Consider the following 221,328-nt stretch of genomic DNA (forward strand, 5'->3'; position numbering starts at 1 on the left):
GTTACACAAACTCTTTTGCTGCAGCCAGGAGTGAGAAATTGATTTAAAAATTAATCTTTATAATGAATCTTTAGGAAATTACTCAGTACAAAGATGTGACTGGAGGAGCTACATATACAGCAGTGAAACAGAGACAATAAAAACAACCTTCTTTATGTCTGAAGACAGTCTGAGAATTTAATTAGAAGAAGAGCGAACACTCTAATGAATATTATCAAAATCGATAATAATTGATTCAAACATTCTAAAATTGATGCAGTTCAGATTGATGCATCATGATGTTTCAAAGCATTTTCACAGCCGTACAGCCCAACGTCTCAGCCAGAGCACCTGACCCCGAAATCACACAAACGCTTAAAGAGAGAAACAAAAACACAAATAACTTTACAGAGAAACATATACAGAAAAACACAAACACACAGAAACACAAACAGAGAAACACAAAAACTCACACAGAGAAACACACACACAGAAACAAACATAGAGAAACACACACAGAGAAACACACACAGAAACACACATAGAGAAACACAGAAACACACACAGAGAAACACACACACAGAAATACACAGAGAAACACACACAGAAACACACATAGAGAAACACAGAAACACACACAGAGAAACACACACACAGAAATACACACAGAGAAACACACACAGAAACACACATAGAGAAACACAGAAACAGAGAAACACAGAAACTCACACACAGAGAAACACAGAAACACATAGAGAAACACACATAGAGAAAGAGAGAAACACAGAAACTCACACAGAGAAACACAGAAACAGAAACTCACACAGAGAAACACAGAAACAGAAACTCACACAGAGAAACACACACAGAGAAACAGAGAAACACAGAAACTCACACAGAGAAACACACACACAGAAATACACACAGAGAAACACACACACAGAAATACACACAGAGAAACAGAGAAACACAGAATCTCACAGAGAAACACACAAACAGAAATACACACAGAGAAACACACACACAGAAATACACACAGAGAAACAGAGAAACACAGAATCTCACAGAGAAACACACAAACAGAAATACACACAGAGGAACACAGAAACAGAGAAACACAGAAACTCACACACACAGAAACACACATAGAGAAACACAGAAACAGAGAAACACACACAGAGAAACACACACAGAGAAACAGAGAAACACAGAAACTCACACAGAGAAACACACACAGAGAAACACACATAGAGAAACACAGAAACTCACACAGAGAAACACACACAGAGAAACACACATAGAGAAACACACACAGAGAAACACAGAAACTCACACAGAGAAACACACACAGAGAAACACACACAGAGAAACACAGAAACTCACACAGAGAAACACACACAGAGAAACACAGAAACAGAGAAACTCACACAAAGAAACATACACAGAGAAACACAGAAACTCACACAGAGAAACACAGAAACTCACACAGAGAAACACACACAGAGAAACACACACAGAGAAACTCACACAGAGAAACACAGAAACAGAGAAACTCACACAGAGAAACACAGAAACTCACACACAGAGAAACACAGAAACTCACACAGAAAAACACACACAGAGAAACACACACAGAGAAACACAGAAACACACACAGAGAAACACACAGAGAAACACAGAGAAACACAGAAACACACACAGAGAAACACACACAGAGAAACTCACACAGAGAAACACACACACAGAAATACACACAGAGAAACACACACACAGAAATACACACAGAGAAACACACACAGAGAAACACAGAAACAGAGAAACTCACACAGAGAAACACAGAAACACACACAGAGAAACACAGAAACTCACACAGAGAAACACAGAAACTCACACAGAGAAACACAGAAACTCACACAGAGAAACACACACAGAGAAACACAGAAACAGAGAAACTCACACAGAGAAACACAGAAACTCACACACAGAGAAACACAGAAACTCACACAGAAAAACACACACAGAGAAACACAGAAACACACACAGAGAAACACACACACAGAAATACACACAGAGAAACACACACACAGAAATACACACAGAGAAACACACACAGAGAAACACAGAAACAGAGAAACTCACACAGAGAAAGAGAAACTCACACAGAGAAACAGAGAAACTCACACAGAGAAACACAGAAACTCACACAGAGAAACACACACAGAGAAACACAGAAACTCACACAGAGAAACACAGAAACTCACACAGAGAAACACACACAGAGAAACACAGAAACAGAGAAACTCACACAGAGAAACACAGAAACTCACACACAGAGAAACACACACACAGAAATACACACAGAGAAACACACACAGAGAAACACAGAAACAGAGAAACTCACACAGAGAAACACAGAAACTCACACACAGAGAAACACACACACAGAAATACACACAGAGAAACACACACAGAGAAACACAGAAACAGAGAAACTCACACAGAGAAACACAGAAACACACACAGAGAAACACAGAAACTCACACAGAGAAACACAGAAACTCACACAGAGAAACACAGAAACCCACACAGAGAAACACAGAAACTCACACAGAGAAACACAGAAACTCACACAGAGAAACACAGAAACTCACACAGAGAAACACATACAGAGAAACACAGAAACTCACACAGAGAAACACAGAAACTCACACAGAGAAACACACACAGAGAAACACAGAAACAGAGAAACTCACACAGAGAAACACAGAAACTCACACACAGAGAAACAAACACACAGAAATACACACAGAGAAACACAGAAACAGAGAAACTCACACAGAGAAACACAGAAACACACACAGAGAAACACAGAAACTCACACAGAGAAACACAGAAACTCACACAGAGAAACACAGAAACCCACACAGAGAAACACAGAAACTCACACAGAGAAACACAGAAACTCACACAGAGAAACACAGAAACTCACACAGAGAAACACACATAGAGAAACACAGAAACTCACACAGAGAAACACACAAAGAGAAACACAGAAACTCACACAGAGAAACACACATAGAGAAACACACATAGAGAAACACAGAAACTCACACAGAGAAACACACATAGAGAAACACACATAGAGAAACACAGAAACTCACACAGAGAAACACACATAGAGAAACACAGAAACTCACACAGAGAAACACACAAAGAGAAACACAGAAACTCACACAGAGAAACACACATAGAGAAACACACATAGAGAAACACAGAAACTCACACAGAGAAACACACATAGAGAAACACACATAGAGAAACACAGAAACTCACACAGAGAAACACACACAGAGAAACAGAGAAACTCACACAGAGAAACACAGAAACTCACACAGAGAAACACAGAAACTCACACAGAGAAACACAGAAACTCACACAGAGAAACACAGAAACTCACACAGAGAAACACACACAGAGAAACACAGAAACAGAGAAACACACATAGAGAAACACAGAAACTCACACAGAGAAATACACACAGAGAAACACACATAGAGAAACACACACAGAGAAACACAGAAACTCACACAGAGAAACACACACAGAGAAACACACACAGAGAAACACAGAAACTCACACAGAGAAACACACACAGAGAAACACAGAAACAGAGAAACTCACACAAAGAAACATACACAGAGAAACACAGAAACTCACACAGAGAAACACAGAAACTCACACAGAGAAAACACACACAGAGAAACACACACAGAGAAACTCACACAGAGAAACACAGAAACAGAGAAACTCACACAGAGAAACACAGAAACTCACACACAGAGAAACACAGAACTCACACAGAAAAACACACACAGAGAAACACACACAGAGAAACACAGAAACACACACAGAGAAACACACAGAGAAACACAGAGAAACACAGAAACACACACAGAGAAACACACACAGAGAAACTCACACAGAGAAACACACACACAGAAATACACACAGAGAAACACACACACAGAAATACACACAGAGAAACACACACAGAGAAACACAGAAACAGAGAAACTCACACAGAGAAACACAGAAACACACACAGAGAAACACAGAAACTCACACAGAGAAACACAGAAACTCACACAGAGAAACACAGAAACTCACACAGAGAAACACACACAGAGAAACACAGAAACAGAGAAACTCACACAGAGAAACACAGAAACTCACACACAGAGAAACACAGAAACTCACACAGAAAAACACACACAGAGAAACACAGAAACACACACAGAGAAACACACACACAGAAATACACACAGAGAAACACACACACAGAAATACACACAGAGAAACACACACAGAGAAACACAGAAACAGAGAAACTCACACAGAGAAACAGAGAAACTCACACAGAGAAACAGAGAAACTCACACAGAGAAACACAGAAACTCACACAGAGAAACACACACAGAGAAACACAGAAACTCACACAGAGAAACAGAGAAACTCACACAGAGAAACACACACAGAGAAACACAGAAACAGAGAAACTCACACAGAGAAACACAGAAACTCACACACAGAGAAACACACACACAGAAATACACACAGAGAAACACACACAGAGAAACACAGAAACAGAGAAACTCACACAGAGAAACACAGAAACTCACACACAGAGAAACACACACACAGAAATACACACAGAGAAACACACACAGAGAAACACAGAAACAGAGAAACTCACACAGAGAAACACAGAAACACACACAGAGAAACACAGAAACTCACACAGAGAAACACAGAAACTCACACAGAGAAACACAGAAACCCACACAGAGAAACACAGAAACTCACACAGAGAAACACAGAAACTCACACAGAGAAACACAGAAACTCACACAGAGAAACACACACAGAGAAACACAGAAACTCACACAGAGAAACACACACAGAGAAACACAGAAACAGAGAAACTCACACAGAGAAACACAGAAACTCACACACAGAGAAACAAACACACAGAAATACACACAGAGAAACACAGAAACAGAGAAACTCACACAGAGAAACACAGAAACACACACAGAGAAACACAGAAACTCACACAGAGAAACACAGAAACTCACACAGAGAAACACAGAAACCCACACAGAGAAACACAGAAACTCACACAGAGAAACACAGAAACTCACACAGAGAAACACAGAAACTCACATAGAGAAACACACATAGAGAAACACACATAGAGAAACACAGAAACTCACACAGAGAAACACACAAAGAGAAACACAGAAACTCACACAGAGAAACACACATAGAGAAACACACATAGAGAAACACAGAAACTCACACAGAGAAACACACATAGAGAAACACACATAGAGAAACACAGAAACTCACACAGAGAAACACACATAGAGAAACACAGAAACTCACACAGAGAAACACACAAAGAGAAACACAGAAACTCACACAGAGAAACACACATAGAGAAACACACATAAACACAGAAACTCACACAGAGAAACACACATAGAGAAACACACATAGAGAAACACAGAAACTCACACAGAGAAACACACACAGAGAAACAGAGAAACTCACACAGAGAAACACAGAAACTCACACAGAGAAACACAGAAACTCACACAGAGAAACACAGAAACTCACACAGAGAAACACACACAGAGAAACACAGAAACAGAGAAACTCACACAGAGAAACACAGAAACTCACACACAGAGAAACACACACACAGAAATACACACAGAGAAACACACAGAGAAACACAGAAACAGAGAAACTCACACAGAGAAACACAGAAACACACACAGAGAAACACAGAAACTCACACAGAGAAACACAGAAACTCACACAGAGAAACACAGAAACCCACACAGAGAAACACAGAAACTCACACAGAGAAACACAGAAACTCACACAGAGAAACACAGAAACTCACACAGAGAAACACAGAAACTCACACAGAGAAACACACACAGAGAAACACAGAAACAGAGAAACTCACACAGAGAAACACAGAAACTCACACACAGAGAAACACACACACAGAAATACACACAGAGAAACACAGAAACAGAGAAACTCACACAGAGAAACACAGAAACACACACAGAGAAACACAGAAACTCACACAGAGAAACACAGAAACTCACACAGAGAAACACAGAAACCCACACAGAGAAACACAGAAACTCACACAGAGAAACACAGAAACTCACACAGAGAAACACAGAAACTCACACAGAGAAACACACAAAGAGAAACACAGAAACTCACACAGAGAAACACACATAGAGAAACACACATATAGAAACACAGAAACTCACACAGAGAAACACACATAGAGAAACACACATAGAGAAACACAGAAACTCACACAGAGAAACACACATAGAGAAACAGAGAAACTCACACAGAGAAACACACATAGAGAAACACAAAGAAACAAACAGAACCAAATTCTGATGTCACAAACCCAAAAGAACAGATCCCTGTCTGTGCGTGTGTTTGTGTGTGTGTGTGAGAGAGTGAGAGAGAGTGAGAGAGAGAGAGAGAGAGAGAGAGAGAGAGAGAGAAAGTGTGTGTGTGTGTGTGTGTGTGTGTGTGCTGATAGGGTGAGATTGAAGCTGGGGAGATCAGCCACAGTACCTGCAGACTTTTACAGTTACACAAACTCTTTTGCTGCAGCCAGGAGTGAGAAATTGATTTAAAAATTAATCTTTATAATGAATCTTTAGGAAATTACTCAGTACAAAGATGTGACTGGAGGAGCTACATATACAGCAGTGAAACAGAGACAATAAAAACAACCTTCTTTATGTCTGAAGACAGTCTGAGAATTTAATTAGAAGAAGAGCGAACACTCTAATGAATATTATCAAAATCGATAATAATTGATTCAAACATTCTAAAATTGATGCAGTTCAGATTGATGCATCATGATGTTTCAAAGCATTTTCACAGCCGTACAGCCCAACGTCTCAGCCAGAGCACCTGACCCCGAAGGCCAGAGGCTCTCTCTCCTGCTGGAGCTCAGGCTGTGAGGCTAACACACTGCTAGAACCGACAGACTTCTGGTAGAGCCGGAGCCAAACTGCAGCAAACCACCAGAGAGAACTGTAAACACTGAGTCGTGTTAGGAGTCTACAGCGGTCAGTGTTTGGAGTCCAGATTTCACTTCTTTAGTTTTGTGTGGAGTTAAAAGGCTAATGTTACTAAATGGGAGCTCAAACTCCGCTTATTATCATCATGCAAACCGCATGACTAAATCATCAAATACGAGCCGCACACTGAGGCAAGTTTTCAAAGGAGAATTCCACCAATTTCTCAACATTTCTACAAAATTCAGGGCTTGAGATGTGAACAGCAGTCAATAATGTGAAATATTTAATCGCAGGGAAAATAACTGAGTGTTGGTGATAGGAACCAGGGGTTGCCGTATCTATAACATAATACCATTTTATTTACTAACTTAAACAAACAGTGAACCTACACGTGTCTTGTTTTTTGTGTGTGATGTTGAGGAAGGCAAAATGTCTTTGGCTCCTATTCAGCCTTATAATGCTCTGCTTTGTGATTCATGTATTTTAAAAATATATTTTAGGTCTGAACCTTTTCTCAAAACTATCAAATTTTGAGTTCACATCATGCCTTCAACATGGTGGCGGTAGTATGTGGTGGTGGTAGACTGAAGTATGAGGGAGAATTCTGAGGACTTGAGCTGGGGTTCTGGGCAGCTTCTGCCTGTAGCCAGAAGGCCAGACCCGCTCATAGCTGTAGTAGGACAGACATAGGACTGAGGAACAGGGAGGGGATGGGGTGGCAGTGGGGTTAGCAAACGGAAGGGGAGGATATGAATTTTTTGGGCATTAGATCGGAAGAAGGAGGGTTTTCAGCCATGCTCCCCCTCAAACTTCAGTTACAAAAGAACTACATTCAGAGCCATTTCATGTAATAACCTGTGAGGCAGCTTGTAGAGCATTAAACGCTTCAGAGTCTGGTTCTGATGTCCACAGCTGAGGACAGTTCTGAGGACAGTTTCTCTAGAAAGTTTGCATCTACTTTTTGTTTTAGGTGTATATTTTAATTACTTCATTATGCATACATGTTAAATAATAAGTAAAATTCCCTTTAAAATAATCTCTAATAGACTTGCTTATGTGGTTTCTGACACTGTAGGAAACACTGTCACCTATAAAAACACAAATATGTGGATATTTTTGTTGCGGAATCAAATTGCTTTTATAAGCAATCATTGAGACATCTGTAGTTGTTTAACAAGTGCACAGGTGCCAAAATAGTCTGTCTCTTTTGTGTCAGAATCATCTGTAGTGTGGAGTGATACAGGTCACACTCCTTCACGCAGCAGGGTATCAATCTCACTGTTTACTAAGAGTGTGTGACCTTCAGTCTGAGAGATGGCTGTGTAAGCGTATCTGCCCTGCTGTGGTCTACAGTGTGTGAAAGTGTGTGTGTGTGTGTGTGTGTGTGTGTGTGTGTGTGTGTGTGTGTGTGTGTGTGAGAGAGAGAGAGAGAGTGAGAGAGAGAGTGTGTGTGTGAGAGAGAGAGAGAGAGTGTGTGAGAGAGAGAGAGAGAGAGAGAGAGAGAGAGAGAGAGAGAGAGTGAGGGACAGAGTGTGTGTGTGTGTGTGAGAGAGAGAGAGAGAGAGAGAGAGAGAGAGAGAGTGTGTGAGAGAGAGAGAGAGAGAGAGAGAGAGAGAGAGAGAGAGAGAGACTGCTGATTGCAGGTGTTTGTAAGGCAATGATTGTGAACTGTTGTTTTATGTATATTTGATTAAATTGTCTTTTATTGTAACCAAATAAAGTGTTTACAATATTTGTGCAATAGAATTGGCCCAAAGTTGAATAAATTGGGAAGAAATATATATGTACATGGACAAAAGTATCGGGACACCTACATATTACTCCTACAAGAGCTTTTATGCCATCCCATTTTAAATCCAAAAGCATTAACATGGAGTTGGTTCCACCTTTGCAGCTATAACAACTTCCACTCTTCTGGGAAGCTTTCTGTAAGATTTTGGAGGGTGTCAGTGGGAATTTATACCAGTTCCAGAACAGCATTTGTGAGGTCCGACACTGATGTTGGATGAGAGGGCCTGACTCCCAGTCTCTGTTCTAGTTCTTCCCAAAGGTGTTTGATGGGTTTGAGGTCAGGACTCTGTGGGGGCCAGTCAAGTTCTTCTACACCAAACTCACTTAGCCATGTCTTTGCAAGTCATGCTGGAACAGAAAAGGTTCTTCCCCAAACTGTTCCCACAAAGTTAGAGGCACGCAATTGTCTAAAGTGTCTTGGTCTGCAGAAGAGTTAAGATTTCCCTTCACTGGAACTCTGTGTGGAGTTTGCATGTTCTCCCCGTGTCTGCAAGGGTTTCCTCCGGGTTCTCCGGTTTCCTCCCACAGTCCAAAGACGTGCAGTCAGTAATTTAAATTTTATCCACCTGTGTGGATAATTCAATAATTAGGAGGGGTGTCCCAATACTTTTGCTTATATAGTGTATAGGTACTAACATACCACAAACAAAATGCAAGCCTGTCCATTCATACAAGTATCTGTGTGTGTGTAGCTCCTCACATGCAGCACTCCTCTGCGGTACAATCTACAGTATGACTCAGCAGAAATGGAGAGCGTCTACACGTCCAGCTCACCAAAGTGCTGATTACTACTCCCCTGTGTGTATATGTGTGTGAGCTTCACAGTGGCCTTTCTAGAAATTTATAGGTCCCCGTGCACAACAATTAATGCCCCCCCAAGATAATTTACCTGCAATGAATGAAAAAGTGCAATGTAATTTGCCTGTTTTCTCTCTAGCGCTATATTTCAACCAAGTTGGTGCTGCCATGTAAGTTAATGGTACATTATTAAGTTGTTGATTCATGGGTGTAAAATTATGTGAATAGCATTGGATGCCAAGGGTCAGGGGCAGCTAAACTAAATAAAAAGTAAAAAAAAATCTAAACACTTTGACTTTGTAGTTCATAATATCATCATCATCTTTTTGAACCGCTAGGTAGTTCAGTAGTTCATAATATGTCATTGATAATACTTTTGAATCTTTTGTCTATATTTGCCAAGGCTAAATAATACTATCATAATTAGAAAAAAAGATATTGAAAGACATGTTGGTATCGATATGGAATTGAAAGTGTCATATTTGTAACAATATCGAACATTTTCAAATGATACCCAGCCCAGCCTTGTAATTTGGGCAAATTTCACTAACTGACCAAATATTGATCAAACCTCCATCCATTGGGCAGCTATCTTTCATTCATTTCGTTCATGAGATATCAGGTTTCATTTTGCATTATATTTTGCACTAGTATGTTATATATACTATATTATTTTGTTTATATTTATGTTTTTGGCCTTGGTGTCTTTGCTGTGAATTCTAGAGCTGCTACACGCTGAAGAAGCTGAAATTTGGGTTGATTCTGTAATTTTGTCAGTTATCAGACCAAATCAGGCCTAAAATGGGCTAAAATCACACAGAATGTGCCTTTATGGCTTTACTGATGTTTTTGGACAGGTTTCTGGGGCATGTTATTATATGAAAGGTACAAAGACTGCACTTTCAAAAAGTGTTGTGGACAGCAGACGACACTTCAAAAGCAGTTTGAGCATAAATTCCACTTTTGGGCTATGGGCCCCAGTATGATTTCCCCACCTGCACTGTTGGTAGCTACTCCACTGGTGCCACAGTAACTTTACATGGATCCTGAGCGGGAAGGCCTGAATGGGACACACCCGGTCGGCTGCAGGAGCACAGAGGAATCTTTGTTCCACAGCTGTGTCTGATTTTACGTCCATTTTCTTCTGTCTCTCCCTTTGCCCTTCTCTCTCTCTCTCTCTCTCTCTCTCTCTCTCTCTCTCTCTCTCCGTTTAAGCACACCCTGGTTTTTGGCAACTTCTTGTAGAGGAGAAATTCGGCTGGATTGGGGTCCGGGCTCGGTCTGTAGCCGCGCAGGGTCACGCGCCATGTGTGTTTAATCAAAATTCAATTACTGCGCTGCAGCATGCTCGGCCCAGGTTATGAAGTATGATGATACAGGCCCGGGCCTTAATTGGTTCAGTATGGAGCCAATATCTCCCCAACATGTTATGATAAATCGCTTCCTGCGTTGGAGCTTTCTCTGAGCTATGTGAGTGTACTGTCCCCTCATGCACCTCTTTCTCTCTCTCGCTCTCTCTCTCTATGTCTCTCTCTCCTCCCTCTCTCTCTGTCCTTCTCCCTCTCCCTTCTCTCCCACTCGCCCCATAGTTACGTCACTCGGGTCAGTCCACAGGGTGCAGTTGTTTTAAAAACTCGTTCCATTGTAAACACAGCAATTATGCTGCCAGGACTCATTGCTGAGGGCTGATGATGACCTGGCAGGCTGAGTATTTGATTTTTACTCACAGTTCTGCAGAAGGCCTCAGTGAACGCCCGTGTTGCGGCTCAAAGGAGTGTTTATGTTATTTCTGCAGTCAAACACATACACACTGACAGAAGTGATGCATTGAATTTACTTGATTTAAACGTGTTCATCATTTCCACATGAGTAAAATACATTACATAAACACGTGTTGTCTTTTAGTTTACTTTCTGCTGGCCATGACTCTGTTGATGTAATATGTTTTATTCATGTGGGGATTGAATCAAGGAAATCACGTACACACTCTCTTTACAGTGCACACACACACACTTCACAGACAAATTACATATATTTTACATGTTATCAATGTGATCATACGCTTTTCTCATATACAATGTGATGTCATGTTCATGTATAATACATACAAGACTTAGAATTATTACTATATCACTGCTGTCAGAACAAAGCCTCTTCATTTTTGTCATTTTTCAGTTTTTGACATAGTTTGACATTGTTTATACATTTCATAATGAATGGATCGAAAGAAATGGCCTAAACTTGGAAAAAAGTCTGGTTCCATTGACTCGGTAGGTTTTCACCTTCTCCTGTAAAGTTACTACTTTGGAGATACGAGCGATTAATTACTATTATGTTATACATTTTCTATACTTGAAACCAAAAGTATGCTGACAAGTTCATGATTGCACATATGTAAGCTTGTTGGACATCTGCAATGTTTTGGAGTGTGTTTGTGGGAATTTGTGTACCCATTCAGTCAAAAAAACATTAGTGAGATCAGGCACTGATGTTGGACAAGCAGGCCTGGCTCAGAATTGATGTTCCAGTTTGTTGCAAAGATGTTCAGTGGGGTTAAGGTCAGGGCTCTGCACAGGTCACTTGGGCTCCTCCACTCCAAATATATCTATATCTATATATCTATATCTATCTATAGATCTATATATGTCTATATCTATCTGTAGGGTTTACAGAGAACGGTCCGAAAAAGAGAGAATATCCAGTGAGCGGCAGTTGTATGGACGACTATGCCTTGTTGATGTGAGAGGTCAGGAGAATGGGCAGACTGGTTCCAGATGATAAAAAAGGCAACAGGAACTCAAATAACCACTTGTTACAACCAAGGAATGCAGAGTACCATCTCTGAACGCACAAGACATCAAACCTTGAAGAAGATGGGCTACAGCAAAAGGGGGTCCAACCTTTTACTAGCAAGGTGTACCTAATAAAGTGGCCGGTGAGTGTGTGTGTGTGTGCGTGTGTGTGTGTGTGTGTGTGTGTGTGTGTGTGTGTGTGTAAAATCCACTTATTTTATTACACCATGAAATTACACATGGGAAGATGAATGATGAATGCGATGTGAGAAAATCATATATGAAAAAAATAAGATGATGACAGAAAATATGCGAAACACACAGAGAGACACACACACACACACACACACACACACACACACACACACAGCTGTGTTTTTGACTCCATTTCAAATCACATTCTCCAAAGTGTAGCTAATACAAGCTGCTATTCAGCACAATCTGCTTAAGCAGGATTAATATTGTACAGCCGGGGGCAGACTTATAGTGGTCATCCCCAAAACCTCTGAAACGACTGAAGTTGTAGATGAAAATGTTTAATCACCATCTTCATGAGCTTGTTTATTCACACAGCAGCGGCACTCCCACACTCTGATCCTGCCAGACAAAAACACACACACACATACACACACATACACACACACACACACACACACACATGCGGAGCTGTTCTCCTCGCTCCTGTGCAGGTTACAGAAGCCCATGAAATTGCAGTTGTGTCGTTTGGAACTAAAAGTGTCAAGAGGAATTAACGATAAGGTGACAAGCTTCAGGAAATGTTGATTGAGAAATAAATATATATAAACGCCTGAGCTTTTCCTTAATCCTTTATTTTAATTTTCTTATTGGGTGCTGGTGTTGCCCCTGATAAGCCTGGCCAGTATGTGTTCACCATCCAGCCTCAGCTGATGCTCCACTTCCCTGCCAGAGAGCAGAGAGAGCTGCTGCTGTGGGCGGCCAGAACTACCTCCACAATACCATGAAAAGATCTCAAATGCGTGTGTGTGTGTGTGTGTGTGTGTTGCGGGGTGGGGGGGTTGTCATGTTAATATTTGATGGCTACAATCCATCTGTATTCGAACCAGCACAATGCACCTCCTGACTTACTACAAGCTCATATCTCCCGAATGAAAACTCTACAAGAGAAGAAAAACCCTTCTTAACTTTTAATAGAATTTAAAGGAACAATATTCTGATTCTGTCAATTTGTTATGAACCTATAATGTATTACATTGTATTAAAAGTTCCTAACAAATGGACCAAATCCATATACATATACAAAACCATATACATACATACAAACATATGTGTGTATGTGTGTTTGGAGAGAGAGAGAGAGAGAGGGCGGGGGTATATTGTTATGACATATACTTGCATATTTTGCTACTCAATACCTTGTCTCCATTTTTGATATTTTTTACATTAGCTTTTTGCAAAATTGGAAAACTGACATTGTCGTAAAATGTCTTGATGATCAATGGACTGACAAAAACCATACAAAATTACTTGCAAAAAAATCAGAGTTTGATATGATCATCATAATTTAATAATATTCACAATATACATGCATATATATGTATGTATATTCACACACATACACATATATCTCTGTTGTCAGAACAAAACCTCGTACCTCCATTTTTGCTGTTTTTAATTTTTTGATATAATTTGAAAATGCCTGTTGTTCTTTACATTGTATATAAGTTTCTTGATGAATAGACCAAAAGAAATGGATTAAATTACTCAGAAAAATTCTGTTTCCATTGGCTTCCATTAAAAGTAAAGTGTTTTTTAATTCTGCTGTAAAATAACCATTTTAGAGATACGAGGTTTTGTATGATGGCACATATTATTTCATATGTATGACCTATGACCTTCTATACTCATAAGGCATAGAACAAATGTGTGTGTTCCTGTGTGTGTGAGGTGTTGTTGAACAGGTGTTGCTCATTTCACGCAGACTGCCCTATTTTAAGTGGACTGGCAGGCGCTGGAGGATTATATCGAACTCTTTTCTTTGATAAGAGTCTTTCCTCTTCGGCTTGTATGAGTGAGGTTGTCTCTTTGTGTCCGTGTGTGCAGTTTTCATATTGAGCCATTAGGTTCTGCTTGACTGTGCTGTTGGCTGTTGCTTGCTGCCAGTGTTACTACAGCTATAAACATACAGTGAGGAGGGAATCAGGAAGACTCTTCAGGATCTCAGGATCACTAGACTCTTCTTTGATTTAACTTCCAATGAAAAATATCTGTTAAGAACAACACACTTCCCTTGGATAAGAAAAGAGAAAATCATAGGAAAATAAGAGAAAAAATAAACAAGCTTCCAAAAATGATTATATAGAGAGACTCCTGACAACTGTGCAAGACCTGGTAGACACCAAAACTGTCTCCATCAGATAAACAGCACTTAAAGCTATCATCCTTCATCAAGCAAACCACAAACCACAGGTGTTTCTGTCCATCCTTCCATTCTGAGAAGACAAATCAGCATTATGGGTCTGAAAGGACATGTAGTTGTCAAGAAGCTCTTACTGAGAAAAGGACACCAAGACCTCAACACCACTGCTCATGTTTGGGATTATTTGGATCATGAGAAGCAGAAAATTCGAAGACTGAACTTTGGAGGTGTGGACACAGCACAGCAAAGGAATCACACACATGAAGACTAGCGCTGCATACAGCTGCTCAATCCCTTCGTGTGTGTGTGTATTTATGGTCCGCACACCAAGTCCACACCTCAAAGGACATCCATTCTCACTGCCACTTCCTCCAAACCAACCTCCTCCTGCTTTCTCTAGAGACCGAATGGCCAAAGAATATTAACCACCAAGCTCCCTGCATTAATGCTCTGCATTTACAAAACCTGGCATCCTCAAGACCAACCCACCGGACTTCTGACGGACCAGGAAAAAATGGCCAGAGCTTGCAAAGATGTGATTGGTCACCATTAAGGAGACAAATTACAAGACGTGTCTGTTGAATTGGGACACAGAGCACTTTGAAAGGGAACTTGGCCAGAAAGCAGCGCTGTAAAAGAACAGCTTTGCCTGAGTCCAGAAGAGCCGTCAGCAAACACAGCAAAACTTTCACATTAGAGTCTCTGAATCAGAGCAGTCGCTCCAACCTAAAGGTCGTGTTTGACAAATGGATTGACATCAAAATTCTGTGCCAGTTCCATGTCTGTATCTGCCCACACTGACACGGACACTGATACAGAACATGGTAATTTTCAGCAAAATACGGATTATTAATAACAGCAATGTCCTCAACCTGTTTAACAAGAGAAATTTCTGATGGCTCAAGTGTAAACATACATTTTAGTAAGAAATATAGAAAAAAACGAATCTAAAATAATATAAAAATAAACTTTTCTGCAATATTATTGTGCAGCCTTAAACGTGGTGTGGTGTAGCAAGTGAGCATCATTAGTGAACTCGAGTCCACTCTCTGTTTTTGTTGTCTGAGATTACTGTTCTGAACTGTCGAACTCATGTTAGAGAACAGAAAGTTCCACCATTGTCCTATAGGGGTTGCTGTTTCTGCAGTTTGTCTGGACCGAGCGCTCTCCTGGCATCTCTCCCGCTTTGTTCCAGCTGGATCATCACATGTACAGATTTATAGAGCGCTCTGCGAGAGGAGGACACGTCAAAAACATGACACATACACATCATATAACGACACACAACAGTTATGGACATACAGCTGGAGGACCACTGTATAATAAAAAAACTTAAAGCTAGAAGATGCAATAAGCACACTTACAGATGAGTCGGTATTCATTGCCAGGATGTGAGCACATGTAGGCGTTCTATGTATATTTATCTCCACTATACTGTACTGCATCTCCATTTTTGTTGTTGTTTTTTTTTTACTTTGTTGTTAAAAGCTCCAGTTACCCCTTGCATTGCTTTAGAATTTCATGAAGATAAATAGAAATGAATAGAAATGGTCCAAAATATTTACATTCATTTCCATCATAAGTAAATAACATTGTTCCTGTTACTGTAAAGTTATTACTTTGGAGACACAGGGTTTTGTTCTTATAGTCATGATATATAAGTACTGATTCATAGCAAGATTTGTCCCATGTCGTCACTGTCCAAAGAACACGTATCTCCAACAAGGCAGCTGTGCTTTACATTACATGAAAATTTCATCATGAATAGACCAATAGAAGTGCTTCAAAATCAAACGTTCAAAAGAGAAAACGTTCTTTACATTAACTTACATTAAAAGTTCAGAAGGTTTTTGCCCTCTCCTGTAAAAAGTCAATTTGGGGGCACTTGTTCTTCTTTGGCGAGTAATGATATGCATTACATGACTGGAAGCATCTATATGTGATAACACCATGCCCCATATATATATATATATATATATATATATATATATATATATATATATATATATAAATAGTTGCTGTCCCAAAAAACAAATCTCCAAAAACACTCTTACCTTTCCATTTTCAAAGTTTCAAAGTTAATGTAAAGCGGTTTCATTCCTAGCGATTTTAGAGCATTTCTTTCCACAAAAATGGAGATACATGGTTTTCTTTGGACAGCTATAACATATATATATATGTATATATATATATATATATATATATATATATATATATATATATATATATATATACACACACACACACACACACACACACATAAAATTACTTATGAGTAATAATAACATCTCTTATATATTACGCAGAACTGTGCAAATAACCTGATTACATTTGGTTTGGCTAATCAATACTTCCCTAAATCAAATCTGGTGTGCTGCTGATGAACTCTGTAATTAAACCTGTGTTCTTCCATCTAGCTCAGCACTATGGGTCTGCAAGGATGTGTAGCTGGCACAAAGCTCTTACTGAGAAAAGGAGACAGACAAAAAGAATCTAACGAAGAAACTCAACATTGCTGAATGTGTTTGGGATTGTTTGGCTCACAAGAACCAGAAAATGCAACCAACTTCTAAGACTGAACGTTAGAGGTGTGGAAAAATAGCCCTGCAGATTTCTTTGAAGAACTGAAAGCAAGTTTTATGAAACGAGTGGAAGGTAATAAAGGTAAAGGGTGGACATACTACATACTGAACAAATGTACATTATATAACTGTGGACTTCTGTGTAAATCTTTGCTAAATGTTTTGGTTTTCTCCTGATTTTTTTTATCTAGTTTAAAAGATAAGCACTTTTTTGAAAACAAAAAGTTCTTGTGACTACATTAATGTTTGTTTCCATTTTGAATATTATGTAGTGTTTTTCACCTTTAAAAACACAGGGATTGTCCAGATAAATAGTTTTAAACAGTGTGATTACGGGCCTAAGACTTTTGTATACTAATTCTAAAGTCCACCATAATGAAATATAATTAAAAAAAAAACAAATGTAGTTTTGATATTTTACAAAATGGGACAAAGAACTTGCTTCTTCAGTATGACGCACAAAAACAAACGGTTTAATCCACCTGTAAACCTTAAAGGCACTAAAGCTCAGAATCAGCCTGCACTGATTCTGTTACTGTCCATCAACACAGTAACCCAATCAGGGGTGAGACAGAGAGAGAGAGAGAGAGAGAGAGAGAGGCTGCGGGTGTGAAACAGATGAGCGGGTGTGAGTCTCATTTGTCAGGCCGCAGTGCACCATTGGAGCGTGAACAGCTGAGTTTAACCCGGAGAGTCCGGCCCCTGAGCACACGGCACTCTCTGTCAGGGTGCTGTCCCAAACACGTCCCTCTCCACACACTCACGGGTACAGGGAGGGTTAAGAAGGCACGGCCCCTGGGAGAGTTAATGGAGCCTGACCAGAGGGACAGATACACCAACTCACACATCAACACACACACTCACACTCACCTAACCGGTGTCCTCCTGAGATCAGGGAGGAGGACACTGCTGACGCCAGACAATCAGAGTTTCTGTACTTTTGCGTCCTGAGGAGTCTTTTTATTTTGGCTCAAAGGAGAAGATGTAGTGTTATGTGAGCTTTGTGAAAACACTGTCTATAGATACAAGCAGCATCTCACAAACCAGGATTTACACCTTAGCCTGACACATACACTACACTACTACATACCGTACAAAGGTCAGAGACCACCTTTACTTTTTTAACTTCCAGTCAAAACCAGGATGAGTTTCTGAGGAGATTAGATACAAGATAATCAACTTGCATTGAGAAGAGGAAAGTGAAAGAAAAGTAGATGAAAAAAACAGGAGTTTCCAAAACTGGAGTTAAAAAATGAATGAAAGCTCCAAACAACCATGCAAGGCCTGGTAGACGCCAACACAACACCAACATGACACTGTCCTCCTCAGATTAAGAGCACTTAAAGCTTTCATCTCTGAGAGAGAGAGAGAGAGAGAGAGAGAGAGAGAGAGAGAGAAGAAAGTCAGGCTGCTTCAGATCTAAAACATCCACCGTTTCTCTTCATCCTCCACTGTGAGAAGACTTTCCACTGCAAAAGTCTAAGGTAAGACCCAAAATGACTCTGAAAAAGTCTGGGTCCATTGAGTCACATTAAAAGTAAAGTATGTTTTTTCCTTCTCCTGTAAAGTTACCATTTAGGAGGTAAAAGGTTCTCTCCTTTTAGTTTATGCTGTTATAGTTAGATCTGCCGGAGTCACCAGCCACCCTCTGGGGGAAACCACATTTATTACAATCATACTCCTGAGCAGAACTAATTTTGTCTCTTTACTCTTCCTGAGATAATGATTGCCCTCCCATCCTGCTGAAGACTGACCATCAGGGCTTCCTCATCACCATCACCAACCCGCTCTCCTGTTCATTTGTGCTGCAACACCTTCCATTACATTACAGATGTATCAGCATTGAGATAGGATGGGACTGTTCCAGCTCACTCCCACTTTTCATAAAGACTGAGTCAGAGACTGCCTCAGTCAGAAACTGCCTCTACCAGTGCAGTTTCTAAAGCTTTACCATCCAGTCTTCAAACAGAGATCCTCTTAGCTTTTATTTGGTATTTAGCTTATTAAATTGTAAACACTGTTTGACCAGAGGAGGAAGGGTCTCCCCTTATGAGTCTTGGTTCCAGTCTGAGGGAGTTTTTCCTTGCCACCATCGCCTCTGGCTTGCTCACTGGGGGATATATGTTATAACGGTGTGTTTTCAAACTTCTGTAAAGCTGCTTTGTGACAACATTGTTGTAAAAAGCGCTATACAAATAAATTTGAATTGAATTGAATATATAGCAGACACTTTTATCCAAAGTGGCTTTAAAAAGCACTTTGTTGTCCACTTAGAGAATGAATGCTTAATTCCTTAAGTGGTCAGGGCCCAGTGGCAGGCCCAAAGTTTTATTCTATACTTCTACAATCTAGAATAGGTCAACTAGACTCTGTAGTCACTGTAGTTACTGAATAATGAGCCTTAGTCTGTAACGTGTGTGCTCCATTGTAAATAGACTGGCGCAAAATGGCTGCTGCTTTTTTGTTTGTTTTGTTTTGCATTGTTTGTTTGTATGTCTTGATGCTTCCCTACTGGCTGAGGAGTTTGCCATCATTCCACCAAGGTAGCAGCAACCAAGTGACTTTCCAACCATGGCTCAGAGACATCACAGCTATATGCCTGCTTAGGCCGACTGCTTGGATGGTGCTGTACTGCAGCTGTGTGGCTGTCTGCATCGGCAATGTTCGGCTGCATCTGCAGTGCTACGCCACGGGTAGGATGTCTCTTGGGCCTGCTGCGTAAGCGATGCTACATTGCAGCTATGTGGCTGTCTGGGCCAGCCACTTGGGTGACGCTGCGCTGCAGCTATGGGGCTGATGGGACTGGTGTGTTCAGCTGCAGGAAAATGTTACTCCTTTGTGGCCAGAGACATTTTTCGAGGCTCCCTGCACTGATTACCTATGTGACGCACCATAGTTGTGGTGTGAGACTTTCCCTGCAGCTATGGACTCTTTTTGGGCTAGCTAAGTGACTCTATACTGTGGTCACTGTAACCCCCCCTTGCTAGCTGTTGGAACTGTGGAGTTATGTGTATGCATGTTTTCTGTGTTGGTTTTATTTTTTGTTGATTATTATTTTCTGATCTCTTTGTGAAGTGACCTTGGGTTTGACAAAGGTGCTGTATAAATTGAACTTATTATTTTTTTTTTTATTAATTCTGGGATTTTAAGAGGTTAACTACAATAACAGTCTAAAACCCCCTTGAGCTAAGACAGTGCCAGAAAGAAAAATCAGTGTTGATGATGGAAAGATGCACAATACGGAACTAAGACATTACAGATGTGTGAGATTCATTTAAATATTTCAGAAAAACATTGGTCTTCAGTTGGCATTTGAAAATGAAAAGAGACTCTGCAGCTCGAACAGCTGACGAGGCTTGTTCACTGCCTGGGTGCCAGGACAGAAGAGTCTTGACGCTTGTCTTTCATGCATCTTGAAGGATGGCAGGTCAAGAGGAACTGTACTTGAAGCTCAAAGGCCTCTAGGTATAGATCATGTTTTGACCACTAGTTAAAGGGAGGACGAGGAGCAGGTCTGTTTTCGGCATTAAAGGCAAACATCAGGGTTTTAAATTTGATATGGGCAGCTGCAAGAAACCAATGAAGGGAGCACAGCAGCAGAGTAACATGCGGAAGATTGAAGACTGGATTCTGGATTAGTTGCATGGGCCTGATGGACCACATAGGAAGATCAAACAAGAGCGAGGTGCAGTAGTTCATCTTTGATATGAGTCACTGGCAGCCAGGCTTGAAACATAAGGTGAAAACAATAACTGGTCAACCAGAATTACACCAAGCCTTTACGGATCTTCAGATAGAATGCCCAATGAGCTGGAAAAATTGTGGTGAGGACCTTAAGTTCCAGGAATGTATACAAGTTTGGTTTGGCTGGAATTCGGTTTCAGGTGATGGGCTGCTATCCATGATGAGATGTCAGCCAGAGCGTAAGGAGTGTAAGGAGATGGGGAGGAAATAATTAGTTGAGTGTCATCAGCCTAGCAGTGGTAGGAGGAGACATGAGAGGACATTAACTTAATGTAAAGTGATATAAGATGAGGACATTAACTTAATGTAAAGTGATATAAGATGAGAATCCAACTCTGGGCCTTCACAGCCTGTAAATGCACAGCCAGGTAACTTCAGAGAAGTTTCAGACAGATAACATCAGCTGGATTATGGTTTTAAACGCTTTGTTACGTTTAAAGAGAACATCCCAGAATGTGATGATCTCTCCTAAACAGAGAAAGTGCAAATATGTTTAGTAGAAGAACTGGATGCTATTTTGGCTGACGGACATGTACAGGAACACCACAGATTTCAGTCAAGCTGTGGCATTGCTGTTAAAATCTGTCAGCCAAATGTGCCATCACAGAAGGCTGGCACTGTTATCTAGCGCCAGTTATATTACTAGTTGGTAGTATAGTTAATATATACATACTTAAAGTACATAGTCAAAATAATACTGTTCATATACAACCACACACACACACAATGCCACTTATTCTCCTGGGTCACAGGGGTGCTGGAGCCTATCCCAGTGCTCACTGGGCAGAGGGCAAGAAACATCCTGGATAGGCCATCACAGAGCATGCACAAAAACATATACAGCCACACAAGCACTCACACCTAGGGTCAATTAAACATCTCCAGTTGGCCTGACTGCATGTCTTTGGACTGGAGAACCCAGAAGAAACCCACACAGACACAGAGAGAACATGCACACTCCACACAGAAAGGAGGACCCTGGTCACCTGGCTGGGGAATCAAACCCAGGCCCTTACAGGTCATATATGTAGGTGCAAATGTGTAAGTGTGTGTATTAACTAATTAATAGGTTGATGTATGACAATCAGATTGTGATGCTTTAAAGCATGTTTGTTGGGCGGGCAGGCGGACAGGCAGGCGAATGGGCAGATAGATAGAGTGGCTTTCAGGGTGCAGGGGGCAACTGCAGCCAAACAGAATGGAGTCAGTGTGTGCCTAAACACACACAGCCTTATCAAATCTGTGGATCAGTCATCAATAAATCATCACACACACACACACACACACACACACACACACACACACACATGCCAGTGTGAAATGGTAGTTTTGATGTGGACCTCTAAGTAATTTTACTTAAGTGAACAAAAGCAAATTTCTTACTGTAAAAAGCCTGAATGGTGGTTTCTGGATCACAAAAATCTTTCAAGAGTAACTTTTGCTCAGTTATCTGCGAATAGAAAAAAATTTAGTGTGGGTTAGCATGTGTTGATGTTCAGTACTGTAGCCATATACAGTACTGTGCAAAGGTCAAAGACCATCCTTCATTTATTTAATTACCAGTTTAAATTAAACCAGTTTAATATTCATTTTTTGCCTACATTAGAAGGTGAAAGTCAAAAAACAGGATTTTCCAGACTAGGATTTTTCTTTGAACTGGAGTTCAAAAAAATATTAAACGATATAGGAAACTGGGATTCCTAAAAACCAACCAGGTAGACCACCAAAACTGTCCCCACCAGATAAACAGTATTTAAAGCTTAAAGAAAATCAGGCTGCCAAGGCCGGAGTCCAGACCTCAGTGTCAGTGTGTTTGGGATCACTTGAATCATGAAGACATGCAACGCAACCAACTTTTAAGACTGAACTTCGTAGGTGTGGAAAAATATCCTGTTGATTTCTTCGAAAAACTGAAAGCAAGCCTCCTGAAAAGAGTGGAAACTATAATAAAGACAAAAAAGGGTGGACAAATACTGAAAACGTAGGTACTTTATTTAGTTGTTGAGGTTTCTGCGTAACTGTCTTTGTAATTGTTTTCTGCTTTGTTTTCTGACACTGAAAAATGAATAACTTGCACTTAATTGACATTCTGACTGGAAATGACTCTCAGGCTTTTAAACAGTACAGTTTTACAATTTCTAACAATAAAACTATTTGTTTCTGGAGGACCAAAAGAATAACTCTGAAGCAGAAAGCAGCTTAAAAACGAATGTAAGATGGACGCCACACCTCTCCACGGTTCACTCCAGCCCTGGAGCCCCGCAGGTTTAAGTAAGGACACTGAAAGGCGGCCGTTTTAGCACTTACAGATGGAGTCCACCACATGCCAAGAGTGAATATGAAATAAAACAATAATCAGTCATCGACCCCAGCCAAGCGTCTTTCACTTACAAAGCGCTTCAAATAGAAAAACCCTCCAATGAGGTCACAGAAACATCTAACCGCATAATACGCCACATACTCTGCCCGCTGAGAGCCGAGTGAGATCATACTTTATCCCCCAGCTCTGAGCTCCATGTTCTCGAACCCCCCCAAAACATGCACACACACACACACCTGCCAGCGCTCACATTCTCTGCTCTCTGCACTGCCACACCATTAAGCACTGTGAAGCGCCATTGATTGTCGTCCTGGCTCAAAAAACACTGATGGCAATTAGAGCGCCTCACGCTGAGCTTGTGCCCTGGGCGACTTTTTGCCATTCGGGGTCCGACAGAGCCAGCAGACTCTGGAGTGGCCAGTAGCCATCGCTCCCCCTGACCGCTGCTTTGATTAATGCTAATTTCTCAATGGAACACAGGGCTGTAACCTCGCTCACTAATTACCCAGTCTTTATGGGACCAGGCGTGGCCCACACGCTCCATCTCTCTGGGCTTTGTTATCTCAGATCCCCTTCATGTATCACCTCACTGGGCTGGACCCCAAAGCCAGGCTCCTCTGGTGGGTATTACTCAAGTAATCCATGGTGCGTCAACCAAGCACAAGGCCATTCATCCAATGAGTAGTTAGCAACATGGCTAAGAGTCCAAGCAGAACAATTAGCAAAAGGACTGAGTTGTAGGACCATATCGACTACAGCAGGCAAGAACTTTGGAAACTTCACTCAAGATATATCATTCAGTATGTACGAGGGCGCTTTAGAGTAATGACAAGGAAGAACCCATTTCAGAAAGGTTCTTTATGTGTCCAAAAGTAGTTCAAGAGTTCTTCTGAACAAATAAAGGATCATTTGGAACCCAAAATGAAATATATGTTTTCCGCTTTGTTTCCTGACACCGAAGAACAAATAACATGTACATAACTGACATTTTGACTGGAAATCAATCTCAGACTGTTTTATCATTTCTAACAATAAAATACTTGGTTTCTGGAGGACAGAAACAACAGAAAAAGAACAACTCTGAAGCAGAAAGCAGCTTAAAAATGAGTGTAAGATGGACACCACACCTCTCCATGGTTCACTCCACCCTCAGAACCCCACAGTAAAGTAAGGCAAAGTAAGAAAATTAAAGTAAGAAAAGTATTCTTTATAGCAATTCCACAAAAGGAATGACCAATTCTCTGAAAGAAACCACTTTAGAAAGGTTCTTTAAGGATCAAAAGTGGTTCTCCTAGAATTGTTTATATCAATTCCACAAAATAATCACTTTTGGCAATGATCCTGGATTCAAAGTGGTTCTTCTCAGGTTCTTTGGAACAATGTCATAGACCAGAAATGTTTAAAACAGTTCTGTACAATTCGAAAGTGGTTCTCCGAGAATTTTTTTTAAACCAACTCCATAGAAGAAATGCTTTTGTAAATATTCTTTAAGGATCCACAGTGCTTGTTCTAGGGTTCTTCAGATCAAGTCCATGGACGAACCAGTTTTGGAAAGGTTCTTGAAGGATTTAAATATCATTCTTCTATGGCAGGGTCCAACCTTTTGCAACTTGTGGTGTGCACAAACAACTACAAACGCTTCCGTGGCCCAGAAAATGTAAATGATCAGATCATTTTTTCTGATTTTTCTAATGGAGCTGACCTCCTTTGGCAGCTACTGAGTGCTGAATACAGTCTGAAAAGAGGAAAGTTGCAAATGAGGTTCTGGCAGAGTTTGATTGTTAGATACATATTCACTGTCTGGTCTCCAAGTGACGTGAAAATTGTTGAGTTTCAAAGCGTCATTTGAAAATATAACGTGGAGCAATGTGGAGGCGGATGCATATGCTGAGAAAAGTACGATGTACTCGGAGCAAATCCAGGGTCGTGGTCGATACAGTGCAGGTTCAGTTTCCCGTAGCCAATACGAAGAGCAGGAGGGACAGACATGACAAAGCACACAGAAATCCAAATACTTAACAAAACACTTTGAACAGAACAAGCAGAACAAGCAAAACATCCAACACATCAAACATATACAACACATCAAACAAAGACCAGCAACCAGACAGGGGAAAACACAGGGCTTAAATACATTAGGGTAAACGAGGGACAGGTGGAAATACAGGTGGTGCGAATCAGGGGTGGAGTCATGAAACAAGAGGGCAGGACTGAAAACCAAAACAAAGAAGCACATGGACAGGACTGGGAAGTAAACACAACACGAGCACATGGACAGGACTGGGAGAGGCCAATCGTGATGGAAAAGACCTCTAAGCGAACTGCACAGAGCTGTAGTTGGTCATTCACATGCAGGTGAAGCCCAGAGTCTTCACTGCTAAATTTTCACTTCAGTTTACATTTGGTTTTCTCGGTTTTCTCAGTCTGAGACATGGTGGTCTCTTCATTTTGAGATGGCCTCAGGATCTTTCCTTTTAAAAGACGGTGTAACCACTTATGCATCACTGATTAGTTCAATATGATTGAAAAGTGATTTTTTTCACATTGACTTGCACTGAAAATATAAACTAGCAAGCATTTTGCCAGAACAATGAGCTCAATATAAATTTGACATTTTACATTTGAAAATAATCAACAACATTTTTGACCGCTTGGATAAATGTCTATACTTTCACAAATTTTTGCAATGATGGCCTATGGCCCCCACCAGTACCACAACGACCCACTCGGGGCTCACGGCCCACAGGCTGGAAAGCGCTGTTCTGTGACATCGCTCCAAAGTATAACCGGTTTTATACATTTTTATAAATGATTAAGTAAGCTGAGATGTAAGTTATGCAGTTATGACAATGAGGAACTGAAGTATCGGCCCAGATATGGAGCCTCACAGTTGAATGGGTTAAAATCTCAAATCTGCCTCCTTTTAAAGTTGAGCGCAATTTGACTGTGACATGAGATGAATGGGAAGACAGTGATGAGAGCGCTGCACTGCAAGCTGCTATTTCTGAGTTTGGCCAGACCGCCAGTCGACTGTCATGCCAGAGAGCGCATTTAATTTTCTGCTGTATTCGACTGAACTGACAAAAGCCAAAGACAAGCTAATAATGAACGAGAAAAGGCTAGTGTGTGCGAATGAGCGAGAGCGAAGGGGCCAAAGGAAAGTAAGACAAAGGAGAGGGGGAAGCCTGACCAGAGTGAATTGCAGAGCAGAGGAGACAGAAGCCAGCGATAAGAGCAGGAACGAAATGAAAGAGAGAAAGAGAGAGAGGAAGCAGTAGAGGAGAAAGTGGTGAAGGGGCTCCAAGCTGTTTTACCGATCTCCACATGAATATCCTTGCTTTCTAAAAAAACTCTGGCCTGTAATTTGCAGCCTAATAGCACTGCCTAGGGCGATAATATGGTAATGGGCTCTGTATCACCCAGGGGGGGTTTGTTCTGTGTTCTGTGGAGCTGAGAGGCCGGCCCTGTCCTGCCGAGAGCCCTTTGATTAGCCAGCAATGCTAATCTCGGACACGCAGATCCGACCTGGGACGGGGCCTTTCATTTGTGCGGCTCAAACAAAAGGAACAGGTGTAATTGCTTTTGCAGCCAATAATTAATATGTTTGGGCCTTCCTTCAGCCACTGAAGGAGAACTCTAAGGGTGCCTTAGAGGCCCTGTGTCAGCTGAAACAAAAAAACAACGAAAAATAAACCGAATGTGGCCACTTATCTGATTGTGTTTTCGTCTGAACTCTAGATGTTGGTTTTGTCACTCTTCATCAGCTTTTCTCAATTTATTTGTTTAAACTTCTGCCCTGAACCACCCCCCCCACCCCCAAACACCCAAGCACACGGTCCAATTTAATTAACCGCACCTCCTCGTCTGTGAGAAATCCATTTGTTTGAGCATGTTTTGTTGCTATCTTTAAAAAGAGCCACATCCAGCCAAGAGGTGACATCTGTTTTGAATTGGAGAAGAGTGCTGTGCTAACGCAATTAGAAAAGGTTCTGACTCTGTCTTTATTACTCGCGGGAGTGAAACCCAAAGCTGGGATTAAACCCACACTCAGTGGATCATGGCGGCTCGTCTGAGTGAGCTCAAACTGATCAAAACTTTGACACGCCTCATAATAATGAGCTGTCGTGGCCTAAAAGCAAGTCCAAGTGGACCGATTTGGACCTCTGGAGATATACATCATAAGCAGGTGCTGCTTTTGAAAGTAAGGAGACAAAAAAAAAACCCTGGTGATTCAGCAGCTTATAAAAGATAATAATTTATAATAATCATTTAATGTAATAAGCGCAAACATACAGACAGAAAACAGCAATTTAGCTAATTAATTAGTGAATTACTCATGTGAATAGGTGGCGTAACATAAATGTCAGCGAGAGGCCGTAAGCCAGTACTGAGTGATAAACTCTCTCTGTGAGCCACAACAGAGTGATGAGATAATGCTAAAGTTACATAAGTTTAGAGGGAACATGTGAGTATATGAGGAGAACAGAGGCCAAAAACACTCATTCTGCTTGGCAGATACAATTTAAGCTTATTCTGACTTTCCCTTGTTTATCCCATAACTGCAAATTCATCGCTAGTAGAAAATGTATACTTTCAATTTGCTTTTTTATTCAAAAGTACTTACCTAATTATATCATTACATAGCTACTTACTTTACTTTATTATAAACACCTACCTCATAGCTCCACCTTGCTGGCTTACAGTTGGAAATTAGAGATCGTATCCCGTCTGCTGATGTTCAGTTTATGGTCCTTGAGCACAGGGGCGTCCAGTCTTATTTGCAATGGGACGGTGTGGCCACAGGTTTTCTTTCCAACAAAGCTCACATGAAGTTGTTTGACTGATTAATCAGGAATCTGGTGCGATCTGCACGTTTGATATGAAAACCTGTTGCCACACCGTCCCTTTGCTCTAGCTTTTCATCAGTGGTCAGTTTCTGATCACTAAGTCGTTCTTGGGTGGATATCTTTGGTTGTCATTGTGAACAGTCCCTCACCCAAATAATATTAAGCTATGAGCGGCTCTGTGGTCAGAAACTGACCAATGATGAATAGGAGCTGATAGACTGTGCATGATAAGAGATTACAGTGTTATAGTTCACCTATACAGTAGATGAACCTCAAAACTGGCCAAAAAGTGGAAGCAAATTGGAGGTGTTTCTTAAAAACTGGCTAGTTAATTTACATTTACATTTGATTTACACTGTGTATTGTCAGGTTTGAGTCCCCGCAAGGTTAATTATAGTTAACTACAAACTTTTACTAAAATGAAAACTAGCAGTGAAAATAAGAATAAAAGCAACATTTTTCCAAAACACAAAATCTAAATCAATGTACTCCACAAAACGAATTTAAATGAAACTGAATTACAGAGAAACCTTTAGTTTCAGTGTGTGAGCTGTGTTTAGAAGCAGATGTCTTAAGGAAAGCTGGAGCCAAGCTCAGTCTGCTGTCATGCTCATTTTATTCTGCCCTTATCATTATACTATCCTAGCTTTCATCACAATACTACAAACCTAAACCTAAAACAGAAACTAAATAAAAAACAAAACTAAAACTTACTTTTCAGAAAATAAAAATGAATATAAAACTTTCAATGTACCTTTAAAACTAAATGAAACTAAACTGAATAAAAAACAAATGAAAAACTAAGTAAAAATAACATCTAATGAAATTTCAAAATTGTAATAACCCTAATCTGAATGATGTTCTGTTTATTTCAATGGCAATAGGTGGCAAAATATCTATATTTTGTAATATTTTTTCTCTCTCTGCAAAACAAGACTGTACACACAACAATAGCACAACAATTCTACATTTTTTTACTTAGTCACAGGTCTTGGTATCAGACACCACTTATTATTAATGAAATGACTGCTGCTGATGGCTGGCATGTATTTCTTCCTTTGAAACAATCCAAACCATGACACACAGACTATAATGTTCTACATATCACTGATGTTGGAGCAAAACCTTGTATCTCCATTTTTGTCGTTTTTCAGCTTTTGACATAATTTGAAAATGCCTGTTGCTCTTTCCATTGTGTGTAAATTTCATGATGTATGGACCAAAAGAAACGGCCCAAAATTACTTAGAGAAAAGTCTGGTTCCATTGACTTACATTAAAAGTAAAGTATGTTTTTTCCTTCTCCAGTAAAGTTAACATTTTGGAGATTTTGTTCCGACAGCAGTGATATGAAGACACAAACAAATGAAGCCCCTTGGTTTTCCAATCTAAATGAGTGTAATTAATTCACATGTCATGTTTATAGTACAAGGCAAGGGCTGGATACAAACTAAGCGTGCAGCACTATGTGTGAAATGAAATCCTCCCAAATGGTTGAGTGTTCATCAACAGATTGCCTGTGTGTTCTATTTCTGTCATAGAGCAATACTGGATGGTGGTCAGAGGTGCAAAGTAACAAACCACATCTACTCCTGTTATAGTATGGTTCATTTTTAGTAACACCTTCCAACTTGAGGAAGCAATTAGCTGCTCCAGCTAGTCTTTGCTGAACAGGGAGTTCAGTACAACTACTATTCATTATTCTACTCTTTTCCATTGACTAATCTACTCCTGAGTGGGCTCTCAATTCAATTCAATTCAATTCACCTCCTCTGGCTGAGTGTGCTTATTTTTTAACAAAGGCTTATTTTGTCTTGAGTATTTTTTTAGATGCAAAGCACCTCATTAAATTTACCCTGTAACTCACTCACTCATGTTCAGCAGGCACACCATTAGCAGTCAAATAACTTTTACTGCTTACTGCTTGTATTCAAGCAGTATTCACTGCAGCAGCAATTACATAACCTTAACAATCTTTCTATTCCTGTGTGTAGTCATCATCTTTCCAACCTCTTATCACAGGAATGTAGGCTGGGAAGGTTATGGATATTTTTTACAAAAGATTTAATTTAAAAAAGGAAAAAAATAAGTCAAACAATAGAAAAAACAACAGAAAGCTAAGCAAGGTTAGGCTAACAAAAGATAACAACTAAACTAGAATAGTGCATTTCCTGAAAAAATGCAGAGTGATTAGGCAGCTAAAGCTTGTTGCAAGGTTTTTGCTAGTTGTTATTAAAAATGAATGGGAGTCTATGGGAGAAACAAGGGATTAAAAAACGACACATAGAGGAGTGCTGGTCAGTATCACTGAACAGTAGAATTTGAAAACCTGCCTTGAGTCCATGTAGTTTGGTGGCTGTTGGGCAAATGTTTATGCTTGTGTGGGGACAAAAATGAATGGGAGTCTATGGGAGAAATGAGGGATGAGTAAAAATGTCAAACAGAGGAGTGTGGGTCAAACCACCATTGAATTAATGCTCGGGGGCATACCCTGAAATAGTATATGTGAAACAGAGTTTTAGGGTCACACAGTAGTACAGTAGATGGACATTCCAATATTCCCCCATTCAGTCCTAAGGGAAAATGTGGAAATGAATGAACCGTCGGATCAAAATGCGGCATACAAGTACACTATTCCTGATCAGACCGAGCATTCCAGAGTTAAATCAGATAACTATTGTGAGAAAAGTAAAAACAGGACAAGAGAAAAAGAAAAAGACAAATAAGAAAAAAAGTCCTTTGTGACAAGAGATGGGCAACAACACAAGCACATGGGCAGGTGCAAGGCTTCGCACTGAAAGTCTGCGGGGTTAAATAGAGTCCATTAACCAGAGGTACAACAAGCCACAGGTGTCAATACTCAGGAGAGGCGGAGCTCTGCTATCCTCTGCTGTAGATCCTTAACACCAGTTATGTACCATCTCTAATGCATTGGCACCACTGTTTTGCCTACAATATAGAATCTATGAATCTGTTTTGGTCTCAGTCAACCACACTGTTAAATTATTTTTTCATTTTTTGTGAAATCATTAAGACTCATGCTTATTCATTCAGTAAGCTTGGTCTATACAGTGGACTGCGCTGGAAGATGGTGCGTGGGCGGCCTGGAGAGGGGAATTAATCATCATTTTAAATCCCAGATTAGCCCCCCACCTCAATTCATGATGTATGTTTTCAATGTGGCGTGCTGCAGCTGGTGTTTTTGGACGGGCTGGGGCAGCGCACGGAGCGTAGGTGTTCATTAAGGCTCGGTGGTGTATCAGTCACTGTTTATCCTTGGTGTGTGTGATGTATGCATATTTGTTTGTGTAGGTGTCTCACCTGATGGCCTGCCGATATTTGCAGTTTTCACACCTGAGGTCGTGACCCTATGACCTCTGGGCCCTGGGGGAGCCCATGGAACAGCGTTTGGGTGGAGGAGAGGTGTGGAGGGGGGTCTGGAAACCCTACACCGTGTGTTGCCTGTGCATTATTCACGGGGCCTCTTGCGGTTCGGTCTGATGATCGTCTCTCACGCTGAAACCCAATCCTCCTCCTCCAGCGCTCCCCCGAGAGAATCCAACTTCACTGTCACACCGCTTCTCAGGGAGAGAGAGAGGGAGAGAGAGAGAGAGAGAGTGAAAGAGAAAGAGAGAGAATCAGTCAGCAGTTGTGTACTGAAGCAGGGAGCCGAGTGCAGTGGGATGAATGTGGGCCTGGTTACAGCAGAGATACACCTACTGTTGATCTTCAGTAGTAAAGAGTGTAAAAATCCATCAATGAATCATGATTCACTGGGCTGGTGGGGCGTCACTGAACCCGACTGGGGTTCAAATCCACATAGACAGATATGTTAGTGTCTCTCCTGAAGACAATAACATAGAAAAAAAGAAAGAAAAAAAACACCTCCTGAACTACAGGCAGGTGCGCAGACAGATAGAGCCCAGAGGGGCTGGAGCTCCTGACCTTTCGCCCTTAGATTGTAAAAGCGCCCTCTTAATCAGCATTTATGTTTTATATCGCTTCTGTTCTTGTTTAAGCTCCTCAGTTGAGTAGAGCCTGAAGGACAGCTTTGGCTGCACAAGTTTCATCACTCTTGGATGCCCACTCAGTAATCTGACCTGAGATAGATGCATGCTTCAATACAGCACTGGGAACCCCACCAATGAGGCACTGATAAACTGTTTAAGAAGGAATCACAGTCCATAATGCAGTTATTTTGAGCAACAGTCAAACTAATGCAAGCAATAAAAAATCACATATATATATATATATATATATATATATATATATATGTGTGTGTGTGTGTGTGTGTGTGTGTGTGTGTGTGTGTGTGTCGGTTTTATGCACATATATTTGATTTAAATATCTGATGCTAACATTATAGCATAGTGGGTAACAGCAGCCATGTATATTGAAGAGTGGGGTTCCAATGTCTGGTTGGACAGTTAAGCTTCTATTTTTCACTACTTTCCAAAAAAAACTCTTAACAATACATTTGCTTTCCTCTAAAACATCACACTGTCTCAATATAATGTAAATTTAGTTAGGTTTTTCGCTTCCAGGTTGCACTTTTTTCACTCCAAATCAAAGAAGTAACTATTCATAGGCCTGCTGTACTGCCTAACTGGTTTCTCAAATCTGAATCCAATCCGATAATGTAGATAAATAATTACGAATAAGAAGAACTAATGCTGAGTTCATGTTTGTGGGAGATGAATGGCGGATGGTTATGTTTTTCAATGTAAATGTGTGAATGTAGCATAAAATATCACAACGGACCGAATAATATGACCGAAGAAGAGTCATGGAGTAGAAGGGTCTTTACTCAGCCTGAAGAAAGAAAAAAGGCCCATCAGCTCATTTTTGAAGCACTGCACTCACATTTAGAAGAAATGTTATTCAGCTGTGTCTGTTTTACACGACTGTATAATTTTTGTAGCTAAATGCGCTACATGAACTCATCACTGTCACCATCCATTTAATGACACTAAGTAGCTCTGAAAGACCAAATCCATTTCTAAGTGGTGAGAACTGCTCTAACAGGGAAGCACCTACGAGAGAGAGAGAGAGAGAGAGAGAGAGAGAGAGAGAGAGAGTTCACAGTTGGTACAGTTCAGACAGCTGGCTTCAGCAAACTGACCACAAAGTGCCGGATTAGTCCAAACATTTCTTAAAGCCACTCTGCACACTTAATGACCATCGCACCAGTCACACACATTGGCACACACACTGATAAAAGTGCCCCAGTTAGTAATAATAATAATAATTTTATTTGCAGACCACTATCTTATGCCAGTAGCATCTCAAAATGCTATTTAAGTGATAAAGTGTACAAATAAAATAAAATACAGGAAAATCTGTGTTTTAAAATATTAGTAAAATACACCACTGTTCAAAGGTTTGGAATCAATATTGCTAATAATATAATCCCAGTTTGGTTGCAGATAAATGTACAAAATTATTCGAATATGTTCGTCCTGTGTAATAGGTTGAGTAGGATATCAGGGAGCTGTGTATTAAATCTGAGCTGGATAGGAAGTAATTAATAATGAAATTATTCCTCATCATTCACAAAATGATATTTCTAAAGCAGAGATCAAAGAAGCTGGTGAATGAGAAGCGACTTCAGCCGTGTAAAATCAAATGTTGAGAGACATCTTACAAGAAACTGTTCTACTTCTGCGGAAACGTGTCAGAGAACAGCAGCTGTAGCTGAGCTAAAGCTTAAAGCAGAGCAATGTAGCCCAGTCCCATTCCACCACTCGGCCCTTTGCCCTGTGTTGTGCGCATTCACGTCTAGGGGTAGGGCGTCCCAGTTTCTGTTGGGGTAGAGGGGTAAGGCGAAGTGTTAGGGCTATATGGTCCTCCAAATGGAAATCTTTCAGAGGCTCCAAACAGAGTGCTATGAGGAAAATAGAAAAACCGGCAAGATGGCTGCGCGAGCGACCAAAGAAAGCCCCGGATGTATTTTCTCAGTTAAAAAAGATAAACATTTCCTTAGTTTAACATTGTTTCAATGTATTAGGGCCGTTTTCTTCATAATAAGCACAAAAATCTCTAACAGCATGTTAATGTCTCGGTAACTAGGTAGCTAACTTTCCCATTCCGTAGTGCAGGAGGAATGACGCCTGAAGCGCCGGAATGGTACTGCTGCACCATTTAAGGTGGAACGGGAAAATTTGAGCAAGAAGCTGGTGAATAGCTGACTTCAGCTTCATGTCAACAAAGACCAAAAGTGGGCGATAACATATACTTGTTTTAAACCCCTCTTTGAAAGCATATGGTGCCCTAAATCTAACCGTTACCCTCCTCTGCTGCCACTGAAGACGGGCTGGGTCGCCTATAGCGTGCTGCTAGTAGCCTGCTAATGTTATAAAAGTCATTTTATTTTTTTTCCTTTATGAGAGGGTTGTCCCATTTCGTAGGGCAAGATTTTAACCACCTCCCTTTGCAACTCAGTCCCAAGGGGTTAGGGTTACACTCAAAAACAAGGTGTAGGGCTAAAAAGAAGAAATGGGATTGGACCTAAGTCTGCATTTTCGTTCATATTATGTTTTGTAGCCTGTGCTAGCACATCAGCACATACTGAGACATGTTTACAGCCAAGATATTAAAATGGACATAAAATGTGGCTCCCAAAGTGGTTTCATTTTTGCTGAAAGGACAAAATTGCTCTTCTTAACATTTGGGTTGTGACCCCTGTGTTAGTGGTTAGACTTCTGAAGGTCCAACCAGGGGAAGAGCTTTCTTGTCTGTACCTGTTAGAAGCAGAGGAGAGAAAAACCCTAACTGGATAATTTTCTGTTCTGTAGTGGTTCAAGAATTTAACCCTTTTGTGGCCAACCAAAATTTAACACTGAAATAAGAGTATTACTACAGTACGTGTACAGTTTAAAATCAACTTTGAAGACTATTTTAAAAAATTACAGACTTTTTTTTATTTCACAGAAACACTAGACCTTCCCTGAATGCCTAGAAGGCCTTGAAGTTTCCCTACTTGTGTGATGAACATGAACGTGTTTAAAACCATGCATGATCAAAGGAAGGTGTACACACACAGGTACAGCGTTAGCGTCTTTATTTCTCTCTTTTTTCAGTTGTTGTTGTTGCATAGGAAATGCACATTTTGCTTCCAGTAAGTCAGAGAATGAACGTGGTCACAGTAATGGGCCGAGAAAGAGAGAGAGAGAGAGAGAGATGGCACTACATAGACTGAAAGAACGACAGAAAAGATAAAGGTTAAAATACACAGATTAGAGGCCCATATGTATCAAATTATATTTAAAAACTGAGCTAGGATCAGCTCCCTCAGGCCCATAGATTGATTCATTAGGATATAACAGACAGGAAACTGATCCTAGATCAGCATTTTTGTACTAGAATCTTGCATACACATGACCCTGGGAGGGAGAAAAGAGAGGAAATCACCACAAGACAGTCGTTCACAGAGGATTTAACACAAGAACACAGTGAAGTCAAATCAGTGGTGGAGTGAGTCCTTAACATCAAACAACAAACACCGGCTGCTCAGAATGACAGGTTCTCTTCAGAATGTGTAATAGAGGCACAAGGTTTCAGTCTGACTTCATAAACTGTAAACTAAAATTCCATTACGTTATTCAGCACTACTGCACTACGATGGAGCAGAAAGGAGGATGAGGACGGTGAAGGTCGTGATAGGGGAGATGGTTTGGAGGAGGATGCTGTGACACGGCAGCAGAGGTTCAGTCTCTATCATTCCTCTACTGAGTCTCATGTAAGCGGATGAGCAGGATTGTCTTCTTGAGGTCAGGGTCGGCAATGGAGGCCACAGACTAAGTTATTTCATTCAAAACATATCATTTTCTCATGAGCAAAATCTATTACATCAGCATAGTTAGTGCCAACGGTAAATAAACTAGAAGACAAACTCGTGCTGATGTGATGTATTTTATTCACATGAAAAACGCTGCCCACATTTAAAGCAAGTTCAACAATGCAAAGACGATGTTTTCTGACTTCACAGTTTACACAAGTGACGTATATCACTATAAATGCACACTGATGGAACTAAGTGCAGTACTTTACTCAAAGCACCTTGTTTAGACAACAACCCACCCCAGAGAAATTCACATTTTGACAACAGTCCTATCACAATCCTGATGGTACATCTTAAATCTTATCACAATTCACCTGTATGCACTCATGCCAGGCTGGACATGCTTTGTATAATGCAAAATATTGTATCATGGCAAAGTAAAATCATCTTAAATTTAGTCAACATATGTAATATTTCTACTTTTACTTATTTCTAGAGATTTGTGTAGAAATGTTTCTTGAAACCAGCAAAATCATCTATCAACAGAGTACAACATTTTCAGTAGAACACTTTGCTAAAGCAAGCTAAATGACTTTAAACAAGGTAAAATGGCCAGAAATAAGCTAAATAAATGTATAAAATTCTTAATACAATCTTAAGATGGGAAATGCTACATATTGTCGCTGTCCAAAAAATAGTATCAATATTTTTGTGATTTTTATGCCATTCTTCATTATCTGACCTCAGCGGTTGTCCTTTACAATACGTAAAAATTTCATGATGATTGGACCAACAGAAATGGTCCAAAATTGCCTCTAAATAAATGTCTTTATGTTAACTTATATTGAAAGTAAAGAAGATTTTTGTCCTCTCCTGTACAGTTATAATTTTGGAGATGTTTTAAAACATACGTTGACTAGATTTATGACGTTTTCACGTGCCAAGATAGTATTTTTTGCAGGAAAGAGCAAAAATTCCATTCATTCAAATGGGAAAAGCACACAACAGCTTTCTGTCAAAATATCTACATTTGGAACAATCTTAGTCTTTCTTTTTGTAATCGAACTAACCTTAGCATGGTGGAATTTCCTACTTAACAAACACTGTCTAATACTGAGTTGTGTGCTGCAGGATTATTAGGTCAGACAGAACTTTAAAGCTTGTCCAACGTAGCAGCAGTAGCTATGGAAGCAAACATTTGTGGCCTGAGCACGGACAGGTCAATTCTTACGACTGACAGGCCGCTAAACATTTACTCTTGAGGGTAAACTCAGTGGCCCTGCCCTTCAGATCATGCTCTTCACTAAAGACATCTAAGAAGACCACCTTCAACCACTGCCTGGATTTGAATGCTGATGAACTGGCGAAATGAAACAGTGGTCTGGAGCTTGGCTTTGCAGAGCTGTACTGTCTCTAAGGTGGGCCTTGCAACATTAGCATTAGAAACCAGAAACCTTTCATTTGAAGGGTTTTCCTGAGAGCAAACCAAACGCTCTCTCACCCCCAAACATTTCCCCAAACCCCCCCACACTTCAATGAGGTTCCTTTGTCCCCGATAGTGCTGAACACACTGTATATGACAGCAACATTGATCTGCAGTCCAATGAGGCTAGCGCTACTGAACATCTTCAGCAAAATCACTTATCGGATTTCTTTTTGCTCTCCACAGCTTGAGCACACAATGCTTCATCAACTGAAAACCCCTCAGGATTCTCCCTGTGAAACCGCTGTTATTCAGTAAAGACTGCATTTTTACTGTGGGAATGGTTGGGACTGAACGTCTGAGCTGATCTCCATGGACATGTAGCATTGACAATGACTACATTAGGCCTGTGTCATGGCATGAGACCAGAGGAGAGGACGATTAAAAACGATTAGAGATGGACGCTCACTCTTTTCAAAGTAGCAAAAAGAGTAAAGCAAAAACTTGAAGCAGTGGACGTATATAAAAGTGACTAGAGCATATTCTGAAAATACACCAACCAATGAGACGGAAGGTAAATCGAAGAGAAAGACAGCTTCTTGAAGGAAATAGGAAAAAAGAGACTAAAATAGCATATTTTTCATATTTTATCTTTAGTCATATTCATTGACAGCTTTAGTAGGTGAGTATGGAGGAGCATGCAGTTTATAGTCCGTAGTTATTGTACATCAGCGATATTCAAAGGGCTCTGACAGACAGCAAAGGCTACTGGTGTTGAGAGAAGAAAATCCAAACAATTATAAACAATTGTAGTATTTGCTATTCAGAGGAGCAATATAATACAGTATTTCACAGGCACTACAATTGATCTTTTTAAATATATTAGTTAAAATGCTGGTTTGCTTTCATTTTTCATTTCACTACAACTTTAACTGACAAAAAAAATACATCAGAAAAAAAGGTAAAGGCTTAAGTTGAAGGTAGATACCGAACGTATTTGACGACTTTGTCTAGAATAGCGTTTCGTTTAATTTCATCAGTGCATAGTTGTCATGCAGATAAGACTGCGAGGCGGTCAGAAAGCAGGATCACTCGCCATGGTCTTAAGTCTAGTTAGTCTCCATCTTATCAACCAAAGTAGCACCAACAATTTCTCAAAAGAAGGCGAACATCTTTTGTTAGAGATTAGCAGAGCTGTTGGACAGTGGTAGAGCCGGAGTTGCGGCTACGCTACCTGCCCTCAAGGCCTGCCAGGCCTAAATCTGTTCTGTTACTGTCCACACTACCCAACCTATCCATAGGCCTTTATAAAGCAGATGACGTAACCATGCTCTGCCTGCAAGTGCGTTCTTTCATAGCACTTATTGCTAAGCTTAAAAGGCTTGGGAAAAATTCCACTAAACATAATGAGAATTTCTAAATGTATGTAAGAGATTTAGTCACAAAATTATTATTATTAGAAGATATTTATCTTGTATGCAAGTTATAGGTCATACTATAAGGACAGATTGAACGTAGCCTCTTTATTGAGTGATTAAGCTAGTGCTGGTAGAAAGGTGGCAAATTCTTTGCCATTTCCAACCTGACTAGTTGTGATTAGCTACAACAACACAGCTTGTTAGCGTAGCATACTCAACAATATGGAGTGAATCTAAACTCCAATTGAAACTGATCTGAATGGCATTTTTGTCAAACATTCTGTCCTAATGTTCTATCCAACCTACAAAAGAACACATTTGAGGGTGGAGCACGGGTCAATTATGTCTTCAGAGGGAGGTCATAGATACACGCTGGCCATTTTATAGTCCCTATCTAATCATGAAGCCATAAGAAATCAGAAATCAGTGAATCAACATGTGAGAAGGTTGTTAGTAAGTGTGTGAGTTGATTGTCCACGAGCTAAGGGGAGCTTTACACACCCACATGCACTTTCCCATGCACTGCCAGATCCAGTGTGACTGAAGCCCAGGACAAGTCCTCCAAAAAAACTAAATTTGGGGTTGATATTACAGTAATTTGTTGATTATATCCATTCTGGGCTTATTTTTTTGGTATATTATGCTTGATGTACTGTGAATGAACCTTACCCTGATAGTAGTCAAATATGATACTAGCCTTCCAAGCTCTGCCAATTTTTACTTAAAATTACTCAAAGCTTTATTTTCCTCCAAATAAACATGGGGAAACACTTCATCACGCCCACAAGAATGGGGACAAATGAATGATGACAAAGGCCTGTTATGCAATGTCATTCAACCCTGTTTCATGGGTGGCAGAGCTTCAAAGATTAAATATAAAAAAACTCAATGGCCATGAATTGTATATTTACTAATTGAAAATGGAAGGTAATGGAACAATGCTGGGAAGATTCTCCAGAGTGTATTCAGCAGCTCACCCAGCAGTCAGAAAAGCTGTTTGAATTTTCCTCCCTTCCCAAATTACATCAGGAATAAATGAAGGGGCATAAACCAGGCGTTGACTGTAGCTCTAAGATGTTTTGATGCAAAACTGTTAAAGTTCAATTTCCCAAGCAAAGTTTCCTAAAATGGTCAATCGCAACAGTATCTTTTTTGACCCGAAAGTAAACTATTATGAAGAGACATATAATCCTAACATGGGCATGTGTTTTATATTTAATACAGACAGTGGAATGAGAAACTGATTTGAAAATGCTGTACTGATGGAAATGCTGCATGTGTGTATGCAGTTGCGGTGCAGCGAGGTGGTGATGGCAGATGTAAAAATGCTCTTAAGTCTGCAGCGTGGAAAAACATCTGGACACCATTCTGGTGCGTTTGTAATTCAGACTTAAGGCTGTTTGGATCATTGTGGCAAGTTTTCTGTCCTTTTGCAAAGCAATTATCCATTTAGTGAAATGCCTATGCAGATTTATCCGCATCATCAGTCTTCATTGGCCTACCTGACCCACAGGCTTTACACTGCGTTATTAAATTTGATAGATTTTTTATAAAATTGGATTAAATTATTAAATAAAGGATTGCTAATCTTGGCTGAGCTGAATGCTCTTCTGTGGGTATTTTCTATTAAAAGAGGAAATGCTCTTCTCTCTCCTTCAATCAATGTGTAGTGGCGATAACTGAATATCGGCTAAGACTGTGTGTGTAGAGTCAATAAGGAGTCCTGCTGCAGTGTGTGGTGAAATGGAGAGAATGCTTCCCAGCTTGCTGTGACACCATGCTTGGTTAGCAAAGGTGAAAGAGAGAGAGAGAGAGAGAGAGAGAGAGAGAGAGAATTATGTTGAAAAGAAAAAGAATCATGTTGCATATCAAGCTGTTTATTTTCCTGCATGGAATGGTGAACACAAAAAAGATGCCTAGATGCATTTATAATAGGGGCATCCTTTGGCTGTCTATGTCATTGTCTTCTGCCTAAAACTAATTTTAAAATGCATAAAAACGCTCTCTTTTCTTAACCAACATCCTCAGAATTACCTAGATTTAGCTTCATCAACACTGATGCAACAAAGAACCTTCAAAACATACAGCAAGCATACTTGTAACATCCATTTACAATGGGGCTTTCACCTCAATACCTTATACTTTTCAAGTATAGGAATACTCTATACCATCAAAAGAAGAAAAAGTCTTTAAATACATACAAAAAAGGAAAGCAAAAGAAAAAAAAAAGATAAATCAGGAAACAGGAAAGTTTTCAACTTAAATCCAGTTCCCCAGAGAACAAACAAAACCAGTTCTATTAATGTGGCCTTATTACAAACGATGAGAAAATTCACAACACTAGTTTTTCCTCATTTAATCAATGTTACAAAAGTCCTGCATTATAAAATAGGGCAGCTTTAAAATCAGTGTAATTAATAAAACTATACAATATACAAACAACACATCTCCCACACTCAGAGGCTTGTGTCCTCGCTCTCTTCTCTGTCTGAATTCTTGATTCGATTTGTTCAGCTTCTCCCTACAACTCCACTTCTGTACCCCCCTCCAAAAGAAAAAACAAAACCGAAAAAACCCCAAAAACTAAAATTGCACACACGACACAAGAACAAAACAGACTGCCCAAACTATTGCTTTTATATTCTTTTTCTCTTTTTTGTCTTTCTTTAAAAAGGGTGCAATTTTGTCATTATCTTACACACGCACAGCCGAATATCTTGCTGATTAGATGATAGGCTGCTCTAAACAAGGTTTCGTGACAAAAAAATGTCCGTGCAATCATATTTTTCCCTTCGCTCTTGTAAGCCCTGGAAGCTGTTTTTTTTTTCTTTTTGATTTTTTTTTTAATTCTCACAATTGTCATTATTTCATATGTAGTGCAGATAATTAAGAAAGTAATGCCCAACTCATTACTAAAGGGTAGGCAACAACAATGGAAAACTAATTTGTCACACTAATAAAAAAGAAAAAAACCCACACAAGTGTAATTACTAAACCATCATATCAGACGTTGGGGATTTGTTTTCCCCCAATTCTTTCTGTTAAATGATATATATTCAATAGACAAGAAAACAGTTAATATAACATGGAAGTTTGTCAAAATGTACATAAAAGTGGGCATATTTATTTTTATCTTGGAAATTTTTTTTCCTTGAACTCGTCCTGTATGTTAAAAACATGGTTTGCTGTGATGGAGAGGAAGTTTCCTTGTTTTAAGGCTTGCTTGTGACCAAAACAAAGCAAAAAAGAAATAAACTGTGATCCAAATACATGAATAATACATGAATGGTCATTTATGTCAAGCACAAAGAAAGTAGAATACCCCGAACGAGGCTGGCGTGGACGTAAGGAGAGATTTTATCAGACACTGAAGTACATCCAGCATCCAGCCAGTCAAGTGCAACACTAACTTTGGTAAAAAAAAAAAAATGTACAAAAGAAAAAAATATAAAATTAATCACTACATCTACATGAGTGCAAGCAAGTATTGCATATTATTTTTTTTCTTATTTTTCTGGGAACAAAAACAGGAAGACTAAAAAAATTTGTTTCAATTTAGAAATTGCAGCAACATCCATAAATATCAATACACAAGTGTTATCACTACTAGAATAAAGGGGGCCTGGGGCTATAAATCTAACGGTTACACTAATAAACGTATACTTCACAGTACAGCTACTGGGGCCCAATGGGGGACTGAACAGCAGTACAAGACTGAGGCTGGATTTTACAGTCTCGTCCTCACACGGCACCAGGATGTTGCATCATGAGGCCTGGGAGCCTGGGACACAGGCTGATGAGCGGAATAAAAAGGGCAGGTAGTAATCCTCTGTGTTACTGTTAGCAAGGGCTTTTAGCATTAGCATCCACTTCGCTCTCCGATTCCCGAATGCTGTGGGAGACGAATCGGAAAATGCTGGAAAAGCTGGAAAATAACAACTGCAACTTGTGCATCAACTCAGGAATAGACCATCGCTCAAGGCACATTGATGAGAAACAATTGTTTCCGTGCAATTTGAGAGGAGAATGTGAAACACATTGTTCTTGACAGGGAAAAAAAACAAGAATGATTGTTCTGTAAAGGGACAAAAGAAGTGAGGGTCAACATACAGAAAAGAGAAGAAGCGAAGGAGAGTCACAAAGACGTTCAGCTGACAGATTGTGAGGACAGCAGTAAAAATACCCTTCTTTTAAGGGGCCAAACAAATACTCTATTGGCAAGTGCCTGGTGTTGGGATTACAATATTGTGTCTTTATTCACACTACTTTAACTCTACATGATCTAGGTAAAAATTTGTCACTAACACTACGACATGCATTTTTTTAAACTTTTTTAATGACTTTTTTTCATTTTTTAAAATCTGATCAACAGTGGATGAGTCAGTTGTTATGTGTATTATATAAGTACTGTAGGAAGCAAAAGAAAACCAAAATTCAAATAAAACGAGGTTAAACTGCATGCAAACTGAACTAATTAAAAAAAGCGCTTTGCTCTCCGGCTGCATTCTTGTCTGATTGTTTCATTTGATCACATTTCTTCATTTCTTTTTTTTATGTAACACTTTCAAAAAGGTTACGGAGGAAGTTGTCACTGTATCGGCGTCTTAACCCCGGTACTGACCAGCCTGCAGTTACACCACGGGCCCAAGAGCTTTTGCCTGAGAAAGGCAGTAGAATAAGGAGCATTCTGTATGTGTAGGGTTATAGCACTGCTCTAGGACCAGCTTCTCCCTGTCCACATTTTACTATTTATTAGGATATAACTTGTCCCCAAAAACTGACCCCAGATTAGTGTTCCAAACACACAAGCCTGGGTGTGTATCAGCAATGAGCTAACCAGAGCTTTAACCTTTCTGCAGAAAGCTTGCAATAAGCTGCTGATACGGCTGAATTCTTCTTATGTTATACATGCCGGCTTTTGCCTGATGAGAAATTAAGAACGGCTACTGCTCCTAGACTATGTGCTTCATTAAAATAAGTTAATTAGCTTAGTGTTTTGGAACGGACTAGCACAGGGGTCTAACTTCAATGCGTCCAGAATGTTTAAAAATTGATTGTTTAAATGGCAATGTTGCTTAAAGGGATTTTTGTTCTACAATACTAACAAATTTACAAAGATGAACGAACAAACATAAGAAAAACAAAAAGCAAGTACAGCTCCCCTTATTTCTCACAAGGCTATTTGTTCTATTTTTTTGTACCCCGATATTTTAGAGTCCCAGAGGTGTGAACGGACTAGGAAGAAAAAATATATATATTTATATATATACTTTTCAACAATCGTTGCAACGATCTATCTTACAAAGATATTTAACAATCCAACAGCTATCCAACAAAATTGCACTTTCCTCAATTCACAATCCCACTGTTTACCTCCAATCATGGTTGTCTCATGTTTTGTCAGTTAATGGAAGCTCACTCTTTTCTATCCGTCCTTTCCTTCTCTCTATAGTGTTGTACAGACCTGTGGTGTATTAGAAACAACTGAAACAACTTTATACAAAAATGAAATATGAACATGACTCCCATGTGGGAGATCTTTTTTTTCTTTAAACACAAAAATCTCCCATTTGAATACTTCACTTTGTAGCCTTCTGAGCTCACTAATTCACCTGGTTGACTGATATAGAACATCATCATCATCATCTGTGATCTTCCGCTCCCTGCCCCGTGACAGAAAACACAAAGGTGTATGTGTGTGTGTGTGTGTGTGTGGTTGGGGGATGTGTTCTTCCTGTATTTGCTGTTTGTCAGCACGTGAAGTCCTCGGAGGGCTTTTTTGGACCATGTGCATGGCGATGAAGGTGGAGATGGGGTGAAGTGTCCTGGCCAGAGCAGACTTAATGAGTCAGAGAGAGGCTTTAGCTGGTGCTGTCTGATCCAGGTAAAAAAAATACCTCTGCATGAAGTCAACCACCAGAACCAGGGTCTTTTTCACCCGAAAATCCAACTCCGTCAGATCCTGACAAGCTCGGGTGGCCACAGAAAGCGCCAACAGACTCAATCCAGGATGGTCACAAGCACGAAATTCAGGAAAACCGCACCAAATTCAGAAAATAGTGCTGAAGAAGCTTCGCTATGGGACTTCTCGGCCATGACGGGTGACTGAAGGAAGCTTTCGATTGTTTTCCTTCTCTGGCTGAGAAGGTGAACCAAAAACAAAAGAAAACAAAAACAGAAAGAAAAAAAAAAAAAAAAGAAACACAAAAAAAAAAGCAAATCATGCATGTTTCAGAGTAAATCATAGCGCTCCTTCTTTTAAGCTCCATCTCCAGAAGAGAAATGAGCTGGACAGTTACTATATATGAATATAGGCATCGAAACCATATATCTGGAGGAATACATGTGGACTATATAGATATATAGTGTGTTGGTTGTAAGCAAGTTGAGTCGACTGGTTTTTGTTTCCAGGGCAGGGCAGGGTTCTGCTGTAGCCATGCTGTGGGTCTGTCGGGTGCTGGGGCAACGAGCGGCTCCTGGCGCGTCACACTGGTGGACATGTTTACGGGTCACACTCAGGGGAGACAGTGGGGGGCAACTGAGCTCGGGAGTGGCCGGTCCGAGTCTGGAGTCTTTAGCCCAGGTACCACTGTGTAGGAGAGAGGCAGAAAGAGACAGCAAAGAAAAGAGATGGTTAAGGGAAAAAAAGCTGCACATGGCAGGTGTTTAGGATTTGCACTGCCTGTAGCTTTTGAAGGATTAAAATCATAAAAATGATAAGTAACATTGTCATGTTAAGTGTAAGCTGGCTGTCTATCTATCTATCTATCTATCTATCTATCTATCTATCTATCTATCTAAGAAGTTACAGAAACCAACAAAATTTACAAGATGCTTACAAGATGCTTACATAACACTATGAAATTACTTTGCTTAAATGTGCACATGTTAGTGATGAGTGACATAATATATAAGGAAACGTCTTTCTCAGTGGAAAATTAATAGTACTATAAAGCTTTGAAAAAACTGATGCTCTCCTTGTCTAATAGGCTGGATTACTTTACATGTAGTGCTGGGACATAGGCTCAGGCTTTGGTCTGCTAACACAGCCCAGAACCCCTCCCTCCCATGTATCCTTCTCAATTCTGTTTGAACACATTTTATTGGCAGGACTGTATTAAGTTATAGTGTTGCCAAAGAATTCAAACATGTTTTTAATGTATGCATTATAATATACATATATTACACTGCACCAATGTATGCAATCTATACAAATTTGAAAGCTTTGGCAACACTATAACTTAATATATATGCTCTGTCTCACTTTCTCACTACCCCTCTGGACAACAGGGCCTGCATCACTCCAGCTGCTCCCACTCTCCTTCATTTTCCTGTCTCTCTGTGTACTGCCTTCTGCCCTGCTCGTTCTCTCTCTGCAGAAGCAGGGAACAGGCCGTTTCCACTGGCGGTCTAGTCTACTGCCTGGTGGGCAAGGTTAGCCCGCCGCACCTCTGTAATCCTTCAGTGAAATGGGCTTTATTGATCGCCCCGCTCCATTGTTCACGTTTCCAGTGAGTGAGCAAAGAGCTCTCCCCTCCCTCCCTCCCTCTCACGCTCCCTCCCTCCCTCCCTCTCATGCTCCCTCTCTCCGATCTTCCATACCCTCCCCTCCCTCCAAGTTCAAGTTCATCCTGGTGTTACATCATGTCTGGTTGCCAGGGACAACCAGACAGTCGTATACGTGACTATCATTAGCAAGGCTGTGGCTCTTGCCATCTTTCTTTCTTCCTGTCCCCTTCTCCCTCTCTTTTTTATCCCTCTTTCCCAGCTCCTTCCCATCCCTTTATCACTGTCCTCTCACCGGATGGTGTTCGAGACTCGTCCACCCAGCCTAGGCCTGGTGAAGTAACTGGGCATGCGCACACACTATTGATTCACAGAATTACACACAGACACACACACACACACACACACACACACACACACACACACACACACATACACACACACACACAATTACACTCTCTCTCTCTTGCTCTCTTTCCTTCTGTCACCTAGTCATTGCTACATACACTCACACTCACACACACCACACAGCCCATCCACCTATCCAAAGGCAAATTTCATTACACTTGCAAACTTTGTAGCCAATCAGTGTGAAGTTAAGAGATTTTGGAGTGAACACTGAATTTGCTGACTGCTTATAAATGTAAAACAAATTTCAACAACAATGCTTTTATAATGTCAAATAAGGGGCTCTAGAGTGTCTTACAGTGGCCCTAGAATGCCAGTGAGTGGATCTAGAATGCAATGGGTCATAATGAATGTCTATAAGTGGTTCTAGAATACCAATGAGTGTTCACAGAATATCAGTAGGTGTTTTTAGAGTGTCAGTGATTGGCTCTAGAATACCAGAGAGTGGTTCTAGAATATCTGGATGGATCTAGATTGCCAGTGAGTGGTGTAGAATCTCAGCAAGTGGTTCTAGAATGCAACATGATTCTAGAAGGTTGGCAGTATCCTGTATATACACCTACATGCGCACACTCACAGACTGAGTGGGGGGCTCATGACTTGTTTAAATTCTCAGGCTGGCTGAGAGTGCGGTGAAGAGAGTGGAAGGTTAGTTTTTAATCAATAGAAGTTGCTGACTCGGGACTTCTGCTCTCAGCCTCACTGCAGCTTCCCTGTCTTTGTCTAGCAGCCCGTCTGCTCTCAAACTCAATCCCCCACCCCACTCTCTCTCTCTCTCGCTCTCTCTGTCTTCTTCCCTCCCTCCATCTTTCTCTCTTGTCCTGAGAAGACTTCTGGAGATGGGGATCTGCAGGCAGAAAGAGAGAAAGAAAAAAAAAAACGAGAGAGAGAAAGAAGGAGAATGATGGGGGGGATACAGATATGAGGGAGAAAGTGAGAGAAAGAAAGAGGGGGATAGAATAAGCGTGAAAGGTTGTCTCCCATATTTCCCCTGTAAGTGTGCAGACAGTGGGGTAGTGTTACGGCCCGGCGGAGTGTGCTGACAGGTATGATTTAGTCAGCAGATATGCAAGAGAGAGAGAGAGAGAGAGAGAGAGGGAGTGAGAGAGAGAGAGACTGCAAATGGTGTGAAATTACTGCGCTGTCTTTTCTCATTTTTGGTAATGATGAGGTTTTGTCTGTCTTTTTGTAAGCAAAGCCCTAACACATGCAACGTGATCAAAGTCAAAATGAGCAAAGGCACAGAAAAAGTGACAAAGTGCCAACGCAATGAATTGGCTTTAACTTTCCCACAAAGAAGCCATATAAAAAGCCTGGTGTAAGTGAACTACAGCACAGCTGAAGAATTTGAGTGGTTTTACACGCGTGCAAGTACACCCAGTCTCTCCTCCCTCTCTCCCTCTCTCTGGTAGCAGCTCCAGCTCATTGCCGTGATTAGGAGCAGAAGCATAAGCGTCTATCTCGGCCACATGTGCAGCGCAGTGTGTGCTGTGCTGAGCTCCAGGAGCCCACAGTGTGGTGTGTCTCACAGCCACAGGAATGCTCCACACACACACTCTACCACCCCAGGCTCAGATGATCCCTTCCATGTGTGCTGCTGAAAGACGCTATTCTCTTTAGTGCTGATCTGGGAGCAGTTTGATCAGAATCATGATTATCGACACCAGACCCTGCAAGCTTGTGTGCTGCACATTGTGTTTTCTCTGCTCCAACACACCTGATTCAACTCAACAGGTAATAAGGAAACTTTCAGTTTAGATCTATAATCGGGCCTTTATTTGGGTTGAACCTGAATGTAGCTCAAAAACGTTCCACCAAGTCTGTCCACCCAAGTCTGACCCAAGTTGTATCTCAGCATGGGGCCCAACAAAATTCTGTTTTGAACTTGTCATGATCAGCTGTTATCAGCTGTATCAAGTCTTTTTTTGTTTGTTTCATTAGTACAGCACAATATGTTTACACATCTATTATCATGATTGTTTCATGATTTGGTTACCATTACTGGTGTACCACGTGTACTGAAGTGGGGCATTTGGGTGGAGTTAGCAGTATTACAAATCATTAGGTGGTCAAACATATCCATCACAGAATTGTCATGTGCTGTCACTTGTCAGAAAACCACCAATTAGAAAAAACACTAGCCAGCCAGAATCTGTCGATTCACATAAAACCCGTGATGAATGAGCACTAGATTTATTAAGTTTATAGGAACCAGAGCTCAGATTAGTAACTGTTCTGTGCCACACCACTCTGCCCAGTGGGACAATGCCTTTATTCACTTTCAGTTTTACATTATCACTACAAATATTGATGAAGGCTGTACCTTTCACCTGTGTGTACATACATGGGCCTAGTGGCCCTCGCTGCCAACTATACGAGTAACTCCAGTGTGCCAATTTAAAACTGTTTAAGGTAATTAAAGTTAAGATGAAGATGAAGAATAGGCAGAAAAAAACTAAAGCTGGAGTAAATGCAGGCCAAAATTATCACAGTGATGCAAAAAAAAGCATGCAAAATCTTAACCTAACCTAAACCCAACAAATATTCTGATGTCTAAACCAGAATAGTCTGGGCTGGTCAGGAAGCAGCTTCATGTTTTCGAGTTGGAATAAGGAGCTTTCATGTGTGTAAGTGTAAAAGAAGATGATACTCTAGATTTATCAGTCCCTTCTAGAACTGCAACTACTGATTATTTATTTATAAATGATTAAACTACTGGCTGTTATTTAACTGACTAATGTATGATGATTTCTTAAGTTCCTTTCCCTTTGCTGTTACCATTATTCGACTTTCTGTCTGTGGAACTTTTTTTTTTTTGATTTTGCAATGAAACAATAGAAGTTACACCAGCCTTTGGTTTACTGCAATCATGTCAGAATGACTGTATGTTTCATACAAACATTATAAGGCAATACAGTTTACTTTAGCCCAGTAAGCAGCACACTGACAACCAGACACTCTTTGGTTTTGACATTTCTGACATGGATATTTTTTCATAATTGATACTGTCAACTTTGCTGTCTAATTGCTACAGCCCTAATCCCTTCATGAGCTGAACTGGAGAAAGCCAGAACAGAGGGCACACAAATTTTTGCATTCAAGTGTGACATCCCTGCTCTAAAGGTAGCATCGGGGTAATAAGCAGTCCTACTGCGCTGAGAATCAGCTGAATCTGACCTCCATAGAAGGACAGTAAGCCACAGGGAAGACAGCAGAGGCCAACAAAGCTCTCAGCTCTAACCATAAAACACCAGCATCCATTCTGCTCCTGCTAAGGAGAGGGGAAGGAAAGCAGCACAGTTTAGCCTTGGCAGTGAGATGGAAGCAGGAGACCACATGGCCGAAACACAGCCTGGGGTCTTAACAGCCAGCAGAGCAAGAGAGAGAAGGAGAGAGATACAAACCGCAGTGAGATCCTGTACCTAGCCTGGTTTCTCCACACTTACTAAAGAGAAGCAGCAGCGGCTTTTGTGTGGTTTCATAATTATAGCTTTCTCTCCTCCCACCCTCCGTTCCATAACCACACTGTTAGGCCTAAAACCACTCTTTACTCCTTGCCTCTGGTCTTTTACCCTTTTTTCCTCCTCTCTGTTTTTCTATTCCCATCTCCTCTCCTCTTCCCATCGTTCTCCTCTCCTTCCTTCTCTTCTGGACTGGGTTGCACCAGGTTTGTGTAAATTTATACTTCAATTTGGGTGTAAAGTCTTTATCCAGTTGTTAGTTAACACTAGTTAGTTTTTAATTTGGTTGCACTGCAAATCTTTAGGTCATGTCTTAAATAATTATAACTAACTAATGCACACGTTGCTTTAACATGACAACAACATGTTCAAAACAGTAAACCCCCTGCCATGGGAACAGCACCTGCTCTGACTTTGTCAATGGAAAAAATATCCAACATAGACGAGAATAATGTGTACATGTTAAACTGAATAAAACGAATTATCTACAGCCACTGTCTGTTTATTCTTTGATATTTCCCTGAGAAACCAAACATGCAGCTTTTAAACAATGGTTTTTGGATAACCGACAAAAAAGCAGCCTCAGTTTAGCTGTTTGTGAAGCTGCTGAGTCTCACTGAAGTGGAGCTGTGTGTTTTTAGCTTCATGTTCTGAGTTTAATCCATGGTGATAATTAGAGCTGTAAGTAAAATCACCACATATGGTGTTTGGAATTTGTAGCTTAGTGAACCAAAAAACAATATTTTTAGTATTTTTTGTGCTTTCCACATGGTTTCTAATGGTTTCCCTAACTCTTAATGTCTCAGACAATCTCTGGCTTTACTACTTTTACTTACAATTTATTTAGTTTTATTATTGGCACCCAATTTTGTTTATTAACATTTTATTATTTAATTGTGAATTTAGTATTAACTAATATGTCTACTCTGTCTCTTTTATATTAGTGACTTAAAGGAAAATCTACGTCGTGGGCTGGAGGTTAGGGAGCTGGCCCTGTGACTGGAAGGTCTCCGGTTTGATCCCCAGGGCCGACAGTCCATGACTGAGGTGTCCTTGAGCAAGACACCTAACCCCCAACTGCTACCCGGGCGCCGTGGATAGGGCTGCCCACCGCTCCGGGCAAGTGTGCTCACTGCCCCTAGTGTGTGTGTTCACTAGTGTGTAAGTGGTGTTTCACTTCACGGATGGGTTAACTGCGGAGTTGGAATTTCCCCGGTTGTGGGATCAAAAAAGTATCACTTAATTAAGTAAAAATATATGAATAAGATGAACACAGTGGGCTGACATCAGTTCTATGTATATGCAGTTACCAGGCGCTAGTTGTTGTTTACAGGTTCAGTATAATTGGTCTAAATATTCTTTTATGTAATAGCTGCAGTGCTCTAAATGTATGACACCCTTCATGTATTCAGAAAAGTATATTGTGACATAATTTATCATGATAATCATAATGTATCATATTATTGTCCAGCCAAACTTTCTAAATTTGCTTTACAGCTTTTACATGATGGCAAAAATGAACCTGTCAAGCCTGTCAAGAATTTCTAAGATACCACCCAGTCCAAAGATGCAGTGCAGTGTTCTGCATCAGCTCAGGAGAACTGCAACTTGTTGTAAAAGTCAAACAGCTGTGCAATCAGCAACAGACTGAGTGTCCTGTTTCTGAAAAGCCTTCAAGGTGAAAGCTGTTTTAATGTAAAAGAGGGGGATGGGACGAAATACTTCACACTTACACACACATATACAGTCTGCATTATGGCACAGTCAGAAAGCCATGAGGAAAGAGGAGAAGATAAAGAGAGAGAAAACAGAGAACAGGAGCAGAAAAATGAAAAGCAGACAAAGAGAGGGAGCAAGACAAGACAGAATATTTTAATAAAAAATAATAAAGGTAGATTAAAAAGGAGAAAGAGAGGAGAGTGAGAAAATGCAGGCAAGAGATGAACCAACAAGTATGTAAAAGAACTAGTAAGAAAAAAGGAAAGAGATGAGATGGAGTGATGGAGTTTAAAGGAGAGGGATGAGAAGACAGAGAGAGAGAAAAAGGAGCAATAGACAGGAAACAGGAGGGAGAAACAGAGAGGAAGAGAGAAAAGTCACAAAGACAGAAGGAAAGCGGGAGAAAGAGACAGAAACTGACAGAGAAAGTGAGACAGAAAAGAAAGAGGAAAGAGAGACACTGAGAGACAGCAAGAGAGAGGGAAAAGAAAGTGGGAGACCGAGAGAGAGATGAGGGGAGAGAAAGACTGGGAGAAAAGAGTGAGATAAAGAAAGAGAGAGAGAGAGAGAGAGTGATAGAGAGGGGATCTTTGCCTGTTCCTTTAACTCCCTGTCAATGGCAGGAGTAATCTCATCAGCCTGGCGGAGCGCTGACTCAGCAGGTCGGCTAAAGTGCCTTCAGATGAGTGTCATCTCGGAGGAATTCAGCCTCATGTAATGCAAACCAACCCCCGGCTCGGAGAGTGGCGCTCAAAAAGCCCGTCCCAGCCCAAACCGCCCCGCTACCCCCCCCTCCCCGCGGGAGCCCGCAGACATTTACAACATTACTTATTTACGCCTCACAATCGGAAGCTTCACGGTGCTCTATTAGACCATTCAAAACAACAGCTCACACTTAAGGGCTCAGTCTGATTCATATGCCTTATCCTGAGGGCAGTTTAGTGACCTATTACCTGCTTTACTATTTTGATTTTTCTCTTACTTTTAGCATTTTTAAAATATGCTGCATTTTAAACATATAAAAGGTGCAAAATATAAACTATGGTTAAGAAATCTTTGTAAAAATATGAAAATATTTTTTTTAATTCCTGTTTATTTCTGAGTAGTCATCAGATGTGTGTGTGTTCTGACAGAAGAAGCAAGGAGCATGTGAATGAGGCAGAACGTACCTCACCTCATGACGCTGAAATTAGTCTGTAATTAATTCAGATGGCTGGAAGGCAGGTGGAAGTGACCCCTTCTGGTTGCTGAAGGAACTGCCTGTGAACTCTGTCTGCATGCTGAGCCAGCTAAATTCAGTGCGCAAACGGCAGGCTCTCCAGCGGTCTCTCAGCTAAAACGATTCACTTACAGCACTAAAATGACTTAATTTAAGATGCACTTCATGTCAAACTGTTTCCAGTAGCCTTTTTTCTGAACATTTTCTTTCTCTCTCAAATGAAAATTTATTCTGAATTCTTCAAAATAGTCGTTAGCATACATTATGCGTGAAGGCACTACAAAAACACTTAACTACAGCGAGTTGACAAAAAGTACAAGAGTCAATTACCAACGTTATCTCCCCAGTGCGCTTTAACATTTATAGCAGATGAATAAAATCCCATGGTGCAGGAGCTCTTCTCTCAGTCTCCACACGACCGATTTACTGCCGCTGTATGTGAGTGAGTCACACTGTGGTGCCTATCTCCTCTCTTCATTGCACACACTCGATTCCCCCGTGTGTTCTGATTAAAAACACTGTTTATGAATCACTGTTTTATCTGTGCTGCATCTGCACTGGGGTCAGGCTGCCATCCCCCCACACACTTTGTGCAATTAAACTCAGATAACATCTGTGTGCTTGTGTGTGTGTGTGGCTGGGTAAATGTGTGTAAACTCAAATAATTTGAGCTGCCTCACTGTAAAGGTATGGGCTTGTGTGAAATGGCTAGTGGTGGCGTTTCATTCCATTAAAGAAGTAAAAGAAGCTTTAAAAGTCAACTGGATGCAATGCTGAATTGTAGGGGTCTGTCTTGTCCATAAAAGTGTCTGTTACTCTGACACTGTTTTGTGTGTGTGTGTGTGTGTGTGTGTGTGTGTGTGTGAAAGCCTTTGTTGGACTAAGAGGGTACAGGTAGAGCAGAACTAAAGTGGGGGGCTGAGCTAGGATGTGTCTGTATGAATCTCAATGTTTGTGAGTGTTTGTTTTCATACATTTGAGGGAAAAAAGGCCCCTTGCTCACTGAGGGAAAAAAGGCCCCCATCTCAAATGGCCCCTTGCTCCTTATATGCACTACATAGGTCATGATCGCTTTAACATCCAAACAGTGCATTAAATGTCCAACAGAAACATCTAACACAATTTCATTGAAAAGTCATGTTTTATGACTTATGTAGTGCACTGCACAGGAAATAGGAAGCCATTTGACTTTCAGCCAGAGACAAATGTGTCAACCAACAAAATGGTTAAAATGTAAAATGTTTCTTCTTGGTTACTGAGATTATAATTAGGGTTCGGTTTAAGTTTGGGCTTATTACATATGAGAAAACCCTTGATTCTTTTATTTCCTACCAAAATGGACAGTAGGCCCATTTTTAATGTCAGAAAGTAAAGGGGAAAACATATATAAGTCTCAAGAGCTTTAGTACAGTTTTTACCTGTTCAGAAAACTTGCTTTCAGTTTTTCAAAGAAATCTGCAGGGACATTTTTCCAGATCTCCAAAGTTCAGTTATAGAAGTGGCCTGGATTTTCTGTTTCTCACAATCCAAGTAATTCCAAGCACATTCAATGATGCTGAGGTCCAGACTCTGGGGAGACCAGTCCGTTATTCTAAGATCACCTTCAGCTTGTTCGTTCGATTTGCAAATTTAAGGGCTTAATGACAAGACATCTTTTTTAGACTCATAGCACTGAGTTTGGAAACTCCTGTTTCCTTTCATTTTTTCCCCTTCTTTATCAAAGTAGATTATCTTATATACAATCTCCTCATAAATATCTTGTGAAAAACCAACAACTTGTACTTAATGTCCATTTCTGACTGGGAATTAAATAAAATTTGGCATAGCACTGTATATATGTCACATATAAAGGACATTATTATTATTAAAAACACAGATGTACTTACATTTTCATGATAAATGTCCTGACCTTGCATGAAAACAAACGTGTGTGTGTGAACTGTACCTTTGCAGGCTATGCCAGTCTCTCCCTCTCTGAGGCGCAGTGCCAACAGCTCCAATAGAAGCAGTGCCACCCTCCCACTGCTCTCTCTTTCAGTCTCTGCCCTCTCTCCATCTCTCTGTCACTCTCACCCCTCCCGTACCCATTCCTCTCCCAGAGCCCTCCATCATTACCCTCACTCCTGCCTGTGCCTGGTTACCAAGGCCTAGCTATGGGGAATGTTTACTGTTACACTCTTCTCTCTCGTCTGGCCGTCTGGCTCTTTCTATAACCGCCCCAGCCCCCCCACTCAGGCCGCCGGGGGTAACTTTTGTCCTTGCCGCCCCAGGGGACTTTGCTAAGGATTCAAACAGTGTGACTGAACTCCTGTGGAAAGGTCAAAGGTGCATCAAGGCTTCTCTGTTTCTTGCTCTTCATCTACGGAACACATACTGGTTTTAATATTTGCAGGTTCAATGCAATCGGCATGTTACCAAACAGAAACACACCATGACTACTTCACTCACTATGGAAAACTAGCTGACAGATGATGTCTCTCACAGCTGGCTTGAGACCAGCTTTCTGTCTGCTGTTATAATGGGAAGGCAAGGAAGTAGGTAACATCTAGTGATCCTAAATCAAACATCTCCGCTTCAACATTCTCAAAAATGATGTTTAATTACATTTTTGGTATCTATTTTAACTCTTTTAGAGTGAAATACGAGTTAAGAGAAGGTACTCGTAGGGAATGGCCTGATATCAACAAAAGCTCTCTCTTTCATTCTCTGCCCTCTCTCCAACTCTCTGTCTTTGGATTGGATATCAGAGGGAAAAAGAGCAATTTTGATCCAATCCCGTCACAAGTCTAATCTGAAACATAACTCATTCACAGTGTGTGATGTGTTAGCTGTGTAGTTCTTCTTGTGGGGCGTTTGACTAGTCTGAGCATAATAGCCTACCTTTAGAAGCTCTCTTTTAATTATAAATAGCATTTTACACTTCAGTAGTTTTGCACCTGATTGGTACTTGCCTATACCCAAGGCTTCAATATCAAAATCTCTATTTTTTCAACCCTGCCTACTTAAAAGTAAAAGAAAACATGTTACACTGACATATCTGTTCTAGAAGGGATCTCACAGTGGTGAAGAATTGGACTTTAATTAGAGATGAAACAATATCAGGTTTTCTATGCTGATAACAACTGTGAAAGTAAATGAAAGTTTAGTATTGATGATACTAGGTACAGAATTTTCTCTTAAAAACACAACGCTTTGCAGAACATATTTTTGACAATGACAGTCATTTTTTGTCTCTAATGTTTTCATTTCTGGCAAAAAAATGTATCCTAACTGTCTACCCACTGCCGAGCACTGGCTTTCCCAAGCAGCAATGCTCCCTTGGAAAAACTGATCTATGACCTACGTCGCCAAACGGATAAATTCTGGAAATTTTGGACCCCACTGTGGACTTACATAGAAAATCTTTCCTAAAATATTTTGTATGTTGGCCAGTTATGTGACATTGAATTGTGTAACTGTCAATAGTGAATAGAGTGCAAAAAAATTATTAAGATTTAATAGTATTTTTAATATATCTATTTTCAACTGAAGTGATTTATATAAGATGGCCATAAAAAAATACTGTTTAAACGAATCTGCAGCTTATGCCAGTTGAAACTGGGAATTGGACTTACACCATATCTTACTGCAACCTTAAAACTTTCCAGGTTATTAGCATTTAAACACATGGCACTTTCTGGTCATTGTGATGACCACAGTGCTATAAGCATCAAAGCACCAGCCCAAGACAAGTCAGTAGTGAGGGGCCCGAAATGCCATATGTGCAAGTTTGTGAATGTGTTACTATTTATATGAAATGAGTAGTGGACAATGGGCTAGAACAAACACATAAACACAACCACGCACACACAAAAGAGGCTGAAGTAATGAATAATGTTGGATTAGCTTGGTGAGCTAGCACAGATAGATGCACAGAGTGAAAGAGAGGCTTAGCCTCCTAGCTGCCACCTTAGAGAGAGAGAGAGAGAGAGAGAGAGGGATGGTAGTAGGGGAAATAAATAAATCCAAACAATACATAATAACACCCCCCCCCTCTCGACTGGCCGGTCTGACAAACACCTGCCTCCATTCTTCTCAGGCGAGTGTGCCTCGTGCCCTGTGACAGAGTCAATAAATCGACATACAGACGCTGCAGCAAACCTCTGGACACACTGCAGCCATAACACACACAAATACCCACACAAACGAGAGATGTCACCAGTTCTATACCTGGTATCAGCATCGGGCCGATATCTTAAAAATGATCAGTTATTAGAGGGAAAAAAAAAATCCTATCCAATCAAATACCACACACAAGACTCAGTGATGATTCTCAAAATATTTAAGTTACACTATATTTCCAAAAGTATTCGCTCATCTGACTTCACAGGCATATGAAAATGAGCGACATTCCATTCTTAATCCATAGTTTTTAATATGATGTCGGCCCACCTTTGCAGCTATAACAGCTTCAACTCTTCTGGGAAGGCTCTCCACAAGGTTTAGGAGTGTGTTTACGGGAATTTTGACCATTCTTTCAGAATCACATTTGTGAGGTCAGACACTGATGTTGGACGAGAAGACCTCGCTCTATTAGGCTGAGCTCAGGACTCTGTGCAGGCCAGTCTTGGTTCTTTCGCACCAAACTCACTCATCCATGTCTTTATGGACCTTGCTTTGTCACGTTGGAACATGTAGGGGCCGTCCATGAACTGTTCCCTCAAAGTTGGGAGCATGTCCAAAATCTCTTGGTCTACTGAAGCCTTTCACTGGAACCAAGGGGCCGAGCCCAACTCCTGAAAAACAACCCCACACCATAATCCCCCCTCCACCAAACTTTACACTTTGCACAATGCAGTCAGACAATTACCGTTCTCTTGGCAACCGCCAAACCCAGAGTCATCCATCGGATTGCCAGATGGAGAAGAGTGATTTGTCACTCCAGAGAACATGTCTCCACTGCTCTAGAGTGCAGTGGTGGCGCTTTACACCACTGCATTCGATGCTTTGCATTGTACTTGGTGATGTAAAGCTTGAATGCAGCTGCTCAGCCATGGAAACTCATTCCATGAAGCTCTCTACGCTGTTCTTGAGCTAATCTGAAGGCCACATAAAGTTTGTAGTGATCGACTCTGCAGAAAGTTGGCGACCTCTGCGCACTATGCCCCTCAGCATCCACTGACCCCTCTCTGTCATTTTACATGCTGTCGTTCCCAGTCGCTTCCACTTTGTTATAATACCTCTGACAGTTGACTGTGGAATACTTAGTAGTGAGGAAATTTCACGACTGGACTTGTTGCACAGGTGGCGTCCGATCACGGTACCATGGTGGAATACACTGAGCTCCTGAGAGCGACTCATTCTTTCACAAATGTTTGTAGAAGCAGTCTGCAGGCCTAGGTGCTTGGTTTTATAGACCTGTGGCCATGGAAGTAATTGGAAGACCTGAATTCAATTATTTGAATCGGTGAGTAAATACTTTTGGCAATATAGTGTATGTATCAAGTTTGTCACAGATTATTACGTTCCATGTCTCTTAAGACATTCCTTAAGAGAAACAGCATTAGACAAAAAGGAGATGGGGGCTACTTCTTGTGCGGATCAAAATTATAATAGTTAAGTACACCATCTAAAATGATGACCTCTGACATCATAGAACTGCAATGCAGATGTAACAACACATATAACTGATAAAGTGATAGAGCTGATAAATTGTACCAGGTGCCTTTACATGGAATTAAAGAGATTTTGAATTAAATACCTTATATGCAAAGAAACCACTGGAATTATCCAAGAATATAGTTTCTCTATATATACTAAGATTGTATGAAAATGTAAAGCTAAAGCTGTTTTGTCCTTTTTGCCCCAGCTAACCACAAACAATATACTTTGGTTCCCCAAGAAAAAAGTTATGTTGTGCCTTCTTTAAAGACCAAAATGTGAGAGACGGAGACCAGTCCTGAAGTGAAATCATTCTGAAGCGGAAATGTTTAGCACCTCACTTGAAGTCCTAGTTGTGCTGCTATATGAGTATGTGTGTGTGCTCACCTGAGGCTGCTGAGGGATATTTACAAAGCTGGGGTCTCTGGGGCCCACGCTGACAAAGCGCTGGGCGGGGGACGTGCTCGGAGTGGAGTATGCTGTAGGGGAAAAACATACACAGCGCTAACATCAGTACCACAGTAGGAGCTGCACAGGCTAGAGAGTAAACTGATGTTAGACTTTTACTGCTGCAGGGCCATGTTATACAGACACAAAGTATGTCTGATGAGATATCATGTTCATCACTGAGATTCCATTACAGATACACACACACACACACACACACACACACTAGAGCTACATAATCCCCTTTAATGCAATATAGATTTGTTTCTAACACTGTATAGCATTCTGTTATCTATAAAAACTGACAAAATTCTGGACAAAATTCTGAATTTAAGATCACTACTACTACTGTTTTTTGGTGTGAGATGTACTTCAGTCCATTTTTATATCATACAGTATCAGAAACTAAGTAAGCAAGTCTTTTTGAGATTATTTAAGAACTCAAAGTGGTTTGAGACAAGTGTATTATGATTTGTACAATGCAATCCGATGGTTATAAGCTTACATTACCTGTAAGTTACATTATCCTTGTTCCAGTGCTAAATTCAAAGACATCAAACATGTCTTTGCTGACTGACTACATTCGAAAAAAAGGGGGAAAGCTGTGTAAATTCGCAGTACTTACTTGGCGAGGTGGGGGAGTTGCCCCCTCCCTCGGCCGAGGTGGAGGGCGGTTTGGAGTCCGGCACGGGCAGCGGCACAGGTCGGGCCATGGGCGGGGGTGGTGGTGGGGGCAACATTGGGGTGGGCAAGAAAGGATTGTGAACCTTCCCCTGACTGCTCCCATTGGGCTGGAGACAGAGTGTTAGAGAGTAAAAGAAAAAGAGAAAGACAAAGAGAACCAAAGAACCAAGTTAGAGATATGAAGAGGAGAATAAAAACAGAGAGAAGTAGAATGAGAGATATAATGAAATAAGAGAACAAGAGAGAGTGAGTGTGATGGTGAGGGAGAGAAAGAGAGAAGAGAGAGAGAGAGAGAGAGAGAGAGAGAGAGAGAGAATCAAAAACACATGAAAACCACCTCATATCTCTTAGGTTATGCCCCTTACACACACACACACACACACACACACATATACACACACTTATTCCAGGCAAGATGGCACAACAACAATCTCCTAATCTCATGCACAAACCACAAATCTAACGCAGCCTGTGTGTGTGTGTGTCTGAAGCATCGGTGAGACAGTGCTCAGCAATTTTCCACTGCTCCTGGTCATAAAGAATTCTGCTGCTCTGCGCACTTTGGCGTCCATAATCTATTACCAAAGCAGCGTGCCGCCTCTATCCACAGTCAGGGCCACAGCAGAGCCCACAGCACAGAGCTGCCGGGTCATTTTCACATACACAACAGATTTATTACCACTCTACCCACCCTACACACACACACACACACACACACACACACACACACACACACACACACACACACACACACACACACACACCATACCCACCTCTCCACCCAGTTAGAGTCAGAGTCGAGTCTTGAATCTCTGGGACATTAGTCTGAGTTGAGACCCCAGTCTCAGGGGTGCTAGTTTAGTCAAGTACATAGTCTGGGGTTTGAGTCTGAGTTGAGACCCCAGTCTCAGGGGTGCTAGCTGAGTCAAGTACAAAATCTCTGGGGTTTGAGTCAGATTTGAGTCTCGAGTCTCTTGAGGTGCAAGTCAATTCTTTGGTATGTTAGTCTAAGCCAAGTCTTGAGTTTCTGGGGTGCAAGTGTGAGTCAAGCCTGTTTAATAGAGAATTTTATATTAGTCCTAGCTGTTATTAGCTGCTGATATTACACTTGAAAAGTAAACTTGTTATTAAAAAACCTTCCTGGTCTTTCATTATAGAAAAGTCTTCAGACTGAAGAACTGAAATTAAGCACAACATGCAGTAAATGCTGTGTGAAAGGCAAAACAAGCTGAAACAATGTGATAGCCAGTAGACTATAAAGCAACTACGATAGCAAGTAGGTAGCTAGCTAATCCAGCTGAAGTTTGATTAACCTCTAAAATCCAAGGCTTACTACATACTAAGGCTTACTACATACTTATTATTCCGTAACTACAGGGACTTCATTGCAAACTGATTGAGCTGTTCTTAGGTTACAGAAGTGTGCAATAAAGGCTCTGGCCATTTAAAAGGTTAAGGTTTAAAGGAATGTGATCTGTAATTCACTAAAATGTTAGATGCATAACAGTTTAGATGAATTTAGATACACTACATAAATTAATGCACTAGCTGTAGTTTGCTCTCCAAACTACAGGTTAGCTGAACCTTTAAAGTTGTTTTGCCTCTTTCCTGTAAACACTGTGCTTACTGAGTACAGAAGACTGAAGGTTTTTCTATAATAATAGGCTTGCTATGTGAATTACAGCAATGACAGCGCATGACAATGGCAAAACTGATAAAGTCACCCACATTAGTTTGAAAGGTTTTGTTCTTTTACTGCCTTAATGCTAGTGTTCTTAATTTCATCAGTTTTGTCAATGTTTTTTTTTCTCAGACTAACATTTCAGGAGCCTTAAGCCTGAATTGAACACCTTAACCCCTTACATGGACATTTTTATTATACACTTCTACGAATGGTTCAACCTGTTTCCCCTGAAGTCCCTGGAGTTACTGAATAATAAGCTTTAGTATATAATAAGCCTGGGATTTTAATGCCTTAAATAACCCCTTATAAGCTTTACTATGTAATAAGCCTGGGGTTTTAAGAGGTTAAAATCCCAGACTTAATACATACTATGGCTTATTATTCAGTAACTACAGGGACTTCAAGCTGGCTGAGCTATTCTTAGTTTATAGAAGTGTGTAATAAAACATTAACATTGGGCCTTGCTGGTGGACCCTGGCTATTTAAGGGGTTAAGGGCAAGTCCAAGTCAAACCGTGAGTCAGTTAACATGTGACACAAGTGTGACTCAATGCAGTCCCCATCTCTGCCCCATGTCCACCATATTTACACACCATCACCATTCATTTATCTTCTTTACTCACATTCATCTTTTATATACTTTTGTAATGTTTGTTTTTCCTTATGTTCTTATGTTGAATCAAAGTCATTGTCCTTGTCTGTTCACAGACCTCAGAAAAAACAGATACATACTGTTTATTGCACTTGTATATTGCCCACCCCTAGCTTTAGGTATCCTGAGGGGGCCGGTAACTGCTCTTTAATTGAGGAGAAATTCTACATAATTGAAATACCCAGAAGATTTAGTATGAGAAATGAATGGTAAGAATAATTGTGTTAATTTAAGAAAGTGCAAATAAATGTTCAGTGATTAATTCACTCATTAATTATTAATTAAACTGTGTAACAAATGGCTTATACATCGGAAGCCATTACCATTGCTAATTATGTGTGAAATGTCAATCACTCCAGGCTTTGGCCTCAAGTCATTTTGAAAAAATAAAAAAATGCAAAGCCATTCATACTGTACAGCATCAAACAGCGCTGAATTAGAGGCTACAAGCTTACAGCTGCATATATACCCTTTGGTGTGTTTGTGTATGTGTCTATGTGTCCTATACACACGCACACACACAGGTTTCAGATGAAAAGTGCAAATGAAGAGTGCGGTGCAGGAGCCCGTACTGTGTATCGATCCCGGTCTAGACACAAATATATCAACTATCCATCTGCAGACATGCAGTCAAGACTGTTTCCAGCAAGTCAGCCTTCACTGCAGAGTCTCTCTCTATCTCACTCTCTCTCTCACACACACACACACACACACACATAAACACACAGCCACACCCACACATGTGTGTGACACAAAGTCCTAGTCACAAATCAACACACATACACACAAATGCACTACAACATAAAAATTAAAGTTTCCACTTGAAACCATTGGGGTGCTTAATTGAAACTGACGCTTTTTTAGGAACCATCAATGCTTCAAGAGCGCTTTAATCCTTTAAGAATAGAAAAATTCAGTTAATTCTGCTGTTTAGCGTCTCACTGCTGTTGCTGTGTTTGATATGTAAAGAATGTGATTTAACAAAGCCGAAAATGTGTAGAAAAAAGTGCTTCCATGAACCTTTTCTCTGAACCCAATCTAAGTGAGCATCTTGCTGGTGATTTGTTCTGAGAATGGACTCTGAAGACTCAGAACTCAGAAGACTTTTGGTCAACTATGATCACGTAGAAACAGAGCTCTTTCTGTGTGCTACCGTGTTTTCTATCATTATATAAAATATACAAAAGGCTTCCTCTACCGCTGGAAGCACTGATGTTTTTCTGAGCATCTGCAAGCTCAGGACAGTTCAGATTGGTGAGCACATGTTACTGTACTGTATAATCAGAATAACAATAAATATGACTGACATGTGACTAATATACCTATACATGTGTTGCATTGTTGCAGATTGTTTTAGACAACAACAACAAAAAAAAATCTTTGTTAGATCATGGTCTTCACACTTAAATAATGCAGCAACAGCACCAGCAGAAAAAAAACTGCCACACATTGCGTTGGCCTTAAAGGGTTGAGAACAGCATTTATCACACATATTTAACATGAAGATGTTCCCAAATTTAAGTGCTAATTTTAATGCCTATTTTGCCATATGTAAATATCAGTGGCAAAGTATAAAAACCTTATACTTCAGGAAACAGTAGAAACAGCCTTGGTAAAATATTATGCCAGATAAAAAGTCTCCTATTGAATTTATACATGATGTATATTTGTTTTTAAATGCACTTAAGCATCAAATGTAAAAGTACTATTTAATTATTAGGCATTTGCTTACGTAGATAGCCTTCAAATAACTGTTGACATTTTTTTATGTTTTACATGTATTTTTATACATTACTGACTGCAATCCCCATTTTCCAAACGAGACAGTAAAGTTGAGTTGAATTAAGTTGAGTAATCATAAAACAGTTGTTTCTAATCAAACTAATCAAAAATAACAAACCCGACACACAGACAAACTAAGCACTTGCACAATTAACAAATTAACAAAAAAGCACAAAAAACACAGTTGTGAGGAACACATATGCATATAAATGGCCAGAAGGAACACAAGTGACACTTTGGGGGGGAAGTATGTATGTAAAATGCTCCTTACGTTCAGGAAGCCCACCTGTCCAGCTTGCTGACCACTGTCAGGGCAAACAAGTTGGACAAACTCCTTGAGCGTCTCCTGCGGGTGGTAGCGGATGGCAGGGTGGGAGAAGTAGGAGCCAGGCTGCTGGATGATTGGCGACGTCGGGAAATGAAGACTTGACGGCGTGGCGTGAGGACTCGCTGGAGAGAGAGAGGATGGAGGGAGAAAGAGAGAGAGAGACATTAGAAAGGAGGGAGGGGGTAACGGGATAGATCCACGAGGGTTAACTCCACACTGAAAAAAGTGACACTTTAAACATACTTGATTCAAATTTGTCCATCATCTCCACATGAATAAAATGCATCAGTCAGCCATGGGCTATATGATGATATGTTATCATTATTGTGAGAAATTACACCATAATAAGCTTTTCTGAGTATTTCCTATGTATCGTCAGTATTTTTACATCACTGAACAACTGCATGGATAAGAAAACAACAACAGTTATTGTGCAGTAATGGTATAAATTGTTTAATAATGAGGAGCTGATTGTATTTTTTTCTTTATTCATATGTCTTGTTTATTCATTTAGTTTTAGAACTTCCTCCTTTCCCTACTTGTATGCAGGACATGTACGTGTTATATTTAAGCCACATCGCCCACCCTTAACACTGATTTGGTTTTGTCTCCCAGTTTATTTACTTTTGGCAATAACTACCAGTGCAGTATATTTTATTTATGTGGAAATGATGTACACATTTGTGTCAAGTCAATTCAATTCATCATTTTTTCAGTCTATGAGATCGGGTTGCAGATGCACACAGACTATGGAAAAGTGAGACAATACAAGGATCAGGATACATGCAGATGGGACACGCAGTGAGGTAAAGCTGTTTTCGCAGCCTAACTGGCTGTACATACACTCTCAACACACACAGATATGAGGTGACAAAGTGAGCGGCTGCTGTCATACATACACATGGATCGATATTTGCACACCCTGTTGAGCCAGTGACAGACACGCACACTTTTTGGTTGGTACTCTTACATGCACAGAAGCCCTTCACGCACCTGCTCATAACAATGACAACATGCTCCACGCAACTACATCATTTATGTCAACAGCACTCAAAACATCAACGCTGCTAATTCAGCTCAGTGAAGCAATGGCACATATCAACACAGCTCCAGGGAACGGTAACTGAGTGTACTGAGCAAACACTCACACTCCAAATCCAGACACACAACAAGATAAATACTTCATAAACCAACTTGCATTTTTGTTGTTGTTTACCCTTTTACCATGTAGTGCTGCTACAACTAACATAAATGATCACATCACTAATGGTTTCTATAATTTTGACAAGTTATCAAGTAATAAGAGTTTTATAAATCTGCATAGTTCACTTGCTGAGATGCCAACAAAGTATCATACTGTCTTTACAATGATGACAGAAACAAGGAACCGCAATGTCTACAATGCAAATACAGCCATATATAAAGGTGAAATTAGGATTAGATTATCTCAAAACTGCACAGACTTCAGACAACATGTTCAAAGCATTTTGTGTATAATACTGTGTCAATTTGGAACACCACTGTGTCAATTCCCACTTTTGCATCAACCAACTCTGAATGACGTAGCGACTTAAAGATGCAGATATTTTGAAAGTGGGGTAGAGTACTCCATTTAAAATAACAAACAATAAAAGCACTTTACTCGCAAAATATAAACAACATAAGCCTATAAAAACATAAAATATAAAAATAAGACAGTAAGAGACTGGTAGGTCTCAAAACATTGCCAATTAATTAATTAATTGACTCAGAAGGTAAATTTTTGATTTTGTTTTAAAGTGTAATGGAGTAATTGTGACAGCCTCAAAAGAAACAAAATGGCACTTAAGTATTATGAAGAGATGACAGTGATGACCCAGTGTGCGCCCACACCTTTCGTGGTTGGAGCGTGGAGGAGACTGACAGGCCTTTAATGGATCGAGGCTTATCAAGTATTTAATTGTAACCGGCACAATCTAATTAGGCGGCTCTTAATAGAGGTAATATTCGGTTATTGGTTATTAGTATAATGCCCAGGACGTGCGCAGCGCTGCCTCTTTAAGCCTGTGATGTATTGCAGCGGAGTTAATAAGACTCTGCACTCTCTCCCTCCTCCAGTCTCACTCTCTCTCTCGCATTGGAGATGGTAAGCTGATACTACATAAACATTGTTAAAGCCACAGCTCCCTGCTGCAGTAATTCACTTAGCTTTGGCCTTGATTTATGGTTCTGTCAATAGAGGGTGACTGGAAACTCTGGGTGCTGGGGCTGAGATGTAGCCATTGTATTTACAGTAATAATAGAATGGATTGCTTTTTTCCCTGCCCTTCTTTGCATTGGGTGACGCTGCGTTTAGGTCTTTCGTTCTTTTTTTTTTTTTTTTGTGACGTCTTTTGGGGCAAAAGTGAGGAATGTGAACCTTAAGACAGAGGAGGGGAAGGAGAGACAGGGAGCGCACATACACGCAACTTAGCCATCCTCTCCTCTATTGAATTAGTCCTGCATGCTGAGGCAACACTGCAGTGGCTGCTGCTGGAGACACACACCGACTGACCCCCAGTAAGACACACCCTTTCACAGGGCTGAGTCAGTCACTGCACACATGCACACACCTATTCACTACCCTACCCTAGGGTGATCTCTGCTTTTTGCACAGTATTACACATACGAACAAGCACTAACACACCAATTCTCATTTAAACTGTTTATTCCATAGACTTTATTCAGAACTGGACAGGACAGAGACAAAGCACTAGATCCAAGATCAAACCAGACCAGAATGTTGAAAGCCTATGTTAAGTAGCTTTTTTTCCCACTGGATCTCAATCCATAATCCATCCGTTCACTTAATGAAACAGCGAAGCCGCATATGGTTCCCCCTCCATTATTCTAAGAAGTGGGTCCAACTGGCACCGGTGCATTTATCTGGAGGCAACATGTCCAGACTGGATCACTTCACAGTCTTTTCCTGCGCCAAACAAAACAATTCGTCAAAATGTTCACCCTTCAGAGGTTAAACTCTTACCTGCTCTGTAATTTAAAATGTTACTGGACAGAACTCTGCCAATTCATGGGTGCTTTTAAAGCCCAAAAATTCTCACTTTACTCCTAGCCAGCTCACCAGCTATGCCAAGCAAAGGCCAAAAACTGCAAAAGACCTCTCATGTCAATTATGCAAATGGACTCAGTCAGTTAGCATGCCTAAGGAAAAAAAAAACACTTTTTTCCCCACAAGTCGATGGAAATGTTCTGGAATGACTGCCAATTACTCAAATGGCTTGCTCACATGTCATATCCTTATTCACTTAATGATGGATATTTGGATGCAAATCAGCAAGTAAACAAAATTTGACCATGTTTTACGTTGTCAGGGCGGCCAGACAAAATAATTCCACAGAGGCTTTCTAAGCTCGTCTGGGTGCTCTCAACGAAGCTGAGGAGAAATAAAAGGGGAAACCCCCATCCTCCATGTTGAAAAGCCTGTGAGAGAGCAGACATGAGAAAGGGCGGGGAGGGATAAGGCTAATACCAGAACACACGGCTACAAGAGGGATAATAAAGCCTGGGAGACAAGCAGTGTGTCTTAACTGCAGACAACAGGAGAGCAGGGGGGAGGCCCCAGGAGAGAAAACTGAGGCTGGAGCTTCACTTCCCCGCCTTTCAGCTTCTACTGACCAGCGGGACACTCCTCAGGAGCGTGGCGCCACCATGTACGAGAGGCCCTAATGCAGCTTCAAACGACAGGCCGACAGACAGAGAGAAAGCGGGAGAGAGAGAGAGAAAAAGAGAGAAGTAGAGAGAAAGAGAGACTGCGGCTTCTAATGTGTCTGCATCTCTGGGCTCTGTGGAGGAGTTTAAAAGGTTAAAGTCGAGCTGTGTCCTCACATTCTTTCACTCACTTAACTTTCCCCAAAAGAATCAACATGACAGTGAGCAAATTGTCACTGTCTTATGGAAAGCTTGGAACTAAAGTTTTTTTCAATCATTTAAAAACTTCAGTTACCCCATTTCATATTGAATGGGGCAACAGAAATGGTCCAAACAATCTAAACTGCAGACTGAAACCAATGTGTAAGTTATGCAGATATGAGTAAGCTATGTAGTTATGAACTTGTACAGTGTTGGCCCATTTAAAAACTGTTTATGGGGTTAAGGAATTTATCATATAATCACTGTAAACATCAATGAATATTTGCATTATTCCCATGATAAAATCCCACGCTGACTACATCCTAAAGCTTGTTGATTACAATGCAGACTAGCTGAGTTAATCTTAAATTAAATAACTGTGTAATAAAAGTTTGAACCTGTCGGACGGTCCTGGACATTTAAGGAGTTTAGAGATTCATAGATCTCTCTCTCTCTCTCTCTCTCTCTCTCTCTCTCTGTACTGGGTGGCCCTGTAGTGAATCTGAGGGGGGTCCTGCTTGACCCATATCTGAGAGAGTAAATATGAGAATGATAATGGTGTTCTGAATGAAGGCGGAGCTCCAGCAGCTGTGACCGCGAGCGGCTTCCTCTGTAGCCATTGTGGTGGCGCCCGCGCACAGACCAGAGAGAAAGAGGCTCCAGATTAGTTCCACTTTACAAATCGCATTGGTTCACTGATCTTTCTTTTCTCTTTTTTTCTTCCAGACTTTCTTTCTTCCTCACTTTCCCCATTTTGCTGCCAACTTTTCTTGAAGAAGATATACAATACCGGCGGTGGATTATTGAAATAATAACCAAAGTGATAAAAAAAAGAAAAAAAGATTCTTTATTTCATCGCTGCATTAGCAACAGGTTCCTCGCTGGGCGGTTTGAATAACACTGAAAGGGAGGGGACAGCCAGTGTTACAAAGTCACACAAGGATAACCGAGAGAGAGGACAGATTTAGACGGTTTTAAATATTTTGCAATGATTTAAGAAAATTAAGGTGCTGCGAGGCTGTTTTTTGGGGGTGGGTAGGGTCTGGGGCTGTTGGGGCTGAGTTTGGAGCTGAACTAAGCTAGCTAATCTGACCATGGTGTAAATCTCACCATATTTCTCCTTCGTGGCTTTGCAGAGTGGGAGAGGGGGGAGATTTCAGCTAACCTGTTAGCTGTTCAAAAAAACCCTGCTTTTTACATAGACTAATTCACACATAATTCACACATTCACACCCGTGACATGTCACTACCAATATAAAATATACACACACAAAGTCCAAAATCTGACAGGAGTAGGCTATCTTTTACTTAAAACATAAGCCTCTCACCAGGCTTTCTGATTTATCTTAGCCCTTTTAGGTCAACATGTCATTGAATATGAAGTATTTAATCTCTGGACTTAAATCCAGTATTTATTCAGCAGATGGACGGCATTGACGGGGGCAGTAAAGGTTCTCTGAGACTGAGGGAAAAGTGTTTGCCAGCATCAAGCTAAAGCATCTCATTTTATTCTAGGAAACATCATGTGCAATGCAGTTATGGACAGAAAATTCATCTGTGTTGGATGTTCTGAAATGTTTCATAGCCTAATGCATATGTCTGCTTGACCTCAGGTCTGAATGGTGGCCAAAGGGAGAAAATGTGCTGCAAATATGTGGTGAAGAAACCATAAAGCAGCCAAGTTTCATAAAAATAAATGTGAGGCTGAGTTTTTTCTCCTCGCATAATTCTTAAAGAGGGAGCAGGTGTGTGTGTGTACAGCAGGTACAGTTGTGTGTGTGCATAACTAAGTGTATGTATAAAAACCTACGCTTACAAAACAGCCCTGATCCTACTTACACATCAATAAAGCGCTGACCTTAACGAGAGTGAATATGAACTCTCGTATCAGTCACAACTAGAGTCAAACTCCTGTCAAAAATGCCATTAAGTACAAGTTAGGCTCAATATTTAAAAGATACAGAGAAAATAGGACTCCTGAAAACAAGACCGAATAGACAACCATTAGATAAATAGTATTTAAAGATAAACTGTACTTTATCCATGAGACACAGGAGAAAACAAGCTATACTCCAGTTTCAGATCTGTTCATTCTTCCATTGTGACAAGAAGGCTTACCACTATGGGTCTGAAAGAATGTGTAGCTGTCAAGAAGCTGTTGCTGAGAAAAGGAAATGGATAAAACAGAAGAACATTTGCAAATCAAGCTGCTGGTGTTCCCAGAACAATGAACTGATAACCCCAGAGTCCAGACCTCAACAACTGATACTACATAAAAAGTCATACTATGTTTAGTTGTGGAAAATTCTGTATAAGTTTATGTTTTCTGTTTTTTTTTCTTGACACTGGAAAAAAGAACTTTTTGACTGGAACTAAAATAAATGAATGATGATCTCTGACTGGTGCTATATATACACTTTGTATAATCTGTATAAATAATAATATGTACAATATACGTGTGTGTGTGTGTGTGTGTGTGTGTGTGTGTGTATATATATATATATATATATATATATATATATATATATATATATATATATATATATATATATATACACACACATACATACATACACACGCATGTAATAGGGACTTATTTTTTTATGTATTTTTTTACAAACAGGTTTAGTTTTTCAAAACCGAAGCACTTTACAAAGTCAGCAATATCTTGTTGGTCTTGTTCTTGACATTCTACAAAACTCAAGACAATTTTGTCCTGAAAACACACACATGCCCAAATACACAGGGCACATATAACACATTCCGATGTATTTGTCTACAACCGCTTAAGATGGGCAAGCCACTAAAAGATTGAAAGAGTGTTGGAAAGTCATTGTTAGGATTAGGAAAGTGTTTCTCCCACTCTCTAGCTCTCTCCTCCTTTCTCTCTCTCAAACCATACACACACATAAACACTCACACAGCCTCCAAGCCTGAGCAGACCAGCCCTGCTGTGCACTGGACCAGCCTCAGAGGAGAGAGTCCCCCACATGTTTAAGCCATACTGACTGGAGGGGGTACACTTTAGGGTGAGGAGCTGTGGGAGGGGGCAGAAGGAGGAGGAAAAAGACGTGCTTTTTTGGGTGGGTTTAGGGGCTCTGGAAGGGGCTTTAGGGTGGTGCTGGCAGGGTTTGGGTTTGGAGGGGGGACCTCACCTCTGGGTCCTGTTATGACTGGCCGATGATGGTGTGTGAATGCCGTTCGAGGGGAGTTGGTCTGCGAAGGCACAGGGCTGCTGAAACCAGACTTCTCTGACTTCTTTAATGTGGTGGGCGATGGCATTCCTGGCAAGAATGATCGATAAGCGCAGTTTTAATAAGGCAAATGGCATGAAGACACAGGCTGGCGCACAGGTGTGAGTTCGGCAGAGAGTGCAGGAGATGTGTGTGTCTATATGATGTGTATGTCTGAAGGTGGAAGGAGAGGAGGACAGCGGGAGGGCACACAGCACCCAATGAGTCAGGTGACAAGGAAACATCATACCTGACATTCACTGTTAGAACATGTTTCATAAATTTTTGAATACATCAGATATCTTTAGTGTCCTGTATCAAATGTATTTGCTAAGTGGATTTATGTTTGCTGAGACTCTTGCGGCTTGCATCGTGATAAGACACTGTCCATATGCATTTACAGGTGCTAATCTGTAAACTGATGGTGTTGTTCATCTCCTTATACTTGTTTTGTGCACACACCCAACATGCAATGCATTAGTCATTGCAGATGGGAGGTGTCTCACAGCGTTTCACCCCATAAAATCCTAGGCTTATGACATCCTAAGATCTGTTATTCACAGAGATAGACGAAGTAAACAAATCATGTACTTGAGTTAAAGTAGAGATACCCAAGGTAAAATATTCCTCCAGTAAAAGTAGAAGTCCTTACTCTAGACCTCCACTTGAGTAAAAGTACACAAGTATTTGCCTTCAAATGTACTTAAGTATCAAAAGTAAAAGTACTAAAGGAGTAATTCTGGCTCTGATGTCCTGTTATCATTTTTATAACCAGACTGGCTTCATGAACTCATTTCAGGTGAAAATCCTCCAGCGTCTCTCTTGGTAAACCAGTCTTTTAATAGAACGTCATTAATTAGTGACGCTGATGTCTATTAAAATGATCATAAGCACAAAACAGTTTCCATCAGGGAGAACCGAGTGGCTCTGAAATCCCTTTTTACAAACAAGCAAAGTTTCAGTCTAAAATTTATTTACAACTTAGTTCCAAGTTGAATAAAAACTGGCTTTAAACTCAGGATCACATTAAGCTTTCCTTTACTGTGTTGATCTGTAGGTCTCTGTTCATAAACATAAACTAACCAAAACTAATTTACTATAAAATGAAAGTGTTTGTATGAATTCAGAAAACAAGAAACGTGCCAGTCACGACTGCATGTGTGGACATATTTCTATATTGTGGTCTATTTAGACAAAGTTAGGTTAGTTCATCATTTAGGTCGACGCATGTACTCCCAAAATTTGATGCTGCTGTGCTGACCTTGAACCGTGTGCTGCACTGGGTCGGTATGACCAGCAGGTCAAAACAAGCTCAGAACAAAGTGACCGCTGGGCCCTGATTGGTGCTCTTGCTTTGCACTTCTTTTGTTTTGACATGTTACGTTTTTATACACACAGAAACCAAAAGGAACGACAGATTTCTCAAAATGTAGTGGAGTAAAAAGTGAGATATTTGACTCTGAAATGTAGTGGAGTGAAAGTAAAAAGTCGCCCAAAATGGAAAAACTTAAGTACAGATACACGAAAAAACTACTTAAGTACAGTAACGAATTACATTTACTTAGTTACTGTCCACCACTGGTTATTCAGTAACTACAGGGACTTCAATGAGAACTGGTGGAGTCATTGTTAGGTTATAGAATTGTGTAATAAAACGTGGGGACTGCCAGAGGGCACTGACCTTTTAAAGGGGTTAACAAATGAGGTGAACATGAACATGAAGTGGCCAAATATAGCAAGCAAAACACATCTTGCTCATTTAAAACTACCGGAAATAAGCACATCAGTCTGCAAAAAAACTTGGAAAAACATAAGCCCCCTTCATAGACTACATGCACTATGATGCAATATACTGGGAGGATGATTGTGGCCTGGAGAAATGAATTTATTTACACTCAGCTAAAATGCATCTCAGACAACATCCTCAAATGATTTGAGTGAGCTGATTTAAATCTATTTTAAATGCATCTTGGATGCATTTACACCTGCAATTTTTATATCAGATGGCTTATTCCTATCTGGAAGTAATACCTATACTCAAGAGGCAAGAAATGACTGACTGCACACAGATTCTGAGTGGTCTTAGGAAAAGATACTGTCATTTCATATTATAGATACTTTAAAGATATTTTTGAATGCTTTTTAATTGGGTTCTACTGCTTTCACTGCTTGATACTGTCAAAGTTTGCATATTAAAGTTTGCTCTAATAAACGTTAACATGTGAATCTGTACACTTTGGGTAATGTTAAGAGCCTATGAGCAGTGTGTATGAATCCATATAAAACTACAAACTACTTATTATTTGAGGATATGATATTGCATATGTGAAGTTATGAGTAAAATTTTGCTTACAAATACAGGAAAATAGAAAAACAAAAAAACTACTGATGAGCTGATTTTATTGTCAAAATATAAGATATATGTACAGGTTGGAAGAACGATGGAAAGAGTGAGAGATGGTAGAAAGTGAACATATGAGCATTAGAGGGTCAGCAGCAAAGTGCATAGCATTCACCTTCACAGCCCCATCAACTGCTGTTATGGCAGAGATTAAGGGAAGCAGCAGTTCAAATGCACTGGTTGCTAGCTCAGAATGGGGCAAGTCAGTTAGTACATGCATGATGTTGGTTCATTTTCCCCCTAATGACTCAATTCAGTCTCCTCATGGCATCTCATTCTGAGATTCTAAATGGACAGAAATGAAGAGATATGTAACTCATTCTGCACTTTTATGATGCATCGATCTTAAGGCGGTGAATCAGCTGCATTGGTTTCATAATTATATAATAGATTATAACAATATTCCGTACAGAATGTGCTAACTGTTGGGCAAAAATTCTCTGGCTATTTTTTTTGTATTTGCTGTACTGTGTTTTTTTGTTGCATATATTCTCTACTAACTCCGCTATTCACATTTATCTATTCAGGGTAAAATAATCAAAGTGATTCAAATTGTGGTGAAACATGAGATTTCATGATGCACTGAACAATTTTCTAAAGCACTGTAATCAAACATAATCACTGTAAGATTAGAGAATTACACCTCTACTAAGTACAGCTCCAATTAGTGACCAATGTGAGCTTACTAGCCCCTTTACTAACAAATGTATTTCTCCAGATGGATGGGGATGGGCCAGAACAGTAGCACTGCTTTAATTTCTCTCTCTGCTCTCCACTCAGAAGCCTTCAGAACATGGTCATATGGACTCTGGCAAATGACTTTAGCCAGCACAATTCAATCATCTGTGGATAAAGCTGTTGTAATGGTTTTAGCCCCCTGCCCACGCTCTCCCACCTGGCCACACAAGCCGATAGGGCATTCCTGAGGAAGACGAACCACGAGCCAAGCTCAGCGGCCCACACTGCTACAGGGTGGCTTTTCTTGTCCAGTGATCAGACCTAAGCGATTTAAAGAATAGTCCAGTGTTTTTCACCAAGAAAACACAGTTTTCAGTTCACAGAGCCTTTGAAACCTCTGTGTTCTTTGTTGTTGAAATGCATGCTTCCAAAGCAAGATATGGTACAAAAATTCACAGGCTTCTACAGGTGGTGTTCCACGCAAGACAGCAAAACTTGCTTTAGAAACTCCACAAATACTAGACTAATGTAACAATGCAATATTGTCCAACAACTGTGCTACTGCTTGTATCTTCTAGTAAGACCAGATAAGCAGCACACATATAATTTTACACCTTGAATCAGACTATTTTACTGCTGTGCATTCAACTGAATGTTGTGGGTTGTGATGTGCTTCTGTATGTAAGGGTTTGTCATTTCTCTCTCAGGCAGAGAAACATAGATAAGTGAAGCTCATATAGGCAGAATGCTAGGTAGCATGCTAAAAGGGAAATAATGATTTCATGTTAAACATTGTGGGCAATATACTCAATAATCATTTATAATTCTTGAGGACAATTCTTAGACTGTTTTAAGCTTGCAGCTGAAGAAGATCATTTAGAAGCTGAAGCTTGATGCAGTTTTACACCCTGTGAAGACCATGTATGCTTATTTCACAAGCATGCATTTCACAAAAAAAACAATCAACCTTGTTTTAAAAAAAATTGGCGATCGCAGATTCCTTAACCCTTCAGACAGAGAAAATGAGAAAGAAAGACAGAAAGACATCCTTTCCCAGTATTAATAACCATCAGAGAATGAAAGAGAAGGTGGAGAAGTCATGTGTGTTGTTGGCATCACCAAGCCCATGTGGATTGGTGATATTAGACAATATGTGTAGTGTAAGCTAATGATAATCAACAGGGAGGGACAAGTGAGACTGAGTGGGTTGAGGGCCGTGGAGAAGCATTATCTCACACGACAGAGTGGCAATTTTAAATGTTTAAGGGTACAAAGGAAAGGTAAAAAGCAACCGTCATCTCGTAGTCACTCATTCTCTCTCTCTCTCTCTCTCTCTCTCTCTCTCTCTCTCTCTCTCTCTCTCTCTCTCTCTCACTCACTCGTATACACACACATATACACTTTCTAAAAGAGGGGTACAAAGGGGGTACACTGTCAAACTACTCACTTGCTGGTTAACTTGCAACTGCTACCCATTTTTTTATTATTTTAAATGAAAATGAAATTAAAAAGGCTTGAAACAAAGGTGCTAATGAAAACATTTCCCTTGCTCTATACTGTAGGGTTAGGGTTATATGTTTTATGTTTTTTTTACTGGATTAATAACAATGTTTCAACTCTGATACACTGTAATTCATGGTGAAAATCATTTATATAGTATCTGATTGTCTGAGGTGGGAAAATAACATTTTCTGAAGGTTATGCACTTTGATTAACATTTCTTTTTCATTTTTAAATGAACTTTATTCATGGAAAGTGCTATGTAACTATCTACATGTAATACATCCCATATATATTAATTTTCTAAGTCTATCCATAACCCTCACCTTAACCTCGGGAACCAGAAACAAATGTTTTTAGAAAATGACACGTGGAAAGCATTTAACAAAGTTTGCAATTGGGATGCACCAATATAAGAATTGTGAGCCGAAGCCTCTATCCATATTTTTCATGTACAGATCTGTTAACATCATAAGTATCTGATGAGTTTTACGTGGGTTAACTTCACAGAGAAATGGAACGCTTTTTTGTATGGGGTTACATAGCAAATAAAACAAAGTATGATACATGTAATCAAATATTTGTTAGAAATATTAATAAAATATAAACAACTGCTGGTGTTTTTGAGTAAATATCTGCCAATACTGATATAATTCTGAAATAATTATGCATCAAGCATAATTCTGAAATCATTGTGCACACCTGCTTGTTAGCCAGGACTTAGCCCTGAGGTTAGCCCTGATTTTTCTATGGTTTCCTGCAAAGCCAAAACACACACACACACACACACACACACACACACACACACACACACACACACACACACACATTCCAAGTTTGAGAGGATCAAGGAAGCAAACTGAGACAAAGCTGAACTCTGAGGTTACTTATAGCTACCACACCATCTATTTATCACATTTACTCATACAGAGAGAGCCATGAGCAATTTAGCTCTTATCTAACACACACACACACACACACACACACACACACACACACATACATACACACTCTGATTCAGTTCTTATACAGTCATGAAGTTCCCTCCTATTTGTTGTGGCTGTTTGGTAAGCTTTGTTTACAGCTGTTGGAGAAGTTCAGGCTAAAATGACTTGTGCCTGATCACACTACAGTGCCCACACACATACACGCTAACCTGCAGATGCTCCCACTTGTCAGCTTTTCCACTTATTTGTCTATAATGTTTCTGTGAAATTCCTATATTTTAGTTATATTTTAGGTTGGCTTAAAGATGTTGGGGTTTAGGCCACACACATTCCACAGATGTCTCTATCTTACAGTTTTTTTTTCCCTGTCTGTTGTCATATCGCTTTACACTACAGCATATTTTAGCCCCTACATCCATTCTGACCCAGGAATTAAACAGGAAAGGGTTAAGTGTGAAAGCAAGCCAGACTCAAAATTCCAGTGAAGTTCACACAGCAGGTTTTTAAGAAAAGTTATGGGAATGTATTTTGTTCATGATTCAGGAATGAAGCTGCTGTTGGTTATTCATGCAGAGAACATCACCTCCTGTTTACTGTAATTTTCACAGCATTTATGAAAGCATCCATTATAGTAAAATACTACTTAAAGGCTGTATTTGTGAATGATATGAAACCCGAACCTTTGTTGGTGAATTTTTCACTCTGAAAGGGGTTTTAGTTATGCACAATCCTTAAAGAACAGGTAAACTGTCTGCTATTGTGCTGCTGTTTTACAGCATTCACTTGTAGGTGTGTGGCAGTAACCCCTTAAACCAAAGGTGTCCAAAATACGGCCCCAGAGCCAAATGTGGCCTGCAGAATGATTTTAATTGGCCATTCGGCCATACGTTACAATTGATACTTTTACTTGACAGTAAAGGCACTGCTGTAATCTACAATTAATTTACAATTAACCTGCAAATTAATTTACTGAATGCTGTTTAGTCACAAGCACATACAAACAGTACAGCTGCCAGTGACAACCAGCAATTTCAAGAGCGATGGAATACTTTTTAACAAACATGTGCCTCATATGTCAAGAGACTGCAATGAATTTAATATTAAAAGAATTAGGAAACGTAAAATGGACACCACAATAAATATTCAAGGGAAAAGGCTGAAAAACTAAAGCAGCTTTGGTGAACGTTTAAAATAATTTATGAATAATATTTTGGCAAAGAATGACCGGTCCTCAGGTATTCTGATAGGGTCCATTCTGACCCACTTTAAGAAAAATCTGAACACCTCTGCCTTAAACTCTAGGTGTCGGTTTCCAGGACATGGATTAATCTTAGTTCCGAACAACACAGCATTGTAAAAGGAGATTCTCCATTGATAAGAAAATGTAGTCCAAAACTGGGCTTAATTTCTGGCTGGGAAACTGACCCTAGATTATTCTTTAAAACTGGTAGATTAACTAGATTCATAGATTTTTACTATATGTTTGAAAAAGAAAACGCATAAACAGGAAAATGCTTCTCTGATTAAACAACTACTCTGATACTACTCTGATTAAACAAATTAATAATACGTCATAACTGGAAGTGAGCTTGCATGCTTGCTCAGAAAGAAAATCTGTGCAGACAACAAACTTCTATACTGATAGAAATACTGATGGCAGGACACAGAAAGCTCTAGAGGCTGATATATTTTACCATGGCCAATGTGGACAAGCATTCTGCAAGTCCTCTTACAGCAAATTTAAACAAGTTAAAAAAGACCAACACCAAAGTCACTGAATTTTTCATCAGCGTAATATTTGATTTGAGATTGTCAATGTTCTATTTCTCCACCATGTATAAAAACACATAATACCCTGGATTTTGGTAACACTGTAACTAAAATGTTCATGCCAATAAAGCTCACTTGAATAAAATTGAATAGAACCCATAAAAAGGCAAGACACTGGATATGAGCACATGCAAAACACACCAAAGAAAGAAAAAAGAGCACACGCTGAACTCTTGGCCAGTTCTATGAGTATTTGAACTTGTGTGTGTATGTGCTTTGAAGGAGGCCTGAAGTCTGCGAGTGAGTAATGAACACTTGAAGAGGTTCTGTCAGTTGGAATCAAAGCTTGGCCTCACTCAGCACTTTCTCTTCCGAGCCGTTATTACGCACCCGGCGCCGGGCCTGGCCTGTTCCTCTCCTCCTCTTCCCACTCTCCTTCTCCCTCTCTCTGTTTCTCTCCCGCTCTCCTGGCTGACAAATTGACAGTGCCTGTGCGAGTGATTGTGGATTGTGGATCGAGCGTGTCTCTCTGCCGCTGTCCAGCGGCAGTGTCCTCCTGAACATGAGCCTGTCCAGCACATCAATCAGCACCAGGCAGACTGTGGCAGCCTCCTACATGCTCCATACACTCAGCACCACACACCACACAGCACCACGGCCTATACTCACAATTACTCACTCTCAATTACTCACAATTAATTATTAAGTTAGGCCCTTAAACTGCAGGCTTATTATGCAGTTATTAATCTTGAAGAGCCCATTTTGAAGTTATTCTGTGACGTCACAACCATAATGTATTTATATATGACCACTCATTCAACCTACAGCAGTTTTGTTGGCCCATTTGTGTGAAGTGAATGAGTTTTGCTTTCTGAATGAGGCACAAGGCAGTGCAGTGCAGTGAAAGGGTCCTCCAGTCAGAGCCAAAAAGTCTACTGCAAAAATTCATAAAAAAGAAAACTGTTTAAGACAAAAAAATCAGCTGGTAACATAAATCATTTACTACTATGAAACTAATGTATAGTTTGCAGTTATGAGAGTGAAGAGATTTAGCATGGATCCTTGCAAGTTAAAGGGTTGAGTAGGTTGGGTTATGAATTTCCAATGAGGTTCGTTGCCCATCCATTATTAATTAGTTTATTCATTTTCCATTATTCTGTTTTCTTCTTGATTTTTTTGTACATGAGCCTGAAGCAGTTGAAAAGCAAATCTGGACTTCATGGTTCACAGTTAAGGGTAACAAAGTAACAGGTAGAACTGTGAGAGTCTCACATTAGTGTGAAAGAGAGAGAGGGAGCGAGAGAGAGAGCGAGAAAGGAGACAGAGAGAGGTGCAATATGTTCCATTTGCTGACTCTGAGCTATGTGAAACATGGCCATCGTCACTTTAGAGGCCAGTGGTCGGACCATCACCTGACACCAGCCACTCCAGCAATGAAAGGCATGCCTTCGCTGAGATCAGGTTTTTTTATAAGGCCAGGCTAATTTTAACACACTGCAACAGCCTCCAACAGCCACCAAATACAAGAGACCAAACACCCATCAGAAAGACAATGTCCAGACTAATAGTGTCCTAATCAGTGTTCTGACATACTGACACTGAACATCGAGGCAATCAGATGGATGAGTACCAAAAAACTACTGAATAAGTAAACAGGTGTCAGTCTCTCAGTTCTCAGTTCAGGCTCACAGCTCTCTTGCACAAAACTTTCACTCCACACCTCTATGGCTCTGATCATTCAAATCATATGACTGCTTAACACTGGATTATGCCATTACAAACAATTTTCTCCTCAGCTCTCCATTCCCTCTCCGTCCATGCATGTGTTAACCCTTTGAAGTCACAGCAATGAAAAAGGATGTCTTATTTTCCATAGTTTGATGTTTTTGTTTGATAGTATCTTTGCAGTAAGTGGAAAAAATGTGTCAAAACTGCTACTTTCAATCAATACCACTTTTGTGAATATAAGTGAAAGGAGAGAAGATATTTTATTATGATAGGAGATATTTTATGATGATGGATTGCTGTCATTTCTTGACATTGAAATAAGTGAAAAAACTCCAAGACGTACAGACCCAAATATGTCTATAAAGAATATAAATTAAAAGTAAATGTAATTAATTGCACTCACTATATAATTAACTCAATTAATGGCCAAGACACATTGGCTGGTTCAAACATTTATTACATGCTTTTACAACCAAGGAATATCTCAGCCAATTTGCACTGTAGTCTATGCAGATACTGAATTATTCATTTTAGGATGTAAGAGGTTAAGGATGCAAAACTCCTTAAAGGCTCCTCGTTATTTTAAGGAGTTAAATATGCAATTCAGTAATTACATTTGAACAGTACAGGAAAGCGCAAAAATATCCTTAGACTTCTAAGGGTTAAACAGGGTGCTGCCAAATCCCACTGGTTGGCAAACATGATCTCTTTTTTCCTTCACAACACATATAAGCACGTTGTTGAAAAACGTATAGATCCAAATGCACTAACAGGATGAAAATGGAATCATGCACAAATACAGATCTCAAGGGTTGATATCAGGCTGGAGGAATGGACTCTTTTTCCACTGTTACAGTTTTTTTTGGTGGAGGCGTGGGAGGGAGGTGTGGAAGAATCACCAAGACAATAAATAAATAAAACAGAAAACCCAAACACCAACATCAAACTGGACACCACAGCGAGGCTAGTTCCTTTGGGATGGGGGTGGGTGAGGGATGGGATTGGAGTGAAAACAGTGACGTAGTATTACCTTGTCTTGAGATGAACGAACTAGCTAGTGAGCCACGCAGTTTATATCCAGCTTTGAAAGACGAGGGAAAAAAACAAAGAGGAGAAAAAAGAACAAAACAAAGGCAGGGTGAATAAAAGAGCAGAGCGAGTGTTAGTTCAGCAAATCAGCTTTTTATGTTAGACATGTTCTCCCCCAGACTGACCACAGCCTGGACAGCCAATGCTCAGGTTACACACACACACACATACACACACACACACACACACACACACACACACACACACACACACACACACACACACACAAAAACAGAGAAAAGCACATGCGCATGTGTACACACCCACACACTTTACTTAAAAGCCCAAGTCCCAAAAAGTTGGGACAGTATGTAAAATGCAAAGCAAAACTACTTTGACCTGTGTTTAAACAAAAAACAGTCCCAAGACAGGTAACACTTTACTTGGATAGTCCACTTTAGATGCTTGTAGATACTGACTTTACTTTCAAATTACATTCAACTAAATATCTGCTAAACTGATAATATTTTTTTGTAACCCTAAATCTGGCTCTACTCCTAACCCTAACCTTGACCTCAGCCCAAAACCTAAACCCAGCCCTCACCCTGCTTCTAGCCCTAACCCTGGTCCAAATCCGATCCCTAACCCCACCACATAGGCTTTGTTAACAATTTGAACATCTGTAGATAACATGTAGGGTACTATAGTGGACTAACCAAATAAAGTGAGACCCAAAGACAACATTTGTAATGTATAACCATAATCGTTTCATTGTTTTTTTTGTAAACATATGCTCATTCGGAAAATGCTTTTTTTGGAACGAGTTGTGGGTATCAAAATTGGAATGGGCATATATTTACAAAATAACAAAAATGAAATATGAACTTATAAAAATATGTTCATAAGGTAAAACATCCAATATTCAGTTTTTGTACTGTTTCTTACTGAATCCAAGCTTACTAACAAATTTACTAAATAATTTACTAACAACTGCTTTCAGTTTTTATTAGCATCTCACACAATGTCCCACTTTTTTGGAATTGGGTTTGTACATAAAAAACAGCCACAACTTTACACATCACTGTAAAACAATTGCTCAAGTCAACTTTCTCCATAGCTTTTTTAATCTTTATCATTTTCATATTTGTAGTCTAGTCACATTTAGGTCAACAAAACAGTTTAAGTTAAGCTTTAAAAATAATTTTTAAGTAAGTTGAACTTACATTGTATTTTGTAAACCTCACTTAGATGCCGTACTAACAACGTTAGGAGAGTTGGTAGAACTTTTAAATAAACTACGCAGAAGTTTGACTTAAAATTTCAAGTTCACCTGACTTTTAACTTTTTACAGTGCACACACATAGATAACTGCACAGTGTTTAGACCCTCTACTCCCTGACACTGAAAAGCAATGCATGTGCTTGATTCAAATGCAAAACATTTTCCACATGAACAAAATATACAATATATGCCAAAAAGTAAACTGAAAAACAAAACTGTGCTGTTATAATATATTTATTTGTGTGGAAGTGAAGCATTTGCTTTAAGTACATTCATTGCTCTACTTTTTCAGTGTAGTACATCCAAAAATATGACTTTTGCTCATTTGCTCCTTTAATCTATGCATTTCTCCGTTCTTCTCTTAACTATTCCACCTTCTTTGTTTCTTTTATGTAACTGACACCAGTGTCCTCTCTTTACACATGGCAATGAATCTAATCATATAAACACACTGACAAGAAAGAAAGAAAGAATGAAAGACAGAAAGAAAGAAAAACATTTTTTGACACCAACTGAGTCAATCTGAAACAGTTTGAAAGTGGAAATACTGAGTTTCCACAAAATTGTCCAAATTATGTATGTAAGTTTGTTTATATAAGAATTGCAGCTGACAGGCCAGTCTGGGATAATATTTCACACTATTTCTACTTTCAGTTATATTTGTATTTGCTTTAAGTCGAGCACGAACAGAGAGAGCCGACACAGAATCAGGCGAGCCAGCACATTTTTTATATTCCTGCTCCCTCTCTTTCCCCAAAACGTATCACTCGTAGTGTTCTTTCTTTCTTTTGTCCCTGCTCTCTCTTTCATAGCTCAATCAAATGAGACGAAGCAAGAGAGAGAAAGAAAGAAAGAAAGAAAGAAAGAGAGAAAGAAAGACTGACAGACTGAGAGAGAAAGACTGGCAGACTGAGAAAGAAAAAATGAAAAAAGAAGGAAAAGAGGGAAAGAGAGAAAAAGCAAATAAGAGAGAAAGTGAGAGCCAGAAAGCAGGAGAGATACAACGTAAGAAAGAGAGAAAGAAAACAGAAACTAAGAGATAGAGAGAGCAGAATGAAAGAAAGAAAGAAAAACAGAAAGAAAAAACGAAAGAATGCAGGAGAAAGTAGGAGATATAAAGGAATAAAATTAAATACAGAAATTAATAGACAGACTGACTAAGACAGAAATTCAGAAAGATAGTGAGAGGAGAGAGACAGAGAGAGAGGCAGAAGAGAAAGAGAGAGAGAGAGAAAATCAGAGAGATCAGAGAGCAGTGTGGAGGTCAGCTATGCAGGTTGAGTGACTGCAGAATTTAAGGTCAGTGTCGAGGCTGAAGGCTGAGCTTTAAGCTTTATTGAGCTTGGCCTTGTCTGTTAGCAGATTCTAGGATAACTATGTTGTCCTCCGGAGCTCTGCAGAGGAAAGAGTAGAAGTGCCCTGTTTATGACAAATAATGCTGTAAATAACTTTTCTGTTGCTCGCATTCTTTTTAATATTTTTTTATTTTTGTTTTACTCTTTCTCCTATTCGTGGCTTATGTTGACAGCTTTGGCAATAATGTAACTTTTATGCCATTAAAGAGTTGCTGCACCAAACTAAATAGAGAGAAAGTGAATAAGAGAAAGAGATGGAGGTGACAGTGAAAGTAAGAAAAGGAAGAGAAGAAGTGAAAGAAAGAGACAGAAATATAGAAAAAAGGAGAAATGTAGAGAATAAGAGAAAGAGAGAAAATGGAGGGGAAAGAGAGAGGGGAGAGAGAAAAAGAGAGCAAGACACTTGAGAGGGGAGTCAAGTCAGATTTATGGTCCTTTACCTAGCAGCACTGCAGCAGGCTCAGTTCACACTCACACACACACACACACACACACACACACACACACACACACACATACACACACACAGAGAACTGATCAGGAACCACTATCAGACAAACACACACATTCACATGTTAGTACTGGTGAGAAGTGTTAGGCATCTTATGGGCATGAAATTAAATGTAAAGCACACTAAAGCTTCAGTGACTGACTTGCCCGAAGTTCCACCCACAAATGCCTTATTTCTTACTAACTGCTGCCAGAAGACAGAACATGAGCAGAACTGTCAGCTTTACTGAATGGTCACAAAATTTCATTTAAGTGAAATCTGCCATAATCTTAGTTTAGAGCCTATACAGATTTCTGGGTTAAAGTTAGACTGTGTTCTTGTAGCTAAATGAAACTAGGCTGGTTGAAATGAACAATACATTTGCTACAATGCAATCACGGTTACATGTTAAAAACAACATTTGGTCTATTATATCAGCAAGAACTTTCATATGCATACAAAATAAATATCATTTGAAATTAACCCTTCAACGTTAAACCAAAAATGTGGGTATACTAGATTTAAACTAGTTTTAGAGGCCAAATTCTCACCATGGATCACCTGTGAGACATTCATTTTGACTGGGTTAATAAAGCACAGTAAATGCAGGTACTTTTACAAGATGCACGCTACAGTTTCTCATTTGGTAGATTTTTACCAGTGCTCTGAAAAGCTTGTCCAACCTAGCAACAGTTGCTACAAATGCATTAGTGGCTGGAGCAAGGAAAGGTCAATACAGCTGGATTCCCTGGATGATATAGTGGTCAGACAAGAATCTCCACAGAGAAGAGGGAGAATAAAGACTGTCTGTATAGAAGGAGACATTTAAAAGCTTAATTCCAAACATTCCACCCATCCTCCAAAAGGAAGAATAAATAACCCCAGCACAACAGGCTGCCACCCTACAACCAACACACAGCACACCACAAATAGACAAATCACCATAAAAACATATAGCTTTTACCCATCTGCTCTCACTCCTCAGCCTCTTATTCATTGTGAGGAGGAGGAGAGTGTACCATTCGGAGTTTGACTTGTTGTGTGTAGTTGGCACAGTATTGTGCAAAAGTCAGACACCACAGGCTTTGTTTATTTCATAGATTATTTAATATATATTGAAAGAATGTGTAGCTGTCAAGAAGCCATTACTGAGAAAAGGAAACAAGAACGAGAAGAAAATTTGCAAATTGATCAAAGAAGTTGCTGGTGTTCTCAGAACAACAGACTGACCACCTCAGCATCCAGATATCAATGTCACTGAATCATGTGTCTGGGATTACTTGGATCAAGAGAAGAAAAAAACGCAATCAACGTTTAATACAGAAATTTGGAGGTATGGAAAAATATCCCTGTGCATTTCACTGAAAAACTGAAAACAAATTAAACAAATGGTGGTCTCTGACTTTTGTACAGTACTGTTTGTGAGTGTGTGCATGTGTGAGCATGCATGTGTGTAAATCTCTTTTGGTAGTGTCTGTAACTGGTGTGTATGTATGTGTGTGTGGAGGAAACAGCAGAATTATAAGCTTGGCTGGTTCTAGGTTATGTGTGGTGTGTGCTCTGTATATGCGTGTGTGTGTTTACCTGGCTCTACTTCGTGCCAGCTGCTGGCTTGGCTGCCGCTGCCTGGTGATCGTCCCTGGCTGGGATAGTAGGACTCCTCCCCTGGACTGTCCACTTCCTCCTCCATACACTTAATACGCTTTGCAGAACTGTAGAGAGAGAGAGGGATAGAAATAGAAGGATGGATGAGATTTACAGTCGTGAACGTCTAAGGACAGTGATATTTCAGACCTGTCCACATATGTGGACTCATTTGACAGAAATCACTTACAAATACACACACAGGTTTGTTTTTGTACAGTGTCAGGACTTGGCTTAATATATACATTCCATATATATTATATAGGTATATATAGCATTGTTTCTCTCTGGTTTCTGTATATTTTTGCCTGAAAATGTATGTCTGTTTAGTATGTGTATGTATGTGACTGCCTGTATAGTGTGGAGTGTGTAAGGGCCTGGCTAACATCTGTCCCCCACAGCACCCCCAGATCCAGGCTCAGTGCTAATCCTCTTTAAGTGCTCTAACCCTAAAGCTAAATCAAGACCAGGGGCCACCCCAGCATGGAGGGGTGCTGAGAAGTGTCATGAGGGATACTAGGGGGTACCTTCAGGAAACATAACAGGGGGATCTGCTGGTATTAGGAGGGACCGTTTATATTCGCATATAACATTTAGTCTAAAGCACTGTTTAATATTAGTTTTACCTGATGATATGCAATTATGTAAGTGATTACTGATGAGAGTCACAATTTTAATACACTTTATTAACTTTATTAATTTTATTTAATAATTTAATACATTCGAATATGCAGGATGTGTAGCTTTTGCAGTCTGTCAGTTATAATTGTGGAGTGATTTCATTCCAGTATGAATCTGCAGTGTGTAGTTTTTACAGTATGATTATAATAACTGAAAGGTGAATGGCCTTCTGTAACTGGCCGAACCCAGAGCACCCTCTGTAATAGTTGTCCTGTTCCAATCCACTTCACGCTAAAGGAATGACAAAATAGATATGGTTGTGCAGCATTATTATTGTTATGCAGTACGTCCTGTAGCGTAACGCTGACATTAACATTCGTACTATGACCTTTCAATATGCTATCTGTGGGAATTTGGTGAAATTATTCAGAGACGTTATCCTGTATGAATCAGAACTACATTACAAGACCTTCCCTGGTAAAACCACTCCAGCACTGAGTAGTACATAAGAAAATGCTTATCAATTTCAGTTCTGGAGATCTTGTACACTGCACAGTTTCATAGACCTGACTAAATTCAAGAAGACCTTTTTCTAAACAATGAGCTCAATCAGGTGTCTAAGAGCAGCAAAAACACAAAAAGAGCAGTGTATCCCCGCCTCTTGTATGTACATGGGAGGTGAATACTCCTTGGGGCCCAAGGTGGTGTGATGTTATATGTAATGTAAGTGCTTGTGCGAGTGACTTATCTGCTGAAGGCACGGCTCTGACATTTATTTGTTAATGTAAGGTCTACTGGTGTTTTTCACCCATAATCACTTAATTACTCTCTAGCATGCAGCCACACATAGGCTCCTTGTTCCAGATGTTTTCTTTGGCAGGCCTGGCTGAAGAGGCCACTGAAGCATGTGGGCAGAGCACACATGCACACATACATACACACACACTGCACATAAAATATACTTATCCATACAAATGTGCACAGACAAATTAAATACAGACAAGTCCCCCATACACATCATCAGAAACCATTCACATCAAGTGTAAACACTACACCTTAATTACCTAATTACTGTGCACTTCTTATACTACAAGACACTAACATCTGTATCATTATATGAGTAGCAGGCCTCTTGATTTGGCAAAATATTTTAATGAAAATCATTTGGAAGTGAAAAGCATGCTCAACTGAGTATATGTTTATACATTTATATGCGCATATGAGCATGCGCACATGTGTACACTGAAACACAGTGATGCATCGAATTTACTTGATTAAAATGTACATTTCACTCCCACAAAAATGAAATAAATTACATCAACATATTTACTGCCAAAGGAAAATAAAGTGAAAGCTGAGTGTTGACATGATATATTTTATTGATGTGTATGTATGTTGAATGATGTAAATCCAATGCATTACTTATTCAGTGCATCCATAGCACTGAAAAAGTCAGAGAAAAGCCTTCAATTATTTAATTGAAAGTTACTACATTTTATAGGACATATTGTTGAGGAGATTAGATGCAAGATAACTCACTTGCATAAAATAACAGAAAAAACAAAGTTTCCAAAACTGGATTTAAATGATGAAAATGTGACTCCTTTAGTCTGTCCAACTACTGTCCCCCTTCAGACAAACAGCACTTAAAGCTGCGAGAGAGAGACCAAAAAAAGCTCCACTCTTGCTTCATATCTGAAAAAATCCACAGGTGATTCTGTCTATCCTTCCACTGTGAGAAGACAACACTGTGGATCTGAAAGGATGTGTAGCTCTCAAGAAGCCCTTACTGAGAAAAGGAAACAGATAAAAAGAAGACAACTTGCAAGTCAAACAAAGAAGCTGCTGGTCTTCTCAGAACAATGGACTGACTACCTCAGAGTCCAAACCTCAACATCACTGAATGTGGTTGGGTTTATTTTGATCATGAGAAAAATATAATAAAACCAACTTTTAAGACTGAACTTTGGAAGTGTGGAAAAATGTTTTTGCAGATTTATCTGAAAATCTGAAAGCAAGTCACTTGAATATTAAATGAAATCTGAAATAAAAGGTGGACACGTTATCTTCTTTTTTGCCTGACACTAAAAAAACATGATTGGCTATTTTGACTAGAAATTAATAGTATGTGTAGATGTATATGCATTATTGTGCATATTGGTGTACTGTAAAGCGTTCATGCATTTGAAGTAACACAGAAGGCTGCTAAGCAGTGCACTCGGAGGGGGCCTCAATCCAGCACCTACACATACATACACACACCTGTCTGTGGGCCTGAGTCATGCCAAAGGGAAGAAGGGGGAACTCAGTAGAGCTTTTCACTGGGGAGTTTGAGTGTGTGTGTGTGTGTGTGTGTGTGTGTGTGTGTGTGTGTGTGTGCGTGTATGTGTGGCTGCCCCGTAGGCCAGTCGAGCAGTGTTAGAAGGAGGCTCCAGGTGGACACACATATGCTGTCGGCTCACAGAGCTCCAGCTCCTGCAGTCTCCCTCCAAGCCTCAGCCAACACATCAATCTTTGCCTGTACTGATTAATTAAGACCCAGAGAAAGAAAGACTGAGAGGGAAATGGAGAGAGAGAGACAGGATGGAGAGAGAGTGAGAGAGAGAGAGAGAGAGAGAGAGAGAGAGAGAGAGAGAGAAGCGGGAAAGAAAAGTGGAAGGAAAGACAGAAAAAGATACGGGAACAGAGAAGGCGAGAGAAGGAGAATGAAAGAGTAGGAAAGAAAGACAAAGAAATGGGAAACAAACACAGAGGGAGACAAAGGGACAGGGGAGAAAAAGGAAAAGGGAAGTAGATAAGGGGTGACAGAAAGTGAGAAAGAAAGAGAAAGAGAGAGAGCAAAAGATACAGAGAGAGAGAGAAAGTTACCTGCTAGAAGAGGTGCTGGGTAGGGGTCTCCTCATGGCCCCTGGGCTCATACTGTAGTAAGAGGAGCTGTCTAAGTCCGCCAATGAGAAGTTGGGCCCCGTCCCTGCTGCAATGGGGGCTGCAACACACACATATGCACACACACACACAAACACACAGAGGAAGAAAAGGACAAATGTAAGCACATGAGGGATAAAAAAAAAGCTTCCAAACCTAACCATGCATTAGATTTCCATTTAGCCCTGCTCGTCTCCATTCATTACCAGGCCAGAAGTAACCACTTTGCTTCTTGCAAGACTTCACCTTGTTTGCCCAAATTGCATCAGGTAAAAAGCCCCCCACCCCCCACCCCCAACTAGCGGCTAGCCGCAGAGCCCCCATCTCCTCTGTAGGTCACCGGCGAGCACTCTGCTCTATCGAACGCCTTTGTCATCCACTCCATAAAGCTGTGATGCCTCTTTATATTCATGGTGACTGAGACCACTATTTTTGATGAGGACAGCGCAAACGTGTAAGGGAGCGGGGCCTGGTCCTGCATACATAATACACTCCAGCCCAGGACGAGAGCAGACGACAGCATGGAAGAGCCTGATAGACACGGTAATGGGCTTGCTAATTAACATTGGAAGAGGACACGGCTACAGGGGCAACTTGGACCCTGAGAGAGAGAGCAAGAGTACGAGGGAGAGAGAGGGACAGCTTTGGCTCACTGGCCAAAATGAAGGTGTAAAAGTTGGCCACGTGGACAGGAAGGAAAAGGGGGAAGAAGAGGGGGGAGAGAGCAAAAGCTCTATAATTTCTGAGTCATCTCTTTATTTTATTTTTTCTTCCGTCAGAGCACGGCCCTCCCCTCTAATAGAAGTGGCAGGTCCAGTTATTTACGAGGCGCAGTAAAGCCAACTGCATTTGCATAGCTAATAGTGGGACGTGAAGTAATTTGTGTGAGAGCTAACCTGGGCACTGGGCTGCAGTAACTCAGCCGGCCTTCACATACACACACACACACACACACACACACGTACACTCATACGCACGCACACGGAGATCGGCTGGACCATGGTGCTGCAGTTTGGGGGGAAAAATGAACACACTGCAGTCTGTCTGACTGGAATGGAAATCAATCATAAAGGTAATCCGCAGTCTCTACCTCTTAAGGGCTTTAGCAAGTGCTTTTGCTTGGAGGATTCCAAATGAAGACTGTGGCTATCAGACCAGCATTGATCTCCCTCTCTCTCTCTCTCTCTCTCTCTCTCTCTCTCTCTCTTTCACCATCTATGATCTCCACTGCACTACCTTTAGAGTTGCCTGTGCAGAAAGTACATTAGCAGAATGTTTCAGTCTATTCTATCTACTTAGAGAGTGGGGTTAGTTCAAAGGAATGAAGACAGAGCTGTAGAGAAAGAAAAAAATGTAAAAGATTGAATGAGGCAAAAGAGGCAGAGACAGACAGAAAGATAGTGCAAACGAGAGATAAAGAGACAGAGACTGTCTACTAATACTTTAGTTCACAAAGTATTAAAAAATACTACAGTCCTTTAAAACTTTGAAAAGTGTGCTTACATGTCTGGAAAAAAAACTAGATGTCTTTAGTGACAAGGTTTTCACCACTAAACCAAATGTTGGGCCTGTATTTTTTGCATGTTTCCTTTCTGTATTTTTGGAAAGCAGAGTTTTAAAGCAGTTTTGAAGAGATCACATGAGTTCACTGGATTCATCAGTACTCACAGGAAGGTTTTGGGGAGTTTCTCCTTACAATCTAATTGAACAGCCAAATCACAGTTAATAAAGTGGTTTAACATAGGAGTCCCTCTGATGAAAAAACATATCAACCATTCCAACCTTTTTTTTGGATTATCAGCTATTTTGTTTTCTTCTTTTGTACAACCTTTAATATTAAAACGCCAAGGTATGGTTTATTTACATTAAGTAGCCCCTTTATTTTAAATATAGGGCATCAAAGAATACTGTACTATGCTTATATAACTTACAAAAAGTGTCACATATACTGATTTCATTGGAAGGACTCAGTTGACATCAGCAATAGAATGTATGTCTGAAAAAGGGTGTGTACATCTATTTGTGTGTGTATGTATAAAAGAGGTAAAAGGAACACACTAGAAATGAGACAATACCACTCAGATTGGACAATATCAATCCAAAATTTCTTCTTTAAAAAATCCTAAGCTTTAAAATGAGCTGTTTTTAATGGAAGCACTTAAGATGATCATATAAAAGTAGACTATGATGTTCAGACCACTTGAACAGTCTAATACCTCCAGTGTGGTATCCCAGCTGCCCTGAGGACTGGGTAAAAACTAGATTATAACAGATCCATTTCCAGAGTGGCAAACAATAATACCTCATAGAAAGAAACAACAGCACATCGCACAAAATTGTGCACTGTTCCACACTGTAAAGAACTGATGAACATTTCCAGTGGAGGCACTGCAGTAATCTACTGTACCCCTTGAATACAGAAGACTGCAAAAATGGTATAATCTGGGAGAAGCAGGTTAAGCTTCAACATTTTAAAAAGTTATTACAATGATGGAGAAGTGATTCTCAACATTCTGTGTGGTTTTGTCAGGTTTTGTTAATTTGTTAATTATCGATCATATTTTGTGCTTCATTTTAACTAGTTCACTAAGGTATAATTACAAGACTATAACTGTAGTAGCTGGCATCTTTGTAGTCCTAATGACTATGAAAAGTGCACGTAACTGCTGTAATGTGATGTTCAGTTTGTGGTCTGATAAATAGTAGTTTGCTTCTATGAAAACAGCATAATCCTTCTCTTAACCTAAAGGTTAAAACGTTTACTACCAGACGTTAGATGGATTTGTGTTTCTTTGCCTATAGCTTTTCAAGCTATATGACATAATGTAGCAAATCTTAAGGCCCTCACAGCTGTGACTGCATGTTACAGCAAATATGAACTGTATGTTAGAAATACAAAGGTGCAAGAAAAAAATGAATGAACAGAATGATTAACAATATCCAGGAGTACAGCTGTAATGTTATCATATCATATGACTGCTATAAATAAGCAGTACATTACTGGATGAAACTGCTGCTAGTAAATTTCTGAAATTTTACACTAAGGTGTGAAGGCTCGAGCTGGTACAGGATTGGATCAGATTCATTCTTTCTCCCCGTGTGATGTCTGATCCAACATTTTCTGCTGTTATTGCTCAATACAGATACCTATCACTACCAATATTCCATCTCTAAAACAAACTGTTACAGAAGAAAGCAGAGAGTAGGGAAAAGAGTGTCTATCGAGTGTGGTCTTCAGTTCAGTCAACTCAGCACACACACACATACACACACCACCCTGCATCCATCCAGTGTTGGCTAAAGTTTCCACAAAAGCTGAAGGGCCTTTTCATTTAAAAAAGGAGCAGGAGGAGGGAAAAGGAGGAAGAAAAAAAATTGCCTTTTGTTCAGCCGGATTTTCAGATTGAAGCATTTGACAACAGAAGCAGCAATCAACGTCAAATCCCCGGACATGCGTCCACCCCGAGCCTCTTTGCCCTCCTCCTCTTTCTCCCCGCTTTAGTGCTGGTGAACCAGCGAGTCAGGGCATGCTGGAACTCCTTCTGAGCTGGAGTGGATGCAGCCGGCTCTGACAGGGCTTTGGTGTTTTTCTGCTGGATCAGCTGGGCTGAGGAACCTCGGGCAGTACTCCGGCACTCAGGACGTCTTGCTCCAGGGTGAGAAAAGCACCGCACCGGCCCCCATCACCCCTACAGCCTCCACAACAAAGTGGGCCATCAAATTAAAGTGAGAGGCAGTGGGTCTACAGGCCGCAGGCCGACGGCAGCAGGTCAAGGTGGAGGAGTGAGGAGTCCGACATGGAGAGCCACACCACTGACCCAGCTAAACAGATCAGACAGGGGTGTAAAAATGCAGTGATGCTATTATACACTGCTGAAGTAATCACAGATCAGCACTTCTACTCTGAAATGTTAGAGAAAAAATATGACTATCACTGCGCAAACCACTTGCTTACTCAGCAAATCCACAATTCCTTGAATATCATCACTGTAATTTTTTGTTTTTTTACACCATTTAAAAACACCATTTATATTGTGCAAAGATGTTATGATGCATAGACCAATAGAAATGTTCCCAAGTGTAATAATGTTACGTTACATTACATTAAGTTCATTTTGAATGCCACTAAATTTTAAAATGATGTAAAAAATGTCCTTCAGAGTGTTCTGATTAAAATGGTGCTTTGTAGGGAAACTTCTTAGACTTAGATTTTCTTTATTGTAAAAAAAAAGTTTTCATTTGGAGTCTATTTTTGCTTGTATTTACTTCTCTGTGAGAAAAGTAATTAAAATGTAGGTTTTAGACTAAAAGTTTAGATTATTATAAAATCTCTTCTCATCCAAAGCTTTGGATCAAGAATTTCTAAACTTTTCATGAGCTACCAGTGAGAAATAATTTACACTGAATCACACCATGCTTTTGTTCTTAACAGCTAAACTTAAAACTCCAAGAGCCGTATTGGTCACCACTGCTTTAGAGGCTTGAGTGTCCATACAGATGGCTCTACCCACTGGCATCCCCACTGGCAGTACTGGGGCAGGCTGGGGTTCAGACAAGACTGAGATGGGACAGAGCAATGATGGCTGCCCCCATCTCCTCCATTATTCATCTGCTCCCCTGTTCTGTCATATGGCTGTGCAGAGCATGCCAGTGCCCAGTCAGTACCCAGGGATATCCCAGGTGTCCCTGCCCCTGGACCGGGCTGCCCCGTGCCTGCCAGCTTTTCAGTAGGGCCCTCACTGGCGGAATAATAACAATAACCTCAGTCTATTCCTAAATCCTGTCTCTTTGGCTTGCAAAGCTGTACTCTGTACAAAAAGCTGTCCTGCAGCTGAGCTACACACACACACATTCTGTTGTCTACCTGAGCTTGTCTGTGTGCCAAGTCGTGTCTCTGTTGCTTGATATAAAAGCTTCGGAGAAAGTAAATTGGCGAAACAGTGCTGTAGGAAATACACAGCGATATACAAGAGATAAAGCCGGACGAGGAAAAATGTGATTGTTCCTTGTTCTCTCTAAGTCACGTGTCAAGAAACTAAAGAACTAGCAGACGTAAGGAAAGAAAGGGATAGAGGGAGAGAAAGAGAGCAAAAGGGAGGGAAAGAGAGGGGAGGAGGTAGTGTACAGAAAGGGCAGGGGCCCAATCTCCCAAATTACCCTGGCCTGGTATTGACCGGCCAATTATGTGGAGTTCCATTTACAAAAACGTAGCTATAACCGCTAACTTTATGGAGACTTTCATTTCTCTCTCCCCCCTCTCCCCCCATCTCTTCCCACCCCTCCTCCTCTCTCTCTCTCTCTCTTTCTCTTTTTTGTGTGGCGCTTTAATAGGATATTGATCGACAGAAGCAGATTCGATTGGGCTGCCACTGAATTGTGTAATGGGTGCACAAAGCCAAGGTCATAGCATATAGACAGGGAAAAGCTAAGGCAGCCTGTCGTCCATTCAATATCACCACCCTTCATCTTCTGAACAGGAACCATCTCCGTACTCAACCTCGCACCCATTCACTTAAATAAATCTCACACAAAACACATGGGAATGCTGCAGGAGTTTTTGGTGAAAGCCTGCCCCAGCAGCACCCCAACAAACCTTGGTGTGAGGATTAAACCTTTTCTCTCGTCCATCTCCCGGCCTGGACCTATTACCCCACGCACTCAGCTCAATCATATCATCATGCTGCTACTGCCACTGCTACTGATTCCACATGCACCTTCCAAAGTCATGAGCACGCATACATACTGCACTCTAATCCCCAGCTGCTCCATAGGGACCAATCCTGTTAGAGGACTCCTCTGCTGACTCTGGAGCTTTTCAGGAGGTGTGCTAAAGGAGGGTTTGTGAAGACGCATAAGGGATCCTTGGACAGCATGAAGGTATAACTTATGTATACAAGCTTTAAGCTGACAAGAGACTACGGTTACGTTTATATTACAAACCTAACTGCTCAATTCTACATTTTTGCTCATGTCCAAACCAATGGTGAACCCTCAGGGCCTTCTAGGTGTTCAGAAGAAATCTAATGATTTCTGCCATCATAATTCTTGTTATATTTAAACCCTGCAAGTACTGTAGTTAACACTCGTACCTCGTTGTTAAGTTTTGGTCAGAAACAAAAGGTTAAAATCTTGAACTGGAAAACGGTCCAATTAGATTATTTCTACTGTGATATATAGGCAGATACAGCCAAGCTAGCTCTCCCACTGGTTATGCAAATGGAAGCTGGACTGAAGATCTTACATGTTAGATAAACTACCAACATAACATATTAAGTGACAGTGGAGCCAATGATATTTTGATTTACAATGAATGAGAAAAATTTTGGAGGAGGGGCAGGTAAACATTACTTTAGTCCCTAAGTCTAGTTCTAGATTCATCACTGACTGTGAATACGAGTCATAGTCTAAGTAGGTTTCGGTCAGTTGTTAAAAATAGACAACAGAAAAGGTAAAATGTATGTTATTGTCCATTATAGGCTTCAAATGTCAAATCTCAAAAAAATCATGTGCACTAGCAGCAACTTAGCTATAAAGCCTGGGGGGGTATGGGGGTAACAGAAATAAGTTCATAGTATCATAGATTTGAGATTTTTGCCTTTTTTTTTTTTCCATTTTATATATATCTGTCCTAAGGACCCATACATGAGCCCAGGCTCTCACTCATAACTACATTACATACTTACTAATTTAATGGTAATTACTTAATAAAGTTCTAAGATTTATTACTGAACAGTAAGCTTTCAGTTTAATGGTTCAATGTAACTTTAAAAGAGTTGCTTTTTAAAAATTCTATCGGTTCATCCATCATGAAATCCTCACACAATGTACGAGGTAGCTAGGCTTTCAAATGTTTAAATAAACCTGAACAACGATGTTACAAAATTTTGTAAACGTAAATACATCGCAAATGTAAATACATCAGTCTTAAATGTTCACTGGTAAGGACAGTGAGTAGAAATGTGTATATAGAAACAGAAATCAAGTCACGGAACCACAGAAGGAAAGGGGGGCGGGGGTTGAGGTAAAGAGAGGAAGAAAAAAATCACTTTTGATTTGAAGTGAACAGCCAGCATATGCCACCCAGCGTTGGTCTTTCTTCCCCGCGTGTCACAGATGTTAGGATAAAAGCCGATGCCTCCGTGGAGCTGGATCAATTATGCATATTCCTTAATCTCGTTACAATCATATGCCAGGACTTCTGATGCAGCGCAGTGCTGGCTGTGCTAATCGTACTAATATCTCCCTCTCTCTCTTTCTCTCTTTACCTTTCCCCACATTCAAACACACAAACACACACACACACAATATTCCAAACAGCAGACTCTCCTGAGCCATCATAAACGCATCCCCCACTCTATCTCTCTTACACACACACAGCTGAAACCCCTCCTCTATGCTGTCACCGGGCCAGGCTGTGGTGGCACCCAGACGCTCTCTCTCTCTTCAGAAGCTGTCTTTGTGCTGGCAGGGCGCACACAGGGTGAGGCTGGGAAGCCCCCCATCGGTGGGCTCTGTGCCCAGGCCCCTGGCGCCTCCTCCCCTCCCCCTTCCCCACCACAAGGCCCAGGATTAGGTCACGGAGGAGTGTGATCAATGCACCTTTGATCAGAAGGCTCCTGTGAGTGCTGACAGGCAGTTTGGATTGGCTATTGTTAGCGGCCATCGACAGGCCTGTATGGATCGTGCTGCGCTCTGTCACTCTCCAGTGTGGAGGTCTGCAATTTTTAAAGGTCACGTTTCCGTCTCCTCCGACCCCTCTCCTTCCTTCTGTTTTTCTTCAGGGCAGACCACTCATCTTCTACCTCTTCTTGGTTCCTTTGTCTTGGAAAGCTTGGGGCCAATGAAGTTTTGTTGCATAAATTCTATGGAAGAACGTCCAAAGGTGTATTCTGGAGCTCTGTTGTACTGTGTCAAGTTTCTTTCTTTTTGTTCAAGATTTCTCCAGGAAAAACTGGTTTTGCAGCAAGAATTATGCTAACACTTATTTGCAAAGCCCACTCAAGATGGTTTGTAGGTGCTTATCTTGCATTTCACTTACATTCAACCAAATATCGATTTCTTAACATCAATCCAAAATCTAAACTTAACCCTAACACTGCTAAAAATCAACTGAGCTTCAACAGATACCTTGTTAATAAATTCTTTAGATCAATCGTTGAGGGCTATCCAAATAAAGCGGGACCATAAGTAGTTACACTGAGTTGTATCACACACATATTGTGTACTGATCCATTTCACCTGGTCATTTTTACCAAAACACATTTTTACTTACTAGCACCAGTAGTAATCATTAACACCAAATTAATAGTTAAAGAACTTCTCATTTGTGAGCTTTGATGAAAGAAAAATGGCCTAGTTTAATTGGCAGCAGTTTGGTACTCATACTCATACAGCATCATACTGAAGCAGCAAGTCATATCTTGTAAACTTCAGGCAACTGAAGGAGCTACAACAGTGGTTTAAATATAAAAAATAGCTGTACCTTGTAAACCTCACAAAAACTTCATAAATATAAATACGATTTGCTATTTTGCGAAATTACCTTCACAGTACTTATCAGCAAGTTTAGAAATAAGTCATATAATACATAACAGTAAACAAATGAAAATAAGTGATATAAAAATGAACACAGGCCAGTACAGAGTGAGACATTCATAAAGAATTTATTTTTACCATTCTAACTGCACAACTGCTTCTATTACTATTAACGCTTACGAATCAACTATTACTAGTCTGTTACTAACATGTGTTGATTCCCAATTATTTAAGCTGATATTATGCTGAATATAAGTAAGTACAGCGCATACTATGCAAGTACAGCGATCAAATAATTTTGAGCTGTTTACAAAATAGCTTGGGCTGCATACGCCTTTGTATTCCCAAGTAAAAACAATACACATCTATGAATGGACACCAGCAGGAATGACATCATCTCACAAAATACAGAAAAAGTACAAAGGAAGTGCTTCTGAGCGGTTGTGTATGTCCAAAGGCAGTGGAAACTGCAATGTAATCTAGCTCTCTTTAAGCTGACAGTCTGTATTTTGCCACTGTTTCGATTTCTAACAGTGGACTCCATTGTTCCAAAAGAAAGAAAAGAAAGAAAATGCAGTGGGAACCAGAGAGGCATCCACTGTGAAAGTGCATCAAAGAGAATACTGCAGTGCTGAGATCTCTCTCTCTCTATGTATATATATAGTCATAACTGCTCAACTATAATCAGGAGAATTAAGATGTAAAAAGACAGAAATGTTAGTCATTAGTAATTGCTGGTCAGAACTCTCACATTAGCCAAAACGTAACAGCTTTGCAGTTCTGATTAAGAAAACAAAAATAAATATTTTCTTGTCACTTGTAATTGACCTGACAAGCAAATTTCAAGTGACTTTCGTGGTTATCTCTACATTCAGAGATAGAAATACTTTCGCCTGAAGACCTACAATAAATTTGTGGCCTTGAAAAAACAGGTCAGTATTACAGGATGAATAAAGGTTACATTCTGGAACAGTTTTTAAAGATAGCTCTAAAAGTGCTTCCAAAAGAATAACAATAGAATTTAGGGACACATGGACAGTTTGGTGTTAGAGCAGGCAATACCTAATCCAACATGAAGCGGAGGACTAGTGGTGTGTATCGAAAAAACATGATGCATTGAATTTACAAAATTCTTGTCACGATTGGCCCCTGCCAGTCCTGTCCATGTGTTCATGTTGTCTTTTGGTCTAGTCCACGTGTTTTCTTTGTTTCGGTACTTAGTCCAGCCCCCTTGTTTAGTGACTCTGCCCCTGATTGTTTCCACCTGTTTTCCACCTGTCCCTCATTATCCTTATTTGTATTTAAACTCTGTATTAGCCTCTTGTGTTTGCTGGTCTTTGTTTGAGTTGTACATTTATTTGACTGTACGTTTTTTGTGCTGTATGTCTGTTTTGCGGTTTTGTCGTATCTGCAACCTGATCTGTTCGTATTGGCCATCTGAACCTGGACTGTTCTGACAACGACCCTGGATTTGCCCAAAATAAAACTCGCTTATCTCAGCACGTGTGTCCACCTCTTTGCTCCACGTCACAATTCTAAAGTCTTTCCTTTCCTCACACATAAAACACAACACAAGTTTGTCCTTTAATTTACTTACTTTTGGTGATAACTATGTCAATGTAATACACTATATTAGTGTGGAAATGGTGTAGACCAGGGTTCAGCATCATGTGGCTCTTCTACTGCTACTTCTACTTCTAATGTTGCAGGTCCACAGCAGAATTAGATACTTTGGTAAAAATAAAATAATCCTTCTTTGTAGCAGAATAAAGCTTTTTAACAATAAATGGTCTCAAACGCTAGATGTATATGTATAGCTGCTGATTTCCTCTTTAAGCCTGAAGGTTGGAATGCAGACTGCTGGTTACATAGCAGCGCAGACAACAATCTCACCTAGAAGCTAATGAAAAAAGGCAATGAATAGACTAATTATTTGCATTTATAATCACTCCAGCTGGTTTCCTGATATGTTTAATCTGCAATGAGAAACTATCAAACACTAAAGAATTGTGAAGCTGATGTCAGCTACTCACTCGCTAGCTTCTTGATCAAATTTTCACATTAAAATTAAATTACATTTCAAATTAAATGGTGCAACTGTTAGCTAGATAGATAGCTAAACTAGGCGCCTCATGCACCAGGAAAATTCAAACAAGAAGCTTGCGAATGAGAACATGATCTTAGCTTCATAAAAAAATCTAATGCTGATAGACATTGTACAAGAAACTATTCTACTTTTGTGGAAACGTTTCCTGCTGGAGATGCACGAAAAACTGAGCTAAAGCTTAAAGCCACCCAAGTCACTGTCTATTCTCACAGCTGTATCAGTGAAATATCTTTGAGACTGGACGCTGAATCTAGACTCCAAATTGTGCAACATAGCGCGAAAGCCCTGGTTCTCAACGACTGAGAACTGCAGGTCACATAGCAATGAAGTCTCGCTTAGCTAGTAGTGAACAAAAAGACAGAGATTAAGATGAACATTTAGAGATGGACTTATTCGCATTTATAAGCAACATAGTTGGTTTCCTGATACGTTAATTCTGCAACGAGACTGTCAAACACTAAAAAGTTGCGAAGCTGAAGTCGCTTCTCTTTCAAATTTTCCTGTTCGACCTTAAATAGTGCAGCAGTTCCATTCGGCACCTCAGGCAGAATAAAATAAGGTGGAATGGGAAAATTCGAACGAGAAGCTGGCGAATGATCTTCAGCTTCGTAAATCAGTCGAACGTTGAGAGACATTTTACAATAAGCTGCTCTACTTCTGAGGAAAAGTTTTCTGGCGGATAATGGAAGGAAAGCGGCTAAAGATAAAGCTTAAAGCAGAGTAATGTAAGTCTGTGTTGTTGTTCATATTGTTTAGCCTATACTAGGACATTATCACATACTGAGACACACTGGACACTAAATGTTTGGGCTCCCAAGGTGGTTTGATTTGTTGAAAGGACAAAATAGCTCTTCTTAACATTTGGGTTGCCGACCCCTGGTGTAGACGTTTCAGTCAAGTACATTTAGTGCATCACTTTTCATCAGTGTAGATACAAAAGAATGTGCAGTCAAGCCAGACTGTAAGACAGTATATGAGAAAGAGAGAAATGTAAAAAAGGGTCTTACTCTGTGAAACTCGCACAAGTTCAGAGACGGTGAAGACACCTGATGTGATGAAACTATCCTGGAACCCCAGGTGTCCTAGAAAAACACAGAAATAATATTAATACTGTGTACATTTTCTGTTAGATTTCAGTTCTGGTGTGCCTCAGTGCTTTCTTCTTCTAATGTACCTGTTTCAAAACATCTGCTTATTTTCAAACCTGTCATGATTGAACCAGGTTTATTAAAGTGGGGACATATGACACTGCATTAAAAATAGGAATGCATTGAAATTACATGATTCAAAGTGTACACTATTTATCACCATTAATAAAATACATTACGCCAACAAAAAATACCTGAATTTTCTCTCTCAGTTTACTTATTTTATAATAACCATGTAGATGTAATATATTTTAGTCATGTGAAAACAATGCACATGTTTAAGGCAAGTAATTTAATACACCCCCCACCAGTTCCCCCAGGACTGGAATTACTTACATACAAAAATACAAAAAAAGGCATACAAAAGTTCAATTTAATTTTTTTTTTGTATTCCAGGATTACAAAGTGATCTGGCACTTCTAAAGACTCATCACTTTGTGCGTTATACATTGGTATACTCTAGTCTTACAAACGGTTAGAAATAAAGGTTCTACGCAGGTACATTTTTCATCCATCAAGGTACAAACAATGTAAATGAACCTCAAAGGTACAACAGTGGTTTTAAGTTCCAGTTGTGTAACTTAAATAAGTTTTTCCAGATGAAAAGTACATATTTATCTTTTCATAAGCTAATGTTTTAAAATAGAACAATAAAATTAAAGCCTGGAGACAAGACGGGGTGTGCGGAGTGAATACAACTTAGAAAATATAATTTCAATGGATTATAGTATATAGTGTAGTACAGGTATTTTCCCTGACTCAAGGTACCATCAAATCTACCAGCCCAGTGACAAGAGGGGTACTGCCCCAGTGACAGTTTAGTAACCTTATTTCTGAGCCTGTACTCCATTCCAAGGATAGACAGACATTAAAATTTTGCACTGGCCAGTCAAGCCAATTAATCTTGTGGCCACAATAAAAGAAACATGTTTATCAGATATACATTGTGTATATAATTAACCAGCATGCTTCGGTACCAAAACAGTTAGGTGTATATCTGAATAAGGAAATATTTATGTCAATAAGAACACTGATGGTGTGGAACAGCATCTGTGATGGCAGGCCGAATCAGGTTAGTCAGGGGGACCACCACATTCACCACACCATCACATTAGCTATCGCTGTAATTACAGTTAACAAATTCCAACTAAAACTGATTTGTCCAACTGAAGTGTCCAACCAAACAGTCTCTTAAAAGAGAGAAAGGATACAAAATAAATCTCCAAGTCATATGGCCACTCAGGTCCACAGGCTTTTTAGTGGCCAAAATGTAAAATGTTGTGGCTAAGGGCACAGGGTAACAGTCTACCCCTATTTGATGCAAATTACGGGTGAGTGGTATAGCAAAAATGTAACAACACTATACTCTTTGTGTATCGCAATATTTAATAATTCTAAGGTTTATGTTCTGGTCTTTTACATGATACATGGAGTTGTTCAATGTTCTGGAAGTACTAACGATACTTATAGTACACTCAGAAAAGCTTACTGTGATATAATTTATAACAAACACTATCATACTGTCCCCCCTTAATATCAAATCGATGTACTTTATTCTAATCTTGATGAATCTCACAAGCATACACACACACACACACACACACACACACACACACACACACACACACACACACACATATGCAGTGTGTCCCAGTGGAGTGCAGGGAGTGTTTAGGTTGACATCAAGGGCAGAGCACATCTGGAGTGGATCCCCTAAGTGTGGGACAGTCTCTCAGTACACATACACACACACACACACACACAAGCACACACTACACAAAAAGAATTACTTTTTCTAAAGAGGCCCTGAGAAGGGACAGTGTGAGGAGAGCAAGGGCCTGTGTATAAACTGTGTGTGTGCCTATGTATGTGTGTGTGCGTGTGATGAGCAGGTGTGATGGCTCTCAGTAAAGCCCACTCTCTGAGCAGCAGTGTGAGCTCAGTGGCCCCAATTAATGGGTGTATTGATTAGAGAGCAGCTGACCCACAGCCTGCTTACTGTTGTCCACTGCCTTTTTATAGCCACTGCCACTGACCACTGAAGCATTCCTCAACACACTCCTTACATGCACACCTTTTGGTGCAGGCCACTGACTCATCCTTCAACATCCCACACACTACACACGCACACCATTCACACTACGCCAAACCACTCATAGCCTTCAAGTTGCGTGACACAGACTCTCTGCTTGAACTGCATCCAGTATGGAACCTAAGAGAGCTGCTCTGCCTGGCAGCATAATTCATACACCATGAAATAAGGCAGATAATTCCTCACCACATCTGTCTTTATTTGATTCACTAGAACAGTGATTTCCTACTTTTGAACTACTTTGGTTCTCCCTGCTCTACAACACACTTCATCCAAATGACCAGGTTATGAACCTTCTGAAGAACACATCTCCACTGCTCTAGAGTCGAGTGACAGGGCTTTACACCACTGCATTCGTTGCTTTGCATTGCACTTGGTGATGTAAGGCATGGATGCAGCTGCTCTGCCATGGAAACCCATTCCATGAAGCTCTCTATGCTGTTCTTGAGTTAATCTGAAGGCCACATTTTAAGGGTCTGTAGCCATTGACTTTGCAGAAAGTTGCTGACCTCTGCGCACTATGCGCCTCAGCATCCACTGACCCTCTCTGTCATTTTACGTGGCCGACCACTTCATGGTTGAGTTGCTATCGTTCCCAATCACTTCCACTTTGTTATAGTACCACTGACAGTTGACTGTGGAATATTTAGTAGCAAGGAAATTTCATGACTGCACAGTTGACGTCCTGTCTGTATCGACAGGTCTAAACCTGTACTTTGCACTTTCTGTATAGTTTCTACCTGAAAAACAGGAAATTCAAAAGAATGAGCTGCAAGTAAGAAATAATTCACGTCAGTTGTAATTACTAGCAATAACTATAACATCTGAGGGTTAACAAGTGTTTCCTGAGTTGAAGTGAGTGTGTAATAGCTGGGAAGACAAGAATATTCCAGGACCAGAAGAAAATGCACCAAAAGCAAAAGCATGACAGATATAATAATTTCCTGAAATTTCATATGTGCTGTACAGTCACCTGAGGATCACCTACATATATACTAAGCCAAGGCAAACATCAGCTCCACACTGCTCAAGAAGAATCACACCAGTCCTGTTTTAACTGAAGTTATATGATTTGATCTCACATTCAATTACAACTCATTTCCAAGTAAAGCACTGAGCAAACAGAGGTTCACATGGTCTGTTTTTGTGGACAAAATGGGCGAGATGTGTTTTACTTCCTGGGGTAATTACGCAATCTATGCCTTGCATTTTATGCACACTGTGCAGCTGTCTTTTTGTGTAAAGCCCTAGGTGGCAAAAGGTGAAAAAATGTGGAACTCAAAGTGATCAAGCAGTGCACTTTGTGTTTTTCTGCTTCCAGAAAATTTGAGCATTGTGAATCCACCCTAATGGGTCAGGCCACATTTTTTTCAAATATAAAACTGACAATTAACCAGGGCAAACTATGCTGTACCAACAAATGCTGCAAAATAATGGTGATTAAAAGTTTGATTTATGATGATTTATGAGTCTTTCAGTATAATAACTGAAGAAAGGCAAAAGAATATGTTTTCTCTCAGATTTAGCCTTCAAGCTCGCTAAAATAAACTGGAGAACTTTCTCTGCTCTGCCTGAGCTTTTATTCTTTACCAGTAGAGAGAAGATGACAAGAAGAATCTTGAGCAGTGTTGATGTTATTATTAAATGTCTCTCTGTGCTCTTCAGTGGTGACTAAGTCATAAAAACCTCAAGATAGGAAAGAATTTAGCCATGACGGGTCCGATATGGAGATGTATAACATGTGGATGGGGGAATTATAAATAAAAAAGGAAAGGGTGAAGCACACGGGGAGGGATATGTACGGCTCATTGGGAGAGAAAGTGCTGACATTAGCTCAAAGCCTCTGGGCCCAGAGAGCATTCCTGCACTGATGCTCCAGAGATTGGGGGTGGGGGGTGGGGTTCCAAGAGTGAAGGGGAGAATGATGTATGTGATGGGGTAAAGGCAAGACAGATTAAAAAAGTGGAAGAGGCAGAGAGGAGGGAGAGACAGAGGGAGAGAGAGAGAGAGAGAGAGAGAGAGAGAGAGAGAGAGAGAGAGAGAGAGAGAGTCAAAGTTTCCGTGCAGCTGTACATACTGTAACAACAATAACACAGAGCAGAACTGAGGCACACAATTACTTGGAAATCGAAGGAATGACGCAATTGAGCTGAGTACATGGGGAGAGAGGGATAGAGAGAGAGAGAGAAAGAGAGAGAGAGAGAGAGAGAGAGAGAGAGAGAGAAAAGGAGTAAGAAACAGAAGTAGAGAGAGAGAAGTGAGCGAACAGAGAGAGTGAGAGACAGAGAGAGAGAGAGACAGAGAGAGAGCTTTCGTCACTGGAATTCCAGTATATGGAGCATATGCACTGTGGAGTTCACTGAGGGCATTTCCATGAGTGGCTCATATAGGGAAGGGGCCGGGCCTCTATATCTCAACATGGTTAATCACTCCCAGCTGTGTCCACTGTAGCACTGCACACACACACGAGGAGGGGCCAGGGTTTGTCTTTCACAGCAGCTCTGAGACCTAAACAACACACTCACACAGCAATCGGCCTGACTCCAGCACAGACGCACCAGCTAAGACACAATCACAGTGAAAGGCCATGCTGGGAAACATACAGTACTGTGCAAAAGTCAGAGATGACCCTTAATTTACTTAATTTACAAACAAAACAGCCATTACATACAACTTATTTATTTTCAGGAGACATTTCTGAAGAGACTCCTAATATAAAAGAGACTCCTAAAACCTGTGCAAGAGTTCGTAGACCACCAAAACTGTCACCATCGGATTGACAGTACTTAAAGCTTTAATTTTTGAGATAGATGAAAAAACCAAGCTCCACTCTTGCCTCAGATTTGAACGAATCCACAGATGTTACATGCAAAAACAGTGTGTTTAATGCACACACAGTGCTCAAGTGGACAGAGGCTGTTCCACTTGTGGGTTCCCTTCAGGTTTAAAAGACTGTAATCTTTCTCTTCTACTAGTTTACTCTGCCTCTGTATTCTCTCTCACTCTTTCCTTCTCTCTCTCTCTCTCTCTCTCTCTCTCTCTCTCTCTCTCTCTCTCTCTCTCCCTCTTTCCTTCTCTCTCTCCTTCTCTCCCTCTCTCTCTCTCTCTCTCTCTCTCTCTCACACACACACACACTTTCGGGTGTAAGAGAGAGGATATCCTTTGGCCTTATCTGCTGGCCTGTGGATTGTGCAACAGGCTGCCCCTGACCCAGAAATTCACCCGTCTGCTTTGTGAAAGTGCACGTAGCATGGAGCAAGAGGGTCGAGGTTTAGCAAAATAAAAAAAAAAAAGCAGCCATTAAAAAATGTGAGTCATGCTTTCCTGGTTAGGGACGAGAGATATAGAGACAGTAAACTAAAGAGAGAGAGAGAGAGAGAGAGAGAGAGAGAAACACCACTCTAATGGCTAAGGTCACCTGAGGGTCATAGCCTGCCACCATCCTGTCAGATCTGACACAACTGCTTACAGTAAGGCTGCAACAGATACCATCATGTCATTTTGTATCATTTTATTATATTTATCATTAATTTGGTTTATTATTCATTTTATTTACATTTATATTTAATATAATTTAATAAATTGAACTTTTTTATATGAACTCTATCTAATTTTTCTATTTCTCTATTCTCTCTAACTATTTTCCTGGATGGTCTTAAAGTATGTAATTTCATTTTCTTATTATTTAATCAATTGGTATTTTCGATGATGTAATCTTTTTGTTGTTAATTTAGATTCTGTAAATAAGAAACATTTTTTAAAATATGCTTCATAAATAAACTTGAATTACCTTCCTATACAGAGTTACAGTATAATTAAATTTACACCTTGCTTTATTTACTGTAGTTGGTTATGGCAGAAGACATCTAATCTGAGACAGGTTTTATGCCTTTCTTTATAGTCGCTCTGATCAAGATGTGGATGACGAAACTAGTTTGGTAACCAGCACTAAACACTAGCTCTCTAGCTCAGTTTGTGTACTGCCCTCAGCTATGTGGTTTTCACAGCTGATAGATGCTGCTGGATTGGTTAAAGGTGCATGCTGTGTAATCCAGATTGGGACTGGCTGGTCAAGACTGGCCATAATCTGAGCTTCACAGCACACAATGGCAGGCAGCAGATGGAATAAATTTGTATGGAAGTGGGAAATCTAATAAATAAAAAAAAAGTATGTAAATAAATCATTTTAGTGAGAGATTAAATGACTTCGAGTTTACCAACACTGAGAAAGAGGGAGTGAGAGATTGCAAGAGAGAGATAGATGAAGAGATGAGATCATCTACATATGGGATGAGGAAGCTGAACATGCAATTAATCTGTGTGTATCCTCTAATCTGAGTAAACAATGGTGCGAGATGCGTCGGGCTGACACACACAAGGGCACAGAAACAGGAGTGCACACACATCACCCGGCATATCTGCAGTAATCTTCAAGCGAGTGGGGAAATATGCTTTATAATCCAGTTCTGGGAGACACGTGCATCTGAGAACTTTCGGGTCACAGTAGGATAAGCTTTCTCATCCTTCTCTCTGCATTAGTTAATAGAGCCAGACTGCAACAATACACTATAAACAGTTACAATATAATACAATGCAGCTGAGTCTGACTGTAACAATGCAACTGTATCAGACTGTAACAGTGCAACCCCAGTCTGGCTGTAACAATGCAACTGATTCAGGATGTAAATGCAACTGAGTCAGGATATAAATGCAACTGAATCTGGCTGTAGCAATGCAAGTGAGTCAGGCTGTAACATTGCAACTAAGTCAGACTAAAATTGCAACTGAGACTGGCTGTAACAATGCAACTGAGTCAGACAGTAAATGTCAAGCTATATAAATGCTATTTAGTAAGACTGTAACAATGCAACTGAGTTGGGCTGTAATACTGCTCCTTAGTCAGACTGTAACACTGAAACTGAGGCAGGATGTAAATGCAACTGAGTCAGTATGTAAATGCAACTGAATCTGACTGTATCAATGCAAGTGAGTCAGGCTGTAACATTGCAAATGAGTCAGACTAAAATTGCAACTGTGTCTGGCTGTAACAATGCAAGAGAGTCAGACTGTAAATGTCAAGCTATAACACTGTGTAACAGGCAGACAGAATCGCAGACGCTTGCAGGTAAGGTGAGGTGGTTTTAATGATCCACACGGTCCAAACGGGAAAACACAGTTCACAGTGAAAAGTCCAGTCCAGTAATCCAAAATACGAAGCAATCCAAAAAGGCAACAGTACCAAAGGGGCAAAACACAAATCATAAACGGGTAAACTCATCCAACAGTCGAAACACTAAATACACAAAACAGTAGTATCAGAGAACGCTCAGTGATTGTCGAGACAATACCTCGCAAAGTTCTGAACCTGATTCCCTGCTTAAATATCCCAGTAGGGGATTAGCATCAGGTGTTAGAGTTCAATAATCAGGCGACTGAGATCGCTAATAGGTGCGTGGGGAAACCACGTGATCAGTCTGAGAATCCTGGGGGTTGGAGTCTTCTAAGATGGAGTCCGCTAGCATGTGATCGATCACGTGGTCTCCCCTAGCACTGTGGGAGATGAAGTCTGGCTCCTTTGCTGAATGTGTGACACAATGCAATTTAGTAAGACTGTAACAATGCAACTGAGTTAGGTTGTAACAATGCAACTAAGTCAGACTGTAACACTGCAACTAAGTTACTCTGTAACAGTGCAACTGAATCAGACTGTAACAATGCAACTGAGTCAGGCTGTAACAATGCTGCTGTGTGTGTAACTGAAGCAATGTAAAAGCAATGTAACTGAATCAGATGTTAATGTGCAACTGAGTCAGACCCTAAGTAACTGAGTAAGACTGTAATGATGCAAATGAGTCAAGCTGTTACTATGCAATTGAGTCAGACTGTAACAAACTGACTGTAGATTGTAACAGTTATCCTATAAAAATGCAACTAAGTTTGACCGTAATTAAGTAATTGAGTCAGACTGCAACAACGTACCCAAGTCAGACTGTAACAAAGAGACTGAGCTCAGACTGTAACAACCCAAATGAGTCAGACTGCAAGAGAAAAACTGAGATACACTGCTCCTTTGTTTCTGATGGCAGGTTGTCTTTAAAACGTAATTCAGAATTGTGCCAAAATAATCATATTGAGGTTTGAAGTCTGAAAAGGGCAATCACTGAAGTGTGCAGTGCTGTAACTGTGGTCATCCAGGACTGAAGTTTGTTGATGCTGATGTAACGGTTGCAGGCCTTTGCAGTGAACCAGGCTCGCAGACTGTCTCCCGTTTAGCTCTCCTGACCGAGTTAAAAGCTAAAAGTCTTCCTCTGTGGTGACGTTAGGCCAGTGGCTGGCCAATCACTGTCCACTAAATATAGGCACACACACACACATGCTCCCCATGGACACAATCCTCTTAAGAATAATCACATCCCTCTGGCTTACATGCACTGCGTGTTCACACAGCTTTGGAGCTTTGGGTGAAGAGGCCGCACAGCCTGAACTTCCACTCTAAACAGCCTTAGCAGCATTTACAAGAAGTCTAACCCCACTTTACATTCATCGGCTTGGCACAATCAAAAGTCATAAGGACAATTATTGATAAATGTCCCAAGCCGTTTTGTGTGTGTATGTGTATTATGCACCATAATAAGTTTTTCTTGTAACTTTCACTTGCATTTTCACTACATAAAAAATTGACTGAACTGAAGTTCTGATAAAGCACATGCAGTGAAATGGAAGCAGAGCGGCTCACCGTTTTCTGGCTGGTCCTTAATGTCTCCCTCACTGGGCTGGTTTGGACTTTCAGACTGCGTTGCTTCTGTACAGAAATAAGGGATAGAGAACATGAATTAGACAATGACAAAGTAGCACTTTAATGTTTTGAATTTGCAGCTCCATAGGAACAGACTTCCCACAGAACATTCCCACACCCTAAATCACACAGCAAAGCTCAACTTTAAAGTTGTTCCACACAGCCTGCAGGCAGGGTGACATACTGCCCAGTACAGTGTAGCCTACAGCACTGCAGTATACTCTCTGTTTCTGTCTCTCTAATACCCACAGTACACTGCCAATATCATACAGCAGACCAGGCCACTGCACACATACACTATATGAACAAAAATATTGGGACACACCTCTTAATCACTGAATACAGGTGTTTAATTCAGTCCCACTGCGACAGGAGTATAAATCAAGCACATAGCCACAGCAGTTTGTCTATACAAGAATTTGTGAAAGAATGGGTCATTCTAAAGAGCTCACAGAATTTAAGTGTGGTACTGTAATAGGATGCCACAGTTGCAACAAGTCAGTTTTTGCTAAACTTCTTTCCGCCTAGACCCTCCACTTTCAACTAGTGGTATTATTGACAAGTGAAACGCTGAAACGCTCTGCTGACTCAATAACTGCAGAGCTTCAAACCTCCTCTGGCATTAACATCAGCCCAAAAACTGCGCACCGGGAGCTTCATAGCATGGGTTTTCATGGCCGAGCTGCTGCATGGAAGCCTTGCATCACCAAGCACAATGCCAAGCGTTGATCTCAGAGGTGTAAAGTATGTCGCCGCTGGACACGGGAGCAGTAGAAAAGTATTCTGTGGAGTGATGAATCACGCTTCTCTATCAGTCTGATGGATGAGTCTGGGTTTGACGAATGCCAGGAGAACACTACCTGTCTGACTGCATTGTGCCAGCTGTAAAGTTTGGTGGAGGAGCTGTACTGAAATCAGACATAAGCATATGTCTGCTGTTCCACTCTGGGCTTTCTTTCTGGCTTTTTTAAAGGTATTTATATTTCGTGAATAAATGTCTCACCATATTTTTACACACAAGCAAGTCAAACAGTGTTAGTCAGTGATCGGAGTCTAGCCGCTGTCCTGTTGGCAAGAGCCACTTCAAGTTGAAGCCAGAAGAGAGGAAGAGAGAGAGAGAGAGAGAGAGAGAGATAGAGAGAGAGAGAGAGAAAGAGAGAGAGCAGGAGAGTGGTGGGTGATCTACTGGCAGTCGCAGCACTTATGGAAATAAGCCTGGATGGAGAACCCTCCAGACCTGGATGTGCTGCATCTCTCGTAAAAAAAGCCCTATAAATTTGATGGGAGAAATTTCTCCCAACAAGTGCTGGTTAACAGCACCATTAGCTGCAATGGCAATGATAAGAAAAGAGACATTACAGGGATTTTCTCAAGATCCAGCACAGTCCCAATGCTGTCTGTTTAATGGTTTTTACTGCAGCCAAAAAATAAAAAAAACACCATAGCACCCTCTCTCCCCGTGCATGATTTAGATGCAGGGGTGAGTATTGATCTCACACTGCGGATAAAATTGTCCGTGGGAGAGAAATATTACAGATATCCACTCAAAGCAAGCGGTCTGCAGTGACTCAGGGTGTAGGGGCTCATCAGAGAAAGAGCCGGTGAAAGTGCAAAGAGAATCTGAGTCATTGCTACCACAAAATACTACAAAAAGTATAAAAATAGCAACTTTTAACTTATTTTTAGAGCAAAACCAAAAAGTTCTAGGAGAAACTGCCCAATAAAAACACAGTACTGTGCAAAAGTTTCAGGCACCTCTGAAAATTCTGTCTGATGGAATTTAACAAATCAATACAATAACTGGGGAAATACAGGAGAAATATGGCACCAAACCTGTGTTCTACTAACCAGTTCATAATAATGACCATTTTGGAGGAGAAAAAGAAAATCTTGTTACTTTTTAGTGTGTTAATGTTTGTTTGCATCTATTCTAATGCTGTTATTTTTACAGGCAAAACACAATTATTGTTGAGATAAATGGTTTTAGACAAGATATTCACACAGTACTGTATGCCTTCTGCTTCTTTATTTCTTAAGAACCGCGTTCTCAAAAACCTCCATAAAAGCCTATTTCACTAAATTTTCTGCAAAGACATTCAATGGCCCTATTATATAAATCAATGACACAGAATTACAGAAAAAGGCATATGCGATTTTAAAAACACAAGTGACTTTTTAAAGGAAGGAAAGGTTGCTAAAGTGAACAAAAAGTGTAGCATAAGAACAGACGTCCGTCAAATAAAGAAAAAAAAGTAGTGGGAGGGAAAGAAAAGTTAGTCCATCTCTTCCTAGACAAAGTAAGCAATTTAGGGACTTGTTTGCATTCAGCACGGCGCTGCTGTCTGCATCAACAGCTTAAAACAAAGGCAATCTGGAGAGCGGAGCAAACGCACAAAAAAGTCGCCGTCCCCCCAGCAACAGCCCAGAGATACGTGAAAGCAGCGAGGTGGAGTCGAGGGGGCAGGGGCTGTCCACTGGGTGTGTGCGCGCATGGGGCTACTTTCACACAGTCTCTCCGGCTGCCCTCCGCAAACCAAGTGCTCTCACACACCGAACCCATCGCTAATTAAAAATGCAAATGAGGCGTGAGACCCAGACTCAGTGTGTCACATCTGCATTTACCCCCTGTCGAGGGCCCTCTGAGAGACGGAGAGAGTGAAAAAAAAACATCCCGCTTGAAATAAACATAAAAAAGACACTAAACAACAAACGACTAAATAGATGCACAAACAGGCCTGTTCACGGTGCATGGACCTCCCCCACACCCCCACCTATACAAGTGCATAACAAGCCACTCTTTCTGTTCCGGAGTGAAAGACAGAGAAGGGACAGTCCCTGTCTATTTCTAATTTTGTTCTCACACTGGAGCTAAAGAGGAGAAGGACGCAACCCGGGTGTGGGAGAAGAAAAGGAAAACCTGGAATAAGCTGATTTGAGACTCCAAGTGTTATTCTGCTTTGAGTTCTGGAGCATGGTTCATTACTGGGCATGAGCTCAGGGGATGAGGCTCAAATTGAACACACAATGGAACACCATCAGAAAGTACCTGCCACCAGGGTGCTGGATAACATTACAACTGTGAAGTTGTCACTGTGAATTTTTAACATTTACATTACCGTACAAAAGTATGAAATCATTGTTTTGAAAAATGTAAGACTAATTCTGTTGCAGAATTGCGTGTTTTGAGCTGTAGATGATTCCATAATAGACAAAGCTGTATACTGCTTTAACTTTAAAGCTGTAACCTTAAGAATGAACAGTGAATATGTTTTGCTGATCAAACAGCTATTTATAGTTACTTCATGTATTAAATTATTAGAAATACTTGCAGATTTTTTGGTCATGTTGTTCTCCAAAACACTTTAAATTGTGAATAAACCATTAATATACACTTTGGTGGCATGTTTATCACATCAGTCTATAGTGTATGTTATTATTGCATAAAAAACTGTTATATGAGAAATTATTCCAAACTTAAAAGATAATGTGCATGTACATATGTAGTTATATATTACATATTTGCATTATGTGTAAATGTTATAACTGTCAATGGTAACTTCACAAACTTATGTCTAGTGGTGCACCCATTTGATATACCGCATCTGTATTGGCTCTAATACTAACCTAAATAAATGGACCAGCTATCAGTCACTGATTCCTACAAAGGTAGGTAAATATAGCAAAAGGAGTCTTGCCAAGTGATTCTTATGCATGTAAAAATTATGTTCCTAACTGCATGGTGAATGAGAATTTTTCATGAGGCAGCAATTGTGTAATCCACCATGCCATCCAATTCTCAGCCCAGACACTGACTGGTGTGTGGTGTGTATGTCTTTCTATTGACTCTAAAACCTGACCCAGCACCAACCCAATCTCAGCAACAAGCTCCTCACCAGAGAACAGGCCCCACGCACCAGTGTGTGAGTGTGGTACGGATATGATGTCTTGGTGCTTGCTGAATTAGTCAACGGGTTGATTCCCTAATTAGATCATTAGGGCCGCTGCCGGCAGGCTGGGTTGGAGGAGTGTTATAGCCCCTGGCTTGCTGCTCTCAGACTCCCTGTCTCTCTCAGCCTCCAAGGCCAGGCTGAGGGGGTTTAGGGGGGGTGGTTAGTGTGTGTGCATACACACACAGCCTGGCCTGTTTGATTATGCATGCACTAAACCATCTGTACCTCTCGCAGGTCCTCTGCCTCAGTCCGTTGCGTTCTCACCAAGTGCTTCGCTGTAATCCAATTGTGTGTTAAAACCCTACTTTCAAAAGGCCTTTTACGCAGCGGCCTCAGGAACACGCAGCCCAATAAAAGGAGGCAGAAACTTAATTTAGAAATACAAACGGCCCTTTCTGGCCTATCAATGGAAGGTGAAGCTCCAGGGATTGGAGCATTGTTTTCACAAGTATCGTCGCTTGGATTTTTTTTCTTTCACTTTTTTTTATTTTTCTCACTGCCAGACGTTACAGAAGAAAGAGATGTTGTGGGGCTCTCAAAAGCCCTGGCATTCCTTTAGAGTTTCACTTAACATGAGAAGAGCTGAGCTTGTTTTTTCAAGAGTAAAAGTCGGAGAAATACTGCTCCTTTTCAAATGATAAACTTATGCTATGAAACAGAAAATTGGAAATTGCTCTGGAATGGGAGTTCCAGATTTCCATTCCATACTGTCATAATTTCATGGCCTAGAGAATAGTAGCTATGTATTACTTACAGAGTAATTCATAGTAGTACTGACTAATAAGGCTTAAGATACATAATAAAACGAGAAGTTAAGGACTTAACTAAAAATGAAAGAAAGAAAGAACGAAAGAAAGAAAAAAGGAGAAAGAATAAGTCTGGTAACATGGGCCTTCTAGCTTGAACTTTTTCATCTCATACAGTCTAGCGTGCCTTTGTCTCTTGTGTCTGCATTCTCTACTGTACACACACTTCATCACCCACTGTATCAGAGCCTCACTCATCGCTGTGCTGGGCTGGGGGGATTGTGTCGGGGGGTAGGGTAAAGAGTGCTGTGCTCTCAGCGTTTGTTTCCGTTAACTCGCGCCTCTGTCCAGTGTTTGAGTAACCTTGACCTCCGCCCCTCCCGCTTCTGCGTCATGCCATATTTAATAAGGGCTAGTGTTTAGACAGAACCCTTCTGCCTCTCCTCTATAGATCAGCCAAACGCCAGGACCGCCGCATTCTCATTCTCTCACACAACATCACTTCCTCTCAGAGCTGTTTTTCTGCAGGGCTGAGGACTGAGGGACTGAACTTTTCAGCTCATGTTTACTCAGACACCAACAAGACTGAAACACTCAGCAGTAAACTTCTGTCCTCAGAACTCAAGAGTTGTTACTTTCTTTTTGCTGTACTATTCAAATGTAATTACGTAACCACATGTTTATTTATGAGGGATGCAAAATAGCCAGAATAGGCAGATTTATTGCTCAGAACATGAAATCAGAAATCTGCCAATTTATTGTTTTTGTTTTGGCAGATCTGTGTTGTGATTTAAGAGGTAAATAATGTGAGGCAGGTAAGGGCACTTGCACTGCTACTACACATGTACACACATGTTGTACCACAATTATGCATGATTCAATGTGCTAAATGTCCTCTTACATTCAGTATAAAATTTTAAAAATAACACTTTGAGGGGCAAATAATGTTACATTGTACACTTGGCTAACAGAAAGTTTGATAAATGTGCTAATGTGTTTCATGCACTCATTTACCCCACACAGTGTGAGCTTGGGATTAAAAAAGGCTCATAAAAATCGGTCCAAAAATAGGCCACCAGCAAATATGACTTTAAAGAAATCTGAATCAGTCATACAAATTTAAATTACACTTTCATTTGATTTATGTTCATGGCAGTAATATAACGATGGTTTTACTTTTGCAAAGCAAGACCTTGTGGATTAAAAAACAATTATCAAATTAAATCATCATATATCACTCTTTTACTTACAAAAACAAATATGTTGTCAAGAGACTGAGAACAGGCCCTGTTGCTAAAGAAGTCCAGCTAGCATGGCAAAGTCAGTTTAAAAAAAAAATATGGGAATTCCATTCTGCGGTCTCTTGGCGATGACATTATTGGACCACTGCGGTCCAATAAACTCTGTATTTCAATCTTGGAAGGAACAACAAAATACCATACAAAGTCTCAATTATTCTTTTTGTCAGAGCAAATTGTGCTATTACCCCTGCAAATGTCAGCCACTGTAAAAATGAGCTGGACCTTATAACAAAAAAGGCTATCAATAAACAATAATTAAAAGAAGCTAAAGTGTAGGAATGCTGCTCTCTTTCAGCTAGAGCTTGTAAATCATGGAGCTCTCCTGCAGAAAGTGCACAAGAAGCTTTCAGCATAACCAAGCCACTGTTACTGGGAGACAATGGTGGGACATTCCTAGCCGCCTTGTGTCCCCAGGCTTGGAGTGGCTTTGTAGAGCAAGATATTACTATCTACCGGCAAGACTGGTGAAGCGATACCCGCAGAAAGCCAAAGCCACAAAACTGCATAAGCAGATTTGACATTTGGGCTCTACTCAGGCAACTAAGTAGCTCTAGTGACTATTTTAAACATATTTGCTACCAGACACCTATGGAACTGGCTACATGTCTGGAGGTACACAATTAATTTACCTGCTGAGAAGGAGCAGTTTCATCATCAAGTTTGTTGGGAAAACAGATGGGGACAAGTGAAACCTACGTAGCCTAGTTCTCTATATCGTTGTTGTTACAATAAAACCTGAAAAAAGTCTGAAATGGTGACTTCATTGGAGAAGGAAAATTTGTTCTTAACTTTGTAAAAACACAGAAAATAAATTGCTTGTTGTAAGGTTTTGAGTAGGACTAAGCAGATTACAGAGCTTGTGATGGAACGGACAGAGAAAAGGTGAGACAGATGAATTAAGGTGCTCCATGGTTGCAGCTCTTCTGTGGGAAAAGTTCTTCTCTCTTTTTCTCTCTCAGTTCTTGATGGTGTTTGCTCTAGTATGCTGTGAGGAGCAAACTCCCCTGATATGGGCTGAAGTTCTAGGAAGAGGCAGGAAGAGTAGGCCAAGGAGGAGGGAGAGAAGGAAAAGTTCTTGGCCTTTTCCCAGGAAGGCAGAGAGAAAAGCTGGATCCCAACATTCCCCTGGGACATGGTGAAATATACAGCCCTGGGGCCGCTTTCAATTTACTCTCTCTCTCCCTATCTATCTATCTAGCTCTCTCTCTCTAAATAGCTGGGCTGTGAGAGAGAAGCTGAGCCTGTCAAGGATCTAATGTGTACTCCGACCTCTCATAGTCCTTATGTGGAGAAATAGAAAGATCGAGAATGGGTCAAGTGTCTCTGTGAGCGTGGTTTCTTTCAAGAGTTAGCGGGGAATACTCGCAACCGGAAAAAAACAAACAAAAACAAAATCAGTCAGTTCAAATACTGAAATCCATCAGTCTTCCAATGGAGAGTTAGAACTGTAACACAAGAATACAGTGATGTCAAAAAGTAAGACCTTTTACAACAGAAGTGCCAAAAAGCATATTTTTTGGCAGGGTTTTTAGCACTGGTTTTGGATATTCCTCAAAATGTCCAAGGAAAGCGACTGAGAAAAAATACTGTTGAGAAACAAACAGCATTTTGACTAGCCACAGCAGAAAACATCCTGCCTTTGTCTTGTCTAGTAGAAACAAGCATGGAGCAGCAGCGCATGTAGAGGTGTTTGTCCTTGCTTCAACAGCAGGGAACCACAAAAAAGTCAGGGGAATACTGTCCGAAATGATCCAGCAGAACAATATGGAGAGAACTGTGGGTATTGTTTTTCCCTGTGCTGCGTCTGTATGGGCTGTGAGGGGAGAAAAATGCCCATGTTTGACCTCTGTCAGCCCTGATTTCCTGCTGGAGATGCACTGTGTCTGAGGATACTCTATTGAATAATAAAAAAAAGTGTTGTCAGTTTGATTGTCATTTGCCAGAGATCTAATCTCAGTGAGTACCGTGAGACCCTCCCCTTGTGACACGGCAGGAAGAATGCAGCAGAGTAGAGTGCATGTGTGTGTGCTGTAACTCACCGCTCTCTCCGAGCCCAGCTGACAGGCTGCAGCTGCAGAGGGGGAGCGGAGAGGTGCATGCTCGGGGTTCGATGCTGTCAGGAGCATGGACACACCTGTCTCCACCGCAACTACTGCCTGGAGCCAGGTAACAAACCTACATTTACAGCACTCTTTTGCTTTCCAGTAGAGCTGCACAATATATTGAACGTAATCATGACATACTGGCCTTTGCAATACTGCAGAAGGCTGTAATATGCAGATGAGCCCTCTAACCCATGTGAATATTCTGATCAATCACAGTTTCAGAGTATTGCGATGAAACAAGGTCTTCATGTAATCCAACAAAAGTAAATATTTTTTAGTCAAAATAACACAACCCAGCATAAGAATGTCACATTAGTGGTTCACTGAAGGGCTCTCATTTGTATTACAAGGAAAACTGCAAACATAGCATGAAAAATAATCACAAAACTAGAACTTTGTGCACATCATGCAGCTGTACTTTCCAGCTGTCTTCAGCAGGCATCCAGCTCTGCCTGAAAAGGCCTAACGGATTTTTTGGACAAATGCAACTTTTAACTCAATGGAAGCTTCACATCAAGTTCAATACGTTTTTGTAACTTTTAGAAGAGGAAAAGAAATGATCTCAAGTAGCAACGAGGATAAATCTATCAATGATCTTGTTGATGTTACAACTAAAAGGTGCACAGATGTTCCACTAAAAAGACAATAACGTGGGGAGTTCTGCTATCTTATACAAGACCTGAAGCTGTACAATGAGTGATTCTAAACATATTCCTATGTGAGTGGGGGAACTGCTTCGGCTTTTATCTCCTCTCATTAAAAAGGGCCGAACAAACTAAAGGGAGCCCATCTTGATGCACATTTGCCTGGACTGCATCCATGACAACAGAACTCTGATTGGTCAGCCTGATTTTTAAAGTGCCTGCAGACCGCGAGAAATCAAGCTCCAATTGCGAATTTTACGCCGACTCACAGTCCGTCATTTTATGACTAAATGTGAAAGATGCCATTAATATGTATGTGTTCGTTTCTGTACTCAGTCTGAACAGGCCTTAGGTAACCTCCTGCTCCATTTAGTTTTAATAGAACCACCAAACCACACTCAGAACAAAGCTGGAACAACAATGGAATTCAAATCTGGAATTATTTGGAGAAGAAACTATGGAAGAGGACAGGGAAGCGAAGAGCCATTACCCAGAGCATGACATAATATGCCCTTCCCCAGGCCTGATCTAATCTGGAACACAAACTCTCGACTTTACACATAAACAAGTCGCTCTGGGGCCTATGAGGTAAACAAATCTGCCTTGAATAAATAAACAACGGAATAGCATTTGCACCTGGCATGGAGGGGCCCTGAGTGGCTAGCCACAGACACCAGGCGCATGGCTCTGTGGGCAAGCCTCTACACTTCTTCTAACAAAATCAAAATAGAAAGTCTCCATGATCTTGGCAGTACGACATCAGAAAAAAAAGACAGGGTGATTCACTTTGGCAGCCAACTCTCTCCCTCACACACACACACACACACACACACACACACACACACACACACACACACACAAATGCACAAATTTTCTATTTGCTTTTTGGCTACAGCCTGAAACAGACTGGAAAGCACTTGCCAAGGTGGGCAAAAGCACTGACAGCGTCGCGCTCCTCGGCCTGATTCTTTCCCACCGGCAGCTTCACACTGAGGAGAAACATCCCCTGTAGCCCAGACACTCAGACCAGCAGCATAGCAGCACCCAGAACTCCAAAAAGTGCCACAAACATGAACACACGCACACAAACACATACACTCATGAAAACTGCGCAAGAATTTCATACAACTGGTCATTGTATTTTAATTCTTTTTTCCCAGTAAAACAACTTTCCATTAATTCAAGATTTTAGTGAGTGCCCTTTTAGAAAAAATCAAAAATATTTCCATCTAAAGTGCAGTTAATCAGCATAAAGTCCATAATGAAAAGGTTGAAAAGATAAAAAAATTTAAATCAACATGCCTTTTGTAGGTGAATTTTCATTATAGATTTTTACATATTATATTGACAGGATACAATCCATCTAATGAATTGAAATGATCAGCGCCAATTTCAAAAATGCAGCTGATCAATGCCACCATGCCACTCTGTGCTACACTCCCTAATTTATAATATCACAGAAAACATAAATAACCACAGCATTCAATACTTCAATCAAATATTTTCTCCATGCAAAAATAAATAAATAAAAAGAGCACAGAGAACACCCTGCAATAAAAACCTCTCTTCTATTTCATGAGAGAGTAATCAGTGCAGTTAGCTGTTGGTTACAAAATGTGCTGCGAATCTGGAAAGCGCACGTTTTGAGTGGCAAGCGAAGAAAAAGCCTTTGGACAAATGCTCGGCTGTGAGCGGCAACTCGGTCCAAGTCCCTGGCGTCTACCCGAGAGTGTTAGAGGATCCGGGCTGATGCCAGCCAAAGCTGTAGGTTTGTCATTTCAACCCTGGCAGCACACTTACATGTGGCCTAATCAGCAGAGGAAGAGAAACTGCAAAACTACTATGTCCATTTTCATCAGTCAAATAGCGACAAAAATATTCAAATAAATTTGTTTTACACAAGGAATTTCCAAAAAAGAATGCCAATGACAAAATGTGCAATTTATTTGACTCATGGTAATCCAGAGAGTGATCTTTTGTTTGGTGAATTTTATTTCTTGTGCTATGTAGCAAAGGCACATAATCGATCGCTATCGTCGTTCTAGCCTCCCTCACCAAAGCTCCTCCCCGCTGCCTCCATTTTGTGCTCCCTAGTCAGCCACCATTTTGGAACAGTCGCTTCTCGACAGGAACATAAACAACAGTCAAATCTCTCGCTAGCGAATGCATCATTCAGATTTTCCATTTAAAGCATTTTCTGCTACTGACAATTCAAACAAATAGTTCTTATAATTACCAAACAAAACACTTCAATAAAAAGAAAAAAAAGGCTCGAGCTTGAAAGGGGATGTTTCCAGTGCCAAGACCCCATTTAAAAGCTAGTCATTCCCGGTCTCTTTTTTGTCTTCATTCTCCTCCTTTTTCCCTCTGCCTCTCAAGCTTATCCCAAGCATAGCTGTTAAATCGTCCTGCCAGGCACAGCTATACTGAGAGAGAATCACGTTAGCTGCTCCCATTGTTGGATGACACAGAAGCTGCCGCTGCCAAGAAGTTTTCTGCCAAGTTCAACATCGTCCTGATATGAAGAAAGACAGCGAAAAATACTAGCTCCATACACAACCACAACACCTGACCATTCTTTGTCAGAGACTGATTTGATTAATTAAGTAATAACATAAAGGCACTGATATTACTATTTATTATTAATGTACACCCCAACCCCCTACCTCACACCCTGGCAGCCATTTTAAAAGCTTTGGAAACCATTTTAAAAGTGCCCTCGCCCTCCTTTGAGCAGTTGCCATCTTCGATGCCACCCTTTTCCCCAACAATGGCCTCCGAGAATTAGCAAATATGGCTTTTGGCAGAGAAAAAAAATCAAATATGGTATTCGAATGAATATGATATTGTGCAAGAATGAAGGAATAAATGCGCTTAAAACAACAAAGGGACTATTTACAAAATGGGATCTGCAAAAAGGAGTTACATTATAATGAAAAAGGAATATTAAATACTCTCTGTTAATGGCCTTTTTTATTTTGCATAAATCTGCATTGTGAAAAGGGAATATATGATCATGTATATCATTCTTACCAACGTTTTGGTGCATGGTCTCTTAACAAAATGTGGATGCAACACACAACAGCTAAAAATGGGTTGTGGTGAGGGGTGTAAGTTTTAGTAATGCACAATTAAAATAATTCTAAAAAAATTTCTGCTCTAGCAGAACTACAAAACTGTAAAATTATATATATATATATATATATATATATAAGCTGACAAAATATATGCACTGGCAAGACTGTGTGTGTTTTTCTTGGCAGACACAACAATCAGAAATCTCAATCCATATAGTGTTTCACACTTCTGTTCATATTACAAGTTCTGTCTGACAGCTATGGAGCAGTCTGAGCTGTTGGAATAGCTCACGTGTGTGAGCGTGTGTGTGTGTGTGTGTGTGTTTTTACAGAAAAATGTGGCCCGTGTGAACCCCCTGTCCAGATTTGGAGACAAGGCTCCATTTACAATGTTGTTGTGTTAAGATACTCCAGGAAGCGTCCAGCCGTGGCAATTCCAGCAGCGACAGTGGATCAATTAACGAAAGCATGATTAACATTACAGGAGAGCACAGAGAAATAATGGACGTCTCCGGAAAGTGGATTAGGATGAGTGGAACCTTGACGTGTGAGCCAGGATACTGCACCAGTGAAGGACACTGTCGGAATCAGCGTGACATAAGCCAGACTGAAATAGTTTGGGAATGCAATTGATGAATTGCTGTATTGATTTGGTTCTGTCTCACTTACCATAATTATAGCACTGTAATGGATGGCATTACTGGTGTCGGGAGTTTCTTTTTTTTTCTTTTTTATATCATGTTCCACTCTTTTTCCTTTTTCAGTTACCTCTCCTTTCAGAATCTGAATCACATTCATTTGTCATATATATTACCACATAGCACATAATCATATAGATTAACAAAATCTTGATGTTAGCATTATTATATCATCAAAAAACTGAAACTTATATTCAAATCTATCGAAATTTATCGCTTATACACTCCTCAGCAACTACCAATGATCATAGCCGGGTGCATCCTATCAAATTTAGTATTGTTTATTGCTCTGTTGTGCTGCTTTATAAGAAAACTTTACCCCAAGGATGTGCAACTTTTTTTTTTTTAACAAAGCATTCATTTCTTTGAGCCAAATTAATCAGGGTATATACAATTCTGAATAAGCAAGATATTTTTAACACATTTTTAACTACCAAAAATTAAACTCACTCTTCAAATCTGAATATATAGCACGCATGTATATAAGTAAGGTGAAGAATGAAATTAGCAGTTGTGTGGCATTTCTTGCTCTTAACTATGGGAAATGCGCAAGAACTTCACTAAATTCAGTTTGATTTGAGGCAGTAATGAAAACCAGACCAGCATTTAATAAACAAATAAACTGTTCGGTCCTAAAACGTCCGCCCCATCAACTCTATGCTCTCTCCGGGCCACTTTTGTGCCCCGTTCCCTCAGCCGTGTGCAGTCTAGCAGGCTTGCTCTGATCCGCAGAAGAATGCCAGAGCAGGGAGTCAATATCAGCCCCTTGGAGAGCCAAAGTGCCGACTCAGAGCCTGAGCCGGGCTCTGCTGCCTGGACTCATTGATAAGTAGCGAACGTTAGCGGGGTGAGATTCCTCAGGCCCAGACAATGGGCTTCCTGTGCATGTGCACCTCCTCTGGGCTGAGGGAGAGCAGAGGGCTCCATACCCGTCTATAAGACCTTCCTCTATACAGTCATGGTCTGTATGAGACGCAGAAAAGTATTTAGCCTGCTGTCAGATCACATGGGAAAGATTTTTCTACATTTTTGTGCATTTATCTGAGCACATTTCAAAGAATTATGGGATCCATAATGTTGTCTCAGTAAAATAAACAAATCTGCCTGGGAGGAAAAAAGCGATAGACATGTGACACTTTACTATTAACGTATCAAGACACTGAAACTAGGACAGAAAACACAGACTCAAGGTATGATTTCCCCCAGGTAAACTAAAGGAAGCTTGGCAGATGGGAGTGAAAATTCACTATACATACAGACAGGTGCTCAGACCCTACGCAGGTACATACCCACACACAATGCAACAATTTTCTTCAACTTTTTTCAAAGTATACAACAGTCTTAATCAAGAGCCAAGCACTAAGAAAGCAAATGTTTCCATACTATATTTCACTGCAGATGGAAATTAGCTAGTCACTAACTCTGAAGCAAAGCTTTTTTTTTCCCATGAATGTTTAATTCAAAGAATAAACAAAATCTAAAGTAAACTGTCTGAGAAGACAATGTTGCTGTAGTTAAAAAGCAGTATGTCATAATGTATCAGTGCTGCAGTGAATGAACAGTTTAACGGGTGGGCAGCAGGCTAGGCCGAAAGAGATAGAATAGTGGGCTTGGTGTGGAAGGATCGATGGAGCCGTTAGGGAGTGCCGTCTCTCAGGTTACCGCATGTGTGTGTGTTGCTCACAAGCTCATCTGGAGCTCTGCCCTGAACACACACACTCTGTAACAGCTTGACTCTGACTGAAATAACCCCTCTGCCCTCCACTAGTGGATCTCTACACCCTACCCAAGCAGGCCTTTGGGCAACAAGAAAACAATGGTGAGTTACAAAATAATAAACAAAAAAAAGCTGAGAATAATCAGTAAAAATACATTTTAATTATGAATGAAAAAGTGCACAGGAATTGTTGTCTACAAATGTTCATATTTAATGTGCAATTTTAATCCTTAATTCTTTGAATTAATAAAGAGTTCCAAAAATATGTTACTGCAGTCTGTTAACCTTAATGCTTAATTTAATTAATTGCATAAAAGTGCAATAAATCTAATTCTAACGTCAAAAGGCCATGGATCCATGCTCACTAATATTACAACAGCCACAGTAATTTAATTGTAAATGTCAGAGTGAGCGAATGAACTCACAGATCTACAAATATGTGTGTATTGGCTGGCTATGCTTGTTGAGCTGTGGACAATGTCAGCCCAGCCCATCGAGCAGCGTATCGATCTGTGCTGGGGGAAATTGAGAGGGAAGCTGCAGCAGTGCAGCCTCAGGTTTCTGGGCCCCGTTCACAGCGGCTGCCTGGACCGTCTCTTCCAGTCTCTTTACACTAGTCTCTCTCTCTCTCTCTCTCTGAAGCAGTTCTTGGAGCATGGCATGAAACTCCCTCTATTTTAGACTAGAAGCAATCAGTTGGCCGTGCCAGAGTCACTCAGGATGTCTGGCTCTGATAATACCAGTTCTGCACAAGCACAGTGGAGAGAAGATATTGTGTGTGTGTGTGTGTGTGTGTGTGTGTGTGTGTGTGTGTGTGTGTGTGTGTGTGTGTGTGTGTTTGTTTTCACACATTGTCAGGACAAAAAGGAAAACCAGAGAAAAACAGGGATAACCAACAGAACCAAGTAAATGACCCTGACTTTCTAAAGTCAAAGAAAATCTCCATGTTTCAGTTTTTTTTAAAAAACAGAAAAACAACTGATTGTTGAATAAGGTTAGGTTTCAGGTAGGCTTTCTAAAATTCTTATTACACACAGATACATATATATAATACTTATGGGACCAATTGCCATTGCAAGTATTTATATATAACATATAAGGGATATATTCTCTATATGCTGACATACATATAATACATATGAAATATATTACATATAGGTGTATAAAATATATTTTTGGCATATTATTATTAAAAATATATGAGACATATAACCTCATGTCCTGATATTTTATAAAAACAAGTATGTACAAATGTGTGTGTGTGTGTGTGTGATGTGTGTGTACTGAAACCAAAAGCAAGCCAGTAAAAGGCGCTAATATCCACACTTCCTGTCTGATAAAATATTAATATAATAAAATGCCACTGATGTTGAACTTCTCTCCATCCATTTGCCCCTCTCAATATCAGATTCAACCATTGGAATACTTATAGTGTGCTAGAAAAAAAAGATCAGTAGGACTGCACAACATACTGTGTCTTAATCGTTCAGCTTTTGCAATACTGATCCGGCAGAAGTGTTAACAAGCCTCTAACCAATCCCTGTATGTTTTTTATGTTTCTATGTGTGTGTGTGTGTGTGTGTGTGTGTGCTACATCCTAACCAATCACAGATGTATTTTGGTTGTTGGGATGAACCAAGACGTTCACACGATCCAACAGACATCGTTTTTGGTCAAAAAAAGGTCAGATCAATCAGTTCAACCAGATCAAAGGTTCATTAGTCTAACAATCCCGATATGCAGCAACATAACTGCAGTATGGTATTTTGTCCATATCATGAAACCCTACCCAGAATACTGGACAACTGCTAACTTAACTCTTAACACACTCTTTTCGTAACTAATCAGCTTGGGGATAGTTATTTGATAAGCCTCACAATACTGACTGCAAAAACTAAAATACTGCAATGTTATTTTTCACCGAAAACCGCACAGCTCTACAGCACAGTGAGACGGAGTACTAGGGGGACCAAAACAAAAGCATGAGGGCACGCACATGTAAGCAGATGCTGGGCCTCTGTGAGTGGACACATTTAGATCTGTCAAATATTCTGATCTGAATTCATGCATAGATCCGACTTCAGCACACTGTCAGCCGTATGGATTCCACAAACACAGCCAGGGCTACAGTCCAGCACAGGCAACATCTCAGTGTCAGATGCATTTCTCTCCAATGTCTGTCTGTCTAACTCTCTCTTCCTCTCTTCCTCTCTCTCTCTCTCTCTCTCTCTCTCACACACACACACTCTCTAAAGCTCCCTCCCACCCTTGTGGTCGCCCCACCACTTTACCAGAATATCCTCAGTCGGCCTTTGGGCCAGAGTCTCTGGAGGAAGGCAATGCATCAGGCTATTTATCACCCAGCGGTTACCGCAGTAATCAATTAGTCTTTCAGTGGGCGTACCTGGGCCCTCCGGCCTGGCACTACCTGTTACAGCGCATGGGCCCAAACCTCTCTCTGCTCCCTCCCTCATTTCTCTTCTTCTCTCCCTCACTCTCCCTCTCCCCACATTCCACAGATTATAGCTGTACTGACTGCTCTGTGCTCGGGGTCGCCTGGGTCTCTGATCACTACCGGGAAAGAAAAACCTGGAAAAATCCGCTGCTCCAGATTTTCCACTGTTCATGTGTTCATTAGCGGGATACTCTCTGGTGCTAATGCGTGTTTTTGGATGTAAAACCATTAGCAGCAGAAGTCAGGCAGAGTTTAAAATGCAGCATAGGTTACAGTGTAGTTCAGCTCTGCTGGGACGATTCCTCCAGCAGTTAAAGCTTACTCATTAATTAATTTCAGCTTACAGATTTTAATTAACACAAGTGCAATTGTGTGGGAGCCGACCGCTCAAGCTAGTTCAGATACTTCCACTGCATTCTCGTAATTGTAAATAAGATGCATTGTAAATCCCAAAATTTCAATTACAAATTTATTTAAGACAACTAAAATATCTTTCTAATCCCATTTCGTTGCAACGTCGAGTCTTCATGTATAATTTTTGACGCGTGGTTCTCATAATAGCATGCAAGCATTTCCATAAATCTGTCTGCATTGACTAAATGTTTGGAGAATAAATGACACAAGTGTGTACTCATTGATATTCAAGCACAGACAAACAGAACAAAGGCAGGAGCGGGCAGCAGTGCCAGTGTTTGTGCCCCTCGAGTGCCACTCCGAAACGCTGGTTCCCAGGGTTGTCAGGGAGTCTGTGCCAAGGCTGTGGGCTCACAGGCAGCAGGAGGAGGGCATAGAGTGGGGCGGAGGGGGGCAAAGGAAAAGCCTGGCATGAGGTGTGGGGGGCAGGGTGTTAGCCTCTCTATACTAAAAAAAAAAAAAAAAAAAGTCAGGTGATAGTAGGTTTGAGGAGACAAAGTACCAAAAAAAGTATAGCAATGCAATTTTGGGCATTAAGGGGAATAAATAGTGTGGTGGACAAGACAAAAAAGTAACCCCAACCCCACACATAGAGCACCAATTCACACAAAGAAGACGTGTTGTGTGTGTGCTGGGGGGGAGGGTACTGAAAGGGGGCACTGTTTACTGTCTGCTGTCCCCCAGCACTGCACAGCCTGTCTCACTTCAAACAAAGCTATTGGCAAGGGAGAGGCGGCAGAGCCCCTGTTTCCAAGGCCGCTGGAGTTTCAAAGCAGTTAAAGGGGGCAGCAGTCTGGAGGCTACAGGGCCCAGGCTGGCATACTTGGCTAGCGCCATGGCCAGGTGGTCTGGGCACATTGGCAAGACACTGGCAAGCCGCCCTATGCAGATGGCTCCCGATGCCTTTTTAGGTGCCGATCCCTCATTCTCTCCCTCTTTCTGTCTCTCTCTTTCTCTTTTTCTCGCCGGGCCTCTCTTTCTCCAAATAATGCACACACACACACACACACACACACACACACACATATGTAACCTCAGACATATGCCCTCCCTCATGGGTCGAAAGGACTTCTGAATCTGAAAAAAACTCCTCGTTTTAGAATTAATGATTCAGTGGATGGTCCTTAGATGTTGTTCCTCCTCAGACTGAAGAAGACAGAGACAGAGAAAGAGAGAGAGGGGGTCTGGAGCTTTGTGCCGTGCAGACAGGAAAATGCCAGCTGTGCCAGCCTGGCTTTGTGAGGTGTGCCCATGCCCACCATGCTGGGCACTGTCGCCATGGCACCACAAACCCCCCAGTGCCCCTCCAATTTCTGCTCTCACTCTTGATACAACGCATGTGCTCTTGTATTTTCACACAGATTTTTGTCTGCCACCAACACAAATGTTAAAAGGTAAAAATTCAGCTGTATAAATTGAAATATAATCAATGCATATAATCAAAAATATCAAAACACAATAAAATGTGTAAAAAAAAGGCGTTGAAATCCCCTGCTGTTATGTTGCAGGTTTTCAGGGGCCTGAATGCAGGATGTGTGCTTGTGTGAAATGCTCCCAGAACATATGGAGGAAGATCCGCCAGGCCCTGCTTCACAGCTGTCTGCACCCAGCAAAGACACACCCTCCCTCCGCCTGCTTCACTGATGTACACACACACTCATACACACATCACAGACCATCACAAATACACACAGATCTTTATAAGCTGACGCACATGCACACACTAAAATCATCCACAAAACATGCACGATAAGTAAAAACAAAAAAAATCTTATTTTACAGTTTGTATTTAATGAAAAGATTCCATCTATCCATCCATTTTCTAAGCCGCTGAAAAGATTCCAGAATTAAAGAAAAAAATAAAGAAAAAAATACCACGCTTGAAAATGGTGGTAAATGATAAATATGTAAAAAACTAAAGATATATTTTCAAATAAAATATATACATTAAGATGTATGTAATTTAAGTAACCAAATGGAACACTGAAAAACGAATATAGATAATGGAGCTAAACAAATACACCACTTGAAATAAAGAGTATAGACCTTCCTAGCTGAAATCATACACACAGTTAAAGTAATCGGCCCTTTTGCTCCAAAGTCTTCTAGAGTTTATGAAACAGCTTACTGCACCTTCCTCTACTATAGTTCTAGTTGATCAAAAACTCTGAGACAATTTTTAAGTGCAATGCATAGAGACAGAACTAAAGGCCCTATATTTCCTTCCTTCCTTTGACCTCAGAGAGTTAAGCCAGGCCTGTCGTAGCACTGGTGTGTGTGTGTGCAGGTTTACCCCTACACTCCCACCGGCTGAGGTATGCACAATGTGCCATTATTACCGAATCATTATCTGGTTTTAGCGCTGACAGCCGAACCGCACACACTGTGAAAGCCTCCTTTCTTATGCTGATTAGTCTCCAAACATTTCCTCCTGTTCCTCTAACCCATCCCACCCCCCTCCGCCTCCAAAGCCCCGGCCCCAGCTCCCAGCATGCACCAGTGCTAATTACCAGGCAGCAGTGAACTGTACGCGGCCGCTCTGAATGATTCATCGATAAATGTGACAAAAAGGCCGAAGTGCAGTGGAGGGGAGGGATGCTGAGGAGGAGAGGGAAAGAGCGAGAGAAAGCCTGAAGAGGGGTCAAGTTGCTTGCCCAAGCTTTCGTCCCGCCATCCCGGCTGACCCACACATACTCCAGCATGCGAGGGGCAGGTCGGCTCTTTCAGCCGACACACAATGTTTGGACATTCTCCTTTTGTGGCCGGCCCTTATCCGTGTCTGAGCTTTCCTCATATAATATCCCTTACAACGGCCCTCCTTGTGAATGGAGCTAATCTCACACACACTTCCACTGTGTTGCGACGTGTGTGTGTATGTGTGTGTCCTGAATGAATCCCTCCTACAGTACCACTCAGAACCTGGATGGATACAGACACACAGGCATGTACACATATCCTCATACATTTGTTCTGGACATGGGGTCCCATGTGTATTACATATGTGAGTACCTATATGTTATAATACTACGTCCCATGCAGGTGTAGACAGAAATTACATTTTGCACTGGCCTCCAAGCCAATGAATCTTGTGGCCAAAACTAATAATGTGTGACCACAATTTTAGAAACATGTTTTTTATGCTGTCCCAAAAAAATCTCAATTTTTATTTTTCTACTTTATTTTAACATAGCAGCTGTCCTTACATGCTTTGAAATTTTCATGATCAATGGTCTGATATTATTTCACTTGAAATAAAACCTCTGTACTTTGACTTATATTAGAGGTTAAGAACTTTTTAGCCTATCCTGTTAAGTTAGTATTTTGGACCTTTTTGTCATGTTTTGCTTTAGACAGTGATGATATCTACATTGTATTTACAATTAACAAACATTCTTTTGAACCAAAAACAATCCTGCGTTGATCTGAAAAAGTAAATATTTATTAACAATTTTATATTACTAAGAACAATAGTACTGTGGTGACAGTGGTGGTCCCCTCTGTCAATTTGGTATAATGTAAGCTTATTTAACACCTTATTGTTTTTAAAACCTTATTTCGTAATTTAACAGCACCTATGGTGGCAGACGGACCAGTTTAGTAGAGGTGAAACCATAACTTCAGTAATGAAAAAACAGTTTTAAAGAAATAAAACAAATGTTTTGTAAAAAAAAAACAAAAAACCAAAAAACACTACACACATCAGGAGCATTTAGCTGGCCAGCCTCATTTTCCTCTGGTTTCCACATGAAAACAGGTCATTTTCACTCTGAAAATGTATGCAAACAAACACATAGGCACACACAGGGCTTCCCTACCCCACAACAGTTCCAGGCACTACATAACAATGAACTGAACTAATCTCAGATATGCAATCATACTACAAACCCTACATTTCTGAAATACAGGCCACATGCACAACATTATCTACAAAATGAAGCCGATAACTGATGCGATAACCAGCAAAATCTGTTTGATTTTTGATTCATGTGAGAATTTTTAGAGCTGCTAAAAGTCATTAGCAAAACATTCACCACAAAGAAATTGCTTTAAAAAAAAACAAAGATTAGCTCTGCCGTTTGGCATTTGCAGTGGAATGCAAGTGCTTATTGTGAAAAAGAACTCACAGATGCCCTTTTGATATCTGATTGCATTTCTCTCTCTCTCTCTCTCTCTCTCTCTCTCTCTCTCTCTCATGTGCTATAGCTCTATCCCAATTACTCTCTCCCCGATTTGAACACTGTCTATTCCTCTGATCATCCCATCCATAGAAATCTGCTAAACTCTGATCCCCTCAAGGCACACACACACACACACACACACACACACACACACACACACACACACACACACACACACACACACACACACACAGAGCTCTCTAAGGTTTCCGCATGCCATTGTTTCTTACTAACACACATATACACAAAGCGAGAAAAAAATGCTTTGGTTCTGAAGTTTCCTGCTGTAATGAACATGGAAGAAATCGCATTCTGTTAAAAAGTGGAACCACATCAAAAAGAGATTTTAATCCTGTCTGGATTTATAGCTGTCCTCTTTACTATTAATAGCAAGCAAGGGGGATGGAATATTATGGATTTAATTTATTTATTGTGTCACATATTAGGATGCCGTGTGTTACAGAGGGGTCCCTCTTAGAAAATTACAACAAAATAATAATAGAAAATATGCTATTTCTGATAACCTATTTATGAGTCTGAAAAGAAAATTTGGCATTTCATCCTCCTTGCACCCCAATTAATGAGATGAATGCAAAGGGTGCCAGACGAAGCAGATGCTAAGCTGGCCAGGGTAAAGTTTAGCCTGCTTGGGCTTGTTTTGCAATGGCTTTCCTTAATCAGGTATTACAAATAAATAGCATTAAATAGTACAGTAGTACAGAGGGCACTGGATGGAATAAAGCTGAATATTCAGTGGATAAAAAAATCTTTAATAACTTCTTTAACACCAAATTTTCAATGACTGTTTCATAAAGTTCCTTTTTCCTGTAATGCTAGACTGTGTTTATGTCAATTAAAGGAATCTGTGTTTTAAATGTATATTTATGTTTAACCAATGTCTCATACTACCAAATGACTTCAGTGTTTGTATTTTAAAACCTCAGCACATTTGGTCATCAGATTAGAGCAACTAGTATGCTGGAAGCCATTGTTGCTGCAACAAGAGTTTAACATGTCTGTTCCTCCTGCCCACAAGACTTACTGACCATCATCCTTGGGCTGGACAACATGGCAAAAACTTAATATCATAATAGCTGAAGATGTGATCTATTGTAATTCATAAAATATTTTTATACACTCAATTTAAAACCTACCTATGTCTTCATTTGTAAACAGTTTAGTCTTTTTGGCCCTCATCAGACCAAGAACACTGACACTAGGTCATCCAAGACAAAAGTAGTAGGCACCCTTGCACTAGATCAAGGACCAGGAACACCGCATACGGCTCTTTTACTGCCCTGTTGCGGTCCCACGGCAGAAAAAACAGCTTTTTTATGTAAGCATAAAATAATCCTTTGCAGTAAAATAAAACTCTGCTGATCATTCCAACAGTTTTAACGATAAATACTCTTAAATGCTGGAGTTAATGTAGAACTGCTAATTCACCCTTTAACCCTGAAGGTTGGTGCGCAGACTGCAGGTCATCATAGCAAGGCAGATAACAATCTTGCCTAGCTAGCAGCTAACGAAAAAGCAAAGAGAAAGATTTGGTCATATGGACTTATTTGCATTTATAAGCTTGTTTCCTGAAATGTTTTATCTGCAACCAGAAACAAACACTAAAAAGTTAAAGCTGTCTCCTTCAAATTTTCCCATTCCAACTTAAATGGTGCAGCAGTTACATCCTGGCACCTCAGGTGCCATTTAAGATGGAACGGGAAAATTTGAACAAGAAGCTAAAGAATGAGAAGCTGACTTCAGCCTTGAAAAAGATTGCGAGACAGAAGAAAATATTCTACTTTTGTGAAAAGGTTTCCTGCCGGAGATGCAAGAAAAGCAGCTATAGCTGAGCTAAAGCTTAAAAAAAGAGCAAAAAATAAGTCTGTGTTTTCGTTTATATGATGTTTATACTAGCACATTAGCACATACTTAGACATATTTACAGCCAGGATGGTAAAATGGACATAAAATGTTGTGGTTCCCAAGGTAGTTTTATTTTTATGGAAAGGACAAAATGGCTCTTCTTAACATTTAGTTTGCCAACTCCTGCTGTAGGTGTATCTCTGGTTAGATTTTCTGTGATTTTATAAGATGTAACAGATAAAAACACCAGAAAACTCTTTAACTTTTTAAAAATGTTAAAAACTGAGTGCTTGTTTTTATTATTCATCATTTCATGTCCTGTGCATAACTTCATGCAATTTCTTATGAAATGAAAACATTTTATATAACTTCTCTTAGAATTAGAATATGTAGTTCTGAGTTTTTTCTGAGTACTGATTATATCAACTATATTCTCAAAAAACCCCAAGACCTACTTTATCATGATGACAACACTACATGGCCATATCAACCATACTTAATCTCTATTTTATTACAGAGATGTGACCAAAGCTCCAGACTAAAGACCCTTTTCTTACACACCTGTCAGTTGTAAGCTGGTCCTGCAGGTGTTAGGAACTGAGTATTCTGTGTGAAAGACAGATCTGAAAGACATAGTTTCTCTCTCTTCATCCGTAGCCCTCTGTCCTGACTGTTGGCCTCACAGAGCACTCCATTTTATAAACATGTCTAATCCTTCAGTCAGAAATAAACAACACTCTGTATCGGTTCTTTTCTTTCTCTTTATTTCTCCATGTCTCCCACTCTGTCTCATCCAGTGAGAGTTAAATTAATTAGAGGAGGAGGGTGCATGGGTCTGTGGTTTGCCTTTAAAAACACACACAACAAACCCCAAAAACTCCAATCTATTTTGGAAAGGCCAAAATACCAAAGTACAACACTCCAGCTTTTTCGCTAAATCCAAGATAAACACATACTATTACAGTGATTATATGAAAACCACTCTCTCTCTCTCTCTCTCTCTCTCTCTCTCTCTCTCTCTCTCTCTCTCTCTCTGTCTCTCTCTTTCTCTCTCTCTCTCTGCTGGGTTATTGTGATTCAGGGCTGCTATTACAGACAAGCATGTACATATGCTTCTCATTTATATGAAAGATTTTAATTCCTTGCAGCAGTTTTACAGATCCCTCATTACGCAGCTATGCTGGAGAGGGGAAAGCAACGATAGCGAAAGGAGGCAGAAACGAGGAGGAATGTCATGCGGGCTTGAAGCCCACTGCAGAAACTTCCCTTGCTTTCAGCCAACATCTCCTCATCCTGCACACATCCTCACACTTGGAATGGATCAGGACACACAGGCGGTCAAACTGTGGTTCAGCAGACTGTACACTGTCTTTTTGTGTGTGTGTGTGTGTGTGTGTGTGTGTGTGTGTGTGTGTGTGTGTGTGTGTGCTGTCGTCCAGTAAGTAGCACATTAGTGGCGTGTTTGAGTGTACAGTACTGTTCCCTTACAAAAACCACCTTACATTTATTTCATTTCTAGTTAAAATGGTCATTTAAGTTAAGCAAGTTATTGAATTTTAGATATTTCTGAGGAGATTAGATACAGGATAATCCACTTACATGAAGCAGAGGAAAGTCAAAGGAAGTCAAGGTGAAAAACTGGAGTTAAAACATTTTTAAAAGCTACACAGAAACTCCAAGAGTTGGCAGACCACCAAATTATCTTAATAAGATAAACCATTCTTAAAGCTTTCATCTTTGAGAAAGAGGAGAAAATCAAGCTTACTTCAGATCCTAAAAAACTGCACAGGTGTTTCTGTCCATCCTTCCACTGTTAGCACACAACTAGACTGACTGCACCAAGAGATTTCAACATCACTGAATGTGTTTGAGATTAATTGTATCATGAGAAGCAGAAAATGCAAACAACTTCTAAGACTGAACTTTGGAGAAGTGGAAAAATATAAAGATTTCTTTATAAAACTGAATGCAAGGCTCCTGAAAAATGGAAGAAGTAAACAGGCAAAACGTGGATATGAAAATTTGTATTTATGTACTTGTTTGGTGAGAAGCACCCTAAAGATAAACGTTTTGTTCTGTGTGTGTGGGTATGTGTGTGTGGCTTCTGGTCCTGAGAAGCTCTTCATTGTGGTAAGAGGTGAGTGTGTGTGGTCAGTGATAAAGCGTTGCAGGGTTGTCTGAGGGTTTGGATCATTAGAGCAGCGCAGAAGGCCCTGGGCTTCACTAAAGTCATTACCCTGTCTGCCACTTCACAAATAAATCAGCAAATATGCGGCACCACCGTCCGTAATTGGGCTCGGCCCTCCCTCTCGTTCATGCCCAATAAAAAACCTTCCACAATCATTAGTCCAACTCACATTCAAAACAGCAGAATCATCACAGTGTCTTCACACTATGCATTTAATACTTACAGTACTGCGCAAAGGCTTTAGGCACCTAAGAACATTATATTTAAAAAGCTGTTTGTCTGGTCAGTAATTCTTTATTTGCTTGAAAAACACTAATCATTACAATAAATCTAAATAATATCAATGCAATAAGTAGTAATTCTATAAATGTAAATGTGTTTGTTTAACCATTTCCAAACCTCTCCTCATGGCAGCCCAGTATTATAAACATACAACAGCTGTTTTGCATAATAAATACTTCAAATACATATATGCATTATATGGTCAGGACAGTAGCACAAACAACATTATCCAATCTATGTTATATTTGGTATAACCTTTTTGTTCTACGTTTTTTCTAGTATTTAACTATGAGTACTATCTCAAGCCTTGGAAAAACTGGACTGTCACCTTGTTATTTTCTGCAATGGAGTGGACCAAAATCAGGCAGGTACAGGCAGTCCTGTGGTGGTAAGTTTTTGTGGGGAATGTATAGTTTAGTAAACAGCTAGTTAAGTAGTTAGTTTCTTGCAACAGCGCAGGGCAGCAAACATCATGTTAACTGAACAGCAGATGCTTTATTTTTTTAGAAAGAAAATGCCACAGCTTGGAATGTCTAGCTTTCTACTGGCTAAAGCTTTCAGTGTTCACAAATTCAAAGAGTTAAAGCTAGATGAACATGATGAAGTGAAATGAACCGCTGGTAAAGCAAATCATTTTATTTGTTTTCACATCCTTTAGCATTCAAGTGAATTAGCTGTTTTTCCAGGCAATTTTCACTTGGTTTCAGTGTAACCACAGCTTCACATTGTCCAGTACTGCATTATAAGTACTGATTTACACTGTTTGTCATTGTCTTGTACTTTAGTTTGTTGCTGTGCCAGGTAAGCTCTATTTCACAAATTTTAGGAACATTTTTAGATTATGCTAAATTAAAGCATTGCCATATTTTACCTTTTGAGTGTGCCCAATCCTGTACTGTAGTCTCTACCATCTGTATTTTCTCTCTTTTAAGTGTAATAAATGAAGAGTGAAAAGTCATCAAACCAAATAACCAATAGCAAGATTTGTTGCCAACATTTCTTTTTTTAATTATAGAACTTATTGATAATTCGTTGCTGCAGTCCCATGCCTGTTGCACTACTAAGAGCAGCAAGAGAGCTTTTGGTTATGCTGTTCTTAATAATGATAATAAAGTGAACAGAATTTTTGGGTGGAGTGACAAAACCTCATATTTCTGACCGTGCACAACTCCACCGCAATCCTTCAGAGGGCATGCCTCTCCTCATTTTGTCTCGTTTCATGTGTATGTGTGTGTGATCGCTCTGCGAGTGAGAAAGTGCTTCCTTTGTTCTGTCTGGGGTTTTGCTGGGAGGACGGCCGCGCTCTGCTTGCCAAGAGAGCTGTGGTTTTGCCCGCTACCGTGTTGCTATTAGACATGGTTATGGATGGAGCAGGGGAATGACAGTAACACAAGCCATCCCCACACACATACACACACACACTCGACTTGTTCATGTTGAGCCTGGCCAGGCCTCCCAGATCCGCAGCTGGTTGTGCTTTAAACCCTCAGCTCCTCCTCATCATCCTGGGAACCACTTTCTTCGTGGGAATAAAACGCCTTGGAAGGAAAGGGACCAGGAAACAGAGGGGAGAAGAGAGAGAGGCTAAGTGCTCTCTGCTTGTTTTAAGAGTGGCGTAGCCCTGCAATTTCCAGCGCAATTCCAACATCTGTTAGCGACTCTACTTAGAATACTGCAATGTTCACAATATAAGCTAATTCTTCACTTAGATCTGATCTTTCTGTAATGACTATTCACAGTTATGTTTGTAAGTGACCAACATACGTCACTAGTGTTTACGCACCTATGACCTGAAAGGACTCGCACGCACACTTTTAATCCAACATAGGTATGACCATGTATCTAACATATCACTGTACAATCTATGAACCCATTTGAAAGTGGCACAAATCTGATTTGAAAAGATACATTTTTGTGTTCACAGAGCTCTGGAAAAAAGTGTCACACTCAGGCAAAAAAAGTGACAGCTCGGCGGTTTCAGCTGTGCAGATTGCACCAACAGATCTGTCAACATACCATTGTATTAGTGTATTAGCGTATTAATGTATTAGTGAATTAGTCTGAGGCAGCTCACTGACAGGTGCTCATCATGGGCTTATCCATCAATCCCTGAATTCGATCATATTAATGTGTGGCTTTGTAATCCTCTTAAGCTTGCTTCCTGGGTGAAGCACCTCAGGCATGTGTGGACAGGCCGCTCTACTCAGTTAGCTGGAGCCACAGAGTTCCAGCCACTGCAGAGAGAGCAGGCTGGAGGAAATAGCTCAGAGCGGGACGCCTGCTAGCTCAATGCAGGATGGGTCACCAAGCGACAGAGTGAGAGGGAAATTGAGTGGAAGCTGAGTGAGATTAGCTGTGCTACAGGAGGACCAAGGGACACTTTCTGTTTGGCTCCTTTAACCCTTACAAGTTGAAACTTATCATGTTGATTTTTTCATAGTATTATTTAATTACATAGTAAGTTACAAAATGAATTACATTTCCATTTATTTACAATCTGTACCAAATGGTTCAAGTCTGCACTTCTGACTTTATATAGTTTAATTGGATGCCAAAAAATGACAAAAATGTAAAGGATGGCTTTTCTTTGTAGAAAACAAGGCTGGGAACACAACAATAACTTTTCACCGAATTCACCTCATAATAAAATACATCCTCTTCTACTTATGAACACAAACATACTAAGCAGTTTTGACAAAAGCTTCTATGATATGACACGATTGTGGAGCATAGCATCTTAGGATGATAGGTTTAGCTTGGTCCTTGTTACTACAGAGCAAACAGAGACATAAAGAAGAGTTTTAACATTGACTATTAAACTTGTGAGGTGACATGGCATACAGTGGTCGTTACAGCGGATTCACAAGTGGAAGCAGGTAGGGCTTGATTGGAACTCGATGTGAAGGCACACGTAAGGGGGACTCTACTGATAAGCAAAACAAGAGAGCAAGAGAGAGACAGAGAAAGAAAGGAGGGAGACATCTCCACTCTAGTCCCGTTCCATACTCCATGAAAAATCAATCCTAATGCCTTTTCCTCCACACAATACTTCATTGGAAATTAGAGGGAGACAAAAGCGAACTGGACTGGAGATGGACCCAATCAGATATTGGGATGCAACGTTTGCAGGGCTAGTATATCATTTTCTTTCTTTCTTTTTTTGTCTTCTCTTTTTTTTGGTAAATACTGCACTGCGCTGTTTGACTCCTGAGCCTTATGTGATCTCAGACTCGCAGTTCAAAAGATACAGAGATACTCATTTCCCCAAACAATTCCGCAACTATCCTGGCAAGGGTGGGGGGGGGGGCATCAGCAAGCAAACAATGGGGATAAAATAAACGATGAGGTGGAGAGAGAGAGAAAGGGGCAGCCAGAGAGGGCGCAGGTGAAATGGCCAGTGGAATGAATTAATATCACTTGCTCTCCCTCTCTCTCTCACTTTTATTCCCAGAGCATGGTGGCATTGGCCATTCTTTACATCATCATCTGTTATTCTGTTTGAATTTTGGCACTAATCTCTTCATGCTTGGTTACAGGCCAGGATAAAGAGGAAAAGGAGTGTGTGAGAGAGACAGCATGAGGAAGAAAAAAGGGAAAAAAAGAGAATTGGTGTGTCAGGGCACAAGTTGTTTCCTCTAGAGAAGTCACACACACTCTCTCTCTCTCTCTCTCTCTCTCTCTCCCTCCCTTTATCTCTCTGTCTCTCTCTCTCTCTATCTAATTCTCTCTCTCTCTGTCTCCCCTCATCTCTTGCTTTCTCTCTCTCTCTCTCTCTCTCTCTCTCTGCCACCTCAGCCCCATCCCTTGCTCTTGGACGCAGGCCAAGAAGGGAAATCCATGAAACATGAAGAATGTGAGCTGAGCAAGAGTAGAGCAATGGCACAAAACTTTTTTTTGCAAAGAATCACTGCGATGGCACAGTGGCCTTGCAAGGCTAGCAATGCTAACCAGCACTAACTATTTCAATTTCTTGCACTTTGGGAAAAGCAGACAAGAAGTTTGGTGGGAGTTTAAAAACAGAGAGAGGGACAGAAAGAGAGGGAGGAAAAGAAGACCAGACAGAGTTGAAGGGGCTAGAGGGAGAGGGATCGAGTCTGCAGTGACTCTCTCTCTCTCTCAGAGCAATCGTGGCATATCACATGATCAAGGCCATCTCCTATTGGTCAGGACACGAAGCAAAATGGTCGGCCATGTAAGGAGGGCTGGAGCGACAGAATCTTCCTCCCTCCCTCCCTACCTCTCTCTCTTGCTCCAATCTTAAAATGGCGGTCAGGGAAAGAAAGTGCGCCAAAAAAGAAATAAACCTGGTGCACATGGCTCTTTAAAGGCTTCATTTTTTATAAGATTTTTTTGGTTATTAAGAGCAAAAACTGAAAAGAGAAAGGAAGAGGGGGAGAGGTTTGAGTAGAACCAGATGATATGAGGCTTGTTTTTTCTGTGCAACACTGGCGGGTACAGACCGTTAAGGGGAAAGTTTGACAGCGGGCCAGGAAAAAATATTAACCGTGCCGTGTCCGGCGGTCCGAGCTGAGGCTATGTTCGGCTGACAGCGTGGGACACACACCAGCCATGCTGGCTAACAGGCTTAGTTTCCCTCAGAGGGGAGAGGGGGACTCTGAGGCTGACACAACTGCACTGGTCACAAACACATTCACAGAAACACACACCAGCTACTGACAGGCCAAAACAGACTCAGCTAACACACATAATTGACAAAAGAAACTTACAAGCAAGTGGTTCTGTAACACTGAAGATCACGTACAGTGTTGCTTTGTTTCTAAAACTCACATCACATTCACACACACACTTTTTTTACACAATGTCAGGATGTGGGGTCATACACACAGCACTGTGCAAGTCACAGACCAGTTATGCATTATTGACAGGAAACATATATTTAACAGAAAATTTCACAGATGCCTCAGAAACGAAATACAACAGATTTTTTGGTATTTAGTATGTTCCCACCTTGCTTTCAGTGTTTAAAAGAAATCTGCAGGGATATTTTTCCATGCTTCTGAAGTTCAGTCTCTGAAGTTGGTAGTATTTTCTGTTCCACACAATCCAATTAATCTTAAACACATTCAGTGATGTTGAGGTCTGGACTCTGGGGTGGTCAGTCCATTGTTCTGAGAACAGCAATCACACTTTGTTTGACTTGTAAATTTTCTTATTTTTGGTATATTTTCATTTCCCAGAAGGGCTTGACAGCTACACATCTCACAGTTGAAATATCGACAGAAACATCTGTGGATTTTTTCAGATCTGAGACAGGAATGGAGCTTGATTTCCTCTTCTCTTACAGACGAAAGCTTTAAGTAATGATGTAAATGTGATGTTTGTTTTTCCTGGTCTACCAGGCCTTGCATGGCTGTTAAGAGTCGCATTTTCTCTGTATCACTGTATATATTTCTGGAAACACCATGAAGAACCAAAATTTTGTTAGATACAATGTAAAAGACAACAGACTTTTTCAAATTGTAAAAAACTGAAAAATATCCCTAAACCTAACGCTTAACACTAGACCTAGCCCTGTTTATCTCTAACTTTCCTTCCAAGTCAGTACATTTCTATGCTGTAAATGTACAAAAACAAACATTCATACACTCTCTCTGTCTCACTCTCTCTCTCTCACATACACACATCTAACTTGCACTGGCTCAGAACAGTTCAACACTGCTTGCATGAATATAACAAATATTTGCCTCCAGGCTAAAGTTCTAGCAGTGTGGTGGGACAGGGGTGGCTGCCAGGCTGCAGGCTTGGGGAGAGAGAAAACGCCCCGCTGGCACAGCAGGCCACCTTGCATCTTTGCCAGGTAACAACTCATCATCTCGGAGGGGGTCTTGGAGGTTACCAGACCACATAGCATCATCACCATTCATAATAATACTGTCTGAGTCTGCTCATTTTTCTTCATAAATCCTGGACACTTTTGCTGCTGGGTCTATTGATATGTATTTAAAAATGATGTGATCTTGAAGTAATCTAGGCACTGGTAATCTTCTTCCACAGGTTCTGTGCAACCCTGTGCAAGGTTTCTGTCTGGGGAAATTTAATGCTAAATAAATCAGACTGTGCAACTCAGCGAATTTAAGAATAGCTTTGCTGTGGCCAACGTCCAGCTCTAAAATATTGGAAAGATGGCAAAAAAAAACACTTTTTCGGAACTTGGGGTTGGAGAGGTATGAGGGAATGATCCTCTAAGGGCATGACAAACTAACAATCTTAACTTTTCCAGGTTTCTTTAAGCGGTTCTTTCTCTCAAAGTCCTGATATAACCTATCTACTGGGGCGAGCAAGGCCAAGGATTAGGATAGTAATTGTCCGATTAAGTCTTACACTGTCTAATTTGATTTGCATTCAATTATATCTAAAGGTATGCTTTCAGTATCCATACATGACAGAAAGAACCACTTGAAGCATATGAATCTTTGCAAAGAGTGAATGTTCACTTCTGGGCTATCCACTTGCAGGTCAATTTTTTTTGTTTTTGTTTTGTTGTTGTGGTAGCGGCAGTTGGCACTAAGAAGGCCAGGAGCTAATCGCATCATGTCTGCTGGCTTCCCCAGCACCAGTGAGTCATATGAAAGAGGATCACGGTGGAATGTTCTGTTCCCAGAGGCCTGGCCCCGACAGAATTAACCCTGCCAGGGGCTCTTTCCACTGGGTAGCCTGACTGAGGCTGTGCTGCTGGGTCAAACTGATTAGCTTTCAGAGCGGTCTGCAGACAGGCCCACGCTATTAAAAGAGATGCAGCCTGTGAATCCACTGCACCTCTGTCTCACTCTCTTTCCCTGCTGCTTTCTCACCTGTGATGTTCTATAAGAAGGGAAGTGCAGTTGCTGCTCTCTTCTGGCACCTACTGTGTGGGAGGTTTCACAAGAGCTGTAAGAATGCATCAATGGGTAATGATGCTTTTGTTCTGACAGTGGTGATATAACTACATTCATTTTGGAATGCTGGAATTGATTAATAGTGATTATAATAATATCTACTAAAGCATTCAGTCCAAAACACAAAAAGCTAGGTGTATTGCTTTATTTATTTCACTACTGTACCCATAGTTCCTCCAATCACCTTTATGTATTACCTGTCTTTTTAAAAATAATTCTAAATTGCACCAAAACAGTTTGGTTCGAGACACTTGGAAATTTCACAATGTATAGAATCACTTCAGCATCTTAAATGAAGTGAAAGGAGATACCATGGTCTCCTGCGTAGTAACACACTCCTCTAAAGCACACTTTTCGCGCACACCATCATGGGCATCCTCTGCACCATTCTCTGTTTGAGAGAGTAAAGAGTGTAGAGCAATGTGAAATGCTGACAGGGCATTTTCAGGGAGAGTTGAGAGGGAACACAGTGAGCCCAGTAGTGCAACACGGATACTTGTCCCCCAGATCAGTCTAGTCTCGACTCAGTCCAGTTCCAGAGGACATCAGTGTCATCTTCCCCCAAGGCACAGCCAGCTATCACTCACTGAAGTTGTAACAGCATCTGATTGGGGAAGATCTCTCTCTCTCACCCTCTCTCAGCCTTCAGTTCAGACAGAATCCTCTCCGTATGTATGAGGAGGCCTGTCGCAGCGGCTTCAATGCATTCGGTCTGATGAATTTTTTAAGCTATTATTATTTTTCCTGTTGTTCCTGAGCACCAAGGTTCCTAATACACAGTGGCATACTGTTAATGACCCAAACAATCGCTGTTTCACACATACATATTTCATTACAACAGCTGAACAAATTACATATTTATGCTTTATAAGGGGGGATGCCATTCGGATTCATTAGCTATGCAGGCAGGTACAGGAGTCCCATCTGCAGCTGCATCTGTACAACAGGAGCTGACAACAACAGGCTGCGCACAGGGCTGCGTGGCTCGACCAGCGCTCAGCAGAGTTCGCAAACTGCTCACACACACACTCTCACACAGATTGAGAGGACTGCACTGCACACACAAAGGCAACAAGCTGATACACAGGTTAAGAGTTCTACAGGTAAAGAATCTTCAAGTTTTATTTCTGCAGTTACAATATCTCTTTCTTTCTCTCCATAGTTGATGTAACCCTAAGCGCTGCATTGAGTGCACTATAAAAACAAAGGAAAAATTAAAAATGCAAATGTAGAGACACTTTTTGCCAGATTTAACAGTCCAGTCACAAAGCCTGTTTTTCCACAGCATTGTAAAAATGATTAGTCAGTGTATTACTCCATGTGGTAAGAACCAATTTAACTGGTTTCCTTCAACTCAACATTTTTAATGAAACAATGTAATATTTTAGTTTAACAATAGTTTTATATAAATTCAAATCTTAAAGGGCCCCTAAAATCAACTTCTGGCCTGATCCACTAGTTACGATGCACTTTAAAAAACTGACAGCACTAGCAGTCATTACTGTTATAATCATGTATAATACATTTTTTTATACACAGGATTTTGTGCATCAAGATAAAATAGTTAAGAGATCAAAAGCTAAGAGACTTATTGGCAGTGTAAGTTAGACTGTTACCTGTTCTATATTCAGACAGCGAATGCAAAGACCACATAACTAATCGTTCCATTAAACCTTACACTGAAGAGGTTCAAAGTCATTTCACAATTAATTAATATGTCTATTAAGTGTTGAACTCTGAAGATTAAATCATTTTAAATTATCTATAAAACATTACAACTCAGCCTCATTTTTTCATGAGCTGGCCTGCACAGACAGCTTTTAACTCATACAATAACGGTGTCTTTTTCCTTTGTCAATGTGATCTCTGGGTTTTCTGCCTAATTTTTGCAGTAAGCACAGACATTCTACAGTAGCTGATAGAGCACATATCACTCAACTATACTGTAACTTTTTGAATTTCCCAAAAGTCGATTTTGTTATCGCCTTGTGCAGCAATTAAGAGTCAGTATGTATGACTAAATGAGCTTAAATGAAATTTCATTCCAGTTTGCCCTACCTATTCCAGGCCGTAAAAAGGGTTTACAAATATAAATGTAGTGTAGTAACTAAGTAGCTGAGGCCCCAGAGATTGGTATTTTTTTCCCAAATCTGAGGTTGGACCCAGATGTGGGTGATGAAGCATCAGCGGGAAATGATAGGCGATTAGCTATTAATTGCGGATATTAGTGCGTTCACATTATCCATCAGATAGCATACTTAAGTAAAGACCTGCGACAGAAATACTTTCAACGATTTGCCGAACAGCTGGTCTCCCTTGTAAAGTACTTACAGAGCAGAGAACGCCTTGTTCCGGCACGCTAACGACCTTAGCGCGGATAAGGCGGCTGATCCGCCAGCGTTAGGCTCATTATTGTTGGAGAGGATTTAGAGCTGCTTTTCCTGTCTGGGCCGAGAATGGGGAGAGAGAGAGAGAGAGAGAGAGAGAGAGAGAGAGAGAGAGAGAGAGAGAGAGAGAGAAAGAAGGGGAGAGAATTGTCCCTCTGCTTTGGGTGTTTTAGCCACGTTTCAGGACTAGCCCACTACAAGCTACAAGTCATCGAAAACCAACAATAGCAATTTATGAAGCCAAAAAGTGTGACAGAGGAGGCCAGTGTTTATGTGAAACAGTTTGAGCAACTGGGTGACAATGAAGGCTGGTTTTGAGCTGGAAGCAGCAGTGTTACCGGGCTGTCTTTGCGCATTTGTGTTTGGGTCTCGTGTCTCGTGCTGTGTTCTGGCAGTCGTGTGGGGATGAGGCAGCCAGTGAGGGTTTCCAGGCAGCGGGAGGGAGACTGCGAGAGGGCCAGGCCGTGCCATGGCTGGCGCTCGGACTGTGGTGACGGGTGGAAGTGTGTATGAGTATGTGTGAGTGTGTGGTCAGGGGAGCTGAGCCCAGAGCAGCCACAGGAGGGAAAGGGAAAGTGGGAGACCAGAGAAAACCGCAGCTTGTGTTTAACATGTTTCCAGGGCCTTTTGTCTGCATGCTGGCCTGTTATCCTCGGCTACCACACACTCACACACAAAACTTGTTTTTATATCTTGCCATCATATTGAGTCAGGCATATGACCCACTTGGATTATATGAAAAGAAGAAGAAGAACAGACAGTTTCAGCACCTCACTCAGGAGTCGAAACTTTAAGTGCTTTTTCCCAGAGCTCACATGTGCACAACTCAGTTTGAGCTACAAATGGAGATGCAGCTCTGCAGGTGACAAAGCAGATGACAAACTAATCCTTTAGATGCCTGTCAAAAAATTCTAGTTGCTGGGACACAGCCAATCTGTCATCATGACTGTCTCTGTGCCAACTCCAGAAACAGCAGTAACTGGTTGAGCAAGTTCACGAGTCACTGAAAAATATTATCAAAAATCAAGAAAAGGTCAAATCAATTAATGTTGCATTTTTGCCATCCAAAAGATCATGTTTGGTGTGCAAGATATCATCAGTTGTAAATGTGTTCAAATGAATTAATTTGTCTCCAAATATATTGCATGAATAAGTCACACTCTGTGTGTAAAGGCCTTAACCTGAAACTTACCCTTAATAATAACCTCAAGAACCAAAAAGAAATGGTGTTAACCATTTAGTTTTTTTTTAATTAAAAAGACCATGAATCGTCATGATTGGGACCATCATCTGTTTTATTTACAATGTAAGAACATTCTTGTCTATAAAATCTATGAAAACACACACACACATACACACACACACACACACACACAGCAGCCTAATTCAAACCATAGCAGAATCTGCCACGTTTCCTCAGCTGTGTAGAGCAGTTTGCAGAGTCAGAATGCATTTCAGTCCAAAACTGTTTCACAGTAATAACTGCTTCGCAAGTCTCTTAAAGCAAAGCATATGAGTGTCGATAAAAAAGAAGAGGCCAAAAAAAAGGAAAAAAGATACATTCAACCAAAATATTGAAAAAAATTAAAAGAAAATTTGCTCTAGCTGCAAATAGTAGCTGCAAACCTATTAATCAAAAAGCGTGAAAGAAAAAATAACAAGTAAGCTACATCTGATCTGGAGAAAAAGCAAGGGAGGGAGAAAGAGAGAGACAGAAAAGGAAGAAAAAGAGAGTGGGAGGTAAAGAGGCAGTCCTGGCAATGCACTTCTCATTAAGATTCACATGGTGCAGTGACTCAGCCCATTTTGGTAATGGAGAGCCCCGGCCACCTAAAGATGGAAATGGCAATTTTTCAAACCCTACATTTTATATATAAATTATCTCAAGCACTCACACAACTTGGGGAGCCAGGAACACTGCAAGGTCATTCTCAAATATTTTGGATGTCTTCAGTTGGATGAGGAGGTTTTAATGTGAGAGCTGAAGACAGTGAGCATTAGCGTGGTACTGAAAGCAGCCAATGGCAGGGAGAGGGCACTGTCTGCTTATGGGGTCCATGTACTTTTCAGCCATATCAACTTTACGTGCCCTGAACGTTTAGTGGAAAATAACAGCTCCACAACACGATCTCCTGAGAGAAGAAATAAGCTGAGTTTGCTCCTGGAATAAGAGTCCAGCCTGTTTTCTGCATTTAGCCACGTCGAGAACTTCTGACTAAATAATAAACGTCTTCTCAAGAGCTTTGTTTCAAAGGCTTCAGACGAATATTCAGAACATGCCAAACCATTCTCCCTTGGTTTGTTATGTTCTAAAGTCCTTTCTAAAGCAATGCACTGGGTCATTAAAGAGACTAGCAGAGTTTGCTACCATAGGCAACAGGCTCTATGAAGCCACAAAAACCTGTGTTATGCGTTCAGACTGAAGAGCACCTACAGCGAGAGGGAAGCTGCTTGTGAAAGAGCCAGCACAATTGGTGAAGTGCAATGGCACTGGCCAGACACTAGCTAAAGGTGTTTAAACCGTCTGGAAAGCTGCCCATGGGCTCTCCTGAGAGGACCATAAGCCAGGCCACTTAACTTTGTCCTGAGGAGCTGCTCAGAGAGGGAGGAAGACAGAGAGTAAGAGAGAGAAAAAAGAGAAGCAGAGAGAGGGTGAAAGAGAGAGTGAGGGAGAGTGAGAAGAAGAAAGGGTGTGAGAGGAGAGAGAATGAGAGTGAGGGGAAGAATGTGAGAGTGAGAGAGTAAGAGCATAAATAAGTAGAGAGGGAGAAATAGAGTGAAAAAGGCAGAATGACGAAAGTGAGAAAAAACAGGAGAGTAAAAAAAGCAGGAATGTGACAGAATGAGACAGAGTGAGACAAAGTGAGAGGACATGGCTGAGAGGGAAAGAGAAAGAGAAAAGGCCAAAAACACAGACAGAGGGAGTGAGTGAGAGGAGGGTGAAAAAGAAAGTGAAGTGGGAAGAGAAGAGAGCAGGAGTATGAGAAAGAGACAAAGTGCGAATGTGACAAAATGAGACAGTGAGTGAGAGAGAGAGATAGAGAGAGAGACAGACATACATTCACAGTGGGTCACATGCCAAGTGTCTCTTGCCTTCAACTCATCAACCCTTCAGTCAACCCACTCATGAGCTGTCCAATATTGGACATTCTACAAGACCAGCCCACTTAAAGGCAGCTGACCCGCTATTAATCACATGACCGACAGACCATATGATTGAGAGCTAATAGGAGGGGGCGCTGCGGGACAAGAACAATCCAGCGAGAGGGAGCGCTGCTTTGTGCCAGCTAATCCAAGTGTGAGCGAGGTCACGCCACAACCAGATGGGGTCAGACACCACCCGTCCTGCTGCTGCTCTGCTCCCCTGTGACCCTGCGTGCACTTCAGCCTCAAGAGTATGCACGTGCAAGGGTGTACGTGGTTTAAATATTTGTCTGAACCTAAAGGGACGCAAGCATCTTGAGCATTGGAGTTTAATCTGGTTCAGATATCGTTTTTCTAATATTTTTTCGAGCTCGGATCAGGTTCAAATTCGATGTTTGGATTCACCACAGCCTTCAACAGACTGTGCCTGCATTTAACCATGGTTAAACTTAACTTTAACTTTAGATGGCTGATAATTAGGCCATTCATTTAGATTTTGTTTAGATGCAGTTTGATGATGACTTTCACTGTCTCTAAGGTAACTGTTCAGGACCAGACACAATTTTGGTTTCAGACAGAATTTTCAGGGACAGTTGAGTATCAGGCTAAAGTCATATTTGGACAGAATTTTGTCAGACTACAGTTGATTTATGGTTGAATTTTGTCAGGCTACGGTTGGGTTTAGACAAAATTTTGTGAGGCTACAGTTGAATTTTGGCAGAATTTTGTAGGCCTACAGTCAGATATGGGCATTTTTAAGGCTACAATTGAATTTGGACAGAATTTTGTTGGGCTATAGTTGAATTAGGACTATGATCTGCGTTCAGTTAAAATTTTGCCAGGTTAAATTCAGATGGAATTCAAAATTAGGTGCTGTGCACCAGATCAGGCAGAAAACTCTGATCAAAAAATTAAGTTAGGTTCAAATTTTGGGCCAAATTAAAACTGCTGTGTGTGGGTGGATGTGTGGTGGAAATGTACGAGGGCCAGCAAGTGTAAGAGGGTAGTACATGAGTACTGTGTCAGGACCTCTCCACACACAGACTTCAGGGTACACTCAGGTCCTGTTCTGTTCCATAGAAACACAAGTCAAACAAGCAATCCTGAGAAGTTGGGCTAATAGCTTTAATCAGACAGGATTGTTGGATTACCAGTGGATTTCCTCGGTAATCACACCTGTGTGCTTCCTCTGTCTCCCTGCTCCCAGACTTCAGAGAGACAGGGCAGGGGAAAAAAGAGTGGCAGGACGAGTTCAGCAGTCAGCTGGAGGCCTGATTCAAGACGTGGATGATGCTCAGCCCAGGGGTTAATAAAGGTCAGCGGCCTTCCTCCCATGGAGGAAGCCAGCACAAATTAAATCTCTCTATTTATTATCTGAGGCATTCCTTATGCCTTCATCAAGCTTTCATTCACATCAGACACATGTCTCTGTGTGTGTCTGGTAAACCTTAAAGTTTAGACGCATTTTATGACTGAATAGGTGACAATTATATCAAACCAACACTTTACCCTGGGATTTAGTCACAGTCACATTAACAGTGATTTGTGCCTTTGGAATAATCCACTGGTTTCCCACTATTGATTCTCATGCTTTTAAATCGTTCCGACAGTGAGTGCGACACGCCGAGAGTTTTAAGCTCTGTGGTACTTGAGAGACGTCTAAAGCTCAATTTTAATCTCCACCTCCTCGATTCTATTTAAGCACACCATTCTATTCCACTAACCACCTCCCCCTCTCACCCAAAACATCACTCTCTGCTTTAGAATTTACCCCCATGCACATTTCAGCAGGAGTCTGCATGAAAAGGAAAATCTCTCAGCTGACACTTTGTTAGAGAAGATTGTGTAAAAAAGACATGTACATAAGATGCCCATATACTTGGTTCATTCAGCTAGGGCTTAAGGGCTGCAATAGATTCTGTGCTAACTGCTAAAACAGAGCTTGCTGTAACTGATACACTGGTCAGAGCTATGAGCTGGTCATTCCTGATCTAGCACAGCTGAGGGAGCAGTGTGGTTCGTACCCTCGATTGAACCCCTTCTCCTACGACCAGAAGTCAATCAAACAGATCGGAGTCAGAGCACAAGCATGTCTGGCAGATGTCAGGAGCAAAAATGCTATCAAGCTCATCTCTGGTCCCCAGTCCATCTGGACTTATATTCTAAAGAACAGACAGCCTGTATTAGGTCACGTGGACGTCATCTCCAGTACTCCCTGGATGATCTCAATACGCCTCCTCAAAGCACTCTGAGCATGCTGATTTCACTTCTGAATATTCTCTCAAGTTCTCAGGATCTTTGGAGGGTCTTTTGGTTAGCGATAAAGCATGGACAGCCTGTACTAGGTCATATGGATATAATTTAGAGGTTCACCTTGACAGAACTCATCAGTGCTTCCTCAAGTTTCCTCAAGCATGCTGGTTTCACTGCTGAAGACTCTTTAAAGTTCTCAGGACCTTTACAGGATCTCAGGATCTCTGCAGTTCTCTGTAGATTCTTATGGCAGTTCTTTTGCAAATATATTGATCTAGCCCCCAGCAGCCTCTGGATATGGTTCTCTCAGCCTTCTCTTGCAGTCTTACAGCTCATGAGAGTGAATGTGTATGCTCACAAGATGTTATTGATTGCACTATCAGAGATACAGTGGCGAGGGAACATTTTTCAAATGTTCCCATGCTTTGGCTGGCTCCTCCTTTTTTTCTTTCTCCTCCCCTTCCACAAGTCTTCTTGCCATGCATGCTGGCAGCCCCCTGCTTTAATATCTATCTTAAGAGTTGACAATCTTTTGGGGCAATTAAAGCAATCGATGCAGGTCTGAGAGGAGCCTCTTATCCACAGTAATAGCTCTCACTGAATAATAAATAACTGACTAGCCAAAAGCAGGGAGTGGAGGGGGCAGACCTCACATTAAGGGTGGCATACTTTAGCTAGTGCTTGTTCTGCCTCCAGAGCAGTTCTGAATAACCCAATTACCTTGGAGCATCTTTTGCTACAGTGTCTCTGGACAAAGTTCTGTATAACACAGGTAGAATACATTGTTTCCATGGATGCGGCAGCCCAAGCATGTCCATAAATATGGTCAAAAGCCCACCCAATCTAATATTCAACATTTGAACATTTTACATTATCCAATATGATATTATCAAGAGAGGGCCTGGGCCTGTTTGGTCATTCTGTCCAAACCTTTTCCTCTCTCACATACCCATACAAATGCAAGTCCCTCCTTGCTTCTCTCCTTCATAGCCCTTTCTTCCATGAATATTGTTGGCATTCTTATTAACATGTAAAAACTTGGCCCAAAAATAAACACCAGCAATAATGGAGAAAAGTGAGTCCATAAAATGTGCAGGAGCTTGGATTTCAGATGGAGGGAACAGCAGTCTTATTATCCTGCTGCAGTGCAAATGAGGTTAATGAGAGTCTATTGACTGATTCCTCCACTGCAGGTTTAGCCACTGCAGGGCCATGGTTCTCTGACTGGAGCATCTCTTCTTCTCTAAGAAGCATCTCCCTTCACACCCAATCTGGCTGAGGAGAACTTTAACTTAATGAGCACCTGCTTACAAGTTCAAGGAAGTGCTTGACTATGCAAAACCATGGGAATATATAGTCAATGAATCAACCAGCAAAAGGTCTAATGTTAAATACATACCAACGTAGATACAAAATAGTGATTAGACAGACTAGTTTTAATTCTCCTTGCTTTGAGGATCATTCAGACTTTAAGTCACAAAATGTAAATGGGTATTAGGGCTGCACATTTTGCATTGATTATGAAAAAGACAATTAACCTATAATTAACCTATAATGCTCTACAATTGCTAGGTATAACCTACAGTAACAGCAGAGGTAAAGGGAGAGGAATGCAAGAAATTATAATAGTTAATTAATCAAATAATAACTGGTATGTTAATCGAATATAAAAATTATTGTTAGGTGCAGGCCTAAATTATTCATTGCATAAATTTCATAAAACTGCACAGTGGCAAGTACTGCTGTTACACGTTTCATGTTGCAGTAAGCAGACAATACAGACAGACCAGGCATAGCTATTTGTTTGTTTTGAGTGACGAGACACCTGAGCTCAGCCAACACAGTCAGAGGCCGGACATGAGAGACGGTATCTAGGCTGGGTCACGTCAGCACAGCTCCTAAGGCTTCTCTCCCTCTACTCTCAGTTGTTTAGCCCCACTGCCAGCAACCAACATGGCTTGGGTCCCAGCCTCACTGTCCACTCTTCTTCTGTGTAAAGAGTGCAGCCAACTACAACTCCTCACTGTGTGTCATAGCCCTTTCCAAGAGTCAGATTGTTGTTTATCTTCAAGCCAAGTTAAACTTGTGTGAGTGCCCCTGCAAACACTCCCACCCAACCCCATACCACCACCCCCCAACAGCCTGCACAAACACCCGCTGATCTCTCCTAGCAAATGATAACAGCCACAGGCCAAACGGTTAGCAATAAAGGCTAAACAGCTCTGTAGGTCGCTTAAGGCAAAGGAGGCCTGGAAAAAGACTCTCCTAACCACTTTCCTGACCCGCTGCTAGATGAAACAGCAGCCTCAGTGGCAGCTATGTCATAAACTCCAATCCCCCAGCTTGCTCCAAACTGAGAGAGGTGTCAGAGAAGGCCACCTGTTCCTTTGACATACAGCCTTGCTCTTTCGCTCTGTCACTGCCATGTTGACCCAGATTGGTCCGCAGTGGGAAGGCTTGACCTCTCTGCTGACCCTGGTGACTTGTGAGTTAAAGCATGACTAAAGCACTAAAAGAGCACTTTCACTGAGAGGCCCTTACACACACACACACACACACACACACACACACACATGCACATATATGTGTGCCATAAATCAATCCCTAACCATAAACTCAATTTCAAATGAGACATGTAGCTTACTAGGCAGGTTAACCTTGCACAGGTTAACATTTTTGTCTTACGAAAACTGACAGGCCACACGGATCATGTAGGTCATGCAGAAGAGAGTCTTATCAAACCAAGTGTTTGAGTGAAAAGCAAAAGGGAAGCCTGAAGCTAAAAGGAAAGCATAACTGGGAGAAATAAAAGGATTGCTGTCATCCAACCCAATGACATTAACATGTCCCTGTCTGCCCAAAGAGATTCTTTAACAGCTAGTCCCAAGTAGCAAAGCAAATGCTTATGACTACATTTAATAAAAACACAGGCAAAACTTTAATCTTTTACCAAATTAGAATGCCATTGAAAACAATCAACAATAGCCAAATAAAGACAAAAACAAGCCTGCAGGATCATTACAATTATGTCTTCATCAAGCTATTTTAGCCAAAACTGTACACAAAAGCACATGTACACAGTGAGCTAAATATACACTTTAGCAAAACAAAAGTGATCGAAGTGAGGATTTATCTGCTGGTGCGATTTTGACTTCTTTGCACCTCCTCTCCTCCCTTCTCCCTTCCTTGCGGCCCAGAGCAGAGATAGTGCAGAGACCTCCCAGAGAGGGTCCTAACGTAGGCTGGGGGGCAATATGGAGGGAGGAAGAGAGAGAGAGGAAGGGCTTTTTCTTCTGGGTGGTTTGACTATGATGTGCTTCCTGTGTGGCTGTCAGCCTGTGGCGTATCCTTCATCTTCCCCCAACTCTACCCTCTCACCCCAACAACTACACCCCCCCATCCTGAGCACAACACCCCCACAAAACCGAGTGTTCCTCCCGTCTGCTCCTTCATGACCCCTAGTCCCTGCGGGCCCACAGCAGTCTCTAGTTCTCTCTCTCTCTCTCTCTCTCTCTCTCTCTCTCTCTCTCTCATTTGCTCTCTCATTCACTCCCTCGCTTTTGCTCTCTCATTCACTCCCTCGCTTTTGCGCTCTCTCTCTCTCTCTCTCTCTCTCTTTTCCCTCAGAGAATTGTCCTGGCCCACAGGCTGCAGGATGGGGGATGTAATGTACTCTACTGTAAATCCGCCCCAGCTGCCGTATTCACACAAGCAGTGTGCGCCATTTTCACTGTGGGCCAGATTAAAGCACGATGGAACAGAGACAAGCTTCAGTATCTTGCAGCCTGATAAAGGAGCAGCCTCTGCGTAATTGGAGAGTTCAGAGTGATTAGGCTCTAAGTATCATTAGACATAAGGGGGCTGTAGAGTGGACGGGTTCACTCCAGGACAGCCGACCCACTGACCATACGTCGAAGTAGGCCATGCCGAGAGACCTGAGCTGCACTGTGTGTGTGCGTGTTTGTGTGTGACACACTAACCTGGACCACTGCTTTTATGCTCGATTGTAATAGGTCTCTCTCTTTCAAACAAACAAAACTTACTGCTCGTGCCCAATCTAATCAAGAAGAGAAGCTGGAGCATTACTGGAAAACTAAACTAACTACAGCTGGGCAGCCAAAGCCAAGAAATAAAATAAAAATAAAAAATAAAAATAAATCCCTCTGTGCAGTGACACTGCATCCTCTTGTCACAGTCAGTAAGAATCAGAACCACACTATGGGGCAGATACACCTGCATGTGCAAGGAATTAGTCTTGGCAAAATCGGTGCTTACAGAATGCAAAAAGTAAACAAATAAAGCAAGCAAATACAATATGCAGTCACAATAGGTGTCATAAAACATGCTCCTCAACAGTATGCAAACTACATTGACAAGAGTATTTACAAAAATATAGATCAGTGCCAGAAAGGGTTCCTTGGACCAGTATCATAGAATAACCACTTCAAATGATGGTTCGTTTAAGAACCAGTTTTTTAAATGAGATGTGCAAGTGTGAAAGACCTTTGTGTGAAGTGTGAAAGTTCCAGATAATATAATGGCTCTATACCAACTGAAGTTGAACCATTTAGAACCTTTAAGAATAAGGGTTGTAAATATGCAACACAGAAGGTTCTTTTTAGATGAAATAAACACTCAACAGACTCTCAGTCATAATTCAACAATATATTATTGAGGTAGTAGCAGTGAATACATTCAGAAGATGAACTTTTAATTAACTTTGTAAATAAAATGTCTTTGTAGTCTGCTGAAATCCGTTTTTTAACTTTATTAGGAGTGTCCGCATTTGTATCTGTAAATGTTAACCTGATAGGTCACTGAACATGCAACAGGTCTAATACAGACCATCTAAACATCCTCAACAAGTTACTATAGGCATTCTGTAAGTGGAGTTTTACTGGATTACGTTTTGGATTGGGGTTATGGTTAAGGTTAGGATTAGGGCCAGGATTAAGATTAGGTTTTGGGTTGAAGTTGAGGTTCGGATTAGGATAAGGACCAGGGTTAGGTTTTGGCTAAGGTTAGGTTTTGCTTAATGGAAGTAACATATTAAGTCTACTTCATGTGGCATATCAACAATATATCTACTTATTGTAAGTAATGTATCAATAGTACATCTTTTTATCGTTTATGAATCATCCACAAAGGACCACTCAAAATAGTATTACCAAAAAGATTAATGGATTCTGCTGCATCTCACACCATAATACCAATATGTGCAATGGCTAAACTTGGTGAGAGAGCAACCACAGGGGTGAGGGGGTCATTCAGGGCCAGCTTGTGTCATTGTAGCTGCAGGAAAAAGGTTCAGCGGAGGCATGGGGCCATCTTCAACATTTAACATGCTGCTCTTATTAAAGGTGTGTACTATTTTTCTGGCTTTGTTAGGCCTGCTGTGGCTGAGACGTCTGGGGCCCGTCTGAATGAGTGCAGTAATTATAGGCCGGCGTGTCTCGCCACGGATGCGGAGAGAATGGGGAGCAAAAGTGGCCGCAGCGCTGCTTTTTGCGCGCCACTTGTGCTAGCGACTAGGGCCACGATTGTGCTGCTGGGAAATGGGCACAAAGAAACAGGGGGAGTCCACTTAATCCCAGCAGGGAGCAGTCAGTCAGAGCCGCGGAGGGCCCTGGCTCTTCTCATTTATCTATTTTACCGTTTCATTAGTACCTCGCTCCACACGGCAACTTTGATTCCTTTGTCTTATTAAACCCTGGCGACAAAACAGGCGTGCAGGACGGCTTTTGTTGAAATAGGTGCCAAATAATGTATAATGTACCTCCTCCAGGCCTCACTACTGCCCTACCAGGCCCCTCTTTAAAAAAGAAAAGAAAAAAGGAAGGAAAGGGAAAAGGGAAAATAAAAAATAAATACTGTATATTTAACAGTTAAACAAATGGTCGGATCAGCGATGATCTTCCAAAATAATTTTTGTAATAACCTGAGAAAAAAAATTGTGGCATTCTTTCTGTCTGAGCTGAAAAAGGGCCCAGCAGGCCTCCTGACTGCTGGAAGCTTAGAGTTGTTATCCTAGCAACTGGAGATAAAACGGTCTCCCGGAGTCCGTGGGAGACTGTGTGTGAAAGAGCACATCCCTTAAGCATTTCCTGGTGCAGAGGTCCTCAGCTCCTGACGCTATGGCCCCGGGCTCAGCACACACGGAGCCTCCTTATTGCAGCGATCGAGGCGCTAAAACACAACTGCAGCCGCACTGGAGAGGTCAGGGGCACGCCTCGAAGGCTACGACTCACATTTTATTTCTTTCCTTCTCATCCTCCCTTCCTTTTTTTGTTGCACATTTTTACATTTACTCTACTCCCTGATCCTACGAGAGGTCCTTTAAATTGCTGTGCTATCTCTGCTCTGCAGAACTGTTTTTTTTTTTAAAGAGCAAGCGAGAAAGAAACATGCAAAGATTTTTAAGGAAGATTTTAAGTAGAGAAGAGGAAAAAATACATTTTCTGGGCTTGTGCACTTGTTGAGCTGGATGAGTAGGCTGGGTGGGCTTGAAAGATTCATGAGTTGTAATGCAAGCTTAACCTGGCCTCCTCTCCCTCTCTCCTTCCCTTTCTCCCTCTCACTCCCTCTCTATCTCTCCACCACCACCCGTCCATGCTGTGCGGCGGGGGCACAGAGGCACACACACACACACACAGAGCAAAGCCTTGGCTCTTTGTGCTCACTTGTTTTTAATTACACATTCCATAGCTTTACTGCCCATGCGCCACGGAGCTCGCAGGCCCAGCTACGATGCTCCACTCACTGAGTAAAGCACACACACACTCTGGCAGAAGACAAGCTTTCCAGTAGCCAAGTAGCATCGAGCCTTCAGGGCCGCTTCTTGAGCTGGAGAAGCCGAAACTCTGGCTCTGGCTGAGATAAAACACGGCTGACATGGATCTGAGATATATACCAGCATCCAATCAGGCCGCCGCTAGCCACGTCCCGGCCTCAGGCCTTGATTTAGCGCATGACAGTGTGACAGCAGCTCACGGTCTGTCTGTCTGCTGCTGCTGCTGCAGGAAGAGGAGGTGGCTGAGCTCGGCATGCCATGGGCTTCTTAATAATGGAGGTCAGATGGGACGGTAGCCCCCAACAGCATTGTTTATGAAACGCAGAAGGGTGGGATGCTAGGGAGCTATGCATTTAAAGGCAATACGGAAAGGGTGTGTATAAAATATGAGAAGTTGACACTGGGGTTTCTCAGTTTTGCTGCTATATAGGGAAACACTGACCAGGTTAAACATGAGGAGAGGTAACAGGAGACATGAACCTGTGTTTGACATTCAGAGCCATGTTATGGTAACATACTTGAGCTCATAATTCATAACAGATTAAATACGAGGTTCTACGAACCGGGTATGTGGGGGGTGTAGAGAATGACAGACAGTAAGGAAAAGAGAGAAACAAATAAATAAATGGGGGGGCAGAGATTAACAAAATTAAGAGAAAAAAAAAAAAGAATCAAACAAAGGACCAAACAAAGAGAAAGGAGTGAGGTGAGTAGAAGGAGAGAAAGAAAGGAGATATATAAGAATATATATATATATTGACTCAAACACTTCTTTCAATCTGTTTTCCTCTGGATCTATTTAGTTACATCACTTCCTCGGCACTTCCTTTTGTTCAGAGTAAAAACATGACAATTAATGAGCAGATTTATATATTGAGAGTTTCTGTTCTGTCTTATACTTTTCCTCTATCCTTCAGTTGAGAAAAGCAAGACATCATATTTATCTCCATGCCCTACAGTCACAAACCTAGAGGGCTGGATGCTGCAGCAGGAGCTGAAATAACCAACATCTCCAAAAAACAGCGAGGCGTCAGCTCCCTCTTTCCAGAAGAGAAGAAAGAGAGCGAGTGAGGCGGATGAGATAGTCCTGACAGATCTGGAGGTGAGAGAGCAGCGCAGCCAGCTGGAGAAAGGCGCAGAAGCTTTTTGTTGTCATTGTTTTTCATTTTAGATACCTGTTTCAAATTGTTTACTCCGGAGCTGCGTGGAGCTCGTCGTCATTTGTTTGAACGGATGTTGCGATTACGATAAATAAAGAAAAAAAAGAAAGGGGAAAAAAAGAAAGAGAGGCCTTCTGTGAAAAGCTGAAGCACCTCATCCCACAATATGTGCACAGCATCTGGTGATGTTTAATGTCACCCTGCAGACGCTGGCAAGCCTCTCGCTGCTATTCTCTCTCTCTCTCTCTCTCTCTCTCTCTCTCTGATGAGGGTCTGGGCAGCGCACTCTACCCTGCGTCTCCCTAGACGCTCAAAGCAGAGGGCACTAGAGCAGAATGCGTCCTAATTAAGGAGCCCAGATGAGTAGCTCCAACTGTACCATCCTTTGGCTCCAAAACCTCTTAAATATTTATCAGCTTACCGGGTGGATGTGCAACACCACCGCCCCCACCATCCATCACCCCCCTCACCACTGATCCTAAAGCTAACCATAATACACAGCATCTTGTCCATTGTTTTGATTGCATAGAACATAGGGGACGGAGGTTTGGAGTTTTTGTTCAGGGCGTGTCCGGAGAGGTCCGGCCTCCAGGTCCGAGGTTAAGGAACAGACCGGATGCCCACTAATCACAGCGGTGATCTGAGCAGTGCTCTGGAGGACAGCCGGCATTTAATATTGGCCGGCCAGCTGTTGCAGTGCTGGGCACAGCTTTCTTTCTTGCTCCCTCTCTCTCACCCATACACACATAACGTCTCTCTCTTTCACACACACACAGTCATGTGCACTCTCTCTTTGCACCTTCAGGATCCCTACCTACTTCCTGCAGGACACTGCCACACTAGCATAAAGCATAAAAGAAAGTCACCTCTCAATGTCAGATATATGTTTGTCAATAATAGTCAAAGGATGTGCCCATTTATCTTACTTTGATTTTTAAAAGCCCTACACAACACCAACGAGAGCATATTTTAGCTTTAGTCTAAATGCATTACTTTCATTTTTGCTATCTTATTCAAATGCTATTAGCTAATTACATACTTAATTACAGCAGTTTTGCAATTAATTACATTGTTTTTTTATGTATATTCTGTACCAAAAACTTACATGTTTAACTTTTGATGGATTCCGATCTGAAGAAATGTCAATAACACAGCAATGTTATGGTATGTTTAGAAAGTTTTGAATAAGCACTTTTTGCAGTAATATGCACTTTTTGCAGTACCGTTTGCAGTAAGTGAGAAACAGCCCATATAAAATTACACCATGCTTTTATCTCCAGAGATAAATGCACTTAAATAAGCATCATGTTGTGCAATAATCCAGTGAATGAAGCATGAAGTTATTCTTCTGTGTGTATGTAACATGACGGTCCAGTTATGTGGAACTATTACTGTTTATTCTGTAGCTGTGTCAGACAACAAGCTCACCTAAGAAGCCACCATTGGACAAGGGCCGAGCCACAGTTCAAGTGCCAGTTTAGACAAAACTTTAATTTAATGTCTTCATGTAGCTAACTTATGTAGTCAACCAGCCTAGTTTGCTTCTTTGGTTTTTACTTCGGCAATGAAGCTAATGAAGCAAATATATAACAGAAGCTCAGAATTAGCAGAAATTAACACCAAACTGCATGCCTAAATCATGATATGCTTGGCTCAAACCACACTGAATTAAGTAATCAATAAATAAGTCTTGTTTCTGTCGCTTGTCTGGTTTCTGACGCTGTATGGCATGCTGCTATCAACAAAAATGTGCTTCACGTAGCTAAAATCAGCAGTAGCAGTTATCTTGAAACCTGAATTTTGTCTCTGCTCTCCTCCATTTTATCCATTTGCTGACTGACTACGTTTGATACAAAGGCAAAATTGTTTACATTTGTTGTTTTCCCAAACTATTGGTTTAAACCTGGGTTTCCACCAGCTGCTGTGGCTGCAGACTTCTGTTACCAGGCAACATTTTTTGTTGATGCTCCTGTCATGTTTCCAACACCCACCACAGGACAGCATTCTTCAAGTGCTTAGGGTTTACAGTCTGTATGTAAACTTAAACAGAACCTTAGAGGACTAGTTTTTTCATTTGGTTAGTGTCATCATTTTATTATTTGCCTAATAAACATTTCACAAACTTTTACTGTAGAGTAGAAGCCGTCTCATGCTCTCTCTGATGCAGTGTGTGCGGCTCTGGCCATGAGCAGAAAGTGAAAAGCACCCATGCGTTCAGAAATGAGGGCTAGTAACGATGCAAAAAGGTATGAAGATGGGATGGATACACATATTACAGCTGTTTCAGCAGGACACGGAGCCAGATGTAAGTGCAGAAGACAATAGATTCTAGTGACTGGAGTGAAAACAGCTGGGTATGTCCAGCACAATGTAATTGCTCAGGCCTTACTCTGGCCACTAAGAAAAGCACAAAGACAGGAGAAGATAAAGGAAAAGAGAGAGAATAGGTTAAGAGAGGCAGATAGAGGGAGACTGAGAGACTGTTGCATGAGTTTACAGAGAGAAAATTATATGAGGACTATCCTGTCCTTCACAGTGGATGAGGTTAATCTAGTCTGGTACTTCTCAATGTCTTAGCTTCTCTCATGGTTCCTGACTTCCTATCATTTGCTGCCGAGGTCCTACGGCTTAGAAGATGTGTAATTTTAAAATAGGCTCATCATTTTTTAATATTGTCATTATTTTTACATACCGCGGTATACCATTATGTGTATGTCTGTCTGTCTGCCCTGCGATGGACTGGCAATCTGTCCAGGGTGTTTCCTGCCTTATGCCCGATGACTGCTGGGATAGGCCCCAGCACCCCCACCCCACAACCCAGAAGTAGGACCAGCTTAGAAAATGTGTGTGTGTGTGTGTGTGTGTGTGTGTGTGGGTGTGTGTATGTGTGTGGTATACCGTATTACTGTCGTACCACCCAAGCCTACCCAACACTGCCTGGGCTCCAAATAACAGTTTAATGCAGATGGGCTTACTTGGCATGGTGCTCTAGCAAAACAGCAGTAACCCAGACCCTCAGGCTACAAAAAATCTGACACATTATTGGTATTTCTTACATCTCACCAAAAGCTCAAACAGGAAAGCTCAGCAGTAAGATATGAAACTATAAAAGAATGTCGGAAATCTCAAGCTTATAACTGTTGAAGTAGTTTATACTTGCGTTTACTACCTGAATGAAATTTACTGCCTATTATATGGAGCTGCAGAAAAGGACACTAGGATGCCATAATAAGACATTTGGAGTATTTTACAGTAACAAGGCAAAATTAATCTTGTTACAATCAAATCTCTATTACAAACAGATGTTCAAATCAAGCAGGACTTTAATCCCTTCTCTGTCTCTTCCTGGGACTCGGGTACTTGCAGCAAGAAATTAGGTTTTATCCTATTTGTAATCAGTCCTGTTTCAATTTCAATAAATTTCAATAAATCGAAAGTTAATCCTTCTAATAAAAAACTAAAGCCTGTCCTTTAAATACCCAACATGAGTAGATATACACTTGTTTATATATGGTTGTAATCCTCTGTACTAAAGTTTGAGAGAAGGACAAAGCATGGAAAAGAGTGGGGTGACAGTGGCCATTTCTTTGGCCATTTGAGTGATGACATCAGTGGGACTGGGCTAATGCGGCTGGCTATGCACTAATTGCAGGTGAGTTGCACACACACGTAAACAACTACTGGAGAGGTAATCTTATATACAGCAATCAACCATGCACAAACACACAAGCGTATGTGATATCCACTCACATACATAAACATAAACAAGACTGAACTGAGTTGGGAGCCTCAATTGTTTCCCTCTCTATCGACTGATTTACTCTCACATGCACAATCACACACAGAGTAATGTTTGCAAAAATCAATTGCAATGGGGCAATGCTACATATATAAATCGCATAAATGCTAGTGTCCTTGAAAGGCCTGTGCTAGAAGGGCCATTTTATGAGTTCCACCATGGCAGTAAGAGAACAGGTCAGGCCTAATCTGACCCAGTTGAGAACTCCCTCACATGGGCAGATACCAGGACAGCCAGATCCAGAGGACCCACTCTTTCCACCATGCAAATTCTGCATGGCTAACACAACACCACAACAGGAAACGACGTCAACAAACAAAAACAAAAGGAAGCCCCCCCAATCCAAACCATGTACCCACCCCACCTCGCATTTGTGTACCACAGAGCATCAATAATACATAGCAGATTAGGGGGAGAGCAGCCGCAGCAACGCAAACAGGACAGGGCACTGGGCTGTTATCAGGCTTTCCCAAGCAAACCCCTACTTAAATTCCCCTCTAATTCCCCAGCACACAGCCCGCTTTCCAGATGGGCCCTGAGCCTCATGCCCTGCCAGCAACAGCTTGCGTTGTGTTTGTTGAAAACAAAGATGACGGATTAAATATCATGTGCCATGCAGTGAGGACGGAGGGGGAAAAAAGAGATAATTCTGCATTTCTCAGGGCAAACGGCATGTGCTTTTAAGCTGAAAGAGGGGACCCGGGTACAGTGGTACAATCTTTGAGGTTTGGAAAGCAGAAATGTTCCCAAAAATAGTGTCCTCTACAGACACACGAAGGTCTGGAGTGAGTCACTGAGCTTCTTTCATTCTCTCTCCCTCACCATGCACACACACACACACACACACACACACACACACACACACACACACACACACACACACACTCTCTCTCTCTCTCTCTCTCAAACACATACAAATACACTGTCATCATTTCCTGAGCATCCCTTGGTGACATCCCCAGTGCACCTCACCAATCCACTCTGCTTAATTATGGAGCATAATCTAATGACTAACTCAAATTATGCCCTCATGCTTCCGTTTATGGGTTTCTCTATACAAATGCTTTCATTTTTTATGCCACTATGAATTCAAACAACACCAGACAGAATGTTGAACAGCAAAATGAGGTCAATGAAACAACTGAGAAAGTGAACAACAGCAAAACAGAGGGGTGTTGGCCATCGCTGAACACACTGTGACCAAGACTGTGTGTCAGGGAAGCGTGTTGTATTAAGTCTGACCTGTTCTGAGCTTACTGAAGAGGGAAAATGACTTATCTGCTCTGACCTTACTGCCAAGGTGGAGGGCTCTTGAACAAAAGGAGTAAACTACCACAGAGAGACGCCTATTAAAGATTTACAGCTACACAGCTGATGTACAAAGACATTCATGGAAGTGGTATGGGTTTCTGGATTAATTCACTATACCTAAATTATTTAAGTAAAAAAAAATTAATCAACTTGTCAGTGAAACAATACATTGTACAACAATGATCCTTTTTATACCATCTGTGCCCCTTTTAGAGGAAATGGTGATTTTGTTTCAATGTTCAAATCACCAGCTATACAAGCAGACAGACAAGCTGAGCTGGTTCCCTGAGGCCAAAAAGCACTTGCGTGTGCTATTCCCCAAAGAGTCAAGTAGTATTTACTGTACAATCCTCCCCACAGAGACTACCACCCAGAATCACGTAGCCATAAACAGATCAATGCCTCATGCTGTTCTGATAACTGAATACATGCATCCACATTACACATCAGCTCAATCATCCCATTGATTGCACCGAACGAAGCTACATTCCACAGAGAGACACTGGAACTTCTGGAAATCCATCAAATGGAATCAAGGGTGGATGTCAGATGCATGTCGGCAAAAAAAGCAACAACAGTTCCACCATTTCCCAGCTGCATAGCATGTTGAAGAGCCCCTGCAGTCAGTTGGTGAGCGAGAACAGCTGAGCTCCATTACAGGATGGAGTTATTGTGCAACACTTCACAAACACCAAGAAGCAGCTTTGCAGGCTCCTGTTCTGGACCTGACTACTGGTGAAGGACTTTCTATGAGCCAGACTCAGCTTTGAGAACAAGAAGAAAGTGGAAAATCATCAAAGCTGGTGGTTAATTTAGCTTCTTCTTCCACATTTCTTAAAGATATTGCTTTGGAACCTGCTTTTCTAAACTCCAAGTTTTAAGCATGCGAGCATGGAAGGAAAGTAATAATTTAAAACTGCTATGAAAGTATGCTAGAGGAATCAAAGCTATCTCTCTATGGAGAAAAACAAATAAACGCTGGATGAGTTATGGGTGTTGGGGCAGCAGCGGAGAGTGTAGAACAGAACTGCCTAGGCTATGCTATGCTAGAATGGCTAGTCTTTCTCTCCTTTTTCCTTCATTCTCTCTAACTTTTCTCATCCTTGTGAATTGCTATGGTCTGAATAAGCAACAGTAACCATAAACCTTGCAGCCTGTCATTTCACTTCGGCACAAAAAATAGAAATGTCACTTATTTTTTTCTGTCCTTCTCTACCAAACTCCCCTGTGCTGAATCACTGTGGGTATGGAGGGAAAGAGAGAGGTGAAAGGAAAGAAGACAAGAGGATGAGGAACATGCACTTGTCTCCATGTATTTTGTGGTGGAGCCGAGGCACAGCTGGGCCTAGCGCAAAACAGGCTGCACAAATATAGGCGTTGAGCCTGACCAGAAAACTCCCCTCTCTTTTCTCTTTCATTTACAAAACCTCAGGCAATGCAACTCTCCATGCTGTACTCATAAAGAGAACCTAGAGTAGCAAGTGTGTTCTGTGTTTCTGAAGTATAAATATCACAGTAGCACTTAAATCCATGACACTAATTGGAGGTGGGCAAAAAAGTCTCATCCTAAATCTAATGCCTCTTAATTGTGGCAGTTACTTTGCTTCATAAACTTGATTGATGCCTAGTTTCTGACTGATGAATCACACACGTGCACTGGCACATAACCTGAGTTTTTTTCACATGTCCATATGTACGTCTTAATTCTTAATTTTGTGTATTTTCTCCTCCAGAGTGGAGACACAGATTTATCTGAGCAAAAGTTTTGGATCAAGCTTGGGAGTTGAAGGACGAGTGGAAGCACTGTGGTCTTGTCACGTCAAGGCAGTATATGACACCATGCCAGCAATGGAGGACTCCACATCTGGTTTACATCTCCAGCAAAGCACATACCACTTGCATACTGCATATTTCCCTTCTCAGCTATAGCTGCCTCTGCTATCTGATGGGCAAAAAAAAATAACTGGGACTCTAGAAAACAGTTCTGTTCTGGCGCCACAGTACATAAAGACCAGCGTCATTAGGCCTTTACTTGAGATTGTTCTGTGTTACAACAGCAAAGCTGTCAGTTAAATTGGCTGAAATTGACAGAGAATTCATGATGAGAGTTTGAGGCCTCCACCCTCCACTTCTGCTGAAGGCGTAGTCTATCTGATTTTTTCAGTCTTCAAATATCACTTTAGACGTCAAGTCATGTTTATACAACATTTTGAGAACATAAAATACTTGTACATTTTGTTATGGATGCTATGTGTATGCACCACAATTGAGAAAACTCATAATAAGGACTTGAAAAAAAATGGAATTTGTTAGTAAAACTGTAAAAAAAAATTTTTTTACAGTAAATTCCATTGCTGTCATCATAACTTTTGAAATATGATACACCAATGTTGTGCTCTTTTGCCAATTAGCTTCTCAAAAGACTTTAGTGCAAAGTGAAAGAGCTTTACTGTGCAGCACTTCGGTGTGTCACATTTCAAACTCATTCCCTCTCTCAATAACGGTGTTAGATACGCAACAACCTAACCAATCATTATAGTATTGTCATTGCTATTGATGTTACTGATTATTTCTTATCAATTTTATTGATGTCAATGACCATAGTACAGATATCAGTTAATCTGAAAAATCAGTAAGTAAGTAAATCCTTACATCCTGTGCTTCACGCTCTCATGAACATGGCCCTAAACATGTTGAGCATACATTATAGCAAATCTTAAGAGACATATATAAACCTTAACTAACAGAACCAGGCAGTTCTTGAGGGCTGCTTTAATTTGTTGAAAGAGAAAAGGGTTGTGAAAAGTGCAGATTGCTTTTTTATCTTGACGAGAGACGCTTAGCATTAAGCCTCTTCATTGGGCCTGCATTGTTTTTGAGGTGGGAGAGGAGGGGGGAGTGCAACAAGTTATGCAGATGAGATGTTAATTAAGCAAATGGTGAATTAGAATATACCAGTACAGACCAGCCTATTGGAATGAGAGTGTGGGAATGGGAGGCTCAGGGAGCCAGCTGTACTTCTCCCTCTTCAATCAAGCCCCCCTCCCCCACTCTTTCTGCCGCCTCAAGCTCACTTGTGCCCCACAGGCCACGGACACACCTACTCTCACTTCAGTCGGACAAACATCTTTTAAACAGAAATAAGTGTACAAGTGAAAGAACTCTCTTTCTCTCTGCCTCTCTGCTTTCTCCTTCTGCCGGACGTTAAATCTTCGCGGAAGCTTCACTATGCAGCCCTTGCTGAGCAGGACCCATAGTAACAGCCACTCATGAGGATATAATGGAACATAAATGAATGAATGAATGGCAATTCACATGGTAATGAGAGAAGAGGAGGCAACTGGAAGTTTTGTTGGTGGTGGGTTTTTCCCTAATTTTTCAATTGTTTCTCATCTGCTTGGCAAATGAATGGTCGGTCAGTTCTTTACAAATTAACTCTTTCATTAAAGCTGGAAGAACAAGTAAAATGGGCCCCTAGGATTGTCAGTGGTAAAATAAATTGTATTCAATTGTATGTATGATATTCAGTTATCACACTAATGGAATCTGTTAATTTGGGCATATTGGTATCAAGTTAAAAACATATTCCACAAGCCTACTTTGAACCATCACATGAAATATGGTGAAAAACTGAAGCATGTTTTTTTCTTGATACAGAGGATTCAGCAGGGTTGACATACACTGGTATTCCCTTGCTGAACACAAATTTAAGATGTCTCACCTTCATTACTATAAATAAAGTGTTTATTCACCAAAACTGCCAGTACAACTTCAGTAACTGATGATGTGATAAATGATGTGGTAAAATTCTCCCATCTGTAACACACTAGCAAGTGTGTTTCCATATCTGGCACAGTCGATACCACTATATCCACTGAGTCAGCTGGGACTGCATCCAAATTCTGACCAAACTCATTACAGTCCAGCTTTCCATGTGAGTACATATCTGATGCCATTCATTAGAAAAAAACAACTCATTTCATTCTCAACGTATTATCTGATAAAAGCCAATCTGATACGTCAAAGATGAAACGCCACCATACTGCAAATGATATTACGACATCCACTTGAGCTTATGGCATAGTATCAAGTGCAGACTTTCAACCTATCCTGCAGAACATACCAGCCAAGGCGCTCCTGACCTAGTCAGACCGTTTTAGAGGACACAGCCTTGCATAGGGTCAAAATTAACGCATTCTGAAGGTATTAGCTTCAAACACCCCCCACCTGCCCACCCACCTCCAGCATCTCTTCTCTGTCCACCCTTGAAAGCATGTGGTGACCCAGGGATGTGTAAAATGGGGGGCAAATGAATTGCTTGGGCACTTGAGCTTCTCTCACCATTACAGCAGGCTGCCCTACCTGTGTTGAGTCAGCAGTGTGCTCACTCTATCCGTCTAATGGACAGCGCTGGAATTTAATTAGCAAGAAGCCGCAGAGTGGGGGCCTGAAGATTACCCGGGACAAGAGGAGCAGCGCAGCAGCGTCTGTCTATGTGTGTGTGTGTATACAGCTACAGATAGGATACATCACAGGGGCAGCCTATTGCTTGCCACTTTATTTCTATCGTATCTGCACTGCGAAAACCCAATGTCCATGTGATTATGGAGACATTTGGGCATATAAGGAGTAATAGGCATTTAATTATTCAGAGGACGTAAGGGGAAAGTTAATGGAGCTGAATCATTTTGTTACAGCACAGTTCAAAAGTAACTGGACAGTGACGCAATTTTTCTTGTTTTGGCTCTGTGAATCATACTTAAATTACGGTGCCAAATTCCATAAAGCTTAGAAAGAGGCGGCAAAATTGGTTGAAGAAACTCTAATAGACCTTTAATGCATCTACACAATTTTCTGCAACAACTATAAACAACTAGACAAAATGTATTTTACAATATGTCCATTTTATACTAAGACAAGAAAAGCAACAGACCACAGAACATGTGACTTATCATGCCCGTCACACAGGCATGTAGATGCTACACTCACAGTTGTTTACATACAGAAACATAGAAATTGTGAGCGTAATCTGTAGCTTCCATATGCCTGCGTCAGATTCTGTATCCTTCAGACTGTCTCATTTCAATGCTAATGCTAAGCTAATTAATAAAAAGACACACATATGTAAAAGATAAAGATAAACAAAGATAAACATATGTAAAAAGAATGATAATGGAAAAATAAAGAGAAACTGAGAGCATAAAAAGAGAGAGAGAGAGAAAGTTGCTAATTTTTGTCTGCCAGGTCACATCAAGGGAAGTTGGGCTGGTCACACAGTACAGAGGTCCTATGAGTGATTGTTGCCTTATCTTTGTATCTGACTTTGAACCATACCTTCACTCCCCTCTCCAGCAGTGAGGCAAAGCAGGCTTCCTGCAACTTGTTGTTTCCAGCCATTGGTGGGAGGGCAATGTTTAGCTTTCTCTACCATAGCTCCAGCTTTCTAGGAAGGATTTTCTATGTGCAATGTTTCAGAAAATATGACTCTAATCCAGCAAAATGTGTATTTAGCATGTGTAGATGAGCAGCAGATGACCTTTGCCATGGAATCCACGTACTGCAACAGTCCAGTCTGTGCAGAAATGCAAAGAAAGCATACTAACATTGTGCACCCTCATAGGAGGAGCAGAAAGAAAATCACACAGCAAGACTGAAGGAAACTGAACTCATGTAGCTAGGGTTAGTGATCACAGTTCACCAGCTGCTGAGAGTGGACAGGTACACCTGACCCACACTGGTGAAGAAGCTGATAAGCAGGTGCTGTTGAACTTTTCAAAGGTTCACACAGGACAAAGGGTACTGATTGCAAAAAAAGCTACAGTCTAAATGGAATTCAGATGACATCAAGTTTAGTGACACCTTCTACAAGCAATTGAATAACATCTGCCTCAAGCATAGGTTGATTCCATCAGTTTGGAAAGATTGGGCTACCATGGACCTACAAAAACTGAGACAATAATCCAAATAGTTTTATAAACAGCGAATGTATTCTGGATGTGGATAATCCGGGATGTGGTTAGACCCATTATCTGTTGTGTCCATGACTCAATCTTGTAGGAACAGCTTCCTATTCATTATATCTCAACTTCCTCAAGTATTAACTAAAGAATCTCAAAACAACAATCTATATTTCACATTAGAGTGCCAAGTGTTGTCAGTGCCAGACACTACCAGAAGGTGAGGTATCTCAAACTCTCCACTTTGGAATGAGAGACTATAGGCTTTCCTGTCACCTTGAGGCCTGGTGAACAGATTTGGGCTCATCACTTAGCCCAGCGTAACAAAAGAAGGGGTGGGGGCACCCAAACTGTGATTAGAGGTCTCACTGAGGAGTTCACTCATTCAAAACATGCATGTGAGGAGAGCCTTCTTGCCCATTCTTTTACAGATTTAACCAATTAGCTTGGTCACACAGTTCCGCACTCCCAGATGGTTCACAACTAATCAAGTGTCGCTTTTGTTTCGTCTGTGAAAACAGTGTTATGTTGAAGTGCCAGGGATAGATGAGGCTTCTGACAGCCACGGAGGAAGAACGCACTTTTCAAGAAATCTCATAAAAACAAAAACATGCAAAGGCTCATTCAAGATTCATGGGGTACCATATAGTAGGAACCATGTAGTAGGTATTGATTGCAAAAAAATGCTGTTTAAATGGAATTCAGTTGACCTAACAGCTGCTATAGAGATGCCTCTTACAAGCAACTGAACAACTTCTGTTCATCATGTCACTGATGCCACAAAGTCATATTCAGGCTGGAAAGAACGACCCACTGAAAATCATCCAGTTGCCAAAAGGTTGTAAATGAAATGGTTCCATAGTGCTTTCATAAGGATTTCTTTGAAAGAGTTGGATATTTGAACATCATTATTATAAGAAATCAGAGATGAAGATTTAAGCCTTAAATGCATGGAACTGCAATTGTTAGCAACCCTGTTATATATTTAAAAAAAGGGCGTAAAAAGGGTCAAAATATCAAAAAAAGGTTTACTGAGAAAAACAAATTAATAAAAAAGATCTTGATCAGTTGTCCATTATATGAAACAATGGAGGAGGGGGGGGGGGCACTTTCAATGAAAATGCTCTCTAAACAGCAGAATTCAGCAAGTGCCAGGGCTTGTGGTTTGGCCTGGACTGTGTCTTATTATCCCTGTTCCTTTATTTATTTATATTTCTCCAATTCAGACAGATGGAGAGACTGAAGGCGTTTCTGGGGATAAATAGTTCAATAATTTAAAGTCAGTTCCATACTTAGCCTGCAACCCCACCACCACCCTCACCCATTTTAATTATTCAAAACAACATCTGACAATAAAAGAAACACTAACAAAACAAACCAACAAAAAACTAACGAAGATGACATGTAACCTTGCTTAAAGAGCAAACACTTTGTTAGCAAATGGATGCTTTGTACTGTCCACCATCTGGACAGAGTCCAAAAAGGTTGGACAGTTTCGTAAAGTATGCAAAGCGTTGCTCCAACCTCGACACACTCACCGCCACTGAACTCCTGAAATGAACATTGGCTTAATTAAATCCAGAATGCATCTCCCTCTGCTTTTGCAGCATAACTGCTGCTGTCACAGGAGATTGATATATTCGACAGCTTGACATCCTGGACAAAAGATCTAAAGAGTTTTCTTGCTGAGTTGCGAATATAACCCCCAGCAATCACAAAGAGGAATAGGTCACCCCTCATTGCTCAGTCACTGAAAGAGTTACCCGAGTAACCAGGAACTGAACGCTCAAAAGCGGCAAGCTAACTGACCTCCATTTAAAAAAGCTAAGCTGCTGGTTAAAAGAGAGGGCTGAACCAGAAAAGACTGGTTTATAGAGGTCTACGGAAGTCTAAAATATAAAACTAAATGTTGCTGTTCAATAAAACGATTAATAAAACAAGCCAAACATCTACATAAACATGTAATTACCCAACAACTGAGTTATATTTTTAGGTCCTACACAAATGTAGGACAATATTGTTAATGCAAATAATAAATAAATGCTATGAAATTAATTAAATTAAAAGGATTTGAGAAAACTAGCACATGTCAGTAACAGCACACAGAAATAAATCTCTCTACAGCTGAAGAGCAGATGGGCATAAAGGGTCTAAGGACAGACAAGCAAATGAGGTAATATTTTCCTTATGACAGTACTAAATGTACACACACACACACACACACACACACAAGCACAAGAAAGAGCAAAGAAGCTCCTGTTCAACACCAAATCGCAATCTTTCTTCTATATTTTACCAGCCATACGGTAGTTTATTTTTCACTTCTTTCACCATCTGTAGCAACTTTCCCCTACAGACAGCCACAGCTGTCCCGTTTCATGTCTGTGCTCTCTTTTATATTCCAGTCCAAAACGGCTCTGCCACACAATTGTGCCCAGTGCCTCAATCACCAGGGCCACACTTTCTCCTTGGCAGCAGGAAGAGCCTTTCAAGACAGTGAGGCTACTGATTTGGGAGGAAAACAGCTAAAAAAATAAATAAATCATTATTACAGGCCATCCAATATATCAGTTGGGTTGTACGATTTATCAGCATGGAAATTCCACCAATTAAGCACCATTATTGCTTTTAAGATTTTGCTTGCTATTTGACAGCAAAGACACACTGTGTGGTGCAGAAAGTCACTGATTTATGTCTCATGCTCGTATACCACTCTTTACAGAGACATCTATGCTGCCAGTCACCACATGCTTTCTTTTGTTACAGCAATACAAAACCATAATGATCTGATATACTTAAGCACAAAGTACAATCGTGGTTAAAATAATTACTACATATAAAATGCATCCAAACGTATCCTATTACATAATCTTTACGTGAAGATAAAAGATTTAAAATAAGAAGAATAAGCACTATTTACGACCTCATGTCCAAAATAGTTGGGACAGTGTGCAAAATGTAAATAAAAACAGAATGCAATGATGTGTAAATCATTTAAACTCAATATTTAATTGAAAATACTACAAAGACAGCATATCAAATGTTGAACTTTTATTATCTTTTTAAAAATATATGCCCATTTTGAATTTGATTCCAGCAACATGTTTCAAAAAAGTTTGGACAGGAGCATGTTTACCACTGTGCTGCATCACCTCTATTTTTAACAACACTCTGCAAGTATTTGAGAACTTAGGAGACACTGCTGTAGTTTTAAAAGTGAAATGTTTTCCCACTCTCGCTTGCTTGATAAAATGTCTCCTTTGTCATATTTTTCGTTTCTCAATGCACCATATGTTTTCAGTGGTGACAGGTCTGGACTGCAAATAGGCCAGTTTAGCACCCGAACACATAATACGTGCAGAATTTGGTTTGGCATTTGGCATTCGTGCTGAAATAAGCAAAGCACCCCCCCACACACACCCTCCGATAAAGACGTCATCTATATGGTAGTCTGCGTTGCTCTAAAACCTGGATATATCATTTAGCATTAATGGTGCCTTCACAGATGTGCAAGTAACTTATAGCATGTATAGTAATGAGCCCCCATGCCTTCACGCATGAAGACTTTTGAACTGTACGCTGATAACAAGCCGGGTGCCCCCCCCCTCTTTTTTACCCCAGAGGGCACGGCATCCATGAATTCCTAAAAAAAACATAAAAATTTTGATTTGTTGGAGCACAGGACACTTTTTTACTTTGCCTACGTCCATCTTTAATGAGCTCAGGCTCACAAAAGATTGCAGCGTTTCTGGAACCTGTTTATGTATGGTGTCTTCATTGCATGGTAGAATTTTAACTTGCAATTGTGGAGACAAACTGTTCTTTGTGTGTTTTTTCGGAAACGTTCCTAAGTTCATGCGGTGATTAGCAGTACAGAATCATGTCTCTTTTTAATGCAGTGCAGTCTGAGGGCCCAAAGATCACAGCCAGTCAATTTTGGTTTTTGGCCTTGTCTCTTGCATACACAGATTTCTCCAGATTCTCTGAATCGTTCAGTTACATTATATACTGTGAATGACGAAATCCTCAAATTCTTTGCAATTCAATGTTGAGAAATGTTATTTTTGAATTGTTGCACTATTTTCCCAAGCAGTTTTTCGCAGAGTGGTGAACCCCTCTCCATCTTTACTTCCAAAAGACTTTTTATACCCAATTATGTTACTGACCCATTGCCACTTAACCTAATTAGTTGTGAGATGTTACACCAAGTGTTTTTTAGCACTACATAAATTTACCAGTCTTTTGTTGCCCTTGTTCCAACGTGTTTGAAACATGTTGCTTGCATCAGATTCAAGAAGAGCACATATTTCTCAAAATAATTCCTCAGTTTCAACATTTCATATCATTGCATTCTGTTTTTATTTACATAAACATTTTTGCTAGCAGGAACAAAATTTTTATATCAGTCAGTCCCAAGTCATTATGCTGTATTAACTGTCAGATGCTATAAGCTTTTCAGTAGGCCTATGTAAGATGAACCTCAGATCATCATCAGATCACAGTGCACAGTGCTAAATTTGAATCGCGTGCAAGACAAACCAGTATGCATAGTCGTGCATGGTTCAACACTGTAAACACGTGTATTGATCAATAGGCAGCAGCATCATGATCAGACAAGCACTCACGCATGACAGAAAGCATTGACATTACAGAGAAGAGGCGACGATGTGCGGGCGTTATGGATCAATCCCTCTACACATCACATGGGGGGAAGGCAGAAGTCCATTTTAGGCTTAGTATCACTGTGCAAGGCTTATGAAGGAAAAGCCAATGTACAGACAGCAAAAGAAGCTTTTAGTTTCTTAAGAGTAAGCTTTCGTTTTTTAACACTTAAACCCTAAGAGTCTGAAATGTGACTGAATTAACTTACAGTTTAATTTCGTAGAGATTAATGAATCATTTTTGTAGTTGCTGAACACCAAGTCTTAAGATTAACAACTGAACAATAAGTCTCCAGTTAAATGAGTTAAGTCTATGTTTTCAAGCATATATTACACAAAATCATAATAAGTAATAATGTACTTTCCAAATAAAAAAATCTTCTAAAGTCTTTCTTAGTTTTTGTATGTGCATGTGCTTGCATGTTTGTAGCCAGAAAAAAGGAGTGACATGGTAATTAGGTGACTTGAAAAGTTTTTTTTTCCTGCTTAGGCCCTAGCTGCACATGAGCTGTCTACCCACCATTCACATGAAGTCCTCATCAAGTAGTAATACAACCAAAGTTCCTCACAATAAAGGCCCAGCAATGCCTCGCTCACTACTGGCAGGGTCTTAAGACAATAGGACTCTTGTTGAATGGCATGTATGCACAAAGGCTCTATTCTCAGAAGTTAGCCAAAGCCGCTGCTCTGAAATGGAAGAGATGTCTGGTGTCGCTGCAAGACTATAGCAGTCTGAGCAGTTAGAAGTCTCTGTCCATGTGCTCAGCAAAATGAATTGAGTCAATTGGAGCAAGGATGACTAGTTTAAGTAAAATAAGAAGCATGGGAGATGATAAAAGACACCTGCTGAAGGCACTGCCCAAGAACCCCAAACTGACTGATACAAAACTCCTGGTAACTAAAACTACTGGTAATACTTTCTAGGTCTATAGCTTTACTTTAGTGTATAATGTCAGTGTGGTACACTAAATCTCATTATACCAGCTGATCTATGAACTGTCTGAACACTTCACAATAAAAAGAACAACAGATATGGTCCGAAATTACTTACAATAAAAATTTTACAGTACATTAATTACTGTAAGTCTATATTCTTTATTATTACTGTCTCCTACTTAATTAACTACTCCAGATATACATGGTATTTTTTACAACAGCAAGCAGAAAAATTATAAATAGCAGTGCAGGTTCCTCTGATCTCCCATTGTGGGCTTATTTCTCTCTCAGTGTCCATGTGCTGAGACGACTGAGGAGTTAATACAGAACTAATTAGCGAAAGTTGACTGGTGCCAACCCCCCATCCCTGCCCTGCACCACTGCACACGGGGACAGCACTGAGGCCCAAAGCACAGGTGCATGCTTCTCCTCTCACACTCCACAGCACTGAACACCCACTCATCAGTCCCCATATGCACATTCGTAAAAAACTTACTCAGCTGGGCACTTAGTTAATGGGATATATATGAATGGGCTTTGGAAGGAAAAGGGTGAGAAAATGTTTTCAAACTTGTATGAAACTGAATGTGTCCTGAAGTGTGTTTGTCCTTATACATTTTCAAGACAAAAATGTCCTGGCTGTAGGAAAGCCAGTGAAAAAAGAAAAACAGGTCTAAACGACAGGGCCAACAAAATGGTCCAAAGTTTTTACCTGAAAGGCCAAAACTATGTCATTTTGGTCACTGAGGTTAAGGTCAGGATTAAGATTACTTTCTTATATAACTTCTAATTACATATTAATGCTGTGTGTATATAACATGTTTGGTACATATTGGTGTTGTCACTGTTGGAACAAAACAATGTATCTAATTTATTGAAAATGAATAGTTGCCATTTACGCTGTATCAAGTTCCTTTTTTGGATATGAAAGGTTTTGATCTGACAGGGACAATATGTATGAACCCATGTCCCAACACTGTATAAAAACATGTGCGTGTGTGGTCACAAAAGTGGTTTAAAAACAACAGTTTTTTTTGTCTTGTGACTGTAGATGTATAAAGCCCTAAGACTAGAGAAGAGAATATGGTTCAAATCTGCAGAGAGCGACTGGCACTGACAATAGACATTAAACGGATTACATGAATTTGCCATGCAATCAGGTTTATGAGAAATTCACCCTCTGAAGGCATGCACTGCTCAACAGAACTTACAACGTTTCCCCACCCGAGAACCTTATCTGCTTTGTTTAATCCAATCAAATTGCAGCAAAAAATGGTTCAAAAGGAGGTCACATGCAATGATATTAAAAGTGATGGCACTGTATCCCATCACTCGATCTAGGCTGTTCCTTTAACACTGAGCCTGGGCCAGGCCGGCGGATCTGGACACTTTCACTGTACAGCAACTTACTGTGAGCTCACCTCAAAAGCACGACAATTTATTTTTATGAATGGGCAGCAATCTCATTTGTAATGAATGGTAATGTGTGTGTGTGTGTGTGTGTGTGTGCATGTGGAGAAGCGCAACGGCATGGCCGTTGTTGCAGTACCAGTGCTGGTTGCTGGCATTTAGGGAAGAAAAAATGAGAGAGTGAATTGAGTGGAGTGGAGTGAGGGTGGGGGGTCCCTACCCACAATGTGTACAGCAGTAACCACAACAAAGGCTGTGGTTCATCCCACAATAGCCTTAAATAGATCCAAATTATTGTTATTCCTCCGCCTGTGGAAAGAAAGGGAAACACAAAACGGCTGCAACTCAATACGTGCCAAAAGTCAGCCAGGAGATACTAGTGGATCCTGCTACATTCAGAAAACTACACAATTGGGTTGGCATTATGACAAAATGTTATGGTTATCTTAATAAGTTATATCACAAAATTATTTCTCAGCATTGTATTTTTTTTTCTAAAACACACCATATCATTTAACCATTCACAGAGAGCATCTAAACAATGACCAGAGTATAGTAACTGTATAAACTGCACAGTAAGAAGCAGCAGATTAAATGCCATTGTCTTATTAATTTAGTTTTAACAGTTGTAAGATTCTTCTTTGCATTAGTTTTTTCAAACACTGAAACTCTGTAAAATTTGGCACCACTGTTTGGTGGTGGATTACGTCTGTTCCAGCTTGCCTGCAAACCTTAGAAAACAAAATATTGCATACCTTTTTAGTGTAAAATGTCTTTCAGTATTATGATGGTTTGATTAGTTTCATAGTGGTCAAATATCATTGGGATATTTGGGAAAGTGAATGTAGTGTACTTTATTAAACTTATTTAAGGTACACAATCAGACCTCAAGACAATTGTTGTACCTTTGGGGGTACCTTTATACTGCATATACCTTGATGAACAAAAATGTATCTGTACAGTGCTCTTTTTCTTCTGGCAGTAAAGGGTTCACTGGGTTAACTGACAATGAGCACATTCAACCACATGCATCACACAACTGAGGTGTTCAGTCAGAATTAAAACAAACTTTATGTTCTGACAGAACTTGAACTCGGTGCGCCTTGAGGAATGCGTCATCAAACTTAACTAGTTTAGAAAGACACACACTGCAAATCTCTTTAAGAGCTCAGAGGGAAGTGGGTCAGACGTCTTTGCAGTCATTCAACACGCAAACAGTTCATCTCGACTAGCCCTCAGGTCAGACAAGGTAAGAGTAATATAAATATCTATCAGCTTCCCGCTAAATGCATAGCAAATGCATGTTATCTTTCTAAAACAGCAGTATCCTTCCATTGTGTTTTCCCGGGTGAAAACAGACCCGAATCAAATGAAAATACAGTTCAATAAACAGGCTAGAGTGCGCCTAACTTTCACTACTGAGATATTTTCATAGGGTTTTGGGATAAATAACAAGTGTTTGTGATCAGAGGCAGAATGAAGCGTTCTTTATGTTATTATGCTGAGAAGTCTTCTTTTCTTTATAATTATTTGTTCTTTTTCAAAGATGTTAGTCAGCAGAAAAAATACTCGCCTTTTAAAGTCTTGGGACTTTCTTGCAAGTAAAGAAGAGTACAACAATGCATTGAAACGTTTACTAGTTCTTGCCTCCATATACAAGCCAATACTTGAACTCAAACATATTGCTCAAAATGTGACATAAGTAGTCTTGTCTCCCTCAATAAAGCAGACTCTTGAAATAGGAAACAGTTACCAGTTGAAACTTAAGCCTACATGTCCAAGGCTATTTTGCCCCCTTTTACAAGGTTTAAAGCCAGCCTACACTCCATTCCACCACCCAAACAAAACCACCTGTTTTAACTAGAGGTCAAAGGACAAACTAGAACCAAAGCACCGCCCTCCGCTTGACTGGCTGCTAATGAGAGTGGCTGTTTGTCTAAGAGGTCAAATGCCTTGAAGATAGGGTCATGGCCCTAACATCTTAAGCCATGACCTATCCCACGTGTGGCGTGCTCCGGTGAGTCTGACGCCCGCCAGCCATAAATTAGCCCAAGCTTTGCGGCCTGCTCCCCCACCACAGAACAGACCCCAGCTGGGTGAATGTGTCTCACTTTCTCCAACATGATGTAACAGGAGCGTATGATCAACAATACATGACGCTCAGACTCAGAATGTGGGTCTGTTTGAAGTATGAATTTACAGAGAAGGCATGAAGAGACTAAAAAAACATTAACTTTTATGAATGCAAAAACTAGTTGAATAAAACTCAACAACACTAGGCTTTGACTTTTACACTGTCAAATGTAACAAACACAAAGTATGAGAGGTGCATTCCATCATAAAACTGAAATAAACTATCATTTCAAAAAACTGAGCCCAGTCGATTAGTGGGTCAATATGGTAGTGGTAATAACTTTAATTACTGACACTATGCGTCCTTAAAACCCTCCACTTTGGCCATCTGAGCATGGGGTCAGCCTCTCTTCAGATGGCTTTTAATCGCAGCAGCTTCAGCATTGCTCCACTGCTTTAAATAAGACAGAGGAGGAAACCTGATCAGTCTGTATGTGGCCCAGGATGGGGGGGAAAGAGAGAGAGAGCAACAGAGAGAGGGAGAGAGAGAGAGAGCAAAAGCAGACCATTAAAACTAGCCAAGTTCCTCACTCTACAGCACTCGTCTCTTTTTCGCTTTTCTCACTCTTGTTCTCTTGTACCTCTTATTCACAGTCACATCCTACGAGAACATATCAGGACTACAGCAATTAGGATGTTAGCAGGAGCAGAAGCTTTCTGAATGGCCTTTCAGAACATCAAAACTGAGGATTCGGCTAGGCTGTAAAGAAATGAGCTTTAGCCGCAGTGTGTGGCGCTCGTACTGATTCTAACACAAAGGACCCTCAAAGGCTCTGGTCTTTTGTGCTCCAACCAAGTCAAAGTGATTCACATGCTCCCCCTTTCCCGACCTGCAACAACCAAAGCACAGCCTGCGTGTAGCCATGTTCAAAACATCACTTTCGTGTTCAGTCCTAAAGGGGCATGTTTTATTTCATCTGCTTTGACCACGAGTTGAACTAAATTTTTACACTTTCGTCAATACCTCATCAAAGTAGAGGCTGGGTCCACACAGAAACGCTGGGTTGGGAAGTGTTGGGGGGGCAGATGAGCTTCCTTCTTCACACCAATAAAACGGGCATATGCAGCCAACTCACTTAGGCTTTAGAGCAACAATTTGTGAGCAGGAGGAAATGAAAGTAATTAAGGTGCTCAGTTTGCCTGGTGAAACAAAGCGCTTTCCTTGCCTTCCAAGTGAAAGCCTGTGTTTGTGTTGCTGTCAGTACAAGACAGATCCCCTGCTGCCTCTTGCCAATTAACAGTCTCTCCATTAGATATTTTCACTTTTATTTACACGCATAGGCTAAACCAAAACGACAAGAGTCAACTTGGTTTGAGTTTTGGTGCTTTTCAGAAATAAGGTTACTGCCATATGCCTTTTTTTCCAACAAATACATAAATTGTAAAAAATTATGATTAAGATATTAATTAGCCATTTCAGATTTCGAAAGTAGTAGAACAACATGCACTAGTGTCTACGTGAAATAGTGAAAGGAATGCATTTTTGCACACAATAAGCTCATCCCTTTGCCTCTCAATACTCTTCAAAACTTTACTCTGTCAGTGCCATCTGTTTGACAGTGATTTACAAAGTGAGAAATGTGTACATGGGCAGACAGAGATAGAGATGGGCATATTCTGCAGTAAGAGCCTCAGTTGTGTCTGTGCCAGTGTTGATCAAATCTAGGCTGTTCAATGAAATGACTGAGCAGCATGAGATAGGCATGTGATAAAACTGTCATGTTTTTCACAGACTACTTCCACGCTACTGAATCCTTCTTAAATTAAGGGTATCTGCTGCTGACAGCATTCAGGACTGTATGAGACTGTGAGTGGGATGACGGTGGAGTCTTGTTTTGACTGGGCATGTTATACAGGGCAGATTAAAATTAAGGCTGCCAAAAAGGGTTCTTTGGAGTGATGCCATCGAGAAACGACCTCTCAAAAGATGGTTCCTTAGAGTAACATTTTTGTAAATGAGATATGTGAATATAAAGAATATTTTTTTCAAGTTTGGCACATAATGCAAATTAAAAGATTTTCCTAGAATTGCGCAACCAAGCCAAACCTTTCAGAGACTAAATGAGACTGATATACCACCTGACACAACCTTAATCCTATGGTATAGTATATCTGGCCTATATAATGTGTAACCCTCACATAGATATAGTGACATTACTAGTATACTTTGACCATATTGTGCCTAGGGAATTGGTCAACACAAAAAAGGGACTTACCTGCATGTACAAAGTAGGCCAAGTACAGGTCAAGCTCCTTTACAGAAACTCCTATGTGATGTGGCTGCACGCACAACCCTGGGTTCGAGCACTGTGGAGATTTAACCAGCCTTTCGCCATCAGTACTTTCAAGCGGAATACCTTTGAATAAAATCACCATGACCAAGTCCAAGCGCCACACTTTGTCCGCTTGGCGCAAGCAGTCAATCCTTCTCATCTTGCCCTTCTGATCGGGGTTGGAGAGCACGCAGCACGGTGGCTTCTTCCCCGTCACGGTGAGCACGAAATCCTCACGGAACTCAGGCCGGATGTCCTTGCGGAGCTTGGCCAGCAGCCGTGATGCCCACTTCTGCTTGACCTCAGCCTTCTCGGCCAGTAGCTCGTCCTTCACCGCCCGCTCCTCTTCTTTGGACATGCGCTTCTCGTGCTTTTTGAAGTACTTTCTCTTGCGGGCCTGCAGGTTGAACCAGGTGTAGGCAAATGCTCGCACATGGGGCAGCAGCGCTTCAATGAAAGGATGGAATTCATCCTGCAAGAGTGGAAAAAGACGCAGAAAGAAATCAGGCCAAGGAAGAAAATGAGTTGAAGCAAACTGCACAAGCTACAAGCTTTCAGAGCATACGGTTACAGTGAAACTAATCAAAATTCACATAGCATGTAGGTACAAGCAAGGAGATAATTGCTTAAACACTTGTGAAATATGGAGTTGTTAAGCATATTTTAATTACAGAACATAATGTTCTATTTTCTATTCTATCTATTATATAAACCAGCAAACAATTTTATATTATCTACATAAGGATAATAATATACTAGTAATTATGTCCATAATTATGGGTTTATATAACAACATCAATTCACATTTCTTATGAAAAGTCTGTGGGCTTCCTTAGCAGGGAAGTCCTCAAAAAGGAGGAGTGGGCCTGTGAGCTGAGGGCTCTGTGTGTGTGTGTGTGTGTGTGTCTGTGTGTGTGTGTGTGTATAAGGCCCGTATCTTGGCTCTCTGGCAAGAATGCGGGTCTGTAGGGGTCTGCCAGGATCGAGAAAAAGAAACAACTGAGGAGGGAAATCGGACTGGCTATTTTTATCTATTCTCTATAAAGACGCATACTTACACACAGATATACACAACACACACAAACACATACATACACGCGCAATGTTTCAGCATTGATAATACTTAATATAAGGGTGAAACGTGGTATTTTTCAGTTAGGAATGTACGCAGGGAGAAGGTAGTGGATGCGAATGGATTCAGGATCCACCTGCCACTATTACACAACCTGGCAGAAAATCAATTCAAAATACAAAATTTCACCAACAGAAAAAAACACCACCTGCATTTCTTTTCTTTCATCTTTTTTTATTTATTTTATCCTTTTTGTCACAATCTAATAATTCCTTGTCACAATATAATTATAATCATTTTCTTATTATGATGATGCTTATTATGACAAGTAACATTAACCTATACTTAAACAAAAAGGCTGCCAGTTAAGCTGAATTGGGAAATCAAATGCTTATCAGAACACAACCACTGCCACAAAAACACAATTACTGGTTAAATCCTCCATGTTCCTTTAACTTAGGGAGCTCTACTATCAATCACTGATATTATCAATCACTAAGCCACTTTTAATTTTTGGAACTTCTGTCATGCATACAATGCACAACTGAATGAAAAAATGTCAGTTTCTTTTACATTTTTCTCTGGTCTTTTCCCAGTTAGAATGAAATTACAGAAGACTTATATGAAGCTTCATTACTCAAAAGTACAAAGCCCTAATAACTAGGCAAAAACTAATAAGTGAGCCTAATATTAAGCAATTTAGGATTTCACACAGAGAAAACTACAGGGATTAAACTAAATTCAAAGAACAATGGCAACCTGCCAATCAGTAAAATGATGTTTCCACAACCGGCCACAGTCCTGATACAAGCCCCAAAACCAGCACAGTGAGAACAAAAGGCTTGCCAGCAAGCAAGCAAAGTGCGCCTTCAGTGTCATATGTGCAAAATACATTAAAATACCACACTAACTTGAATATTGCCAGGTTGTGCTAATAGCTGAAAAGAGTCAATTTTGCAACCATTTTTGATCAAAAGGTCAATTTTACAATGTATTCTTTATAAAGCCCTTCATATAACATGTATATCATGCCATTAAAAGGGCAAAAATATGGATTTTTTTTTCATAATCACCATTTTTTCAATTTATATCAGCACAGAACCTATACATGTAAAAGTATTAAAATTGCCACATTTTGTAATATTAATAAAGTCATTGGTATTACCACACTGTTTAAAACTTCATGACATGGTATATTATACTTCAATTTATATTTTCTATTTATTTCAACTCAGTGAATATGGGTGATTTATGTATCTCTGGATAGACTGTGTCAGTGTATACTGCAGGATATGTGTATGCTTGTATATGTGTGTGTGTGTGTGTGTGAGAAAGAGAGAGAGGGAGAGAAAAAGAGAGATAGAGAGATCTCCTGTCAAATAGGCACAGGATACGGTTAATCTGAAGGATTATAATAAATGAATCAGAAATTAGGTTATATCAGAAATAAAACCATGTATGTGTTAAAATATGCGCTTTACGTTTCTTTTTGTAATTCAACTCCCTCTTCACATCTCTGAGGCACGCAAATTGCACTGTTTAGTCCTGGAGTAAATCCAAAACATGAATTCTCTGTCTTCTGTCTTCACTGATTATACAAGTATGAAATACTATGAAATGTTAACCTAAATGGCAGATATCATCTATCGCTATAATATATATATATATATATATATATATATATATATATATATATATATATATATATAGTGTCTTTTCTCTAGAAAATTACAGACAGGGCTCTCTTGAGAAATGTGTTTCTGTGTGGGTGTATAAGTGCACTTCTGATAAAGTATGCTTACATGTGTATTCCAATTTCCTAAGTGCATTATAAATACGAACAACATCAAACATTTTGGGGAAATTAACTCTACAGTTAAAACTAAAACAAGTTCAGCTTAACTGTTAACTTGTTTGGTGTATATAGTGACGGCTTAATTCATCAAAGAACAGGCCTCTCAACTCACCAAAACTGTCTTTCAAAATACAAAAGAATTGCTATGCTATATGCTGTAGTAAGCCTCCCTTGTAACACAACATCACAGAGAGCTAATTATGAGTCGGCAGGACTCACTTTCCCCTTTTGTTGCAAGTCTCCCCTTTGACGTAAACAGTGTTCAGGGGAAACTGCCGGCTAATGGCACTCTCCTGACGGAGGGGCGAGCAGCAGCCCAAATACAGCGCACCGCTCCTTGCTCTTTCACACACACTACATACTCAAAGCCAGTAATATAAGTTGTAGTGAGTAAGTCAGGGTTTTTTTTCCTTCAGACTCCTGAAGTGAACTGAACTGATTCCCCCGTCCTACCGCAGGGCCTCAGTACAGAACAATAGTGCCTTGTGGCCCAGACAGATACAGGACTTAAAAATGTTAACTATCAGCTGTTAACTATCAGTTCACCTGCGAGCACACAAGTTCCTAGAAAAAGTATAATACAAACAGAATAAACGTATATAATTCAAAGTAAAAAATTACAGCTGAATCATAAATAATGGTCATTTTCTGAAATTAATGTACAATTGAGCAAGAATGCAGGAAAAAATATACCCACAAACATCTATTCATTTTCCAAAATTAAAATAATTAGAAGTCAATTGAAGACAACTAAGCCAAGTTGTAAGATAGACTTAAAACACGTAAAAACAAATAAATGACACATTCAGCTAACAGACTGAATGAGACCAGGGATCAGCGCCAACACTGAACGTGTATTCAATGGTCCTCTGAGGATCCAATCGACACAGTTATATGTTCCTTAAGCACAATCATTTAAGTGATCAGTTTTAAGCAGAATAAAAAGTGCTCCACTAATTAATCAATTACAAAACTCAAAACATTCGCTTGTCTTTGATTTTTTTATAACCAAGAAATATTGTTTCTTCAATAAATAATTACAAGCGTATTTTAGTTGTACCCTGATGTGTGAAACAGGCCCTAAAAATTTGAGAGTGTTATTAATCCTAAATGTCTGTATGAACATCCTTAATAAGTTCAGAAACTCAATAAGCAAAACATTACAGAACAAATAATGTGTTCAATTCATCAACATCAGACAAGTGGAGAAAAAAATGTTAGGAAAGGTACTGAAAAACTGTGTTAAAGGGCCCAGTCCACCTAGTAGCCTCACTATTAGAGACCAAGTTACAAATTTATTGCAGAGAAATTACAAATGGGAATCGACAATTTGTAAACCAAATTTGCTTTACGAACAGAAAACTATAACTAACGCCCAAGAAGCCTAAATCACCTTATAACTTTGTGCATAAGAAGTTGGAAGAAAATGTTTTCAGAGGTCTTCCCTATTTTTCTACATTTTTTATTTATGTAGCAAATTCCACCAACCCACATAAGTGCCTCATATCCCTTCAGTTAGAGATTAACTTCATTTGGATTTTTTTTAAACAATTAAACCTTCTTGTTACCTCAGCTCACCCCCAACCCTTGTGCTCTAACACAGTTAACTTCCATACATGAGATCTCATAGTATATATCTTAAAAGAACAGAAATCTTCTCCTACAAGAGCGCCAGCCCTGACAGTTTTACACCCCCTGCCAGCACAGGAATGACCCGGGTTTAAACCGGTCAGTAAGGGACCAAAAAACCAGCAGCCACTGTCTGAGAAACATGAAACAGAAGCAAAGGAGTGACAGCCTGGACCGAGAGCAGTTGGTAAGCTTCGGAGTAAAAGAAAGGGCAAAAGGAGTCAAGTCGTGGAAGACCTCACATGAAACTAACTTTCTGGACCATGTAAAACTATCCACCCCATGTCACACAGGGAAAGGTTAGCCTGTGGGCAAAACGGTGAATTGTAGCCACATTATGCTACAAAAGTTAGGCTGGCGTGGAAAAACTGGACCTCATAGCCTTGAAAGATCTCTCAAAGCAGGAGAAAACTCCCTGACTTTTAAAGCCCTGGCACCATTTTGAACGTCTTTAACCCGCTTCTCGTTCGCTACAACACGCCGTAGCGAAGAGCCAAACACGGCGAACACGAAGTGCAGTGGAAGCGTCGGGTCTCGACAGAAACTCCAATATGCGGTTTGAGAAGCTGAAAAACTACAGCGAAACCGAAAAGTTTGGCTGGTTGTACGCGAGAGCACGCTCGGCAATAACGGCGTTATTACGCTGCTTTGGGCAGAGCTTCGGTACAAAAGCGCTTCTTCGGAGACTTCGCGAGGGTAAACGTTAAAAAAAGAGAAAAGTACGAGCCCAGGAGTGTGTGTGCACATGTGTGAAGGTGGGCGCCATCCGCCATGTGCTAACTTTGCTCTGTCACACCAGCTATGTTGCTGCACACAAAGTTTAGTTTAGTCTTGAGCAATGTTGCCTTAGCCCCATGCATGCTGTCCCACCCAGGCAAAAGCAGAACATGCAACTAACAGTACAGTAAAGCAGAGGTTTAAAACAATCCCACTTACCTGTGTTAGGCATAGCGGAGAATACATATCTGTTGTCTTTTGTGTGCTGAATTGTAAAGTGTGTGTGTGTGGATGACTGTAACGAATCAGCGTGTTTATGTATGTGTGTGTTATGTGAGTGTGTATGTGTGCAGGCTATATGTGTGTCCGCGTGCGAGTTGATTGCCGTGTCCGTGTGTATGAAAAGAAGAAAAAGAGAGATAGAGAGAGGGAGAGAGAGAGGGGGAGAGGGAGAGAGAGAGAGGGAGAGAGAGAAAGGGGAATGAAATAAAAGCTGCTTCTTGCTTTTACATTTCCAAGTGTGCGGAGTGAGCAGCGCTTCACGGCTCCATAGAAGTGAACTTTAACCCCGCCTCGAGTTACGCGCGCACACACTCGCTCACGCACACACTCGTACGCGCGCGGTCCTCAGGAAAAAAGAAAACATGGACCGAGCTCCGTTAAAGCGGCGCCGCGACAGTCCCTTCTTCACAAACGCTCCCAACTTTGAGCAAAGGCATCGTGAACTGGAGACAGCGAAACGCACGCGCGCGCACGCGCTCAGACCCTCACTCGCTCGCTCGCTCGCGCCAAGAGAGAGATTTTTTAAAAGCCACGGCGGGGAAAGCAGCGGGTCATTTCGGCTTAAAGCTCATCGTGTGCGTGGAAGGGAAAAAAAAGATTGTCAAAGCTTTAAAAAATAATAACTGACAAACCAAAAACTCCTCCGGACAGATTTCGAAAGAAAAACAAACCGGACTTCAGACTCTCGCGAGCGGTTTTTGTAGCAGAGGGGGAAACAAGCATCGCAGAAGGTTCAGCGTGGAGCAAACCGAGCCGGATTTACGACACGAGGAGGGAGCCGCATGCCGAGATCCTACTAATAATGCTGCTAATAACACTAATAGTGTCCTGCAATCGTGTCCTTAAAGCCCAGAGCGGCTGCGTGTTAGTGCGAAAGAGCCGGCGGCACCTGATCCAGAGTCGTTAGTTTCAACCTGAGAGAGAGAGAGAAAGCGAGAGAGAGGGAGGGAGAGAGGGAGAGAGAGAGAGAGAGAGAGAGAGAGAGAGAGAGAGAGAGAGAGAGAGAAAGAGGGGGGACTGAAAGTGAAGCGCGCGCGGGGTCGAAGTCCGTCCGTGTTTCGGTGCGGAGAGGAAACGCTCCGCTCCTCCGCGCGAACTGGAGAGTGAAGCACAGCGCCCTCAGCAGCGACACACACACACTCACACACACACACACAGGGGCAGCAGCGTGTGTGCTAAAGAAGTTGTTCTATACCTAAAAACTACAGTAAACGCGCTGCATTTGGTTTGCGTGGCCCGCGCGGAGAGAAGCAACCCGAGTTTGGGCTTTGTAGGCAACTTGCTTAGGATATGAAAAACTAGAGTATACGCAGATATAACATAGTATATATAGTGCATTAATCACTGAAGAACAGAGGTGCATGTGGTGTTTATAAATGTATAGATATTTGTGTTTATGTACATGTCTTTCGATATTTAACTCCTGGAACAGTAAAAGTGAGTTATTAGGCTGGATCTTGGATGTCTGGAACACTGAGGAAAAAACGTTTAAAAAGTACTGAAAGTACTGAAACAGCTGATGTTATATAACCTACAGCAAGGCATGCATTTAGGAAAGAGTTGTGCTCTCCTCTCCAACAACACTGAAGTCTAAGTGCAACAACTAAACAACACTCAAATAAGATATTTCATTGTTAACAGGTTTAGCAGTTTAGAAACACTGCTACGTCATTTAGACAGAAGGGCCAAAATGTTCCCAATATTATCTACCCAATAGAAGCCTCTTGTTAATACAGCACCTGAGAGCAGGACGCTTAAGTATTGATCATTCCTGCAGATTTGGGTTTAATTTCAGGTCTCTTAAAGATGAAAGCATTCATTAAAGATTAATGCTTGTCAGTAAATACACTAGTCTATCAATTGAGTCAATATTAAATGCATTGATTGAAGCACATTCATTAAATTTACTATAAAACTATATTTAAAATTCTATTTCACATAAAGTTTTATCCCAATAAAACTCATATCGTGGTCAGCCGGACTGTCATCTCCTTTTAACCACAGCTATACGCTTCAGTTATAGTTAAGAACATCTACTGCATGTCTATTCACTGACAGTCCTAAAGAAACAAAGCTAGCCTGTTTATATACACACATTCAGGTGCAGCATTTGGCGATCTGCCCCGATTTCTGCAGGATTATAAACTCAAAGTCAACAGTGCGCCCCCTAGCAACTGGACACAACACCACACCACACCATCCAGTCCTCCTTTCCTTTCTTATCACCGAACACAGGCAACTCACAGTTTAAGTGTGCAGGCTGAACTGACATGTGATAGCCAGAGAAACCACGATGCAAAACATACGGTGCGTCAGGTCTAAACGAATACAAAACATTCTGAAGGGTTATAATTATTACCGTTATTATTAATATTATTATTATTTACCAATGCATGATTACTGATTACATTATCACTTTTATTGCTTTACTTTGCTTCTTTGACCAAAGCAATGAGACTTACTGAACTACGCGGGTTTGAAGCTATAAAACGTGTGTATATTAATCAGCTATAAGCACGTTAGTCTTCTTGTTGTCCCGTTAGTTTGTTAAAGTGCCTTAACAAACCGGCATACAGCTGTGTGTAAATAAGTGCACCCTCATCCTAACATGCTGCACGTGCACGTCTGTCTGTCCGTGTTTTTTTTTTTCCCTTATAGCAAAGACCAGCTCTGATTGGTCAAGATTCCGGAAGCCAGGCTTCTCTGAACCATGCTATTGGACGATTTTCACGTCAGGAAAATAAATAAATAAATAAATCCCAGGATCGTATTTCACAGTCACTACCCCACTCACGTCGGCATGGTCACATTTGTCAGTGCGATAGTCAGCGTTCGTGAGTTTTAAAATACACTTTATGAGGGAATTTAGGCGACTTCATGATTTAGGCGACCCCCCCACCCCCGCCCGCCCTTTCGCAACACTGAGACGCTGCGTTTACCTTCAGATTTCGTGCAGAACCTGCAAGCCGTCCACACATTTATCACGTACCTCTTATTATGGCGAATGTAAATAATATGAATAGTGATAATAAGCACGTGCTGTATGTGTACGTGTGTTTCTGCTCCACGTACCATTGCCAAATGCACATTAGAAACTTTCAGGCGGTGAGGCGGAGAGCGGTCAGATTCCGTCTGCGTTTGTCGATCAGGAGCAAAAGTGTCGTGCTGAAACTTACTGCAGACGTTAGGCTGCACATTTCGGACATGCGTTAGAAATTACAGCGTTGGAGGGAAAGAAAAAAGACGTCTGTTCTTGCCGTTCCCTGAGCATTTTCTCTCCGCTCCTGGAGACCTGACAGCGATCCAGGTTTGAGAAAGCTGCCCGGCATGCGGGACACACACTTCGTCTTCGGCGAGGACGAGCTGCTTTAGAAGTTACGGTCGATCCAACGACTTTCTCGCTCGCTAATTCCCCCAATCGCTGCGATGTTCAGGCACTTCGCTTTCCTCATATCGAAGCAGAGGTGGAGCGCCGTATCCATCAGAGCCCAGAAATCATCTGTCCCATGCACGTCCACCGTGGGGTAGCCTGTAACGGGGCGCTGCAGCGCGGCAGAAGCGCGGGAGCTGCCTCGGCGCTTTCACTTGAGTGCAAACATTTAAGCAGGACTTTCTGCTGAAAAACTTACATGACTGGGACTGAACGTGGAGGCTCGTGTATGTCCGATGCAGTTGTCATTAAAAACCCCATTTATTACTCCAAGCGAGACAAAGTTTTTGGAGGCGTCAGCAAAACTAGACATAGCTGCTGATGTTCAATTGAGCATTGTCAACACTAAAATTAAATGAACAGGAGAAAAGGCTATAAAGCCAAGAGCAACACTTGAAATAATATCGACAGGAATTCAGCCATGATCACTCAGAAAGGTGAAGCCTTTTCATAACTTATGAATGACGGACTTGCTATTTTAACGTCCATCTAGGTAAATCACCCCATTTTAAGACGTTTTAGGCTGTTGTATCTTGCAAATTGCTAACAGGTTAGGCTGTTTTGAGAAAAATATATCAACCATGTGGAATATGTATCAAATCTCCCCGTAATATGGATCCTAGTGTTTGTGCCACTGCAGTTCCCCAGATAGGTGGACTATACAAAATTAGATTCAGCCGAGTGAGGTTTGCATCTGTTTAATAGTCTAACCTCATCACATACATCTCCATATGTAAATACGTCTCTCTTAAATGGGATTGATGTTATATAGAAAAGTCGAATGTAATTATAAACTTGATATATGCAAATTAGGTATCAATCGATACCATACAATATATACGAGTGAACCAGAGGGCCTTCAAAATACATTATGTATATTTCAGAGCATCTCCGTGTTTTAATACTAATGGCGTGGGGCCTCCTCAAAAGCAACAGTGAACAGGCCTGCTTAAGCCAAAATCAGATTAGCATTCAACTCGTCTCTGTCACAGACACTGCGGTCTCTGCCAGCTGAACTGAAAGCCCATTGTTGTGCGTGTAGTCTTATTTTATTCGTGTTTTAGCAACCATGAGGTTTTCTCCATCCACCGAGCTTCATTTCAGCACTGCAGGACTGAACAGCGCCAGTCAGGGTCACATGTCCAGGGGTGGCATGGCAAACATCAACCATACAGGCAGTTTACTGGATCGTGTGCCATAACGGCACTGGGAAAAATAAACAACAATCGTAGAGTCTCTTTGTGGGCATTTACATTAACCTGTATCCACAGTAAGCAAAGTGCAGGTCCGTGATGATCACCATCACTGTACTGGAGTCAGAATGGGCGTTTTCAGCCTTGTAAACGATCAAGAATGCAAGGAATATGCAACGTTCATCATTACGTCTGCGCAAAGCGACGCCAAATGTAGTAGTTTAAATATCGTTGCTTAAAACTATATATATAGTTATGAAATGCATTCCGTCTGTAAATTATAGATTTGAATTTGCGAGATTTAAATGCCTCAAAACAGAAAAGAGCTTGACGTCAAGCACAATTCCGCACGATTATTGAATGTTAAAATAAAAATTAACGATAAAAATAAAGCAGTTAAAGTTTAATTCTTATAAACTCTACTAAATTTCGTTTCTCGCTTTGAAAAAAAAACTGCGCGTCTGCGCGCCTGTGTGCCTCATCCTGGTGGACATCTTTCTGCCAAGTTCTGCAAAAAGATTTTAAAGGCCAAGTCGAGTGTGCCAAAGGCTTTTGGAGGCAGAGAGGCAGGGGCGAAGCACACGGCTGCAGACTGTGCAGACGAGGAGAGGAACCCACGCTGCCCAGGCAAAATACAGTTTCAAATCACCACTTGGTTTTGGGATGCTCTCATTTGGTGCGCGCCGGGATCAGAGCAGGAGCATTAACAGGAGATATGGAAGTAACAAAGGTGGAGTTTTCTCCATCTTCAGGGGAATTAAGGTAAGTGCAAGGCTAAGAGCGTGTAGTAGCGAGTAACGACTCAACGCTGCCTTCTGCAGGACTGGAACCAAGAAAGGAAGTAACGTGTTTGGGGTTTAGGTGGGAATTGGTGTTGGGTTAGCCACGATGACCCGCGCGTGTCTGTGCGAGTTTGTGGGGGAAGAGGAGCGCAGGCTGCATGCAAATGTAATTCCAAACACACGTGAACCAGGGTAAAGTGAAAGACGACGAGGAAAACTTGGCTCAGCTTTCGTAGCTGGTGTACAAAAATACAAGACTGCGTCGCATAAGAGGAACAAAAACATTCAAGTAACTGAAATGTCGAGATTGAAGCCCATGACAAAGAAATCAGAGTCATGTTACACAGTAAATCATCATACGGGATTTATAGCAGTCCAAGTTTTCTTTAGGGGGGTTCACAGACACTAAATGATATGTTTCATTATTGATAAATACTGATCAAGGGAAACATATAACAAATGCTCTTAAAGGTGCTGTCAGGTCTGTAGCTCAGCAGAATGGGGCCAGTATTCACAAAATACACAGCACACTCAAGAGAGTGGGAATGGACATGTGAATGGTGTATGACTGGTGTGGGGAAGAGATAGAGAAATAGAATGAACAGAACAGAGTTGAAGAACAAATGACCACATAAAAACAAACCAAAAAGTACCATTATGGTATAAAACAGAGATAGAGATATTTATAAAATAGCCTAAGTGACAGGAAAGAACATCTGTTTTTTAAAAGCTTTCAGAAAAAAAGAGCACACACTGAGAAAAAAATACATTTCATTATAAATTTAATTTAAAAGTACATGCAGTGAAGACATGTTTAAAATGCAATGTTTAAAAACAGTGACAAAAATTGGAAGTACCATATTATTATTATTATTATTATTATTATTATTATGCGCAGCTATAATAAGAAATTTAAAAACCATCGTCTTTCTTTACGGAGAAACTCATCGCTCATTTATTAATTGCCACATTCTGCTTGTGCTCCATCAAATGCAGGCCAAGACTCCATCTACAGGCCTTCAAATGTAATTGCAATGAATGAAAACGTCAGATTCACCATCAACAAATGGTGTTGAATGGCAGCAACAATAATGCCTGAACATATTTTACATTGCCTAATAATTATTAGACATTTTGGAATAAAATGGCATATTATATTACATTTTATTATATTGTAGTATATTATATTATCACAACCTACTACATGTTGCTAAACATAAATTCTTGATTTCTAAGAGGCAAGGCACAGGGGTCATATGTATTATGACTGAAAAGATCAAACAGGACACACACCTTGATCTCTGTAATTAAAGAACAAAAATGTTAATTATAACAGCATCAAAACTTTCCTACTAGATGCCAAACTATAATATATAGCACAACAACATACAAATATTTTAATTCTTGCCCTGTGACATATCATATGACTTCATATGACATATTGAACTGAACTTTACCCAGTATTGTGTTTATTCAATATCTGACACTGTTGTTTTGTGTGTACTGTCAGAATTCTATAATTTCTGTTTTGAGACAAGAATCCCCTAAAAACTGATGTATGGATGGACAGACAGACACAAAGACAGACAGATAGAAACTCAATCTGACATTGTTTCTCCTTCCCAGAGCACATGAGAACAAGAATTCCCAATTACTGAATTTTCTGTGTTATACTGTATCTTGTGGTTTCCTGTGTATTCCTGAAGTAGGAATGATGCTGTGATGGTGTCATAATAAACTACTGGCAGGTATAATTATTTAGTTACACATAATAATGAGTGTGCACTGTTTGATCTTTTTACAAAATTTTGATCACAACTGCCCATTTAATGTATTATGGTAATATAATAATATAATATCCCAATTTTAATTTTTTATTTCTCTGTGTTTAATAATTTAGAAAATTGTAGAATTGACCACATTAGTTTGGGATTCACTCAGAGACAGTGAGAAATCATTAATAGCCTGTTCCATGTTTACTATTCATTTTATTTTCTTAATTTAAAGCAAGTATTTCCTATATAAAATATTTTCTATATAAAAATGTAAAATATATAAAATATTTTCTTTAAATCAGTATATTCTGTTTAATTCATGGTTGTTCAAGATGAATTCATGACAAAATGGCCTAGTTTACAATCTGTGTGATTGTCTTCACATAGTTTCTTAGGGTTAGACGTAGCTTAACATTTAACACTCATGCAAATCATTGACTGTACATAGCAGAGTACATAAATCTAATATTCATTAACATGTACCATTCTACTTTTTTATTGTTTAAGAGCTTTTGTGTTATTAACATATTTTCACAATTAAATCACAAATTGAGACACATCATTCTATGCATTGTTTACTATTTGTCACAAAAACGAGGTATTTTGAACGGATTGAATCTAGGCCTGGTCTATTGTTTGTTTCATTCCTCTGAAGCTTTTCCTGCCTCAAAGTGAGTCAGGCCGACAACCTCATTTTGCCCCTTGTCTTCATTCCACACCAAGCCACAAGAGGGTGATCTTTCAACACAGAAACCACACTGATGTCCTCAACCACTCGGACATGGGCATTCTGAGCAACTCTCAAAAATGTTTTGTCAATCAGTCACAGCTTAGGCTCAAATTCTGAAAGGAGTCACTGGAGTACGATGTCAGTAATTGCAGTAAACCCGTGTCAAAGACAATTATTAATACATTTCCATAAATCAAAAATTGATTTTGCACTTGCACCGCACACTTTTCACATATTCATAGCAAAATACCCCTTACTTTAAACATAAAGTACTTCGACAATTAGACAAATACATACATGCCTGCAATGATTTTAATTATACTTGGAACATAAAGTATCATTAAAATTAAAGTATGCTTTATATTATATTACAAAGATATGAACATGAAGTGCATGAGACTGACAAATGCATGCAGCCTTTCAGTAGTCGCCCATGTGGCTCCTGGCCCACTCGAAATGTAAATACTGCTTAGGCTGAAGCTGCCACACTGCAGCTCATACCACACACACCTGGTAGGCTCTGGAGGGCAGTGTGTGTGTGTGTGTGTGTGGAGGGGGGTGGTGGCAGGGCAGGAAGAAGATAGAGGGGGATTGTGTGGAGCCGGTGAAGCTGGCATGCAGTTGTGCTTAAGCAGCCTGGGGGTAATAACATTATCCAGCTCCGGAGCAGCTTGCCTCCGAGGCCTCGCAGAGCCGGGCCTTATGAATAAACAAAAAGCAGCGGGCCAAAGGATCCCCTTACTGCTGTTCCACTGTACTTCTAGAACACACCTCAGCTTAAAAACACTCTTAGGATACGTCTGCCTCATTCAGCAAGGGTCAAATAGAGCAACGTGAATAGTAATATTTTGAACCTATCCACAATTACAATACCTTCTTGAACTTGTTTACTTTGGTCGCTCTTTTGACTTATCTGGTGAAAACCTGCGGACGAATCAGGTTGCTCAAAGCCATGGATACAAAAGTAATGTACCAAACGGTGATCGCTAATATATGATACACATACTGTACTTGGTGGTTGTTTTTTTAATTTTTCTCTCTTTCTTGTTCTTCCTCTGTTGTGGGTGTTGGCAATGCTTGGCCCTGGATACCCAGTAGTCTATGGTGGCGGTTTGGAAGCAGTGGGCTCCACCTGGTGCCACTGAGATGCCAGCACTGGAGTAAAGCCAGGATTGGGCTGAGCACGCACCCTGGCACACACACTCGCACACACACACACACACACACACACACACACACACACAGAACTGTGAGTCAGCCCTGTACAGCATCCAGTCTGCTCTCATTCACAAACATGCTGCTCACTGCTAGTGCTAACAGGCTAATGAACTGCTAATATTCACTGCCTTTCTTTGAATGATCTGACACCTTACTATTTACTAGGGAAAATACGTCAGAGGCTCATAAGGTTGTTATTCTCTTTCTTTCACACACAGACATATATATTTGGTACACTTCTTATAAAAACACCAGTTATCATTTGAATATATGCAAACAAACATCAACATTGTAAAGACTAACAAGAATATGTTGGTTTAAAAAGTGGCTCATTACATCTAATGTAAAAAATGACTAGTGTGGACTAGTTTTACTCAACAAAAAAAAAATTACTTTGATTGAAAGAATCATTCATTCAAAGTATTTATTTAGGTTGAATAAAACTAATTAATTTACTTGTTGCCACAAGTAATTTTTTTAAGTAGATCTGACGAGGCACTTTTTACAGTGTAGCATGAGCTAGTTTGAAGAACAAATTTGATTCTGGACTTCGACACCCCAAGCCATTACATGGATTTGTTAAATCAAATCACCACCACACCTGATTTCACATAAAGAAGTAATAATGTAATAAAGTAATGATTAGCCTGGCTAAGTATTGGATAAGAACTAGAATATAATACTGCCAGAGGTCTGAAGTTGTTAAGCAGACATACTGACATACATAAAATCACTACTTACGGTATGAATTTTACTTGTCTTTATTGTAATATTTAGTCACGTCAAAGTCTTATTCAGAATATCGCTGTTGTCGGAAGAAAACCTTGTGTCTCCATTTTTGGAGATTTTCAGTCATTTGTGAATTTCTTTCGTCTTTTCAAAAAACGGCGGCCACAAATGCTGTGGGCATGCTTGCAGAGACCTCCCGTTCTACTTCTGATGTTTGGCTGTTTTGTTGCATATCTGCATGCGAGTGGGATGTCATTCTTTCAAGTAGTATTAAACCTGTAATGGAGTTCACTGGTGCGGTACTCATTCTTGATACTTAGCATGAACACTGCTTCTAACTTTCTTCCCCAATAGCCCTCGTAGAAACCATGTGACAATACTGTCACTGTTAATCTAAGGCTCAAACTATTTGAATGCATCTGTGCTGCAGCAGGAGAGTGAAAGTAATCATTATTTATTTATAATCAGTACCATCAAAGTTCTGAAGTTTTAGATTTTGACAGTATTTAATTTTGATTTTGTTTATGGCTCTTCAATCTTTTTTTCTCTTATGGCTGAAAATCACAAAAATGGTGAAAAGTCTTCGCCATCTAACGAACAACATTATTCTAAATAAGAATAACACATTCTCAGCTCAAAAGGCCAGTCAACATTCAGAATCAGATTCTAGTTACGTGAAACACTAACAATAACTGTGTACATCATAATAGGCCCAACCCAAAGTCTTCAGTGTAAATTCAGTTTGTTTACGGACTATTTTGATGGTTTTATTAGCATCTAATAAGGCTGCTGACTGATTAATAAATAGTGAAGCTCATAAGAGCCCTAACGACTAGAATCCTAGAATTCAGTGCCAAGAGATACCTAAATGAGAAAAAGAAAACGCTAAGGACAAGTGAAACCAGCCAGATGGGCCTTAAGGACATCATGAGGAGAGAGGAAGCACCCACAGTAGTATGGAGTATGAAGAGCACCTTGATTGCAGTCTGTGCCACAAGTATATACTGTAGGCTATGATTCACAGTTTTTTGTTATGAAGAAAACCACAATATGGGTGAAACGCATACTGTACTTCAAGCATAATTATGTCTGTTATATAATGACATGTTTGTGTGTGTGTGTGTGTGAGAGAGTGTTATTTTTCTCTCTCACACATCCAACACAGAAACATTCACACATCAATTTCAGGAAAAGTCTTCGGCAAACTGCCCACACACATACACACACTCTCAAACACACACACACACACAACACACAATGATCTGTGGACCCCAGAACTCTGGAAGAGTCCAAAATCTTTTTCTTAAAAATAAGCCTCCAGGCAAGTATGGCCCATATGCAAGCTGTTGGAATAGCAAGGCATATGCTGGGTATATCTAACACATTTTCACCCTCCCCCTCATTCCTTCTGTTTGTGCACACAGGCAGAGAGCAGCTCAGAACGCCAGGAGCACGCCAGACCGCATGTTCTCTCTCTATTACATATGTACATTCATTCAGCACAGATATATGCCCATAAAAAAGGCGTCCAGAAATGGACTCACTGTGTACAGAGTGCTGCTTAGCCCATCGAGAGCACCACAGCAAGGGTGCAATAGCAGAAACACACACATTCACACACACACAAACACAAATACACAGTCATACATGCACAAACAGATGTACTGCACAGTCCCCCCACCCTCCAACAGTTTGAAAAACACTAGGAGACACCTGACAGCTGTTCATGACTGCAGAAAAAAAGAGAGGGAAAGAACTGCAGCTTGGAGCACACAGCTGGATGTGGAAAACTGCTCCATCTCCCACTTTACCAGCACACACACACACACACACACACACACACACACACACACAGTTTCCTAACAGCCCTCCACAGCACCGTGTAGGAACCGACAGGTGACTGGGATGACAATTAACTAAAAGTAAAATCCCAGGCGCATTCCACTAATTACACCATTTCATTGTGGGATGAAAATCCTTTAGTAACTGTAATATGACTAGACTCCTCTGAGCACAGCTGGGCAGGATAACGTAAAATGAAACCAAGAGAAAATTGTAGCCTTAAAAGCATGCTAACTCAGAGATCTGTTTTTCAGATTGAGGATCTTCTCTATGAGAACACTTTATAGTATATGCTCCAAGTTCCAAAGTTAAATGCTTAAAAAACGGTTTCACAGCCATAGGTGTTCGTAGTGCCATTGCAGAGGGGTCATGAGAGTGTGATGGAAATGTCATTGTAAATTACATATTTTTACTAATTAAATTTGTTTACAAATAAAAATAAATAAAAACAGCATTTTATTATTACCTCATAAATACAAAAAAGTGACTAAAGTTATATTTCCAATCAATAATCATCCACTGAATCACTATTGATTGGATTATATTATGCCATGTGATAAATTCTGTAACCACATGGTAGTTTATGTAGACTACAGTTAACAGCCAACTAGTTAAATCATTCTCAGTGGCTAAAACATCTCAACGGTCTTAACTGTGTGATAGGTTTGGAGCAGCTTTCTAATCAAAATATGAATCCAGCTTTCTTGAAAATATATTTGAAAAATAAACATGCAAACCTGGTCACAAAACCATTTAAAAACTGTTTATTCAACACCAGCCAACATAAAATCCTAAGGAATAAGGCAAATACTTTACATTAAAGCTGGCACAAAAGATTGGGAACCCCTGGCTTAAAGAAACAGATCAGAAATATTAAAATTATATCACACTAATTGGTGACTACTAGTTTTTGTTCATCATTAGCACCATAAGTATATATTGCTGAACTGTTCCTTTAACAAGACCACAAACCCAAACACTGACATTCATCTCAAAATGACGAAAAAGCTGCTATACAAAGTAACCTCGCTAAAACCTCACGTCTACAAGCTTAAGCTCGTCGTCAGCCAAAAGACGGCATGCTGCCCCTCATTTTAGATAAGGCGCATGAAAACAGAGCCGTGAGTCAGTGTGTTTCTTTCTTTTTTTTTTTTTAAAGAGAGCATCATGCCCGTGTTGTGTAGTTTGTGTGATCATTAGGCTTTCAAGTGCCTGATCAGTGAGGCTTGGCAGTGCCAGGCCTATTGTGGCCCAGTGCGGCAGGCGGAGTTGGGCAGGCTGTTTGGGGCGGCTCTCCTGCGGTGTGACTAACTCATGCAGACAGTGCCAGAGGAGGAGAGGGCTCCGGCCTGCCAGGGGAGCCGCCGCTCACTGCCTCCTCTCAACGCTGCCTTTGTTGTGGCCTCACTATCTTTTCACAACATGTGTTTCTGTCGAACTCAAAACTGGCAAAAACCATCACAAAAATAAATAAATAAATAAAATCCCTTTCAGCTCCCATGTATGTGTGATTTAATGTCTTCATTTTGCCCTGAGAATCTGTCTACATTTTTTTATTTCCAAGGCAAAGAAAGGAATACATTTGCTGGATATATTTCACTTTGATGTGCTAGGTGATAAAAGACATGAGTTTTTGAGTTTTTTTTGTTGGCAAACTTTTAAAGTTTTTACAGTGCCTCAAAGTCAGCAACTTAAAAAAAGCACACACATTCTCCTTCAGTGAATATACATGCATTTGATATAAACCAAACCTATACTACCTGCAAGGAAACCTTTGTTATAAACATAGGTATAAACATAGAATAAGGCAGAGATAAAACACACACACACACATACAATTTCTAAGCCGCTTCTCCCTCAGGGTCGCGGGGAGAGATAAAACAGTAAAATCCTAAAAAGTTCCAAAATATGAATTAAGCATAGGAGCAAAAATTCAATAAAAGCTACAGAATCGTATGATTAATCTTTTTTTTTTTTAAAAACATAATGACTTTTTCACAGACTGTAACCTGTCATTTTCCACTGGAAATATATTTGAAATTATAATTTTTTATACACATATTGTGGTACATCATTTAATAAAAAGCATAAATATATAAATAGAAGATGCGGAAACAAATCAGTATCAGTCTTATTTATTATTAGACATTTGTCTTTTAATTTAAATGTTCTTTATGTCACTGATAATTCAGCAGTCAGGAAACTCTGTTTTAGTGCAATGTCGCCCTCCAATGGTTATAGGCACCAATTACATCTAAGATGGAAGAAAAAATGTTTTAAGATATCTTAAAATCCAAGACAGTATACAAAAAAACAAAAGCTTGCTTAAGTCACAACTTGAATTCACACAGGCATTCTACATTACTTAAAACAAATCAAACCACCATCAAACATAAAGTAATGAAAGAGCTGTTTGTATGCCAGACTGGATGCAACACATTGAAGAGTAAAATGTTGATTTCACAGCTATTACATAGCTTATTGCTTATTACAAAGTGTGAAATACACTCTCTCTCCCAGCACAGTGTCCCACACTGGATTTCTTGACTGTCCCATCATACTTGGCCAGATCTTTTCAGGTCATGAAGAGGTCGCCTGGCTTCCAGTATAAACCCACAGATTCCACTTGTGCTGAAATTGCTTTTGAAGGAAGAAGCACTCGGCACAGAAAACAGATGTGCGCACAGGCTGCAAGGAATCTTAACAATACACTCAGCTACAATGCTTAAGCTAGTCTTCTTTCTGCTTTGTATACTTCAGAGGCATGACGCAAATATGAAAAGTATCCTTTAAGTATCCTTAAAGATTTACAAGCAAATAAAAGTTATTTTTCTGATGCACCGATAATATACAGGTACATAATTTTCTATACTGCATAGATACTGCACTTGAAGCAGGGGGCTGTACTGACCACCCTGTAGAACAGCAGTGATGATATCGATGGGAACCAAATAGGGTTTTGGGAGTACCCTGCCTGCACAGGTGAGTGATGAATATGGCAGGAGTAGAATCTATACCCGTTTCAGGTGGAGATCCAGAGGGCAGAACTGGGACACAGCGACAGCATTACTCACATCATCTGCTCTAACTTCTCTGCAAGGGGCAAGTAAGGTGCTTCGCGGGGTGGGAGGGTGGGGGTGTGGTTGTGTGTGTTTGTCTTCCTCAGTGCACCTTCATTAGTCTAACACTCACTGTAGCAAACTTGCCCCATTGTCCTTTTGCTCTCTCTAGCTCTAAAATAGCACTCCTCACAAGCGGTGTAACGATACATTCAGCTCAACTAACAGTACTGGGTTTACAATTCCATATTCTCACATTTTTAACAAAATCTGAATGAAGAAAAATGAAGACTGCATTTATGTGTTTATATACAACCTTTAAAAGTGGCCACGAGGAGGAAGGTCTGGTGGTGGGAGCATAATGGATGACACTGAAATCTAAGTTACACTTAACTGCACTTACCCCAGATGTAGTCAATCAGCCAAGTCATATCGGGTGTCCAATTTTTTGCTTTTTTTTGTTTAAACTGGAACTACAAGGCTAACTTGGCAAATACTAGAGATTAATAGTCACCCAAATCTTTTTATGTAGCTACATCCCCAGAACTTCGCCTCTCCCCAGTTTTAGTTTTATTTCCTAAACACTTTAACCGAGTGCACTAACCGAAAAAACAGACACCCTTTCAACTCTGTCTTCTCATTATTCACCACCATCTCTGCACTAGTGCATCTGACGAGTTTGTATCAACATTAACACACAAAGGTAATAAGAGGGGACAGTGGAGATCGTGTCTGTAGCATCTGCGGCTTTTAAACGCTGTTTAATGTGGATATATGTAGCGTCATTATGCTAATTATAGTGAGCTGTGCTGCCTATCACTGCAAAAACAATAGAAACAAACGATTAAAACAGAAATGAAGACAGTTCTGGGCTTGTCTTAAAGTTAAGTAAATATTTAGGATATTTTGGTAACTTATGTTTCGGTAATACCGTTTTCTTATCTGGAAATACGATAAGATTATAGACTTAAGAACTGTTGTTCTGTAATGGCTTCTGTCCTAACTTCAGTCTTAACTGAAGTTGCCATAAAAACAAAGCAGATCTCAGACTTAAGAATTTTCTCTAATATAGCCCCAGGTTTTCGTACAGTTCACGCAGCCTTGCCAAAGTGGTTTAGGGCAGAGCATAACTTACCGTGAGGTTTAAAAATGGACATGAAATCAGAGGGCAGTCATTTTAGACAACAGGTGTCTTCACGATCACAATCATCATGAAGGTACATGGAGGCCACAGATTATATCTGTGATTTCCGTTGTTTCTTTTAAAAATGTCACCCTTGAATTTTTTAACTATACATATATATATATATATATATATATATATATATATATATGAAACAAGAGAAATCACAACATGATCTAGAGTCCATGTGACCATAAAAAATATCAGATTCTGCAGGGAGGATGTTTAGCCACATGGTGAAGTTCTGTTCATTTGTATAATTAACTGTACACTGTCCTGAACCATACTGACATGTCTGCATGTCTTAATGAAGACTTGGAGTGGGTTGAGATAGGTTTTTGGGGATGGATTTACAGTAAAGATTTTTCAAATCAAAGAGTTTTAAAGATTTAAGCTTTAAAGATTTAAAGATGAGCCTTGTAGTTCCAATTGCAAACTAAAGAAGCAGAATTTGGACACTAAATGTCTCGGCTGATTGACTACATCACCAAAACATTTATTTAAGCTGAATATGTTGGTATTGCTTACGTTGAATGTGCTGGTGTGGGTTAAGTTGAATGTGCTGGAGGGAATTAAGCTGAAAATGTTGATATGGGTTAAAGCAACATTAAGTAACAATTGTAAATTAAAATAACAGCTTCAACATCATTTTGATGGTGCTCTGATTTATAATAGGGAGAATAGAATAGTGTCAGATTCTCCGGGCCCAGAACAGTTGCAATGGTATTATGAAACTTTGGAGGAGGAGGCTTACGAACTGCGTAACGCTTTACGGCACCACATCACACACCAACAACTATGGTCTTCGGCTAGCTATAAGAAGACACCCGGTATTCCCAGTATGGAAGAGGCTTCCAAGAGACCAAAGAAGATGACATTGTCCAAGTAAAAGAAAAAGAGAGAGTGACTGAGTAAAAGCCTGTACAAGACTAAAGCTCAGACTGGCTTTTACTCATTGGCAAGAGATAAAAGAAATAAAAGGATGCAAGACAGTCTCACGGTTAACCAGAAAACAATGAAAATCATACAGTAGAGTATACATCCTGCCAATGTTATTTATGAAAGATTGTGGCATAGGCTGTAAGCTTCTCTGTGTCATTACTGTCTCACAAAGTTTTTTTTTTTGCTTTTAGTCTTCAAACAACTCAACTGCAATAAACTGCTCAAGAGAATAGAATCTCCACAAGGAACAGTCAATTTTTACACCTCAATATATTGTGCCAGTATGTATTGTCTCCCACTCCTACACAATAGTGTATCATGAGTCCTTTGGGAGAAGTGTGATTGGTGTTGAAGGGCTACATAGGACTGCTGAGGAAAGCGCAGTGAGATTTAGTGCATATGGCAAGCGAAACGGTGTGAGGTCCTGGCCTCAACTGGAGCTGGAAGGTGATGGAAAAAGCAGACCACACAGATATCCAACAAATTAGAGAGGAATGGCGGAGGAAGTATTTCGTTTTCATCTTCACTTTCAATAAAGCTGATGTCCAGGATTGGTGCTTGGTTTCTTTTCTCCCTTCACATTCTCACACACATACACACATCCCATCTCTCCACTCGTTCTGCTACCTGAGCCTCCCCCATATCTAATTTTCTGCACTGAAGAGTTAAATGGACGTGCCCTCACGAAAGAGTAGGTCAGCACTTATTTCCGCTCGACTTAATGAAAAGCACATGGCTCTGCTCTTTATTTTAGCCAACCCACCCTTAGCCTGTCTTTCAGTTCGGACAAGGAACTGAGCTCAGCCCTGGAGGCAGTAGACTAAAGAAAACACAGAGCCATTTGAATTCCGAGGACAGAGCCAAAACGAGCACTTTCAGTCACACACTCATTTTCTACCCTTTTTTTATTGCTGTTAATGCTTCCTAGCATTCCACCATTGCTAAAGATCTAGCAATACAGTAAATCGGAGAGAGAAAAGGACATCAGAACGAGACCTAATGCTTACTGGCACTAGGTCCAGCCCCTTGTGATAGGAGTCAGGACTGCACACTGGCGAAAAGAGGCCAAGTATGTCGCTGGAGGAGTTTGACAGGGCCAAAGAACCAGTGAAGGATGTGGCACAACTGAGTGAAGCTCCAGGACCATCTGTCAGCCTGGCTCCATCATTCATAACCTGGTTACAGCTGTGGACTCCTGCAAGGCCTCCCCGCCTCTTATTTACACTCCAACTCTATAACTCTGACTTGGTGAAGGACCACCAAAGAATGGAAGGACACTTAGGCTCAAAATAAGATGAAAGCAAAGGGCAGGGGAAAACAGTAGTACGAAGTATATGTATATGCCAAGCGATATTGTAGGGGTACGTGCTAACAGAAGTGTACCTCTGTGCTTGAAGACGCAAAGAAATATTTACAGCATAACTAGAACAACTGTGCTAATGCACACAATGAAAATAAAAAAAACACTATTTTAAATCTGATAGTATAGACAAAATAGATAGGGTCTCATCAGCAGGATATAAGATGGGCTAGATTGACTACATGCATGTTTGTGTTGGCAATGTGTGGACAGCTGCAGCCCATTGGCCAAGGGAATACAATCATCATGAATATTCAGTCAAAGCCTCTGGAAGAAACAGCTGCCAGAGAAGAGTCACATGCTGTAACACTTGTGCAAGGCCACTGCTTGGGCCTTCTGCAGGGAGTCACATCACAGAGTGAGAAAAAGTGTACATGGTACAGAAAGCAGAGATATACATATGAAATACATAATATTTATATATATATATATATATATATATATATATATATATATATATAAATAAATAACTTATATATAATATATATAAGTTTACTTATATATCAGCAACTTTACAGGAGAGGGAAAAAAAGTGATTACAATGGAAATGCTTACTTTTATACTTTTGTCATTCAATAAAGGTTCCAGAAAAATAACAAATCAGATTCTTGTTTTATTGTATTTTACAAAAGCTACAAATTTAAAACTATAAGACACACAACAACAGGGTCCTATAGTTCTCTACAGGAACCACCATTTCCTTCTCAGATAATCTTTTCTGGGCATCTTCTGTCATATTCAGGAAATGCTCAGCAACAAGCCCTGCAGTCATTTTCCAAACACTGTTTTCTAGGGTTAAATAAAGCACTGAAAAAAACTTTTCCCTTTAATATTACAATTCTAACATTCATCGTCTTTTACCAAAGGGAATAAAGACAAATCCCCATTTGGTTGACCAGATGTTCCAGCAGCGAGCAACAACTGTCGGCGAAACCTGCCATTCCTCGGGAGATACGGAGAGATCACATATGTTTCATCTGTTCTCAACAACAGGAAAACAATGGCATGATGTTACATACTCATCATGGTTGAGCTAAAATTAAACAACAAGAGTACTGTACTCCTGTAGTAAAATAATATGCCACTGTTAATTCTTACAGCGCAATTAGAATATATTTAACTTGTTATGTGGTTTATGTTTTTACTTGTTTACTTTGCTATGGAATTAAAGTTTTTAAACGGTCTTTTCATAGCTGCCCATCCCGCAAACTTAGAACAAAGTCTTAACAAAACCTTCAACTTTCATCTCAGCAATGTGAAATCAGAAAGAATCAACTGCTTTTCATGTGATCAGTGTGTTCACTTTCACTTTTATTTTCCTGTTTTTTTGTTGTTGTTTTTTTTATGATGTCCCAGTTATCAACACAATATGAGCCAAATCTGTTTCGGAAACTTCTGTGTCATGGAAGTGATGCAGAGAGCGAAGCAGATGGGATAGATTAATTAGCCAATGTATGTTTAAGTAGAAAGGTATTTATTTGCGTGAGTGGCCAGGGGCCGGAATTAAAGGACCACAAAAAAAAAAAGAATAAAAGAAAGCGGTACAGGGGAGCAGGGGAGTCATTCATTTTTGGAATCCTGATGAAACCGGCATTTTCACAAGCAAGGAGCTATCAAGTTGCAACACAAAGTGGTTTCAGGGAATTATAAATAAATAAGAGTAAAACAGGCAAATTGAAGCAAAGGAGAGCTCTTTTGTTTACGGGCTGCTCGAGAGACCTGAAATGGACCCTCCGAATAAATAAATATAACCGCTACAGGAAGTTCAGCTGCTTCCCCTCAGGTCCAGTTTAGTTTTATTAGCTACAGTCCTGTAGAGATACTAAACAATGAATGGTTCCCCTCCTCCCATCACAACCGCATGCACGTGCGCTCGCCCCACCGTGTGCTCCAGACCAGCACCCCTCTGCTCCAAGTTGGCCAATAAAGGCCATAAACATCCCCTCGCTGGAAAGACCCTCCAGCCATATTCCTCCCCAGGTGGCATTCAAATGGCAAATGGACTTTGCACTCAGTTCAACTCCTCACATTCAACACTCTATTCACTGGTTTCATGCTGATTTTCAAGAGAACTAATAACGTCCACTCCTAAAGCTTGTTTACTAATGCGTGGGTCTATGAACGTGGATAAGGTGGGAGGCACAGGAGAAGTGTCAGGTGTGCCGGTGCCTTTCGAAGGAGGGCATTGAGGGAACAGCTTGCTCTCAGCAGGGGTCCTACAGAAGGAGCAGGTGAAAAGCTATCCCCCCTGCACCTCTTTTACAGTGTCTACCTGACACCGCTCTTAGGAGGTGGGGGCAGGCAGGGGGAACCCTGGCAGCATCAGAAATCAGGCGATAGAGACGAGAGCAAAGACGCCATCTGGCAAAGGTTTCGATGGCAGCAAACTCTGAAAAGTTTGAAGAAAGGCTGGGCCAAAGAGAGGTTAGCTAATAAGAATGTCACACTCCCAAATGCACAAGCCTGCCTCTCAAGAGAGAAAAAGAAAAACCTCCTTTACATTACAGAATCAGCGAATTCAAACTGTTGAATTATATATATATAAGGTAATATATATAATGTAAAAGTAGCCCTAAAAGTTTTATTTACATGCACTAATCTGTATGTGAATTTTTCCCTCAATTCAGGCCACATTTTCACTCATACACCAGTAGGTGGTACCAAATGCCAAAGTGTAGGACCTTTTTCCCTTATCGGTCTAATTGGCTGGCAGAAGGGAGAATGTGGACGGTGAGCCGACAGCATCATGACACAGGAATTGTTGCTTGCCAGAGTTAGCAAATAGGTCATCCAGGGTCTTCCAGCTGGAATGATTGCAAGTGCATAGCATTTACAAGGCTACTTAACTTTACAGGGTCCCATTTTACTGTTCCTTGTGATATTTACTTGTTCTATTGTTTAAGAATCCTTCATTCATTTCTACTGGTTCACTCTACTTAAGACAGACTGCAGTGGTAAATGTCTGTACTGGGGAAGGCTTGTTCATGGTTGTTTCCCTCTCCCGCCTCTCTCCTCTATGATCTGGGACATCTAATCTGGTTCATTAATGCTCCCAGTCGACCATCAGGGCCGGTCTCCTGCAGCCGGCTCACGTTTCGGCCTTTCCTCTCAAAGCTCCACCTGCGCCAATACCTGCATCACACACTCAATGCTGTGATGCAAGACTACAGAATAGAAAGTGGACAAAGCACTTCCAAGCTACACCCTCATAATCACAAATTTACTCACACTGGCAGATACTGTATCTTGCTATTTTGGGTAAAAATTTAGTTAGGACAAAGTTATAGCTGAGCAGTCACAATGGAAAACTTTAATGCAAACAGAATTTTGCCAGGTAAACTGTAAAGGAAAAGAAAATAAGGTCCATTTTAGCGATATACCATACGCTGAGAAGCAGCAGATGTGCTACGTTGAAATAAAGTAACATGAATATAAGTGGAGAGGCTTTATGCAGCAGAAGAAGCCCACTCAGGGACTGGAAGATGGAAACAATTAGGAGTTAAACAGGCCCTGTGCTGGCTGGCGGATAGCTTAGATCTAAAATGAAGAGGATCCTGGCTGGGTGCGCTGATTGCAAGAGGATGTCTCCACTTATAGAGGCAATGCCCCTCACCTTCTACTGGCCATGCTGGAGCTTTCAAACTCTAGGAGAGAGAAACTGGCTGCCACCCAAAGAGAAAGATCTGTGACAACTCTGTACCTTCATATCAACTATTCAGCTTCAAATGTTCTTTAGGTGGACCCAACAGATAAAACAAAATGCTTACTTTTTTCAGACTGGCCCAGTGTCAGAAAAGACTAACTTTGTGTGAGGGTGCCAGTGGAAAAAAGAAGTGGAGGCTCTTTAAAGCACTTATGAACTATAATGTAAAGAGTTCCAAAAATGCCCATGTGGACGCTGTGTGGACACCTGCCTGACATATCTGCCAGCCTATTGGGTCACCTTGTTCCTCTGGACAGATGGCTGCCTCTACCAGCTCCCTCTGCACTACCACAGCATAAAATAAATACCCAATATTTTTCTTCTATTTATTTTTGTATATTTGTAGGCATCCCATCTGTTTACACACCAAAAAAATAATAATAAAAAGAATAAATAAAAAGGGTGTACTAACTACAAACATATTCTGACAAGCACATAAATACAACACTTTTGGTTTTGCTCCAGTTAAATAAAAAAATTCCAGAATTTTTACTAGAAATATGCCATTCTGCTACAGGCAAATGGTGGTCACACCAAATACTTATGTTGGTTTTCTGTTTCACGACCCATCTTGATTTTGTGTGGTAAAATATTTTTAGTAAAAACTGTTGTCTTTATATTTTGTTCAGAATATGTATGTTTACAAATGAAATAAAAATACAGATAAAATAAAGAAAAGCACTAGAAATGTTCAAGTAGCTCACCATTCATCAAATTCATTGCAATTCACAGTCATTGTCTATGGGCATGAAATGATACTTCACCATGGCCAACCAGACCCATTTCAAACACTACACTTATGTGCACCATAGCTGCAGCATATTCCAGCTCTATCCCCTTTGCCCTCTAGCACTACCCATGCCAGACTGCAGGAGGACAGCAGCCGGGCCCCCCTGCTAGAGCCTCCCTGCCAGCAGCTTGAGCCACCGAGGCAGCCAGTGGGCTCCTGGATGTGTCAGGGCTACAGATGTGCTGCCAGCTTTGCCAGGGGTCACCTTGGAGAGGCCTGTGGCAGCTTGTCCCCTGGCTACAGCTGGCTCTCCCTTTAATCTGCCCACAGAGGGGAGAGAAAGATAGTGAGTGAGCAAGCAAGGCCACTACACACTCTTAAAAATTAAGGTTCCTACATGGTTCTTGGCTTCAATGTACTGTTCTAGGATGAACCTTTCACTGGTATAGAACCCTTGTATTATGTGGAGATTCTTAAAAAGTTCTTCACATTTCACTAACAAAACCATGGAAAGGTTCTTCAAAAGTGGTTCTTCCATGGTATTACTTCAAAGAACCCTTTCTGGCACCTTCATTGTTAACAATGTAAAAAATTGTCTCTCATGCAAGGAGAGGACAGGAAACAGAGTTTCATAGCCCGGGTATTTGTTGGCCAATTATATGAGTGCTGAGATCTGAAGGTTTAGGCGAAGAACTCTGGCTCTCCTCTAATCCCCCAAAACCTAAAACCAATGAGGTGGCTTTGTGAGAACTCTCCCTATCGCTTTTGCGTGGTAGCAGTGGAGACGCTGGCCTCTGGAGATGCCCCCGCCAGCTGCTAAGCTCCCCCCAGAGTTAGGGGGTCAGCGGCTCCACTGTTGCAGGCATGTGTAACATGGTGACAGGCTTTGGAGGGTCGTGGTTCATTCTGTACTGGACAGAAATAAGTAATGGGGTCTCCTTGCTAAACAGGCACCACTCTGAATCAACTTAATTACAACTTGGTGGAGAGGGGTGAGAGGGATAGGACAAGCTAGGGCTTAGTGTTACTACATGTAGTGTGTAAAGAATGTGGCTACTAATTCAACATGGCAGGTGCAAATCTGCGTTGGAATATTGTGAAGCATAAGTATTCCTTTCCTCCATTAGGCCTAGCTGAGTGAGCACAGACACTAATGTAACCTCTGCCAGTAAAAGCACTTTCAATTTCATTTAAGTCGTGACCTAAAACACACCACTACACTAGTGTCTTTCTCTCCTTATTTTGTTACCAGAGCAACATTTACAGCTGTTATCAAATGGTGCGGTTACATACTCAGCTTAATGCCACATGAGAGTGGTATAACTACAAAAGTGGGCCAAACCCTTTCAAAGCCTATCTGGCAAAAAGCAGAGTTGTGGTTGTAATTACAGTGTTGCCCTTCTCATATTCAATCAGATTTTTGTGGCATCTGTGCATACTCTCTCTTGCTCTCTCTCAAACACACACATACTCATACTGACATCTTGTCCTCTGCATGTCCTGCTTTCATTGGCACTAAATTCAATCAGCACTAATCACCAACTAAACTATAATCTCACCTAATCCTATCTGCCTCTTTTAATGAATTAAGTGGCAATCTTGATTTTATTTGCTGTAATCATCCACTCATTTGTTTGATTGTCAAATCAGTGAGATTGGTTTTCAGATCCCAGAGTATCAAAATGCACCACCTAGAAGCACAGTGGCAATAATTAAAAAGCCATTCTGCATAACCCTATTTAGCATAAGAGCATCAAGAGCATTTTGCAGTTAATTGAAAAAAATCAGGAAATGTTTAGGCCAAATATGGTCATCTTCATTGTCTGCTGTTCAACAGCTTTTCATTTCCCCACTAGCCTATTACTTACTCTGTCTCTGTCTCTTTCTCTTTCTCTCTCTCTCTCTCTCGCTCTCTCTCACTCACTCACACACACACACACACACACACACACACACATACACACATATACAAACATACACAAATACACACATACATTACGACCAGCTTAACCAGCTGTGCACCCCAGAGATGTGGTTCATATTTCATGCCTTCATGTATGAATTGGGTCTGAGGCCAAAGAAAGAGGATTACCCCCTTTGCATGTCAGTTACTTCGGCAGCTTAAAGAGGGGGAACACACTAAAGGGTTCTACACAATCAGATGAAATTACTAATTCTGAATGAATGACACCAGTGTGCCAGCACCACCACAAGTATTATGTGCACACACAGATGCGCAGCTGGGATGGTGACTGATATTCAGGGCTGCCCTCAAATTAAACAGGGGATATGTAGCTTCAGTAATGGTGTTTTAGGTTGCCAAATGGTCAGAAAGTTTCAGCACAACAATGTGCTACAAAAAAATTACACTATGGTGAACCCATGAAAAGGGCTTGTAAATTACTGCATCATGTTACAGCTGTTCCAAACAACTGTATGAGCCTGGTTCAACGGCTTAAAACTGTGGCCATAAATCAAAAAGCTGAAAGTTTGCAGACCATTTTGTCAGATATTTTTGAGCAGGTGATTGTGGCAGAGCTGAGGAGGACTGTAAGAGTTAATAGCACTGGCCAAGATCCAGTGATAGCAGCAAAGCTCCACACCCACAAACACACACCACGTACCCCCCTACCTCCCCTCTATTGGCGACTGACACCTTTTTTTGGCAGCAGAGTGGCGGGTGGCTCAAGACCAAGAGGAGAGCTATGGAGAAAAAAAAAGGATCACTTCTCACCACCACCACCCCCAACACACACACAAACTCACACACAAATACACTCCTCCAAATACCAGATGGTGTTTTTGGAATCTGTTTCCATTTTTTTTCCACGTCTATTAAAAAAAAAGACAACTCCCAAGGAACACGCATTATGCATACTTGCATACAAATCCATACACCTCATTTAAAACACTGAATACACATTCAGTGAAAGAAGAATATCAACCAAACTGACAGAAAAAAACTTTATAAACAAATAATGATTGTGGCGTGGAGTGTAAGGAAACTGACAAGAATGAAACACAGAGGAAGAAGCGTAACCAAACTGTTAGAGTGACAGCCTGTGGTGCTGTGTCTATAACTGTCTGTCGAAGCTGCCATAGATGGCATAGTGCCATGGCAGAGCACTCAACAATCCATACTTTGTTTAGAAAAGCTTCTCTCAGGTTAAATCTTGACATAAAACAACTTCTTCAATTTGGATATGGAATTACACCCAAACTGCTGTTTTCATGTTGATTCACCAGATTAATGTACCAAGTTTAAAAACAGAGGTGAGAATACAGCTGGGAAACGTGACAATGTTATTGTAACTTTTCTGAGTATATTAAGAGTTTCATCAGCACTTGTAGAACACTGAGCAACTGCCTGGATTATAAAAAAAGACTAGTGTATAGTAAATGCATAAACTGCATAAAAACAAGTAGCTTATATCCTGTCATCTTAATGTATTCATTTTTAGCAGTTGTTTGATTTTCCTTCTGTTTCCTCTAAAATATTTTACTTTGGTTTAAATAAAAGAAAATTATATTCAGAATTTTTGTGGCTTCAGGCATTTTTGAATTTGGCATTACTATTTCGCTTGTGCCCATTCACAACTCCTTTCGCTTAGAAAAATTAAATATTGTGATAGAGATTGCATATTGTGATGTTATATTTCTGCTGTATCACCTACCCTTAACTAAACTATAAACTCTAACAGATTGTCTGGTCCTGTATGGTAAGGGAGTTTGTGAGGGGGTTTGAGGATCTGTTATTTTATTAGCACAGAGCAGTTCAGAAACATCTCTCATATATTAGGCTTTTTGCATCTTCAATCTCATTGTCCCAAACAAGACATGCCACAGAGAACTGTACCAGGCCAAGCCCAAAGAACCAGCTGTCTTGGCCTGTAGCCATGTTTCTCTGGGGAGAAGGATGGCGAGAAAAAGAAGGAGAATGAGTGGGACAGAGGGATAGGGCTAGAGAAAGAGTGAAGGGGGTGTCTCCTGCCGAGAGTGGCGTTCCTTACACAGCCATGCCAGGAATAGAAAGGGGGCCTTTTTCTCACACAGCGGCCCCTGACCTGCTCCAGACAGCAGGGATTTCACACGCATCTATTCCACACAATTGATCCCTTCATTCCACTGCATAGACACAGAGTGCAGCTTAGATAGCTGGGAAGGGCTACAGAAGGTAAAAGTGGCACAGAGCAAAAAAAAAAAAGAGACAGAGTGAGAAAGACAATAAGAAAAAGTGGAGTTACCATCTCATTAGACTTACTGTCTACTTCAAGGATGATAGTATCTTCCCACATAAACAAACTTTCAACAGACTAACAATACTGTGGGGTTTTCAGTCTTATTATTATTTAATAATTTAGCTAGTTATTATTTACATTACATCTGTAGAACAGCGTATACATTAAGAATGATTCTTCTTATTATGAAAAAGACATACACAGAACCAAATTTTCAGTATCATTCAATATATTAATAAACTCAAAATGTTAACATATTAAATCTCACCTTCATAGCAACATGTATAGCCCTTTTAATTTCTTTACAAAAAAAAAAGCCTTGAGTTGGGCTAAACTATTAATCCTGCTAGAAAACATAATTTTCCAACTGTGAAGAAACTGCACTTCAAAATGCTAAATTCAAGATATTTTGCATTAAGAGAGGAAAATCTCTCAGATTTTTTGCATTAACATTGTCAAGACAATATTTTCCATTGACACAACAACAAAAGAAATAATCCTTTTGACTGGTTTGTCCATAGACCACCTATGCAGCTCAGACTATGCACCTACAAAAATCATTAACATAATGATGTCAGATGTCTGACATGACTGAGAATGTATTATTCCATACCTGAGATTAAAAAGTATACAAGACACACTAATATTTTAACATGTAAGACTTTAAGGATTAGTATTTTTCCACATTCTACTACAGCACATGAGCAATAGATCATCTCAACATACACCTGATTTGCACATAATAATTAACAGATGACTTTCAACATCTAAATGACTTTAATAATTATAACATTTTGATTTTCATTGTTTTCTCCTCGTCATCCTATGGGCAAAGTAAATGCACAATTATAATAGGTTTAAGCTGCTCTATATTCAGCCGAAAGAAAATATCAGCGTTCCCATGTTTCGTAATCTTCACATTAAATGTTCTGAACTACAAACTGAGCAGCCGCACTTAAAAAGCTTCACAGAATGCAAAGTATATTTAATAAAAGGTATAAAAAATTCCAGTTAATATCTTGAATTGACTCCAAATTTTGTCTTCCTCACTTCCTCTGCTTTTACACAGAGTGTAGTCCAAATCTGATTTCTGTTCCTTCATGTTTTCTTGTTCATGAGCCAACAACACAATCGTGTGCCAAGCGAGAGCTTCACTGGACACTTCAATTCTGCCTCATCAATATTCTCATAAAGTATCATAAATCATTATATTTATTTATTCAACTTAACATTTGAAAGTTTGAGAAAAGAAACCAGCACCCAAACAGTGAGTTTTTAGATATGCTAGCACAGCTGCTGGACCCCCAAAGCTTCTCTCTCTGCCCAGATATATATCACAACACAAAAGAGGCAAGAACAGCCTCAGGCACCATTTTCTCCCAAAGACATTAAACATATGAACGGATATTACAGCCTTTCTGTAAATCTCCTAGAATGTCTCACAAGAACTAGGAAAAAGCATAGGGGCTAAGAACTATATATTTCTCCAAAATCCAAGGAGAACATTTAACGTATGCCAGCTTAAATAAAAGTTCTACACAATTAATTTAAATTAGAACTGAACTTTTTAATATAATACGTGTCAAGAATAACAAATGACCATTAGAATATCCAATAAAAATAGCACCTGACATATACAAAAACATATTAAATAACCTGTCTGTAACAGGAAATAAATTAAAAAAGAAAGTATTATTCATTCTGCTGACAGATAAAAAGCAAAATGACCAACTGAAATCATTATCCTGCATTTTGACAGAAATCATTAAATAGGCTTGAAATGCACTTTTATAGGTCTAGCACCATCACCAATTGACAAATTAATTCTGACGCCACCAGGCAATTCATGAGTCACCCAGGGCTGGTAATGTGGCGCACATTAACAGATTGAGTCTCACTGTGAGCCCAGTGTGCACTCAGTGCTCACACACTGAGCTCAAGCCCTGCTCTGGAGGTCCGTGTGAGTGGACTGGAGATGCTGCTCTCTCGCCGCAGGGTTGGAGGTCCCTGAGCATAGACACCAAGAGGCAGCATGCAGTGCTCAGGAAGTTCAAGCAGACAATTTTAATCCTCCAATTTCCTCCTCTCTAATCATTTCTCCCTTAGTCCATGGCGAAGGCCAAATTAGAAACATCTTCCACTCAACAGGACGCCAGCACACACTAAAACGCCACGCACAGGCAGCCCGCGGTAAAAGGAAGGGGGAGTATGTTAAAAAACAAACTTCTGCCATGTGACTTCTACACTGAGAATCATAAATCTTTAAAAATATATATTTTTGATGTTAGAGATTGGAGTTGAACACTAAAATGAGCTACTAACTTTACGTTACACAGGTTTGCTGTAATAGTCAAGAAATCTGTTCTTTCCAGTACTGGTTACTTTTAATGTGGCTATTTACAGTTTTCATACATTTCTGATACATTTGTTTCCAGGTCAATATGCATCAATGAAGGACTATACGTTCAGCAGGAATTTTGACTATTTATAAAAAGCTTCGTATAGGGTGAATAAATCACCAATATGCAACAGGAGACCTCACAGTGAATTAAAAATCTAAGAAGATCTTATAGAAAGATCTGTATCTGTAGAAATATCTTAAGTTAATGTGTACTTGGACTGCGCTTCAATTACAGTTAAGTAGTCCTACTGAAATAAGAGAGCTTCCTTAATGTGACAACTGCTCGTTACACTATGAGTGCACTGCACTAATCTCTTTGACCGCTCTGTATACAGGGAATTATGAAGAGAAACCTATGCAGTCTGACAGCATCTGATTACTAGTTTAACCCAATTTGATATGTGATGTTAGAGCTAGAAGCAACATGCCCTGGTGAATTTAATGGCCCTATACTCATTTTATGCCCTCACACCGTTCCCTCTCACTATCTCACATATACAAATCAATTCATGTTTTCACACACACACATACACGCACACATGTATGCGCTTTTGCCTCCAAGGGGAGTCTGCTCAGTGACAAGCAGATTATAGGAGCAGCACTTGTATGAAGGATAAAATCTCATTAGCCCCGTAGGTGCTGGAGGATGCCTTCATAGCTGCACATTAGTGCACTGTTGAATGGACAGCACAATCTAGCACACCCCCCTGCCCACAACACCATCACCACTACTTCAATGACCATTAAAAAAGCTCAAGCACCTCAAGAGGACAATACGGGTTAACTGCAGCGGTTGATTCGCTTTAACATGAGCAAACAGCTTATGTTTGTGCAGGAACCAGTAACTCTCATAGAGAGATGGTAAAATATCTTGATAACCCTCTGATTTTAAGCAAGGGGGGGGATATTCGGACTAACTGAATGATACACCTAAATTCTTTAAAACAACCACACAGTCATAAGTAGGCTTGAAATGTTCATTAAACTACTAAAGTGTAAAGAAATGGCATGTTGGGTTTAATTGTACAAGCTCAAAGTATAAATACAAAAATTCTAGGACGATGCAACAGTCTGTTGAACTGGTGTTTAAAGTTGTAAATAAAAGTGTTTAGCTTAACAGCAAATACAGATATCTAATATATTTAAGCAATTAATGTTGAGCTGAATTAAGGCAAAGACTGTGAAATTTAGACACAGAGGGCAGGTGGGTCAAGTCAGTCAATTGTTTCACTGGACTGTAACTGCAATGCACACACTGACCACGCACGCAACAAGAAATACCTCATTAAAGCCCCTGTAAATCTAATCTCAGGGGAAAAAATATACATGTAAAAAAAAACACAATTTAGGAACTCCAGAAAGAGAAAATTCATTTGAACAGTTGCTTTACATTCATAATTGTAAAAATTTAAGCCAAATCAACAAAAAAATTATACATTGTGACATCAAATGATTGTATTAGGACTGGACATGCTAAATAAATCAGTGGAAGTAAATTTGTGAGTAAGTAAATAGAACCCATTATAATACATTTTTACACAAAAAAACTTAAGTTACAAGGAGCTAAAAATGTTAGAAAACACTACTGGCTACGCTAAAAAACAAAATAAGTAACAGACTATATTTTATTTTTTCTTTACATAAACTAAGTTATAAACAAATTATAACTTTTTAACAATGACTTTCATAATAACATTTAGTAATTAAAATAAGGCCAGCAGATAATTACTACAAATTCAATGTTGAGTGTATTTTGAGATAAATGCAGTATTCCACTTAAAAATTAACTATATAATCCGCTTACCCTGCAATTAAATCCTGACAGCCATCTGACATGATTGAGAGATTATTTAAAAACAAGTGGCAAGAAAATGCTGTTATCAAGTGTATGAAAAATCTGCACAATTATTGCGATATCTGACTAAAGGTAACTTACACATATTAAACTGGGATTTGTCATAGCCATCTTTTTTTTTTATAAAAAGGCAGACAAAGCTAAACATGTTTGAATTTTTCTTTAATAGACAGAAATTATAAAAAAAATTACACTTGCAACTTACCAAACTCTCAACACTCATGAAAATGTAACTACTCAAAATTAAATAATTATGGCACACATCAGTCATAAAGTTTTGAAATAGAATTAGTTAATCATGCTGAAGTTAACAATCTTAAGTATGCTATGGTAAGAAACCTTCAGTAATAATTGTCCTAGTGACAATCTCTGTACTCTCAATCACACGACAAATCAATGTTCAAGAGATAAGACAATGTTAGTAAACAGCAAATTATATTAAAAAGGCTGTTTTACTAGTTAATCAAGTGACAATTATGTGAATCAGAAGGCAAATTTAGCTAAGTTAGAATGAGAGTTATCCTGCAGAACACTTTCTAAATAAATAAACATTAAAAAGCTCAAACTATTATTAATACCTGTTAAAACCTGAAAGAGTGCACGCTTACATTCCTGCCCTACCAGTGTCCAGCTCTGACTCCAGTGCGTGCCACAGAGGGGCATTCCTCCACATCACTGCCCACTTTTCCACAAAAACCTTCCCCAGGACCACAAAGCCTTCTACTCAGGCACCACAATATAACATTTCCCACTGTCTAATCTGGACACTCTAGAAGTTTCCTTCAGAGGCTGTAAAAACTGGAGTACAGTCTCTCCTCCATGTTCCCTTGTCAGCATCCCACACACAATCATGCGTTGTAGCCGGTCAGACTGGATCAGGATGGCAGGGGGGCAATAGAGTGCGAGCAGAGTAATGAAGGGGGAGTCCCGAGCAGAGTAATGAAGTTACTCTGCAAGAGGGACAATATAGCTATTGTTTCCTGGCAAGAGCGCTACCTTTTTTTGAAGATGGCAAAAAACCTAAGTGTAAAAAAATAACAAAGCTGAAAATTCTAGCTATCATACTGGCTTTTCAAAAACTGAACAAAAAAGTGAGTAAAAATGATTATAGTAATGAAGGCAATAACAAAGATGACGACACTGCTGAAGCTGGGCTAACGAATCAACCCCTAATGAACTCCGGACGCCCTGGCTTTTCAAAGCCCTTTCATCCATCCCGCCCGCGCTCATTTGTATCTGCCAGCCACAATACACAATTGTGAATCCTTACCCCTCCTCATCTCGCCACAAATCTACTAAACACTTCTCTTTTTTCTTCTCTCTGCCCCCTCTCCCACTTTCACCTCTCTTCATCTCTGCTGGAGCGACAAGGATGTCAAAGGTTGTCTGGCCCCACTGCCCACAACAAGCAAGTTAATCTGCCCCGGCGCTGAGTCCGGCTCGTCCCAGTGCACTTTGGGGGCTTTTTTTCCCCTTCCCTTTCGTGCTTTAATTGCAGCAGCGGCGTGTCATAGCTGAGGAGCAGCGCCCCACTGCATGTGCACCGCAATGACCGACCACGCACGCAGCCTGAGAACCACACCGACTCAGTGTAAACAAGGGATTACAGGGAATCGGCACAGGACCATCTCTGAACTTTTTTCCTCGTTAGGACTCCTATAACGCGGAAAGGAGAAAGAGAAGAAGAAAAGCACAGGGACGGCTCGCTCATACGCAGATTGACTGACAGTGGAAGAGCGATGAATAAATGAGGTGAAAGAGGAGGAATGAACTTCCATTTGTGCAGAAGTGCCAAAACCCTCTTTTTCTCTCAGAAATGCAGAACTTCTACTCTGTCGTGTGAAAAGTGAAGAAGAAAAGGCATGAGGCTTCCACAGACTGGCTGACAGTACAAGAGAAATAAATACACAAGATGAAAGTGGAGGAATGATCTGTCACTTGTGTAAAAGTGACTACAGGGTGTGCAACAATGAGGACCTCACTTTCTTAACTTAAAAATATTTCTTTCTGAATTGAAAAAAAAAACAAAAACAAAAAAGTTTAGCAAGCGAGAACAGGCATGGACAACAGACTTCACGCCAAGTTTCATCTGACATCTCAACGGACAATGAAGAGAACATTAAAGAGACTACAAAAGAGGATGAAAGTGACAGGACTAACAGACGCGCTATTATGTGAACATAAGGCAAGCAAACATAACAAAAACACTCATTAGGAGCATGTCAATATGAAGCAGAAGAAAGCAGTTTCAAAAAACAAAGATGTTTTTGTGTCTTTCTTTTGTATACGTAAAAAAAGAGGGAGGGAAGTTTTTTCTCCAAAAAGAAGGAGAAAGAAGAAGGAGGAAGAAAAAAAAAACAGCTTCGGCTGCTGCCAACTTACCATCCACCAAGTCCTGGCCGAGATGTCGTAGCAGAGCTGCCATTTGATGGAGCCTTCCGAGGTTTTAGCTGCCATTACGCTGTCAGCAAGCTTCATCTGATGCTAGTGCACTCACCGGAGATAAGACACCTAATTGAGAAAACATTTGCACTGGCATGTTGGGCAACATGTAGCCCGCTCCATACCATATGGAATCATGGGTAAAAAAAAAAAATCCCTGACAATGAACCAATCTCACGCAGACCCCGTGGCAAGGTGAGCGGCAGTCATCTGCTCACAGAGCAAGCTGTCCTTAAAAAAAACACACACACCAGAATGATGAGCCCTTTTTTTCCACATCAGTGAGTGCCTGAGGTCCTTGGTCCTTTTTCCTCCTTAATTAGGGATTGTTCTTCATTATCATCATCATCATCATCACCATCATCACTACAATTTGGTTAACTTATGTCTGCAAGTTCTTCTTTTTCTTCTTACAGCTCTTTCTTTTTGGAGGAGTGGAGAGATTTAATAGGACAGAGTCAGGTAGAGGGAGTGAGGGCAGCGGACTAAAGCGCCACAGGCTATTAGCCTGAAATTTCTGCTGGACAGATGGAACTGCTTAAAGACTATCATGCGATGTTTTGTTTTTGGACTTTTTCCCCTACACATTCCCTCTCCTGGCAAAGGGCTTTTTATTTCACAAATTTGTCTACAATTTTTAGGACATACAAATGCACAGAAATGCAATGGATATTCACTCTCTGGTTTTTGCGGCAACTTTATTTTTAAGTTGTTTGTATTATCTTTAAGG

At 40.5% G+C, this 221,328-nt stretch overlaps 1 protein-coding gene and 1 long non-coding RNA gene across 13 annotated transcripts; one reads left to right on the plus strand and one right to left on the minus strand.

The window, feature by feature from the left end:
• Positions 1-35,430: 35,430 nt before the first annotated feature.
• nfia (nuclear factor I/A) lies at positions 35,431-220,734 on the minus strand. 12 transcript variants are annotated; one of them, XM_017701309.2, is made up of 12 exons: positions 220,539-220,734; positions 181,375-181,903; positions 110,644-110,709; positions 101,675-101,749; positions 89,969-90,086; positions 86,420-86,547; positions 81,711-81,761; positions 71,579-71,707; positions 64,494-64,657; positions 60,032-60,197; positions 59,347-59,438; positions 35,431-45,595 (listed from the first exon to the last, which is right to left on the minus strand). In XM_017701309.2, exons 1-12 carry the CDS (start codon positions 220,632-220,634, stop codon positions 45,581-45,583), a joined length of 1,629 nt encoding a protein of 542 aa, XP_017556798.1. In that variant the 5' UTR covers positions 220,635-220,734; the 3' UTR covers positions 35,431-45,580. The 12 variants fall into 12 exon arrangements, with proteins under 12 accessions (XP_017556798.1, XP_017556797.1, XP_017556802.1 ...); XM_017701308.2 differs by having other exon boundaries at positions 64,479-64,657; positions 220,539-220,732; XM_017701313.2 differs by lacking the exon at positions 220,539-220,734 and adding an exon at positions 190,059-190,460 and having other exon boundaries at positions 64,479-64,657.
• On the plus strand, positions 118,755-123,223 carry LOC108429519. The gene is made up of 2 exons (XR_001858012.2): positions 118,755-118,866; positions 122,859-123,223. It is a non-coding gene; the product is annotated as an uncharacterized LOC108429519 (long non-coding RNA).
• Positions 220,735-221,328: the final 594 nt, after the last annotated feature.

Source organism: Pygocentrus nattereri, chromosome 15 (assembly GCF_015220715.1).
Source record: "Pygocentrus nattereri isolate fPygNat1 chromosome 15, fPygNat1.pri, whole genome shotgun sequence".
In the NCBI taxonomy this organism is placed as follows: Eukaryota; Metazoa; Chordata; class Actinopteri; order Characiformes; family Serrasalmidae; genus Pygocentrus; species Pygocentrus nattereri.

Coding starts and splice junctions, on each gene's coding strand:
- nfia (XM_017701308.2), bottom strand. CDS start 220,634: ATGAAGCTTGCTGACAGCGTAATGGCAGCTAAAACCTCGGAAGGCTCC. Junction 81,762..86,419: donor CTGGCACGAAGTAGAGCCAG/GTAAACACACAC, acceptor CGTCTTTCAAAG/CTGGATATAAACTGCGTGGC. Junction 64,658..71,578: donor AGTCATAACAGGACCCAGAG/GTGAGGTCCCCC, acceptor CTCTCTCTCCAG/CGAGTCCTCACGCCACGCCG.